Genomic DNA, 288,358 nt, shown 5'->3' with positions numbered 1-288,358 from the left:
TTAGTTTACTTACTATAGCACTTATTATAGCACTATACTAGGCATTATTCTAAGCACTGTGTAAATGTTCATTTAATCCACATAACAGTGCCATTACCCCCATTTTATAGATGAGGAACCTGAAGTACAGAGTGTTAAATAACTTAGCTTTATTCATCTCTGTTTCACTAGCACCTAAAGCTGATGCTTTTGTACACAGTTGGCATTCATTCACTCAATAACTATTTATGTAATACTTCACACAAGTGAGGTACTCTTCTAGGTGCTAGGATACAGCAATGAATAAAGCTGACAAAAAGCTTTCCCTTGTGGAGTTCACATTTTGGTTGTGGAGGGGAGGAAGACATTTCCTCTACCCACTCTGGGTCCTTCTGGCTGGACAATGAATTAAATTCACACGAGACAGAATAACAGGAGAAAATTAAACAAAGCTTTATAACATGTATACATGGGAGAGCCTCGGGCAAACTGAGCAACTCGCCAAAACAGCGGAAGCCCTCACCTTTTTTTTGAGGAAGATTAGCTTTGAGCTAACATTTGCTGCCAATCCTCCTCTTTTTGCTGAGGAAGATGGCCCTTAGCTGACATCCATGCCCATCTTCCTCTACTTTATACGTGGGATGCCTGCCACAGCATGGCGTGCCAAGTAGTGTCATGTCTGCACCCAGGATCCAAACTGGTAAACCCCAGGCCACCAAAGTGGAACATGGGCACTTAACCGCTGCACCACCGGGCCAGCCCTGGAAGCTCTCCCCTTAAATACCACCCTCAGCTAAAGACAAAGGAGGATGTTCAGGGTGGGTAGAGTCAGTTATGGGAGATTACCGGAAAAGCACAGTAAACAAGGGTAAGGTTATTGTGCAGATTTAAGTCCTTGCTTTCCACATTGATAAGAGCTTCTAGAGATAAGGTCATCCACCCTTCTTCCCAGTACAGAGAGGGAGACACCTTTACAGATGGAGATTTCCTTTACAAATGTAAGTGTCTCTTAACAAAAGGTAAGCAAATTCTACTTTTCAGAGTTTCTTTCCTGTCTGCAATTTTTAAAAGTAACCAGCCCAAAACAATCCTCATGCCAAAGAGACATATCTTGGGGTGGTCAATTCCAGTCCCCCACAGTTGGCAAATATAGGCAAAAAAAAAAAAAAAGATAAGTAAAATAAATCCCTGTTCTGATAGATAGCAATAAATCCCATAGAAAAAATAAAGCAGGGAAGGGAAAGTGAGGCTACGTGGGAGTTGCAATTTTGGTGTATTAGTAAGAGTTTTCCAGAGAAATAGAACCAACAGGCCATATATATATATATATTATATTTATATATATATATAAAATCATAAGGAATTTGGTCATGTGGTTATGGAGGCTGAGAAGTCCTGAGATCTGTGGCTGGCTAAGTGGAGATCCAGCAGAGCCAGTAGTGTAGTTCCAGTCTGAGCCTGAAGGCCTGAGAGCCAAGAGAGCTGATGATGTAAATTCCAGTCTGAGTGCAGGAGAAGACAGATGCTCCATCTCCGAGGCAGGTGGGCAAAATTTCCTCTAACTCCAGCCTTTTTGTTCTGTTCAAGTCTTTCATGGCTAGGATGAGGCCCGCCCACATTTGGGAGGCCAATCTGCTTTACTCAGTCCACTGATTCAGATGTTCATCTCACCCAGAAACACCCTCACAGACACACCCAGAATAATGTTTGACCAAATGTCTGGGCCCCGCCATGGCCCAGTCAAGTTGATACATAAAATGAGCAATCGCAGGTGGGTAAACAGAGAAGGGCTCACTGAGAAGGTGGCATCTGAGGGAAGGAGGTGAATGAGTCATGTCTGGGGGAAGAACATCCCAGAAGCAGTGACTACTAAGGCCTGGAGGTGCCGGGAAGTTTCAAGGTATAGCAAGAGTGGGGAGAGTGTTGCTTGAATGGCACGGGCAAGGTGGAAAGAAGCAAGGGATGAAGTTGGGGAGGGAATGGGCAGGGAGCAGAGCAAGTAGGGCTTTATAGGAATTCTAGGAGTTGGACTTTTACTAAAAATATGCTTGGAGGGTTTTCAAGCAGAGGAGCGACCCTCTCTGATTTGTGCTTTGTCAGTATCAATCTGGCTTCTGTGCTGAGAAGAGTCTGAATGGTGTCAAAGATGGATGCTGGAAGACTAGCTGAGAGGCTCGTGCACTAATTGAGGTGAGAGATCGCAGTAGTAGTAGTGGAAGGAGTGAGCAGTGGTTACATTCCAAACATACGTTGAAGGTCAAGCTGACATCAGATCTGGGATGTGAGAAAAAGAGAGGCGTCAAGGATGACTTCAAGGTTTTGGCCTGAGCAGCTGGGGAAGAGCAGAAGATAAACAGGGTTTGGTGGTAGAGTGGCGGCAAGAGGAGATTAGGAGTTCAGTTTTGGACTTGTTAAATTTGAGCTGTGCATTAAGTTATCCAAGTGGAGATATTAAAGAGGCGGCTGGATATATGAGTCTGGAGTTCAGCAGAGAAATGCAGGCTGGACACAGCCTAGATTAGACGGTATTTAAAGCCAGGAGACTAGATGAGCTCACCCAATAAATGAGTGAAGATAAAAAAGAGAAGAGGTCCAAGGACTGAATCTTGGAATACGCCAAGTTTTGGAGGTTGGAGAGATGAGGAGAAGTCAACAAAGAAGATTCAGAAGGAGCAGCCACAGAGGTAGGAGGAAGACCGGGTAAGTCTGCTTCTAAAAGCCAGGTGGAAAAGTGATTCAATGAGGAGAGAGTGATCATATTCTACTAACTGACCAAGTCAGGTGAAGATTGAGACTTGGTCACTGGGTCGTTGGATATAGCAACAGGGAAGTCAAGGCGACTTTGATAAGGGCAATTTAATTGGAGTGGATTGGATAAATATCTGATTCTATTAGGTTTAAGACAGAATGGGAAGGGACATATTGGAGATGGTGAATATACACAACCTGTAGAAAAGAAAGAAATGGGAGAGGAAGTGGGGTCAAGGGCTTTTCAAAGGTGGGAAAAATAATGTCTGTAGATTGATGGAAAGAATGTAATGGAAGACCAGGGGCCGGCCCCAGGACCGAGTGGTTAAATTCGCACGCTCTGCTTTGGGGACCCAGGGTTTTGCTGGTTAGGGTCCTGGGCACGGACATGGCACCGCTTATCAGGCCACGCTGAGGTGGCATCCCTCATGCCACAACTGGAAAGACCCACAACTAAAAATACACAACTCTGTACTGGGGGGCTCTGGGAAGAAAAAGGAAGTATAAAATCTTTACAAAAAAAAGAATGGGGGCTGGCCTGGTGGTGCAGTGATTAAGTTCTCATGTTTCACTTTGGCGGCCCAGGGTTCGCTGGTTCAGATCCCGGGTGCGGACATGGAACCACTTGGCAAACGCCATGCTGTGGGAGGCGTCCCACGTATAAAGTAGAGGAAGATGAGCATGGATGTTAGCTCAGGGCCAGTCTTCCTCAGCAAAAAGAGGAGGATTGGCAGTAGTTAGCTCAGGGCTAATCTTCCTAAAAAAAAAAAAATAGAATGTAACGGAAGAATTGAGAGGAGAATTACTGGAGTGGTGTCCCTGAGTAGGTGAGAGTCAGTGGTGTCTGGTCTACAAGAAGAGCAAGTGGCCTTTTCTGGGGGAACAGAGTATTCATCTACAGTTGTGGGAAAGAAGCTCAGGACGTGAGCACTGATGCAGGTAGTAGGTGTTTATATGAACTCTCTTCTGATTCACTCAATTTCATCAGTGAAATAGAAAGCAAGGCTGTCAACAGAGAATGAAAATGGGTGTTGAGTAGGTGTTTGAGGTTTGTGGACAGAGAAGGTATGAAATATCACCTGGGAGAGTGGGAGAATGAAAGAGCTGGGGAAATATAGTAGGATTGCTGGCAGCACTAAGGGCCCATTCGAAGTTTATGATCGTGATTTAAAGTGGAGTCTCTCAGCGTGGTTTTGTTCTCTGCCAGCCACATTTAGCTGCACAAGTGTAGGCATGGACTATGGGGAACGTTTCCTTTAAAAAAGATCATTTTTAATCAAGTGAGTATCTCCATGTGTCAGAGGAGTCAATGGAGCTGAGGGCACAGGCAATGTAATCTAAGTGAATTTAAGCTGAGCAAGGAAGCGAATGAATGCATACATAAATGAATGAATGGTTTCCCCATTGAGAATACATTTTTTCTTTCCCATCCATTGGTTCAAACCCACTTGATTCGCAATGGCCCTCATAGGAACTGTACTGCCCAGGAACCGAGCTTGGGGTTAAGCTGGTAAACGTGCTCTTGGATGAGGATAATTTAAGAGAGGCAAACGTCATATCATATGTCATGGTGTAGAGCGATTTTGCTGTTTAAGTTTTCCCTTAGATTGTTTAGAACTCACCTTCCATTCAAATATAAGCTTATTCTGGCAGCAAATCACTGACCTCTGGTAGGTGCTAGAGGATGACCCACAGAAGTTTCCACACACATACAACTTTGTTTTTTCCTTTTTCTTTTTGGCCAGAATTCAATATGTTAATTAGTATCTGGTAAATATTAGGGCCTGTGTCAAGGGGCATGATAGTGAGGGGACTCTTATCCCCTTTGGGTGCCTATTTGGCTTCAATTTTGTATTCAGCAGATAGAAACAAAGGCAAATATTAATACCTGTGCCTGGCCAGGGAGAAGATGTTTACAATGCAGAGTGTCCTTTAATTCAAGCTGAAGATCAGAGAGGACCAAGAAACAAAGTGCAAAGGCAACCAGCCTTTCTTAGCAACCCACCACATTGACACACCCATCATTTCCACCTCCCTAAATTTTAAATATGGCACAAAATAAATGCTCTTTCTGCTTCACCCTACATAACCATCAGTCCACGCAGAGCATGGCCACTCCCTGACTGAAGCCTCTCTCTCTATGTGGTCACGGACCTTTGGTGAATATAGGGTGTGTGTGTGTGCGCGTGTGTGTACTATTTTAAAACTAGTGTCCTAAAAATAGTTGTGTACAAATAGAAAATGCCTGCTTGTTGAGTTCAGGCTTGCCAGGCCCTGGAACTCTTAGGCGGGGAGTCTGGCAAGTGTATCTTGTCCTGTTATCTGGAAATCCTAACCAACAAAAATCAAAAGGAATCTAACACACAGACACTCTTACCTAGACCAGTGGCTCTCAACAGGGGCTATACCAACTTTTAGGGTGTGTTCTGGGAATTGTGGGTGCCTTTTTGGTTATCACAATAATTGAAGGCATGCTAACTGGTATGTGGTGGCTGGGGGCCAGGATTGACAGATGTGTGGAATAGTTCCCTAGAACAAAGACGTTGTCCTGCCCAACTTTCAAATGTCCTTCAGGGCACGAATGGGGGTGAAAAATCTATAATTACTTGAAAATAAACCATAACTCTAATTTTATTTCTCCTTTATATTGCACTTAGAGCAGTATGTCAATTAAAAAATTTTTGTGTGTATGTGGGTAGGTAATATATATGAATTTCATTTCAGGGCAGTGAAGGGAATGTTTCATTATAGAAAGGAGATAGTGGGTCTGATACGTTTGAGAACTACTGTGCTAGATACTTGCTCGTGCCTTATCCTTTTCACGGTAAGTTTACAGATTGTCTACAATCCCATCCAATCATATCCATACGAGGTAAGGAGTTATTGATTCCAGGAGTCCACACCGAAGTCCTAAAGCATGAAGAGTCTCAGCTGAGGGGCTGCCTGCAATTCTTCCCTCCTTACCTCATGTTAGGAAGAAATTAAAGACAGGAACAGCCAAAATTTCTTGTGGAAAAGGAAATCACAGTAAAAAGATACATGAGCGGGGCTGGCTGGGTGGCGCAGCGGTTGTGTGCATGTTCCGCTTCAGCGGCCTGGGATTCGCCAGTTTGGATCCCGGGTGCAGACATGGCACTGCTTGACAAAAAACCATGCTGTGGCAGGCGTTCCACGTATAAAGTAGAGGAAGATGGGCACGGCTGTTAGCTCAGGGCCAGTCTTCCTCAGCAAAAAAAGGAGGATTGGCAGAAGATGTTAGCTCAGTGCTAATCTTCCTCAAAAAAAAAAAAAAAAGATACATGAGAATGGGAGAGTCTGGGGTTAGGCATCAAATTAGGTGAGAATCCCCACCAGGGGCAGAGATCATGCCTCCTCTGTCTTCTAGTCCTCCACCTCCAAACTCGTCCCCATCACAGATATATACACACAACCCCTTCCCGTCTCTAGAAATGTAAACTGCATGTCCCAATGACTCTGTACACACTGCAAACAGACTTCCTTTGTGCGCAGGATATGTGTTGGACGGTAAAGGGCTTATACTGAAACATGCTGTCCACCAAGCTCCAGACATCCCAGTTGAGTGAAGGTGCCAAGTGAAGGGTTTGGAAAGATCTTCAAAAGAAGATCCAGTGAGGCAAGGAGTTCATTACTCAGGACCCTACAATTACAAGGCTCTGAGGTGTTTTCCCATCTTTGGGGTGAAGCAGCTGCAAATGATGACAGCAGGAAGGAGCAGTTCAAGACACCATGATGTTGCATGCTTAAAATGCAGCGGAAAATGGTTAAAGTTATTTTATTTTTTTAAGAGATAAATAGACTAATTAAAAGAGAGGTCTCAGGGACCAACCAAAGAGAAAGCTTGATATTCAAACTCATAAAATTATGGGATAGTTTCTGCTGTTGAGCATAATGCGAAATCTTGGCAAGTGAAAGGATTAATAAAAATAAATGTCGTTTGTCTCCAGACTGAACGTGTGTCTCTCATGAATCCATGCTGGACCTTGTACAGTGGAGTTGTGGCTTGGACGAAATATTTGAATTAGGTTGAGGCACGGGGATGAAGGACACAATGGAGGGAAGTGATATGGTTAAGAGCGGGGCCAGCTTCATGGGTGTACAACCTGTGCAACTGCATAGGGCACTGTCCTTAGAAGAGCCCTGCCTTGGTTTAATGCCCTGCTGTCACTGTCTTGAAATTATTAACCATTTTTGAACACAGGCCCCCACATTTTCCTTTTACACTGGGCTCTTCAAATTATGTAGCCAGTCCTAGTCAAAAGAGCGAACATCTGAGTCTTAGAGACCTGGGTTCAAATCCAAGCTCTACCACTGGCCAGCCATATGATCTTAGGCAATGTGTTTACCTCTCTTCATCTGTAAAATAGGAACCATAACAGTACTTATCTCATAGGACTATTGTGAAGACTAAAAGAAACAATATAGCGGTTGTTAGTAGATATTATTAGTGTCATCATCAATGACAAAGATCTAGATGACATGGCAAAGGCAACAAGGCACCAGCCAGTGCTGGAGTAGAACTGTTTTCTAAATTCATTTTTGCTAACACATTTCTGCTCTGGATATGTATATTGACGTCACCATCCTTGTGGCAAGACAGGCCAAGATAATTTTCTTAATTGCAGGCTTCACTGACACATTTTGTGCCAGAACCGAAGGAGAGTAGGTGTTATTTCAGATCTGTGAATCATCACACACACTCATGCATCACATATTTCTTATAGATTTCAAAGATTTGAACACTAACCAAGATAATGGAGACATTATTTTAGAATGTAGAAATATGCCCATATAAAGGCAACTTGCTATTGAAAATACTTCCTTTGCTGCGTGGGCCTGCCGAGTCATTTTATCTGCCATACGGTTCTTTAATGCAATATTCCCAACCAAAGAAGGTACAAGTCAAAAAAAATCACCAGACCCCTTTTGCTAGGACTACATCCTAATTATCACCTTGTCCTGAATAAATTGATTGTATCGTATTAGAGTACGGTTTGGGTGAAGTGGGAATGAAATGTGGAAGTAAGGCCGAGTTGGAAGCATTTTCTTCCATTTTGACTGAATACCCCCTATTAATTCCTTGCTTATTACTATAATTAAAAGTAGTCTTTGGAAGTACTTGTACTTTTAAAATTATTGCTGAAGTTGAGAACAACTTTTTAGAATGTGAAATGGATTTTTTTCTTAAAGTTCTAATATATTAAATGTGTTATGACCATTCTACTTAGTGGAAATACCTCAGCTACCATACTGTGATAAGGAACTCCCCCCCCAAAAAATGGAGTCACAGTTCTGGAAGAAAAGTCTTCAATTGCTAGGAAGACAAAATTGCCCCTGAGATGTGGGAAGTGAGTTCTTTCTCTCAACCAAGCCTAGTTCCACAGTCCCATGTGAAGGGAAAGTTGATCTTCTACCTCTTTCTAAACTTTTTTTTTTTTGAGGAAGATTAACCCTGAGCTAACTACTGCCAATCCTCCTCTTTTTGCTGAGGAAGACTGGCCCTGAGCTAACATCTATGCCCATCTTCTTCTACTTTATATGTGGAACGCCTACCACAGCATGGCTTTTGCCAAGCAGGGCCATGTCCGCGCCTGGGATCTGAATCCGCGAACCCCCGCCGCGCGGAACATGGGAACTTAACTGCTGCGCCACCCACCGGGCCAACCCCCTTTCTAAACATTTTAACCTTGAGCTTCACTCCATCACTTAGGTAGTTAAAGATAATCTGATAAATGTGATGTTACGGATTTAGGAATGACTCTAATTTCATATCTTCTTTTAAAAAACCTCTTTTTTTTTTTATTGTGGTAAAATCTACATAATATAAAATTTACCATTACAACCATTTTTAAGTGTACGGTTCAGTGGCATTAAGTACATTCACATATCTTGCCTTTTTTAAGAGGCCTTCAGTGCCTAAATCTGCAGTTTTTGCCAAATCTTTATAGATAATTAGTTTCGACGCTGACAAAAGGAAGTGACAGACTTGCCTCTAAAATCCCCAGGGAGTGCAGCTTTGCGCTTTGTGAGAGAGCACCGCGCACCAGGCAAGGGTGGCTGCACCTCAGGGCTCAGCGGGAAGCGAGAGGGGACTAGAACTGAGGTTTTCTGAGATTCTGCGTGTGTTGATCTCTGTCCTGGTATAGGTTAGAGATAGTGAACTGACTAGGGCCTTCGTAAATCCTCCCAACAAACTATAAGATTGCCTAACCACCTCAGACACTTGCTGCTATCAATTGTTTCTTTTTCTTCCCTGAGTTTTATCCTTTCCCTCTATTGACATCCTGTCTACATGTAAACCGTTTTAATAAGACAAAGAAACCAACCAAACAAAACCCTCTCTCCTCAAAAAGTCCTCCCTTGTTAGCCCCACATTCTTCTTTTTTTTGTTTCTTCTTTTTAATGTTTTTTTTTTCTTTCAAACCTAGGTAAGCCAACACGGGAATGGTTTAAGGTGTCAAATTATTTTCCAAGGCATTTCACAGCAAACGACAGTCTCTGCCCCCCTGCTGCTTCTTCTCCCCAGAAACAACCACTTTCCACTCTTTTAATGTTATATCCTTAAAAAATAAGGGGCTGGCGCCGTGGCCGAGAGGTTAAGTTCGCGCGCTCCGCTGCAGGCGGCCCAGTGTTTCGTTGGTTCGAATCCTGGGCGCGGACATGGCACTGCTCATCAAACCACGCTGAGGCAGTGTCCCACATGCCACAACTAGAAGGACCCACAACCAAGAATATACAAGTATGAACCGGGAGGTTTTGGGGAGAAAAAGGAAAAAAATAAAATCTTTAAAAAATTAATCTCCACATCTCAGAATAACATTCTGGTTCAAATTTTCCCACCTTTGGCCATTGGGAGCTCTTTCAGATTGGCTCACGTCCCTTTTGTTGTCTGAGCACTTCCTTACTTTCTGTCACAGTACACTTACTTTTCTCCAGGCTCTTCTTGCATTTTCCCTACAAGGAGCCATTCCTCCAAGGAGCTCTGCTTCCTTCTATTGGAGAATGGTTTTTAGAAACCAAGATCTGAGGACAGGTGTGCTCGTTGCCATGGGGGCTGGGGCAAGGGGGCACTGCTTCCGGACTCTCTCAGTGGACAGAGCTAGGAAATAGAAGCACATATTCCCATGTGTACGTATGTATCTCATCATCTATCTACCTATCCCATGTATATTAAATTAAACATGAGTTCATCCTGATGTCCCCAACTCTAACTTAGTATCACAGGGTTTATTCTAGCCTCTCCCCTTGTTTATTTGTAACTTCTTCCCCTGTGAGGAACCTGGCTCCTGTTATCTATTACTTATCACTTGTTCAACCCTAGTATAGCTATAAAGTACTTTTAGAATTCTTAACCTGTATTCCTATAAGAGATTAATTTACAGACTAGAGTACAGTGCTTATGGGTACTTTTTTTCATCTTTAGCTGTATGGTTTCCAGCCAAGGTATCATTTTCCAGATCTACTTTAGATCAGCTCCTTCCCCACCCCTTTCAAAAAGGTTATGCCATGCATTTGTAATACAGTTAGATTCATCTCTCCCAGTCTGCATTCTATTCTGGGATCCTCTATCATTCTAGTTGATTTTTTTTAATCCTTTATTTTTTTGGGGGGGCGGGAAGATTAGCTCCAAGCTAACATCTGTTACCAATCCTCTTTTTGCTGAGGAAGACTGGACCTGAGCTAACATCCTTGCCCATCTTTCTCTAGTTTACATGTGGGACGCCTGCCACAGTATAGCTTGACAAGCAGTACGTAGGTCCACACACAAAATGCAAACCGGCAAAGCCCCGACCGCAAAAGTGGAATATGCGAACTTAACTGCTGTGACTTTTAAAAAATTTGCATACATCAAAGTTCACTATTTATAATGGACAGTTCTATGAGCTTTGAAAAGCGCATGGGAGCCATGTATACACCACTCCAGTGCCATACAGAACAATCCCATCACTCTAAAAATTCCGTAATCTCTAATTCAACTTCGCGCTATCAAATTCTTTTAAACAGCTGTGCACTACTGTGTCTCCCACCAGAGGGCTCCACTGGCTCACAGTTATGAGCCTCCCTCAAAAGAGGCAGTACAGAGATTTCTGAGACAGCCAACTGTAAATAGCTAGAGGGGCTGGTGGATCACAGTTATTGGGGAGCTGATGGAAGCTGGTGGCACATGGGGACAAGATAAATTCTAGGGGACAGCAGAGAGAGCAATTAATCGGGGAGGTCTGATTGTGTGGAGGACTTCAGCCAGAGAGAGGCTGTGCTGGTTGTTAATTTATTGCTTCTCAGCTCCCTTCGTTGACTAATCTTTTAAAATGGGTCTGGGCCCTTTAAGTATTTTTCCTTTGGCAGTTGACACAATGTTTTGTCAGTAGAAGACACTGGAGAGAGACACTGAAGGAGAAAGGGATTTTCCTTCTTGGTTCTGATGGCTTGTTAGCCAGACCCCCTAGAACATGCTTTCTTTTCCATTGCTCAGCCCAGTGCTAAGTGACTGTAGGCTGTAGTTTTGCTGTGTGCTTTCTTCAGCTGGGAGCCCCAGACAGCACAGCCTTCGCCCTAGCCCAGGTTGCTGCTCTGCGTGGGCATGCAAGGGCCCCGCATTGGGCTGACTGTCTAGTGAGCTGGATGCTCAAGCTTTGTCTTATTCAGTGGCCCAGAGCTGCTCTGGTGCAAGCCATATGCAGAGGTGCACTAGGTTCCCACAGAGGGAGGCCTCTCCAGGCCCCAGTCCCAGCAGTGCCCACAGCCACAGCCCAGCTTCTTCTGTGTACTCACCCATTAGCTTCATCTCACCTGTGTCCCATAGAATTGTTTCCCATGGCTGTCCTGACATGGACACCGTGCATTCCAGGCCTCATGCCTGCAGTGGCCCTCTAACTCCATCTGCCCCCTGACTCTCTGCACCTGTTTCCCTCTGCACGCCCAACCTGCCCATCAGCTCTGGCTGGTCTGTGCCCAGAGGGTTGTTTCTGCTTTCCTGGCAACTCTGGGCCATGTCTGACCTAGGCAACTTCTCTACCATCAAGTAGCCTGTGACAACATCTTCTTCAATGAGCTTTGAAGCTTGACCTCCTCCACCTTTGTCTTTTTTTGTTTTTTCCCCTCAGTTCTTCAGCAACTTTTAGAGCTCTCATTCCATCTTTATAGTTATCCTCCTCTCATTGCTCAATATTTCTTTTTATTAAGCTTCCCCAGTTTAAATTACTCTGTGGTTTCTGCTCTTGATTCAACTGTGGCTAATTAAAGTCTACTCTCACTGGGCGAATGCACAGGTGTTCTTGCTCTTCTGTTAAATCTCATTTCAAAACAGAGAAGAGTGCGATTTCTTGTCAGGAAACTTGATCATGATACTGGCCCGGGCTCTCTGGGTAGAGGATTGAGTCAACATAGAAACCCTAACGAGTAACTCAGGCCCCCGACCCCAGATCCTGGCTTGTAGACAAGGTAGAGTTCTGAGACAGGGAGCATCCTGCATGACGAAGGGACAGCGGCTGAGCACACCTCATACCCTGGAGCTGGCACGGGTTCAAAGCGTTTGGTAGACTTCTGCCTAGAGTGGAATAAAATGAGTTGCTCCTTGAACAGTATTACTGATACTGAGAAGTAAAATTCAGCTTCTTTTCATTGAGCTGGACACCTGAAAATGGCATAATAGCCAGATAGTTTCCAGATTAGGCACGTTTTAATGATAATAAAAAAAAACTTCCTTTCCTTCTTTCTAATTCCTGCCAACAATGCATTTCTGTTTCTCTTTTAAAGAATATTTCCTGGGTCAGAAAAGGAAGTTTGAAGTTCTTATGAGATTCTGCTGACAGACTGGTTTTACTGTAAATTTCTTGAATGTTTTGTTTCTCTTATTCTGTAGAGAATGGAACATTTTAGTTTCTGGGTTTTACCTGGTTGTGGTTTGAATAGTTTTCTTAACAGTACTGCTTGTTAACCATGCTCTAACTAACGAGTAAAGTGAATAAAGCTGAGGTCCTCCAATGTTCCTTAAAGATTTCTTTGGTTAACTCTGCCACATCTGTAAATCTCGGATGATTGTATCTGTAGCAGTCTTGTGATAACACAAGGTGTATAAACAAGGTGAGATGATTGCTCACTACCACATACCTAAAGAAGGATGGAAGAAACAACTCATGTGAATACAGAAGCCTTTTGTTTAAAGGATTTGATATCTCTCCCATTGTTTTTCTACATCTGTCCTCTTAGTAATCAAGTGAGGTAGGAATTACTTTAGAGACAAGAAAACCAAGCTAAATAATTTAGGGAGATTTTTTGTCCAAGAAATTGTTAGTGTTAGCACTCAGACTAGAAGTTGTATTTTAATTTTCTGGCTAGTAATCTTTTTTTTTCTTCTTCTCCCCAAAGCCCCCCGGTATATATTTGTACATTCTAGTTGTGAGTGCCTCTGGTTGTGCTATGTGGGATGCCACCTCAGCATGGCCTGATGAGTGGTGCCATGTCCGCACCCAGGATCCAAACCAGCAAACCCTCGGCTGCCAAAGTGGAGCTGGCAAACTTAACCACTTGGCCATGGGGCCAGCCCCTGGCTAGTAATCTTTACTTAAATATTTATTGAGTTTATCGTTTCTTCAGTGTAAGAAAGAGTTGGCTATGCAATAAATAGCCTTTCTTTTTTTTTTTTTTTTGAGGAAGATTAGCCCTGAGCTAACATCTGTAGCCAATCCTCCTCTTTTTGAGGCTTACCACAGCATGGTGTGCCAAGCGGTACCATGTCTGCACCTGGGATCTGAACTGGCGAACCCTGGGCTGCTGAAGCAGAACGTGTGCGCTTAACCATTGCGCCACAGGGCCGGCCCCAGTTTTTCTTGAATGAGATAATTTCTTTTTTTTCCTAAATCATCTGTCAGGAAAAATAAAAATTAAGTATTTTTTATAATAATCATAATGATAACAAAGCAATATTTGCATAGCATTCTATTGTTTATAAAGCATTCTTATGTATATTATCCAATCTCAACCCCACAAAAATCCTTGCTAGGTAGGTGGGAAAAGGACTATTCTATTTACAATGAAAAATAGAGGCTCAGAGAGGTTAACTGACTTTCCCAAGGACATACAGTTAGAATGTGATTAATATGCGGTAGAGGTTGAATGGGAGCTCAGATCTATCTGACTCCAAAACCTGTTCTCCTAACCATTCTCTCCTCCACATATTACATAATAACCAAAGCCATATTAAGCACATCTGTTGTTCAACAAATTATATGCACCCAGACGTCTAATCTGGTAGACAGAACAAAGCTTCCAAGTGTTCCAGATATGAGTCTGATTCTGAAGTCAAGTCAGGAAAGAGTGGACACAAACTGACATTAAATATGTATTCTATAATGTGTATTCTGATAAACACACCGGCTTATAATGTAGACATAGCACCCTCGGATATAGTACCTCCATATATCTAGCATAGATATTATTACTTCCTTCACTTCATAGACATAGAAACTGAAGTTCAGGGAAGTTAAGTAAATTATCTAAATCTAAATCCCTCTGATCCCAAAGTATGTGCTCTTTCTGGATTAATGTAATTGACTTCAAGAGAGATTCCACTTGGGAAGTTTCTTCAGGAAACAGGGAAAAAGAGCTGGCCCTCTTCTACCAGCTTGACCGTAGATTGGAGGCCCTGCTTTGAAAAGGATTAGAGTGCTATTAGAGAGGGGAACCAGGCAAGGCACTGGTGGAACTAGTCGTTTGTTGATCTGATAGGCAGCAAAGAAGACATCACCATTCATGGCCTGGTGACATGAGCAATGATCTGACTTCTTTGCCCATGGTCAAGGATACAATTCAAATAAAATCATATATTCTTTCCACAAATTTGTCAACATCAATAGACTAATTTAAGTTTGATCATATCCATTAGCAAGGGCACTTGTTCATTGGGTTTAACAGAAGCATAATTGCCTACTCTACTTCCATTTCTATTTCTCTCTCTTTTTTTTTTTTTTTGAGGAAGATTAGCCCTTAGCTAACTACTGCCAGTCCTCTTCTTTTTGCTGAGGGAGCCTGGCCCTGAGCTAACATCCGTGCCCATCTTCCTCTACTTTATATGTGGGACGCCTACCATAGCATGGCGTGCCAAGTGGTGCCATGTCCACACCCGGGATCCGATCCGGCAAACCCCGGGCCGCGGAGAAGCGGAATGTGCGAACTTAATTGCTTCGCCACCAGGCCGGCCCCTATTTCTCTTAAAAAATGTTTTTTGCTGAGAATATGTAGTTGAATGCTAGCTGGTTAAATAAGCATAAAATGGAACCTCATCTTATTCCTTGACTGAGTACTGTTTCTCCCTGTGTTTATAATGATGTATATTTTCGATGAAGCATCCTGAATTTTCTGGGACAGGTCTGATTTCAAGTTAGTGATTATTTTCCCCAAAAAGCATTTCTGCTTATCTGGGTCTAAATTTTTTTTTTTTTTGAGGAAGATTAGCCCTGAGCTAACATCTGTGCCCATCTTCCTCTGCTTTCTATGTGGGACGCCTGTCACAACACGGCTTGACAAGCAGTGGGTAGGTCTGCACCCAGGATCCAAACTGGTGAACTCCGGGCCATGGAAGTGGAACATTCGAACTTAACCACTGTGCCACCGGGCTGGCCCCTGGGTCTAAATTTTTTATTCAGAAAATAGTAAGTGTATTTCATGTTGTGTCTAAAGGCATGTTAGTTACCATCTGTCACCTATACTTTAACAATTTTCTACTGTATTACCTGTTGATTCCTACATTAAGAATACAAGGGAACAGTGTAGGACAAATAATTTAACAAAACCTTCCTTATACTGAAAAATTAATCCCATTTGCAAAATTGAATGGAAATTATAGCTATTATCCAAATTATTCATGTAAAATAGTTTTCTAGTGTGTTTTTCACCCCCAAGTATATGGGTTGGCAGGGGAGGCATATGAATTTTGACTTGAACCATAAACTACACTGTCTCCATTAATTGATTTCGTGAGATAACTGTGTAACCTGCCTCTTGCAGTTTCCCAGTGATTTTTCTTACTGTTGTCACATTTTGTTTTCCAGCCATAAATCTATACAAGTACTGGTTTGTTTTTGACCAAGTCATAATCTTGAGTGAAGAACCATGGATGGAGAACATTTTATTTGCTCTTCAACTGCTTCCTTAAAATGAGCAATTTGTGGGGCTGGCCCCGTGGCCGAGCGGTTAAGTTCGCGCGCTCCGCTGCAGGCGGCCCAGTGTTTCGTTGGTTCGAATCCTGGGCGCGGACATGGCACTGCTCATCAAGCCACGCTGAGGCAGCGTCCCACATGCCACAACTAGCAGGACCCACAACAAAGAATATACAACTATGTACCGGGGGGCTTTGGGAAGAAAAAGGAAAAAATAAAATCTTTAAAAAAAAAAAAAATGAGCAATTTGTGAAAGTGGGTCTTCAACATAAATACCGAATTGTAATGAATATGTCCCCTTTACAGTTCCTCAGAAGGCTTTGGTATATAAAATTATCCTCAGTATGGTAGAATTTATCAGTTAGAGACATTTTGAAGAGAAAATGCCCATGGAAAGAAATGAACATTAAAAAAAAGAAATGAATATTGAGTCAGTTTGATTAATTCACTTCTAAGACAGTTGTTTACTGTCACATAGTCACTGACAGACTTTGTTCCGTCTATCAGAAAAGTGCATTTTATTATGCTAAAAGTGTATTTACTCTAGATTCTTAATAAATTCTAAATTTATAAACTTCTTCACTATAAAATATATATTTGTTGTTAGCAAAAATATGTACAATACTGTTGTTTATAGAATACTGAGTATTTGGCAATTTATAAGGTGAAACATGGGGATTACTCACATAAAGAGGAGTTAGAGCAGAAAAGGCCCCGAATGATGTAATGAGTCGTGACCTTATAAGGGACCTTATAAGGGACTGAGGGAGAACCACACCACAGAGCAGAGCAAGGCGAGCTTCTTGTTTGGTTATCAAATGCCAAACAGAGGTGGTGTAGTAAATGTGGAGTGTAAATGAACATTCAGAAAACAAATATTTTAAAATGGTATTTCAAGCTTTGGGATATTCACTAATCGCACACAGGAAATAGGAGACAATGTTTTTCCCATTGTGAGTAATTCTTTGAAAATTCAAATATTGGTCGCTGAGGTAGACAGGGCATATGAAGAGGTGAGGATCAAGGCTGCCCCAGGGAGAAAAGCCCCAGGCGTCCTGGCCTACATACTGATCTATATCATCCTCCTCGAAGCACAGGACGTCCTGACCTGATCCGATCTGATTCTAATCTAAAGTTATGGGACCACCCAATAACCAGACCCCACCTACACTGAGACCATTTTAACGAATTTTTTACATAATCTTTCCTTTGTCTTGTAAAGAGATAACTCGCATACCTATGCCTTATAAATTTAGCCCTACACTCAACCCATGTTTGCAGCTCTTCTCTGCCCATGGGTCCTGTCCCCATGCTATTCTCTGAATAAAGGAGCACTCCTACCAGACCTTGAAAGTCCAAGAAATCTTTCTTTCGAGTCCTCGGCTGGCCAAGCCCGCATCATGGAGCAATGAGGTTTTCCTAACTTCAGCAAATGTTGGATCTCTGAAGAGAATTTGAACTAAATAGAGTGTTGGCATTAATACATGATACAAGCTAAAACGTGAATAATCTCTGGATTTATTCTCATTGTTTTTTTTCTTGGGAGGAACGGTATAAATTTTTTAAATCAAAATTACACAGGGGTCAGCCCCTTGGCCAAGTGGTTAAGTTTGCGCACTCTGCTTCTGCGGCCCGGGGTTTCACTGGCTTGGATCCTGGGCGAGGACATGGCACTGCTCATCAGGCCATGCTGAGGTGGCATCCCACATGCCACAACTGGAAGTATCCACAACTAAAAATATACAACTATGTACCGGGGGCTTTGGGGAGAAGAAGAAAAATAAAAAAATCTTAAAAAAAAAAAGTTATACAAAATATTAAATAATACTACAAAGTGTATATTTAAAAAAAAAAAAAACAAAGCAGTGCTTTCTCCCTCCCCTCAGCTGAGACTTTTAAATCTTTGGTAGTTTTTCCTGATATATTATGCCTGTAGCTATATGCTATTTCTTGATTTATAAATATTAGACTTTGTCTATTAACTCCACACACATATACTTCCCTTCCCCATCCTTGTAATATAATTCTAACCAATTTCTAGTTAATTCACTATTTAGCATTTACATTATGTAAGTGTTGGTCATTGGTAAGCCAAGTAAGTTTCGTTTGACTACTTTTCCTTCCTTGTACAACTTTTTGTTTTCTTTGGAGTTAAGAATTGCCTAGCTTTTCATCTTATCAGTTTTCTGTCAATCTAACCGAATGTTTCATTAGATTTTCAGATGCTTATCAATACCACATTTAACATTTCAGATAGTCCATTGATTACCTCTGTCCTCCTGCTCCTGTCTGGACTGGTTGCTGCCTGGATTGTCATCCTGAGACTGACTGTCTCTTTATTAGGTCTATGCGTGACAGTCCCTGTTTTCCAGCTCCCACGTTTTCTTCTTTTTGGTTAGATCCCTCATTTTGGTGGGACCCGTCCTTCAGTAGCTTCCTGAGAAAGAGCACCTGTGCATCTTTGCATATTTACCTTCGTAGTTGATTGTTACTTAAGGATAGAAATAGAATTCTAGGATGAAAATAGCTTCCCCTCAGAACTGGAAAGGCATTGCTTCCTTGTTTTCTGAATTCCATTGCTGTCGAGAAATTTGATACCTATTCTGATTCCTGATCATTTTTATGTGATTACCCCCTCCCCTAGTCCCCTAGACATTTTAAGTTTATTCTCAGTATCCTGAAATTTCATTCTGCGACTTGGTGTAAATCTTTTTATTCATCAGGCTGGGCATTTAGTGGGCCCTTTTGATCTGAAATTGCATGTTTAAATTGCATGTTTTTCAGCTCTGGGATATTTTCCTGTTTGATTTATTTCATGATTTCTTCCTATCAATTTTTTTTTTTCTTCTTGTTTTCTCCTTCTGGAAATCCTTTCAGTCAGATATTAGACATTCTGGAATGATCCTTTGAGTATCTTATTTTTCCCCTCTTATTGTCCATCTGTTTTTATCTTTTCATTTTACTTTCTGGAAGATTTCCCTGCTTTTATCTTCTAGCCCTTTTATTGAATGTTTTTGTTTGTTTCAAGACCATATTTTTAATTTCCATGAACTTTTTCCTGTTCTGATTATTCCTTTTTTATTTTATTTTATTCTTAAAGATCGGCACCTGAGCTAACAGCTGTTGCCAATCTTTTTTTTTTTCCTGCTTTTTCTCCCCAAGTCCCCCCAGTACATAGTTGTATATTTTAGTTGTGGGTCCTGCTAGTTGTGGCATGTGGGACGCTGCCTCAGCGTGGTTTGATGAGCAGTGCCATGTCCATGCCCAGGATCTGAACCAGCAAAATCCTGGGCCACTGAAGAGGAGCACGCGAACTTTACCACTTGGCCATGAGGCCAGCCCCTGATTATTTGTTTTTTTAAAACAACCATCCTCCTCTTGTTTCGTGACTATAATAGTTTTATCTCTCTGATATCAATTACAGTTTTTAATAAAGTTTTGTTCTGTTTCTTTCATGATCTTTGTTTCCTCTGGGATTCATTGTTGATGTTGGAGGTTTTCCTCAAATATCTTGTAGTCATTGGTTATCTATTTAGATTTTTAATAATCTAACAATTTTCTCCAGAGGTGAGTAAGGTGTAGTAATTTATTTGTTTAAATATATTTTATATTTACAAGACAGAATTTTATCAAATTCTTTATCCACTCACATTTAATAATGAGACACGAAATGCTTCTTTTTCTGCGCTGGAAGTACTCATGCTTCTAAGTCCTCAAGCTTTTTGAAATGTCTGCAGGGTAGGTCGGCTGCCTGCTTCTTGGTATCCACCTCTTTGGATTACTTAGGTTTCAGCTTCTTTTGCTCAGCAATATCTGTTACCATTCTTCCATCTGTTTCTGAGCTTTCAAAAATGTGTTGTTTTTTGTCTGATGATGTTTGTTTCCTATCTGCCCTTAAGGTTTTTACTAAAAAAAGAGGAGACAAACACATCTAGCTTATCTGCCATCTTTAACTGGAAGTCCCTTATTGGTTTTTGATTTTGGCAATCTGGCTCACGGGTATGAAGATGTCTTCTATGTCTCTAAAATATTAAATTAATAAAAATATGTTGGTTTTGGCTGGCCAGCCTTATCTTCCTCCTTCCTCTTGTAAAAGCACTTGCCTCATTACTTTGAACGAACTGCCCCTTCCTCAATCCATGTGGGGCTGCCGATCACAAGACCTCAACGTCCTGACCACAGGGGTGGGCAGGTGATCTAATCTGGAAAATTAGTCTTGCTCTCATCGGAATATGACTCCTGAGCAGAGACAAATGGAGACCAAGGGTGCTGATAGTGCTGAATTTTCTTTCTTTCTTTTTTTTTTTTGAGGAGGATTAGCCCTGAGCTAACTGCTTCCAATCCTCCTTTTTTTGCTGAGGAAGACTGACCCCCAGCTAACATCCATGCCCATCTTCCTCTACTTTATATGTGGGACACCTGCCACAGCATGGTGTGCCAATCAGTGCCATGTCCGCACCCGGGATCCAAACCGGCGAATCCCAGGCCACCGAAGGGAAACGTGCGAACTTAAACACTGTGCCACCGGGCAGGCCCCTGAGTTTTCATATGGGTAACTCCTAGAGGGATGGTCTATGCTTGTACTAGCCTGGGTCCTTTGTTGGACACGACAGAAACCAGCTCTGGTTAGCTTCAGCAGGAAAGGGATTTCATGGGATCATATTGGGTAGTTCATGAAATTTAGGAGAAGGTTTTAAGGTTTTAGAATCAGGCTCAGAAAATAATCAGTTACCAAGTCCATTAGTTTCCTACTGATGCTGTAATAAATTACCACAAATGTAGTGGTCCAAAACAACACATTTCTTTTCTCATAGTTCTGGATGTCAGAAGTGTAAAATCAAGGTCTGTTCCTTGTGGAGGCTTCAGGGAAGAATCTGTTTCTTTGATTTTTTCAGCTTTCAGAGGCTGACCCTTCCTCAGATCCCTCCAACGTCCTGCTTTCATCGACACATCTCTTTTTCTGATCTCACACCTCTCTTTTGTGAGGGCTCTTGTGATTACATTAGGCCCATCTGGATAATCCTTGGCAATCTTCCCATCTCAAGGGCCTTAATTTGATCCGTCTTCAAATTCCTTTTACCATGTAAGGTGACATATTCACAGGTTCCAGGGACTAGGACATAGACATCTTTGGGGAGCCATTCTTCAGCCCACCACACCAAGAAACACAGCTGGATTATAGCACAGTGTAGTCATAAACCCCCACTGCTACCAACATTGAATATGCACAAACAATGCGGTCAGTTGACACCCCAGAGCTGCCTTGATTACTCCTCTCCCCAAGTGGGGCACTCATTATTCGTTTGTCATCCAATTCGTTCTCTTTAGTAATAGAATTATTGTCTGTCACATGACCACCCAAAATAAACACTTTCCCAGCCTTCCTGCAGCTACGCATGGCCATCTGACTAAGTTTTGGACAATGAGATTTAATTGGAATTGTCTGGTGACAGCTTCTGAGAACCTTCCTTAGAAGATAGCTGGGATTTGCCTGGTTCTTCATCCTTTCTTGCATTCTGCTGCCATCTTAGACTATGAGGACCAGGGCCACACCTAAGGACGGTGGAGAGTGAGTAGAATGAACCTGGGCCCCAGGGAACTTCAAGGAGCAGAACTGCTATGCCAACTCTGGACTTTTTGCCTTCTGGCTCAGTTTATGTGAGAGAGAATTAAAATTCTGTCTTGTTTAACCCACTGTTATTTTGGATTTTCTATCATGTTTACTGGAACTTAATCCTAAATGATACAGTAAGGCTTTCTTTCTTTCTTTTTTTTTTTTTTTGTGGAAGATTAGCCCTGAGCTAACATCTGCTGCCAATCCTCCTCTTTTTGCTCAGGAAGATTGGCCCTGAGCTGACGTCTGTGCCCATCTTCCTCTGCTTTATATGTGGAACGCCTGCCACAGCATGGCTTGCCAAGTGGTGCCATGTCTGCACCCGGGATCCGAACTGGTGAACTCCGGGCCGCCAAAGCAGAAGGTGCGAACTTAACTGCTGTGCCACTGGGCCAGCCCTTCAGTAAGGCTTTCTTGTTCAGCTCTTCCTTCAATTGGATGAGCTGCTCCAGTATTATCCTCCTAAACTTTTCTCCCCCTAAGTTAGAAGGATTTTGTTTCTGGGCCTGTTGAAAAGAATTGTACCAGCTAAACGAAAGTTTAGAATGTCACATACTGATAGCATCACAGCAGTTCTCAACAGAGGAGATACTATATACACTTGGGACATTTTGGAAACCTGTAGACCCATTTTGCCTTGTTAAAATGATTGGAGGATGCACTGCCATTCAGTGGGCTGTGGCCACTCATGTTCTGCAATGTACAAGACAAACCCATACATCAAAAAATTGTTCTGCAAGTTGAATGAGACTTTTGAACATGCTATAGGACTTTCATGTAGGTATAAAACTTATTTGCAATGATCTGTGCCTAGAACCCAACTCCATTATATATCAAGTTCTAAGCAGTTTTTATGTATTTTTAAGATCACTCAACTTTCCAGGGATATAACTACTCTGTAAGCCAAGAGAAGATTATACGTTGTTTGCTGGGGAAATTTGGGAAGAGGCATTCACTATTTTGAAAATGCATGTCCCTGACAACAATGCTAGCAGTGGTGTTTGAGTCTCCAGTGAAACATGATATGCATTGCTGGTTGTTGCATTCACAATGATTCTACCTGTAGGTGTAAGCTGTGAGTGCCTAAGAGTTTACCTTCTGAGATATATATTACCTTATTATAAGTGTATTTTACTTATCCTTTATTATTTATTTATTTTTGCTGAGGAAGATTCACCGTGAGCTAACATCCCTCGTCAATCTTCCTCTTTTTTTCTTTTTTATGTGAGCCGCCGCCACAGCATGGCTGCTAGCAGACCAGTGGTATAGATCAGTACCTGGGATCCAAACCCAGGTCACTGGAGCAGAGCATGTGAAACTCAGACACTAGGCCACCAGAGATGGCCCTATCCTTTATTTTATAGTTAGATCATTACACTGGTTTAAAAAATGTTTTGTGTAAATTATATTGTCTATGAATTCCATTTTAGGATAGCAGAAGGAGGCATTATAAAATGTTTGTTATAAAAAGTGGGCACTGGGTCTGATAGAGCTCTAGCCAATAAAAATAAGTACAATCCACTAGTGGAAGTGTGTGGGGGATGCTGGGCCTGTTTCCTGCAAGAAGCTATGAGTTCTTTGGGCCTGGGGGAGAGCCGAGCCTTGAAGGACTCTCTTGATAATGCTCAGGGGCTTCTTTAAACATCTCTTGTTAGCCCTCAACATTACCTTGACCTTGACCAGCCAGATCATAGATTCTCCTGTCTTTCTCCAGTGGATTATTTTGTAACTGACCTTGCCCACCAGCCATCTCTGTTCAGCCTCCGGATCGTTCCCTCCATGACATTGGAAATCAGTATTTTTAGATACTGAATCCAGATAAACCTATATAGAAAAAATAAATCTGGTTCCACTTTTACTTCCTGTACAGGATCTCATTAGCATATTTTCCATCTGAATAGGGGCTGTCATGTACCATATGTTATCACCATATGGCATTATGCCCGTTTCAAAGCATATTTTAATATAGCACAAAGGCAAAAAAGTTTAAACCAGAGTGTTTGCTCTGTATTGTGGTTTAAACTCTCTGTTTATCATGAAGTCTGAGTAAGTTAGCTGTCTACACATATGCCGTAGAATGAGCTCTTAATAAATTACCCAGGAAAAATAACTGAGCAGGAGAAACTTTGGGCAAAATAAAAATGTTAGAATTTTAGCTCAGTCTAGGCAGGACCTCAGAGATTTTGAGATTACATGCCATTTTGCTACGTGGACAAAGAAGAAACTGGGAGAGAGTCTGGCTGACAGGAAGAAGGAAAGCATGATTTCCCTACTCTATTATTAAAGGCTCAAGAATTAGACTATTTAAAGTACAATATCCTGTATTGAAGATGCTTTCATTAACTCAAGAAAGACTTATTGAGGCCCTTCTGTGTGTCGGGTACTATGCTAGTTCCTGGGGGAACAATGGTGAGCAAAGACCAGCACAATCTCTGACCTCAAGGAATTTAAAATTATTATTAATGTTTATTCATAATAATTTTTTAAAACTTATGATTATATAGCTACAAATAGAGATAAGTACTGTTAAGGAAAGGAACCTAAAACAAAGGACACTGACTACTCTGGATTTTTTCCATTAGCCTTTCCAGATCCATCCTCCATCTTTCTGACCCTGCTTTGTGCTCCAGGAGGTGACTACTTGGTGGCCTCCATCAACCGGCAACTTGTCCCTCTGGCCTCAGGTTAGGTTTGGTCAATAAGAGGCATCAGCAGGAGGTTAGAGGGTGGAAGCAGGGTGAAATCCGGCTGTTTGCTCTCCTTCCCTGCTAGTATGGATTGACTTATTTTCTTTGCTGAAGACCAGAGCTATTTTCCCTGAGTTCCAACCCCCCATCCCTTACCCCTTTAGGTGAGGGGTGATAAGGGCTTCCTGCTGTTGCTAGCTCAGGATGCTTCAGTACAGCTGGTTGGCTCCCTTTAATGGGGCCCATATCTTTGTAAATGGCCTCCTCATTGAACTCACCTATGAGCGCGCCATTCTTTTCATAACAGTACCTGGACTTAGACACTAGCATAAACCAGAGCCGAGTGGGGCTGCTGGTGGAGAAGGGAGCATTCTAGGCAGAAGGAAGAGCCCTACAGCAGAAATGTTTGAAGGAAGGACAGTATAGCTGGAACATAAACATAAAAAGATGATGCTGGAGGGGGAGACAAGGGCCAAATTATGGATCATAGATGTAGTGGATGTTTTTCTTTATTTTGGCCACTCAGCATTTGAAACTCCTACTTGTGCTTGGAGAATTCCCCACTTTAGGAGTGTTGGTGGAAGGTCACCAGCCTCCCATTATAGAAGCTCAGCTCCAGGTGGCTAGGTGTGGTCACATGAACCAGCCTCAGCCAGTCAAGTGCACCCACCCAGTATTTGGATCTGGAGCCAAAAGCCGAACAGTGAAGAATTTTCTTCCTGTCTCGGCAGGTGAGGCAGTGGCTCCAGCGGTGGTTTCCAAGGTGTTGGCAGTGCAAGCTGTGGCATCCATTTCCTCAGCTTGGCTTCCAGTCTTCTGGGTGGCTCACATCTTTTATAAATTTCTTTCTTGTCTGAATGGGCCAGAGTCAATTTCTTCGTAGTGGCAATATCCTTTTAATAAGTTTCTTAGCTATTTAAATCAGCCAGAGTCAGTTTCTGTCGTTGGTAACTAAGAACTCTGATAACTAAATACACTGTGGTAACCAAGAACATTGTGCCTTAACGACCATACCAAGTGTTTTGACCTTTATCATAGGAACAAAAGGAAGCCATTTAAGGCTCTTAAGCAGGAGGAGTAGAGGGGTGGCAGTGACAGGATCAAGTTTGCATTTGGAGAAATCTCTCAGACTGCATCAAAAAGGGTCAAGATTAAATGTAGGGAGACCCAGAAATAGGTGATGCTGGCTTAGACTAAGGGAGTTCAGTGGAGACAGGGAGAGGGCATGGGTGTAAGGGTTGTTTAGCAGGTGAACTTGCTAGGATTGGATGTGGAGGGTGTTAAAGAAAAGAGAGGCATCAAGGTTAGTGCTCAGTTTTCTGCTTCCTGAGCTGGTGTTGACTACATGTATTTAACTACTTTGTTTAAAGCCTTGATTGCTACTGAGGACTTAACGGCTGATCAAAATGATTTTTCCATCCTTCTATACTTTATATACATGCATACAATTGTTGGAGTTGGATGACAAATTGGACACAAATTGTCTTCAGATCCAGACTCTGAATTCAGATCATGTTTTAATGCCTGGCTATCACAGATGAGGAGAAACGCAGTTGGTCTGAGTCACTCTGCGAAGTAGTATTCAGTGCTGAGGAATCATCTGCAATTCTTGCATCAACACATCCTTGGGCTCTTTAGAGTGTGAGGAAAACCATTTTAGAAAAACCAGAATTGGGCCGCCATCTGTGGTGCATGGCTCTGCTTCTTACACATAACTGGTGAATAAAACATTTAACAGGCGGTGGCTAGAAAGTGATATGCAGCATCTCCATTCAGGAGAAAACTCTCAATGTTGTTTTCTGTTTGAGGACTTTGTTTCAATGTCCTTCTGGGCTTGTTTATGCATCCTCAGTTGAATGAGTTCTTGCCCGAAGTCCACTGTCACCAGCACTTACAGCATGACCTAACATATGGAAATCGTGAAACTAATTGTGAATCAAGCCATGTTTAATACCTCTTCCAAACTTGGATTTATTTACAACTTTCTCAACCAAAGACATAAATTTCTATGTATTGGGCACTTATTTTGCACCGATTATTCTGCCAACCACTAATAAATATATATTTATACACCTTCATGCACACCATATGTTTATTTAATTCACACTCTGACCATGTGAAATAGATATTGTTGACCCTACTTTACACATAAGAGAATTGAGCCCCACATTTAGAAATCCTAATCTGAAGCCAGATATGTGTTACTGGGCGCATACCAAACCACCATGCCACAAAATCATCTGACTTATCATTTGTTCCTCTCCTTTATTCTGCGTTCCCTCAAATGGGATCAATCCGGAATATATTATATTGTTTTGAAATTGAAGACATCATGTTGTACATTCTTACAGAGATAAAAGCATAGACAAATTAATGAATAAGTAAGGTAGGAGTTAAAGAAGTAGGTAAAGGAATTGAAAATTTAAGAGGTTAAAAGAGATCATTAGGATCTCTGATCAATCCAGGAAGGGTGGTTGAACACTTTTCAATGGATTCCTCCACATGACTCCTATAAGTTAGGATGAGAAATAGGATCAGACGCTTTTTTAAACATTAGACAAGTTTTACTACAATAAAGGGAAAACACTGGCCCTGGAGTCAAAAGACACAGTTCAAACCCCAGCTTTGAGTCCTAGATTTACTACCAGTTGTGTGAACTTGGGCAAACTGCTCAACATGTCGAAGCCTCTGTCTCATTGGGTGGTAACACCTTTGTTATGTAACATTTGTGAGGCTTAAGTGAGTAACATTTACAGAAATTATTTATAAACTATAGAGCGTTATACAAATGCAGACCTTAATGCTAACATCCTTGAGGACCTAACTTTTGAATATCTGGAAGTCAAGTCTAGAGCAAATGATGTCTGTGTTCCTGTAAGCAGGGCAAACTTACTAACAGCAATACCAACCAAGCAGGCAATTTTTTTTTTAAAGATTTTATTTTTTCCTTTTTCTTCCCAAAACTCCCCAGGTACATAGTTGTATATTCTTCGTTGTGGGTCCTTCTAGATGTGGCATGTGGGACGCTGCCTCAGCGCATCAGGCAATTTTTATATTTACTCAATTTTCACATTTTATTTTCTTCTTACAACGACACTGTGAGGCACTGCTGTTGTATAAAATTTACAGAAGAAGAAGCTGAAATAAGATGTTCTCCAGGGCTGCAGAGAGCATCAGAAAAAAAATCAGGATTTAATTCTACCTTGTACTGTGCTCCTCCTCTCTTTACAATACCTTTGTTTAATACCATTTATGGGAAAAAAATGTAACAAGCATCTCTGGTTAAATTTAGCAGATAATGTTGAAAGATGAGACTAGGAGAATATATTTAGAGAGAGTGCCTACTTAACATGAATTGTTATCTGCTAGGAAAAAAATTGGGCTTCAGGTATTCCTAGAGCTCAGGCTAGCAAATCTTTCATCCCTAAGGGGGAAAGTCTGCGATAACTGTACCTAAAATTCGTTTTTAAACATCTCAACTTTGAATTTATATCTGAAAGTGATTTTTTTCCTAAGCACTATGTCCCATACTTACTGATATGTCCATACAGTGGGCTAGCAAACCCTCATGGGAAAGTAAAATTTAACAAAACAGTAGATTATTATCAGTTCAGTAACTCTTTAACATTTAAATTGTTGGCCTTTTCCAAATAGAGGCTGTAAGCACAGAGTGTTTTATTATTAGCCTAAATGCTTTGGTTATCTTAAGCATGAAATATTTTTAGCTCTGTTTATATAATTCATAAGATTTAAGTAAAACATTGCGGAGAGTGAACGTACATTGTTTAGTGCGACATTTCATTTTACAGGTGTATTTTGGCACAGAGGTTGTCAGTTGAACGTGTCACTGATAAGCTGGCTTAGCTTGTTCTTACACTGTAACTGATGTTTCTGTGTGGAGGGACATTAATTTCTTTAACACTCTTGGGCTTTTCTCTGGCCCTTTAGTCAGTTCATTCCAGGAGAGGCGGGATGACTTATTGTTTTGTTGAATTGGAGAGAGGAGCTGGGGTTGCATAGGCCTATCCATTTGCAGTAGACACTATTTGGTATGTCTTCCTAGTTTACAAAGAACCCCTTGAATACTTCCTTGCTCCCAAGGATGAGTTGCAGGCAGCAGGAAGTGACCTCCAGTCGCAGGTGGAGATGGGCCATTTTGGGCCAATGAGATTTTCTCTCTAGTGATTTGAATAGAGTTGGTCTGGCCATGATACATATGTAAACTTGGGAGTTTGGGTATGGCCATTTCTTCCCTCCTACGTGAATCAAGAAGAGAAAGCTATCCTGCAGAAAGAGAAAGCGAAACAAGGTCCAAAGAAGAGAAGTCCCTGGGTTCTGATTGCCTTTTAGTTCTTACTTCCAGTTCTTTTCTGAGATCTGGTTGAATTCCTGACATTGGGTTCTATGGGATACCTATGTCCTTATAGTAAATACTCTTTTTGCCTTTGCTAGAGATATCACTAGTTGTTTTCTGTAACATGTGTCCAGAGTATCTTAACTAACACATTATTTAGTTATGGTTAATAAAATAAATAATCTTACACAGGCTGTTTGAGAAGAAGACTGCTGGTACATGTGTTTATTGGTATTGCCATTTTAAATGGTGTAATGAAATTTTGTTTTAAATATCTTTGTTTGCTTTAATTTACAAAAAATTAAAATGTGTAAAGAGAGCATAAAATATGGCCATGTGGATGGGGCATCTTTAAGCAACCTTGGCCAGTTTTAGTAAGTAGGAATATATTTCTAACGAGAGAGGTTTTTGTTATTGATTTGTGGAAGGAAATAATTGAATTAGTGAAAACAGTTCACCAACTATTGATAGATGGTACTCTGATCAGGAGTAATCTATTCAACTGTGTCAGAAACATCTATGAGATTCTTAAAATAAGGAAATAAATGTGGTATTTAATAGTCGTTTTTCTTATTAGCTATGGAATTATGCAAACTGGCAATTCTTATTGAGTTGATAACTTATTTTGCGCTATAAACAAATAGGTGCCCATTGTCTCTTCATTCGTTAACATGAGTTATATTTGTCCAGAGAGTGTAGGGATCTCTAGGATGTGGTCTCTGCCTCAGAGTCACGTGGAACTCATGAAATTGGAAATCAGCTAAATTCTGATTTGGGATTGCATTCAGCTGTATTTGCCATTGCTGGCCTACAGAATCCATGATGCTAAACGGTCAGCATGAAAATATGCCTGATGACGGAAATCAGAGGGATGAGGTATTTATATAATGAAACCAAGAGATAATGTGAGTCAGTTTTGTTACATACGGGGATAATTTGCCTGACATTCTCTACCTCCTCTTCTTTTCCCAAGAACTTGCATAAACATCTCGCACTGCCCAAACCAAGCAAAATATGGGATGAATGGAAAGACATACGTTTCCATCGTATTTAGAGGCACCATAAGGGTGCCCAGGTGATGAATATGCTAGTGGGCCAGAAAGTTTTTGAATCTAACTATGTGACTGACATAATTGTAGTTAGTAAGTTTTTTGTGTTTAAAAACATCAGTCTCTAAAATATGCAGATTTTAAAAGAGAAGGAGCAGATTGTGCTGGGAATAATTAATTTAGAATACTTCTATAGGGTAAGTTAAAGCTCAAGATATTTTACTTCTTAGGACAAAAACACATTCGGAATCTGCTCTGCAAGTGTTCAGTCTTAATTGACAAAATGTCTTGTAACGAGGATTCTGAAATCCTAATTAGAGTTAAATCATTGCAGTGATTTAAATTGGAGTTGAACATGAGTTGAGTGGTTTCATGAGAATGAATCTTAGACTGAATCAGAGCACTAGCTGCCTCTCCTCTGCATTACATATTGTGCTTCTAGAAGTCAGGATCTTTCTCCACTTACTTAGCTCTTTTATGTAAGATCTCAGCATGGCGGCCTGCTGGTGGCACAGTGGTTAAGTGCACACGTTCCGCTTCAGTGGCCAGGGGATTTGCTGGTTCAGATCCCGGGTTTGGACATGGCACCCCTTGGCAAACCATGCTGTGGCAGGCCCCCCACATAGAAAGTGGAGCAAGATGGACACGGATGTTAGCTCAGGGTCAATCTTCCTCAAAAAAAAAAAAAGATCTCAGCATGATTTAGCATATACTGTTCCAGCATTGGTGAAGATTACACTAGCTAAGCCCTCTGAGTCCCAGAGAAACCCTTCTTTATAACTCTAGTTTACTTTACAAACTATACTTTAATTTTAAGTGATATCTAAGTGAAAATAAAATATAATTCAAGTTACCTTCAAAAATTATCCTTTACTTGACAATCCAACACCCTTTCATGATAAAAACACTCAACAAACTAGAACTGGAAGAGAATTTCCTCAACCTAATAAAAGACATCTACAAAAAACCCACAGCTAATGTCATACTTAATGGTGAAAGCATGAAAGCTTTACCCTAAGATTCGGAACAAAACAAGGATGTCTGCTCTCAATACTTTGATTCAATGTTGTATGGGAGGTTCTAACCAGGATGATTAGGCAAGAGAAAGAAACAAGAGACATCCAGACTGGAAAGAAAGAAGTAAAACTACCTCCAATTACAGATGACATAATCTTGTATGTAGAAAATTCAAAAGAATCTACATGGGGCTGGCCCCGTGGCCAAGTGGTTAAGTTCGTGTGCCCTGCTGCAGGCGGCCCAGTGTTTCGTTGGTTCGAATCCTGGGTGCGGACATGGCACTGCTCATCAAACCATGCTGAGGCAGCGTCCCACATGCCACAACTAGAAGGACCCACAGCATACATAGAATATACAACTATGTACCAGGGGCTTTGGGAAGAAAAAGGAAAAAAAAAAAGAATCTACAAAAAAACTCTTAGAGCTAATAAACAAGTTCAGCAAGTTTGTAGGATACAAGATCAATATGTGAAAATCACTTGTATTTCTATACACTAGCAATAAACAATCGAAAAATGTTATTAAGAAAATAATTCCATTTACAATAGAATTAAAAAGAATAAAATACATAGGAATAAATTTAACAAAAAAATTGCAAAATGTACACTTTGAAAACTACAAAACATTGTTGAAAGAAATTAAAGAAGATTTAAATAGAGGGAAAGACATCCCATGTTCATGGATCAGAAGACTTAATATTGTTAAGATGGCAATAATTTCCTAATTGATTTACAGATTCAATGCAATCTGTAAATTAAAATATCAAAATCTCAGCTGTCTTGTTTTAAAATGAAAATTGAAGGGCCTGCTTGGTTACTGAATGGTTAAGTTTGCACGTTCCACTTCGGCAGCCCAGGGTTTCACCAGTTCGGATCCTGGGTGCGGACACGGCACCACTCATCAGGCCACGCTGAGGCGGCATCCCACATACAACAACTAGAAGGACCCACAAGTAAAAATACACAAACCATGTACCGGGGGGCTTTGGGGAGAAAAAGGAAAAATAAAAAAATCTTTAAATAAAAAAAGAAAATTGAAGCTGAACCTAAAATTCATAATGAAATAAAAGATACCCAAACAATCTTGAAAAAGAACATAGTTGAAGGATTCACAGTTCTTGATTTCAAGGCTTACTACAAAGCTACCGTAATCAAGACAGTGTGGTACCGGCAAAAGCCTAGATATATAGATCAATGAAGTAGAATTGAGATTTCATAAATAAACTCTTACATATATAGTCAATTGATTACTGACAAGGGTCCCAAGACAATTCAATGTGGAAAGAATAGTCCTTTCAACAAATGGTGCTGGGACAACTGAATATTCACATGCAAAAGGATGAGGTTGGACGCTTATCTCACACCCATATACAAAAATTAATTCAGGGGCCAGCTCCGTGGCCGAGTGGTTAAGTTTGCACGCTCTGCTGCGGCAGCCCAGGGTTTGGATCCTGGGCACGGACATGGCACCACTCGTCAGGCCACGTTGAGGCAGCGTCCCACATCCCACAACTAGAAGGACCTGCAACTAAGATATACAACTATGTACTGGGGGGTTTGGGAAATAAAGCAGAAAAAAAAATTAATTCAAAATGAATCAAAGACATAACTATCACAGCTAAAAATATAAAACTCTTAGACAAAAACATAGGTGTAACTCTTCATGACCTTGGAATAAGCAGTGGTTTCTTAGATATGAGACCAGAAGCACAAGCAAAAAAAGAAAAAAATAAATACATTGGATTTCATGAAAATTAAAAATGTTTGGGGCTGGTCTGGTGACACAGCAGTTAAGTTCGCACATTCCACTTCAGTGGCCCGGGGTTGACCAGTTTGGATCCCCGGTGTGGACCTAAGCACTGCTCATCAAGCCATGCTGTGGTAGGCGTCCCACACTTAAAGTAGAGGAAGATGGGCACGGATGTTAGCTCAGGGCCAGTCTTCCTCAGCAAGAGAGAGGAGGATTGGTGGCAGATGTTAGCTCGGGGCTAAGCTTCCTCAAAAAGATAAAAATAAAAAAATTTAAAATAAAAATAAAAATATTTGTGCTTCAAAGGACACCACCAAAAAAGTGAAAAGAATTTATGGAATGGGAGAAAAGTTTTGCAAATCTTATATCTAGTAAGGAATTTGTATCTAGAATATGTAAAGAACTACAACTCCATAGTAAAAAGACAACCCCATTAAAAAGTGGCCAAAAGATCTGAATAGACATTTCTTCAAAGAAGATATACAGATAGCCAATAAACGCATGGAAATATGCTCCATGTCATTAGTCATCAGGAAAATGAAAATCAAAACTATAGGGATACCACTTCACACTCGCTAGGAGGGCTATAATCAAAATGATGGACAATAACAAGTGTTGGTGTGGATGTGGAGAAATCAGAACCGTCATATATTGTTGGTGCTGATGTAAATGGTTTATATATCTGTATTAGTCAAGGTTCTCCAAAGAAGTGGCTCATGTGATTATGGAGGCTGGCAAGTCCAAAGTCTGCAGGGTGGGCCAGCAGGCTGGAGACCCAGGGATGAGGAAACATTGCAGTTAAAGTCCGAAGGCATTCTACTGCATAATTCCCTCTTTCTTACTCAGAGAGGTCGGTCTTTTGTTCTATGCAGGCCTTCAACTGATTGGATGAGGCCCACCACATTATGGAGGGTAATCTACTTTATTCAAAGTCTACCAATTTAAATCTTAATCTCATCCAAAAACACCCTCACAGAAATATCCAGAATAAAGTTTGACTGCATATCTGGGCACTATGACCCAGTTAAGTTGATGCATAAAGGCCTCGCAAAGGCTTATTCTTCCCAATTTCTCATTGGTCCCAGAGATTGCATAATGCTAGGAAACGGCATTGTTAATTTGCCTAAAAAGCAATTCTAGATATAGCATGCTGTGCACAATAAAAGTTCAATGGACAGTGTGTGCCTGACAGACTAATTAGGCTGTTAATAGAGTTAATAATGGGAGCGATAAAAATAATTCCTAAGAATAAAATGACATAGTATCCACCTCCAGAAGTTTCCTTTTGCATAAACTTTTTCCACAACTAAAGGTTTTAAAATATGTCATTCATGTAGACATTTCTCCTTTTTATTAACAGCTATATTCTGTGAGTTTCTTGTAGCAGATATTGTGGGCTTTGCATTTTAACAAGTGTTTTCGTTTTAGATTTAACATTGCTGCTTAAACATTCACTATGAAAATGTTCCCATCTGGAAAATCATACATTTGAACACAAGTTAAACTCTTATTTCTTTGCACAAAGGCTGCTTACTCTTTTATATGCAAAATATTAAATCTGGTAGGGAGCTTATGTAAATGCAAGGAAAGAGTTCTGAAGGAAGATACACCAAAGTGATAATAATGGGGAGCTGAAAAGCCGACTGGGATTGAGAGGATGGTAGGAGAAGTCTGAAGTGGACTTCAAACTTAGCCATATTATATTAAAAATTGATATGGAGAATAAATGCATAATATCAGTTGTATAATTAACAATGAAAAAAATAACATATCTGCTATGATTCTCTTATTTTGCAAATTGCAGAATGGTGGTTTAGAGAGGTTGAGAGGCTCAAGGAAGGTCACACTGCTAGTTAGTAGTAGAGACAGGACTAGAAGCCAAGTCTCCTGTTACCCTGTCTGATGCTCGATCAAAATAATCTACCCAGCCAGTAATGTACCAAAAAGATTAAAAAATGGCTTTTTTTGCGTATATCGAATAAGAAGATATTAACTAGTCTAGAAGTTTAGTAGATTTTTTTTTTTTTTTGAGGAAGATTAGCCCTGAGCTAACATCTGCTGGCAATCCTCCTCTTTTTGCTGAGGAAGGTTGTCTGTGAGCTAACATCCATGCCCATCTTCCTCTACTTTATATGTGGGATGCCGACCACAGCAGAGCGTGCCAAGCGGTGCCGTGTCCGCACCCGGGATCCCAACTGGGGAACCCCAGGCCGCCAAAGCAGAACGTGTGAACTTAACTGCTGCGCCACCGGGCCAGCCCCTGAGTTACTTTTCAATACACTTACATTCTGTATCTTCGTTTTCTTTCCTGTCAAAATTTAAGGTACGTTTTCACAAAATAGAACAGTCAAAGCAGAATTAGAGATTTTTAGAGTTAGAGGAAGCCCTAGATTTACTTAAGCTAACTTAGCTCACCTAAAGAATTTAAAGCACAAAAGACCTGAGTTTATGACTCCTCTCTACCTCTATAAGCTCCTTGATATATCCATCCACTGTTTGCTCCATGAGGGCAAACATCTTTTTTGTTCAACATCTTATTCCCTACTCCATGCCTGGCACATAACAGGTGCTCAATAAATATTTGGGCAGTGAATAAATCTGAACGCTAAAGGCAAAGCTTCTAATGCAGGGGCTGGCCCCGTGGCTGAGTGGTTAAGTTCACGCGCTCTGCTGCGGCGGGGGCAGCCCAGGGTTTCACCGGTTCGAATCCTGGGCACAGACATGGCATCACTCATCAGACCATGCTGAAGTGGCGTCCCATATACCACAACTAGAAGGACCCACAACTAAGAATATACAACTGTGTACCGGGGGGCTTTGGGGAGAAAAAGGAAAAAAATAAAATCTTAAAAAAAAATGCTAATAATGGAGGTTAAAACATTCTCAGTGCATGAGATGTTGCAGCATGGCTACTGGAGGTGGGCAAATAGCTCTGGACAAGGGCACAACCAGCCGGTACAAGGAAGAGAGGCTCTGAGCAGAGGAAGTGGTAACGACACAGAGAAATGGCTTGTGAAGCTAGAAGGACTGTCAGAGTGTCCAGCAAAATGGCCCTGCAACGTAAGCAACCCTTCAAGGAGCCTAGCAGGTATAGAACAGGGGAGTGATCTGAATAGAGGATTGGTCTATGCCCTGAGAAAATTAAGGCTCGGAAAGGTTGTGACTTTCCCAAAGTGCCAGGTAAATTAGCAGGGTTGGGAGTAGAAACCAAGTCTTCTGGCCCCCAGATAAATATTCTTTCCATGTACCCCTTTGCCTTCTTTAGAAACTAAGAGACAAAGTCATGAGATGCTAAAAGTAGGACAGTTCTACTCAAACCCCCTCAGCTTACTGAGGTAGTAACTACTGTGCTTTCTGTCTCATCTCTGACGCAGGGAAGTCTGTCGTTCAACAGAACTGAGTACTGAGAGTAATACTGCAGGTCAAAGTGCGTACTGGTATCTGCTTCCTATTCATCACCCAGATTGGAAGTAATCAGTGATAACAAACCCTGGTTGAAAGTGAAAGTTCACTTATATACTTTAGGCCAATGCCAGTCATCTACTTTCTCAGTAAGAAGTAATACATGTATATATGATTTTTTATAAAATTCTTATAGCTTTACTATCTGTACAACTCATCAGAAGCTATTCTTGTACTATCTTGACTCATCTCTTCTCTTGCCATATTGAACAGATGTTTATTTATTTTAGCTATTTACACATTTTGGCATTTTAAAATTTTCACTTGTTTAATTCATTTCAACAAGCTTTTTAACTCAAAATGTCATAAACTGCATTTTGCATCCCACTCTGTGATGAGCATGCAGTAGGCATGTGTTACTTGTTTGTTTATTGAATAAATGGAGACTTATAAGTGGAATTTATTGTAATTTCTAAATTCATTTTGTAGTAGTATTAGAATCAAATATCCCAGACCCCAAATGGTCTTTTAAAATGAAGAGCCTGCCCCAACTAGGAAGAGCTGGGAAGCATCTAGATCTGATTCATCTCAGAATAAGAACTCCCTGACACGACATAGAATTGAGTCCACGGGGGTTGTAGGGAGATAGTTATTGAACACGACATTGTGGTCGTCTCCCAGCATCCTTTTCACCTTCACCGAGTACCAGCCGGAGGTTTGGGGAGGAGATTGACTCCCCTCCAGTAATTCCATCCACTTTGATCCAATGAGTTGTTCAGGTAATCCGGAAATCCAATTCAGGCTAATAAGTAGGGTCTTCTGTTTAAGAAGGTTTCTCATTCTTGTGAGAGAACAATGCAAAGCCAGCTGTCACTCTCCTTCTGGGTGGAGTAGAATACCAGATAAAAGGTTGGAACTACTGCAGTCATTTTGTCACCATGAAGGAAGCCGGCATTAGGATGATGCTGACACCGTAGATGTCAAAGCAGAGAGATGAAAAGAAAAGAAATCTTTGATGACATTTCTGAGTCTATGTCAAGTGATTCCCATTGAACTGACCTTGAAATCTGACCAGCGGCAGATCCAAGTCTGGAGTGGTTTGAAGCTTATACATTTTTGAGAGTTCTCTTTAAGAAAAAGACTACAAGATTACATATGCAAAATTAAGTACAAATGTTAATATTTAATTAGAATGAGAAAAGAAATCGCACTAAACCATGAATCTTGAAAATCTGGTAAATGTCATGAATACCTCCAAATCAACATTATTTTTGTTTTATTACCTGCCTGACACATTTTTATGGTACTTTTCCTCCTACTTTCCGGGATGCGTTTTCTTTGATGTTCTTTTCATAAGATAATGTGCTCTTTATAAGACAATAACATTAGAGAAATTTTGAATCTTGGAGAAAATTTGATGCTTCTTCTTCCATTTGATCAAAATTTATGTTTTGTTTCAATAACTTAAAAAAATTTATTTCAGTTTTACAGCATTTTCGTATTCCTGTGCAACTTGTCTAGGTTTGTCAAATTTGCAAAACTCTCTATCACATTTTATCCGTGATTATAAGATTTCGGGACATTTCAAATTTTCTTGAGCAATGATACTATGAAATCTTAAATCTCAAAGTGTAAAACTTAACACAGTTTGAGTTGATAACATGTACAGTCATGTGTTGCCTAACAATGTTCCCGTTGATGACGGCCCACACATGCAACGGTGGTCCCATAAGATTGTAACAGGGCTGAAAAATCCCTGTCGCCAAGTGCATCTGGAGTAAGACACTCAAGAGGTTCATCCATGACTGCAAAGCGTTATCCAAGGATGAGGAGGTTGCAAAATCAACAAGGCTGTGGCTGAGACGGCAAACACCCTTAACCTGAGTGTGGATGATGGTGACATCGAGGAGCGCCTAGTGGTGGTTCCTGAGGAATTGACTGGGAAGGAGCTGTTGGAACTGGAACAGGACTGCATAGCCGAAGAACAGAAAAGAGAAAAGGAAACTGCAGAAGAAGAAAAAGAAGAACCTCCAAGAAAATTCACAGTGAAGGGGTTAGCAGAAGCTTTTGCAGCCCTCAACAAGCTCCTTAAAAAGTTTGGAAACATGGACCCCAACGCTGAAAGCTTTCATTAATAGACAGAAATGTTCATGGTGCATTATCTGTTTACGAGCAAATCTATGATGAAAAAAAGAATCAAACCAAGCAAACTACCATGAAAATATTTCTGAAAAGAGTAACACCTCTTTAAGAGCCTCAGGCAGGTCCTGCAGGAGGTGTTCGAGAAGAATGCATTGTTGTCATAGGAGATGGTGGGTCCATGCATGTTACTGTCCCCAAAGACCTTCCAGTGGGACAAGACGTGGAGGTGCAAGACAGTGATATTGATGATCCTGACCCTGTGTTGGCCTAGGCTAATGCGTGTGTGTCTTGGTTTTTAACAAAAAACTTTAAAAAAATTAAAAATTTTAAAAACAGAGAAACGCTTATGGAATAAGGATATAAAGAAAAAATATTTTGTACAGCTGTACAATGTGTTTGTGTTTTAAGCTAATTTATTACAAAAGGGTCAAAAAGTTTAAAAAAATTAAAAAGTTTATAAAGTAAAAAAGTTACAGTAAGCTCAGGTTAATTCATTACTGAAGAAAGGAAAACATGTTTTATAAATTTAGTGTAGCCTAAGTGTACGGTGCCCATAAAGTCTACAGTAGCATACAGGGATGTCCTCGGCCTGCACGCTCACTCACCACTCACTCACTGACTCACCCAGAGCAACCCAGTCGTGCAAGCTCCATTTACGGTAAGTGCTCCATGGAGATGTGCCATTTTTAATCTGTTATATTATATTTTTACTGCAGGTATTTTACTGTATGTATTTTTCTATGTTTATATTTGTTTAGATACACAAATACCATTGTGTTACCACTGCCTATGGTATTCAGTGCAGTAATATGCTGCACAGGTTTGTAGCTTCAGAGCAATAGGCTATGCCATATAGCCTCAGTGTGTGGTAGGCTATTCCGTCTAGGTTTGGGTAAGTACGCTCTATGGTGTTTGCACAACAATGAAATCACCTATTGATACGTTTCTCAGAACGTATCCTTATCATTAAGTGATGCATGACTGTAGTTATAAATGTCCACTTTGTAGTGGCAGATTATGAATTTTATGTTATCCTCATTGATATCAGTATCTTGGGGGGACTGCATGCATGTGGCTTCCCTCACTTCCGTTCCTTGTACTGCTATAGTTTGTGCCTGTAAGCACAGGAATTCTGATAAATTTTATCTCAAATGATTTCTATCAAAAAAGAAAAAAAAGCCTGGTGCATTTTGAGTTCTATATGCTGCATCACTGAGTATATACCTGACAGGAGAGAATTTCTGTTTTGACCAGGTATCTGCTTACACTGTCACACATCTGGTGATCTGATGAGGGACGTGGTTCCTCTGTCGTGAGTCAGCTCAGCTGATTTCGCTCACTCATGTGCAGTCAACTGGCAGGTCGACTGGCCACTGGATGATCTGGGATGGCCTTATTGGGACGACTGGTGCTTGCCTGGCCGTCAGCTGAGGCAATAGGGAAGATTAGGCCACATGTCCCTCGTCTTCCAGGAAGCTCGCTTGGGCTTCTTCATGGGGAATCACAGTTCCAACAACCGTAAGAGAGAGCAAGCCCTAATGCACAAACACCTTTCAAGTTTCTGCTCACTTCACAGATGGGACCACGAGAGCCTCACTAACCCTTCACAGCACTCAAACCCGGCCCTGCCCCGGCCCGAAGCTGTTCTCCCTGAGTCCTGACCTGATCCAATGGGTGCATCACAGTAGCGAGGTGCAGGCATCTCACCTTAAAAGATCTCTGATGATGGAGTTGAATTTAAAAACATAGATCAGTTTTCATTATTCTTGTTTTACATCAGAATACATAATTTGTACACATTTACAATTCTTTTATAGTGGAAGTACTTTCTTACTAAAATAGGATGCTTTTCCCCCAATAATGAAGTTTTAAACCTAACGTTCTACATGATCATTGCCTTTCATATCTTTAAGCTTGTTTTATACTGTTTGCAACCTGAATCTAGACAAGATTTTCTGGTACTGACAAACTTTCAGTAATTGAGTTATGGGTTAAAATTCTCATATTGTAGACAAAACCCAAGTTCATAGGTAGGACTGATAAGTAATCACCATCTTTTCAGGGAAACGACGAGGGAACTAGAGACTTGCATGCTGTGTTGTCAAGGCAACAGCTGCCCATGTCTTCCCAGCAACAGGATCTGTTAATACGGTTATTGAAGCTACCACAAACGTTAGTCTACCACCACAAGCCAGGGGTCAGTTTGAGAAGATGTCTCGCTTTAGGATGAATCAATAAGTACATTAGCTTCCCAGACAAAGACCACAGCAATGGCAAGGCGTGTGAAGCTGATGCAGTGTCATAATTTCCCATTATATTTGAATCTCTGATGGCAGCACATGTGCTTTTTTTTGTTCAGTTACATTTATTTGTCAGCCATAAAGATTTTAAATCCCACAGCTGACCCAGAACGTTCGAGTGGGACAAGTTTCAGTGGGTTCAAGAGAAATCAAAGTGCTAAGTTTACAAAGAACAGCCATTGGTGGAGTGGTCAGCAGTAAACAGAGTGGTAGGAAAGAATCATGAATCTGGGAGGATGAAAAGAACCAAAGACCATCCTGGAGAATGACTTTCTACACAAGCATGGTAGGAAAGTCTGGCCTGCTGTGAAGAAGCTGACACAAAGCTCCAGGGTTCTGCTGATAATTGTAGGCTCCCGCACTCCCAGCCACACACACACCCACAACAGGGCACAATCTGGATAGAACATGCTCGCACACCCTCCTAGATCCTGGGAGAAAACGTCTTTAAAAAAACAAAAACAAAAGCCAAATTCTACATTCTAGGTCAAAGGTGGACCTGATGAATAAGGCTCCTCTACTGCAGAAATATAAGAATGATTTCTGTGCCAGCATCCTTAAGAGCCTGGAGAGCATATCCATTTAAGGACAGACCGTCCAAGGATTAGATCCAAATCTTAATATTTGGTTTATATCTTAATTTATAAATAATGCAGATTTGATTTTCTTTGCATGGGTTTGCTGAAAGTACAAGTAGCACTCAAACTCATTTGAGCAAGAAGGTTGATTACTCTTAACCATTTCACAGTCTTACTTATTAGGGAAAGAATAGTGTAAGAGTCAACAAAGATGGGCTCCAGCTTCCAGGGGCTTCATCACAGTCAGTTGCTTGCCTGGCACTGCCCTCTTCCTGCCATCCGTGTCCAGCCTGAACAAGAAAGAACCCTGGAGGCTAGCGCTCAGAGAATCTCTCATTGGGAAAATTGAAATATGGGCTGTATATTAGATGACACTACTAAATTTATTAAATTTATGTCAGCTTTCTTAGATGTGATAATGGTATTGTGACTATGTAGGTGAATGTTCTTTTTTTTTTTTTTTTTTTAAGGAAGATTAGCCCTGAGCTAACTGCTGCCAATCCTCCTCTTTTTTGCTGAGGAAGACTGGCCCTGAGCTAACATCCATGCCCATCTTCCTCTACTTTATATGTGGGACACCTACCACAGCACGGTGTGCCAAGCGGTGCCATGTCCGCATCCGGGACCCGAATCTGCGAACTTGGGGCCACCGAAGTGGAGCGTGCGCACTTAACAGCTGTGCCACCGGTCCGGCCCGAGGTGAATGTTCTTATTCTTAGATGAGATATGTGGAATATTTAGGGGTGGAATTTTCTGAAATCTGCAACTTACTTTAAAAAAAACGTATATGGAGGAAAAAAAGAGAGAGGTGGGTGGTGGTGGGAGACAAGCAACTGTAGCAAAAGTTAATTATTTGATCTCAGTGAAGAAAGTATGGGCGTTAACTGTACCATTCTTTCCCCTTTTGAGGAGGTTTGAAAATTTTCAAAAGAAAATGTTGGTAAAAAGTATGCAAAAGGGATATGTAGTATCTGACGTCTAGCGACTCTAGTAGTTTCTTTGAATCACTTTTATATTTTCTGCAGAACTGGAAGGCTGACTATCATCAAGCCCTCCACACCAGGCATCTGATGGTCCAGGCACTCATTAGTTAGACATAGTTCCTCTAAAAACTAGACAGTAAGGAGGCAGGAGAGTCAGCTATGGGCAGGACTTCAGGCAGCAGAGGGAGAGCCTGGGGTGGCTGTCTCACTGGCTCACTGGTCTCGCAAGCGGATGTGGGAGCAGGGTGGTTAGGCACAAAGTGCTATCCAAAGAGCATAAGGTGTTTAGGAGATTGACATAGTTCTCTTTTCCAGATTTTTATTTTTTATTTTATTTTTTTTAAAGTTCGGCACCTGAGCTAACAACTGTTGCCAATCTTTTTTTTTTTTTCTCCTTTTTTTCTCCTCCTAATCCCCCCAGTACATAGTTGTATATTTTAGTTGTGGGTCCTTCTAGTTGTGGCATGTGGGACGCCGCCTCACCGTGGCTTGATGAGTGGTGCCATGTCCGCACCCTGGATCTGAACCAGCAAAACCCTGGGCCGCCGAAGCAGAGCGCGAGAACTTAACCACTGGGCCATGGGGCCGGCCCCTCTTTTCTGTATCTTGCTACAACATTTGTTATCACTTTAATCTATGAACCAGATCTGTTTCCTTGGTTTCAATGAGCAACCTGTTACATCAAAGAACAGGAAGTGCCATCACAGGAGTTTCTGATGGGAGAGACAAGCTGTGCGTGTGTGTGTATGTGTGTGTGCACACAGGCACGTTTGCACAGACATCTGAAGCAAGTGCAGACTGCCACAGGGGAATGGATAAAATCAGTGTTTCCTAAACTGCGTTCCCATTTTTTAAAAAAAACTATTTTGCAGTCAGGTAAGTTTGGAAACACTGCATATTATATTATCTTCTTCACATTCAAAGCACATTAGTTTATTAAAACTTCTGAGAAGTCCCTCAAAAAAGAAGCACATCTAAACAATTTAACACAGGATTTTCCAAACTTACTAGGATACCTATAGAAATTATGCCATAGGACACCAGGTCCAAATGCAACCAAAAGAGCTATTTAAAACAATCATACAGTAATGTTTTCTACCAAATTCTATTGCTATTAAATGACAATCTAGAAATAATTATTTTCTCAAAAGCAGGCTCTGTACACACTATGATATGTAAGGTACAAGCAGGAATGGCCAATTAGAGTTCTGGGAGGCAACGTGGCATGAATATAAATCTTCAATGAAAAGGAGGCATTTAAAAATTATAGTATTAATTCATGGGAAAGTCCAACTGAAGAAAACACGTTGGTACTTGTTTTAAGACACACATATTTTAGAAATCAAAGTATACTTCTGTTATTTTCTGATGTGAAATATTCCTAATTTTATTGGTGTTCACATGCTAATTTCATTCTTTAATACTTTCTTTCTACTATTTTCTCCCACTTCCTTATTGCCCCCAACTCTTCCTTAAAAGTGTTGCCTAACACAAATGGATGAGTGAATAGGTGGATAAATGGGTGGACAGATGGATGGAGAGGTAGCAGGACACTGAAACTGAAGTTTCAACTAGGACACCAGGATAAAAGATGTGAAATGCCAGAGAGGTTCCCATATGTAGAATTTACAAAGGAAATTTTTTCAAGACTCCTAGACAAATCAAGGATAAAACAAGTGGTGGGAAAAAAAGTGGTCAGAATGTGGAAATATAGGGGCCAGCCCGGTGGTGCTGTGGTTAAGTGAACACGTTCAGCTTTGGTGGCCCGGGATTCGCCGGTTCAGATCCCGGGTGCCGACATGGCACTGCTTGGCAAGCCATGCTGTGGTAGGCATCCCACATATAAAGTAAAGGAAGATGGGCATGGATGTTAGCTCAGGGCCAGTCTTCCTCAGCAAAAAGAGGAGGATTGGCAGTAGTTAGCTCAGGGCTAATCTTCCTCAAAAAAAAAAAACCCAAAAAAGAATGTAGAAATGTGGGAGAACTTTTTGGAGCAGGCGGTCTTTGGAGAAGGCTGTATTGTGAGACAGATCCACAGTAAGGAGTGCTTCCATTAAATTCCTTGGAGAGCTTAATATGTGACTCCTACAGTTGGGAGTCATTGTGGACTGGGGTCTAACTTCTCTCTGGGAATGCAAGAAGAGACTAGCTAACTGTTTTGGTGGAACCAGAAGAGTACTGCTAGCTTAGAACCAGACTCTACTTCAGAAATTGTCAGGGCAAAGGGTGCATGTATTTCACCATGGATCAGAGGAGCTCAAAAAGGAGAGAAAGCCAACATGGAGTCATCTTGGGTCATGTCCAATAGGATTATATAGAGGAGTGGAGGGCCCTCACCTTCAAAAAGCAGGAGGCAAAGTGGATTACTGTGGAATGAGTCAGAAGCCACTGTCTGCCCCTGTCATGATGGGAGGGAACCTTCAGGGGCTCTCTGAGGAGCCCAAGAAAGTGGCCCACTAGGGAGTCAACTTAGATGTCTGCCAGGGCCTGAGAGCACGTGGCCTCCCCTCTTCCTCTACCTTCCCTACTCCTTTGGAGAGGTCACAGACTGGCCAGCAAACTGAGGTTGGGGTGAAGGGGGAGGGAGAGAAGTCAACCACAGCCCCTTTTCTCACTGCTGGCTTCCAGTATGTAACAGGGCCAAGCTGGGCAGAGAGAAGTGTCAGCCTACAAAAACAGAAACTTGATTAACAGGTGAAGTGTCTATCTGGGATCAAAGAATTGCAATTTGGGGAGTACAGACTCAGGTAGAAACCTAAAGTGTCCTGATTACAGGAGAGGAGCTCAGGGTTTTTACAGGAAAAAGGGAGGGAAATGAGGAAAGTTGTGTTAAAGAAGAGTTCATTGGTGCTACATGAGGTAAGGCTAGGTTTGTACTTCATAGGTTGGCTTGAGATTCAGTCATCAGGCAAAAGGCTAGACTTGTACTTCACTGATTGGTTAGCCATTCGGTCATCAGCAAAGTCCAATTTCATCAGTCCTTATGAACAGGATATTCATGTCCTTACTGACTTCTTGGAAAGTTGGCAGTTTGGTTCAGTTTGGAACATAAAGAAAGCAAGACGTGCAAGGCAATTCCTTTGAAATAGCTGTTCTGGCTCTATTTTATTATGGCTCCACTCATGTCGTCTTTCACAGAAGAACTGCCTTTAAATCAAGGCCAGAATTCTGTTTAACATCTTCAGCTGGACATTCTAATTATTGAGTTGAAACTGTGACCTAAAGTGACCAAGAATGGTCTGTTAATTAAGATTGAGCTGAAAAATTATGGAGTCTGCCAGTGTTTTCATTTCGGATCAGGGGAAAGGTTGTCCCCACTTAATACATCATAAATAGTACATGGAGGGCAAAAATATAGTTATGTTTGATCACACACATCCCTATTGCTCAGCTTCAATGGTCTCAATTCAACATTGCATTCTGCCTGGAGTGGCTTTATTCTGAGGCCCTGCATCCCACAAGTTGTGCATGCAAGTAACTTAGAGTGTTAGATAAGACTGATAGATAAGAAAGTAAGAAAGATAAGATGGTCAGAAAGATTGATCGATAAAGGGAATTAGAACTTCTACTCTAACTTAGATATCTATTCTAACTTCTACTCAGTTTAGATATTTCTTGAAAAAACTAGAGATACCCTGGAATGATGCAAAATGGAATTGAAAATGTTTGTAATATCATTAGACTATGAACTCCTTGCAGCAAAGGACTAGTTCTTATTCATCTGTACTTCCCAGTATTTAGTTCAGTGGCCAAAATACAGAAAGGCTAATAAACTACTCTAAATCATTAATGTACCTTGAATAACAGTTACTAGTCAAATCAGTATTGTTGGTTTATTAATTATATATTTAGGTTGTTGATGCAAATAATCCATAATGAACCTATAAATCAAAATTGGGGTGAGTTTATTATGAGCCAGAGTGAGGATTATAACCTGGGAAGGACTTAGAAGGCGTTCTGGAGAGGCATGGTTTTCAGTACAGCTTTATATCTTTTTAGAACAAAGAACATACATTAAACACACCCAGGATACATTTTCATCAAAATTTCAAAGAAGTATTCAGATGCAAATTAGCAGCTCAACAGGACCCTGACATCAGGAAAGGGACTAATCCTGGCATTACCAATAGGGTGCTACCAATAGGGTGTAACCAATAGTGTAGGAGGTGAAGTATGCATTTTTATCTTGAGAGTGCATCCTGGGGCTGGCTTGGTGGTGTGGCGCAGCGGTTAAGTGCGCACATTCAGCTTCAACGGCAGGTTCAGATCCTGGGTGAGGACATGGCACCGCTTATCAAGCCATGCTGTGGTAGGCGTCCTGCATATAAAATAGAGGAAGATGGGCACGGACGTTAGCTCAGGGCCAGTCTTCCTCAGCAAAAAGAGGAGGATTGGCAGCAGATGTTAGCTCAGGGCTGATCTTTCTCAAAAAAAAAAAAAAAAAAAAAAGAGAGTGCATCCTTGGGGGCCAGCCCCATGGAGTAGTGGTTAAGTTCATGTGCTCTGCTTTAGTGGTCCAAGCTTTGCAGGTTTGGATCCCAGGTGTGGACCTTGCTCCACTCGTCAAGCCATGCTGTGGAGGCATCCCACATAAAATAGAGGCAGACTGGCACAGCTGTTAGCTCAAGGACAATCTTCCTCAAGTGAAAAGAAGATTGGCAACAGATGTTAGCTCAGGGCAAAATCTTCCTCAAAAAAAAAAAAAAAAAAAGGGAGCACATTGTTTACTTTGATGGTTAAGCAGATGTACAAGGTATGTTTGGTAGGCCATAAGTCAGGCTTTTTAGTTCAAGCCAGAGAATCAGTTTTGAACTTGAATAGTTACCTTATATACCTCAATATGTGAAAATGTCTTGTCAAGGTAATACTAACACTATTGAGTTTATTACTGTTTTTCAAAGTAAGAATTTAATTTTACTAGTAGTATCACTTTAATATGTTCATCAAATCACCTAATAATTCAGGGTTTTTTTCCCCACTGAATTGTAACTATAAAAAGTTTGTACATTCCTGCATCATTGCTTGATAACCTTGAATAGAACCACATGATGGGAAAATGTCAGGAATTCTCTTCTTGGCATTCAAGTCTGTTTATACTCTGCTCTCACCCTGCCTTGCCCCTGATCTCCCGCTGTTCTTCTCAAGGAACCTCTTTTGCAGTCAACCTGGGTTACTCGGCATTCCTACAAACAGTGTTTCCTCCTTTCATGCCTTTGCTAATGCGATTTCCTCCTGCCTGGAGCATCCTTCCTCTTCTTTGCCCTTTGCCCCACCTACCATTGCATCTTAATGGATCCCTCACAACCCTGTCTCACCTCCTCTACAATGATGTCCTGGGCCAGCCCTATATACAGGTACTTTTTCCTCTGACTCTTGTGGAATCTACCAGGCTACACCACTCAGGAGGCATTATCTTGTTAACTCTTTGTGTGTATTTGCATGATTTCATCGTCGAGATTTTGGTGTTTTGAGGGTAAACATTCTGTTCTAGACATCTTGATTTTCCTTACCTTGCCTTGGACGTAATGAGCACTGACATAATTTGTTGATTGATTTAAAATTGACATTTGTATTTTAAAATAAGCAGAGAAATTGCGATAATGTTTCTCAAAAGATGACACTCAGAAGAGGCAGCCTGGAATGATTGAAAGTATGTGTTATTATATACCCTGACTGAAATATTCAAAGAAATTCAAAGGAGTATTTATTGGGTGAATAAACGAATAAAGCAAACACTGAATATTGATTTAGTACATTTTTAATAAAACTATATTGGAGAATGGGGGAAAGAATGTGTATATTATCATGGGGGGAACAGAAAGAAAGGTAAATCTTCATCTTCCATAGTAGAAGGAAGTGAATATACAATTTCTTTTTTTTTTCAAAGATTTTATTTTTCCTTTTTCTTCCTAAAGCCCGCTGGTACATAGCTGCATTTTTTTTTTTTTAGTTGTAAGTCCTTCTAGTTGTGGCATGTGGGATGCTGCCTCAGCATGGCCTGATGAGCGGCGCTATGTCCTGCCCAGGATTCCAATTGGAGAAACCCTGGGATGCAGAAGCGGAGCATGCGAACTTAACCACTTGGCCATGGGGCCGGTCCCTGAATATATAATTTCTAAAATTGAAAGAAGTCAACAGTGTTACTGCACAAAATTGGGGTTCTCTGCTTGATGTGCAATTAATTATGGCATTAGCCTTTGGGGGCAGAAATCAGCTTTTATTCTGTGAGATCCATCTGCAGGAAGACAGGAGGTGTGTGCCCTCAGTGCCCCCCACGTTACATCTAATGACTGGTTGATTGTGGGGGGTCAAAGGCCCAGCCCCCTTGTCTCAATTCAGGACAGGTGTGAAGCGCTATCTCAGCCCAGAGCTCCCGGGATGGGCTGTGGCTTCTGTCGCCACTGCACTGCAGGTCAACTCCTCCCGCTGCTCAGTCCTGCTGCCTTCACTCCTCCAGGGTTGTTCCCAAAGCCTCCTGCAGGCAAATCTCTGCCTCAGAGGCAGTGTCCTGGGAGACCTGACCTAAGACAGTAGAGCAATTCAAGTAAGCTAAATCCTCCCCTTTTATGGGAGGAAGTCCGCAGATAATATCTAAAAGTGAATAAGATCGATATATAAAGGTGTAAGCATGTCATCTGGAGTTACACAGACAGCCATGTGAAGAACTAAAAATAGAAATGGTGAAAAAAACGTCGTCTTTGTTGAGTGACTAGGGATTGGTTAGGTGAGACTTGCGTTTCCTCTCAAGATTTTCTCAACCACCTGATATAATATACGCAAATAGTACTTTAATTCAAATCCAATTTGAACATAAAAAAAGACCCTTCGAAACAATTAATTATGGAGAAGTAGTGGAGGGAGGTAGCGAAATAATAATGTTCGTGTTCAGAGGATATGATCTAGCATTCAGACTCGGTCTCTGTGTCTGGTTAATCCCATGTGGGTCAGGCCCTTAGTTTTCTCATCTGACAGGAGGGAATAATAATGATGTTAAAATAAAAACCACTCAAAATTATTGTGAGATATAAATAAAATAATGATAGTGAAAACGCTGATTGAAGCTATAAAGAGCCGCATTATGTGGGGGAATGAAGTACCTGTTAGAGACACCAGCGGTGTACAAGAGAACACAAAAGAGCAGTTAGTTCTGGCTGTGGATGAAAAGACCTCGTGAAAGCTGATCTCTTGAAGTTTGCCTGAACAAAGGAAGATTTCGGTGAGCAGAGAAGGAGGAGTGAGGAGGAGGGAGACTTCATTTTATTTTTTAAAGTAATCTTTTTCAGTTCTTTTTATTCAAAGTAAAAGGTGGACATAGTTTGTTTTTTGAGGAAGATTAGCCCTGAGCTAACATCTGCTGCCAATCGTCCTCTTTCGCTGAGGAAGACTGGCCCTGAGCTGTCATCTGTGCCCATCTGCCTCTGCTTTATACGTGGTACGCCTGCCACAGCATGGCTTTTTGCCAAGTGGTGCCATGTCTGCACCCGGGATCGGAACCAGCGAACCCCGGGACCCCGAAACGGAAGGTGCGCACTTAACTGCTGCGCCACGGGCCAGCCCCAGTGGACATAGTTAAAAAGCAACAATTCACCTCCTTCAAGTCTTTGTTCAAATGTCAAATTTTTCAATGAGCCCTTCCCTGACCGCGTTATTTAGAACTGCAACCTTGGCCCCGCTCCTGATCCCTGCTTTGTTCTTTCCTCGTACCACTTATCCACTTCTAACGTATTAAAACTTATTTATTGTATCTGTGGATTATTGTCTCTTTCCCCTGACTGGAATACGAATTCCACTAGAACAGGATTTTAGATCTGTTCTGTTCCTATCCCAAAAGTGACTAAACAGTGCCTCACACATTGTAGGGACTCAATAAATATTCACCAAGTAAATGAAAAATATAAAGCAGTCTTGCCAGCACTATTGCTCCCCAAACCCCATCCCACTCCTCAGAGGCGCCTGCTTTTTAAAAAATAAATAAAACCAAAACAAAACAGTACATTATTCTGGAAATTTCCAAACATACGTAAAAGCAGAGAGAATGATACAGTGAACCCCATGAACCCAGCTTCCACAATGATTGGCATCTGGCCAGTCTTGTTTCTCTCGCCCCCTATATTTTGGGGGTAGGAAGGGTTGGCACTGGAGTATTTTAAAAGTAAATCCCAAACGTCATGTTATTCTACCTAGAAATATTTCACTATGCCTCTACAAAAAATATTTTAAAATCTAACTTCCATGCCATTATTATACCTAACAAAATTAACAATTGCTTATATCGTCACCTTATAGCCAGTTCAGAATCAAATTTTCCTGATTGTTTCAAAATTGTTCTAATAAGGATCCCAAATGAGCTCTCCATATTGCATTTGATTGTTTTGTCTCCTAAGTGTCGTTTATTCTGTAACTCAATTTTTCCCCCATGCCATTGATTTGTTAGAGAAACTAGGTCAGTTGTCTGGTGGATTGTCCCATATTCTGGGTTTGACTGATTGCTTCCTCATGGTGTCCTTTTAACGTGTTCTCCAGAGGTAACTACTTTCACCAGTTTCTGTCTTTAGTTCTTTTTGTGATTACCTTGATATCTCTAAATGCATTTTCTTGATTGGATATCATGATGGGTAAGAGTTTAGCTCACTAGCCCTGCCTCCCTCCTCCCAACACAATTTTGTCGCTAATCTCTGCTTCCTCCTTCAGTCACCTCTGATTTCAGACAATATGCTTGAACCTCTGTCTGCCGTGCCATCAACCAAGAGAGCGTGTCTTGTCGAGGACACGAGTGCTCCGATGGCCCCCTTCACCTGCTCTTCTTCCCTTTGACTCCCCAACCTCTGTCAGCTGAAAATTTAGTTCTAAGTTTTCCACACGGATAATGTATTCTTTTCTGTAATCAGAATTTAGTCTTCCGTGGTTTATCTATGAGTTTATTCTAAAATTGTAAGAAATAAAAATGAACATTTATATTATTATGGCTTTTCAGATTTAGTTCACTAGAGAGCCAAAAAATACCCTTTGGTCTCCTCTTTATGGGGTCAATGTTAGAACCCCTGTGCTAGTCAGAGAAGAATGTCTCTAGTGTTACATTAAAATGGATTCTCTCAGGGCTGGCCCAGTGGCGCAGCGGTTAAGTTCACATGTTCTGCTTCTGCGGCCTGAGACTTGCTGCTTTGGATCCCGGGTGTGGACGTGGCACCACTTGGCACACTGTGCTGTGGTAGGCGTCCTACATATGAAATAGAGGAAGATGGGCATGGATGTTAGCTCGGGGCCAGTCTTCCTCAAAAAAAGAAAGTAGATTCTCATTTTTTATACTCCACCAATTGTACAAAATCATGCCACATTTTAACCTGATTTATATTTGGTCTATGCCAGGAATGATATTTGAAACTATGGTTTGAATTGACCATTCTATCATCAGCCTATTCATAAGGGACTATTTTTTGAACAACGAGAGAGGAAAGTACCTAGTATTTAAAAAAAATAAAAAATAGCCCCTTATGAATGGGAAATAAGGCTGAAACAGTCAGCTCAAACCACACAATGTAAAGTCTTGAATACCAGGCCAAAAAGTCTGGAATCTGGGTCCTAGGAGGCTCTTTAGGGTTTTTAAAAAGCACAAGGTACTTGGGTTAAGACTTCTTGGAGTAAATCTTCCAAAGAGGGTGACATACCTGGGCAAGAAACTCCACAATTTAGTGCTTGTGGGGAGTACCACTGGTTGCCCCAACACTGCTTACCACGTCAGAGAGCTATGCAGTCAGATGGCCCCACAGGGGCCCGAAGGAACCCACAAATGGCTCCAAGAGAGAGCCAGCATTTGAACCCCTGGAGCTCATCCCTTGACCTTGGTAAGAAGCTCTGATCAACATCACCGTTCTCTAAGAATGCATATGAATCATCATTTATTTAACTTTATTTATTTATTTATTTTTGAGGAAGATTAGCCCTGCGCTAACATCTGCCAATCCTCCTCTTTTTGCTGAGGAAGCCTGGCCCTGAGCTAACATCTGTGCTCATCTTCTTCTATTTTATATGTGGGATGCCTACCACAGCATGGCTTGCCAAGCGGTGCCATGTCTGCACCTGGGATCTGAACCATAGAACCCTGGGCCACGGAAGCGGAATGTGTGCACTTAACCAGTGTGCCACCAGGCCAGCCCCTATTTAACTTTTTTTAAACTGATGGATGTGTGAGTAGATTCCAATTCCAATTTTTACTATGACAAACAACTTCACAGTGACTATTGTTTTATTTTTATCTCTGTATCCTTGTCCAATTTTTTTTGTTTGGGAGAAATTTATAACAGCAGAACTCCTATGTAAAGCACATGTAAACTTTTTTTCTTTCTTTCTTTTTGTATTAATAGATTTTCCTTTTTTTTTTAAAGATTGGCACCTGAACTAACAACTGTTGCCAAATTTCTTATTTTATTTTTTCTGCTTTTTCTCCCCAAATCCCCCCAGTACATAGTTGTATATTTCAGTTATGGGTCCTTCTAGTTGTGGCATGTGGGATGCCGCTTCAGTATGGCCTGCTGAGTGGTGCCAGGTCTGTGCCCAGGATCCGAACCAGCAAAACCCTGGGCCACAGAAGCAGAGTGCGTGAACTTAACCACTCAGCCACGGGGCCAGCCCCAATACACTTTCTTTCTTTCTTTTTCTTTTTTTTAAAGATTTTATTTTTTTCCTTTTTCTCCCCAAATCCCCCGGGTACACAGTTGTATATTCTTCGTTGTGGGTCCTTCTAGTTGTGGCATGTGGGATGCTGCCTCAGCTGGTTTGATGAGCAGTGCCATGTCCGCGCCCAGGATTCGAACCAACGAAACACTGGGCCGCCTGCAGCGGAGCATGTGATCTTAACCACTTGGCCACGGGGCCAGCCCCCACTTTATTTCTTAGAGCAGTTTTAGGTCAACAAAAAAACTGAGCAAAAAGTATAAAGAGCTCCCATATAAACCCCCACTCCCACACAGTTGCCCCTATTATTAACATCTTACATTAGTGTGGTACATTTGTGCTTATAATAGATGAATGAATATTGATACATTACTATTAACTAAAGTCCATAGTTTACATCAGGTTTCACTCTTTGTATTGTACAGATCTATGGGTTTCGACAAACTTACGTCATGTATTCACCGTACAGTATCATACAGAATAGTTCCACTGACCTAAAAATCCCTTGTGTTCTATCTATTCATCCCTTTCTCCCTCCTTCAAGTATGTGTAATTTTTAAGGCTTTTGGGGTCTGTAGTTAAATTACTCTAAAAATGTTTGTGCCCATTGAGCAGTATGTGAGTCCCTATTTTGGCACATCATCAATAATACTGGGTATCATTATTTTTGATTTTAGAGAAATTGATATCTCATTTGTACTAGAACAAATACAAATAAGATATCATTGTGTTAGGACTCTTTGTTACAATGACAGAGATTTACACAAGCCAGCTTAAGCAAAATATGGGATTTATTGCCTCGTTCATCTGGATCCTGGCCTCAGGGTTTACTTGATTCAGGAACCCAACTGATGTTAGAGAGTGTGCTGTCCTCATTCCTCTTCTATTGCAGACAGGCTTTTGCAAAGGAGGGAGATATAGTTACAGGTGGCTGTAAGCTTATATCATTTCAGCCCAGGAGGTCTAGGGGAAAGAGAAATCTTTGCTCTCTTTGATTTAATCCTACATTACTCAGGGCTCATTTGCTTGCCTTGAAGGAAACCCAATTTAAGTTGATTTAAGCAAAACATTCGAATATATTGGCTCATATAATTGAAAAGTCTAGGAAAGAGTGGTGCTTTTAGGAACAGCTAGATCCAGGAGCTCAAACATTGTCATCAGGACTTCTTATCCTCTTTGTTTCTCTTTTTCTTTCTTTTTTTTTTTGAGGAAGATTAGCCCTGAGCTAACTACTGCCAATCTTCCTCTTTTTGCTGAGGAAGATTGGCCCTGAGCTAACATCCATGCCCATCTTCCTTTACTTTATACGTAGGATGCCTACCACAGCATGGCTTTTGCCAAGTGGTGCCATGTCTGTACCCAGATCCGAACCAGTGAACCCCGGGCCGCTGAGAAGCAGAATGTGCGAACTTAACTGCTGCGCCACCGGGTGGGTCTCTATCTTCTTTGTTGTCTTCATCCTTAGGCAAGCTTTCTCTGCCTGTTGGCAAATTGGTTCCTGGCAACTCCAGACTAAAATGACTCAGAAATCTCATGAGTCTCAAAGGGAGTACCTAATTTCTGATGACGGTTCCAGCAAAGATTCGAAGGAAGACTTTGGTTGGCCTAGTTTGGATATGAGGCAGGGGGATTAGATAATCTGATTAGTTAGGATTAGGTCATGTGCCACCCAGCACAAGGGTTGGGGAAGGTATTAGATCCACCAAACCACAAGGTGTGATAGGGGAGGAAGAGGGTTTGTGAAAGAGAAAAAGGGAGAGTGCATACTGTGCCAAAAAAACCCAAAACACATCTATTACAAGTATCATCAGCCCTCCCAGAACCATATAGTTGGAATTTGGGAGAAAGATGTTTCATATCAAAAGAAGGGGAAAGGAATAGTGCATGGATAAAAGCAGCAAATGTCCACCAAATCATTGTTTTAATCTACCTTCACTAATAAACATTAATTCATATATTTCTTGGCCATTTGTTTTTCTATGAGTTACCTGTCCATTTTGCTATTAGGGCAATACTTTCATCTTATTGATTTGCAAGATATTGATGTTAACCCTTTTCAATTATATATGCTGTGAATATTTTTTTCCAGTTCATCATTAGTTTCTTAATTCTGTTATGTACCTACTTACACAAGAATACAAATTTAAATTGCATATAGATTTATGCAGTGGTTATTTTGCTTTTATTCATCCTAATTCTGGCACTAAAGAGTTCTATGACCTACTCTGATTTAGCTTCTGTGGCCTAGTTTCCTTATCTGCAATGGGCAATAACTCTTCTTTATATACCTATAACATTGTTATGACTATCAAATAACATTAATTTATTTCAAAGAGTAGACCTCAAGATAGTAGATACGAAATGTTGGAGAGTAATACTCTGAGTCAATGCTGCCAGAGGATATTTAACGGTATTCCATAGGAAGTACCACAGTGATCCATTTACAGCTTGAAGTTACTCTTCTTGCCAAATAGAGCAGAATAAACCCCTCCTCCCTTGCCCTAACCATGCAGGGCATGCAGCAGGCAGAGGAAATGCTTGCAGCTACAGAGAACACAGATGCCAGAGCTTGCAGGTTAAAGAGAGCGCTTCAAGGCTCCAGGGCTAAATGGACCAAAGCCAGCCCGGGTTGACCGAGAAAGCAGGCAGCCAGTATTTTCCTGGGTGTAACTGCAGGCACATTGGTAATAAAGACTTGGTACTTAAAATGAACTTTAAGCAGTTCCAAACGTATAGATTGAGAACTCTCTGCAAGTAGAATTAGGATTCTGATACGAGATGTATCCTCATGCAGTCCGCTGTGGGACAAGATCAGAAGAGTCTCAGAGAACAGAATCAAGATGCGATGAGGAAAGACACTATTCCTTTGATTACAATGACCAAGAGTTTTCATAAATTCCTTCACAAGAAAGAACTGGAAATTATTATCAGAGCCCCCCACTATGTACCTTTGATAGTTTATCACATATATTTATTTTTAAATTAATGTGTAGTAAAATGTATATACCACAAAAGGGTGAGCTTAGTCATGCTCCACAAGTCCTTTTGTCATCTTTGTAAAGAACTTTTCCATATATTGTCTGAAGTGGTTAGGTTCTGCCAGATTATTAGATGCAAGATTCTGGGACCTGAATGGCAAATCAGATAAATAGTTCAGTTCTCCTTGCAGACCACTGTTTAGGCTTATTTTAGTTTGGGTATGCTGCACTTTATAAAAACCATTTTGAAAAGGAGAAAGCATTACATAAAATTCATCACAATCCCTTATATCAGTGGCTCACAGCCCTGGCTAAACATTAGAACCACCTGAGGGGTTTTTAAGAAAATGCTGATGTCTGGCCCAACTCCATATTAATTAAATTAAAATCTCTGGAGGTAGGAAAAATGTTCCCCAAGTGATTATAAGGTGCAGCTAGATAAAAAGGGCTGCCAGGGCATTGTATAAAAAGGGAGATCTAAAGTCAGGTCTTAGAGAATATTGGCAAACACGACGTAATGTGCCAAGCTCAGGCATGGTGCATCATTCAAGGATTCCCTTCCAAATCCACACAATTTGGGGCATATTAACTAGTTGTTTCTGGAATAATTTTGTTATTATTCAGATTTTTAAAATGTTATTTAAAAAAACTATTCAGATATTTTGCAAGTGTTGAAGTGATCTAAACTGGTAATGAGGGTGAAGAGAGGGCATTTTGTAAACGGGGGGAATTCATATGGAATTGGATATCTCCAATGAAGATTTTAAACGTTTTTTTTTTTTCCTTTCCCCCCAAAGTTTGGCTGTGTTAAATTTATAACAACGCTCCTTTGCCGCTCCCTCTCTCTTGTACTTAATTGGCAAAACCCCAACTCTGGACATATTTCTCCATGCCTGCAGCTGTATGCCTAAGTGTCTAAGTTTTGATTTCCCCTAGAAGCAGACATTGAAACAAGGATTTGTGTAAGGAGTCTACATGGGAAGTATAAATACACTGTAGAGAAACGGAGAGGTAATAAAGGACGGGACACGTCCAGTAGAGAATGTACTGTTAAGCCACTCCACAAGTAGTTTCTATGAGGAGACTCTGGGAAACAGCACAAAACACATACCTCAGAATTGTCCTACGTTGGCTTTTATACATCATTTCCTGGGAACCATTATTTGAAGTGCTTTGGGCCTGTTGTGAGTCCAAGCAGTCTGGCTTTTGACAATTCTGGAATAAAGAATTCTTAAGCACAGGGCTGGAGGTTCTGACTTAGAAGTGGGTTAAAGCACATTGAAAGTCCAGGGGAGAGGACAGCGTTGCTGGGGGAAAAAAAATCACACAACTTTGCAGATTGGTGTCCATATAGACTCATGATTTTCAACCTCAACACTGAATGTAGCTGGTGTGTTTTCCCACAATGTTTTTCTTGTAAACTCATGCTCCCAATGTTTAAAAAATCCATGTCTGATACCTGCAATACCTGCATTACTTGTGGGTCTGTTTCTATTGCGTGTTTTTCTTCTGCTCTTCTGCCTTTCAGTCCTATTTCCTGGCATGCCTGATGTTATTTTTAACTCCAGAAAAATGAAATGGCTGATGTTATTTTCCTCTAAAAATTGAACTTTCTTTTTGTCAGCAGTTAGAGTGGGGCCAGATCACATAGATGCTACCAGGGATTGAGATCATCTTAGGCTGTGTGAAAGTTGATCTATTTCCATTTGCCCTTATTCCTAGAGTGTCTTGAGGAGAGCCAATAGAAGGCTGGGGAGTTTATCAGTGCCCTTCGTCCTTGGTGGGCCCTGAACTAGAACTTTGCTCTACCCAGTAGCATGAAATTGCCCAAAGCTCTGCTTATCATTTTACCAGATGATTTCTGCCTGGTTTCTTGCCTTCTCACCATTGCACAGCTTAAGATCTGGTAAATGTCAGGGCAAAAGCCACATCAAATGTGGGGCTCACTTCTCAAGTCCTGGCTGCGTATGTTTTCCTGAGCTTCAATTTTTGTTCGCCTGAATCCAGGGACTGCTGAGAGCTCTGCTCTGCCACGTCTCCTACAAGTTAGCAGTAGGTTTTGTGGATTTTATTTTCTCCTTGAGGGGTTAGGCAAGGTCATCAGTTGAGAGAATAAACGACAAAAAAGGAGGTGAGTTGAGGTGATTGAAGAGTAATGAAGTAATCTTCAGAGAGGTGAAAGAAGACTTCCGCTTCAGATTGGCTTGTATCGGATCAATCACCAGCTGAGGACAACTTTCAAAACTGATTAAAAAAATGAAACAGAATAAAACTCCAGATATTTGAAGGCATTGGAAAGGAACTAAAGCATCCAGGACAGTTTATGCTGTTTTTCTGCACCACAGAGAGTCTTCTGACTTGTGACATGGGGCTTAGAGCCTGAGCACCCCTCACTGGCTTCCCACTAGTCTTGGAATAGAGACCAGACTCCTTACGATGGCCTACGTAAGCTGGCATGTGTAGTTTCTCCTTGCCTAGACTGACAGCCGTATTTAATTCCACCTTCTCCCTTTTAATAGTGCTTCAGCCACACTGGCCTTCTGTCAATGCCTCCTACTTAGGAAGCTCAGGTTTTCTCCATGCTGTCTCCTCTGCCTGGATTAAGTTCTCCCACCCTTCTTCCTGGCTCATTCCTATACTTCCTTCAGAAGCTTCAGAGACCTTCCATGACAATCTATGCCCTACCCCAGCCCTGTCTCTAAATTAGACACTACTTCTCTCCAGCACCTACACATAGCACACAGTAAGCACTCAGTACATATTCACGGAACAAGTGAATGGAAGACTGCTTAAAGCTGGCATGGCATAGTTGAAAGAACCCTGAGTTTTACCTCAGAAGGCCAGATTCTAGGTGGAGTTCTATTCCTGGGTGATCTTAGGCAATCCGTTAGATGTTCTGAGGCTATTTCCTTGTCTCTACAATAAAGATAGTACCTGCCCTACTTAGTTCACAGGGTTGGTGTAAATATCACACGGGAGCTGGAATGTATATAAAAGTATCTTAATAATTGTAAAATGCTACTGGAAATGTAAGTTGGTGCACCATTCACTAACTCAAAAGGAAATCACGTATATTCAATTAGCAAAATATGTTTTAAGTGCTGAATTATTATTTTACTGCATCCATTATCAACTTTTTAAAGCAAGAGTTTATAAATGGTAGTGAAATATAATTCTAGAGGAAATGTTTCCATTTTGCAAAAAGATAATCACCTTTTTGCCCAGATAATCACCATCTTATTTACATAACAAGATATCTCTGAAACACCTGATCTTTACAGAAGGCTAATTTTTTTTTTTTTTGCAGGGAAAGATTCGCCCTGAGCTAACATCTGTTGTGAATCTTCCTCTTTTTTTCTTTTCATCTCCCCAAAGTCCCAGTGCATGGTTGTGTATCCTAGTTGTAAGTCCTTCTAGTTCTTCTATGTGAGCTTCTGGCACAGCATGGCAACTGACAGACGGGTGGTTTAGTTCCGAGACCAGGAAGTGGAACTGGGCTGCCAAAGCAGTGAATGTTGAACTTCAACCACTAGGCCATCAGGGCTGGCTCTACAGAAGGCTAATTTTAAAGGATGCAGTAGATGAGTATACTGGAAACCATAACACCTAGTATATTGTAGAAGTTCAACCAACATGTGCTGAAGGAATTTTCTTGCACGTTTTGCTTTTCCTATGACATCCATATCTCATAGTAATTCATGGTCAAGATACTTTCACATTTGAGTGAACTGTTGAGTGAAGAGCCTTAACAACGCTTAAACTGCTTATCATTTAAGGGTTAGCATGCACCTAATCTAAAAGTGTTTTAGAATGTGGCACTGAAATGAGAGAGAACTCGGGTGGTACTGACATTCCTGAAAGACTGGACTAGCAATCATATCTACCCGAACTGCTTCGCCTTGGATGGTTGGTAGGTGGCAGCAACAGACCAGAAATGATAGTTCGTTTAAACAATCAGGGCATTAGAAGGGTTCTTTTTAATGTTATAATGTATTTTTATTTTTTCAAAATAAAACAGTACAGTTGCAAAGCAAGTAGACAATAAAAATAAATAAGCAGGATGTAATTAATTTGCAGAGTATAAATTACCTAATCCTTTATGCTATAATCTAATCTCTCAACAGCAATTTATTTTTCAAAACTCTAGGCTTAGTTTTGTTACCATTCTTGGCTTATTTTTTCTTACAATCTTTATTTCTTCTCTTTGTGAGCTCTGGCAATTCTAATGCTTCTTTATTGAGAGGAGGGGGATGGCATATTTGAACTTTCATTCTGCTTAAACTTTGATCTATTCCTATGGTGAAGATTCTGCCTCCGGGCATTGCATTGGTCAAGGTTCAGTTACAGAAAAAATAATCCATTCTAGACAATTTAAACAGAAACGGATTTAACCTTGGGTATTAAATGGCTTATGGAGTTGTTGGGAGGGCTAATGAAAGAGTCTCTAGGTCAGTGGTTCTCAACCTTAGCTTTGTATCCCAAGCATCTGGGTTGCTTTTAAGAACATGGATTCTGGAATCCATTGGAGACTATTGAATCAAAACCTTTGGGCATGCATATGTGGATAACGAATAGTCTCATGTGCAGCCAGGCTTGAGAGCCACTTCGAGGCTGAGGTTTCAGGATCGACTCTCATTGCAGAACTGGGCCACCAAGGGAGTTACTGATTCTTTTAAAATCAGGAAACTATGTGCTGAACTGGGAAGCTGGGGCTTTATAACCTTGTCTCCTCTGCCACCATCAGGAAGTTGCCATGTTCTGGGAACTGCCACATCCAGGAAGCTGCCATTCCAGAACCCGCCATACTTGCTAGGATCTTAACTAGTAATATTGATGTCCTGCACTCTGCCTCTTGATGCTCCAGAAGCTGCAGTCACGGAGACCTCAGTTAACAATGCTACAGAAAAACGAGCTCCTCCATGATTGTGCTTATCTCAGAACCAGCAGCAGATGGCCTCCACCTCACTCGTGCCCTCGCTCCACATCTAGCCTGGTACGTCTGATGGTGGATCCTCTCTTACATAAGGAACCCTAAAGGCAAGAATGGCTGCGGTATGTAGCTTTAAATTTCCAGCTCTACAGAACAGGAAAGTAAGTGAGAAAGAGATTGGAATGGATGTTGTACACCAATCCAGTGATCCACCCAAGCCATCACGAACAGATTTGTTTTAGAGACAGAACCTTTGATGTCACACTAGCTCAGATCTGAGGGTTAAATGTGATTCATACCTTTCAGGGAATAAGCATGAGTGTGTGTGTGTGTGTGTGTGCACTAAGGAGGAATCAGAAGACTTTTCCTCAGATAGGCTCTGTGCTTCCATAGGAAAAGCAGACCCGAGACTAGCTGAAGTCTGTGCTTGGAGGTATTAGGAAGGGAAGGGTCTGTGTTGCCTACTTTGTTCTGAGTGCCTGTCCCTTCCTCCCCCTCCCTATCTTGGTGCTATAGCTCAGAGCCTGGCGTGCTTTGTTCAAAGCCTGGCTTTGCCATTTGTTGCCTCTGTGATATGTCCAAGCAGGATTATCTGTGATTAGTCCCCTCTTCATCTAATCTTAACTTGATCCGTCCCTTTCTCAAGACCTACAGACGCATATTTCATGTTTTATAAAGCACTCAGTGCTAAGCATAATGATATTTTTCCATCCTGTTTCCTCACTTCTAGACATATTCTTATGCATTTTATGTTCTTTCTTCTAGAAATGAACTGTTTCTGTAACACATTCTTTTCACTAATTGAGGTATTATTACATTTTATCTCTTTGTGCTTCTTTAAACCAGTTGAGATCTGCTTTAGTGCTTTGAAAGTCAACCGTTCAGTCCTATCTTAGCCTGAGCTAAAGTTTACTAAAAATTTAAATCATGTGCCCATATACTGAAAGAGTTTAACAAGATTTTTTAAACTAATAATGGTGTTCATGCACTACAGTGAGAAATTATTTTGAAATGTTATTATGAAAATATATAATAGGATATTAAAATGCTTTTGAAAAATAAACTTATTTTAGAACAGTTTTAGATTTATAAAATTATAATAAAGACAGTACAAAGAGTTCTCCTATACCCTACACCCAGTTTCCCTTATTGTTAATGTCCTACATTAGTGTGGTACATGTGTCACAGTTAATGAATTAACATTGATACCTTACTATCAACTGAAGTCCGTACTTTACTCAGATTTCCTCAGTTTTCACCTAAAGTCCTTTTTCTGTTCCAGAATCCCATCCAGAATACACATTACATTTAGTCATTGTGTCTCCTTCAGCTCCTCTTGGTGGTTTCTCAGGCTTTCTTTGTTTTTCATGACCTTGATGGTTTTGAGGATTATTGGTCACATATTTGTAGAATGAAAATGGATTCTTTTAAATTTTATTTTAAACCTTTACATAAAAATTTTAAACATACACAAAATTAGAGAATAGTATAATGAATCCCCATGTACCCAGGACACAGCTTCAATAACTATCACTAATTTACTAAGTTTATTCTATCTAAACTGTCTGACTCCCAACCCCCAAAGATTTTAAAGCAAATCCCAAATATTTCATCTATATATGCTTCAGTTTATACCTCTAACAGGTAAGTCATTAAAAAAAAACACACTCACAATGTCATGATCACGCGTAACAAAGTTAAAGATAATTCTGTAATATTTAATAGTTGACCTGTGTTCAAATTTCCCCAAGGGTCCCAGAAATGTCTTGTTGAATTTATGTATTCAAATCAGGATCCAAACGAGGTTTATATATTGAAATTTTGTTTATTTGAAAAATGGGACTTTTGTCTCAGTATTAGCTGGGACCGGAGACTGAAAAGAAAACAACAGTTACACCTACACTTCAAGGTGAGGCGCTAGACTACCTATGTGGTGCAAAAGGGCTGTTAAAACCGGTTTTAAGATCCTTAGCCCCACACTCATCTCAGGCTTGAGAGGATTTCTTTGAGGAAAGATTTGGGAGAGCAGTGGCTTCTCCCTCTTCTGCCCTCTCCCGCCATGGGAGAGAAAATGGGGGTGGGGAGGCTGGGGGTGGTTTGCCCTTCACCACATGCCCAGAGAGGGTCTTTAAAAGAGCCACTTTGAGAGCTTGGCATTTAGTCCCTGGAGCTAGAAGGGACTGGTATTTGACCCATACCTGAGGAAAGTAAAGGGGAAAGGCTGAATAAAACACCTGCCAAGCAGAGCAAAAGCAGGTGGTTGAATTCAGAGCAAACTGCACTTCTATCAGTGGGAGGGCACAGATGTGAGTCCCCACAATCAGATCTGCTCCAGTGGTCATTTTAAAAGGGATCCCACCCACGCAGTCTTCTTGCTGGGGGCTAGTCTCTCTCAGCAGAAAGAGGTTGGAGGTGTAGCATTCAGTATGGAAGCTGTGATGGGGGTGTGAGTGCACAGCCAAAGTACAGGCATTGGCTATAAAGGGAGCAAAAGCCGGGAATTCCTGGTGGGGAAAAGCTCTGAGTCCCCCCAGAAAGGATCCTGAAAAACAACTAATCAGCTGTGAATGTCTACCAATCCTGACAGCCCAACCTGGACTCCAAAAGTACCTATTCCTTCCAATTCTCACCTGCGAAGGGGGAAACTAAGGCAAGGGGAGGGATCAACCATGCCCCCTCCCCGCCAGCCTACGTAGTACCAAGCTGGGACAGGAAGCAGCTGTAATTTAAGTGCACTTCTGAATTTTGAATATCAAATTGAACTGAGATAAAGAAAAATTATTTCAAACCTGGCACAGAATTTCCTTCTGGGGAGAAATATGCTTTCCTGATAAAATGCTTAAGCAATTTTCAGATAAATTGTAATGAGATGAAAGCCTCTTCTGGGAAGCCAGCTACTTCCTCAGCTAACAGACTGGTGTCTAACGATTGTGAATCAAGTTTAGCAACAATTATCTAACCATTGCTTTACCTATAAAGTATTCCTTCCATGAAGGAATCATTAAATTGGTTTGTTTAGGCCTCTTCAATTGTGGCAGTTGACAATCTGTATTCTGTTAAGTCCTGCTCTTTCAACACAATGATTACAAAAATATTTCAGGGGTAGAGATATGTTGACGGATAAGGTAATTTTGGTTGTCCCTGAAATCAATTATACCTGATATCAAATTTCTGAGAAATCACTCTCAATTGATCTTTTGTGGCGATAAATTAGAGATTTATAGGTGGTACTTTGTCAATTCCAATGTCATTTGGACACAGAGACTGTATTGTCTGCCCCTCTTTCACAGGTTCTGGGGCCTGGTCATTTTTTATGCCCGTATCATATAGGCAGGGTTTTCCTTTTCCATGTATTACCTTAAACATGATCCTACGTCACACACAAATTGTTTTAAAGGGTTCAAGGCATGATTTGACTAGGTTTTAATTTCAACCAGCAGTAACAGAAAGCCTAGTCATTCCAAAGCTATTGCTTAGGTTACAAAATGAAAAATGTTCATCTAATCTAATCATGTATTGTATGTGAAGAGCCTGCTTGCATTTGTTTGCATCAGAAGCCAAATAATCATACACTCATACAGTGGTGGCAGTGCTATATTTAAACTGGTACAGCCCTTTGAAAAACGATTTGGCAGCATGTATCAATGACAATGCACGCTTACACCCTTTGATTTGGTATTCTAACTTCTATCCTAAGTAATTTAAAAATATGGGATGGAAGCCACACATATGAATATTTCCTTCACAATATTTTTTATGATAGAGAAAAATTAGAACCCGAGTTTGTAATAACAGGGAATTAGGAGGTAAATTTACAGTTATATCCACTTCAAAGAACATCATGACATTACTAAACTATTCATTGGAAAGACTATCACGTGGAAAAAGAGAATAAAACTTGAATTTATACCATGATTTTTACTTACAAAATGTATACATATAAGTGAATACACAAAAATGATAAAGTTTATGTTAAGGTTACAAATGATTTTTTTCATTCTACTTTCAAAAATTTCTCTAATTATGCATAGATCTTTCTGTTATTTAAAATTAGTTTAATATTAGCAACATCTGCTTAAAATTTCTAAAGTCTTAGAATCACATATTATTGGCAATCCATGCTGAAACGGTACATAAAAATTTCCGTTTGCTAATGTTCTTCTGCAGACAGTAAAGTTTTTAGCTAAGCAACTGTCAATTGTTGCTGTAGCACCTCTAAAATTACAATAAAGCTACATAATAATTGGCAAAGGCACTCTTGGGTAAATGTAGAGAAAAGTCAAAGATTGATTAAGAATAGGATGGGGCTGGCCTGGTGGCGCAGTGGTTAAGAGCACACGTTCTGCTTTGGTGGTCCGGGGTCCACTGGTTCGGATCCCAGGTGTGGACATGGCACCACTTGGCAAGCCATGCTATGGTAGGTGTCCAACATATAAAGTGGAGGAAGATAGGCATGGATGTTAGCTCAGGGCCAGTCTTCCTCAGCAAAAAGAGGAGGATTGGTGGCAGATGTCAGCTCAGGGCTAATCTTCCTCAAAAATAAATAAATAAATTAATTAATTTAAAAATTAAAAAAAAGAAAAGGAAAATAGCTTTCCCAGTCAGCAACAGGCCCTCAACCCAGTTCGAGACTTTACTTTTTGGAAGGCACAGTACTACTCAGGAAGACACTAAATAATTAGGATGAAATTATTTACTTGCACAGGCAGCTGAACAGGATAAGGGAAGATTTGGGAATAGGAAGAGGTAGTCCAGATAAAGTAGATCCAAGAGCAAAGATTTTTTTAAAAAAACGTCAGGGTATGTTCAGAGAGCAGAATGATCCAAAGTGTCCTAAGTTACCTATAAACTATAGTATGGGAATAGCAGTGGAGGCTGAAGACCTTCGGTTTTACTCCGAATGCAGTGTAGAGACTCTGAAGATATGCCGTGAAAAGAATGACATAAGATCTATGTTGTTTCCAGAGTCTTCATGGAATGAACTGGAAGGGAAATGAAGATATAAGTTGTGGGGTCTCTGCTATCAACCAAGATCTTCATTACATAAAATTATCTGGATTAGCATTTCCAGAATACAGTTTACTTTAAATGACTTAACCACATTCTAACCAAGTTTTAGATGATTTTTGGTGTTCCCTAATAGAATTGGCACACAATATTGAATCAGATTGGAGAGGATTATTTTAACTCTGTGGCCAGATGCAGAGAAAGATGTAAAGGTACTGAAGCCAACAAACATGTTGAGAAATGCAAATTCTCACAAGTAAAAAGATTTGGAATTCTAGAAGGCAGCAGATTATCAATAGCTGTATCCAGATTCTTGTGGGTTGCTTTAAATTAAGATTTCATAATAGCTCCCCAGGAAGTAAAATCCTCTAAGTATAACCTTTCGGCAACTGGGATGTTGCTGAACAATGATCAAGACTCTAAGAAAGCTGTATGATTGACCAGCAGCCAAGATGACTATGGTTTGTTTCCACTAGCATAAGAGGTTAGACTTTTAAAGTTTCTTGCCCCCCAAAATATCACAATCCATTTAGAATATGGATTTAGACCCAAAGCCTTTCTTACTCAGTAGAAGAGATGAAGAGGATGCGGGCATCACCTTCAGAATTAGCACAAAATCCCCAGATAGGTTGGCAGTCGCCTAAACATTTAATAGAAACTAACTCACCAACCAAATACCCTCAACCAGCAAGCTGGCAGGTCTTTCATTTCAAAGACAATCATTTTGGGGTACCAAACTACTGACATCTGGGCACAGCATCCGGCTTTTATTTATAGACACTGAGAAACGACCACCAGGGTTCATCAATCGCAAGAAGCGCTGGTGGCGCCTCCCTCGCAAGGAAGCCGGTCGGGTTCGCCCAGAAGGAGGCGGAGGGGACGGAGGCCTCGGGCACCGGGCCGCGCGGCCTCTTCCCGCCAGGCGTCCCCAGCTGCCCTCGCTCCCGGGCCCCGCCATCTCATTTGCCGCCTTCCGACGCGTGACTCCGGCGCGCTCGCGTCCCGGGCCGGTGACAGGCGCGGGGTGCGCCCAGCGGCTCCATGTGCCCCCTCCCTCTCGCGGCCGCCGCAGTCGCCGGGCCCCGAAGCCAGCTCCGGCTCCTCGGCAGAGGGCTCGCCGCCGCCATGTCTACAGCCAGGCCCCTCAAATCCGTGGACTACGAGGTGTTCGGGAGAGTGCAGGGTAGGGGACGCCCCCCTACAGTGGGTGCTCAAAGAGCTCTTAGGGGAGGAAGGGAGAGGCTGCGAGAAGCGCTCCCCATCTTGGGAGGCCACTTCCCCGTGTTGGCCGGGACTTCCGCTGGGCCATGACTCAGCAGCCGCGGGGGAAGGGGGCGCAGCGCGCCTGCGCCGGAGAGCTGGGGTTGGCGGGGGAGGAGAGCGGAGGACGCGGGGGACAAGGGCAGAGGGGAGGGAGGCGGGAGGAGAGGCCGAGGAGAGGGAGACAGGAGGGACGGAGATGGAGAGAACGAAGCTGGCTAGGAAAGAAGAGAGGCCCTTGAGCTAGTGGTCCACGTCACATGCCACTCAAACTGCTGGGCTTGACTCGAGTTCCAGGAAGGACGCCTAGATGATATCTGAGGCTGCACTTTGTCGGAGATTATACTTTTTTTTTTTTCCTGTGTAGCACTTAAGAGAATTACTAAATTGTTATGTAATTTTTATTTCACCGTAAGTTTAAATAGTTCTAAAGGATGTAATGTCTGGCTTATTGTAACTATCCTTATTTCTAAATTAAAATGTTGAGTCACTCTGAAATTTATCCAGTGGACTATAAATAGGGTAGTGATTTAATATTGACCATCATTCACTTAAAATGAAGCCTTTTAACAGTGGGAAATTTTACCTCGTACATTTTCCTCTTTTGAATTTGATTTCTATTCCCCTTCTCAGAATTCTGTGTGTGTGAGAGGAAGATTGGCCCTGAGCTAACATCTGTGCCAATCTTTCTCTATTTTATGTGGGACGCTGCCACAGAGTGGCTTGACAGAGAGATGCTAGGTCTGCACCCAGGATGCGAACCTGCAAACCATGGGCTGCGGAAGTGAGCAAACTTAACCGCTAGCCAGCAGGCTGCCCCTCTCCTCAGAATTTTATCCCATACTTGAGAGTTTTATTGATCACCCTCTCAAACTTTTCTGCAATATGTATTTATAATATGTTATGTGTATATACATACACATATAAATATATTTTCTTAATTTCCTTTGGCTAAAAGCTCTATTAATTTTTTTTTCTTCTGGCTTGAGTTACTATTGTGATTATTAGAGCACAGTTGATGAAAATAATACAAATACATTTAAAAGTATGATAAATATTATTAAATATAAAAAGTGAATTTGTATTGGAAGTTTATTTCTTAAGGAGAAAGCTGGGGGTATTTATGGAACCTTGATTAAAGGAAAGGTTGAATTATCCTGTTGTTTTGGTACTCTAGGGGTTTTTACACTTTGGGGAGATGTACCAGGGTAAGGTTAGGGGTGAGTGAGAGTATGCCTTTTGTAAAGAGATGGGCCTTTTTTTCAAAGGGTGATTGTGAAAAGGGGTGTGGGAAGGAGAACCTCAGCAGACCACAGGTGCCTTCTCAGACAGGTCAGTTTTAGGGAAGAATACATATGGAAGTTGAAGGTCTGGAAACTGATTCCCTTAAAGTTATCTGAGGCTTTGTACCCTTTAGAAAGTCTTGGGTATACCCAGGGCATGGTACTCTGGATTGAAAACTGCCACAATAAGTCATTGAAACACATTACCTAAAGTATGAAAATGATGGCAAAGATCACCTAGCAAAATATTTGGTCTATTGGACAGAGATGGCAGTAGTTAAGGAATGTGTGTGTGTGTACACACATGTGTGACGTTTACTGAGGGTGTCCTGTATGCTGAGCATCTTACTATTATTTGCCTAATTCTCATCACAATTTTGTGAGATATATGTCTTATTCTTATTTTAGTAGTGAGAAAACAAGGTAGAGAGAGGTTCAGTGACTTGGACAAGCCCTTATCGACATATAGGATTTGACCCTGCATCTCTCTAACTCTGAAACCTGCACTTTTCTATTATACAATGTTTTTTGTTAATTCATAATGTATTTCTATTGATTTTAACTATATAATTGCACTTTTGTGCATATGATGGTCAAATGGTATATGAAGATTGATTTTGGACAACAGTGCAATTATAGAAAAGAGAAATGTACTATACATAAACAGTAGGGTTTAAAAACATCAGCTTTAGGGCAATAACTCCTATAGTTTGCATTTTGTTAAATGGCAAAGAGTACATGCATACTATTGACTTATTAAGATAGAGTATGTGGGACAAATTCACAGTCACATATTTGCACATATATACACTGACATTTGCTGAGAACTCAGGATGTGCCAAGCTCGGTACTCAATATTTTACACGCGTTGTCTTATTTAATCCTCAACCCTGTGACCTCAGCCATTTTCCTCCCTTAACAGATGGAGAAACAGGCATAGAGAAGTAACTTTCCCAGGTTACACAGAGAGTTAAGTGGTGGCACTGGGATTTGAACCTTGACAGTCTGATACGAGAGCCTATGCTCTTAATCACAATAACCTATTGATTCTCCTCTCAGTACTCTTTCCACCTTTATTTTTCTTTCCTTCTAACCTGTGCACTGAACACATATACAGTGATGCAGAACATTTGGACCCAGCCGTTTGGACCATTCCAGATGACCCTGAGGATGTTTTTGTGATCCTTTTCACTCCAAGGAAGTTTGATCTGGTCAATAAGCAGTTGGCACACTCACAAACTACAGCCTCTGACTCTCTGTCTGTTGCTTGATGTGCCATATTTCTGTATATATAGTGTATATGCCATATACAGTGCCATATTTCTGTATGTCAGTATGTGCCTCACAAAACTGCTCACAATTTTCTTGTGGATTACCTAAGGCTAATAAACCATTAGCCTTTTATTGGAGTCATAATGATTATGGAGAAATTGACAATAATAAAAAATAAAAATTCTAATTTTAGGGGCCGGCCCCGTGGCCAAGTGGTTAAGCTCGTGCACTCCACTTCGGCAGTCCAGGGTTTCGCCAGTTCTGATCCTGGGTACAGACATGGTGCCATTCATCAGGCCCTGCTGAGGTGGCATCCCACATGCCACAACCAGAAAGACCCACAACTAAAAATATACAACTATGTACTGGGGTGCTTTGGGGAGAAAAAGGAAAAATAAAATCTTAAGAAAAAGAACATTTTTAATTTTAATATAAAGTGAGCAATAATGTTTCTATAAATGTTTAATTACAGTTACATCTGGAATAATATAATCTGAAAATTTGAAAGGGAAATGGACTGAGCCGTGTAGAGGTTCTCTACCAGTTCTCAGGTGAATACTAACGACACTCGTAGAAATGGATTGTGGCAGTCTGTTGGTTTACCTATGCTTTAGAAATTTAACAGTTTGTTTTGACAGTATTAGCTCAGATTTGGAATAGGAATAGCTTATTGGACTACAGCAATAAATAGCAATTGTCTTTAAGATTGCTTAAAATGAAAATTGGGATGAATTATTAAATAGCTTTGTCAGACACCACGTGATTTAGGTGGACACATTTTTCCTTATGTAGACAGGTAATGGAAAAGCTGTATTTTAGAGGGTGAAAATTTTAGTGTGTTGAAGGCAAGAAACGTAAATACGGTTAACTCTGATTCCCTCTCTCATCTTTGTTCCTGTAGCATTTCATTTACAGTTCTGTTCTACTTGTTTTTGCTTCTCTTTAATCCATTCTGCTGTCAACTACAGTTATTTATGTACACTTATGTGTGTCTCTCACTAAACAATAAGGATAGCATTTTGAAGGTCAAGCTGGTGGCTTGTTTCTATATCCTCTACAGACTATGCTTCTGGTGGGGACTTCAAAAGTGTCTTGAATTAAATTGAAGTGCTTAGGGATAGTTGGCTTGGAGAAGAAACAGTAGTGTGATGGCTGTTTTGACTCTTTGAAAGATGCCATGGTGTGTGGCTCCAGGGGACAGACCCTGGACTAATGGTGAAAGGTTAAAGTGAGGCAGAATTTTATTGCATATAAAGAAACCCTTTCTAACAATTAAAGATGTTGAAAATCATTAAGGCTTGTAAGGTAGTGACTGGGTGACTTCTTGCATTCAAAATTGACACATGCTGTCAGATCCCAGGATGAATAGGTACATTATGATATGAAAATATGGTTCTGCATGAAAGGATGCTGACATTTAAAATTCATCATATGGTTTCTTTAAATATCAGTGTTTCTTTGTAGATTTTAAAGTACGACTTGCTTTGCAAATATTCACCGCAGAGTTTCTCACTGACACGTCTTTCCACAAAATGAGGTGCAGTGGCCGCTGATGGAGCCTTGACTGAGAAGCATATTGTGCTTGAGTCTTTCGTAACTGAAGGCGCTGCTGTCTGTCCCAGTTTCCAGAGCAGTGTGTCTCTAAAAAACCTGCATGTGTCATATCAGCTTCCCTTCTCTTTAGCAAGTGAGGTGGAAGCAGTGTGGGGAGGCCATGAAAGCCCGTAGAAGCACTTCTCCAATACAAGCCCTGTCCTGGGAGTGCTCTGTTTCAGCCAGTGCTGATAAACTGCAGGAGATGTCTCCACATTCACTTTTTCTTTCTCTATGGCCCTCCCTCTGTTGCACAGTATGCTTCAAACTAGGGATCAGGACTCAGAAAGAGTCTGAGAAAATTCTAAGTGGATTATGGGGCTTTCAGCGGTTAATTCCTGCATGGTTTACTGCTTCCCAAAATTAATGGGCTGGAGGTCCTGACACCTCTTGATGCACCTTCCTTCTAAGGCTTTAAAATAAGGATTTTGGTTGAGGGGCCCAATAAATAGCACCCTTCTTCATTATGTGAGTTATTGACAAGTAAGACAAAATAAAGCAGCGTTTTGGGGATGTGGTGTATATCTTCAAGCAAGTGGACTTTATAATAATCTGTACTGCAGAATTAAACACACCCACCCGGGCACAGGCAGGGCTGTACTAGGGCAGGCTCCCTGATGGGCAGAGCAGAAGGTATGATCCCTGTGGGTAACTCGCTCCCAGGAGAAGAATGGAGAGGAAGCACCTGGGCTATGCGCTTTCTCCTTCCCATCTTACCTGTTAGATAAGTCAGCATGTCCCTGAGGGGGAGTCAGGGACAGGGTAGAGAGTGGCCAGGAGTGTCACCCTAATGAATATTCCTCTTCACTGAAGGGAACTAGCATGAGGGTGAAGAAGCCTTCTTCTCCGGAAATAAGTTGTACTATCTAGAGGGAGCTCAGCTATCTAGCTCTGGTGGCAGTATTTCAAGATGCTCTTCCCTGCCGAGTTTTCTGGTATGGAGTGATAGGAAAAGTCAGGGAGGTTGTATGGTGAGCAAAATTGAAGAATGACTGCCCTTCTTCTACAGAGAAGGAAGTAGGAAGAACTACGTCACGGTCCTGTTTTATGCTCTCCTTTTTTTGGGTGACATTTAAAAAAATTGAGATATAATTAACATGACATTAAATCTACCCTTTTAAAGCATTCAAAGCATACGAAATATACAGTGGTTTTTAGTATGTTCACAATATTTTGCAACCATCACTGCTGTCTACAGGCATACCTCAGACATGTGGCAGGGTCGGTTCCAGACCACTGCAATAAAGTAACTCACGTGAATTTTTTGGTTGTCCAGTGCATATTAAAGTTATGTTTACACTGTACTGTAGTCTGCTAAGTGTGCAGTAGCATTATGTCTAAAAGGATAGTGTACATACCTTAATTAAAAATACTTTATTGCTAAAAAATGCTAACTATCATCTGAGCCTTCAGTGAGTCATAATCAAAGGAGGGTCTTGCCTTGATGTTGAGGCTGCTGGCTGATCAGGGTTCCTGAAGGTCAGAGTGGCTGTGGCAATTTCTTAAAATAAGGCAACAATGAAGTTTGCTGCATTGATTGACTTAGTTTCATGAACAATTTCTCTGTAGCATGTGATGCTATTTGATGATATTTTACCCACAGTAGAAATTCTTTCCAAATTGGAGTCAGTCCTCTCAAGCTCTGCTTCTGCTTTATCAACTAAGTTTATGTAATGTTCTAAATCCTTTGTTGTAATTTCAACAATCTTTACAGCATCTTCTCTGGGAGTTGATTCCATCTCAACAAACCACTTTCTTTGCTCGTCTATGAGAAGTAACTCCTCATTCGTTAAAGTTGTATTATGCGATTGCATCAAATCAGTCACATCTTCAGGCTCCACTTCTAATTCTAGTTCTCTTGCTGTTTCTACCACATCTATAGCCACTTCCTCCACTGAAGCCTTGAACCCCTTAAAGTCATCCATGAGGGTTGGAATCAGCTTCTTCCAAACGCCTGTTAAGGTTGATATTTTGACCTCTTCCCATGAATCACAAGTGTTTTTAATGGTGTATAGAATGGTGAATCCTTTCCAGAAGGTTTTCAATTGGCATTGCCCAGATCCATCAGAGGAATCATGATCTATGGCAGCTATAGCCTTATGACATGTATTTCTTTCTGTCTTTTATTTTTTTTTAAAGATTGGCACCTGAGCTAACAACTGTTGCCAATGTTCTTTTTTTTTTCTTCTGCTTTTTCTCCCCAGATCCCCTCAGTACATAGTTGTATATCTTAGTTGTGGGTCCCTCTAGTTGTGGCATGTGGGATGCCACCTCAGCATGGCCTGATGAGCGGTGCCACGTTCATGCCCAGGATCCGAACTGGCGAAACCCTGGGCCGCCGAAGTGGAGCGCGTGCATGTAACCACTCAGCCATGGGGCCAGCCCATGACATGTATTTCTTAAATAATAAGATTTGAAAGTTGAGGGGCTGGCCCCGTGGCCGAGTGGTTATGTTCATGCGCTCTGCTTCGGGGGCCCAGGGTTTCACTGGTTCAGATCCTGGGCATGGACTGGCACCACTCATCAGGCCATGCTGAGGTGGCGTTCCATATGCCGCAACTAGAGGGACCCACAACTAAGATATACAACTATGTGGGGGGGGACGGGGGCGGGGCTTTGGGGAAAAAAGGAAAAATAAAATCTTTAAAAAAAAAAGATTTGAAAGTTGAAATTACTCGTTGATTCATGGGCTGCAGAATGGATGTTGTGTTAGCAGGCATGAAAACAACAACATTCATCTCATTGTACATCTTCATCAGAGCTCTTGGGTGACCAGGTGCATTGTCAATATCAATGAACATTAATATTTTGAAAGGAATCTTTTTCTAAGCAGTAGGTCACAACAGTGGGATTAAAATATTCAATAAACCATGTTGCAGACAGATGTGCTGTCTTCCAGGTTGTGTTGTTCCATTTATGGAGCACAGGCAGAGTAGATTTAGCATCGTTCTTAAGGGCCCTAGGATTTTCAGAATATTACATAAGCATTGGTGTCAGCTTAAAGTTACCAGCTGCATTAGGCCCTAACTAGCATCAGCCTGTCCCTTGAAGCTTTGAAGCCAGGCACTGACTTTACCTCTCTACCTATGAAAGTCCTAGATGGCATCTTCTTCCAATATAAGGCTGTTTTGCCTACATTGTAAATCTGTTGTTTAGTGTAGCCACTTTCATTAATTATCTTAGCTATATCTTCTGGATAACTTGCTGTAGCTTCTATATTAGCACTTGCTTCTTCACCTTGCACCTTTATATTGTGGAGATGGCATCTTTCCTTAAACTTCATGAACCAACCTCTGCTAGATTGAAATTTTTCTTCTGCTGCTTCTTTACTTTTCTCAGCCTTCATAGAATTGAGAAAAGTTAGGGCGTTGTTCTAGATTAGGCTTTGGCTTAAGGGAATTTTGTGGCTGGCTTGATCTTCTATCCAGACCACTACATCTTTTTCCATATCAGCAATAAGGCTGTTTTACTTTCTTATCATTTGTGTGTTCACTGGAGTAGCACTTTTAATTTCTGTGAAGAACTTTTCTTTTGCATTCACAACTTGGCTACCTGTATGGCACAAGAGGCCTAGCTTTTGGCCTATCTCAGCTTTCGACGTGCCTTCCTCACTAAGTTTAATCATTTCTAGCTTTTTTTTTTTTAAAGATTGGCACCTGAGCTAACATCTTTTGCCAATCTTTTTTTTTCCCTTCTTCTCCCAAAGCCCCCAGTACATAGTTGTATATTCTAGTTGTAGGTCCTTCTGGTTGTGCCATGCGGGAGGCTGCCTCAGCATGGCTTGATGAGTGGTGCCCTGTCCATGCCTAGAACCTGAACCGGTGAAATCCTGGGCTGCTGAAGCAGAGGGTGTGAACACAACCACTTGGCCACAGGGCTGGCCCCTAATCATTTCTAGTTTTTGATTTAAAGTGAGAGACATGCAACTCTTCCTTTCACTTGAACATTTAGAGGCCATTGTAGGATTTATTGGTCTAGTTTCACTATTGTTATGTCTCAGGGAATAGAGAGGCCTGAGGAGAGGGAGAGAGATGGGGTAACGGCCAGTTGGTGGAGTAGTCAGAACACACACAACATTTGTCAGTTAAGTTTCTTGTCTTATTTGGGCGCGGTTTGTGGCGACCCAAAACAATAACAGTAGTAACATCAAAGATCACTGATCACAGATCACCATAACAAATATAATAACAATGAAAAAGTTTTAAATATTGTGAGAATTACCAAAATGTGACACAGAGACATGAAAGGAACAAATGTGGGAAAAATGGCACTTGCTTGACGCAGGATTGCCACAAACCTTCATTTGTATAAAAAATGCAATATCTGCGAAGTGCAATAAAATGAGGTATGCCTGTAATTCCAGAACATTTCCATCACCCCTAAAAGAATCTCCTCCACCACAGTTCCCTTTAGCAGTCATTCCCCATTCCCCACTTCTCCAGTCCCTCAGAGAAGTCACAGCCAAGGCCTCCCTGACTTCCTAGGCCTTTCAGTCATGGTTTCAAGATGGCTGCGGTCATTGTATTCACTCTACAATCAGGAAGAGGGAGAGGCAAGGGCAGAACCCCTGGCTGAGTCAGCCCTGTCAAAGAGCTCTCTTGAAAGCCTCAACCAAAGGCTTGGCTTACATCTCTTGGGTCACTCCTCTCGGAAATGTCGAAGGGCATGTTGCTGCCTCAAGTAAAGTCAGAGTTCTATTGGAAAGGAAGAAGGGAAAACTGGATTTTGTGTAGGCAGCTAGCAGTGTCTGCTACAGACATTCATATATTAAATAAATTTAACAACATAATTTTTATATTCAGTATTCTTTCCCAAGTAGTGACATAAATGGACACATTACAGAAAGACTTTGATCTCCATGGTCTCAACCTCAAAACATTAGGTCTACGACCAAGACAACCTAAATTTCTGTTAAGTACATATTGAATCTTTCATGTATGATTTGTCTCAGTCTTATTTTTTTTTCCATCTATCACTGTCTGAAGTAATGGGTACTGCTCGTGTTATCTACCCAATTTGTCAAGCAGTATGAACTTGGAGTAAAATTGTCTCTTAAACTTAAATGACAATCCTTTAGTTCTATTGTTTTAAGATTTGTTTAAGGTGATGGGCTTTGAGGAGTTTTTAAAAGAGGTATCCCACACAGATATTCCATATGTTTCAGAGTTAAGAAAATTATCTACTCCAGTCTACTGATGAAATATTCTTTTCACACAGGCATAACCTAAGAATTAGGTAACTCAGATATATTTAATAAGCACACAATTCAACATTCTGATCAGTCACTTAACAAATATTTATGAGTTGTCTAAATTAGATAATGCATAAATATTTGTAAAGTCCATCACCTTAAGCAAGTGGCCTTTTTGTCATCAGTAAATAGAAGGTGGGAGGACTGCTTGGGATTCATAAATGTTTAAAGGACCTTGCTCTTCACTAGCACACATGTTGTCAACCTCCCTCTCTGGGCAGCTCCATTATTTCTGGCCATCAGTAGTAAGGGTGGAGAGAGCAATCTAAGGGACAGGCTACCTGGGCTGCTCCAGCTGCAGGTCCAATTAGGGCGCAGGAGAAGGGGCTTTTGCCTTTTTATTGTCCATAGGTTCTTTCATGTAATGCTGCTGACTTGTAAAATAGATGAGGCAGCATTGATATGCAAGTACCTGATTTATTACCAACTCGAACTTGAACAGCATCAGTGGGAAATGCATCAGATCTGCAGTACCCTGCAAGATTTGGGTTTTCCCCTTTGTGATGCAATTCTTGACTTGAAATAGAAATTCTTTTCAAATCTTTCCCAGACTTTTCTTTAAGGTGAACCCATCCATTGGTTCTAAACTTTGGTGGGCATAAGAATTGCCTGGAGAGCATGATAAAAACAGATTCCTCAACTCCACCTGCAGAGTTTCCATTTTTGTAGGTCTGGGGAAGGGGCCGAGGATTTGATTTTCTACAAAACTCTCAGGTGCTGCTGGTGCTGCTGGTTCTTGGACCACTCTTTGACTAGGGAAGAGCTGGGCCATATGTTTCCAATTTCTGTTTACTTCAGTTGCATGTGCTTTCTTTTCATAATGCTAACATCAGAGGGGCTGTTCACAGTTGACGAACTCAGAGGAGAATAAGCACAATACAGGCTTGACCGAAACCTTCAACTCCGCTTGTTCAGCATCTTCTGGGACTCCCTCACTCTCAGGATAAAACGGCTGCACACTTTTCAATAGTTCTACCTATTTTCTCTCCTGTTTTGTCTCTTCTGCAAGATCTGGTTGACCTGAAGTTTCTCTTGAATATTTTGCTAATACCTTTTGTATCTACCAGCTAATATCTTTCCCTCCATCTGTATAACAGATTGCCTTTCTGATTCCCTTTCAGGTCAATACTTCCCACTCAGCATTCCTCCACATTTTATATGTATCTCTTAAGATATTTTTATAGCCCTACTAAAATTCCATTTGTGATATTATCCTGTCTTTATTGCTGTACTACTCTTTTTCTTCATTTTCCTTTGGTACTACAGTACACTATCAACAGGAAATAAATGATACCCCTTAGTATTATAAATCCACTTAGAAAATTACATAAAATTTCCTAAGCCACTGATCCCTTCTGTATCTTCTTAACCAGCTCGAATGCCGTATGTAGAAGCAGTATCTTTTGACTTCTCTGGAGATTGGTTTAATCTATCCCCTGCGATTTCCCAGTGCATTTTTTCCTAAATTTTTTTTCAATTGAGGTATAATTTAAATTCGGTAACATTCACCCTCTTTAGTGTAGAGTTCAATGAGTTTTGGCAACTGCATACAGTCTCGTAACTACCACCATGAAGGAAACAGAACTGTCCCATCACCCCGGAAGTTCCCTCGTGCCCCTTTGCAACAGTCCTCTCCCCCGACTCTCAGCCTTTGGCAACCACTGATCAGTTTCCTGTTCCTGTAGTTTTGGCTTTTCCAGAATGTGGAGTTAAAATAAAAGTGGAAATGTTTTATTACGTTTAAACTTGAACTTAGTCCTTGTATTTAAAGAAGTAATGGTGTAGGGGTAAGATTTGGCACTCTTGCCGTGGTGGCCCGGCTTCATTTTCTGGTCAGGGAAGCATACCACCCATCTGGCAGTTGTCATACTCTAGTGGCTGCATGTTGCTGTGATGCTGAAAGCTATGCCACCAGTATTTCACATACCAGCTGGGTCACACAAAGTGGACAAGTTTCGGTGGAACTTCCAGCCTCGACAGCCTAGGAAAAAGGACTTGGTTACCCACTTCGGAAAAAATTGGCTATGAAAACCCTATAAATAGCAGTGGAGCATTGTCTAATATAGCAGTGGAAGGCGAGAGGATGATGCAAAAAGACCAGGCAGGGTTCCACTCTGCTGTACACGGGGTGCTAGGAGTTAGAATCAACTCCATGGCACTAACAAATACAAAGAAGAAATTCTAAAAGCTGAGAATAGGTAAATTTTATGCCAAATATACTCAACTGTCCTTGTAATAAGTATTTTGTTTTATTTAGCATTTTAAAATAGAATGAATGCACAGTTCAGAGTTTCATTATACTTTAGTTTTAGAATATTACTATTTTTCTCCAAAAATAATCTTCCCTTTCTCTTAAAAACACTTTTGAATACATTCAGATGTTAAAAGTTTGTTCATTTTGCTTACTTGCTAAGTAATAAAATATATGAAAGTTAAGTTAGGACATATACAATTTTTTTAAAGGTAGACAAGCTGACATTTCTTTTTGTCTTTCTTTTATACAGGTGTCTGCTTCAGAATGGTAAGTCAATACAATCTGTTTATTTATTTATTTTTGTCATTTTTTTCACTGTTATTTCTAATCACAGAGAGTGAGCAGTTTTCTACTTAGTGCTAGTGTATTGCTTATTCTGTCCTTGACAGCAAATGAAGAAGAAATATTTGCATTTCTTCAAAATTACTGATTAAGATTTTTATTAAAGCCATCTTTAGAAAGTAGTTAATATTCAAAATATATAAAGAACTCATGCAACTTAATATCAAAAAAAAAAACAACCTTATTAAAAAATGGGCAGAGGACTTGAATAGACCTTTTCCCAAAGAAGACACACAGACGACCAACAGACACATGAAAAGATGCTCAACATCACTAATCATCAGGGAAATGCAAATCAAAACCACAATGAGTGCCACCTCACACCTGTCAGCATAGCTATTATCAAAAAGACTGAAAATAACAAGTGTTGGAGAGGACGTGGAGAAAAGGGAACCCTCATACACTATTGATGGGAATGTAAATTGGTGCAGCTACTATGGAAAAGAGTATGGAACCTCCTCAAAAAATTAAAAATAGAACTACCATACGATCCAGCAATTCCAATTCTGAGTATCTGAAGAAAATGAAAGTGCTACTTCAAAGAGATAAATGCACCCCATGTTCATTGCATTATTTATAATAGCCAAGATATGGAAGCAATCTAAGTATTCGGCAATAGATGAATGGGTAAAGAAGAAGTGGTATATATATACATATACCACATACATATATATATATATGTATATGCACACACACACTCTGGAATATTACTCAGCCATAAAAAAGAATGAAATCTTGCCATTTGTGACAACATGGATGGACCTAGAGGGTAATATGCTAAGTGAAATAAATCAGACAGAGAAAGACAAATACCATGTAATTTCACTTATATGTGGAATCTAAAAAACAAAACAAATGAACAAACAAAAGAAAACAGAAACAGACTCATAGGTACAGGAAACAAACTGTTGGTTACCAGAGGGGAGGGGTTGAGGGTGGGCGGAATAGGTGAAAGGGATTAAGAGGTACAGACTTCCAGTTATAAAATAAAGTCACAGGTATGTAATGTACAGCAGAGGGAATATAGTCAATAATATAGTAATAACTTTGTATGGTGAAAAAAAGGTAGCCTATTAAAAACTTTACAGCCTCCCAGTTTTTAGTTAATGTTTTCTATGAATTTCAAAAGTACTTCTCTTAGGATGATTGAATTAAACATTTAATTAGGCATATTGAATATAAAGTATGAGATCTTCCACTTGTTATGAATGAAACAATCCTTCCAGGCAAGGGAATACAGAAATTGCAAGATGAAAAATGCTCGTGTTGCATAGGGAAGCGATTCCCAGATTTTTAGAAGTTTAAACTCCTTGTTGCCTTTTAAATTTTTATTTAAAAAAATTTTTTTTGTGAGGAAACTTAGCCCTGGGCTAACATCTGTGCCAGTCTTCCTCCATTTGATGTGGGGTGCCGCCACAGCGTGGCTTGACCAGTAGTGCTAGGTCTGCGCCCGGATCCGAACCTGCAAACCCCAGGCTGCTGAAGTGGAGTGCCTGAACTTAACCACTATGCCACCAGGCCAGCCCCTAAACTTTTAGTTTTTGGTATATATACCTTTCCTAAAAGTTAAATGTGGCATTTATTTTCACCTGTTATCTGAGTTGGCAGTCACTACGTCTCTGTTCTTAACCTCTGAGAGTTTTAACATATTCCCACCAGTAAAGTCTCCGCATTTTGAGGTAGTTCCATCCCCTACAGTTCAAATTATCTTCCTTTTCATTATTACCTGTGAGAGCTTGACTTATTTTCAGAACCAGCTTCTACATCACTCCTAGCTGTAACCAACTCGGTTTGTGTTGCTTCATTTTTGTTGAGCATGTGCAGGGTAGAGATCTTGGTCACCCTGGACTCCAAACAGGGAAGAGCATGTTTTTAAAAAGTTCTAGTAGATTGAATCCATAAGAACTTTAGTATGATATAGTTGAAATAATTCAAAATTAAAATGTTGCCAGTTTTTCATTTGTCAGTAGCATAACTGAATTTGGAACCAGGAAAAGAAATTAAAAAAAAATTAAGAATAATAGGAGACATAAATTTACCCAAAGACAATTATATAACATGCGGCAAGTCCAGAGCCAACAGAAAACATCAGAATCTTTTAATTGAATACTTTATATTGACCATAACTGGTTATCTTTCCTCAGTGATTGCGATTCTTGGAGTGACCATCATTTGGAATGCAGATTAACAATGTAATTTAGTGTTAGCAGACAGGGGAGCAATGCAGCTGAATCTTATGGATCCCAAAACACATCATGGAAACTGTTTCTGAAGTAATTCCCACTATCAGTTTATTGTGTCATAATGTGCTGTCTCTACTGAAAGTGGAATTTAACAAAAAATAGCATTGAAGTGAAGGTTCTTGTAAATAAAGGTATTAACCATAGGTCAGCTGCACAATTTTTGGTGTAGACTATATTTTGGAAAAAAAAGTTATTGTCAGCTTTGCATTTTTTGAGTGTTAGGATAAAGTATGTTGTGAATTCAGACTTTTGATGCTGGACTTCGTCTCTCTTGTTTTCCCCTGAAACCAGTACGCAGAAGATGAGGCTAGGAAAATAGGAGTGGTTGGCTGGGTGAAGAATACCAGCAAAGGCACTGTGACAGGCCAAGTGCAAGGCCCTGAAGAGAAAGTCAATTCCATGTAAGTAATAAGACTAAGAGCACACTCATGCAATTTATGAAATTACCTTAATGTTTCACTGGACAATAAGAATCGTATTGATGAGCCAAATTGAGTTTATAGATTACAACTAAACTAACAGGCTTTAGGCAGACCAGCAAAGAAATAGAGTTGAGAGTAGGATTTCTACATTTAAGAATGGATTTCCCACTTGGGCAGGCCCCTAAAGAGAGCAACAGCATCTCTCTCCAGTCTACGTGAAATGTGCTCTGTGAAGTCTCCACTAATATGGGGGCAACATCCAGGGCCCAAGTGTTTCTCATCTGAAGTGGTTGTGAAGAAGCACAGTGCCTTAGGATGGTTCTTAAAGTTCTTAAAGTAGTCTTCAAGGCAAAAAGATTGCCATCTCCTTTTCATTGTTTAAGTATCTTATTTATCTATTTGTAATTTTATTTTTACTGTCAATGAAAGTGTGTTTAATGAGGTGTATGGTTACCATAATCTGAGTCCTTGCAGTCCAAAGGAGAGCAGATTCAGTAATATAGACAAAAGTGCCCTGTGTGCACAGTGTGATTTCCAAAGGCTTTTCAGCTTCACAATTTCCACTGTTCTCTCTTTTTTTTATTATTATTATTGAGTTCATAATAGTTTACATCATTGTGAAATTTCAGTTGTACATTATTTCTTGTCTCTCACCACGTAAGTGCTCCCCTTCACCCCCCACCCCCGTCCCTATGGTAACCACTGAACTGTTTTCTTTGTCCATGTGTTTGTTTATATTCCACATATGAGTGAAATCATATGGTGTTTGTCTTTTTCACTCTGGCTTATTTTGCTTAGCATAATACCCTCCAGGTCCATACGTGTTGTTGCAAATGGGATGATTTTTTCTTTTTTTATGCCAGAGTAGTATTCCATTGTATATATGTACACCACATCTTCTTTATCCAATCATCAGTCAGTGGGCACTTGGATTGTTTCCATGTCTTAGCTATTGTGAATAGTGCTGTGATGAACATAGGGGTGCATATGTTACTTTGGATTGTTGATTTCAAATTGTTTGGGTCGATACCCAGTAGTGGGATAGCTGGGTCATATGGTATTTCTATGTTTAGTTTTTTGAGGAATCTCTCTACTGTTTTCCAAGGTGGCTGCACCAGTTTGCATTCCCACCAGCAGGGTATGAGGGTTCCCTTTTCTCCGCACCTTCTCCAACATTTGTTAGTTTTAGTCTTAGTGATTATAGCCATTTTAAGAGGTGTAAAGTGGTATCTTAGTGTAGTTTTGGTTTGCATTTACCTGATGATTAGCGATGTTGAACATCTTTTCATGTGTTTATTGGCCATCTGTATATCTTCTTTGGAAAAATGTCTGTTCATATCCTCTGCCCATTTTTTGATTGGACTGTTTGTTTTTTTGTTGTTCAGTTGTGTGAGTTCCTTATATACTACAGAGATTAACCCCTTGTTGGATATATGATTTGCAAATATTTTCTCCCAATTTGTGGGTTGTCTTTTTGTTTTGATCCTAGCTTCTTTTGCCTTGCAGAAGCTCTTTAGTCTGATGAAGTCCCACTTGTTTATTTTTCATTTGTTTCCCTTGTCTGAGAAGACGTGGTATTTGAAAAGATCCTTTTAAGTTCGATGTCAAAGACTGTACACCTATATTATCTTCCAGGAGTTTTATGATTTCAGGACTTATCTTCAAGTCTTTGATCCATTTTGAGTTTATTTTTGTGGTGGTGTGAGACAATGATCTGCTTTCATTCTTTTTGCGGTCCGTTTTTCCCAACACCATTTATTGAAGAGACTATTTTTTCTTCATTCTATGTTCTTGGCACCTTTGTCAAAGATAAGCTGTCCGTAGATGTGCGGTTTTATTTCTCGGCTTTCAGTTCTGCTCCATTGATCAGCGTGCCCGTTTTTGTACCAGTACCATGCTGTTTTGATAATGGCTTTGTAGTACATTTTGAAGTCAGGGATTGTGATGCCTCCCACTTTGTTCTTTTTTCTCAGGATTGCTTTAGCAATTCAGGGTCTTTGGTTGCCCCATATGAATTTTAGGATTCTTTGTTCTATTTCCGTGAAGAATGTCAATGGGATTCTGATTGGGATTGCATTGAATCTGGAGATAGCTTTCAGTAGTATGGACATTTTAACTATGTTTATTCTTCTAATCCATGTGCATGGAATCTCTTTCCATCTCTTTATGTCGTCATCTATTTCCTTCAATAATGTCTTATAGTTTTCATTGTATAAGTCCTTCACCTCCTTGGTCAAATTTATTCGTAGATATTTTATTCTTTTTGTTGGGATTGTAAATGGAATTGTATTCTTTAGTTCTCTTTCTGTAAGTTCGTTATTAGAGTATAGAAATGCATGTGATTTTTGTTAGTTGATTTTGTACCCTGCAACTCTAGTGTAGTTGTTGATTATTTCTAATAGTTTTCTGATGGACTCTTCAGGGTTTTCTATATATAAGATCATGTTGTCTGCAAATGGCAAGAGTTTCACTTCTTCACTCCCTATTTGGATTCCTTTTATTCCTTTCTCTTGCCTAATTGCTCCAGCCAAAACCTCCAGTACTCACCTACAACATGACTAACAATAATGTACAACTGAAATTTCGCAAGATTGTAAACTATCATAATCTTAATAAAAAGTTAAAAAAAACAACCTCCAGTACTATGTTGAATAAGAGTGGTGATAGTGGGCATGCTTGTCTTGTTCCTTTTCTCAGAGGGATGGCATTCAGTTTTTTCCCCATTGAGTATGATGTTGGCTATGGGTTTGTCATATATGACCTTTATTATGTTGAAGTAATTACCTTCTATCCCCATTTTATTAAGAGTTTTTATCATAAATGGATGTTGGGTCCTGTCAAATGCTTTTTCTGCATCTATTGAGATGATCATGCAGTTTTTATTCTTCATTTTGTTAATGTGCAGTATCACATTGATTGATTTGTGGATGTTGAACCATCCCTGTGTCCCTGGTATAAATCCCATTTGATCATGATGTATGATCTTTTTGATGTATTGCTGTATTCAGGTTGCCAATATATTGTTGAGGATTTTTGCATCTATGTTCATCAGCGATACTGGCCTGTAGTTTTCCTTTTTTGTGTTGTCCTTGTCAGGCTTTGGTATCAGAGTGATGTTGGTCTCGTAGAATTTGTTAGGAAGCCTTCCATCTTCCCTAATTTTTTGGAATAGCTTGAAAAGGATAGGTATTAAATCCTCTTTGAAAGTTTGGTGGAATTCTCCGGGGAAGGCGTCTGGTCCTGGGCTTTTATTTTTTGGGATGTTTTTGATTACTGTTTCAATCTTCTTACTTGGATTGGCCTACTCAGATTATCTATTTCTTCTTGATTCAGCTTTAGGAGGTTGTGAGAGTCTAAGAATTTATCCATTTCTTCTACATTATCCATTTTGTTGGCATACAGCTTTTTGTAGTATTCTCTTATAATCTTTTGTATTTCTGTGGTATCCATTGTTATTTTTTTTCTTTCATTTCTAATTTTATTTATCTGAGCTTTCTCTCTCTTTTTCTTTGTAGGTCTGACTAGGGGTTTGTCAATTTTACTTATCTTCCCAAAGAACAGCTCTTTGTTTCATTGATCCTTTCTGGGGCATTTTTTGTTTCAGTTGCATTTATTTCTGCACTGATTTTTATTATTTCTCTCCTTCTGCTGACTTTGGGCTTTGTTTATTCTTCTTTTTCAAATTCAGTTAGGTTAGCTTATTTGGCATTTTTCTTGTTTGCTAAGGTGAGCCTGTATTGCGATGAGTTTCCCTCTTAGTACTGCTTTTGCTGCATCTTGTATGAGTTGATATGGTATGTTTTCATTTTCATTTGTCTCTAGATTTTTTTTATTTTTCCTTTAATTTCTTCAGTGATCCATTGGTTGTTCAATAACCTGTTGCTTAGTCTCCACATCTTTGTCCCTTTCTCAGCTTTTTTCTTTTAATTAACTTTTAGCTTCATAGCATTGTGATTGGAAAAGATGCTTGTTATTATTTCAATCTTCTTGAATTTGTTGAGGCTTGCCTTGTTTCCCAGCATATGGTCTATCTTTGAGAACGTTCCATGCACACTTGAGAAGAATGTGCATTCTGCTGTTTTTGGATGGAGCGTTCTATATATGTCTATTAAGTCCAACTGATCTAGTTTTTCCTTAATTCCACTGTTTCCTTGTTGATTTTCTTTCTAGAGGATCTATCCATTGATATGAGTGGAGTGTTGAGGTCCCCTACTATTATTGTGTTGTTATTAATATCTCCTTTTAGGTTTGTTAATAGTTGCTAGTATTTTGGTGCTCCTGTGTTGGGTGCATAGATATTTATGTGTTATGTCATCTTGGTGGAGTGTCCCTTTGATCATTATATACTGCCCCTCTTTGTCTCTCTTTACCTGTCTTGTCTTAAAGTCTACTTTGTCTGAGATAAGTATTGCGACATCTGCTTTCTTTTGTTTGCCATTAGCTTGGAGTATCGTCTTCCATCCCTTCACTCTGAGCCTGTGTTTGTCATTGGAGCTGAGGTGTGTTTCCTGGAGGCAGCATATTGTTGGGTCTTGTTCTTTAATCCATCTCGCCACTCTATGTTTTTTTATTGGAGAATTCAATCCATTTACATTTAGGGTGATTATTGATATATGAGGGCTTAATGCAGCCATTTTATCACTCATTTTCCAGTTCTCCTGCATTGCCTTTGTTTCTCATCCCATGTGTTTCGGTCTACCAATTGAGTTGTGTAGTTTTTTATGTTGTGTTTCTTTGTTTTCTCCTTATGTATTATTTGTGTCTCTGTTCTGCTTTTTTGTTTAGTGGTTACCATGAGGTTTGTATTCAAAATCTTGTAGATAAGGTAGTCCATTTTCTGATGGCCTCTTACTTCCTTAGACTAAACCGATTCAGTCCCTTTCCTCTTCCTCTCCTAAGTTGTTTTTCTCAAGTCTTATTCCATCTTGTGTTGTGAGTTTGTGGTTAAAATGACAAGATTACCTTTCTTTTTGGTGTTTTCCTTCCCTGTATCTTTAATGTTATACTTGAGTATTTGCTAATCTGTTCTGATGTATAGCTACAATTTTCTGCTTTTGTCTACCTATTTATCTCCTTATTCCATGGTTTGTAACCCCTTTCTCCCCCCCTTTTATTTTTCAGGTAGGAGGGTCTTCTTGAGAATTTCTTGTAAGTGTGTGTGTGGGGGTCTTGTGGCTATGAACTCCCTTAGCTTTTGTTTGTCTGGGAAAGTTTTTATTTCTCCATCATATCTGAAGGATATTTTCACTGGATAGAGTATTTTCGCTGGAAGTTTTTGTCCTTCAAAGATTTAAATATGTCATTTCAGTTCTCTCCTAGCCTGTAAGGTTTCTGCAGAGAAATCCACTGAAAACCTGATAGTAGTTCCTTTGTAGGTTATTTTCTTCTGCCTTGCTGCCCTTAGTATTTTTCATTTCTCATTTACTTTTGCCAGTTTCACTACTATATGCCTTGCTGTATGTCTTTTTACATTGACACATTTAGGAGATCTGATAGCCTTTCCACATGGATTTCCATCTCCTTCCCCAGGTTTAGGACGTTCTCTGCCATTATTTCTTTGAACAAGCTTTCTGCTCCATTCTCCTTCTCTCCTCCCCTTGAATACCTGTAATTGTTATGTTGCATTTCCTAATTGAGTCAGATATTTCTTGGAGACTTTCTTCATTTGTTTTTAGTCTTAGTTTTCTCTCCTCCTCTATCTGGAATTTTTCAATATGTCTATCCTCCATTATGCTGGTTTTGCTCCTCTATGGTGTCCGATCGAGCATTCAGGGAATCCATATTGTGTTTTGTCCCATTGATTGTGTCTTTCATCTCCATTATTTCTGATTGACTCTTCTTTATAGTTTCAATCTCTTTTGTGAAGTAGCTTCTGAACTTGTTGAATTGTTTCTCTACATTCTCTTTTAACTCATTGAGTTTTTTGATAATAGCTATTTTGAATTCTCTGTCATTTCGATTATATATTTCTGTGTCTTCAGGACTGATTTCTGGATACTTGTCATTTTCTCTCTGGTCTGAGGATTTAACACAATTTTTTTTTTAATTTTTTTTTTTTTAAGAATTTATTTTTTCCTCTTTCTCCCCAAAGCCCCCTGGTACATAGTTGTATATTCTTCGTTGTGGGTCCTTCTAGTTGTGGCATGTGGGACGCTGCCTCAGCGTGGTTTGATGAGCAGTGCCATGTCCGCGCCCAGGATTCAAACCAACGAAACACTGGGCCACCTGCAGCGGAGCGTGCGAGCTTAACCACTCGGCCACGGGGCCAACCCCAACACAATTTTTGATACTGCTAGATGGTCTGCCTTGGTTCTTTTGCATCCTGGTATTATTTGGTTGCAGTTACCACCTATTGCCACTGGATGGGGGTCAAGAGCCACGTATTCTGAGCCATCTGCAATTAGCTAGGATCTTAGGCACTGGAGCTGGTTCTGGGCAGGTGGGAGGGAGGGGCTCTTTTTCTGTGTGCTCTCAGGGGTTTTATCACTCTGCTGTTGCTATCTGCTCTCCTGGGGTTTGGCTTGATGAGGTCACCCCTGCATTAGCTTTCACCTCAGTATGGGCTTTCCACTAGGCTGGGAGGGACCTCTGGGATCTTTGATGGTCCTGCGAATGAGCATCCCCTCCTCCCTTCCTTCCCTCTCTGAAGCCATGCACAGTCCTGGATGGCAGTCTTTTGGGGAGGGAGTGAAGTTTTCTATTAACCTCATTCCATTTCCTCCGAGGGGGGCTCCAGCTTCTCCACTGTCCGACGTATGGCTGCATGGGTCTCTCAGATGTCTTTTGTGTTGTGTGGATGTCCTCTGTTGGAGTATCAATGTCTTTTTCATTGTATGTTGGATGGAAGAGATCACCAGAGATCTCACTCGGCCATGATGCTGATGTCGCTCTACCATCTTTTTTTTTTTAATAAAATATCACTAACATTTATTGAGCATTTGCAACATGTTAGGCAGTGTGCTAAACACTTTACACAGATTATTTCATTTAATCTTCATAACAGATCCTATGAGGTAGGTAGTATTAATTATACCCAATTTATTTTATTTTATGGTTTGTAGTTTATCTTTGTTTTCATTACTTAATGTTTTCAGATTTAAAAGGCAATACTTTTTTGCTTATTGTACTAAGTGAAGGAACAAAATGCAGGGAGGCATAAGAACAAGGCTAGTAATCTGCACCTTCCCCTCAGCTTCCCTCCCCTTTACGTAACCTGTGCCAGTGGCCTCATGACTACTTTCCAGAGCTTTGTCTTTCACTTAAAAATATTCAAGCATACATTAATAATTAGAATTTTGCTTGTTTTTACTGAAATAGTATACTTTATGCATATTTTTCTGTAACTAGCTTTTTCATTTCATGGACATTCAACATCCGTAAATATATAACTACCAACTTCTTATTTTTTCTAATTTCTTTATGTATAGGTACATACTTTTATTTGTGTGTAAAACCACATCTCACTTGAAAAGTAAGGTCTAAAAATGTAATTTCATAAAATGTGGGGTAACAGTTATTGGAAAACAGTATTTTTCAGTAGGATTGTCACAGAATGCACAAAAGACAAGGTTGTGAGTCTTATGCGGTACACAACTAATAGTTCAATGGATGAGAGAATGCTGAATGTCTATGAGGTAGTTTGAGAATGGGGACTATGTGGAGGATGGATGCTCATGCCAATCATGCTGTATTGTAATCCATTTTGTAGCAGGTTTTTGATTAATTTCCTCAACATCACTGTAATCATATTATATGTTCTGCCCATTTTTTCTTTCCAGCTACTGCACACCTCTCCTCCCCCGCACACCACCAGTAATCTATGTCAGCAACCTGTGTGTTTCCTTCTGTGTTTGTCTCCATGTTCAACTTCTCATATACACACACTGGGGTCCACATGTATTTTTGGGTGGTGATCAGTGTTTGCTTTTCAAATATGGGATCATGGTGTATGCACTTCTCTGCATCTCACTGTTGCCATTCAATTCAAAATCCCTCCAAGTCAGATGTTATAGCTCTAATCCATTCTTTTGAATAGCTGCTTCATATCCTACAGTATAAATGTCCCATTATTTATTACCTTATTGGTGGGAACTCATTTTGTTTCTCATTTACTTTTTCAATGAGAGCAATGCTATAATAAACATTTCATGGGGATTTTATTTTTATGGGGGAGAGTCCCAAGAGTGTGATTTGTTGGTTGGAGTGTCTGTGTATTTTTAATTTAAAAATATTTGTCAGACCACTTTTCAAAACAGCTGTTAACTATTTACATTTTTTTCTCTTCATCCTGTGTGCAATTGGTTTTATTGCTCTCTAATTTTTCTTTTATCTGATTGGGTGTAGAGTGACATTATTTTTTACTATAATTTGCATTTCTCTAATTACTAGTTACTTTGAGCTTTTTCATGCTCAGGACCATGTAGTGTTTTCTTGTGAACTCCCCTTTCACATCCTTTACCCATTTTGCATTGAATTCCTGTCTCTAGCCAGTTTTTAAGAGCTCTTTGTATATTGGTGATGATTACTAACTCATTATCTGTTATCTCTTTTGCAAGTATTTTCCCAAATCTCTCATTTGCTTGTTAGTTTTGTTTATGATAGCTTTTTAAACAAAAATTGTTTTTAATTTTTATAAACTCAACTATGGTTATCTTTTCTTTCTGGTTAAGAAACAGATTGTGTTGTTTCCTTGGTTTCCTTCTAATGTTTGATGCTTTATTTATTACATTAAGCATTTACTCCATCTGGAATTTGTTTTTTATTTATAATATGAGATTGGGGACTATTTTCTACCAGATGGATAGCCAGTTGTGCCGTAACCATTTATTAAATAATCACTCTTTTCCCTTGAATTGAAATACATTTTTTGTCATGTACTAAAATCTCATATAAACTGGATTTTATTTCTGGATTCCTATACAATGCTCCATATTGATTTAATTACAGTGGCTTTATAGTATATTTCCTTTCACCATTCTTCTTCATTCATTCATTTGCTTTCTTGGGCTTTTATTTTCTCTCTAAACTTTGAGATACTTTTATCCATTTAATTGGAATTATATTTGTTTTCTAAAAAAAATTTCTCTGATTATCTTACAGATATGCCATCTAAAATAAACTTTATTTTTTAGAACAGTTTTAGATTTACAGAAAAGTTCTGAAGATAGTACATACGTTATAATTAATGAATCAATATTAATACATTAAAGTCTATATTTTATTCAGGTTTTCTCAGTTTTTGCCTAATGTCCTTTTTCTCTTCTAGGAACCCATTGTTTTACTTGCTTTTTAATGGTACATTTTTATATTTTCAAGAGAATTGATGTTAAGTCTTGTCATCTAAGAATAGGGATATCTTTTCATTTGCTCAGATTTTAAAATTTATCCTTCAATATGATTTTATGATTATCATCATATAGGTTATATGCTTTTCTTGCTAAGTTTATTCCTAAGTATTTGTCTTCATCAGTTTGAGCTGCTCTAACAAAGTACCACAGACTGGTGGCTTATAAACAGCAGAAATTTATTTCTTAAAGTGCAAGAGGCTGGAAGTCCCAGATCAGAGTGCCGGCAAGCCCGGGTTCTGGTGACAGCCCTCTTCTGGGTTGCAGACTACTGACTTCTCACTGTATCCTCACGTGGTGGAAAGAGCTAGCTAGAATTCTGGCCTCAGCTTATAAGGACACTAATCCCATTCATGAGAGTTTCACCTTCATGACCTAATTATCTCCCAGAGGCCCCAACGCTAAATACCAAGACATTGGGGGTTAGACATCAACATGTGAATTTTGACTGGGGCATATTCAGTCCATAACAATATTTTATTGCCTTTTTCACTGTTGTGTATGGAATATTTTTCTTATTTCCGTTTCTGGGTACTAATGCTAGAATAGGGAAAACCTAATAACTTTTATATATTTATTTTATATCATAGAGTTATCTTATCAAATATTCTCATTAGATCTACTAGGTTTTTTTTTTTTTTTTGTAAATAGTCATTGGAGTTTCTAAATATACAATTATGTAATCAGCAAAAATAGTGTATCATTTTTTCAGTGTTTATGTCATTTGCTAGATGCATCAAACCAATGTTGAATGATAGTAGCAATAGTGGACATCCCTGTCTGGTTTCTGGTTTTATTTGAAATAGTTTTATTGTTTCACCAAGTAGAATGATGTTTGCTGTTGATTTTTGGTAAATATACCTCATCACATTGAATTTCACTCTTGCATTCCTTGATTTAAGCTCTGATTGGTCATAGTGTATTATTGTTTTGAATCATTGCTTAATATTGCTACCAATATTTTATATAGAGTTTTTGCATCTATATACATAAGTAAGATTATGGTTTCCCTTTTTTTGGTACTATATCAGGTTTTGATGTTAAGGTGTTGCTGGCTTCATAAAATGTATTAGGAAGTTTTCCATCCTTTCCTTCATTCTGGAATAATTTAAATAATATTGGAACTACTGTTCTTAGGTTTGCCTGAAACAAGTTATGAAATCACTTGGTCCTGGTCCCTTCTCAATGGTTGGCCTTTAACCACCTTTGCCATCTGGTCTATTGTAATTGGTGTATTTGAGTTTGCTACTTGTTCCCAGATTCATTTATATTTTGCTAGGAAATTATCCAATTGTTCTAGGGTTTCAAATTTGTTGATGTCGATTTTATAATTTAAAAACTCTCTTTGTATCTGTGTTTATATCTCCTTTGAAAATTCCTAATCTTGTATAATTTTATTCTCTCCTCCTTCTTCCGTAATCAGGTTCAGAAGGAATTTATTTATTTTATTGATATATTTTAAAAAACAGCTTTTGGATTTATCGATCATTTCTACTATTTTTTGCTTTTTCGTTTCATTAATTTCAGCTTTCATCTTTATTAATTCCCTCTTTATTTTCTTGTTGCTCTTTCTTTAAGTGTTCAACATGTAGTTGCCTTTAGTTTTAAGTCTTTTTAAGTTAATGATTAGACATTTCCCCTGAATATAGCTTTTGCTTTGTTCCAAAGGTTTGGTAAAAGTGTTCTTTTCATTGCTTTTCTGGATAGTTTGTAATTTCATTTTTTATTTCCTCTTTGAGCTAATAACCAGTGGTATTCTGGATATGTATTTTTTAAATTTCCAGTGCTTATGATATTTTTGGTCACCTTTCATTATTTATTTCTATTTTTATTTGATTATGATCTGAGAATGGGGCCTAGAAGATCTCTACTTTTAAAAATTTGTTAGGTCCTTCTGGTGACATGATTTATTTGGATAGATTAATTAGGATGCCGTAGGCTGTGAGTAACAGAATATCCGATTAAAAGTGGCTTAATGAAAGGACTGATTTTTCTCACTTTCCAAAAAGATTGAGGCAGGTGGTTCCAGGTTGGTTCGGTGGCTCCTTATGTTAGGGTTCTGGGGTCAGTTTCTCTGGAACCATCTTGGCTTTTTTCCCTTCTGCTCACCTGCAAGTCCTGCATAGCCTCACAGAATTGGTTCAAAGGCAGGAAGAAGGCGAGGCTTTTTCATCACACGACTCTTTCTTCTCAGAGAGGAAATTCTTAAAAGACCCCAGCAGATTTTCTACAGGTTCTGCTGGGCAGAACTCAGTCTCAGGCCTGTGCTCTGGCTTCAAGTGATATTTGGGGGTTCTGGCATTTTTAGATTTCCTCTTAGCAGATGGCATTTGGCATCAAGAAAGAAGAGAGGGGAGAATGGCTGTTGGGGGGATACCCAACAATGTTGACTGTAAAAGAGAGCTGAAAAGAAGGTATATTCTCTTTCTGAGGCATATGAGATTTCATGTATACATGTTTGAATGTGTTGATTATATTATTCAATTCCACTATTTTTTGACAACTGAATCCACTTAATTGTGAAAGAGGTGCATTAAAGCCTTTCTGTATATTTTTATCAAGTTATCCTTGCAATTTAATTTTTCTTTACATTTCTTGCTGTTGTGTTGTTTGATGCATACAGGTTTATGATGTGTCGTCTTCATAAACAGTGCCTTTTTTTATTACGTAGTCTGTCTTCATACATTTTAATTTAATGCTTTTAAATTCACTTTCTATGCTGCTACTCCTTTCTTTCTCCTCCATAAGGCCTGGCATGTGGTAGACAAGTTGTTCCAACTTACTCTTCATCAAGATTGTGTTGGTTATACCTTTGCATTACCATTTAAGTTTTAGATCAAGTTGTCAAGTTTCACAAAACAACCTGTTGAATTTTGACTGGAATTGCATTGAGTGTATAGATAAATTTAGGGAGAATTTATGTCTCAAATGTGATAAATCTCTCATGTATTTTGTTCTTCTCTAATTCTCTCAATAATATATTATAATTTTCTGCATAAAGGTCTTGGATATTTTTCCCCAGGTATTTGAAGTTTTGATGCTGTTATAAGTGCTTTTTAAGCATTTTTTTCTGTTTATTGCTAATATGTAGAAATACAATTCAATTCAGTTTTGTAAATTGCCTTATATCCAGTGACTTTGCTAAACTTATTTGTTGACTCTAATAATTTGCATATAGATTCTTTTGAATTTTCTGTGTACATGATTCTATATATCATCCAAGAATAATGAAAGTTTTAGTTTTTTCTTATTCTTTACCTTCTTATTTCTTTTTCTTGCCTCATTATACTGGTTAGGACTTCAAGTACAATACTGAATAAAAGTAGCAGTGATAATAGGCATCCATGTCTTGTTACTGATCTCAAACTTTCAACATTTTACTATTAAATAGTATACTTGATTATAAGTTTTTTTGTAGATACTATTTATCAGATTAAAATTCCCTTCTATTTTTAAAATCATTAATTGGTGCTGAATCCTATCAAATACTTTTTCTATGTCTATTGAGATGATGATATGATTTTCCTCCTTTATTCTGTTATTGAGACAAATTATATTGATCGATATTGTAATGATAACATTACAATAAACTCGTTAGTTATAGTTGATTTTTCTTTTTATATATTGCTAGATATTGTTGCTCCTGGTTTGTTTAATATTTTTGCACTTATATTCACGTGAGAGAGTGGTCTGTAATCTTCCTTTCTTATAATGTCAAAGTTGTGCAGGTCTCAAATTTATATACTATTGGTGTTATTCTTTAAATAGTAGAATTCATCAGCTATTCCTTCTGGGCTGAGAGTTTTCTTTGTGAAAATGTTTTTAATTACAGATTCAATGCCTTTTTATAGTTTTAGGACTATTCAAATTTTCTTCTCCTTTTGTCAATTTTTGTAAGTTGTATTTTAAAAAATTCGTTCATGTTTTTAAAAATTTTCAATTTATTGGCATAAAACATTATTATCTTTTTAATATTGTAGTATATATAGCATTTTTTCCCCTTTAATTCCATCAGTTGTCTGTACTGTTTTTTACTCTTTTTCTCTCTAAGCTTTGATTGATATTATTAGTCTTCTCAAAGAACTAACTTCTGCCTTTGTTGATTCTTTCTATATATGATTATTTCTTATTTCATTAATTTTGCTGTTACAATTTTGCTGCAATTATTTTCTTCTGTTTTCTTTGTATTTAGTTTGCTGCTCTTATTATAACTTCTTGAGAGGGATGCTTAGTACATTGATTTTTATGCTTTTCTTTTTTCTAATATATATTTGAAAAGTCTATAATTTTATCTCTATGCACTGTTTTAGCTGTTTTTATATACCATTAGGGTAATTTTAGGGTAATTTTCTCTTTGATCCATGAATTATTTAGCAATATATTTATTAGTTTCTAAGTATATCCAGATTCTCTAGGTATTCTTTTGTTATTGATTTTGCCCTATAGTCAGAGAATATTCTATATATGATTTCAGTCTTTTGAAGTTTGTCAAGACTGTTTTTGTGGCCCAGTATACAATCATTTTTATAAAAGTCGTCTATGCGTTGCAAAGAATGTATGTCCTGTAATCATTGGATATAGTGTTTTGTATGTCCATTAGATCAAATTTGCTGAACCGTATTGTTCAAAACCTTTATTGATTTATTTTGACTGCTTGTCCAATTATCATTGTGGACTTGCTTCTTTCTTCTGGCAGATTTGTCAATTTTTGCTTTATATATTTTGAGTCCATGTTATCTGGTGCATGCAAATTTAGACCTATTGTAGTCTCCTGGTGACTTAAGCCTTTTATCATTATGAAGTGTCCCTCTCTATCTTTAATAATGCTTTTTGCCTTAAACTTACTTTGTCTGATATTAATAGGTCATACAAGTTTTATTTCTGTATGTGTTTTCATAGAATATCTTTTATTTTCAATGTTTCTTTCTCATCGTGTTTTATATGTGTCCCTTGTAAACAGCATATAGTTGAGTTTTGTTTCTTTATGCAACCATATAAGCTTTGTTTTTAAATTAGATTATTTAGTCCATTTGAGCTTAATGGAATTACTGATATATTTGGAATGAATTTTACATTTTGCTATGTTCTTTCCACTTATTAGTTCCATGTTACTTTTATTCTCCTTTCTAGCCTTCATTTGGATTGACTATTTTTTATTATTACACTTTCCCCTCTATTAGTTTAGAAGTTGTATCTTCTTTTATTTCTTTTACTAGTGTTTTCCCTAGAGATGCAACATACAATCATAACTGTAAGTTTCTTATTAATTTATGGCTTTACTCTCTTTTCTAACAATGCAAGATCTATAGCACCCTTCATGTCTCTTCATCTCCCTATTTATTTAGATGCTATTGTGTATTTTATTTATCTATTTTAAACCTCACAAGACATATTATTTTTTTAAGTCAAATTTGGGGTTTTTTTTTCCATATATTTACCATTTTTGTTGCTTCCCCCCGCTTTCCAATTCTCTGGGCTTCTGTATCGGAATATTTCTATTCTGCCAGACGAATGTTCTTTAGTGTCTTCTTTAATTTGGGCCTGCTGGTGATTTACTTCAGTTTTTGTTTATCTCTATGTATTTTTATTTTACCTTTATTCTTGAAAAATATCTTTGCTGTGTGTAGAATTCTAACATGGCAGTTATGTTCTTCCAGCAGCCTGTGGATGCCATTGCAATGTTCTGGCTCCTGTTGTTGTGTTATGAAGTCAGCTGTCAGTTTTACACATTGCTTCTTTAAAGTAATTTAGCTGCATATAAGATGACAATAAGAGTAAAATTGCCAGTTTACAATCTGCAATGATAAATTTAACATTTAGCCAGTCAGTTGGTTTAGGTGCTTTTCTCCAGTAATATTTAGTTCTCTGGATACAGATGCAGAGAAGAGTTGAAGGAGGGTTCATCCAGGGCTGCTTGTTGCCAGCTACACTGAGAAGTGAGAGAGCAGGGACTAGAGGGTATTCACAAGGGTGTGAATAGAATGATGGATCCTGGAATCTAGTTTGGACAAGAAAAGAAATGAGCTGGGAGGAGTTGATAGGCAGTGAGAAACGGTTGTTTTATTGGATTTTGGATCTAAAGAATCGTAACAGCTTCTAAGAGGACTGTTTTGTTGCACAACGCAGTCCTAGGATCAGTGGAGTCAACGCAGAAAGGAAGGGATGGGATGGGGGCTGTGGGAGATCCTCGTGTTTCTGCCCCTTTGTGAGTGTAGGTCTAGTATAGGTGGGCTCTTTCACTGACTTTTTTTTTTTTTCCTGTTTCTGGTGGCTCTATAACTGGACTTCATCTGAGCGTTGCTAAGGGGAAATTCTTCCTGGTGTCTGAAAGATTATTGAAATTTTCTACATTTTGGTGTTGTCATGATTGTCTCTTTTTACATTTTTTTATTGTGGGATTTTCAAACATACACATGAATAGAAAGAATGCGACAATGACCCCCATGTGTCTATTATCCAGTTTCAGTAACAATTTCTGGCATTCTTGTTTCACATATTCCTCCAGCTTTTCTTTTGTTTTTGTTATTGTTTGAGTATTTAAAGTGAATTTCTCGCATTATATTATTCACCTGTAAGCTAGCTTGAACAATATGAAACTGCCTATATTCGACAAAATTTTGACATACAAAACAGCAATTTCATATTGTTTAATCTAATACTACTATTTTTCTCTAACAGAAACTCTATAGACCTAACAATATCTTTTTCAAAACCCCACAGCAGATCTACCTCTAAATGTCGAGTGCATCCCATAACCTGTCAGTTGCGCTCTCCCTGGAAGCTTGTCTTCCTCCCAGTCTGGCTCTAGGCTTGCTGCACAGCTGTCATTCCAGTGCTTTTGTTTGCTCCTTTTCCTGGAGCAGTTCCTCTTTCCTCAATCACATGTTTTCATTTCCTTGATTTATTCCCTTGCTTTGTTGAAACAAAATTTTCCATAAGCTTCCCAAGGAAAGGTACGAGAGAGACAGTTTGTATCCTTGCCTGCCTTCATTTGCCCTCAGACTTGATTGATTGTTTGAGTTATAAAATTCGACACCAAAAATCATCTCCCACTCAGGATTTTTTTTTTTTTTTTTGAGGAAGATTAGCCCTGAGCTAACATCTGCTGCCAATCCTCCTCTTTTTGCTGAGGAAGGTTGGCTGTGAGCTAACAGCCATGCCCATCTTCCTCTACTTTATATGTGGGACGTCTGCCACAGCATGGCTTGATGAGTGGTGTGTAGGTCTGCACCCAGGATCCGAACTGGCGAACCTCAGGCCCCTGAAGTGGAGCCTGCGAACTTAACCACTAGCCACCAGGCTGGCCCCTCCCACTCAAAATTTTGAAGGCATAGTTCCATGACTTCTTGTGTTGCCCTTGAGAGACTTGATGTCATTCTCATACAAAGGATTGTTTATTCCTCTCAGAAAGCTTTTTAGATGTTCAATTTATCCCTGTTTGTCTGCATTTTCAGAATTATCTGCCTTCGTGCATGTTTTAATTTCTTTTTAAATGCTGGTCTCTTGGAGGAGGAGAATTCTTTCTTTGACAATTTCTTTCCCTCTCTCCTCTTGGTTCTCCTCTTTCGAAACCTCTATGTGGACCTGATCCTCTACTTTCCAGCTTTTCTTGCCTAGTTTCTAAACTTTATCTGGGAAATTGTCTCAAATTTGTCTTCCAGCCTTCCTTTTATTTTTTAAATTTTTTTCTGCCACTACCTTTTAATTGTTTCTACTTTGTAGCACCTTGTTCTTGTTTTTTTCATGTCTTTCTGAGGATATTGTTTTTCTTTTTGTTTTCTTCTGCTTTTTGCATTGTTTCTGTTTCTTCTAAGTCGCTTTTCTTTCACACCTCCTTGCCCTTCTTTTTTTGTTTCTGTTTGTTTTGCTTTGCTCTTTCATACCACAGGCTTTCCTTACAATCATATTTTCAGTAGCTTACTCATAAATATGAACAGACAGCCAAGAATAAACAGACTTTTAAGGGAATTTTCCAACATGTAATTATAGACTTGTTGGCTTGAGGAATGGTGGTGACTGGTGGAGAGCTGGCCTTTTTGTTGGGGAACCTCCAAATGTGAAATCTGTAGGTCTTGTCTTCTGCAGTCCCGGGTGCCTCCAAACCCTGAGTCTTCTGTGGGTTCTGCAAGGTGAGCTGACCTGTTTCTCATTGTTTTTGCTTCTGCAGGCACTTGGGCTGTAGCATCCTTTGTTTTCTGTGTGGTTGCTCCTCCATCTGCGTCTCTTCTAATTTGTTGAAATCTCTTGTTCAGGTTTATAGTTTTGTATCAGCTAGGAATAATATCAGCTGCAAGCTAATAGGAAACCAGACTTAAAGTTGATAAAATAAATAGGGGTTCATTTTTCTCAGTAACAAGAAGTCTGGAGAGAGATAGTTATTGGCCTTGGTTCAGTAGCTCAGTGATATCAGGGCCAATGTCTCTGTGATTCTCTCAGCCTTTCCCTCATGATCAGAAAAGGAAAAGTGTAGCTGCGTATGATATCCATCATTAAGACAGGAAGAAGGTAGGAAAGGATAAGGATTGTGTTGCTTTTTCTGAACTTCCCAAAACAGACATCTACATGTGTTTCATTGGCTTGTATAGGGTCATATGGTTTTTCTTTGCTACAAAGAAGACTGGGAAACTGCTTTGGCATATTCATGCCCTGAACAAAATTGATGTTCTCTTGGCCAGGAAGAAAGGGAGGGGAATGGGTACTAGGTGGGCAATGAACAATGTCTGTTACATCTTTCATATTTTGATGCTATCATTTTAATAAGAGGCTAGGTAAAAGTAGATAAACATTCCATGTTTAATTGCATTGCAAAGATTAAGTGAGAAAATCCACATAAAGCACTTAGCACAATGCTGGGCACATAATAAATAATCAATAAATATTTGCTCTCATTATGTGACCCATGGTGCTTCGTCTTTGCGCATGTTGTTTCAGTGGCAGCTGGATGGCCCAGGCGGAAATGCCACTAGGCTCTGAGATATATGGGTTTTCGCTGCGGAGAAACTGCACTAGAGAAATGAATTTGGTTGTCATCAGTGTGTGGATAGTGTTTGAAGCCACGTACATGGATGGGATTATTCAGAGAGAATTTGTGTGATGACAAGCAAGCAGGAAGCGGACCCAGAGAATGTAAATTAAGCTTAATAAACATTATAAATTGTGATGTCATTACAAATAAAAATATTTAGATTTTAAAGAATGAATTTATTCCTCTAGCATTTACTCTCTAGCAAAATATTGTTTAAGGTACTGAATTATCAAAAAATTAAACAGTTACAGAAGTAAGTTGTAAATTTGGGCTAAATGTGGTGCATTTGTAGCTGTATGAATATTGCCTTATTTTCTTCTAGTTATTGGAAAAAACCTTTTTTTTAAAGAGTGTTATGACAGTAAGCCATGGAAACCAGAGTTATACTGTCTTTAAAAACATGGGTGTGGTTTCTTCGCAAGTTATTGAAATGTGGAATGCACCAGGGACCATCATTTAGAGGTGGCCTGGCGGCGATTGTGGCAGCCCTGCTCTGTTCTTGCTAAGGAGCCAGCAGGATCCAGGGACATGCTGCAGATGTGTGTGTGTGTTTTCTTCCCCTTCTGTCTTTCATTTCCTCAAAAAGAATGACTGATGGCTTTCTTTCGCAAATTGCACTATATGATTCCAATTGTAGAGGTAAGTTCTGCCAACATTTTTTGATGTATAGAAACCAGTTGGAATCTATTGTTTTATTAAACCTACTTTTTTTTTTCAAAATTAAAAAGTGTTTTCTATTTTCTTGGTAATCATTTTAAATTAATGTATAGAGTTATGACACGGGGCATAAACCTTTGACCAAATCTACACAAAATAGATTTTTCTTAAAGACTAAATGGTAATTTTGTTTTAAAAAAAACCCCAAAACTAAAAACATTTGTATTTGAAGACAGTGAGCCAATTTCTAAAATTAAAATTGCATCTTGATTGCTACATATTTTTAAAACCATATGTCATGTATCTGTACTCTGCACTTCAAAGGATTGTTAATGGACTGGCATGTGTATACAAGAGGATGATCAAATGGTTACGTGGTCTGGAAAACTATGTCATAATACAAGGGATGCTTGAAGGCATTGGGGATATTTAGACTAGAGAAAAGAATTCTTGAGGGAATCATGATAGTTTATTTCAAGAGTTTGAAGGGCTATTACACGGGAAAGGATAGATGTCCTCCATTGTTCCAGAAGCAATAATATTGGTTATAGCAATGGGTGAATTTGCTTTTTTCAGTTCGCTCTGACAAAGAATTTTCCTATAAAGACATCTAATGTATATAATGGGATTTTATTAATAACTAAGAGTAATCTATATCAAGGGTTGGCACCCTAAGGCCTTCAGGCCAGATCTGGCCTACTGCCTGTTTTGTAAATAAAGGCTTATTGGAGCACAGCCATGCCCATTCATTCGTGTTTTGTCTGTTGTTGCTTTTGTACTACAATGGCAGAGTTGAATAGTTGCAACAGAGACTAGATGGCCACAAAGCCTAAAATATGTACTATCTGGCCCCATACAGAAAAAGTTTTCTGACTCCTGGGGTACATATCAGACAGTTGAGGGTCGTAAAAGATCTAACTTATTGGACGGTAAGAGGTGACCTCTAAGGTCCTGTCCAACTAAGACCCTGTGGTCTATACAGAGTTGACAATAGGTACTTAAAATGTGCTCACAGTTTAAGAGTTAGAAGTAGAATAGACATATTCACCAATATAGTTGTATTTATTTCTTCCACAGATATTTAGCATTTGTATGAAATGTGACATTTTAATAGCATTCTGCTTTATGAAATGCCTTTATTTTGAATTTCTAGCTGTTACAGTAGTGGATTGGAATGAAGCAATGGATTTTGTGAACAATTAGTAGTGCCAGATTCCAAGTTATTTAATATTTTCAAAAGTAACTTTTCTCTGGCAGACCGTTAGTGGCATGAATTTCTATGTAACCAGAGTTGCTAGTTTTTCCTAACTTTTTGGTCTGAGAATCTCAAAGCACTTTGCTAATGTTTTTATACCTTATTCATCAAGGTCCTTCTTACTTGAATAGATGGGGTTATTAAGAAGGTTTCATTGGATGTTCTATTTGTGTGTATATATGTGTTTTCTGTTGGATGTTCTACTGAAATATACAAGACTTAGACATTTTTCAGGAGAATGAAAATTCATTGAGAAGTTGTAATTTTGAAGAAAAAGTTTAGTATAACCTAATTGATATGTTATTCTAATGGGAAACTAGCAATATGAAAAATATCTACAGTAGAGTTGGAGTTCTAACATCAAGTTTTAGACCTCCAACACTAAGTGCTAACAGTCATTTATTTTCCTTGGGAACATAACATCTTTATTAAAATTACTTAAGTGCATGGTTATTGCTTTAAAGTTTATATTTTAAATATGTGAATTTAGTAAGATAATCATATTTAATAAAAGAAATGCATAAAGCAGCACTAGTTAATTTTTAAAAATTTAATAGACTTTATTTTTTAGAGCAGTTTTAGGTTTATAGAAAAATTCAGTCCAGAGTACAAAGAATTCCCATATATCCCCTGCTTCCCACCCGTTTTCTCTATTATTAAAATCTTGCATTAGTGTGGTACATTTGTTACAATTGATGAACCAATAATGATGCACTATTATTAACTAAAGCCCATAGTTCACATTAGGGTTCATTCTTTGTGTTGTATATTCTGTGGGTTTTGACAAATGTATAATGACGTGTATCCACCAGCAGTATCACGCAGAGTAGTTCCATTGCCCTAAAAATCTCCTGTGCTCCACCTGTTCATCCCTGCCTCCTTCTCTGCGAACTCCCGGCAACCACTGATGTTTTTACTGTCTCCATAGTCTTGCCTTTTCCACAATGTCATATAGTTGGAATCACACAGTATGTAGCCTTTCGTATGGGCTTCTTTCACTTAGAAATATGCCTTTAAGATTTCTCTATGCCTTTTGATGACTTGATATTTGGTTTCTTTTTGTATGTGTGTGTGGTGGGTTGGGAATTTATTTTAGAAAACAGATTTCAGTTAAATGATAATTGTAAAGCCGAGTTTTAAAAAGTTACAGGAACATTTTTTTAAACATATTTTTAAGACTTTGCTTTGTTAGAGCAGTTTTAGGTTTACAGTAAAATTCAGAAGAAGGTTTAGATTTCCCATATACCCCCTGCCCCTACCTATGCAGAGCCTCCCCTGTTACCAACATCACTCATCAGAATGGTACAGTTTTTACCAAGGATGAACCTGTATTGACACGTTATAATCACCCAAAGGCTGTAATTTACCTTAGGGTTCACTCTTGGTGTTGTACATTCTATAGATTTGTCTTATTTCTTTTTATTGATGAATAATATTCTACTGTATCAATGTACTGCAGTTAGTCAGTTCACCTATTGAAAGACATTTGGCTGTTTCCAAGTTTTGGCAGTTATGAGACTAATTACTTTTGAAAAAATTGATACTGTAAACAAAATATACTTTTTAGTATTTACTTTTATAAATTTTAAAGTTAACCTACATATAGAAATGTGAGCATAAAATATTTTTTAAAGAGATATCTCAATTTTCCAAAAGCTTGAAATCTGTTTCAGTCTACCCACTAAAGTGGTAACTTTTTTTAATTTGCAAAAGTTTTACATGATTGTTCTAAAAATTCAAATCATATAGAAGTATATAGAGTAAAAGATAGAAGCCCTGCCTGTCCTCCTAATACCATAGTCCTACATATTTTTTCCTATCTGTGTAAAAACATGTATATATGTTAAAAATGCTTAAAGTATAACTTGTTATTTTTTTAAAAAACTATAAATACCCATATAGTTACATTTCTCTCTTTATTATTTACAAAGATAAGATCATGCTACACATATTGTTCTGCAACTTTAAAAAATTTCACAGTCCTGTATACTGTGGATATCTTTTTTTTCTTTTTTAAATCAAACAGAGATAAATCCCACTCTTTTTTTTTTTTATGTATGCTTTCTTTGGTGAGGAAGATGGAAGATTGGCCCTGAGCTAACGTCTGTTCCCAATCTTCCTCTTTTTCTTTCTTCTCCCCAAAGCCTCAGTATATAGTTGTAAGCCCTTCTAGTTCTTGTATGTGGGATGCCGCCACAGCGTGGCTTGATGAGCAGTGTGTAGGCCCACGCCCAGGATCTGAACTGCCGAACCATGGGCCACTGAAGGAGAGCACGTGAACCGAACCACTCTGCTACCGGGCCGGCCCCATGTTGTAGATATCTTTTCGTGGTACTAAATGTTATTTTAAATCACTGCTGAGTATTCCATTGTATGGATAAACCATAGTTTATTTAATCATTCATTCTATTACTGGATATTCAGGTTGTTACAGTTCTTTGCTATTATGAATCTTGTTTCAATGAGCATCCTTTGTGTGTGTGTGTGTGTGTGTATCTTTTTCATTTATTCCACAATTATTTATTTGATACCTATTATGCGTGCCAGGCATAGTTCCAGGTGCTGGGATTCAGCAAAGAGCCGAGATAAGCTTCAGTTTCTCGTGTGGGGAGACCCACAACAAACCATAAATAAACTGGATATTTCAGATAGGTAAGTTCTGTAAAGGGAGTGGTGGTTTTCCTGCTTTAGACAGGATGGTCAGGGAAGGGCTTTCCAGGGAGGTGACATCTGAGCTGAGAGCTGCGTGGTGAAGAGGAGTCTGCCAGTGCTTTGAGTCTGGGTGGTGGGAGCATCTGCCCAGTGCAGGCAATAAGGGTGCATGTGTGCAGGAACCTGCAAACAACAAGAAAACCAGCTAAAATTGGTCTACTCTTTATTACTGCTGTGTGCCAGCAATTCTAACCCATAAAATGCTGCTCCCTGCTGCCCTCCCCTGTCACAACGTTCACAGTAATTGTGTGCTTTTCCTAATATTTTTGAAGTGTTGATTCTTGCACATGAGTCAAAGGCTGTGTGCATTTTAAATTTAAACTTGGTGATTCACTTTTAATTATAAAAATTATGAAGTATTTTTCAAATAAATACCGAATAAGCTGAGGACTCCTGGATGAGGAAGTTTTGTTCTCCTATGTACTCTTTTTTTTTTTTTTTGAGGAAGATTAGCCCTCAGCTAACTATTGCCAATCCTCCTCTTTTTGCTGAGGAAGACTGGCCCTGATCTAACATCCATGCCCATCTTCCTCTACTTCATATGTGGGACGTCTACCACAGCATGGCTTGCCAAGTGGTGCCAGGTCCGCACCCAGGATCAGAACTGGTGAACCCCAGGCTGCCACTGAAGCGGAGCGTGCACACTTAACTGCTGCGCCACTGGGCCAACCCCTCTCCTATGTACTTTTGTAAGTAAACAATTGTAGGGATTTAGGAAATTTAAGTGAATCAAGCCAATTATAAAAAATTAAGAAATGAAAATTAAGTAAAATCACCCCAGATCTGCTGTTTAAAAACTAATACATATGATAGTTTTTTTTTTTTTACAATTACATAATATTTTGATGCATAATAGAACTTTCTATTTCTCTTTCTCTCTCTCTCTTTTGCTGGGGTGCTAAAGTCAAGCTCCTTGTGATTTTAAAAAGTATTCAAATCAGGAAATTGTAAAGCTGACAGGCTCATCAAAGGTTAGCTAGTATTTTAACCCTAATAAGGTTTTATTGGAACGGGAACCTCATTCAATCAGGTAAAGATGGCATACCTGGGTGGTGGCGGGAACCAGTTGCAGAACTGGATGTCAAAAGTAGTCATAAATCAGCCCTCTTACTGGATTATGACTTTGGGGATAATTTTTACTGGTTAAAATATTCTATCTTGATAATTTTTTCATTCAGCAAGTATTTAGTATGTATCTTTCCATGTCCCTCTGCTAGGCACAGGGGTAAAAAGATGATTAAAGGTATTGTGAAAAGTCCACACAGTCTAACTGGATTAAAGAAGTAAACAGGTGAATTCAGCGCCGGATGGAAAGTACAGGATGGAAGCTGGGATGGAGCGCCGGGGATGCATGGTGGAAGGGTGCTCCCTCCTACCCTGGGGAGCAGGGCCTCTTTCGGGCCTCTTCTGCCACTTTCCCTCTCTTTCAGGGCCTTTCAGTCCCTCTGCTACAACATGCTCTTCCTCCCTTAGCTCCTCCCTCTGCCTGGAAGGGGTGCCTGTCATCTCCAAGCCTCGCTGATTATCCCCCACTCTTTCAGTTCCCCACTCACCCTGCTGCACCCTCTCACCACGTGCTCTGCTTCTTCACATCACTTAGCACAGCTGTAATGAAGAATTATTTGCTTAATACCCCTAACTCCATCCCAAGAGATGCTATAAGTAATAGTATAAAGCAAGTGGCTCAATCAAACGGGGCTTTAGTCTTCTCAGACATAAAGGGGCCGGAGATCAGTGGACATTGTGCTTGGTCAGCTGATCATCAACCTCAGGATGTTAGTCTGTAGGATTCTCTTGTCCTTTCCCTCATGTTATAAAATGACTGCCCTGGCTTCCAGCATCATGCCTGTACTCAAGGCCGGAGGAAGGAATGGCTCCAGGTCTTTTCCCTCTTATCTGGAAAGCAAACTTTCCCAGAAACCTCCAGCACACCGCCATGTATGTGCCATGGGCCGTCTCTAGCTGTAATCAGCTTTTCCAGCCACTGGTAAGGAAGGTGAGTGTTTTGTGTTCATTTATGAGATGGTCAGTCAGGTGCAGTCACAAGAAGAGATAGAGAGGCTCAGGAAAAACGAGTTTAGGGCACAATGATGCCACGCAGAGTCACAGGGGAAAACATCAGGGTAGTTAGGAGGGAGGGAGGGCAGGGTTTAGGCCAGAGCCTTTGTTGGAGTGCTCATGGGAAAGGCGAGGCAGGGCAGGGTGAACAGTTTAGGACTGGCTAGTTTGAATAATTCTGGAGGGCTTTGGGCTTAAGGGGTGCTCCCTTGTTGCCTGCTATCTGACCCTGGGATGTTTAAGGGAGTGGTATATTGCCTCCTGGGATGCGCGGTCTGGCCCCATCGAGGAAGTAGGGCTCTGGATTGGTTAGTTTGCATATTAAAGGCAGGCTCAGGGCTGAGCTCTTTGCTATCTCTAAGAATTGGCTAGCCCCCAGGAGGGGCAGTCTCTCCCCACCCAGAAAGATTCTTTAAGATATCAAAACATCATAATATGGGGCTGGCCCGTGGCCATGGTTGAGTGGTTAAGTTCCTGCTCTCCGCTTCAGGCCCAGGGTTTCTCCGGTTCGCATCCTGGACGGGGACATGGCACTGCTCATTAGGCCATGCTGAGGCAGCGTTCCACATGCCACAACTAGAAGGACCTATAACTAGAATATACAACTATGTTTTGGGGGGCTTTGGGGGGAAAGAGGAAAAAAAAAAGACTGGCAACAGATGTTAGCTCAGGTGCCATTCTTTAAAAAAAAATCCATGATAATAATAATACAATCATATATCACTTAACAAGGGGGATATGTTCTGAGAAATGCATTGTTAGGCGATTTCATTCTTGTGGAATCATCATAGAGTGTACTTAGGCAAACCTAGTTGGCATAGCCTACTACACACCTAGGTTATATGGTACTAATCTTATGGGATCACTGTCACATATGTGATCCATTGTTGATCAAGACATCATTATGCAGTGCATGACTATATACAGAAAATGAAAAATATATACAATAAAGTGAAGGAGAAGGAGATAATTAAGACTGAGGTTGGGTGCATTGCTCAACAATGTCTACCACACCTCTGAAGACACCTTAAGGGAGGGGATTGTCTGTCCTGTTCTTCCTTGAAGTCCCAAAGCCTAGCACTGAACCTGACAAACAGAATGAATGGTGAATGTATGTCAGAAAGAGAAGACAGGATAAGGATGTTCCAGGAGAAGACAATATCAGGTACAAAGGCACTGAGCTGAAAGAGCCTCTGTTATGTGTTTGGGGACAAGTGACTGGAGCATAGGCAAATGACAGGGGCTATTGGAAATTGAGGCTGGAAAGGTAGTTTGGGGTCAAATTTGAAAGGCTTGCACGTTATGTTAGTTTGTCTCTTATTCTGTCAGCACTGGGGAGTCATTGAAAAGTTTCAGGCCAGGGAGTGACACAGGATTTGTGGGTTAGGATATTAACTGTGTTGGTAGTATGGGCTAAGAACTGGAGGAAGAGAGATTAGAATCAGGGAGGCTAATTAACAATATCATACTGTGGCCTGATAAAGTAGAGTACGAATAATTTGGGGAATTTGGAAACTGTCATTTTGAGGTCATCATCTAGAACAGTGATTCTCAAAGTCTGACCCTGGACCAGTAACATCAGCATTATCTGGTAACTTGTTGGAAATGCAAATTCTTGAGCCCCCACTGAATCTGAAAGCCCTGGAGATGGGTCCAGCAATCTGTTTTAACAAGCCTTCCAGGTGACTCTGAAGTACTTAAAGCTTGAGAACCGCTAATTAGAGCAATGGACATGAGGGTGGAAGCGAGCTTGGAGATCATCTGATCCGAGGCAGCCAATCTGCATATTAGACTCACTAGGGGAGCTTTTTCATGGCAACTAGGTTGGGGCCCACAGCGGAACAAGTAAATCAGAACCTCTGGGGGATGGCATCCAGGCATCAATTTATTTCTGTTACTCCTCGTGGTTCCACTGTGCAGCCAGGGCTGAGAACCACTGATCTTGTCCAGCCCCTATTGATGAGAAAACTCAGGGCTGGAAGATGAGTTGCTCAAGGTCTTACAGCAAGTTCAGGAAATAATCAGTTTTTAACCTCTTTTCTCCAAGATGCTTTAAACATTATCCCAACTTTTTAATAATTTTAGTAATTAAAATAATGGTTTCTAAATCCTTCAGTGACAAATATAATTGCCAAATTTTTAGAAGCAAAATAGGTTACAAACAGCATTATGAAAACAGCTCTCCTTTAATTAACGGTATTTCGCACTTTAGAAAGTTATCCTTTTTATGAAGATTTTGTAAAAATATGTATTTTCAACATCAACAGGAGTATAGGTAAGGTATGGGTAAATAGTGCTTTGTTATTTGTATTTATGTGTGTGTGTAGAACCCTTTTTTCAAACTCTAGGTGGAGCTCTTTGGTTTATATATATATTTTATTTATAATTTTGAGAGTCTTTATTTTAAAAAAGGAGCTTTTCGGGATTTTTAAAAAATTTAAAAATTTATAATAAGTATTCTCAACATTTCTCATCTCTCCTTTTCTTCTTGTTATAGAGCCATATAGATAAAAACTCTTATTTTTGTTGCAATGCTTGACCAAATAATCCAGATCTAGGCTTCAGAGACTCTTTTCAAATCCATCTTAAATCTGTGTTGTTATCTCATAGTGTCTAATGAATGGGATGTGTTTCCCATGGTTTTTGTTTCTGCTGAGTCTCAATGTGGAAATAGAATTTCTGTAAGATGGGTTTCCTTTTGTGAAGAATGTAAGTAGAGAAAGACCTTGAGGATAACATAGCTGTTGCTATAGTAATTTCTTCAGCTATTTTTATCCCATCATGTACAAAGGAGTGTTAACAGCTATCTTCCTGTAACACAAATGAAACATTTTCATGCCAGTTCTTTTTGTCTTCCCTCTTTACTAGCTCAGTATTCTCCTTTCTGCTGGGGGTGCACTTGAACAAAATTCCCAGAATATGCAGCATGTGTAATGGTATAAGCCAGTGGTTGTGGTTCCTGGACCAGCAGCATCACCATTGGCATCACCATTGGCATCACCTGGAAGTTTGTCAGAAATGCACATTCTCAGGTCCCACCCCAGACCTATTGAATCAGAAACCCTGGGGATGGGGGCCAGCAAGTGTTGAACTATTTTTAAGTGTAGGCTATTTTGAAAGGGTAAAAATCCTATACTCACTGGCACCTACATTAAAAAAACTCCTGTGCAATCAGCTATGCGCATTTTGAGGTTGTCCAGTGCTCTTTAGGTCACTTAGGGATTTTGTTAAAGGGCAGAATCCTCGTTCAGTAAGTTTGAGGTGGAGCCCAATACTTTACTTTTTTTTTTTTTTGAAGAAAATTAGCCCTGAGCTACCATCTGCTGCCAATCCCCCTCTTTTTGCTGAGGAAGACTGGCCCTGAGCTAACATCTGTGCCCATCTTCCTCTACTTTATATGTGGGACGCCTGCCACAGCATGGCTTGCCAAGAAGTGCTGTGTCCGCACCAGGGATCCGAACCATCGAACCCCAGGCCGCCAAATCAGGACGTGCACACTTAACCACTGCGCCACCAGGCTGACCCCTAGATTTCTAACAAGCTAACAAGCAATGTGGATTTGCTTGTCCATGGATCACATTTTGAGTAGGGATGATATTGACCAGCCAAATAACATGTTGAGACTAGTCATGCCCATATATGAGAATTACCTATGATTTATGAGTATGTGCTTTTGGTTTACTATGTCTAAAGTCAATGAGTGTTTCCTTTTCAGTCACAGTGGGAGGAGACAATTTTTGAGATGTAATGCTTTCTTGTCTAGTTTAAAGTGTCTCACCCTTATTAAATGCTACAGGAGGGTATTGTTTACCAGGTTCTGTCTCTGAGACCCTCTATTGATCAGCAGCGGGCACACTTGAGGATTGCATTATTTTTTTTAATTGAGAAACTAACATTCATGGCATGATGAAGCTAGAGGGAAAATCCTGAAGTTTGATGGTGTTTTCAGACAAAATAATTACAGACAAAAAGCAGTGGTTCACATATGTTTGGAATCATTTATTGAGTGTTCCATATTTGTTGAGCATCTGCCACGTGATGCGCTGTTCTAGAGACTTTGGGAAATTAAAAAAAAAAAAATAGAATAAAGCCCTTGACCTTGAGGAGACTGCAATCTACCTGAGGCGGTAAAACCTATGCCTGTGAAAGTTAATTACCAGTATAGGGAGTATTCTGTCAAATGGTAAAGAAGTGTGGTGGAACCTCAAAAGACCACAGGATAGCTATTGGCTGAAGAAGTTAAAACCATGGAGCCTGGCTTGGGTTTTAGGGGTGGAGAGAATTTGGATATTCAGAGGAGAGTGAAGGAGGGGGCTCCATAAAAGACATGGTGGCGTAGGCCAAGGTGCAGCTGCCAGAAGTGGACCACAGAGCACGTGGGAACAGGGGAATAGTTCGGACTGTGTAGCGTTGAGACTTCTCGTGTAGGAGGGATTATGAAAATGAGCCACAGCGAGATTGGTAAGGATTTAACTGCCAGGCTTTTGTTTTGACTTAATTCCTTGTGTACCAAGGAATTCAAGGAGCCGTTGAAGAAGGCTTTGAGCTGGGGGGCTAAGGACCCAATCATAATGATGATTTAGGGAGAGTCATTAATAGAATGTGCAGGGTTAATTGAAATGACAAAGACCGGAGGCAGAAACACTTGTTGGAAGGCCTTTGCAATGGGTGGCATTGGCAGTAGGCACTCGTGAAGACTGCAGAAAATATAATAAAAAAGAGATTTGGCAAAGGGATAATATAAACTGAAAATATAAATGGATTAAAGAGAAGTTAAGATAAATTAATCAATATAAATGGAAACTAGGGGCATTTAGGACCCTATGTCTGTCCTTTTGAGATTCCCCCTCCTGGCAAACAGCTTCACTTTCCAACTAGCTGTCTTGGAGACACTTTATAGACTAGGCAGGTTAAATAATATTGCCTTTAGTGGTTTGAAATTTATATATTTATTTCACTCACATTTATCTTTTTGGTTTTGCATCTCCCTTTACAGTCCTCTGCCTTATTTTCTGCAATTGCGAATATGTTTGGAATACTGCTAGTCACAAATTCCAAAGCTGAAAATCCATTGTTAGTTAGTACTTTCAAAACAATCGTCTTAAAATTTTAGATCTAGGAAGGACTTGAGAAGTCATCACACACACACACTCTTAAACTTTAGAGACAGCAAAAGTCCTCTAGGACTTGAGGCAGAAGGAAACTATGCTTGAAGGCAATGCCAGGTATCACCATGCCCTGTCCATGATAAGATGGTTCACAGAGCTGTGTCAGATCTGATCACTGGTGCCTCAGGCTGGAAAGGAGGCTTAAGACCAGGAGAGCTCTCTGAACCAGTCTTCCAAAGAGTCTTCTTCCCTCCCCGACCGCAAGGGAAAGCTAATGCACCTTGACCCCTGGATGAAGGAATCTTCTGGCCGGAAACCCAGGTTGCTCTTTATTGACAATTACTGGCCATTTTGCGGATTATCTCTCCAAAAATCCTTGGAACCCACATAAGGATATTGAGTTAGAACCACCCAGCCTAAGTTGTAGCAGAAAACACAATGCCTTACTACACCAAAAGAGGCTCATATGACCCTCTGTTCTGAGAAGTTTTCAGCTTTATATTCCAGTTTAGACAGTTGTCCAGAAAAATTAGAACTTGATCCGTTGGTCCAGTGGTGCCTCATTGTTATTGTTCTTATCTGGATGCAGCTTTAGTTATTGACATCATGCTGTCTGATTGGCCAGCCAAGGAGATCAAGATGTGTATACTCCATGTGGCCACGTTATTGCCTTAGAGCATCCAAAGGGCTATGTAAAGTCTTTGATACATGAGCTGATGCATTGATTATTGCCTGTATCCTGTAGGCAAACATTCATTCATTCCATTGTGAAATATCTACTGTGTGTCTGGCAGAGTATTTGGAACTGTGGATACAAAGATGAGTAATATCGTCTCTGTGTTCCATAACATTGGAAACTTAAATCAAGATTTTACAGCAATTTGCCTTTTGTACCCCTACCTTCTATACCACCCCCTCTCTTTTCCTAGTTTCACATTTACCATCCCAGTGCCCATGATAATGCACATCTGCCAAAGCTGACAGATGCAGCTCACAGGCAGGGAAGGCAGCAACCCCTCTTATTAAGGGACCCTATTTTTTTTTTAATGCTTCTGACAATTCCATTCATTCTAGTCATCACAAAAGCTGGATAGTAATTCCTTAGGTCCCGTCTTCGTTACTACGTATATTGACCTGTGACCTTCTGCTTCCAGTTCTTGTTGAACACAAAAATACATCCAATGTACCACTACTCATTTCTTTACCAGGTCTTATTCTATTTGGTTTGTCAAACATTTTTGGATCTTGATTCACTTATCTAACATATTCATTATTCCTCCCAGCTCATCAATTGAGAAATGTGATAAACATCTTTTATATATTATTGTCCAAATAATTGATGACAACATTGAACAGGACAGAGCTCAGTAGCTTGATTTGGGAACTTCCCTCTTCTTTCGCATACATAGACATATTTACAAAGATAGAATGATGTAATTCTTTTGGACATTGTATTATACCAAATTTCAAGTGTATAGAAAAGTGAGGGAATAGCATAATGAACACCTACATCTAGATTTCACAGTTGTAATATTTTTTATAGTTCTGTCATAAATATAGACCCTGACTGATTTTTTTTACCTGATTTGGACAAACCAGATGTAAAAGACATTTGGGGGACTGTTGGCCTGGGTATTAAAGAACATTAAGGAATTAGTGCTAAATTTGTTAGGTGTGATAGTAGCATCATGGTTATGTAAGAAAATGTATTTATTTTCTGGAGTATTTTGGTAAAATAACGTGATGTCCATAATTTTATTTACAATACTTCAGACTGTCATGAAGAATACAGTGGGAAGAGAGTTGGACAGGAGATACCTAAAGAAAGTCAGAGTAATGGCTAACTGGCCTTTTATCAGTATTTTCTGATGTAATTGTTTTGAGTCTGGAATATTTTGATAAGATCTACATAGCAAGCCAACTTTAAAAAATTACTATAAAATGTGCAAAAAAGAAATCTTCGTCCTGTTCCTGGGCCCCATGCCATCCCAGAGCCTCACTCTATTCCATTTCTTCACCCATAGTATTACTGTAATTTATAATAAAAATTGTTTCTATTTGATGTAGAATTCTCAAAACTCTTCTGTCAAAATGTCTACTTTGCCATTGGCTCCATTAAAAAATGCCCCAGACAAAACCACTGTCAAATCTGCTACATCAGAATAAAGGAATAAATAAAGGAAAAATAAAGCAATATCCAATAAAGGAAATAAAATTGTCCAATAAAGGAAGAAAGCAACATGAATGTTGAATTAGGGACCATAAAAAGTAATTGGATATTACCAAGGGAAGCATTATTAATATAATTTTAGATATTACTAGGGTAATATTTAGACAAGTGTAGTAGAGTCAATTATATTTATATATGTGCTGAGTTATTTTAAAATACATATATGGTAATCATTGAATTAAACTAAGAAACTCGGTGAGTTTAATAAAGAGGAGGATCTGTGAAAATGAATATAAAGTATCTCTTGGGAAAATGTAAAATGGATAAGACACTAGTAATGTGGAGGATGATTATTATAGATATTACATTAATTGTAGTCTGGCTGTGTCTATAACTATTAGAAATAAAATTTTAAGTATTGCCATTTTCTTGATAGCTCAGGATGACAAAGGCAAAATTTGTGTTGCATGCACTCATTTAAACGGCATATAAAATGGGCAACCAAGGTGAAACACTGGTCAGAAGAGCCAAAGCCTTGTTTTTGGCACCAATTTCTTTTCCTTTAAACTTATTGGGATTTGTAAAACTTGATTTTCCTGCCTTAAGAACCAACTAGGAATGTTACAGAAGAATATTTTTTACCTAAATCATTTTATTTTTTATTTATTTATTTTTTTTGTTGAAGAAGATTAGCTCTGAGCTAACATATGTGCCAATCTCCCTCCACTTTATATGTGGGTCGCCACCACAGCATGGCTGACGAACCTGCGAACCCAGGCCACTGAAGTGCAGCATGCCAAACTTAACCACCACACCATGAGATTGGTCCCTAAAAATCATTTTAGATGGTATTCTTTCTAAAGTATATTACACTCATCCCTTACTTTTTCCCCCACATTGGAAGCTATTTAGCAGAGGTTACCCTTTTCTTGACAACTCTAGTCTATAATTTCAGCAATGAATCTTTCAGGGCCAATTAACGTGTGTAGCACCATTTGTGCCAACAACACATGGCCACTGTGTTCTTGAGTTCTTGTGTCCCTGTATGTTATTCTTCTCTACTTTGTTGGATCTGCCTGGTTTTTATTTGTTTCGGTAACTTTTGGGGCATGCCCATGAGAGCCTTCCCCTCCCCCCACCCACTTCAATTTCCAATCTATGGACATTTCTGACCTACGTACGCATATACTCACCTTTATTTGGTTTCCATATCAGAATCCTCAAGAAACAATCTTCAACATGTAGGAATTTGGTTTTAGACTAGCTATGATCTACTAGCTATGTTCATGTTACTGTAGACACTTTTGACAAATAGCACACAGGAAAGGTCCACAAAAATTATTAGTTTTTTTTTCCTAAAGAAAAACATCGCCTTCTATTTTTATAAGTTGATTTTGTTTTCTAAGAAAATAATACCTGTATGTGTTTAAAAAGTCAAATGCTGCTAAAAAGTCAAACAGCAGCCTCCCCTCTCCAGCCCATCAAACAATTGTTTTAGCGATTTCTTTGTGCATTCCTCCCAATTTCAAAATAATATACTTAAACAAGTATTTTATATATCATTATTTTTAGATATTCTCTATTGACTTTCTATTATGATAGATGAATTTATTGACTTTACGTGTGACAGATAAAGATGGAACTCTCTTATACTACTTGTACCACACTCTCCTTCCCTCTTTTCCCCAGTATAGTTATATCTGACTTCTGAATCAGCAATCAGTTTTTATATTCTTAGAAGTGTTTGTTCATTGCTAAGCAAGGTAGTCTATATTCCCCAAGAACACGGCACTTATGAGGCTGCCCTTGCAGTGGCCTATGACTTGCCTCCCCTTCTCATATTCTTTTAAAGCTGGGGCGGGGTGGGGTGGGGGTGCCACTGCTCATCCTCCTCCTAAGAAGCCCCAAGGAGGAATCTGGCTCCAATTGTTCATTCCTCCTTTTAGAATTTGATGATACTTAATGATATTTGGTTGTCAATTCTAGGTAATAGGACAACTTTTACACCCAAATCCTGTTATGCTTTATTGAAACTTTTTTTTTTAATCACAGAGTAGACATAATCTTTTAGATGGTTGGAAGCATGTTCACATCTCTGGCTAGACTGTGAAAAGTCTTGAGGGCAGGGATTATGAATATGGCTTCATAAAGAATACAGAACTTGAGAAGGACAGGCTATGATTTGGTTAGGCAAAAGGAAGGAGGATATGCTTTATACTCTTGGTCTCTTGACCTTTTTCTCTGAAGCCCTGGGTCTCCTGGAATGGAACGTATTTACGCAGTCAAAGATGGGAGGAGGGTTCTCTCTCATGGCTAACCTTTTACTGCACTTCCTATAACCTATCAGTGGGGGGAATGGTGGGAGTATGCGAGGCTGCACATGCTGGCTTTTGAGTTGATTGCATATTCCCAAAGTTTCCTGCTGGACTTCCTTCACTTCTGCTCAGTTCAGTTCCAAATATGGACCCTTTCAACCTCATAAAACTACTTAGAAGGGCTTTAAAAATAAATGCATGAGCTCAGTTTTCAGTCTCAGATTTCCTCACATACTGAAGATATCGAGTGGAATAAGGGAAGGTTATAGAGGAATGAGTTAACTGTTGTTTTTCTACTAAGAGTTTTAATTCCTGACGACTGAATGACTACATATTTTTTATTAAATAAATTCAGTTGCCAGAAAGTTATGATTTGCACAAATTTAGCAGACTATCTTGTTCTCATTTGTGGTTTTATAAGAATTACAATGTGGTGTTTGTTGCTGAACACATTATTAACCTGGCTGAGAGCAACCTTGGCAGTTTCTTTGTTCACGAAGGCCGGTTTTCACTAGTAGAAGAATTACAAACAAAATTAATTGGGGAACTTCATTTTATTTCTTGTAAGAGATTTTTTCACCCCTTAAATTAGTGATTCTAAAAATTTTGAACTGGAAAATTTAATAATAGAGTAAGTAGATCTAAGCTTCTTTGGAAGTTGTACTTGTCAGTTCTATTTTTGGTTTCTTAGGAAACAAGTTAAAAACAGCTTTTTAGACCTTAATACATTTCTAATTACATGTCTTTCTCCTCTTCTAAGAGGCTTGTTTTTCTTTCAAAAGGTGCTGAGTTCTTTGCCTGCACTAATTGAAATATTGGTTTTAAAAATTCATGTTCCCTCTAACAGTAGTCATTAAAAATATATATAAATGCTTGCAATGGGTAACACAAAGTCAGGTGCTTTGGGCAAAACTTTTGAAATTGAAGTTGTTTAACAGTGTGATCACGTGCCTTTATGTGAACACATTTGTAGCGACTGGTGTGATGGCCTGGGTTGAATTTCCTTCGTCTCCCTAAATCATCAACCACACAACGGGACGTAGAACGCATGACAGTGAATGGACGTGGAGACAAAGTTAGCTTCCACACTTGGAGTAGGAGCAGTATGAGGATGAGTGGAGCGGGGAGGGGAGGTGGTGGAAATTGAACTGAGGTCATCTCTCAAGGTCCTATGTCTACAGTTTGTAGCTTGTGGACCTTGCATATTGCGAGGTTTACATGTTACCTTGACTGATTTCTATTCAGTTACTCACATCTTTTCTCAGATACTTTAGAGATGAAAAGTAGGAGGAGAGAGGGAATTTTGTAGATTAGTTGCTGCCTCTTCTGGGGATGTGAACCAAGGGAAATGGTGCAGTCTCTCAGCCTGTCTGTCCTTTGACGCTGTTTCTTTTACATTAACCAAGTGGTTATTAATGACTCTTCAGCTGCTGTCACGAAGTTCCAGGGAGAGTCTTGTTGTCCCTGACAATCTGTAGGGGCATGAGGAGTATATATATTTTTCTATCATTCTTCTTCTATTGGCCATGTGCCTGCTCTATCTTTTTACTCCCCTAATACTCCAAGCTTGGGGAGTCCCCATCTTCACACAGCTGTCTCCTTGTCATTCAGTTCTCCACTCAAATCTCACTTCCTCAGTGAAGACTTTGTGGAGCCTCCATCTAAGTAGGCCTGGTGTGACTCCCTATCACATCCCCCTTGCTTTCACCCTAGCACTTATTGCCATTGGATATTTTTGTGTTTATTTGTTTATTCTCAATCTTTCTCCAGAGTCTAAGCTCCATGAGAATCGAACCTATATCCTGACTTGTTCAGTGGTATCCCCGTCATCAAGAGAAGGGGTTCAGCGAATTTCTTTCCTGTAAAGGACCATATAGCAAATACTTTAGAGTTCATAGGCCAAATAGTCTCTGTCACAACTATTCAACTCTGCTGTCGTAGCACAAATGCAACCATAGACAATGTGTAAGCAAATGAACAAAGCTTTGTTCCAATAAAACTTATTTACAGACACTGAAATCTAAATTTCCTATAATTTTCATGTATCATGAACATTATTCTTTTCATTTTTCCTAACCATTTTAATACGTAGAGACCATTCTTAGCTCGTGGGCTGTACAAAAACAGATGGCAGGCCAGATTTTTGCCTGTGGGCTATAGTTTGCTGACACTTGATGAAGAACATTGATTGGCTGACACTACAAGTTTATTATAATGAATGAATTAATAAAGTAGAGTGAAAGGGAGGAATTTTTCCATGAAAAAATTGATATATTTACTCCTAGAAATAGAATGAGAAAATATTCCTGTAAATCAATTCTGAATAAACTGATTGTCCTGGAAGGATAAGAATAATATCCTCTCTTTTGATGCAGGTTGCAAATTGAACCTACGCCAATTTAGATGTGCATGATTCATAGGTTCTTTTTGGTGAGTAATAATAGCTATCAAAGAGGAGGTATCGTTAGCTGCTCTCTCACAAAACTGCTACCAGGTAATAATAAAAGAGATTTCAGGCAAAATTTAGGCACACATATAGGCATTTATTAATCAAGCACTCATTTGCAAGTGGCCCAAAGCAGTTGGCTCAAACTTTCTGTAAGCCCAGTGGAATCCCACTGCTGTGATCTTTTAAGTGCTTCGACTTCATCTTGTATGCAAAATTCATTGCAGACACTCATGACATTTTTGGGGCGAGAAAAATCACACAGTCAGAACACTTCTGAAACCTGTATCTAGATGTGGAACCAACTAGAAAATCAAACCCCTAATGTCATCCCTGAGATTACATGTTACAATTTGCTGGATCCTTATACTATGTTTGCACAAGGATTGAGGAATGTTTCTAAATTATTTGAGCCAATCCACATATTTTGAATACTGTTAATTTCAACAGTGGTAATCTAATTTGAATATTTACCATGCCAATTAATAAGTCACTAATTTGCCACTGAAAACCTATTTTTGATAAAGTAGCATACTAGTTAGCAAAGTGTCATTTATTGATCCGAATGTCAGAAGGATTTGTAGAAGCTGCCTCCGGAATGTTGCCTTTTTTAGGTAATGCCAACTGACTGCTCTGGACTGTGATTCTTTTTTTTTTTTAAAGATTGGTACCTGAGCTAACAACTGTTGCCAGTCTTCTCTCTCTCTTTTTTTTCCTTTCTGCTTTTTCTCCCTAAATCCCCCCAGTACATAGTTGTATATTTTAGTTGTGGGTCCTTCTAGTTGTGGCATGTGGGACACCGCCTCAACATGGCCTGGTGAGTGATGCCATGTCTGCACCCAGGATCCAAACCAGCGAAACCCTGGGCTGCCGAAGCGGAGTGCATGAACTTAACTATTTGGTGACGGGGCTGGCCCCTGGACTGTGATTCTTGACAGCAAGTTACCTGACCACTTCCAGCATTAAAAGTTAAACTAACTGGCACCTTTAATATCACACTGACTGTACTGAAGTATTAACAGATGTTGTAACAGTAGCCTATGAATTCAGTCCTTATACCATCCTATAGAATGTATAGCCAGGGGCGCCGATCTTCTCTCACATGTATCTGCATCCCAGTGGGAATTACAAGGGAAGAAAAATATTTGTGCTAATTCTTCTAGGAGTATGCAAATTACCAAACAACAACTATTATTTTTTTTATTGTAAATTTACTGTTTATCAAACAAATACATATTGTGATAGAGACTCCCAGTTGTCTCCTAATATCCAGCTGTTCCCTTCTTTCTTTAGTAATAGAAGTCCTGAATTTAAACTGTACACATGGCCCCCTAGCATAAAGACCATATTTCTCAGCCTGTTTGAAGTTAATGTGGCCATAGAAATAAATCTGGCCAAAGGGATGTGAATGAAAGTGCACAATGTCTGGGTTGTGCTCCTAAAGGGAAGGAGCGTGCCCTCCACTGCCTTCTTTCCCTCTCCCTGCTGGAATGTGAATGTGAAGATAGGAGCTGGAGCAGCCATCTTGGACCATGAGATGGAAGCCATATATTGAGGGTAGCAGAGCAACCAGTTAGAAGGACCAAGTGTTTCTGATGGTTGTTGAGTGGTCATACCAGCTGAGCATTGCTTGTCTAGACTTTGCAGGACAGACAAATAAACTGTAACTCTTTAAGCCACTATTTAAGTCTCTCTGTCACAGCATCCAAATTGCTCTGTATCCTAATTAATATAATACTCATTTTAGACATTTGGAACAACAGAAAAGTCTATAAAAAAAACAAAGCAGGAAAAAATCATAATTCTATTGCCTAGAGTCAGACATTGTTAACTGACATCTTGGTGGACGTTGTGGTGTGCCCCCCGTCCTGAAACCTCTTCATGATAATTCACTCAGTCACTCAGTGCCAGGAGTATTAGCTAATGGCTCTATCTAGTCATTGCCCTTGGCCTCATGGTGCAGCCTACATCCAATAATTGGTTGTTGAGGGGATACCAAAGCCTGGCCTTCTTGCCCCAATTGAGACAGCTCTGAAGGGCCATCCCAATTCCAGAGCTCCATGTAGGAATGGCCAAGTCTTCTGTTGTAACTGTATCATAGTTCAGCCTCTCCTACTTCCCTCCCTATTCACAGGCCCGGTTCCCAAGAGCACCCCACAACAAACTTCCTGCATGCAAATCTCAGTCTGTTTGCCAGGGAACCTGACCTGTGACATATATGTATATAGTTAACTTTGGAATTATATTGTAATACTGTGTTGCAAGCTGATTCTTCACTAAATATTGTGCTAGATATTCTCCATTCATCACTCCAGATCCACACTCCACCCTCCTCCACCCAGCTCTGTTCTGCGAGGCTCACCTCTGTGGACTCCATCAATGGGCGCCCTTGCCCTTTGCCTTCCAGTTGGGTTCTGCCAATGGAAGCCACTGATAGGAGATGAGACGGTGGGAGCATAGAAAGCCTTGGGTATTTATTCCCCAGATCCCTCCTTGCCAGGCTGTGGGTTGGAAGAGGCATCATTCTTCTCCCTGAGACCATGGCTCCTGTCCTGAGGCCTTCCTCTACAGGTACAGGTGTTACTGTGATTTGCTCAGGTAATTGCTCTCTCCCTGCCAGCCCTGGGGTGCTTCACCATCTCTCTTGGTTTCCGTTATCCCCGCCCAATCCTTTGTAAATAGTCACTCTTCTCAATTACCCCATTTGAATGTGCCATCTATTTCCTGGCAGGATGACTGATACAAAGATAAACTGAAAACATTTCCCACTTCTTAAGTATTCTTCTAAAACAGGATTTTTATTGGTCATGTAAAACTCCATTATGTTTTTTTTTAAAAAAAACTAATTTCCTATTGTTGGAGTGGATATACAGTTATTATATGTCTTTTTATCATGACAAACCAAAGCATTTATTCTGCCATTGAAAACTCCCAATAAACACTTTTTTAAATGATTGCTATATTATGGGTAGAACATGTACCTTGAGTTGTTTATTCAATAGTAACAAGAGGTTTTTTTCTAATCCATCTGATTTATTTCATGTAGTGTTTATAATGACAAAGGAAATGTATTTTCAAGATGGTTGGCTGGCTGTACTCTGTTGCTCCTACAGAATGAAACAAGGCTGTGGCCCAAACCCGCAACTTCAAGGTCCTTAGCTCTGGGCACTTAAAACAGTTGAACTAACTGTTGGAAACAACACTTTTACATGCATCTGAGATGTTTTGTGTTTTCTGGGCCGGGCTTTGCTTGGATGCTGATAATGGACAGGGTGACGGATCCTCTTGTATTCCTTGTGTGCTTGTAATTCTGGAAAAAATAAAAAGCATTTAATGGAAAGGATTTGAAAGAGAATGTAGTTTGATCATGACGTAACTTGCATAAGAATAGCCCCATAATTGAAAACAGTAAGAGTAGGATTTTAATCAAGGAGTATGAGATTGGAACAAAGTAAGCATGAGCTCTTAAATTCTGGGCTGCTAGTTCTCTTCATTACTTGGTGACCCTGTATAAGTTCTCTTTACTTAGGTTAACCTTCCTCTAGCATTACAAAAAGTACTTGAGTCAGTTCATTCATTCACTGCGTTGAATAAATATTTATTGAGCACCTTTTATGTTCTAGGCACCGGGATATGTCTGTGAACAAGCTGGATAAATTACCTACTCTCATAGCACTAACGTCTCTCAAGGGAGTAAGATAATTAACAAGTAAACAAATAAACAAGATAATCGTGAATACTGACAAGTCCTAGAAGGAAATAAATAGGATGATGAAAGAGAGGAAGTGAGGCAGGGCGCTTTAGATTGGGTGGTCAGGGAGAAATACAAGCCTCGTGTTATGTGTTAGGGAAGGTAGCATGTAGCATGCTAGAGTGGAGTGAGGGAGTAGATTTGAAGTGCAGCTTTGTGACCTTGTGCAAGTTCCTTAACCTCTCTGAACACCTGGATAGGCTGAACATAGATGATAATACCTACTACTTACAGCAGTCGCAGATTTAAATCAGAAAATTCCTAGCACTGTAAGCATTACTTTCTGCCAGGCCACAGATAAATATTAATTTTATGTTAACCTCTTAAAATTATATATAATCCGAATTCTGCAATACCTGTTTTCCAAAAACCTAACTTCAGGAAACTGTTCTATACATCTTTGAATCAATTTAATTTATCGGATGTTTACTGAGCTTACTATGTACCAGTCCGTGGTGATGTTACAATGGTGAATGAAATAGACACCGTCCCTGCCTGGTCAGAATTCATTTAATGACCTTATTTGGCTGTGACTCACAAAGCCATTTCTGGCCACCGGTTCTCCTGACTAGTAGTAACAGCTTTTTACCTCGTTGGTAAGCACCATTTTATGTTAAATTTCTTTTGTTGTTATGAAATAAACAAAGAGTGCATAAAACATTGGCCATAAATCTTAAAATCTAATGAGCCCTCTCTCACAAAAGCCTAAATCCTTATTTATGTACCTGCTATAAGTTTCTACTATTCCCCACTAAAAATAACAAAGGAACAGACAAATAGAAGATGAAATTTATGACCAGCATTTGGTGTCTGGACAGCCTCACTCCTGGATTGTCTCGGGCTTGCAGGAGTATAGCAGGGATTCAGTCACGCAAAGTCACACGATTAGCAGTGACCCTGAAGTTCGAGCAATTTGTTTATCCAGTTGTTTTCTTTTCTTGGCTTATTTGTGTACAGTGGCATTGGCCGCGATGGTGCAGACCCATGTTCCCCAAAACTTGCCAGGGAGAACTGGCCATATCGTTCTGGAAAGACCTCACATGGAAAGGGCAAAGAATATCTATATTAAGCCAACATCAAAAAGACATTTAAGGATGAAATGCTAAAGGCAAATCCGGGTCAAGCTAGGAACAAGATAAGGATATCTGCCGTCACCACCACTGAACTCTGCTTTGAGAGTTTGAGTCAATACAATAAGAAAAGCAAAAGGAATAATAATAAATAAATTTGTAAAGCAGGAGACAGGATTATCATTATTTGCATTTTATAGCATTGTCTACTTAGAAAACCCACAAAAAACAGCTAGCATTAATAAGAGAGTTCAATAAGAGGGAAGATGTAAAATGAATTTGCAAAATTAAGTACCTATTATAGGTTCCAATGTAATGGACTTAATTTTGTTAACTGCCAGCATCTTTTCTTTAGGGAACCACCCCTTCTCCACTCCATGTACCCCTACCAGCTCCCAGATACAGGGGAGGGCATGAGATGCTTCTGGTCTGGTCATGGCCCCACACTCCCTGGGTACCATGATTCATCTGGGAGATAAGCATGTGATCCAAGCAGGACTAGTAAGAAACACTGAGAGATAGAAGTCCACTTTCTACTAGGGTTGCTGGGCTGGGATATGACTGGACTGTCAGCAGCCTCCTACCATAACAACATCCTTTGATCCCTGGATCTGGCTGTGAAGGCCACGTAAGACTCAAGACCAGGTAATTCCCCTAATCGTTGCAGGGTTGGGAAAGAGTAAGAATGGAGGCCCACAAACCATATGTTTTCATGTCGAGTTTTAAATTAACCTATTAAATAAAGTCTGTTCTATCCCCCACATTGATAAATAAACCTTCCAGTACAACAAAATAAAAAATGTAAATCAAAATTGTAAGGCTATGGTGTCTATGTGACTATAAGTTGGCAAAACATAAAAATGATTTCATTAAATAATTATCATGCAAACCTGGATGTTCTGATGATGGACCAGAATTTTAGGATGGGCAGTAATATAAAATAATACATGAATTATAATTTATTCTATAAAACTTATTTTCCTTGCTTTAGTTTCACCAAAATCACTATTATTATAAAGATATTCACTTAATTTTTGTTCTATTCACAGTAATGATCTAAAATATTTAAAAATATATCTAATTTGAATATACTTAATCAGAAATGTAAATTCACACAATTGCAAAAATTGAGAGATTAAATGTTCTAATATATTTTCTAAAAATGTTATTTACCCTTTAAAATATTGAAAATTGGGGCCGGCCCCGTGGCACAGCGGTTAAGTTCTCATGCTCTGCTTTGGTGGCCCAGTGGGGTTCGTTAGTTCAGATCCCAGGTGTGGATCTATGCACCCCTTGTCAAGCTATGCTGTGGCAGGTGTCCCCAAATATAAAGTAGAGGAAGATGGGCATGCAGGTCAGCTCAGGGCCAGTCTTCCTTAGCAAAAAGAGGAGGATTGGCAGCAGATGTCAGGTCAGGGCTAATCTTCCTCAAAAATAAAATAAAAATTATATATTAATGTTCAAAGATGAACTAAAAATTATAATTAATGAATATCAAAAGTTTTAATAAAATTATTTAAATAAATTCGAAGATTTAAAATTTTCTGAAAATTTAATCTTATTATAATTGAAAATAAAGTTATTCTTAATTTTAACCCTAAATGATCTAGTTGTCAATGTAAAGAACTTTGAGTATGTGACATTTATACCTACATATTGACAAATTTAAGAGTAATATGAGTTATTTCTCTAGAACCACAAAGTGGAAATCAAAGAGAGGCAAGATGTTAGATGCTCAACACCTTCAGAAAGATGCTTAATTATGCAAGAATTTATTGCATCATTCTACCTAGGAGGAAGGATTTGACAAGGTAATTAATTTGTCATTTCTTCTACCTAAGCGTTTCCACCACTTAGACACTCCCAGCAGCTGGAAGCAGAGTATGTCTCCAAGGTCACAGTAGTACAACATTTATAAGCAGTAGTTTTTTGGGTGTTTTTTGGTGAGGAAGATTGTCCCTGAGCTAACATCTGTGCCAATCTTCCTCTTTTTTGTATGTGGGATGCTGCCACAGCATGGCTAGATGAGTGGTATGTATGTCTGTGCCCAGAATCCGAACCTGTGAACTTCAGGCCACCAAAGCATAGCACACGAACTTACCTGCTGTGCCACCGGGCTGGCCCTAGTAGTTTTTATTTTGATGACACAGGGCAAGAAATGTGGAGAAACATTTTCCAGAGGCCTGAACAGCTTTAGTTGGGAGAGTGGATGTTCAGCATTACAGGTTACATTTGTCAGTTCTAAGTGCCACATCCTGAGTAACAGAGGTGCTCATGCATTCTTTAATAAATTTATTTATTTGTGTCTTTTTATATGGTGACCCTATAGAGTGTGGGCCCAGGACAGGGGGCCTCCTGCTAGGTCTGAGGGAGGTACTGCCTCCGACTTCCAGTTATGTAAATCAATAAACTTTCTTGCTTGCTTAAGCTAGTTTAAACTTAAAAAAAAAAAATCCTGAATCATACAACTGGGTAGAGAATACAAAAGAAAATAAGATCCCATTTATTATAGAACCCTAAATAAAAATTAGCTAGAATTAAACAGACTTATGGAATAAATAGATGCATGTGCAGAATATATGTGAAGAAAACTATAAGTCCTTACTAAAATACGTGTTAGAAAAGCAGAAAACTTGAATAAATGGGGAGAGGTGCTATGCCTTTGGATAAAAAGACTCAATATTATAAAGATAATCAATTCGTTTCAAATTAATGCATTTAAAGCAATTCTAATTGTAGTGAAAATTGTGATTGTCTCCCAGCATCCATTCCATGCCAGGTCTGTGGGTACCCCTGGTTAATCCAAGCAAATAATTTTGATCCTATCCTTTTTAGTTGTGATTGATAAAAGAATGGGTAGGTGATAGGATTCAGGCTAATGACACACAAAAAACAATTTGCTCGTGGCTTCTAGTCTTCTGCTAGATGTGAGTGAGGATATAATGGTCCAGGTTGCTTCTGGCAGCCATCCTACACCCGTGAGGAGACCTGCCTTTAGGGTGAACTTGACATAATGGATAGCAGAGCTGGAAGATGGGAGATGGAAATACATGGGTTATTAATGACATCGATGGGCCATTGTTTCAAGCAACCCTGAAATTTTATCTACCTTTGGACTCAGTTATGAGAACCAATTAGTTCCTTTATTGTTTAAGCCTCTTTGAATTGGGCTTTCCATTTTTTGCAACCTGGAGCATCTTAACTAATACGGTAATCGTTATCTCCCAGGGATTTTTTTTAAAAGAAAGAACAAAATGATTTAAAAACTTCTCTAGAAAAATGGAAATTTAAACTGCTACAGTAATTTTAGCAGTGTAATACTAATACAAATATAGGCCAGTTAGGTCAATGAAACAGAATAGAAATTTCAGAAGCAGACCCGAATACTTGCCCTTACTATTTGATAGGGACCATTTAATAAACAATGCTGAGACCGTTGGTAACTATTTGGAAAAATAATGAGGTAGTTTCCTCTCTCCTACCAAATAAATCTATCTAGGTTGAGAGTTAAATGTAAAAGATTAAACCATTAGAGAACTGGAAAAATATATAGATATCAAATCTTGGAGTTAGTGGGTGTCTTATAAGCTGAAAGTCAAATAAAATGTGAAGGAAATGTAGGAGAGTCTTGAAGTATTTAAAACTTTATACATCAAGGGATACCATAAACAGAATTTATGGTCAAAAGGTAAATTGTCAGAATACATAGTTGAATTATATGTGTTGTCAGTATAAAATAATATTAAATATTTGAATAAAACACTGCCAAAAGAATCCAAATAGAAAAACATGGCCAAGTAGTTCACAAAAGAAAAACCTTTGATCAGCAAGTATATGAAAAATGTTTACTATCCCCAGTAGTTAAGGAAATTCAATTTTAATGAGAGAAATTTTTTCAACCATCAAATGGCAGAGATTAAAAAAAAACCAGCACGACATTGTGAATGTACTAAACAACACAGAATTGTTCACTTTAAAGTGGTTGATTTTACGTTATGTGAAATTCATCTCAATTTTTTAAAAAGAGGGGAAAAAAAGAATAATACCCGGTGTGGGAAGTGTATGGAGAAATAGCCACTCTCAGTCACTCAGTTTGTATTGAAAACTGGTATGAAATTTTCTGGAAGACAAACTAGCAGCATGTAGCCCAAACCTTGAAAATGTCTATGCCCTTTCCTTTCGCTCTGTAATTCCACTTACAGGAATATAGACCTAGGAAGTAATTAGATGTGCATAGATTTATGTACAAGTACAGTTATTTATAATGGAGAAAATTGCAATTACAGTGTTCAATCATAGAGAATTGTTTAAATAAATTGTAATATATCCACATAATGAAATATTGTTCATTCACTAAAAATCACATAGCCAAGTAATATTTTTGAGATACTGCACCATGGGAGGAGGACAAAGGGACATTGTCCTGCTTTAAATTTCAAATTAGATTTTTTCTTTTTAATCCATGGGGAAACAATAGTCTTAAAAGCCAGGCTTTGTTTCTAAATTCCAAAAGCTCCTCTTTCCATGTTAGGAGGAAAATTTGGCAGTCTGAGTGTATGCTTTCGCTGTAAGCCAGAAGGTGGGGGACATGTGCTCTGATGGAGGACCCCTCCCCTTCCAAAGGAAGGAAGGAAGGCTTGTAGCTTTCTCTGGGTACAGAGAGCATCAGAAGTTCAGATTGGACTGTGTCCCTATTGCCCCCTGGGGTTAAAAACCTCAAAGTCCTGGGGAATTGGAGAACATAGGACTAGTACTCTACTTTCCTGGCACAGTCCTCAGGGCTTGGGAGTGGCAGGGCAGATGTCTAGGTGTTCAGCCTGAGACAGTGCCTCCAGGGGCCCACAGCCTGGCGACATACCACCAAGGGCTGCGTATAAAGAGCTGAGAGAACAAGCAACAGAAAGAGACCTGGGGAAGGATGGGGAGATGAGAAGCAAATAGCAAAGTCCAAGGACATATATCAGGGCTGGCATGTGCCCACCGAGACCTGGAATCAGCTGCTTCACAGCAGGCAGCACTGCATGGTGCCTGGTGAGCAGGAGGGACACCGCCTCTCAATGGAGGCTAGCGAGGACCCAGAGGCTGGACTGGGAGAAGAGGCCTTCCACTCCTGTCACCAGGCCAAGCTCTCCCTTGCACCCAGATGCCATCTTGGGGGCAAAAGGTGTGGGAAGGGAGATTTTTGGAAGGAAAAAAATACAGTCCTGATAGAGGGTAGCATGTAAGTCATTTTAAAAAGAAACATCTTCCCCTGCCATCACTGGGGATGGGAGCTGTAGAGCAAGATGTGGTTTGGTAGAGAAACTCAATAAAGTTATATATTTTTTTCCATATTGGTTTGTGTATTATGATCTCATTGAAATTATCTTTAAAATGTTTAAGGAAATTCAAAGATGCTCATTATATTGTTAAAAAAGCGAGCAGTAGATGCAATGGGATTCTAATTTTCTAAAATAATAGTAATTATTATTAAACACATAAAATGTAAACACATTAAAAAGTCTGTAAAGATATACATCTAAATATTAACAGTGAATGTTTCTGGAGAATTTTTTTGTGTGGTCTTTTTCATATTAATAAAATGAACATATATTTCTTTTTATAATCAGAAAAAAATTGAAAAACGAAGTCTAGGGCCTTGCCACTCCCAGGTGTGGTCTGGGGACCAGCAGCGTCATCATTACCTGGGAACATGTTAGAAATGCAGATTCTCAGGCCCCTCACAGACTCCTGAATCAGCATCTTCATTTTAACAAGATCCCCAGGTGCTATGTGCACACCAGCAGCACCAGTGTAGACTTCATACTCCCGCTGCGAGCCCACCGGTGTCCATACCTCAACACTCTTCGTTCTCCTGTTCTGGTGGACAGCCTGTGCTCATCTCAAGAGCAGCCCCACTACCTGTGCTCTGGATCCTAATCCATCTGCCTCCTCAAGGACTGTCCTCCTGCAGTTATCTCCTCTCTCTCCTCCTGGATCATTCTCATCAGCAAACAAGCATGCTGTGATAGCTCTCATGTTTTAAAAAACCAAACAAAAAACCCCCAAACACTTTGTAGACCTGGTATCTCCGTATAGATGTTGCCTCATTTTTTCTGCTTTTTTTATAACATCTGCAGGAAAATCAGAAGGACTTGTCTATTGCTCACCATCTCCACGTTCTCTCTTCCCTCTCTCTCCACTCACCCACTGAAACTGCTCTTGCTGAGGTCACTGCTGACCTCCAGGTGTTAGGTCCAATGGCCAGTTCTCTGTCCTCACCCCTCACTCTACCACTCAGCAACATTTGCACCATTGATGCCTGACTTCTTGAAACACTCTTCGTTCCTTGGCTTCTAGGACACCTACTCTCGTGGTTTTCCTCTTGCCTTACCAACGGCCTTTTCAGTCTCCTTTCTTGCTTCGTTTCTCCTCATTTCTTCTATCTTGACAGGTTGGAGCACCCCAGGATGCAGTCCTCTTCTTCATCTGCAGTCCCATGGCTTTAGTCTCATCTATAAACGATACATTCCAAGTGTGTGGATCTAGACCTGAACTCCAGACACACGTGCCCAGCTGCTTCACCTGGGTGTCTAACAGGCATATTAAACTTAGTGTGTCCAAAACTGAACTCCTAATTTCCTCCCCCAACCTGTTCCTTACCCAGTTTTCCCTATGCGAGCCATGCCAGCTCCTTTCTTACAGTTGCCCAGATTCCAACCTTGAGGTCATCCATGACTCCTTTGTTTCTCTCACTTCCCATCTCCCATTCATCACAAAATTCTCCTCTACTTTAAAGATATACCCAGAATCTGAGCACTTCTCATCCCCTCACCTCAGTGATCACCTCAGTGCAAACCATCGTCATCTCTCTTCTGGGGCTATTGCATTATATGTTAGACTCGGCTCCTGCTTTCATCTGTGCCCCAAGTAGTCTATTCTCTGCATAGCAGCCAGAGTGATTCTATTAAGACATAAATTGGATCTTGACTCTCTTCTGCTCAAAATAGTTCAGTGGCTGCCCATCTCACTCAGAATAAAACCTAAAGTCCTTACCATGTTGTTCCAGGCCCCGTGGTAAACTGCCCTCTGCTCTCCACTGCATCATCATCTCTCTGAGCTAATCTTCTGTCCCATCCCCCTCACTCCTTCCTCTCCAGCCACGCTGGCTCCTCCTTGCTATTTCTTGAGCAAGCCAAGCAAGCACATGACCATCTTAGGGTCTTTGTACTTGCTGTTCCCCCGATTTGCAATGGAGCCTAGTGATAGTGGTTAAGAGCAAGACTCTTTGGAGCCAAATTCTCTGGGTTCTCAATTCAGCTCTGCTATTTACTAGCTGTGTGTCTTGCACAAGTTACTTAACCTCTCTGAGCCTCAGTTTCTTCATCTGTAAAATGGGGCTAATAATAGTACCTACATACAGTTGTTAAGAAAATTAGACAAATTTACCTGTGTGAAGCAGTTGGAATAGTGACTGGCGCAGGAGTAAATGCTTTGTAACTATTAACCATTGTTATTCCCAATGGTATCCAAATGACTCCCTCCCTCATTTTATTCAGATCTCTGGCAAATGTCCCCTGGTTGAAGACTCTGAGCACCCTCCCTCCCACTCCATCACTCTCTGTCTTCTTAACCTGCTTCATTTTTCTTAGCACTGATGAATACCTGAACACGTTTGTTAATTTGTTTACCAGTCTTAAACCACTGGAATATGGGTTCCGATGAGACAGGGTCTTGTTTGTGTTGCTAGTGTCTGGTATATATAATTAATCATATAAAATCTGAAATCTGTCATATCTTGTTTGTACTTGAAGATTCCCCAATTTAAATCCAAGAACTAATTCATGGAGAAATGAGAAAAATTAGGATACACACACAGAGCATATATACATCAGTATAGGGAGGCCAGCTATTCTTCCTTGGGAAGGAACTTTTTTTCCTTAATCTGAAAATATGTCCTTCCTCTTTTACTGTCAAAATATCCTTTCTTTAATTAAATGCTTTTAAAATGTGTAGGTATAGATACACATACATTCATACAATGGAATATTATTCAGCCATAAAAAAGAAGGAAATTTTTCCATTTGTGACAACATGGATGGACTCTGAGGGCATTATGCTAAGTGAAATAAATCAGACATAGAAAGAAAAATACTGTATGATCTCACTTATATGTGGAATCTTAAAAAAAAAATCCAAGTTCATAGGTATAGAGAACAAATTGGTGGTTGCCAGAGGTAGGGGGAGAGGGGTGGGCAAAATTTGTGAAGGGAGTCAAGAACAACAAACTTCCAGTTATAAAATAAATAAGTCGTGGATATATACGGTACAGTGTGGTGACAATAGTTAATAATACTGGATTGTATATTTGAAAGTTGCTAAGAGAGTAGATCTAAAAAGTTTGTAACTATGTGTTGTGATGGTTGTTAACCAGACTTATTGTGGTACTCATTTTGCAATATATACAAACATCGAATCAGTGTGTTGTACACCTGAAACTAATACAATGTTATATGTCAATTATATCTCAATAAAAAAAAATTATATGCCTTAGATAGTAGATGATAGTTTAAAACATTTTCCTAGTATCTCTATTTTTATTACTCTATTTAAAAATATCCTTATAATCTATATTTTTGATTGTTTAAAAAATTGAAATATAAAAAGTTGTCAAGCTTATGATGTTTTTCAAAATAATAAAAAAAAATTACTGGTCTGTGAAATCCAAAAGTTTGAACTCTGCTCAAACTACAAATGTAGGTAAGATATCCAGTTTTATTGATGTAAGTTTCTGACTCCGGCAAAAACCTGGGAAGTTGGGTTATAAGTCAAGAAACCTTGGTGCCACTTTATTCGCTGTATTTTGCCTCTTATAAAAATAATGGAGGATTGGAATATTTTTAAAATAGAAGAAGAAATCTGGGTTTCAATTAGTAATCCTTACTTTGAAAAATATTACGAATGTGACTTAAATGTGAAAACAGAACTGATCAAAGCCTTTCCCAAAATCTACACTTGGTTTCAAGTCGAAGGACTTGGTTTAGATTGTTTTAAGACCTATTGAGGTCTTAGCTGTCCTTTAAAAAGGAAAAGAGGTTTATAGTCCCTGTTTATCAAATGATGTGCTCTTAAGCTTTATTATAACAGCGTAGAGGATAATGGCAATGTAGAAATGACAATAGGTAGCATTTGCTGAATGCTTATGTATGTGTCACCAGATTAATACATTTATTATCTCATTTAATTTTAAGAGTAGCTCTACAGAATGGTAATTAATTTTAAACTTTTTTAACGGTTGATGAAAGGGAAGTTTAGGGAGGGTAAAGGAACTCATTCAACCAGACACCATTTACAGATGACAGGGCTGGGATGAGCCCCCAGGACTGACTCCATCATGGGTCTGAATCATGTACATAATTCCTGAACTGCCATACACTTAATCATGATAAAAGCTCAAAGATAAAATGTATCAAAAACCTGAAACTTTGTTTTCTTTCAAGTGTGTTCTTGTTTTGTTCAAAAGGCCAAATTTTCATTTAATAAGAATGATGTGAATTTACACTAATGATAAAAATCAGCCTCATATTTTTCAGCCTATAATATAGGCTGAAATGTAGCCTAGAATGGTTGACAACTATTATACAAATAGCACACTCCAGTGGAATAATGGTAGCAATTTGTGTGTTTTGTAATTAGGATGTTATTGTTGTCTTTATATCTGCAAGTGATAAGTAGTAATATATTAGAAAGTAGTTGACATTATGAATTGGGAGAAAACAGAAACATTCCCATTTATGATTCATTTAAATTTTGCTTTAAAATTATATTATAGAGTAAAATATTCCATTTATTTGATTTTATTTGTACTATGTTCAAAAAGATTAGAAACCAGAGTTTTAAATAGGCATGATATGTGAAACCTCAAGACTGATCATCTTTCACCTCATCAGCATTTTCTTTTGGGAACACTGTGTAATGAGTTTTAGTCAATTCAACAGGAAGACATCAATAATTGACATGAAAAATTAACTACACACTTTTATTGAGTTACAGCTTTTGTTCAGCCCAGCTTTTTCATCTGTGAGGCATGTTATTAAAATCTTAAATGTACTTATTGACTGATTTTTTCTTTTGTGAGGAATTCCATATTATTATAATATAATATTATATGAACATATAGTACAAATCATATCTATAGAGTGGTAAGTACCATCAACTTCAAACTCTTACTTTCTCACCGTTAATTTTGTTATTTCTTTTCTTTCTGTATTTAATCTATTTACAATTTCTGCTAACAGTTTTTCTTCTTTTCCTGTTGCTTTGTAATGTTATAATCAATTTCTTTGTAAGCATAATGTGTAGTATCTCACCTAGATATGAAAACTGTTTAGATTAGGAATGAATTATCTTCTTTCATTAACATTTACCCCTTATTAAAATGCTCTCTACATGGTGGATGGCCCCTTGACTGTGGTATTACTTCAAGTGTACATATTCAGAGTTAGCATGACTGGTGAAAACTCTAAGAGCTATTTTAAGATGTTTGGTTTTCTGATGATGAATATTCAAGTGGAAGTAGGAAAAGAGAACCATATGCATTTGCTTGTTTTGAGACCTCCCCAAACTAAGTCAGAATGGAGACCTAAAAACGCAGTAGCTCAACTGCATCACTCTCTTTTTTTGGTTAAATTTTCAGTGGCAGATTTTGATCTTCACAGAACATTGTGGGCATCTGCCTACAGGTTGGTGTTTCTCTTCGATTAGCCTTATTAGCTCCTTCGGGGACGTTGCTGTTGTCAGAGGTGGAGTGTTAGATTTCTTGTAGTGCTTCCATCATGGAGGGCAGTGCCAGCCACAGGCCAATTCAGTCAGCCTCATGTACCTCAGCAGACCTCAGATTCTTAGACTTCTTTGTCTGACATAATTAACTGAGAGATGATATTTTAGATATGTCTTTGACATTCAGCCATCTTTTGTGACTTTGATTTATGAATTTAATCTCTTGAGTAGGTGTTAGGAATAGGTTTAGCTGCATGTCGGAGGAAACCCAAGTAATATTGGCTGAGACAAAATGGAGTTTGTTTTTCAACTGGAGATATGCAGTTCAAGGCTTGCATGGTAGTTCCCTGGTCACAAGGATCCCAGACTCCATCCTCAATTTCTCCTCACAGTTGCAAGATGGCGTCCACAGCTCCAGCTATAACATCCACAGCCCAGGCAGCAAGAAGGGCAAAGGGGCAAAGGCAAAAGGGCATGCTTCCTGGCTGGGTCAACTGCCTTTAAAGCATTTTCTTAGGAGCCCCATTCTGTGACTTGTGCTTCGTTAGTCACAATAAATGATGGTAAATAAATTCTGTTAGCAGGGCACATTGCCATGTCAGTTAAAATTCGGGGTCTATTACTAAGGAAATTGCGCTAAATGTGTTTTATATGGGCATCTAGAAAATTCTACCACATCTTGATATTTAACCCACTTTATTTTTGGGATTTGTCCTTTTTTTCCAAGTGAGCCATGGAGATATGTTTTATATAGTTCTATTTCTACGGTCAACATAAAGACATTTTGTCAAGACTTAATTTTCTTCTTCTGATGTGCTTATTTCAAAAGTTTTTTTTTTTAAGATTTGACAAATTACATTAAACATTTATTAAGCTCCTATTGTAATCAGGATGTTGTGCTAGAGAGGGTTTCTCAGCCAGGTGCTATTGGCATTTGGGGCTGGTCATTCTTCATTGTGGGGGGCTGTCCTGTGCACTGTAGGATGTGTAGCAGGATCCTGGCCTCTATCCACTAGATGCCAGTAGCAACTCCCAGTTGTGACAGCCAGAATTGTTTCCACACATTGCCACATGTCATCTGGGGAGCAAAATCACCCCCATTGGGAACCACTATGCAGGAAGATAACCCCACATTTATTTGAATTGCCTGTTTGGTTTCCTGTAAAAGTATATCACTGAAGATTGTGTTACTTTAAGTGTCACTCAGTGTTGGTGTTATGAACAAAGCAGTATTTGCTGAATTTCTTACTGTGTGCCAGGCACCATGAGGAGACCTTTATGTATATTACGTGATTTAATCCTCATGGCAGCACTGTGTTAGTAGAAGGCACTAATGGTGTTAGGTGGTGTTATCACCCCCATGTTGCAGATGAGGAAAATGAGACTTAGAGGTTATTTTAGCTTGGATACTCCTGAGAGCAGAGCCTGAGACTCAGGCTTGGGTGTGGGTGGTTTATTTGGGAGGTGATCCCAGGAGGCAGGGTGATGGAGAACAGAGAGTGAAACAGGGAAGGAAGAAGAGCCAATGAAGGGGTTGATGTTAAGTTGGGATCTGGCTACCACAGGGCCACCCAGGCAGTGTACCTCTGAGGGCCCTCTGAAGAGCCATGAAAAATGCATCTCAGAATTATTTCCCTCTCCCCACTCCCTAGGTTGGTAAGAAGCTGGGAAACTTCTCCACTTAGAGCCCTTAATCTGCACAGATTTACCAAAGTGTCTCTCATAATTGGATCAAGAATACTTGTCTGCAGCTCATTTTGCACTTTTCATGTGATACAGGCTTTGCTTTAGGGTTAAATATATATCAATAATTATGAGTAATGTATTTATCCCACAAACTTTTTAGAGTATATATATTTTCTAGATATTTATGGCTATATTCTCTTTTACCAATTCATATATTCACTGTTCTAATTTACTTCTGTGCTCTAGTTCAAAAATCACAAACTGGCAGTTGTTTGTCGAATTCTACCTGGGGCTGATGCATTCTGCTGGGATGGAATCAAGTTGCTGTTGTGTCGTTTTCATGGGAGCTTACCTTTGATGGGGCATGCACGACCTGCCTCGCCGCCCCTCTCTTATACCTGACACTTCCCAATTTTTATTAACTTTTCTATACTTGAAGGCATTGGATTTTAAGTTTGGGATCTTGAGCTCAAGATGTCATTGTCATTTATTTGCTTGAAAATAGTTTTCTTAAATAATTATAATGAGTGATATTGTGAATTAGAGGCACATGCCATGAATTGCAATTTAGAGCTGTTATTTACTGTCATTGCTGGCTGTGTGTAAGAGAACAACTTTGAATTGTTTTCCTATCCAATTAAAAAGTTTTTTTCAAGCCCTGTGATGCTTCTAAAATGTTTCTATCCAAAACATGTTATTATATGTTTTCATTTAATTAGATTGCCTCTCACTTTCCACAGGTATAATTAGTAGGTGGGATCTCTATTGTGTTTGATTCAAAATGAATGTACTAAAAGGCACTTTGAAAATGAGATAATCTGTCCTCTATGCTTTGACAGACCTAAGACTCTTATAGTTTTCACAAATGACATCCTTTATTTATACCAGGTGCTTATTAGCATTATATAAATTCTCTGTGATATTGGTGTCTCTTCTTTGTTTCCCTGAAACAGGTGTACCAACCACTTCACTTTAGTTCAATCAAATCCTCTGTGGAATCTTTTCCATAATTGTAGAGTAAATGAAATTCACTTACTTGCTCCAAAATATAATTTAGAAATGCAAACTCAATGTTCCCCTGTAGGGGGTGCAATCTGTTTTAAACTCTTAATATGCGTAATAAGACCTATAAGCCATAGACTGAACATTCGTAGTCTGTCTCTGTATTAACACAGGTTCTTGCAGTGATTTGAAAACCTTGTAAACTTGATAGCCAATATTTTCCTCAAGTTAAAAAATTTGAATAATGTTAGAATAAATGCATTGTTTATTTATTTATTTTTGAGGAAGATTATCCCTGAGCTAACATCTGCTGCTAATCCTCCTCTTTTTTGCTGAGGAAGACTGGCCCTGAGCTAACATCTGTGACCATCTTCCTTTACTTTATATGTGGGATGCCTGCCAGAGCATGCTTGGCAAGTGGTGTGTTGGTCCACACCCAGGATCCAAACCGGTGAACCCCAGGCCACCGAAGTGGAACATGTGAGCTTAACCACTGTGCCACTGGGCCGACCCCCAATAAATTTATTTTTTGTTATAGTTTTGGGCATTGTATTAATCCGGGTTCTCCAGAGAAGCAGAACCAACGGTATGTAAATATAGTATACAAATATATATACATATACACACAATGTATGTATATACACAAACTATCTTTATATAGATACTGTATATACACAGAGGGAGAAAGAGATTTGTTGTTGTGGGAGCTGGCAAGTCTGAAATCCTGGGCAGCCTAGGCCGGGCTGGCAGGCTGGAAATTTAGGTAAGAGTTGATGTCGCAGTCTTGAGTCAGAAGGCTGAAAACTCAGGCAGAATTTCTAAGTTGCAGTCTAGAAAGAGAATTCGTTCTTTTCTTGGAAACCTCAATCTTTGCTCTTAAGGTCTTCAACTGATTGGATGAGCCCCACGCATATTATGGAGGGTAATCTGCTTTACTTAAGGTTAAGTAAATGTTAATCTTAAAAATACCGTTACAGCAACATCTAGACTAGCGTTTAACTGAACAACTGAGCACCATAGTCTAGCCAAGTTGACACATAAAATTAATCATCACTGGCATCTTGCGTACGTTTTTGTCAATGTAGGCATGAACCAAAATTAAAGATAGCGGTAGCTAGATTTTTTGGTAACTTGGATTCAATATTTAGTACAACTCTTCAGTAATAAAGATACCAATTTATGCCTTAGTACTCTAAAATCAAGTGGGTGGGACATGAAACACAAGCCATAAACCATACTTCTTATCAGTTTGCTTTATCCATAATATTTCTTTGGTCAACCTTCTATAATAGTATTATTCCAGTTTGTTCTTTGGAACTTAGCTTTCAAATTCTTTGTGTGCTTTCAATATTGGGCAATCTTGAACAGATAATTAGAATAGAGGCCAAAATGTGGATTAGGGAGAGAAGCTAATCAACTTGCTATCCTGTGGAATTTCTGAAATCCTAAAATTGTTACAACACAGAATTTTCCAGGACCTCACACAGATCCATAAAATGCATCTTCTGGGGTATGTTCCTCATGTGGTTTGTGTATCCCTCCAGCTCAAGGAGATGTCAAACTTGCTTTTCCTTGACCTCACATGATGCAGTTGGAGGTCTTCTAGCTACACTCACTCTCAATTTTTTTTTTTTGTCTCTGAGCTTTTATTTGCCTTCTGCAGTTCAATTTACGTTAAAAAAAACTTTGTTATCTTTCTGCCTACAGTCCTAAAGAGGTTCTCCCTCTCTCTTTCTTTCCTCTCTTCTCTGTTTCTCTAGTTTAGTTCTGATCCTGGCGTTAATAATATACTGTCCTTAACCTTGGATTTCTTATATTCAACTTACATGAAAGTCTTCGTCTATATTTTTACCTAATAAAGAATATAGAGAGCTTACTTGTTAAATCCTAGAATGGTGAATGGAAGTTTAGAGTGTGTACATGTGTATGTGTGGTGTGTGTGTCTTTTTAATTATTGGAGCTTGATCTCTGCGTGACTTTCCATTAGCTTTGCATCATGTGACCCCAGGGTTAGGCAGGAAATTAGTTTTTTTCCAGACTAGCAGGATATAACAGAAATGATTTTCTTAGCTTCAAAACCTCTTTGCTGCAGAAGGACAAATTCAAATAGCGGCTCGGTGATTGACCTAACTCGTTAGACAGCCTGGTGATAAGAAATTATGTTTAGATTCATAAGGAAAAGGAGTTTTTTTTCAGGGCTTGGTATAGGTCCCAGTCATAGAGAAAAATGAGAAGAAAAACTGTTCCTTGCTTATAGTATTGAGCAATAGTCTGTGTCATAAATCAAATTTTTTAGGCTTAGTCATTTGTCAGATTGTGTCCTCACATCCTGTTATATGATTGTGTGTGTGTGTGGCAGGGGCATATATGTGCACTGAGGCGATCCCTAATAGAAACTTTATTAGCTTTTACTTTGATTTCTTTCTCATTAAAGAAAAGTATTAGGGAAATGACAAAAACAAGTTTTGCTTTTATTATTTGTTTTGGCAAGCTCAGCTTTTCAAGCTGTTTATTTTTCCAGATGTATTTCATCAGTTCTTAAGAATGAAGCTAGGAATGTTTGCTGGCTTCTAGGTTAGCACCACCCAGAAATTTTTTTAAAATCTGTTTTCTTAAAATATGATATCTAGGGGGAGGTAAGGACTCTTTTCATTTTTGTGAACTAGTAGATTTAAAAAATATACTTAATGCATTTTAATACTGCTTTTTAATATAGTGCTTATTTTAATTCCATATTAGCTTTTTGACTTTTGTTTTGGGTTGATGTATTCATTATTTCATAGTTAACGATTTTTAAGGAAAGGAAGTAAACGTTGCTCATGTTTTATTTTTTCTGGAAAATTCTAATATACTGTTCATGTCATCTTAGAATTGTTTATCAACCAGAGAATCTCCTGCTGAGGTTAGTCTATCAAGGATATTGATACTGACTAATCTATGTGGTCAGTATTTGATCAGTCAACAGCAAGTACACTTCTTGTAGAGTCTTTCTTACATGGTTAAAATAACTGTATTAAGACATAGTTCTGACACATTTCTTTGGGCCAGACTGGAGTAAGATGAGTTGAGAAAATGACCTGGAACGGTTCCTTCCTTCATCTGGTAAACATTTATTAACCCTTCCAGTTGTGACAGGCAAGGACGCAGTCCTGTCTCTTCAGAAACTGAGACTTCAGTGCGAGACAAAAATGGAAGCAATTGCAACTCGGTGTAGTGACCGTTACAAAAGGAGTTCCTTTTCCTGATTGTGTCCTGCCATTTCTGGCTGTGTCCAGATGGCCTGCTATTTTAAGCTTTGAAGTCAGGGAGTAAAGCAGAAGCAAGGATGTAGAGAAACTTACTTTGAAATCAAGAAGTAAAATTTAAGCTGCCAGTGGAGAACCATGGTACTGTTCTCCTTTTCTCTCGAATCCTAGATAAAACTAATATATGCCTTGTAGCGGAGTTCCTCAGGCTGAGGGATGTATCCCAACCTCTTGAAGAAAAATAAGATCCTTCTGGACTTCCAGTGTTGACTGAAATTGTTATTATATTACTTGAATTACTTATTTTTCGTATATTGCTTTTTATGTTACTTAATATGCACAAACATAAAACTACATATACTATTTTATGCTTATAACTCTTGCACTAAGTAAAACCAAAACAAATTAACAAATTAAATATAAATAGGACTGCAAAACCATTACAGTTCAATTTAAATCAACATGGATTTAATATGGTGAGTGACACTGCTTTGCTGCAATAGCTGTTGATTTGGGGAATTATAGTAGAAAGATGTCACCACAAGTCTAGTTCTGTGGCTCATCTGTTTCTGTATTTGGATTTTGATAATACTTACTGAAGAAATGCCTATTTACATAAGTATGTTATTCAAAACATTATTAATACCTTCAAGCCTCTAACTGGAAGCTAGGCTAATCAAGCCTCGTCTTTAATAAAACTCTGCCAGCGAGTAGTCTTGGAACAGTGCATCAGAGATGTATCACTTGACAACTCTGTTAAGCTTCATCACTCGAAGATAAAGTTAGCCCAGCTGACATCTTCATTAAGTAGGTATCTGATGCAATTATTGCTAAGATCAGGAATAGAAAAATTCTTTTTTGCATACTTATGACCATACTTATTTCCAATAAATTGATACAAGTTGGCACAATGATACTAGGCTCTCCCACCACTCTGCTTATTTGGACCACAAGGCCTTCCAAACATGCAGCCTTTCCTGATGTCAATTGACATAAGCTCAGTTGTTCATACTGCATGAAAGTCTTGTGGTGGTACCCGGTTGCGTGGGGTCATCCAAAAGATGCAGACCATCTTTAAATTCCTTTTTAAAGGGTTATCATAAAAATTAAAACAAAAATATTTTTTAAAACATCACCAAGAATTTGAAGACCTTTAATAATATATCTGTAGATCTTAGTTTGAGAAATGCTACGATAAAGTACTCAACCGGTTCCTGATGGTGAAAAAAAAGACTTTGGGCTCCCAATCCAAATTTCTATTTAAATAAATTTGTAAATAGTTTCTCAATTCTAGATCCACTGTTAAAGTATAACATTACAATGATATTTAAATCTGATGTCCAGGACCTGACTTGAAATTTGTATTATAAAGAATTTAGATAACGTCGTAAGTTTTCAGAATGAACCTGGTTGCTGTTGGCCCTGGCTCTGCAGGCTATGAGCATCCTCATCTGCTTAGCTGGGCTGAATGACTGACCATGAAGTCCAGCTTTGGTGTCTTCTATATCCAGTCCCAGCTATGGGCAGTGTTGTTAGTTCTATTTTTTTTTTTTGAGGAAGATTAGCCCTGAGCTTACATCTGCCGCCAATCCTTCTCTTTTTGCTGAGGAAGACTGGCCCTGAGCTAACATCTGTGCCCATCTTCATCTACCTTATATGTGGGACACCTGCCACAGCATGGCTTGACAAGTGGTGCCATGTCCACACCCGGGATCCGAACCGGCGAACCCCGGGCCGCTGAAGCAGAACGTGTGAACTTAACCACTAAGCCACCAGCCTGGCCCCTGCTTCTATGTTTGAGTATATATTTTTTATTTCACTTTAAGAATTATGATGTCCAAATTTTCATGTATTACTGGTTACATTTAATTTCTAAGTATTAGAAGTGATTTGTTTACCAAAGAATAAATTTAACTCTAGTCTTAGCAATTTTTCCCCTCCCCTTTCTGTGTTTCAGATATCTAAATGAATGTACCATTTCTCTATGTATTGCATTACAGTGCCTTCTTTCTTCTACACTTTTAAGACTCATTATTTCTATCTCTTAATTGACCAGAAGGCTAGGACATAATCAGTGCTTGAAAATTCAAACACAACAAACCTATATCCTTCGTGAGGCCAGGAACTCTGCTTTATTCCTTTTTTTTTTTCTAATTTATTTTTAGCCGTTTTATGTCTGGCAGGATTTCAATCAGGGGCATAACATGTTTACGTTTGATAAGGGGCTGATTGTAAGCTCCACCCACCACCTGCCATAGTGGTTCGCACATAGTAGGTATTCATTGTAGGTGAATGAAGGAATAAATGAGCGAATGAATTTGGTGCAGCGGCCATGTTAGTTTTCTAGCAGAAGCACATTTTACATTGTTTTCTACTTGAGGCTGGAGACTGTCTTACTGATCTTCGTACTGCCTGAGCTTTTATTTTTTTTTGGAGATGCAGGAGTCTTTTGGAAAATTTGTTAATTCCTCTGGCTGATACACTTAGGACGAGCATGGTCTTTGGATAGCCAAGCGGGTAGCTTGCCTTTCACACTGCAGGAAACAGTTGTCACAGATCATACATCAAATTGCACACAGAATTTCTACTTTGCTTTGCTTTTTTCTTTTAGTTTGAGCTCACCTTTCACCTGTCATCGTGGAACCTCATGTGTAGTCAGCTTTCCCTGCACTGCTGGGTGGGAATGCGTTTCCCTGTGCTTTACTGGGGCTGGAATAACAACCCAGTTAGGATCATAGCAGTAGTGGTCTGTCCTACTGTAGGCCTTTATCATCTGCTTCCATGCTCCCAGCATCAAAATAGGAGTGAAAACACTAAAAGAATACAAAGAAAATGGCTTTATTTCTGACATTGCACGTGTAGCTTGTTACATGTGACTCAGACAATAAGAGCGTGAAACAGAGGAGCCCATGAGCGTTCCTCAGCAGTCAGTTCACCCTTTTGTAAAGTAGTTGTGTACTTTGTAGCTGCACAGTAGCCAGATGCTCTTGATAAATCAAATTTATTGCATTTTGACTAAAAGAGTAAATATATTCCTATATAAAAATATTCAAAAAGTTTATGTAAAGAAGAAAATTTAAATCTCCTGTAAACCTACCACTTGGAAATAACCACATTTTAATAGAAGCTAGCTTTCACTTTTTTTTATTTTAAAGTCAACTGTTTTTACCGCAAGAACTTAAATATACTTCTTGTTTATTAACCAGGTAATATATTTACTTCTAGAAAAATTAGAAGATAGACATTAAATAAAAAGAAAAATACCCATTACAATACCTTCTAGAGATAGCTGATATTAAGATTTTGGTATACATTTTTCCAGGCCTTTAATTGCACAATAAATTATGTAAAGTTATGACTAGGTATGTAATTTTTTATAAGACTTGAAGTGCTTTATATATACTTAGGTATAATACATAGGTATACATACTTAGGTATAATCTTTTTTATGAGTATCTTTCCATGTCAGTAACTATGTATCCCCATGGTGATTACTAATAACTATGTGACATTCCATTGTATTGATGTATAAAGTAAATAAATTTATTTAAGAAAGCTTGTGATGATGAAAATTAGGTTATTTAAAAAATTCTTTTATAATTGTTTATTATGGGGTTTGTACCATACATAAGTTTTACATTATTATGAGTCCAATCTGTCAGTCTTGTTATGGTTTCTGCCTTTGGGATCATGTTTAGGAATTCCTCCCCAACACTAATATTTTAAAATTATTCAGCTCTGTTTTCTTCTAGTACTTTGGTGGTTTCTATTTTAACACTGAAAACTTTAACCAATACAGAATTTATCTTACATATTATGAGACAGGAATCTAACTTTATTTTTTCCTAAAACCCTTTGTTAAATAATTCATCTGTCCACTAATTTGAAATGCCAGTTTTGTCATAAACAGTAATCCATATAAATAATTGGATCCATTCCTAGACTTTTGCATTTTGTTTCATTGATTTATTCTTGTGCAAGATTCATACTGTTTTAATTATTGAGTGTTTATAATATGCTTCAATTGATGTCTGGTTGAGCAAAACCTCTTAAAGTTTTTTGGCTAGTCTTAACAGCTGGTCATTTTCCAAATAAATTTGAGAATAATGTGTCAAGTTGCAAAAATTTTTTACAGCTTAAATTTTTTATTGGAATTATGTTAAATGTAAAGATTAGTTTGGGGAGATTAACATGTTTATAAAATATTTCCATCAAATAATATAAAATATAGTGACTATAGTTAACAATACTGTATTGTATACTTGAAAGTTGCTAAGAGAGTAGATCTTGAATGTTCTCATGACACACAAGGTAACTATGTGAGGTAATGGATGTGTTAACCTAATTGTGGTAATCATTTCACAATGTATACATATATCAAATCATTGCTTTGTACACCTTAAACTTACACAATATTATATGTTATTTGTTTCTCAATAAATACGGGCAAAAGCATAATATAAAATATATCTCTCAGGGCTGGTCCAGTGGCAAAGTGGTTAAGTGTGTGTGCTCTGCTTTGGCAGCCCAGGGTTCGCAGGTTCAGATCCCAGGTGTGAACCTACACACCACTCATCAAGCCATGCTGTGGTAGCGTCCCACGTAGAAAATAGAAGAAGATGGGCACGGATGTTAGCTCAGGGCCAGTCTTCCTCACCAAAAAAATTACGCATGTATATATCTTCAAAGCTTTATATATATCTTTGTCTTTTTTTTACCTCTTACTGACATTTTTTAGTTTTATTCATATGGCTATTGCACATTCTTAAGTTGATTTCAAAATATTTGATCCTTTGTTGCTAATGTGAATTGGGGCTTTTTCTCATATTTTCTCATTATTGCTAGTGTAAATATATATGAATTTGATTATATTTGTTTTGCATCTTAATTTTTAATCATGTTTTTGTTCTAATAGATTTTTTTTTGAGTTTTCTGTAGAGACAATCCTTTCTTTACTTTATTTAGATCTCATTTCTCTTTCTTGACCCATTGTATAGGTTCAAACCTAGTCTAGGAAAGTGTTGAAAATTGTGATGATAACAGGGCTTCTTTGCCTCATCCCTGACCTTCAAAGAGAAAGACTCTAGGTCATCACTGTCCAATAGAACTTTCTTCAGTTATGGGAGTATTCTCTCATTGTCCAATGCATATAGCCACTGAGCTCTTAAAATGTGGCTAATGAGATTGAAAAATTGAATTTAATTTTATTTGATTTTAACTAATTTAAATTCAAACAGCCTTCAGGTTAGAGGCTGCTCTATTAGACTGCACAACTCTAGGTTTTTATTGTTTGTTATGTTGAGTATTTACTTCAGATCGATCTTTAACATGTTACAGCCAGCTTAGAGTAAAGATGATGGGGGAAAAGTGAGATTATCATGTAGATAATTGTCAAGTACAGGATGTGAAAGGAAATATAGAATAGAATAACTGGAGTGAGATGAGGGTTGAAAGATAGCTTATTTTCATGTGTTTGTTTTGTTGTTAAGACTAAATATGGTCCCAAATCCAACCTTTTATTTAGCCTCCCAGATATATGCTTTCTTCTATCTTCCTTTTTCTGTTAAATAGCTACCATTATCCTAGCCCAAAACTATCACTTATTTTAGTTTTCTCTTTTCCATGTCCCCTAATACCCAAACGTTTCTTCACTCACCCCCATTTCCACAACCCTATATTTTACCCATTCTTCAAGGTCCTTTACAAGTGTACCTTCTGTATGAAAGAACCCTTTTTCCCCAAGTTTCTTTTTTTTTAAGATTGGCACCTGAGCTAACATCTGTTGCCAATCTTCTTTTTTTTTCCTCCTTCTTCTTCTCCCCAAAACCCCACAGTACATAGTTGTATATTCTAGTTGTAGGTCCTTCTGGTTGTGCTGTGTGGGATGCTGCCTCAGCATGGCCTGATGAGTAGTGCCATGTCCGTGACCAGGATCTGAACCAGCGAAACCCTGGGCCGTGGAAGTGGAGTGTGCGAACTTAACCACTCTGCCACGGGCTGGCCCCGAAAGAACTCTTTTTTGATCTCATCAATTAAAATTAATTTTGTCTTTGTTGAAACTAGTTTTTAATTTATGCTTTCCTTTTATAACACTTAGTCCTGTACATTGTCCTAGAGCTATTTATAAACGTCTCTATCAGATACATATCTATATCTATTGTGTAGATAGGTTTTACAATAGATTTGTAAATATTACAACAGATATACATATCTTTTGTAAGCTCTTTGAGGAAATAATCCTTGACTGATTTACCTTTCTATCCTGCAGGGTCTCTCTGCTGGTGTGCTGCATATATATACATGTGCTCAGTAAATATTTATTAAATATATTAAATTCATTAAATATAAATATTTATTAAATATATTAAATTTATATATTTATTAAATATTAAATATATAAATTAAGTATTAAATATATTATTAAATATATAAATGTTAAATTTATTAAATATATCACAATCCAACTTGTATTAATAGTTTATATTTTGTATATCTTTTATTCAATTGACAAATTTGGAAATCAGGGATCACATGTATTTATTTTTGTATTTTTTGCATACTAGCACAATGCTAAGCATTCAACAATTGGTAATTATTTTTAAAATTTTATTCATAAAAATAGTGTTAAGACATATCAGTTATGATTGCCATTTTGCTGTATGTAAATCCAATTAAAATAGCTTAACCAAACAGGAGTTATTTTTATCAAATGACAAAAAGTCTGGAGGAAGATAGTCCAGGGCTGGTACAGTGGTGTCATAATGTCATTAATGTCTCAGGTTTTTTCTATCCTTAATGTATAGCTTTTGTCCTTGTAATCGTATGAGGCTTTTCTGCCTCCAAGCATCATATTCATGTTTCTGTCCCTTTCCATCAGGAAAACAGTAGGTTTTCTGGAGATATCTGCAAATAGACTTCTGATCTTATCTCTTTAGTCAGAACTAGGGTCACATGGGCATTTCTGTCAGCCAGGGAATTTTTGAAGGTGAATATTTTTAACTGCGCACATTGCCCTCCAAGCAAAATTTGAATTCTCTTCATAAGGAAGAAAAGGAGAATGAATCTTGGGTGGGCAACCTGGGGTATGTATCTTGGATATGGATTTTTTTTTTTTTGGTTTTTCTCCCCCAATTCCCCCCCATACATAGTTGTATATCTTAGTTGCAGATCCTTCTACTTGTGGCATGTGGGACCCTGCCTCAACGTGGCCTGACGAGCAGTGCCATGTCCGCGCCCAAGATCCGAACTGGCGAAACGCTGGGCTGCAGCAGCGGAGCACGCAAACTTAACCGCTCTGCCACGGGGCCGTCCCCTGGATGTGGAATTTACACTTAAAGCTGTTAGAATCTACAAGGGGATGATAAGGTACAAGTGAAAAGTTCAACAATCCAAGACAATTATGTAATAAATTCCATATACACAGATAATAAATCCTGTGAAAGATTAGAGGTAGAAGAGCTCTCTGGAAGATGGAATAGATTCCGACATGTTCAATATGAGAGGTGGGACTTGAGCAGAGCCGTAAAAGATGGATCAAATATTATACAGAGGCACTAGATACCTGTTTTGCAAGTGAGGAACAACACACTTAAGACATGTTTTTGAATCTCTGGAGCAGCTTCGCAAGAGTAATGCACTCATATTATGGGGCAATAGAAGGTAAGTTGGGACAACACAATGGAGGGTTTTGAATGCTACCACAAGGAGTTTGGATCTGAGACTTATTCAGAGGAGCAGATCTATTGGAGGTTTCTGAAAAGAGGAATACTATGAGGAAGTAGAATAGAAATGATAACATGTTAGAGTTTAAAAGAATATTTCACAGATTAGTTCATTAGAATTAATTAATATCTAATCCTGTACACCCTACCCAGTAGTTAAGATAGTTCATAACACTTTTGACCAAAGCAGTTGGTCCTAAGGGGTCTCCAATACCTAATAAATATTTGATATTGTTGTATTTGAAGCCCTGAGTAATAGAACAATGGAGCTCCAGAAATCAAATTTTCTGTTAAACTTATTTTTTTATATTGCCAAGGAATTCTTTGTTTCTGTTATCATCACCACATAGATTTTAAATATTATGTCAGCATATTTTATCATATTAATACCCAAGTGTAATCTTTCTTAATTAAAATCATGTCTCAAAGCTTGCACTGAATAATTTATAAAATGGTGATTGAAAACAGATTGGTGTTCTTTTGACTAAATGTACTTTTGTCGTCTGTTATTTTCTCAACCTAGAATTTAAATGTTGTTGAAAATGCTTAAACTTCAAAGCACTTACCTTGACCTAATGTTTTATTTTATTTTCCTTTTTAAATCAATCTTAATACATTTTGCAAAGTTTCTTTTAAATAAGTAAGGTGTGTTAGAGCTTTATCCAGATATTCTTATGAATTCTTTTAAATGACAGATATTTATTTAACTGTAAATCTCACAAAATAGTAAGATATGTTATTTTCTATTTTAGTAATCGTATCAATTACTTTTGATGGGTTGACGTAGCAATTTGAGTAAAGAGACAGTCTTACTCAACTGAAACACATAAAACATGCTTGAAATTGTTTCCTTTGTAATTATAAGTGAACATCTGAAGGCTGAGTTACCTCATTTATTTAGTAATTGGAATATCAGAAATCTTCATCTCCAATAGTGCCTCACCTCTCCAGAATCTCCTCTTTAATTACCATAAGATTTTTTCTTTCAGAGTCTCATCAATATGAATTTAACTCCATGTAGAAATAACTAACATATAATGCAATTACGCCCAACTAGTTAAAATTTTAGTATTCACTGTTGGATACTTTTTGGTTATTGTTTAACTCCCATCCCACTGATGTTGGGTTTGGCCATGAGATTGCTGTGGGCAGTGGAATGTTAGTGGATGTGACATTAAGCCTTAAATATGCTTGCGTGGTTTGCCTTTAGTTTTGCATACGGGTGATTTGCCATGAGAAGAGCTTTCCCTGGGCAGCTGCTGCCCCTTCAGCTTGGGACCTAGCATGAACACAGGTGGAGTGAACCTGAGCCCAAACCACAGTGTGAAGTAGAGCCACTCAATCAAGCCCTATCTAGACCAGCCAAGTTTCCGTTAACATACAGACCCATGAGCATGAGAACAAATGCTTGTTATAAATCAATAAGTTGGGATGCTTCGTTCTGTAGGATTATTGTGGCAATAGCTGACTAATGCAGTCTAAAAAACAGGTGTCTGTGTTTTCATTAAGAAAAACCATAATTATACGTGGCTAAACTATCAGCTCCCTGCCTTATTAGATGAAAAGTAATAGCATGTAACACTAATTGAGAGTTTCTTTTGGCTAGTGGCCATTGCAAGTTTTATTGAGTAAAATGCCTGATGTGGAACTTGAGGAATAAGTTGTTGAAGTGCTTTTCAAAAATAAATCTGGCTGGTTCTTTAAGTAATCACAAAATGGAATGACATAGGAGCCATGGGTAATATTTGTTGAGGACCTGGCCACACATGTGCTTGGCATTCATATCACATTTTCTTCTCATGGCAAACCTGTCAGTCAGTCAACACATATTTATTGAACATTTACTGTATGCCAGGTATTGCAAGGTGTGTATTATCCCATTTTTGTTGAATGAAGAAACTGAGGCTCAGAAAAGTTAAGTGACTAGTTCGAGTCTCACAACTTGGAAAGGGCAGAGCTAGGATTTGACTTGAGGTCTGTCTGGCTCCAAAGATCATACTGTTATCGTTATATGGTGTTTTCATGTTTGGAAGGGTGGAAGTAGGAGAAAAGATAGAATTTACAAACTGATTTACCTAATATTTGTTGGTGTGCTATCCCTAATAATCATTTGCTATGTAATCCAGATTTTACCTGGAATTGCCTCAGCATTCAGAAATCTACATATAATTAGCTTGGACCCCAGTGGTTTTATAGCTTGTTGAAAGTTTGAAGCTCTCCCCACAATTTCTGATTCCAAGGTCTTTCACTCTTGTGGCCTTCCTCCTGTGTCTCTGGAGGCCATCTGGATTTGCCACATCAATCTGGGTGTAAAGCTCCACCCTTTCCGGTTTCTACAGCGCACACCTTCACCAAGGATTTTATGAATTTTTGTGAGGATCCCCTGGTAAAATACAAGGTCTTCACCATTCTTTCTCTCTCAGCCTTGACTATTGCAATGCCCTGCCCCTCCCCAATTTCTCCTCCTGTTTTTCAGAATAGCTTTTGAAGCCTTGATAGCCCAGACACCACAACTTTGGGAGTTACATCTCATTCCCAAGCTGGAGTATCAGTGTGCGGCCTCCTGTTTCTATCTCATTAAAAGCAGAAATAATAAGATTCTCTTGGGAAAACAGCAAAAATTGGACTTAGTCCCATCAGTCTGATAGCCCCCACTTAGCTCAGTTTTAATTTTTTAAATTGAATTTCATTGAACGTCAACAATTTTGTTCAGCTAACCTTAAATGGTGAGAACTGAAAACATCTAATAAAAGAAAGAGCTACTCTTTTCTTCTTAGAGTAGAAATAACATACTTAACTTTACATAACTAAGAAAAATCCTATCTTTAGAATTTTACTTACTTCCTACCTCTTTCTAAAAATGCAATTTACAAAAATTGCAGAATAAATCTGGGTGTAAGTTTTTTTGTCCTTTTTTCCAGACCACTTTCCTATTAGCTATTCAGAGAAAATTTCGGGAGTTTGAGAGCTTGGTTGGTTTATGAGCCCAGAATTTAGAAACTGGTATAAATTTAAAGAGTCTGAAGCAGTTGCTTCTACAACTCTGTGTTAGAACTGGTTGAAAAACTGCTTTCGGCTTCTGGATAAGCCCAGACTACTGTATTCTTTTGCAGAATTTGCCACTAAAATTTTAATTCCTGTCAGAAATATTTTTAATGGCAGAAAACTGAAAACCAGTTGACCAAAAGAACTTTAGTTCTCATTCAATTCTAATATAATTTTAATTGGTTCATCTTTAATTTAGGAAGCAATTTTCTAGTAATTTGTCAGACATGAGTTCCTTTCAATAAAACCTTACCAAAGATATTGCCTTAATAGTTTTTGAGGAATTCATGTTTTCTTATATTCCATGATTATAGTGGTACTATTTTTTTTGGGGGGGGTGCAGTTAGTGAGGAGGATTGGCTCTGAGTTAACATCTGTTGCCAGACTTCCTCTTTCTGCTTGAGGAAGATTGTCACTGAGCTAACATCTATGCCAATCTTCCTCTATTTTGTGTGTGGGACACCACCACAGCATGACTTGATGAGTGGTATGTAGGTCTGTGCCTGGGATCTGAAACCCCGAACCCCAGGCCACCGAAGCAGAGCACACAAATTTAACCACCATATCACCGGGCTGGCCCCATAGTGATGTTGTTTTTTATTTAAGAAACTTTGTTTTCTTTATTAAACAAACCATTGCATTGGAGCGTATTTCAAACATGTAAGCAATAACAAAGGAGAGTGAGGGAAAGACGGGGCAGACCCTGAATGTGAGATGCTTTTGGAAGTGGGATATCTCAAGATTCCATGTTGCAACATTCATGTTAAGATTCTGTTACTGTCAGTCTTGTCTTAATGCTAAGCTTGCAAAAAGAGCATCTTGTCTTTGAGTGACCTTGACCAAATTCTTTAACCTTCCTAAACCTCTCACTCCACATGTGTTAAATGGGGATTATGTCTGCCTTACCTACCTCAAAATGTTGTTATAAGGGTCAGAGAAAAACAATAAATGTGAAAGTACTTTGTATTGTACAGTACTGACAGACATTAGTGATTATGTTTGTGGGGTGAAAAACAGGAAGGATGGAGGAGGAGAAGAAAGATTACTCTTAAATTGATTCCTGCAGTGTGATTGAAAATGGTTAGTCCTCAAATCCTAAACAGTTGAAAGATGGCGAGGGCAGGGACTACCAGCCTGGGGGTACAGCAATGGCAGGGCCCTTTAACTGGCCCTAGTCAATGTCGATTCTGATCATTTCAGGTAATTTTGAATGTCTACAGTGTGCTGGGGATACACACGATGACAAGGTACAGTCCTTGCCCTCCAGCAGCTCCCAGTCCAGCTGTGGACAATACAGCTGTGCATCTCTAGCACAAAAGAGTCAGGAGGAGTGCTGAGCAGAGTGTGATTGGGGCAGAAAAGAAGCTGGTTATTGTGACCAGGTCCTGAATGTTTTTTCCGTCATTAAATAGAGTGATTTAAAAATAATCCACCATGTTTTTCACTATTTAAATCACACAGAAAAGAAAACTATTAAGGGTATTTTAGAAGGTTGCTGAAAACAAAATTCTGTAATAACACTTTTTTTTCTTTGAATGGATGAGGAATGACAGGACTAGCATCTTCTTTACAGTTTTGTCATGTTTCAGTTTTTCTATATGCTCTTTTTAGGTTTCAGGGACATTACTATCACAATGAGGTCCTACTTTTGCTTGTTTGCGTTCTTGTTATGGGACACTAACTCTTCTGGCATCATTTTTGGCTTCATCTTTTGCATTCAAAGTTAAATTACTAATGATCTTTATCTTTGAGAGTTTTTAAAAGAATAAGTGAATAATACATTATTCATACTAATGGGAGGACTCAATGACAAAGATTACCCCTAATTAGTGGTAATCATTTTTGGCTCTGGAATGCCTTAAGGATTTCTTTCCTCCTTATTTCTTTCTCAGACCAATAATAAAGTAAGCATTCACTTTCTGAGTATACAACAGGGAGAGGAGACATTCCAGAAGATGGCAAGTTATATAAGGAAGCTTACCTAAGATTAAAAACTCACTGCAGAAAATCCACGGGGTGAGGGTCTATCTGGTGTTGAATTAAATTCTCTACTGTATCCAACTAATGTTTTATTCCAGGAGAATTGCTAGTTTGGTGCCTACTTTAACTTAAATATTTAGAGGAAATATGGAAGAGTTTGTGAGAAAATGAAGTCTTGTATAAACATGTTGGTCTTAGTGGTTTGTATTTACTGCAGAAATGGCCCCAGTGCAGCCTTAGCATGCTCCTTACCATAAATCCACATGATGTCCTGGGTGCTTGGGGAGCTGGTAGCCAACCCCACATTCAAAATTCAAGGCAAAAAATATTTAAATACCCAAGTCAGTAAAAACTGATTCTCCTGGATAAGCTGGACTCATCTTTTAAAGATGTTGAGCTTCTGGAATTTTTATGTGCATTCGTGAGGCCACAGTTTCCTCTGACAGACAATCCGTTGTTATTACTGGCTGTAGGCAGTCATAAAGGGCAGGGTCAAGAAGGACAAAGAATTTACAGAACTTTCAATAATGTGTTGATGTCAGGAAAAGAGTTGAGCCATTTCTGATAAGAAAGAAATGTTAATTTTAAACAGCTGCGAATGTACTATCCGTGATCTGCTCCTGGAAAGTCACAGCAGGGTAATTCATCGGCCGTGGGTCACAAGATGAGTTTGAATAATCAATCCCTGAGTGAAACCAATGAGAGAAGTAAATACTGCAAGAGGTGACAGAGTTCAGCCTCAGAGTGGAACACAGAGTCTTTCACCATTTGAGGTTCTTGCCCTGGATTTAGGTTTGGCAGCTGCCGCTTTAAGCCTCACCACTCCCTTCCAGTGAATCAACACTTAACAGTAACTGTGAAAGCACAGTATAAAAATTACTGCTCAATTAGAGTTTCAGAAATGACATTGAAAACTATGCAGCATTCCTACTGCCCAGGCTAACTGTTAGTAGCACACTCATTTTGATGCTTAAAGAACCATAATTTTTCTAAACTAATTTAGAATTTTTATCAATGCATTTGACTGGAATAATGAAAAGTTGCCCAAGTCTGCGAAATTGGGTAAGTGCTTCTTACTTTGGTGAAGGTACGTGTATTCTGAAGTTGTCTGGTGCAAATACTGAATGTGAGTTGAATTAGGAAATTGACTTTAGGGTTCCAAATTGGACCATAGTGTTAGGATATGTTCAGTTTTAAATCCAGCCTTAATAACTGTGTGTGTTTAGAGTATCTTTTTTCAAAGAATGAGTAACAAATTTTTCTTTTCCTAAAGGCAGTTTAGCTAAGTATTAGAGGTTTAGGGACTGGTGTTCTTGTTCAACTCTTCTTTTTTTTTTAATGTTGATTAATTAATTAATTAATTAAGTTTAGGAAGATTAGCCCTGAGCTAACTTCTGCCAATCCTCCCCTTTTGGCTGAGAAAGACTGGCCCTGAGCTAACATCCATGTCCATCTTCCTCTACTTTATATGTGGGACGCCTACCACAGCATGGCTTTTGCCAAGTAGTGCCGTGTCCACACCCGGGATCCGAACCAGCGAACCCGGGCCGCCAAGAAGCGGAACGTGCGAACTTAACTGCTGCGCCACCGGGCCGGCCCCTCAACTCTTCTTTATAAGTGTTTGGAGCAAATCACTTACTTTTCTTCTCTCTCATCTCTTTTACTTGACTTATAAAATATGCACACTAATCCTGGCTCCCCTATTTCTGAAGGTCATGCATGTAATACTCTTTGTGATAAAACCTTAAAATATCAGAAGTAAGTGGTGATATTTTAAGACTTTATCAACCCAAGGTATTATTACTTGTATGTATAGTAGTACTAACATTGCATAGAATGAGAACAAACTCATGTAAATGAATGCTACATCATTTTATCTTTGTTCTTATTCATATTTAATAAATATTTTATTCATATTTTATAAAAATTCCACAAGTATTTGGATCTATGAAATGAGATGCAAAGGTCCATAAATGTCTATTTTCGGATTTCACTTCTCAGGTCACAGATTAAAAATTCCAGGGTTGAGAATCTAAATGGCCTTGTAGGAATGGACCAGGCCAGTACTCAAAGCCACCATCATTTTGGCTTGATTTTGCAAAACTTCCAAATCATCTGCTCAGAAAGCTAAACCCCAGCTGCAGTTCCAGATAAGCCATGATGGCAGAGTGGCTATAAAAGTAGCATCTTATAGATGTAGAGAAGTATGGACAGGTTCAGGCTGGTTGAACAATAGCCCCTTCCTCTTTGAAAGGAAAGGAAGATAGATGTAAGTAATGAATTTTAATCCCTTATTACTTTCTTTTGGGAAATTGATCACATTTACTATAAATCTAAAAGGAGGAATTTACATACAAGTATGGAAGGAGATCAGAAATGAGTAGACATACGGTATCAGGCAGATCTTTAGCAGTCAGCAAGGTCTAAAGATAGTAATGCAGCCTATAATTCTATAGATGGGTAGATAGGAACCATAATAGTAACAGCAACAGCTAACATTTATGGAGTTCTCATTATTTATTAGACACGATAGTATATATTATCTATAGATTATTCGTGTGTGAAGCAGTTGCTATCTTTATCTCATTTTGGAGATGAAGAAATATAGATATGCAAAGATTAAGAATCTTACTCAAAGTCATACACAGCTGTGCTAGATTTTGGACCCAGGGAACCTGGGTGCGGAAACTGCACTCTAAATGAGTGTGCTATACTACTTTCCATGAATTTGAAGAGTAGATTCATAGTCCACCAATTCATGTTAATGGGGGAGGGGATAGTGTGAACTGGTGGAATATAATTCTAACAGAGGTCATGTTCTGAATTATTTAGAAAATGGCGCAAATACCAAGTTAATCCTGAAAAAAAAGAAAGGTCCATTCAACAGGCATTGGGTATTGGGTATTGTGGGAGTATCCCATTAAGTATTAGGGACTCACAACAAAGAAATTGAGACTTCATAATAAGAAACCCAGCCGTGGGAAACTGGGGTACAAGGCAAGGAACCCAGTCACAGTGGACTGGAGTAAAATCAGAGCAAAATCAGATTAACAATAATTCAGGGCAGAGGCAGGAAGATCTTGACAGATGATTTCATATGTTATCTCCCCTGCTGAGGGCTGGAGTTGGCTCCAGAGTCAGATGCATAGCTTAAGTCAGGCTAATTTAATAGATTCAGCTCAGAGGGAAAGAGAAGCAAGGGCACATAGCCAGGTAGGCCATTACAAATTAACCCAGCTAGGTTAGAGTTCCAGGCAAAAGGCTCATCTTACTAACATTATTTCTCCACCATGGCCGCCCCTGCTTCTACGGGAGGTGGTGGGAGATCATGTAGCAGTGACATTAAATATCCAAAAACTGTGGAGCAGAGAGATGAATCTTCATACCATAATTATAAAATTTAATAACTTCCTTTCACATATAACTTACAGCTCAATCGAAGTTGTTATTCTCATTATTTTTCTAAAAGAACATAGTATGTTATGTAATACATTGATTGTAGAGTTCACTAAGCCATTTGGGAGGTGATTAGGAAGGATAATTAGACATGAAATTGTTATTTAATTATTCATATCACTTGTTTATTCTGTCTTATAATAACTTTTGCAGAATATATATGATTTGGGGAGCTCTTGTTTTGTGTCCTTAAAAGGTAGAGTAAACATTCAAGATAGCAGTACTTAGGAGAGTCATTTAAATACTTTTCCTTTGCTAGTCCTGTCCTTGATTTTGTGCAAGAAAAAAAAGTTTATTTTTTCTTTTATGTAGTGTTTATCCAATTGCTTCTATAGTTTATCTTACAACAGCTCTAAAGACTACACAATTATCTGTTCTTTCTAAAGCTCATGGTTTCCTAAAGCTAGTTGTAAGTACTATTAAAAATCTCCCAAAAATGTGCTCAAAAACCCAGTTTAGTTTCATTTGTGCTAGGAAGATGTTTTCCAGATGACTGACGTAATATACAATTGTTTCTATCCAAAAATATTTCTCTTGCTTAATCTGTGCATTTGTTATATTTTGTCCAGTAAATAGCTTTGTTATTATGAAATGGGTCTGAGATGTACAAAAGAAAAAATACTAAGATATAGAATGCATCCAGGAAATGCAATTACTTTCTGTTACATAAATTCTCTAAACAAATGTAATTCATGTGCGTCTTCAGTCTTATCTCACATTAGGGAGTTGGCCTGAGAAGGAGAATGAGCATGATCTTGAGGTGGGACCTGCGGTAAGAGCAGGAATTACCACCGAACAAACTGCTAAGTCTGTTCACCTCTCTGAGTTTGCTTCCTGATGTGTCAGTTGGGAATAATACCTATCTTGCAGGGTCCTTATGAAAAAACAAATCTATATAAAATTTTGTAGATTTTCAGTAAAAGCTAACTGTTATCACTTGCTGGTACCTAAACTTTAAGACTATCCACTCAAGAGAGTTGTATCATTTCAAATGATGAGAAACTGCTTTTGATATTAAAAAAAGCCTGTTTCCTGCCTCCCTGGGCATGCCACACAGCCTGCCGCGCCGTTAGCTGTTGCTGTCTGCAGTTGATGACGGCTTGGTGGGCATCTAGCACTGTGCTAAGTGATGTACATATATTATTCTGTTTGATCGTAACAGCAGTCCTGTCGAGATTTTCTCTCTGACTTTCTACCGTAACTTTGAACTGTGTGTACTGTCTTTTAGAATATGTATTCTTTGGGCTTTTGTCTGCTTTTATTCTGTCTACTGCTTTGAACTAATTATGGTACTTTATGCACCAAACTATATTAGTTAGAAGGCTTTGGGATGCAAATAGAACCAGAACTGATCTGGCTCAAAAAATAAAGAGAATTTTTTCACACATACAATTGAATAATTCTTCACTGGGATTTATTTCTCAGTGATTCTTGTCACTCTGTCTTCCTCCATGGCTGCCCTCATTGATTAGAAATGGCTGTAGCAGTTCCTGAGATGACATCTTTACATTACACTCTCCATAGGAATAGAGAGCTTCTATTCTTCCAGACAAAACCCTTGGCTTGTTTTGACTAGTCTAACTTAGATCTTTTGTGTTGCCTTTGACACAATCACTGGGAACAGGGGGCCAGAGTGCATTGACTAGCTTATCCCTGCCCTTCCATTAACCAATCACTGGACAAGAGGAATGGTGTTAAACTGCTTAGTTCAAACCAAGACCTGAGGTTTGGTCAATGTCACCCAAATCATAGAGAGGCATAGTGGAGCAGGAGGTGAAGTGGTACTGGGAAGACATCTTTGTCTTGTTCCTAGTCTCACATGGAAAGCTTTCAACGTTTTACCTTGAATTATGATGTTTTGCTATAGGTTTTTTTTTTTTTAAACATATTCTTTATCAGTTTAAGGAAATTACCTTCATAGTTGGCTAAGATATTTAAAATCGTGAATGGAAGTTGACTTTTATCAAGAGTCTTTTCTAAATCTGTTGAGATGATCATGTGGATTCTTTCTTTATTAATGTGATAAATTATACTAATCAATTTTTAAAACAACTTTAATGAGGTATAATAGCATACAATAAACTGCACATATTTGTAGTATATAGTTTGATCATTTTTCATGTATTTATATACCTGTGAAACCATTACTGAAATCAAAATAATGAACATATTTACCACTGTCCTTCAAAAGTTTCCGCCTGCTCCTCTCTGTCCCTTCCCTCACACCCACCCCTCCACACAGGCCCCCAGGCAATCACTGATCTGTTTTCTGTCACTATAGATTAGTTGCATTACTGATTGAATTTTTGAATGTTAAAATAACTGTCCATTTCTGAAATAAACCCAACTTAGTCATAACGTATTAGCTCTCTTTCTTACATATTTCTGTATTCATTTAATCTAAGATTCTGCTTAGGATTTTTGCATCTATATTTGTAAATGCAGTTGGGCTATAATTTTTCTTTCTACTAATGCCCTTGTCATACTTTGGTATCAAGGTTATGCTGGCCTCATCAATGATCTGCAGGGTATTTTCTATTCTCTTCTTTTCTATCCTCTGGGAGAATTTGTGTAAGATAGATGTTATATTTTCCTTAAGTATTCGGTTTGAATCAACCAGTGAAACCAAATGGACCTAGAGTTTTCTTTGTGGGAAAATTTTTAATTATTGATTTGATTTTAAAATAGATACAGAATTGTTCACATTTTGTTTCTTCTTGTGCTGTCAGTTTTTGTAAGATGTATGTTTTCTTGACTTTTTTTAATTGACTATAACAGCCACACAGTAATGTGCATAAATAGGCATGAAGCTTGATGATTTTTTTTATAAATGCACAATTTATCGATGTAAAGTTGTTCATAATATTCTCTTAGTTTTATATATCTGTGGGATCTGTAATGATATCTCCTCTTTTATTTCTGATATTGGTTATTTAAGTTTACTCTCTGTATTTCTTCATTATTCTCCACTGGGGGAGGAGGAGTTAAAACTTATTTGTCTTTTTAAAGAATCAACTTTTATCTTTGCTGATCTTCTGTTGTATGTTTTCCTATTTTGCTTGTTGCGGTTCTTACTTTTTATTTCCATCTTTTTATTTTTAGATTTAAGTTGTTCTTTATATGACTTGTTTGTTATGGATGTTTAGCTCATTGCCTTTCAGCTTTTCTTCTTCTCTTATACATGTGTTTGGGGACATAAATTTTCCTCTTAAAATAGATTTAATGCATCATAAATTTTCATGAACATTCACTTCAAAATACGTTTTACTTTCTATTGCAATTTCTTCTTTGACCCATGGCTTATTGGGAATTATATTTCTTAGTTTACAAGCTGTATGGATTTTCTAAGCTTATTTTTGTTATTGATTTTTTTTATTTTTGAAGATTGGCAACTGAGCTAACATCTGTTGCCAATCTTTGTTTTTCTTTCCTTCCTCTTCTCCCCAAAGCCCCTTAGCACTTAGTTGTATGTCCTAGCTGTGTGTGGCTCTGCTTGTCCTATGTGGGACACCGCCTCAGTGTGGCCTGATGTGCGGTGCCATGTCAGTGCCCAGGACCCAAACCGGCAAAACCCTGGGCTGCTGCAGCGGAGTACGTGAACTTAACCACTCGGCCACTGGGCTGGCCCCTGTCATTGATTTCTAGTCTAACTCCTTTGTGGTCAAAAAATTTACTTTGTACGAATTCAATTTGTTGGAATTTGCTTTCACATGTGGTTGATTTTTATAATGATCCATGCAAATTTGAAAGCAATGTGTATTCTGCAGTTTGGGGGTACAGTGTGGTATGTGTAACTATTAGGTCAAATATGTAAATTGTGTTGTTTAAATGTTGTATATCCTTATAAATTAATTTGTCTGCTGTACCTGAGAGAGGTATGTTAAAATCTATGATTTTTTGATTTCTCTATTTTGTCAATATTTCTTATAATATATAATCTCGGGCTAAGTTATTAGGTGCATAACATGTAGAATTGTTATCTTTTACTAAAGAACTTAAACTTTTATCATTTTGAAGTATGCCTATTTGTAGTAATGGTTGTTGCCTTAAAGTCTCCTTTGTCTGAAACAAATATAGTTGATATGCTATTGTTGCCATGTATTTTCATTTTATGTATACTTAAAATCCCCTAATATATTATTATATCTGTTGCTATATTCAGTTAAAATTCATTTGGATTTATCCACGTTTCTCCTTTTCATCATTCTTTATTTTTCCTGCCTCTTTGAGCTTGCATTTGGGAGCTGAATACACCCTTTATTATTTTCTTTAAACTGTTAGTGAAAAATTCTCTACATTTACCCCCTGAAAAATGTATGTTTTTCTCTTCATTACTGAGGGCTAATTTCACTGGTACGGAATTCTAGGTTTACCATTATATTGTCAGCATTTTGAAGGTACCATTCCATTTTCTTCTGTTTTTTCTTGATTGTTTTGAGAAGTCAGCTGGCTTCTGTCTTCTAACAAATATTTGTTCCTTTAAAGTTCATCTTTTTTTCAGTTTTCTTTTCATATCTTCTCTTTAACTGTGATTTTCAACATTTCTACTATGACGTGCCAGGGTGTGCTTTCCTTTATCTTCTTTTAGGTGGCTTTTGTTGATTTGTGGGGAAAGTCTCAGCTGTTATCTTCTCCAATATTGCTCCTTTGTCATTCTCTCTTGCCTCCCTTCTGGGTACCTTCTCACTGTTTCTGGGTATACGTGAATTGACTTCTGGCAAGTTATTTGACCCCATCCCCTGCCACACTCTGTCTTGTTCACTTACTTGTGTCTAACTACCTTGCTGGTTTTCTAACAAGCCAAGCATGCTCCTGCCTCAGGGCTTTTGAAAATATCGTTTCATTAACCTGGAACACAGTTTTCCACATATGTCCAAGATTCGTTCCCTTGCACGATTCAGGTCTCTGCTCAAATGTGGTTTAATCATAGAGGCTTCCCATGATCAAAATGATCACCCAGGCCCCTCCTCCCCACAGTGTACTTTGACTCCTTACCTGGTTTATGTTTCTTCATAACACTTATTACAATATGACACATTATATATTTAATATTTATTTACTTATTCTCTGTCTCCCTCCATTAGAGTATAAACTCCATGAGAGAAGAGACTTTTTTTTGCTGACAACTATATCCCAACCCCTGGAATAATGCCCGAAGCAGAGTAGGTGCTCAATAAATATTTATGGGGAGAATGATTAATAGATAATGCATCTAAGAAGATAGAGTTCTCTATAGAAAGTGAAGAAAGCAGACAGAGAGAAATAAGCTAAGCAAGGCTTTTAATTTTTATTTATATTTTGTCTTTTGTATGTAAAGATAGCATCATTGATCATAGTTCTATCCATCATTGTTACTGAAATAGCTAAATGAAATGTTAATATGTTCAAAAATACTGCTTTTATTAAATTAACTGGCATTTCATCATTTAGTTTAGACATGAGCTCCACAAATTTTTTAAGACATTTAATTTTAATTTTTAAAACATTAAACCTAGAAATAAGCCAGACAGAGAAAGATGAACTCTGTATGACTCCACTCATAGGTGGTAGTTAACATATGGACAAAGAGAACTGATTGGTGGTTGCCAGGGGAAAGGGGGGTGGGGGGAGGGCACTAGGGGTGAAATGGTGTACCTACAACATGACTAATAATGATGTACAACTGCAATTTCACAAGGATGTTAACTTTCATAACCTTAATAAAAAAAAAAGATAAAAAATTAAACCTACTGTGTTAGTCAGCTTGGACTGCCATAACAAAATACCATTGACTGGGTGGCTTAAACAACAAAGATTTCTTTTCTTTTCTTTTCTTCTTTTTTGCTGAGGAAGATTAGCCCTGAGCTAACATCTGTTGTCAATCTTCCTCTTTTTTTTTTTGTGCTTGAGGAAGATTATTGCTGAGCTAACATCTGTACCAATCTTCCTCTGATTTGTATGTTGGTCACTGTCACAGCATGGCTGACAAGTGGTGTAGGTCTGCACCTGGGATCCGAACCTAGGAACTTGGGCCGTTGAAGAGGAGCATGCTGAGCTTAACCACCCTGCCATGGAGCCAGCCTGAGATTTATTTTCTTACAGGTCTGGAGGCTAGAAATCTGAGATCTGGATGCCAGCATGGTGAGGTTCCAGTGAGGGCCCTCCTCCTGGCTTGCAGATGGCTGCCTTCTTGCTGCGTCTGCTCATGACAGAGAGAGAGCTCTGGTGTCTCTTTCCTCTTCTGATAAGGGCACTAATCCCATCATGAGGGCTCCATGCTCATGACCTCAACTAAACTCAGTTATCTCCTAAAGGCCCCATCTCCAAATACCATCACACTGGAGTTAGGGCTTTACCATATGAATTTTGGGGGTACACAATTCAGCTCTACCAAATAAGCACCTATGAAATAAGGTGCATTATTTTCCAGTAAATTAATGAATATGTACATTCACGATGCAAGTGTTTTTCATAGTGTGAAAATATTGTGATTGCACATAAAAATTTATTAAATTACTTTTTAAAAAAATTGTGAATCCTTATAAGTACAAAGGCTAAATTGGCCCATGCCTGGGTACCACTTGCCCTATTTCTTTCACAGTTTGTAGGGATATCTATTTATTGTGTAGTTATTTGGGGACTCAGATGAATACATCATTTTTTGTGGGCAAGAAAACCTAATTCTGACCTTCTAAATGTCTTTTGTAAATTTCTTTCCCTAAATAAATCATAAATCCACCTATAATGCCTAGACCTACGTACAATGTGCTGTCATTATAGCTACTCAGAAAGAATCTATGGTGTAGGTCAAAGCTACTTGGCTGGAGAGACTTGGCCTCCCTAATAGTAAGGTTTTTACCTCACTGGCACCCACAGTATTTTGCTAGTTTGCCTGAGGTCAGCATGCTTTCCTGATCTTCATCGACTGGGTTGCTTTTCTAGGAATGTCTCGAAGGAATCCTGAAAGAAAGATGCCATACTGTGACATTCACTGCTTATAAGGAGAGCAAGAATGGCCTCTGTCTTGCCCTTTTAGTCAGCTTAAAACAAACTGAGCTAGCTTCAAAACAAAATTGGAAGTCACAAAGTCAGCAACTCAAAGCCTCCCTTCATTGCCCATATACATTCTTAGACTGGAATGAAGCTAACAGTGTTGAGAAATGCTTCCTGGAAAGGTGAAGGAGGAAAGCATCCAGTGCCCCATTCCTCACCCCTGAGATGGGGTTGTTCGCATCTGATATGAATTAGGGGAGTATTTGAGGCTGTGCCATATGTCCCTGTTAGAAATACTGAGCTCATAATGACTAAGAAACTCCAGGGGTTGTCTAAGCCACCAAGGTTATAAAGGACACAGCATTATTGCAGCTGAACTAAAATTTAATCTAAATCTACTTTACCATGCATGGTGACCTAGGAAGGCAGTATGGCAGACAAACTCTAAATAGAGAGGCTCAGTCATGGTTCACCAAAAAGCCAAGCTTGCTATTTTCATGGTGGAAAAGGGAAGAAGAAATCGATAAATATTTCTAAATGTCATATATTTACATATGAATTTCTTTATTTATAGAATTATAGAATTCTTCTCTTGCGAAACCTAAGTTCTTTAAAAATAATCCTTAAATTTAAAGTATTTATGAAAAAAATCATACATATAGTCACCAATTAAAAATTAAGAGTGTTCCCTAGAAGGAGGTGTAACTCCTGTGGTCCAGAGGCTGAGAGTTCCGTAATTTGAGGTGGGAATTTCTTCTCAGAATGAAATGAAAGGCATGTTCCTCCCACTGGACCAAGTATGTGATTGAGAGGGATCTGGGTTACTGTAATGAAGGTGGGTAGAACTGACAGTGCCCCCAGGGTGCTGGGGATAGAGGAGGGAACGTCACCACGATCTCAGTGTTGCATTTTAGGAACTAGATTTTAGGTGAGGAATGAAGTCAGAATCCCTTAACTCAGAAGAGAATAATGAATAAACTAGATGTCAGCTTATTAATTTATAGCGGAAAACACACCTCATTCAGGAATCAGTCTGCATGTGTACTGAAACCTTCTTGGCAAGCAGAGAATCAAATAAGAAAATTGCCTTTTTCCAAATGAAACACTCCAAACTTATGTGACTAGAGAACTCATTCTTCTTCTCCACTCTAGAGATGTTTCTTTTTCTGACTAATAACTTGAAAAGGTTATTTCTAATCAGCGCTCCTGAATCATACGTAAAGACGTGAATGACGCTCTCATTCTCCAACTTTTAGTTTTCCCATTTTTATTGGTCCTCAGAACTGTGTCATTGCAGCATCCCTTGCCGATTATCATACCTGTGACAAGTTAAAATTTCCAAGACTGAGGCTTATGTCACAAAGGGTCCAAGTGAGACCAGCAACTCTCTGATGAGATGAGCAGCTCTTCACCAGATGGGGTGAGGAACACAGTGATGTGGGAGTCAGAAGACCTGGGGCTGGACCTGGGGCTTCTGTTATCTAACAGCCTGACCTGGAGTATGTTTTTCTGGCTTCAGTGGCTTAAGCTGCAAAACGAGGTCCATTTCACCTTTGACATGTAACTCAGATCTTTATTTTATTTTAGTAATTCTAGCAAGAAAGTGTTTAGGCTAAAGGGATGAATCTCTGTTCTCATTGAGGTAAAGAGGTTTTGTACCATTTTTTTCTTGGGAAAGTCTTCATTTTTAATCTGGCAGCCTTTATTTGTGTTCTTTTCTATTCCTCTGGCTAGCTGGAGAGAAATGTCATTGACATGGTCCAAAGAGTATATTATTTTCACCTTTACAGCAAGGAGTACCAGGGTGGAGCACCCCATCTCCTCCCCAAATGCCTGTGAATGACAAGTAATGAAAAACATTTTTTAATTAAGTCAATTCAATTATTGTAAACTGAATTAATCTCTAATTTAGGCATGTCTTGGGAAACTATAATATATGCCAGCTGACCGTTATCCAAATTTCCATGGAAATAGCAATCTTATTACACAGTATGTTCTTGGACTGTTCTAAAATTTCCAGCTGCTTTGTGTGATATTGAACCTAAAAAAGAAAGCTTCTACTAACAACATGTATTTTGAAGTATGTACTCAGGAGCTCAGGAGGTGGGCTTAACTTGAAAAAATTCACTGAAAAGACTCAAGGTGAAATAACCCTGGGCCTTCCCTCAGACTTCTTTTAATTGAAACCTCTGATATTGTTGTGTTGTTTCTATCTGAAGTAAAGGGTGGAAGAGATTGTAAAGATGTTTTATGGTTTTATTTTCTTTTCCTCTATGAGATAGAGATTTATGTATGTCAGGAGAAGCAGAGGTAATCATATTCTTCTCTTGAATGATCAAATGAAGTTTTTGTTTAAGAGAAAAACCATATTCTAATAGTAACAGATTTATCCATCAAATGTCTTGCTGTTAAGAATATGAAAATATTTCAGATGAAATAATAGTATATGGGAGAAGTTAGCTATGTATTTATAACAGGCCTAATATAAGTGCAGACACCATGACTACATTTCATGCTTCGTTAAAGTAACAGCAAGTTTGCCATATGCTTAACAGTTGAGTTAATCTGTGCAAACCCACGCACACCACTATAGAAATGACTTTCATAGTGTAGTCACTACCGTTTGCAGCAATTACAACACAGCATCAAGCAAGGTAGAAATGATATGGTAAATAGAATATCCTCCCAGAATTTAGTAATCCTGAGGTGACCTTGCCCGTCACTGATGTCCTGTGAGACAACTGCAGGCTTGTCTTACTCATTTTGCCCTAGTGGTGTTGTGGTTATTGATTTCCTCCATTAAAATGGAAAATAGGATTATATTTGACAGAATAAACATATACTTGGCACTTTAGGTAAAGTGAATATATAATCTGAAGTTAGCGTCCTTCTTTGGCAAATCCCTGGATCAATGATTGCAACTCTTTTGGTATACCTCTTTTCTTACCATTCTGAGGATTTGCTTGATATGAATTTATATTTTCCGAGGTTGGCATTTTTCTTTTGATTTTCTTAGGGAATTTTTTTTACCATGTAGATTTTTAAAAAATTTCATGTAGTTGTATTTATCCATCTTTTCCTTTATGCCCCCAGATTTTAAATAACAGAAAGGCCTTCTCACTCCAAGTTAATATTCTCCCTTGTATTCTTGTAGTATTTTTATGATTTCATTTTTTTAATTTAAATCTTTGCTCCTTTGGAATTTTTCTGGGGGTACGGCATGAGGCATGAATCCAACTTAATTTTATTAAGAATATCTCTCCAGTTGTGTAAAGACAGTTTTTTGAGTTGTCCATCTTTTCCTCGCTTATTTCAGATGCCGTGTTTATCATACATCAAGTTCTGCATGCATTGGGGGTCTAGATGTAGAATTCCTGTTCCATTCCATTGATTCACCTGTCTGTTCTTGTGTCAGGACTACACTTTTAATTATTATAGGTTTAGACTATTCTATAATAAGTGTTAGGAGTGGTCCCCCTCATTTCTTTCTTTATTTCTTTTTTTTTTTTTTTTGGAGGTTTCCTTGTAATTCTTGTTCTGTTTATTCTTTAATATGTAATAGAATTTGCTTGTCTAATTCTCTCCTCCACTCCTCAATTTTTGGACTTGTTATTATAACTACAATAAATTTCTAAATTAGCTTAGGAAGAACTGACAACCTGGAGGTTGAGACTTCTTATCTAAGAACTTGGTATGCCATCCCCTTTCTACAAGTCTTTATTTGTGTCCTTCAGGAATGCTTTAAAATTGTATTCATAAATCTCATACATTTCTAATATTTTTTTTCTGTCTTAGATATTTCATCTTTAACTGTTGTAAATGGAGTCTTCTCCCATTTCATCTTCTAACTTGCTATGTTTTTTCATCTGAAATTTATTGATATCTATATAGTAATTCTTACTAGATTTTCTTTTTGCTTACAGTACTTTTTCAGTTGAATATCTCAGGTTTTCCATAACAAATTGTGATAGTTTTATTTCCTTCTCTAAATTTTGGTACCTCTAGTTTCTTTCTCTTATTAATTGTATTGTCTAACATCCAGGACTGTTAAGTACCATTGGTGACAAGTAAGCATCCTCCTTTGTTCCTGACTTTACTGGGAATGCTTCTACTGTTGCCTCAGTAAGCACAATGGTCACTTTGGGACCAAGCTATATTTTATCAAGTTAAGAAGGTATCTATATATTTCTACTTTATTGAGTTTAACCATATTTCTAAATGACAGTAAAGCCCCAAGGGCATATATCTGCAGCCTCCCTAGCATGATATGATCAAAGCTCTAAAAGGAAAATTAAGACTTTCTAGTCCACTTCTCTCCCATATGAATAATAAATTCCAACCACGGGGAGATTGCAATCCCCTCCAGAAGTCCCAAAATTAGATTAGAAAACAAGCTGGAACTAAAAATCACTATCTCTTAGGTCTCACACCAATGTTCTTTTGGGTATATAAAACTCTCATTGAAAATTTCTCTTATGTCTATTTTTCTCTTCCACTGTGCTTTCTCCTTGAGATTTTTCCATTTTATCCTTCTCCTTCCATCACATTTCTGGTACCTCACGTGTGCTGCTTGGCTGTGCATTCTTCCCCCAGCCTGCCACTGCTGAGGAGCCAAGTTTATCAAAGATTTCTAGACAGTGACATAATCTTTTTCCCACCCCAAAAGACCTCTGCTATTTGGTCTTTCTGGATAAAGTGCATTGTCTTCCAAATGCTGCTGGTTACCTCTGGAATTAAAGCAGAAAGCTTGTTGGAACCAGTGAGCACCTGAAAACATGCTTCAGCTGTGATGGTACCTTTAGCAAAGTGACTTGAACCAATAGTAGATGTGTCATAAATACCACTGTATCTTATATTCATTTGTGAGTGGTATTCAGATCTCAAAAGAAATTAGGTTATAATATGTTTACAATCTTTAAAGGAAAAAATAATTGCATATTATTATTACTGATGATTTTACACTTATCTTTTGGGTCATAATATTCATTAATAAACATCAAAATTAGTAAATGTTTTATATGCCAAGAGAATCTGTATACAAATGGGAAAAATCTAAACCATTTGGCAAATTATTTTAATTAATAATTTTCTACTGCAAGGCAAAAGATAGTGTTTCTGTCCATATATAGTTGTCAGACTCTGGAGTCAGCCTTGGGTTTGAATCTTGGCTTTACCGCTGCCTGACTGAGTGACTGGACATAAGCAACATAATTTCAACTGAGTTTCACTTTCATCTGCAAAATGGGGACAGGAATCCCTTGTAGAGTTGTGTGAAAATTAAAAGAATAATACACATAAAGTGCTTAGCACCAAGTACCATGATGTAGTGCCTTAGTTAATGAGAGCTATTATTAGTACAGCCTATGGTTAAGGGCTATAATAAAGCCTGTTGTTTTTGACTTATATGAATTTAGAGATTAAGAAGCAAATATCACAGTTTTGATTCAATTTGGATCTATAATTGCAAACAGCTCATTTATCCACCTATCCTCCTTCCTGAGAACTAGAACTGAGATACTTATAGGGACTTGACTGAGGTCTCTGCCCTGGTTCTTCTTTCTTAGGAATTATTTGGGCAGCCATGCCAATGAACATTTATTTAAAACCTCAAGCCTAAAAATAAATTAACTTTTTAATTAGGTTTTCATTAGCCAATTATTATTTATTGATCATGTGATAAGTAGAATAAAAAAGTACTACAAAATACTAATATGATTCATACAGTACACAGAGCTATAAAGGACTTGGGCATCTTTTATTTACAAATTCATTAAGTAATTTTGGAGCGCCTGTTTTTGTACTAGACACAATACTATGCCCTTGGGATACAAAGATGAAAAGCTAGACCCCTACTCTGAAGAAACTTGCAATCTAGTATGGTGTCTAGAAAGGAGCTTAAAAGCCTCCTCTTATAATAATATAAGCCCTCCCTGATACCCCCAACCCTCAGCTGGGGGAAATGTTCCTCTTATGTGGTCCCGTAGTGCACTGTCCTTGCACTTAGTTCAGCATTTCTCACACTGCCCAGTGTTTCTTACGTTAGACTCTAGGCTACTTGAGGACAGGACCTGTTTCCTATTTATCACAGAACGAAAAGATAACTAAAACTTGATCTCAGCCCTTGAATTACTTAAAATTTAGTGACAAAGGCATATATAAACTACTAATATACATAAAGAACTAACTTCAACGTAAATTTGTATGGAATAAATGCTACAAAGTGTATGCTATAGGAGGTAGGGGGTTTTGGAGGTAACTTAGAGGAGTTGGCATTTGAATTGAATTTAGAAGGAAGGATAGGATTTCCATAGGTAAGGAGATGGAGAAGAGAATCCAAGATGAGGGAACATGAGCAAAGAAAGGCAGAGATGCAGGACAATGAACAGGTTGCTTAAGGAAAGCAAGGAGTCCCATGTGAGTGCACTCCAGCAAGAATGTTAGGCAGGGGCTCGGTTGTAGCTGACCCCAAATGTGCTAGTAGGGTGTTTGGACTTGCTTCTGCAGACAGTGGTGTGTTGACAAGGATAAATATGGCATTTGCAAAAGGGATTTGATCTCTTTGTCAACAATGTGAATTATGGGAAGAGAAAGAGCAGATTCAGGAAGGGCAGTCTGGAGATTTCCCGTAAACAAGAGATGTTGACGTGAAAATAGATATGGAAAGGAAGAGAACAATTCTGGAAATATTGTGCAAATGGACACGTCAGACCCTGATCTGGAGTAAGGGTTGGAGACTCCAGTTTAAGAGACCTTATCTCAAAGATGATGGCAGACGCTCTGGCGGTGGCTAAGCTCTCCTGGGAAGAGTATAGAGAAAGGAAGCCAGGGGGAGGCCACAGAACCTTGTGGAAAGCTTATATTTAAGGGGTAGTGAAATTTCAGATTTAGAAGAAATGTTTCAAATCTATTATTAAAGTTATAAGGCAAACTTTGTCTCTGGAATTAAGTGGTTTGCCCACAGTTTACGGCAGAGTCCCCTGGAACCCAGGGGCCCCAACATGTGACTCGGTGCACTGTTAGTTTAGTGCTCTAGACTCTAGTTTAATGGTGAATTCGAAAATCCCACCTACCACCTTTCCCATCCTCATCTATCCTGGTAAGCCAGACTAAACTTGAATTTTGGATCCCCTTACATAGAGCCAAGTATGCTACATCTCTTATGCTTCTAGCTACCAACAGCAAAGAAAAAATTTTGCCATTGGAAAATACAGGGCAAGCCATCAGCATGGATGTCTTTTAAAATTATAATGTGCAATATGAATTGATAGTAGGAATTGTAAAAGCCTAATTAAATCTACCTTATATTTCAGAGGCGATAAATTAATCTTATACGTTGTTAACTGTTTTTATATCCTTTATGTAAAAAAACAAACCTGCTGCATTTTCAACACTGGATTATCCTTATTATCCCCAAAGACCTTGTTATATACAGAAGTGGAAAGATTTTGCTCAAATAAGCCAAACCAAATTATTTCATTACAGTTTAACAGAAGGTTTTGTTCCTATTAATACTGCAGTCTTCTGTGTGCCAAAGGTGTGGTTTAAAATTCAGTTTTTAACTCTTAATTATCAAGTGAAATATTTACACTTCAAAGAGGGAGGCCTGGAAAAAAAGCATATGAAACTTTGATATAGATCATCATAAAAAGCAAGGATATGATGGAGCCAATCTTCAGAATAGCATCATCCTTGCTGAACAACAGCACTAAGTAATATGTGGATCTTAACATTTATTTGGCTGAAAGAACTGAGCTTTGAAAATGAACCATCACAAGCCATGATTAATGAAATGTTTACGGCTGAAAAACTCTGATAAAGGTCAGTTGATAAAATGAGCAGGAGCACTATAAATACTAAAAGTTGATGGCCCATACCAAGATAATTGAACATTTTTATTCTTGGAGAATGGATTTTATCATTTGAATGCGGCATAGTAAATGATCCTATTAGAATTCTCATGTATGGACTCACAGCCTATTCAAAAAGATCTGAAACATACTTTTAAATTGGCTAATCATTTTCCAGCCTAGAGGTTCAGAAACATAGCAAGGTTTTGTTTACTTTTGTTGCTTTATTTTTCTTTGCTTACTTTGGGTTTCTTTTTAATTTTTTTTCTTAAGCAAGCATATTTTATTAAAGTATAATATACGTATAGAAAAGTGTGTTTTACAAGTGTACGACTCAATGAAGTTTCACAAATACACTCATGTATCCAGCACCCACATCAAGACACAGAACATCACCAGCCCTCCAAAATCCACCCTCAGACTCCCTTCCAGTCAATAGTTCCCCACCCCGCTCCCCACCCTCAACCATTGGGAGACAATTCTCATGGGTCTCTGATGTTTCTGCACATCTTGTGAGCAGAGACACTGTCTTTGTTCAGATTATGTTTTCAAGGATATCTGTGAAAAGGCTTGGAAGACAGAGATAGTACTTCCCTCCAGAGCAAAGGTCAGGTTTGCTTATAGCCTTGAAAAAGTAGAGACTGTGTCTCTTAGGGAGCAAAGAACAGGTTTACTTACTGTTGAGTATAATAATGTCGCCCTTCAAAGCAAAGGGCGGGCATGCTTATTACTTCCCATTATAAAAGACTGAAGTTCCCTAACCTTAGAATTCCTCTCTTGTAATGCAACCCACTATGTGTGCAGCTGTCATCTGGCTTTCTTCATATTGTGGAATTAGAAATTAGGTCTCAAGAAGCTGGTGCAAATACTGACACTGGCTATTGAGTTGTCCTTTGTAAGATCCTTTGTTTCCGACTCAGTACCCATTAACTAGGTAGGCTAACTTGTTAGTTTGTAAGTAGGGTAACATCTCAGACCCTTCACTCTCCTTGGTAGTAATCACCATTCTGACTTCTACCACCATAGATTAGTTTTATCTATTCTTAAACTTCATATATAAATGGAACTATATAGCATATACTCATGTTTGGCTTCTTTTTATCCAACATCAAGTTTGTGCGATTCATTCATATTATTGCTTATAGGCATAGTTCTTTATTTTTCATAGTATTCCATTGTGTGTATATTTAAAAACTTATTTTTTTCTACTAGTGATGGATATTGGGACAGTTCCCAGTGTTAACTATTAGAATTGTGCTGTTATAAAAACTTTTATGCATGTCTTTGTGAATATATGTATGCATTTCTGTTGGGTATATTCCCAGAGATGGATCAGAGGGTATGCATAGATACTGCCAAACAATTTCTAAAGCATTTGTACCAAGCTATTCTCCACCGGTAGTATATGAGCATTCTGGTTTTTCTGTGTACTTTTCTACCCTTGTTATTTTCCATCTTTTTAATTTTGTTTTTTCAGAGTGACATGCTTTTATTTTACCACCATGCATATAAAGAAATATAAATATTACAGTGGTACATTTCCAATTTTACAGAGCAATCTCACAAGTATTTTTGCTGTTTAGGAAAAGAGATATGTCAATTACTAAGTTGTTACCCGGGTAAATTGTCAAGACAATCAGAGCCACAAATTTTTTGTACGTTATTTTTCCATGGAGACAACAATTTCAAAAGCCTTCAGAGTCTAACAAGAACAAGTTAGTCAAATTATATTTCTAAAGATATAGTTTTAACAGAAACAAGTTGAAAACTGTTATGAATATGTGCATAAGTCTCTATATTGTACAGGAATGAGATTGATATTCTTCCAAATGTTCCCAGTTGAAAGCAAAAGAAAATCTATACAGCTGAATCTTCCCAGTCAGCAGAGAGAAATTAGATTTTACTAAATACTAGTAAAACTAAGGGCACAGTGTTAATATTCCACATAAATAAGGTCACATGAAAACAAGAGGGAAAACACCCAAAGTTGCATTCCTTGTGTTTGTTTAAAGAACTTTCTCATAGTTAACACTTCAACCCCCTTCAATTCTCCCACCCCAGTCCTGAGAAAAGTACTTCTCCTCCCTTAACCGCTGGCAGAGTGAGTATCCCTTCCTCGTAAGCTCTTGGTCAACCCACTCTTAGTTCTAGGCCCAGTTTTTCCCTGGCTCATTTCCACCTCTGGCCTTTTGTTCAGTTTTCCCTACTCAGGGCACCCACCACAATCTCTTCAGTTCTTCCATCCGTTCTGACCTAAAAAACACCTTTTACTTCATCTATATCTGTCTTCCTTTAAACCCTCTAGGTGTTGCTAAAGCGGGGTGAGGGGCTGGGAAGAGAGCAGAGGGGGCAATAAGAACTCTGGTAGTCTTCCTTACAGGACAACCTCTCTGCCTCTGGAAGTGATAAAGAAAGCCATGTTAAACTAAAAAGTCTGCTTTTGCAGATGTGTCTGAGCTACCACTTTTTTTAAAAAAAGAAATTTGAGAGAGAGGAGAAATGAGAGATATGAGACAGACAGAGAAGAAGAGAGATAGAGACAGAAGAGAAGAAAAAGTATACCCCACCCTGGCACTCGTGGCCTCATCATGTTCGGGATGAAGAAGGGAGGCAAACAAAAGTACCTAAATTGCATTTGAATCCACTGGTTGAGGCTGAGAAAGCCTGGTACTTGGTAAGGACACCACTATTATCCTTGCCATGCAGACAGGGTCTAATTTTTCACCTCAACCATTTGCCTGACAGTCAGTAGGGTTCCTGAGCGATGGTGGTAGTAACGAATTGAAGTCTTTTAAGGGAGGAAGAGAAAGGTCTTTTATGTGGTGACAGGAAACCTGGGTCCATTTCCAGTTCTGGAGATCCTTTTTTACCAAAATCCAGAGACTGGAGCTGACAGTGGTCTGGAAAATGTTCACCCAGGAGACAACAGCCGAAGCAGATGGGCATAGCCAGTAGCAGGCAGCAACAGGTGACTAGAGGAGCAGGAAGAACAATGGAGTTGCATAAATCACATCGATCAAGTGACCCACTGCTGCTGCCCCTTGACTTCATTAATGCCCAGCAATTGTCCACAGGCCATGTGCAGAGCAGAGTGAGTAAAACAGGCTCCCAAACATAGCTAGAAATCCAGGTGGTAGTTCCCAGACCAGAGGCCCTGGGAACCAATAGGGTCCAAACAGTGCAGATAAAGGCAGTGCAATCTACAGCATCATCTGTTTGGTTTAGAAGAGTGTGAACCATGGCCATGCAGCAGGTGATGTTAATGGCAGAGCAGCATGATGACCATGTGGAAGTGGAGTAGCATGGCCATGAAGGTCTCAATCTTGAAGTTGAGAGAACTGAATGTCCAGAGGAGGGAGGGTGCAGAAATCTCAGCAGAAAAAAAGTGAAAGGCATACCCAATGCTGTTGCCAAAGCAACAGGTCCAGCAGAGGTGGCTGGGGACCTTGTGTGGGAGTATTCCCAAGGGCAAAGGTTAACCAGCTTGGAACCCAAAGGGCCTGGGGATCTCCACTGGCTCCCTTATCTGGTGAAGTCTAGCTCTATGGGCCCCTTCACGCAATAGATAGTATTGCAGTGGATTTGACGAGAGGTCCTCTCTGATAATCTCAGCAATCCTGTCAGATTCTGGAAGGCTGTGGTCTGAAAACCAGGTGAAGAAGCTGCAGATGTCATCTTGGTTCCTATGAATAAAGGACCGGGGTTCTTGGCCCGGGTGCCGTATGATTGGAGTGGAAAGAGACACCACCTGGCCGGAGGATCTGACCTCATATTCCTTGACAATCAGCTTGTTTCGGAAGCATGGATTTCTTCGAAAGAAGAAGAACTTGCAGTCCGTGATAGGGTGTCTGAGCTCCTTCACCTCCAAACTGGTTATGTACTTTAACACCTCCGCACCTCCTTCCTCTAGAAGCTGCGGCGGTAGGAGTGCAGGGATCTCCAAGCTGCCCTCACCTGTCTCTGCCATCACCTGTGTCGCCTAGGTTTCCTCTCAGAGCTGCTGGCACTGGTCTAGGTCCTGGTCTCCCCGCGTATGGGTGGGAGTAGGGAGGTTGTGGTTTTGGGGGAGACGGATCCACTAGACCCCACCCAAGATGCTCATGTTGGTAGCAGCCCGACTAGTGGGCTGTTCAAGTCTGCTTTCCTCATAGAAGATGCACTCATGCAAACCAGCCGCTAGTGCCGCCTCAGTCTCGCAACACCCACCCTTCAGTCTCGCGATACTCACCCTTCAGTATTGACACCCACCCATCAGTTTCACGAGAATCTATTTCTGTGGCCTGTGCTTTTCTATTTTTGCGGTTCTGGCGGATGTGTGGTGTTATCACATGGTGGTTTTAATTTGCATTTTCCTAATGTCTCACGAATTGAGAACCTTTTCACATGTTTTTGGCCATCTGGATATAGTCTTTTTGTGAAGTGTCCGAGTCTTCCCTTTTTTCTATTCGGTATTCTATCGTGTTCATGTTGACTTTTAGGAATCCCTTATACATGCTAGATACAAGTCCTTTTTCATATATGTGAACTGCAAATATCTTCTCCTTCTGTGAGTTGCTTTTTCCCTATCCTAATGATGCCTTTTGATGAACACAAGTTTTTAATCTTAATATATTCCAATTTATCATCTTCCCCTTTAAATTGGTACTTTTGTGCCCCGTTTAAGAAATCTTGCCTCTCTGATATCTTTTACGTTTATATCTGCAGTCCATCTGGAATTGGTTTTTGTGAATGGTGTGATGGAGTCAAGATTGTTTTTTTCCATATGAATATCTAATTGATCAAGCACTGTTTATTGAAAAGATCATCCTCTTCCCATAGATGGGTTTTTGTTTCCATCAAAAGTTACATATGTCATTGGCCAGAGCTAGTCAGATGGCCTTGTCTAGCTTCAAGGGGTCAAGGAACTGTCATCCTCTCCTGATCCTGGAAGGAGAAGGAAACTGGAAATAGTGATGAGCGCTGTATCACTGATCACAGAGTATAACTTGAGTAATGTGTAAAAGCCCAGCAGAGTCAGGCCAAGGAAAGTAGAGAAAAAGTAATGATAAATATAAGAGGAGAAATGAATGAAAACAATAGAGAGTATTAACCAAAGACTAATAATAAAAGGAGAGGGAGAATAAGTAAACAATATCTGGAATGAAAAATACCATCACAGTAGTGATTTAAAGAAATATAAGAGAACATGTTGGACAGCTTTATGCCAAAACGTTTTCAAACTTAGATGGAGTGTATGACTTCATGGAAATCTGTAACTTATCAACACTGACTGAAATGCAGTAGAAAACCTAACTAGACATAGAAACAATAAATGAATCAAGAGTGTGAAATAAAAGTCTTTCCACAAAAATAGTATGAGTTTCAATTGGTTTTGAGACAAATACTACCATACCTTCAAGGAACACATAATTTATTCCTTATATTTATTAAACATTCAACAATTATTTATTGTTTACCTGTATTGTGCTTGACACTGTTGTAGGCCCTAGGATATATTGGTGAACAGAACAAAGATTTATCCCCTCTTGGACTTTCTAGCAGAGGAGAAAGACAACAAATAATAACAGTAACAAGTAAACAATAACATGTATTAGAAAGTGATAAGTGCTATGAAAAAAATGATAGGTGGAGTAGAGTATAAGGGGATTGAGAGTTCTAGGGGTAGGGAGTGGAGAGCAGGTTGTATTTTTAAATAGGGTAGTCAGAGGAAGCCTCCTTGAAAAGGTAAAATTTTGGCGAAGATTCCAAGAAGATGAGGGAGTTAGCTAAGTGAATATTTTGGAGAAGAGCGTTCGAGGAATGAAGAGCTAAGCAGAGGCCCTAACACAGGAGCATGTCTAGGGTGTTCAAGGAATGACAAGGAGATCAGTATGACTGGAGAAGAATGAATGAGGGAAGCCAGATCAATATAGAAGGACCTGTAGGGTCTTATATGGTACTGTAAGAAATTTGGCTTTTATTCTTTATATTCTTTATGCTTTGTAAGTTTTATTTATTCCCATTTATAAGTGAAATGGGAAACCACTACGGAATTTTGAGCAGAGGACTCAAAATATAACTTGTATTTTGCATAGATCTCTCTGGCTCCTGTGTGAAGAATAGACTGTGTGGGGGCAATGGTAGATATAAGAGAGAGATATAAGGTAGATGTAGGAGGCTGTCAAAGTAATCCAGGTGAAAGATTTTTCTCAGACCAGGTGGTAGGAATGAAGGTGGATGGTTGATATGGTATGATGGTAGAGCCAGCATGATGAACTGGATAGGGGGTATAAGAGAAAGTGAGAAGTCAAGGATGACTCCATGGATTTTGACCTGAGCAACTAGTAGGGTGGAGTTGCCAGAAGCAGAGATGGGGAAGGTTGTGATGGAGCAGAGCTTTGCAGGAAAATCAGAGGTTTGCTTTTGGATATGTTAAGTTTGAGACGACTGTTGGACAACAGAGTTGTGATACGAATTAGGCATTATGAGTTGGAGCTCAGGAGAGGTTTGAGATGGGGATACATGTTTGAGACTAATTGGCGTACATGGTATTTAAAGCCAGAGGTCTGGATGAAATCACCATGGGTGTGAGTATCGATAGACTGAGCCCTGGGGCCTCCAAAATTGCGAGGTCAGGGAGAAGAGGAAGAACCTGCAAAGGAAACTAAGGACAGACCAGTGAGGTAGAAAGGAATCTGAGAGAGTACAATGTGCTGGAAGCCAAGTGTTAAAGGAAAGTGTTCCACTGTGTGACACAGTGCTGATAGGTCAAGAAAGATGTGGTCTGAGAATTGACCATTGGATTTTACAACAGAAAAGTGACTAGTGACTCAATAAGGGCACTCTCAGTAGAGTGGCGGGGGTTGGAATTGATTTTAAAGGGAATTGGAGACAGTGAATATTGACAGTTCTTTTGAGGAATTTGCTCTAAAGAGATATAAGGGAATGGGGCTATCACTTGACAAGAACAGTTTTGGCGGAGTGGTAGGGTCACCCCCTTGGCTGTAATGGGTTTAAGAGAAAACGGGAAGGGAGAAAGTGAGAAGAGTAAGTATACATGACTCTTGAGGAGTTTTGCTCCAAAGAAATGGGATGATTGCTGGTGGAAAAATTAGGTCAAAGAAAATGTTTTTAAAATGGGAGAAAGGGGGCAGCTGAGTAATTGTTCGTGTTCTCCACTTCAGTGGCCCGGGGTTTCGCTGGTTCGGATCCTGGGCACGGGCCTAGCACCACTCATCAAGCCAAGCTGAGGCGGTGTCCCACATAGCAGAACTAGAAGGACCTGCAACTAGAGTATACAACTCTGTACTGGGGGCTTTGTGGAGAAGAAAGTAGTTAAATAAATAAATAAATAAAATGGGAGAAAAAGAAGTATGTCTGCTTGCTGATGTGAATGATTCAGTAGGGAACAAAAATTAATGATGTAGGAGAGAGAAAGGAGAATGATCAGAGGGATGTCCTCGAATAGGTGAGAGAAGATGACATCTAGTGCCTAAGTGGAGGAGGAGGAGTTGGGTTTAGGTAGGAGCATGACAAGTTCACCTATGGGAACCAGCAAGAAGACAAACTATTAGCGTGTATATGCTGGTCAGTGGTAGAAGTGATGGTGGGCTCTCTGAAATTCTCTTCTGATTGCTTCAGTGTTCTCAGTAAAGTAGAAAGCGAGATCATTAAGTGAGAGTGAGGATGAGGCAAGAAGCAGTGGGATTCTGAGGAGAGAGAAGAAGGTATGAAATAGTTGTCTAGAGAGTAGAAGAGTGACTGGACTATGACATATGGTCTGATTGTCAAACAGCATGAAGATCATGAATTTGAAGTGAGGCACATCAGCATGGTTGTGAATTTTTCTTCAGCTACATTCAGTTAACAGGTGCAGCATGAGTAAGCAGAGTAGGATTTAGGCAGAGCTGAAACAAGAAGGGCAAGAGTGATGACAATAATTGATCTTAGAATTTAAGCTGGAGGAATAGAGGATGTATAGGGATGAGGGGCAGTGAATGGGTGGTCTGATCAGTGGGTTGGAAGACCCAGGGACTTGAAGGATCACTGAGGTCAAGTACAAGAGTGAGTGAGAAGGATGAGAGACAGTGGTCTAAGGGTTACCTGCAGGGGTTTAGATAGAATCCTACTTATCCATCCAAGTTGGGCTCTAACGAGGCAGATTGAGAACGAGGTTATCGCAGGGGAAGAGGTCAATGAACCAACAGACTAGGATGGGAAGGATCACCTATGTGTATATTGACATCACTGAAAGATAAGACCAGAGACAAGTGAAAATGAGCTAGGAGCTAAAATCTAGAGCTAAAATCCTTGAGAAACGAGGGGGAATGACATGAGTGTAGCAAGAATGCAGGGCGATAGGTGATCTAAACTCATGACAGAAGTTTCATAATTATGAGTCTGTATTCTAGGGCCAAGCTTAACTATATGGCAACACCACCCCCAGCTAAAATCAGTGGGAAGGCAGACTTCTTAGTAATTTCATATTACTTAATGTCACAGACCCTCTATTATACTATTTTCTCTTTCTCTAAGTGCCTAGAAGAAAGTTACACATATATTAGCCTGATCAAAAATAGGGAATGTATATGTTTTTTAAAATTGGAAAGTGAGTCGTGATAATATTCTTTGGGTTCAGTGTGAAATGTTATTTTCCTTTGAGGTCTTCCATTCTGCTTGTGTCTTAAAGACTGGACTAGAAACTATTGAAAAGAACAAAATACAGTTTCAGCTTGCGGCTTGAAACATTCTGGCCATAATTTTTTTTTTAAAAGGGAGAATAAAGAGAGCTAATACAAAGTCTGAAATTTCTAGTCAACCAGAGGCAGAAACAGAGAAAAGAAAGGAGAGAAAGAGGGAAGGGGGAGGGAGAGAAAGAGAGAGGAAAAAAAAGGAAAGAGAAAAAAAAGAAAAATGAGTAAAGAAAAAAGGATGGCTTCTTGGGGAGGCTAGAATTTAGCCGCAAATCTGCACATCATAGGATTGTGAAGTGTTTAAATACTCTGGGAAACAGAAAAGCCATAATGTTTTAAAACATAAATTTAATATAAGATGGATGAAGAGAGCCTGTGAATTATATTCTCTTATTTTCCTTTGACTCTTCAAATATTGTTGTTAAATTCTTACTTGTTTTGAAAGAGATCCCTCTTAAATTCTTTTTAAAAAATGTTTAACTTTATTTATTTTTGAATAGGAAATATTTACATGGTTCAAAATTTTAAATTTCAAAAATCTCCCTTCCATTCCTGTCCCCCAGTTACCCACTTCCCCTTTCCAGAGGCAACTAATGTTGCCAGTTTTTTTTCTTTCGTTGTCACTTTTCACCTTTATTTTTATAGGTATGCTAATATAAAATCCACTCTGTTCTGAAACTTGCTCTATTCTTTTGTCGATAGATTTTGGTGATTGTTCCACTTTAACACCCAGAATGCTCCTTATTCTCTTTTAAGGCTGCATAGTATTCTAGTGTATGGAAATCAGATTTAATCTAGTTTTCTATTGGTAAAATCTAGATTGTTTGTAATCTTTTGTTAACGACAAGCAACATTGTAATGTTTAACTTGTAATTATGCTGTTTCCCATGTGTGGGAGTATATTTGTATAATAAATTCCCAGAAGTGTTATCAATGACTCAAAAGGTAGATAGATTTGTAATTGTTATAGATATTGTCAAACTGCCCTCCACCTAGGCCAGCCCCGCCTGTCCCCAACATTGTATGAGACTATTTTCATGAAGCGTTGCCAACAGTGTTGTTACAGTTTTTGATTTTCGTCAATCTGATAGGTGAAAAATGGTATCTCTGTGTATTTTAAATTTGCATCTCTCTCTTAAGAGTGAAACTGAGCATCTCTTCATATGTTCAAGTCATTTGTATTTCCTTTGCCCATGTTTGTACTGAGTTGTTAATCTTTGTCTTATTGATTTTATACATTTAGAAAATTAGCTCTTTTTCACTGATGTGATTTGAAAATATCTTTTTCCTCAGTTTTTTGTTCATGTTTTGACTTTACTTATGGTGATTTTTTTCATGAAATAAGGTTGATTTTTACATGATTGAAATGACCAGTCCTTTTACTCATGGCTCTGACTTCTATGTTATACTTAGAAAGGCCAGCTTCACTTTGAAATTACAAGAAAACTAAACCAAATTAAACCATGGTTTCCTCTAGTATTTTGTGGTTTCATTTTTTCCATTTAAATATCTAATATGCCTAGAATTTATTTAGTAAACAGTGTTAGGTATGGATGCACTTTCTACCCCCCAGGTAGCCAGCCAGTTCTCTGAAAATCATTTATTAAACAATCTATTTTTTAATTTCACTGGTTTGAAATGTCATCTTTATCATACAATAAATTGTCATTTTTACTTGGGTCTATCTCTGGACTCTCCGTTCTCTTTCATGCTTTGTCTAGCCATACTCCAATATGATAATATTTGGACTTTTTTTAGCTTTATAAAACACTTTGACAGCTGGTACATCTAGTCCCCCTTTATTATTCTTTTTAAGAGTTTTCCTATATAATCCAACTTATGTAGTTATCTCCATGAATTTTACAAGTACAAAAACCCTTTTAATATGGAAACCTGAAAAAGTTTTAAAGAGGCTTATCGAGTAGCATTATTTTAATGCTTTCTTGCATTATTGATGAGAGTGTAATTGGCACTTCTTTCTAGAGGGCAATTTTCCATTTCAGAATTTATAGTGATATGTTTACCCTTTGTCTCAGCAATTTCATTTCTGCAACTTATCCTATAGAATTGTTGGCAAAACTGTGCAATATGTTCAAAGATAAGTTCACTATAGTGTTGTTTATAACTATGAAAATGGAGAAAATACAAATATCTATGATGGGGTATTTAAGAGATGGCTCTATATGTAGTGTAGAAGGATGTCTAATTGTAGAACAGCATATGAAGTGGATTTCATATTTTTTTTGTTAAAAATATCATATACATATAATTATATAGACATGAACACACAAACTCTTATATTTATTGTGCATGAAAAGAACATATACCAAACTGTCAATGATGGTAGGCCTTGAGGGTGATGATGAATAACTTTTACTTTTTACCTTATATATTTCTGTAATTTTGAAATTAAACAACACAAAAAGTTGCTTTTGTGCCTCTTTCCCTCACTCCTCCGTTTGTCTCCCCATCTAACATCCCTCTGCATCACTTTTTTCAGCCTTCCCTAAACTAGCAAACAAGCTCTCCCTGTACTTGGGTGGACTATGGGACCCACAACTTCAGATCAGAATGCCCCATCCTCTTGGCCCCGGGGGGTTAATTCAGGCATGCGCAAATGACCCAAGCCCTACCAATCTTGACTTAAATTCTTGAGACAACTGTGTTTGTATAGTGATTTAACATATAGAACTATTTTTCTTTGGACTAGACCACCCAGTGTAGAAAGTTGAGGGCCTTAATACAATACGTTACTTTCTTAAGACTCAAAGGAATGTTGGTAGACAAGAGAAAGAGATGTGTACTTTGTTAATTTCCTCTGTTTCCCATAGAAAGTCCATTAAGCTGTGTTTGCAAAAGGAATAGTAAAAAAGAGGCTTTGAGTGATTAACCAAGTAGCTTTACAGCTGCTCTGTAAAATCGTCTCTACTGCCTCTTAGAAATAGCATATAAATGTACAGAAGTGGGGAGAAAATATTTGCGTTACCAGGGCGTGGGTAATGATTTACCCTAGGAAAGTTAATAGTTATGATTTAATCATTTTCTACTCATATGATGCTCATAAAAAGCAAATATACATTATGGTGCCTGATGAAACTACAAGAGGCCAAAGGCTGTGTATGGTACTGACCTGGCAGACTGATCCCAGGGTGGTAGAGCCAGGTGGCAGGGGTGACCCAAATCAGCCAGGGGTGCACAAAACCATCCCAGAAACTTAAAAATATAGTATAAAACATGTAAAATATGTTCATAATATCTAAATGTTAAACATAATAAGCATTCTAGCCTGAGATTAAATTACTGAAAATAATGAAATTGATACTATATCAAATGAATAAAATTTAGTTAATCATGAAAAATTGAAATATTATTGGATCTTTTAAAATACAGTGCGATCTTAAACAAAGTGTGTTGATGGTGCCATCATTGCAATAAGAGCATATTTTTTGAGCAAATTTCTTCAGCTGCTTTAAAAGCTCTTTCTGACTCGACACTAGTGGCAAAATAGTGAAGAGTTTTGCTCTAATTCCTCGTATTTTCTTCTCAGCTATCATTTTAAAATCATCTCTCTTCTTGTTTTTTTCTTTAGAAACAGCAATATTTTTTATGTTTTGGTGCATTACATCCTCACTACACCCTATGAACTAGGTACTCTCATTAACCCCATTTTACAGATATGAAAACTGAGGTATAGAAATAATAAGTAATTTGCTCATGGACACATAGTAAATGGCAAAGTCAAGAAGTGAATTCAGGCAATCAGGCCCCAAAGGTCTTCCTCTTAAACACTGTAGGGTACACTCTGAGCTTTTCTCAGCCTCAATTTTCTCATCTATAAAATAGGGTTGATAATTCTTATCTCTTGTGGTGGTTGTGATAATTAAGATATGGAGCTTGGGCAAGGGAGGCATTGATGCTGTCTTTGTCTGTTTCTGTATTGTTTGATTTGTTATAATGAACGTGAAATATTCATTTATTATTTAATCAAGAAAAAAAAATTTTTAAGGCCTATAAGAGTGCCTGGCACAGAGAGGCACCCAATAAAGTTGTTGTTCTTGGGTCTGAAAGCAAAGTCAGAGTTTCCATTTGACTTAATAGGGATTTGTCAGCTTCAGAAGCTTGGGTGTGAAGGGAAGAAATAAGATAGGGCAATAGCTAGAGGAGAATTCAGGTTAGAGGTTTTCACTTTCCAATGAGAGGGGCTTGTACATCCTAAAGTGGGGGATGAGAACCAGTGGGAGGCAGAGCGAATTGGTTTAGGCAAGTGAGAATTAGCCGATGGAGAAAAGTCCCAAGGAATTGGGAGAGGGGCGGTCCTAGAACCTTGGATGAATTAACTCATTTTGGAGAAGGTTAATAGTGACTTAATTGTTAGTAGATATGCCCATTTTATAAGCTTGCTGAGGTAACAAAAATATTAAGATCATTCTGGAAGATGAGAATGGAATTAAAAGCACTCTCTGGTTTTCTTTATTTATCTACCTATTTCTGGGGATGTGAGAACAGGTTTTCTGAAGAGGAGGTAACAGTTTATTTTTCCATTTGTGCATTACAATGGTAAAATGATTGTTGGCAAAAGAACATCTTTTCAAGCAGCTTCCCTTGGTGTAGGTCAGAGGAGCAACAAAAGGAGTTATTTCTGCAGCTGGGAAAAAGGTTCAGAGCTGTCTTCCTGGAATCGGCTCTCATTTCAGAGTCTAAAATAGAGTTGAAATACTGTGCTATTTGGGAATTGGGGCCTTTTCATTCTAAGAACATCTGTTGGTAGCTGTTGAAATTCAAATAAATTCAAATAAATTCCAAGTAATGCTCATATTACACTTAACCGATTTCAAGGAGTGTTTAAAAAACACACATACAGAAAGCCTACATGCCAGTCACTGACACTGCCTGAGACACGATAGGGAAAGCCTTGATGATCTGCCAACCAGAGTTACTTTGAGCCTAAGCAACAACATCTAATTCCTTCAAAATACCCCTTCCTTCCTACCTGAACTTTTCAACTGAGATTCAGTTTCATTTTCAAAGTTTAAATATGAACTATATCAAATAGTTGTGTATTTTGACTTTTGATCATTCTGCAGCCTTCAGTAGTTGAAATGAGGTTGTTGGACTATTCAAGTCATAAAGCCAGGATTAAGTAAATGCGTCTTTCTCTCTGTCTTTTCTCCAATTTTAGTAAATGAAAATATTCGTTTAGGTTCTGTGATTAAGGAAACTTAGTATATATATTTATTTATACACAATTCCATTCTATAAAGGAGTCAAGGCATCTTTAAAAAGGCAAACACAGCACAGAAGAATAAGGGAACTTCTCTTTTTCAGTTAAGCAATGACTCTCTTATAAAGAAATTTGATCTATCAAATGTGTTGAAAGAAAGAGAAGAACCATTTTAACATTGTGAGTTTTTCTTTTTTTCTTACTAGTTAAAATTTTGAATAGAGTTTCAAGTACCATATTTGTACGTCATTACCTGGGAGTTTACAACGTTACGAGTAGGCACCACACCAAATGCATTGCGTGAATTATCCCCTCTGGTTTAAACCTCATAATTACCCTATGCTATGAAGCATTATTATTTCCGCCTTATAGATAAAGGTATCTGAGGCTTACAAATAAGTAATTTGTCCGAAGTCACACAACTGAGTCAGGATTTGAACCCATGTCTGTTATTCTGAGTTATTAACTCCTAATCTACACCATACCTTTTGTATGGGAAGTAGTGAAGGAAAAAATAAAGGTCCTTGAAAAGAAATCAAAATATATTAGGAATTACAAGAAAAAATTCACATGTAAAAGATGAAGACATTTGTCTAAATCTAGGCAAACTTTTTTTTTTTTGAGGAAGATTAGCCCTGAGCTAACATCCATGCCATTTTCCTCTACTTTATATGTGGCACGCCTGCAAGAGCATGGCTTGTTAAGGGGTATATAGGTCCGTGCCTGGGATCCAAACCGGCGAACCCCGGCCGCCGAAGAGGAGCATGTGAACTTAACTGCTATGCTACCGGAAAAATCTAGGCAAACTTTTAAAACAAGTATTGTGGTAAAAATAAAGCATCAGGAAGGAGGAAGGTAAACTGATGATACCGACAGCCCAGGACAAGGCCCTATAGATAAATATGTGGCAAAATTGTCATACACTTGATGATTCTGTGTTCCTTGCATTCTCCAGCTCCTTTGAGAAACATGAGTGCTCTCTGTACGGTTCTGGCACAGTGAAAGATCTTTACTCTAGCAGACCTAATAACTTACCATTTGACACTAACATTCCTGGTTTCTTCTAAGTTTTTTCTTTCATCTATAGGTTGAAAAATACAATAGTTGTTAGAATCTGTAATGTTCAACAATTACTACAGCTGTTTCCTTCTTCTGTCCCGATTTTATTTACAGAAAAAAATGTTATCCATGATTCCACTATTCTATATCAGTAGTGATTTTCATTTTTGTCTTTTCTGATGTGCACAATAAGCGGAATTATTATTTGGCTCCCCTCTACCATTAAATAATATTTTTTCCCAGTTTTCATAATTATAATTTTACTTGCTATATAATAGTCTATTGAGTTGATACAGTGTAATTTATATTGGACATTTTGTTTGTTTCCAGTTTTTTGCTATTATAAATATCTTTCCAAGAACTTATTAATGTGTATAATTTACTTGCACTTTTTCAAATGTGAATTGTATGTTTATGTCCTTTGACCATTTGCCTCTTGAGGTTTTAATATTTTTGAAGATTTGAATACATTCTTTCTGTATTACATATACTAACTTTTTTTTATCATAGTCAATACAAATGTTTCCCAGTCGTGTTTCTCTTCTTTGAATTTTGTTAGTTTTTATGTTACAATCATTTTTTTCTTGACGTTTTTGAGCTATTTATTTTTTCCTTTGTGATTTCCATTATTGCCGTAAGATTTTCAAAGGCACTATCCCTCTAAAGATTTCATAAATATTTGATTCTTTTTTCTCCTAGCTTTGCAAAGAATTACAGCAAATATTTAACTCTTTAATCCACTAGGGGCTTACTCTGGTATGTGGTATAAGAGCTGATCTAAGGCACTTTTTGTTTGGTTTTGTGTTTAATTGTTAGCCAGTTATCCTGGCAATTATTAAATAATTATTATTCGCCCTAACTTTATGATACTTATACATTAAGTTTATTTCCGTATGTCCCACACTTCTAATTATTTATTTTAATAATTAATAGACTTTATGTTTTAAGATTTCCTTGGAACTAGATCAGCATCATAACTCATGTTTTCTTTGTTAGTGTGGACTTTTAATATTTAACAAATAGTAAATAACTTTACTTGGTGAAATTTGTTTTCCTTTATAATAACATGGTATAGATCTTAATTTGTTCATTTTGTTTTATATATTCCAATACAGTTTTGTAGTTTTCTTTACATATGGCTCATAAATTCTTTATAATTTTCTTTATAAATGTTACAGACAACTCTGTTAAGTGTATTCCTCCCCCACTTTTTTGTTTTACTTGCTATTTTGAATGGAATTTCTTCCCTTTTTATTACATTATTAAACTAGTGGTTAACATGATAAAGAAAGCCCATAATTATGGTAAATTCCTTATAAACCTGGTCAATTTGATAAACTCATATAGGCTAATACATTTAAACAGATTTCTTAGGATTTCTAGACATGCAATGTTTTCTGCAAGTAATCGCAGTTTTATCTCACCATTTACTATATCATTCCCTTGGCAGAAAGTGAATACCCACTAAATGGCAGTTGCCGTTATTTGTGTATTGATAAGAACATTAGGCTAGGGAGTCAGGAAGCTTGAATCCTTCTTTCAGTTCCTCAAAACTAAGAAAGCCGCCTATGAAACACCTCTGGCACCATGTTAAGCACTTTACGTAGGCCCTCCTGTCTAAGATTTAGAATAAGCCTACAGAGTATATGTATTATTAAATATCACAGGTGAGGAAACTGAAGTGTAGTAGCTATAGTAGTAGGCCAATGCAGGCCCATGCTAGGCCCAAAGAAGCAATAAGAAATGGAACATCGAAGTGCCTAACTGTGGCAATCTGTGTTTCAAAGGCCGTGGGCCTGTGGCTCTGGAGTCCTTGACCTGGCAGGTTTATCACTCCCTGGGGGCTGCATTGACCACTGACTTTGGCCAAGGGTCTGTGAGGAACTAGGGAGGCATTGAGAAGCTGCATCAGCTCTCTTTCATCCTTGTCTTTTACCTATGCTTTGCGCTTCCTGCTTCTGGGTCACGGTAAATCTAAGTGAAAGCAGTGCTGGAGACAGTCTGTTCTCATTCTCACCAGCCTTTCAACCCAGATTAGCCCTGTGAGGTCTGGCTTAGCTCAGTAGGTGAAGTAATTTGTCCAAGATCACATAACTAGTGAGTGATGAAGTGGCTTGCTTGATAGCCAGTGGTCTTTCCATTCTCCCAGTAACGTTTACACCAGCGATGTGGTTCGGGTAGGTCATCTCACCTCTCTGTGCTGTAATTCCCTCATCTGTACAATGAAAGAGTCAGATAAATAATCCAGCTTTGACAGGCTGACTCTGTTGTTGAATACACATTTCACACTTCTCTTCTTCAAGATTGCAAATTCCTCAGAGACTATACCTTCCACATCCTTGAATCACTCATATTACTTTGCACATAACAAGTGCTCAATGAATATTTGTTCATGCAGAATGAATGAATTAATGAATGAAACAACATAGTCTTAATGCTTTTCTCACAAGAGATTTTCAATTCTAGAAGACAAGGTCCTGTGGGGGCGCCTAACATCTCATTGGTTCAGATTTCAAATGTGGAATCTTTTAAAAAGACTGCATTTGTCATGAGGCTTTTCACAAGAAGATGCTTAACAAGGGTCAGCTTGTTTTCATCTGAAAAGAACAAAGAATTGAGTTTAGAAAAGCAGGAAGCCCAGAAAGGATCAAGGTGTGGGAGCTGTGGCAGGTAGACATTTCTCTAACAAAGCTGTTTGGGCTATTTTTATCTTTGTGCTGCTGTTATAGCAACAAAATGACAAAACTGTGACTATTCAAGTTTAATAAAACTAGAGCCTGTCCAAACCCAATTTTGAATAAATGACAAACTGTGGGGAGCATGCCTTAACATCTCTGTTTGGGCATGTAATAGAGAATTACTGAATCTTACATTCCTGTCTCTACTTTAAACACATGATGTTTTAAATGCACCCTTAGAAAATATAATACAATTGCTTGTACATTATTTAATAGAATCTTCTCTTTTTGTTCCAAAAAAAAAAAAAATCCAAAGGAAGGCACACAGCCCTTGAGAGGCAGAGAATCTGTGGATTTTGTAATTACTGATTTTAAACTTAAAATCTCATTGAAGTCATTAGTTAACATTTCTAAACCTTTACGTGTGAAAGCTTCTGAGCAGATATCCCAACAACCTCCCTGCCCGCCCCACCATCCCCAGCAAAAGTGGGGAGGGAGGGAAGACCTGCGCTGCCAGTAGTTACAAAGGCTATTTTTGGAATAAAAACAGGAATTTGCAGCAGGCACAAGTGTCTGGTTTTGTCTCTTGAGCTTCACAAAGACTAGCATCATATTTAGACTTTAAAATGATTGTTCTTTGAAACTAAAGGAAAAATCTGGGGAACTGAAATCTTTTCTGTTGAAAGTTACTTAGAATGTCAATTTTTTTTTTTTTTTACTAAGTTTTTATATAAGAGGAAGCATGGGGGGAAAGTCATAAGGTCAAACTTTTTTCTAACAGCCACAGTATTTGCAGGAAAAGAAAACATTACATAAACCAAGAACAGTTTCTCTAACATGGATACAAAGGAAAATGATGTAACGGCAGCAGGTTTTGCTGCCACAGTAAAGATCATCAGTGGTGTTTTTCATATCCTTTAACTAAACCGAAATAGCTGCACTCAGTTGCAACCTGAAAAACAGGCAATAAAGTCACAAATGTCATTACTTTCAAAAATTTTTTTAACACTTTGTAATAGTGTTTAGCATTATTGTCCTGGAACAGGAAAAGGAAAACATCATGTTAATTAAATTTTGGCAATAACTTATTCATAGTGTGGATAATTTTTACATTCACAATGTTATTTTAGTTTGCAAGAGAAGGGACAGAGCTCAGTTATAGAAAATGCCATGGCAACCTGAACTGAGATGGTCCTGAATTCTCTAGACTGCGTTTCAGGCTTCCTAATATTATTGTAAAGTTCTGTGCAAAGTAAGATATGAAAGAAGACGACGAAAATAACCTCACCTAAATAACCTTGATCTTAATAAATGCTCCAATAGTTTATTTTGACCTTGAGTTAAAATGATCCAGCTGTACTGGATGGCTATAATGGGGCTGTTCTTCTATATTTCTTCTGTATTTATTCAAGTTAAATTTCATATAAGCCCTTAAATTGTATGAGTTCAACTATATTCTCTAAAAGACAGGCAGACCAATGTGATCCCAGAACAGTTTTCCAGTAACATCTGACTACTTGGATCTCAGTATCTGCTGTGTATCTCACTGTGTCCCTCCCAAGCGCGGGAAACTGAGGAATAGCTCTGTGGCACTATTTGACAGGTGAAAATCTCATAAATACATTTTCAACAGTTTTTAATTTTGAAAGGGAACTAGTACTGCTTGACTATTTCTCCCTTCTGGTATTAGATCAGGAAAGAAAATCATGTTTTGACCTTTTCCCCAAAATCTTGGCAAAAGATAGGAATGGGGAAACCTTCTACTACTTTCTTTCAGCAACCCCTGGGGTGTGCTTCCTGCTTCCCGAGAAAAACTGATGGTTCTCAGCGTGTGGATTGGCTTTATATTTAACAGTCCCCTTTCTAAAGAATACCAAGCTCCAAGAAATGATTAAGCAGATTTATAGAATCTAATATGTTAAGTGAATTCTATTTAGGTGAATTTGGAATGTCAGCCTGTATTGTTTTATAATGAACATCCAAGCTCTGCTTGATTTGCCTAATAAAGTATTTGATAAGGACAAAATAAGTCCCAATTTAATATAATTTCATATGTTAATATTTAGTCAAACAATAAAATGCGATATTAAGCACATCCCTAACTATATATAATATAGTAGTTTACATAGCAATTGCTATTGGCTTTGTATTTATATATCATACATCTTTTTCTGGAAAAAACATTTAAGCTGAAACTTAAATAGCTTACATGTTTGCCCTTTCTATCCTTGTTAGGAGAAATTCCTTTAAAGAAATTGCAATTATAAATGCCCCTGGTATATGCTCTGCGTTTAGTTTTTACCCCCTCTAATCTATCCTCTATGGACACCTGGAGTTTTCATTCTGAAATACAACTCTGTTCACGTCTTTACAGAAAAAGTCCAAATCCTTAGCAAGCTGTTGAAGACCCTTCACCATCCAGCCAAGTCCTCAATAACCTATTTTAATCCATAAGAGTCTCCCACTCAAAACATCTGGTGTCTCCATGTTGTTAGTTCAGGTATTTCAGCTACCATTCTCCGTTGTTAATTACACATCATGAATATTTAGTCTAACAGTTTTCAATATTATAGAACTTATTTACACATGGGGGAAACAATCACTCCATGATGGAGTTACTAAACCCATTGAAAAGATTTGTTACCATTGGTGAAATATTAGATAGTATTTAACTCCAGATGTCACTAGCTCCCAGCAAGAGACATTGTCTATAAAATTTCAGTGTTCATTGTAATAATTTTGACTTTGATCATGAAAACCAAATTTTGTATTACTTTATGTTCAGATTATTCTTGCACACAGGGAAAAAAGAAGAAAATGCTTTTATTCTCTTAGGCATTTTCTCAAACACTTTCACTAATTTAAAATTGATACATATTTATTGGAGAAATTTGAAAATAAGCAAAGAAAAAAGGAAAGAAAGCAACTACTCATATTTCAGGAGATAAGTAGTATTGTCACTTTGACGCACATCTTTCAAATACTTTTCTGTCCATATATATTTTCTTACAAAAGTGGCGTTCATACTATACATTTTGCTTTATAACTTGCCTTAAAAAACTTAATACCATATTACAAACATCTTCACATATTAGTATAAATTCATCTCCATAATTTAAAAGCTACTATTCCTTTATATGCAAATACTATAACTTATTTAATCAATTCCTAATTATTGGACATTTAAATTGCTTGAAACGTTTTCCTGCTACATCAATGAACATCCTTGAGGCAAAATCTTCACCTACATCCTCAACTATTACCTTAGGATAAATTATTAGGAGCAGAATCACTGAATCACGTTATATTTATTTATCTATTTAATTAGGCGATACATGCAAGAGGTACAAAAGTCCAAAAGGAACAGTAGGGTATTCAGTGAAAAGTAAGTCTCCCTCCTGTCCTTTCCTCCAAATATCCATTCTCCCTCCTGGGAGGCAGCTACTTTTAGTAGTTTACATTTATTTTTTCAGAAATATTTCATGCTTTCATAAGCGTATACATATAAATCTTTTAGTATGCATATTAAGAAATTAGTAAAATGGTTTCATGAAATTTGCTTTATAGTTTCATATGCTAGATAATCACAGTCACAGAACCTTTTCCAATAAGGGAACATTGAATTTTTTCATTCTATATTTTTACTTAATTTAGATTTTACTTTTATGTAATAGTACATCACTAATTAACTACCATGATATTTTGACTTCATTGGACACTTTAAAAACTTTCAATTAGAGAAAAGTTTGAAACACACCCAAAAGTAGCGAGAATACTGTAGTCCCCCCTTATCCACAGTTTTGCTTTCTGTAGTTTCAGTTACCACCATTCATCTGTGGTCCGAAAATATTAAATGGAAAATTCCAGAAAGAATTCATAAGTTTTAAATTGGGCACCAGTTCTGAGTAGCAGGGCAAAATCTCATGCCTCCTACTCTTCCCACTCGGGTCATGAATCAGCCTTTTGTCTAGCATATCCATGCTGTATACACTACCGCCTGTTAGTCACTTAGTAGCCTTTTCGGTTATCAGATTGACTGCTGCAGTATCACAGTGTCTGTGTTCAATAACCCTCATTTTACTTAGTAATGGCCCCAAAGCGCAAGCATAGTGATGCTGGCAATTCGGATATGCCAAAGAGAAGCTGTAAAGTGCTCCCTTTAAGCGAAAAGGTGAAAGCTGTTGACTTAATAAAGAAAAAATTCATATACTAAGGTTGCTTAGATCTATGGTAAGAATGAATTTTCTATCTGTGAAATTGTGAAGAAAGAAAAAGAAATTTGTACTAGTTTTGCTATCCTACCTCAAATAAGTATGTATAGAAAAAAAAGCATAGTATATATAGAGTTTGGTACTATCCGTGGTTTCAGACAGCCACTGGGAGTCTTGGAATGTATGCCCCATGGATAAGGGGGGACTATTATAGTATAATGAAGCCCTAAGTACCCAACTGATATGCACATTTTAAGGCTTTTTATAAACAATGCCAAATTTTTCTCTATAAAAAGTTTTATTGAGCCAGCCCCGGTGGCCTAGTAGTTAAGTTCAGCACGCTCTGCTTTGGTGGCCCAGGTTTGGTTCCTGGGCACAGAACCACACCACTCATCTGTCAGTAGCCATGCTGTGGCAGCAGCTCACATAGAAACTAGAAGAACTTACAACTAAAAACTACAGCTATGTACCGGGGCTTTGGGGAGAAAAAAAAAGAGAGAGAGAGAGAGGAAGATTTACAACAGATGCTTTCCTAGAAAAAAAAAAGAGTCATTTAAGAAAAGAAAATGTTTTTAATGAGGGGCCAGCTCCATGGCCGAGTGGTTAAGTACACACCCTCTGCTTTGGTGGCCCAGGGTTTCACTGGTTTGGATCCTGGCCACAGACATGGCACCACTCATCAAGCCATGCTGAGGCAGCATCCCACACAGCACAACCAGAAGGACCTACAACTAGAATACACAGCTATGTACTGGGGAGCTTTGGGGAGAACAAGAAGAAGAAGGAAAAAAAGATTGGCAACAGCTGTTAGCTGAGGTGCCAATCTTTTAAAAAAAAGAAAATTTTTATTGATTTATACTCCTACCTGCTATGTATGAGTTTTACACTATCTTCATTTTTATATTGTTAAATTTTATAGCTTCTGCATCCCATATTATACATATATTGGTGATAGGAAGGGAAAATGATAGAAAAAATAAGGCGCAGTAACTTTTGTTGCAACATGACAGTAGCTTTAATCTAGCACGGTAATGCCTACCAACTTGGTGTAGCTTCCTGGTTCAGTGTGTTAGGAAAACTATGAGAACACATGCGGACGCTGGGGAAAACTGCTAGGATTGATTAGCAATGTCTACCATAGGAAAAGGAGGGAGGATTGTTGGCATCCATGCCATTTAGTTTGCTGATTCTGCTTTAGCTTATATATATAACAGTATGCTTTTGTACCATTCTTTTGCTTAGTAGCCTTAAAAACCAATTTGGTTTGTTAAAAGGTGATAAGACATTTCTATTTACCTATAGATTCCCAATACCTGCTATTATACTGAACTTTTCTAGAAAATAATTTGCTCTTTTGAAATGAACTAAAAAATGTCAGTACATATGTAAAGAGAATGCTGCCACACCATCATTAGGGGAGCATGTGTGTCAGTTGTGTTCTTAGAAGCAGGAACGGATGTCATTTGCCCAGTCACAGAGCCCTACCTCACTCCATGCAGGACCATGAATTTGCTGAAGTCAGTAATGTGGTTTGTGATCATGGAACAGAGAGAAGCTAACTGACTCACAATAAATCAAACCATACATCTTATCATTTTTAATGTCACATTTAAACTTACTGAGGTAACCTGCCATAAGAAAAGGATGTTTAAAAACCGACAGAAAGTACATAAGGTATTTAAGAACTGCTGTTTCATGAACCAATGCAATAGTAAATCCAGAAGGCATCTTGGAGGGCATTTAGACCAGGGGTCGGCAAACTATGATGCATGAGCCGAATCCAACCACTGCCTGTGTTTGTTAGTAAAGTTGTGCTGGAATACAGCCAGGTCCATCTGTTTACGTATTGTCTTATGGCTGCTTTTGCACATCAGCAGAGTTGAGAACTTGTGACAGACTGTATGGACCACAAAGCCTAAAACATTTACTGTCTGGCCCTTTATAGAAATAGGTTGCCAAACCCTGATTTAAACTTTTTTATTTTAGAGATGTGGAGATTGGGAATCACATAAGTCATGTAACTTGAGAAAACAGCTGGTAGAATTCCCCAAATCTCCAATATCAGGACCCAGAGCTACAGTCCCATAAGTTTTCTACAAGATAGAGAGGATTTTCACATCTTCTAGAAGTCCTGTGCTACCTTCTCAGGCAGGGCGTCATTCTCCCCTCCACCACTTTATGTGCTGACTGCAATGAGGACGGAATCAAAACTCTCTCCTGTGCTCACACAATGCTTCATGCATTCCTTCTTCACTGCATTTATCATGCTGAATTGTGATCATTTGCTTTTCCCACTAGACTGTGAGTTCGTTGGGGACAGGGACCATGCCATATTTGTCTTTGTAGCCCAGATGTCTAGCACAGATTATAGAATAGATCTCTAATAACTATTTGTTCAATGGTTTGCATTTGCCACCTCATCTTCTGTGGCTATTTTAAGATAAACTTCAACTATTGTAAAGATAAAATGCAAATGTTGTAGTTTATAATTTTCCACTCCTGACCAAGATCCCCCACTGAGACGCAGCAATAGGAGATGTCCAGAGCCAAACACTGTGATAGAAAGGTAACAAATCTCAAATCTTTTCACTGAATCTGCTAAGTAATGGCCCCAAACCTCAGAGCCAATCTTGACCTGTATTCCTGGCAAACAAACAAGAGCCTAATGTAAGTCAAGAGTAATAAGGATGGAGAAGAGATGAAAAATTGTTAGAATCAACAGGATATCATGGTTAATTAACTGTGCAGGGATGTTGAGAGTCTGTGACTCCCCAGATTCTGTCAAATTTCAGAATGCAGGAGGAAGAGCACATTGGATGAGGGCGGTATGGGTGGACAGAAGGCAGAAGGGGTGGGTGGAGGTGGATATGGTACAATCAAATGGGGAGCCTCAGTAGGCGTTGGAGTATATGAATCTGGAGCTTTCGTGCCAAATCTGGGTTTAGATGAAGTCATTCAAAGATTGATAGAGATTAAGAAAGCAAAGGATTAAGAGAAGAAGCCTAGAGATCACCAAAAGTACAGACTGAACAAAATAAGAGGAACTCCCACTGAGAAGGATCATCTGGAGATGTGGGAGGAAGACGAAAGTGTGGTGTCCCAGAAACCTAGGGAAGAAAGGAGAAATGTCAAGTAAGAGGAGGGCAAAAAATGTATGATGCTTTGGATCTAGTGATTTGGAGATCTCTGAAACATTCCTGAGAGCAGTTTTAGTGCAGGAGTGGGATTGGAAGCCTGATACAATGAGTCAAAGAGTTAAGGAGAGGTAGAGAAGAGGCATTGAGAACATTTTACTCTTAAGAAGCTTAAATTGAGAGAAAGAAAGAGAAATGAGATGGTAACTGGAAAGTAGGTTTATATTCCATTGAATGGTTAGTGTCATTGATTATTAATTATCTGAAGGGAATCTACCAGGTGTCAGGATTATAGAGGGAAAGTGTATAAAAGTCAACTGGAAAAGGAGGCAGCAACAAGAGGGAGAGGAATTTCTCTCTGCGAGCCTAGGTCTCTTCATTTGTAGATGGAAATAATAATACCTTCCTCAGGGAGATGTTGGAGGTTTAAATGAAATAACATAATTAAAAATGTTTGGAGGGGCTGGCCCCATGGCTGAGTGGTTAAGTTCGCGCGCTCTGCTGCAAGTGGCCCAGTGTTTTGTTGGTTCAAATCCTGGGCGTGGACATGGCACCGCTCATCAAACCACGCTGAGGCAGCGTCCCACATGCCACAACTAGAAGGACCCACAACCAAGAATATACAACTATGCACCGGGGGGTTTTGGGGAGAAAAAGGAAAAAAAGAAAATCTTAAAAAAAAAAATGTTTTGAAAGTAGCAAAACACTATTTGAAAGCAGATTACTCTCTGTATTATCACCTCCAGTTTATTACCTTGACTCAATACCTGATTAGTCTGTCTTGGTGACTTAGTATTAGAATCTAGTTAGAATTAACCTTGCCATTGCAGCTCAGAAATCAGGACCCAAGTCCCTTTTCCTGACAGTTGGATATATTTTAATGCTTTGGATGCCAGATAACTTTTTTCTTTATTGTTGTAAGAACACTTAACCTAAGATCTACCCTCTTAAATTTGTAAGTGTACAATACAGTATTGTTGACTCTAGGGACAATGTTGTTCAGCAGATCTTTAGAACGTATTCATCTTGCTTAACTGAAACTTTATGCCAGTTGATTGGTAACTCTCCATTTCCTCCTCCCTCCAGCTTCTGACAACTACCATTCCACTCTTTGAGTCTATGAGTTTGACAATATTTTAGATACCTCAGATAAGTGGAATCATGCAGCATTAGTCTCTCTATGACTGGCATATTTACTTAGCATAATGTCCTCAAGTTTCCTCCATGTTGCTACATATGGCAGAATTTCCTTCTTTGTAAGACCAAATAATATTCCATTGTGTGTATACATCACATTTTCTTTATCCATTTATCCATCAACAGACATTTAGGTTGTTTCCCTATCTTGTCTACCATCAATAGTGCTGTAAGGAATGTAGGAATACTAATATCTCTGAAATCTTAATTTCAGCTGTTTTGGAGAAATACCCAGAAATAGGAGTGCTGGATCATATCCAGATTACTTATTTGATTCAGTTTATCAAATTAACTACCATGTGCAAAGTAAATCAAGAGTGCTACCACAGTACACATGTACAAGGGCACTGTCAACAGATGTTATGTGGATACCAATGTCTCAATCAATAGGCTGAGAGGTGCAAGTTATTAGCCTAATGATGCCCAGGACAGGTAAGGATTGGCTGATATTGGAGGCCAGACCAAACATCTATTGGTTAAGATTCTCCATCTTCTTGAATCTAGAGTAGCAAAGATGTCCTGTGACAGAAATCACCAGAGCTGGAGTTTGGTGAAGGTCTTGTGCTCAATTTTTTGTGAGGTGGAAGTTAATTCTTAGCTCTGGTGTTATGAAGTAAAATTAAAAAGCCAAAATCAAAACAATATTCTTAAAATGAGAGTGCTGTAACTCCTGGTGAGAGAGCCAGGAAGGAAATCTTGATTGTGGGACCATTTTCTAAGGACTTAAATATAGATTGAAGCAACATAGAACCTAGATGATTATAGAAAATGCTTTACCAACTTCAATTTTTTTCCCATTACACAAATTCAATTAAATCTGTTTGAACAAGAAAGAGTTATAAAAATAGTAATTATGCCCTACCATAATTATTTTCTTCTTTAGAATGAATAAGTTATAACAGAAGCAAGCAACACAATTAGCAGGCTTCATTACTGTTAATTTTCATTTTTTCATTTATACATTTACTTACTTATATCCTATCTCCTACCACAAAGGAGCTGAAGTGACTGTTGCTATTCATTTTGTGTGGTTTTATTCATAATTCATTACCCAGGAGACCTCAGTTCCTTGGTAATCAAATTTATGTTGAGTATTTTTGCCTCAAAAATTTGACTTAAATAGTAGATCAAAATCTCTTATGAAAGAACAACAGGGGAATATCCAAGTTCTACAAATCCTTCATAGAATACAACTCTAAATCCCAGGATGAGTCACACTCTCATGTCTGTTGGGGGTGGGGATCTGGGGCTTTAAATAAAACAACTAAAACAATAAATGACCAGCAAATCCCACCGTCAGGGACAATGAGAAACTGAAAATCAAAGTGTTTTCAGACAATTCCCACCTCCTCTCTCAATCCTTCTTTGTGTCCTCTGTCTGCTCCAGCCTGTATTTTGCTCTCCTGTAAGCAGATCACCCTGTTTGCGGTCAGCTTTCAAGCTCCTGGAAATTAACTCTGAGCTGGAACACAATTCTGCCTGATCTGATCTTAGTTCAGGTCACGTGTTTCCCCCCATATACACCTACGAATGTTTAAGAAAAAGCACAAAATAAATACTTACTTCCTTATTAACAGTAAAAACATTTGGGGGCCGGCCCGGTGGGGCAGCGGTTAAGTTCGCACATTCTGCTTCTTGGCGGCCCGGCGTTCGCCGGTTCGGATCCTGGGTGCAGACATCGCACCACTTGGCAAGCCATGCTGTGGCAGGTGTCCCACATATAAAGTAGAGGAAGATGGGCATGCATGTTAGCTCAGGGCCAGGCTTCCTCAGCAAAAAAGAGGAAGACTGGCAGTAGTTAGCTCAGGGCTAATCTGCCTCAAAAAAAAAAAAGGAAACATTTGATTTGCTTTCAAGTGATTAACCAACTACATAGAGCCAGTCACTCCCAGTGATAGCACTGGAAATGAGCATTTGATGGGTGAGAACACCAGACCGGTGACGATCTTTTCTGATGAAAATCGCTTTAAAGTTGGTTTTGTTTTTAATATGAAAGTAGAGCAGCATTTTGTGACATAATTGGCGGATGATGATCTCTGTGTGGGTATACGCACGCAGTTATCTGTATACTCCCGTTTGCAGTGTGCACAGGAAAGGGGTGGAAGAACACACCTCCAAGGGCGGCACCATCTAAGAGTGGGCTGGAGGGGGTGAAGGGGAGCTTTCACTCTCTGCTTCCTATACTTACATCCTGTAAAAATGCGAATTTCTACAATGGGCAGGTATTACTGTTTTAGTTAATAATTTAAGGAATAAAAATATGATTATTTCTAATAAGCAATAGCACCCCCACTGATTTGAATTCTTTTTTTATATTTTTCACAGTGTTGTTTTCAATGGAATGATTTACGATACGTTTTGGGTTTTGTCCTACTGAATAAGCGATTGAAAATAAACAAAAAGAAAACATTTATCCAAATGATTCTTGTATACAAATCCTCTAAGTTTGTTTATCTTAGCTCAAGATTCTGATTAAACACTTACAATTTAGTCCAGTTTCTGTGACTAGGATGATAACCCTTTAATATTGTTACTGAAGATCTTATACCAATCACTCACTCAACAAGCCTACTGAGCTCCTTCTCCTTGTCAGCCTCGGGCTAGGCGCTAAGGTTAGAGGTGCGCAGACATGAGCCTCCTTCAGGTGCACAAGCTAGTCTTTATTGCCTGCTTTCCATGCCCTAGGCCCTGTGTTTGGTGCTTTATATGTATTATAACTTCTTTCATCTTTGTAACATCCCTATATAGTAGATATATCATTAACCCCATTTTACAGATGAAGACACTGAGACACACAGAGATTAAGTAACTTGCCCAAGGCTGCACAGCTAGGGACTAAGGTAGCAGTCATTTGAGTACCAGAGGGCTGGCTCAGGCTCTGATTCAACAGCCCATGCTTTGAAACCATGACTTCATAGTGCCTTCCAGATCATAAGGTCAGTGTAATCTAGTAGGAGGAGTTTTACATGTAAATATTTAACTATATTTTCAATATTGGCACAACCTGAATTTCCAACAATAGGATGTTGATTAAGTGCGATAGATTCTACCCATACAATGCCAGACGTGAGGGACATTTTAGATGATGATGTAGATACAGATCTATTGACATAAAAGCAAATTCTCTTCATATTATTGAGCAGAAAAGATTATAACAGTACTGATAGTGTGATTAAAGTTTGTTTAAAACTATATAATTAAAATCCAAAGCTGGACTCATAAAAAGCATGCAGGTCTAAAGTAGGCTACTAAGCAGTTCGGGTCAGAATATTGGGGAGCAATCACTGATCACTGTGCTCTCCCCCGCTGAGCTGGGTAAGGCCTCTCTGTCTGCTCCACACAGAGCCCCAGGCAGCCACTACCGGTCAATCCCAGGTGGCCCTCGAGTGAATCCTCTTTGTCCTTTGACTATTTGCTATCGTTGATTCCACTGCCTGAATCTATTCATCAAGTATTTTTCCTTGATTGTTCCCATCCTTCTCTCTCAACTCTTTCTCCTGTCTAAACTCTGTGTCTGTCTATCCTTTTTGTACATTCTTCCTGTCCTCCACTTGTACACTGGATCCTGGTTTTCTACTGCAATTATCACTTTTTTTCTATAAAATCACCTTTTTCTTTTCTGTGAGCTCACTTCCCTAAGCATACAAATCTGTTCTAATATCTACGATCGTTTTTTAAAAGGTTTTCTCTAGACCCCACATTCCTCTCCAGCTCCTGCCCTTTATACACATCTCCTGGATAAAGCTGTCGATACTGAACCCTCCTATTTCCTCTTCGCCCCCTCCCGGCAGGCTCTGCTCTCCACCCTTCCCTATAACCTGGCTCCACCAGGCCTCCTTGCTCTCCCTCTTACCAATCCAGGGATCAGTTCTCAGGCCTCATGTTAGTCAAACCCTCAGCAGCCTGTGAGACTGTTGAGACTCCGTTTTCTTGAAACGCTTTCTTCACTGGGTTTCTACGACACCATCATCTCCTGGTCTTCTTCCTGCCCCTCTGCTGTCTTCTCTATTCTGCTGGCCGCTTCTCTTTCTGTCCACTTGTCTTCTCTGTCTCCATTCATTCCCCATGTGTTGCCGTCTAGCCCCATAGTATTAACATCATCTATGGGCCAGTGAGTTCCCAATTTATAACCCCAAGTTCAATCTCTTCCTAAATTCCAGACTCATATATCCTGTTGTTCACTTGGGTATCTAAAAGATGCCTCATGCTTAACATGTCCAAAACAGAACACTTATTTCCACCCTGTGGCTGGGACTGCTAACTGCCCTCAGTAACCATTCTCCCCTTCTACTGTAATACGAGGGATTTTTACTGGATGCATAGCCACTCAGAATAGAGCCGATATTGCCTATATTTCTCAACCTTTTTTGTAGCTGACTTCTGGCTAGTGAGATGTAATCAGAAGTATTGTGTGGCAGCTTCTGGAAAACCTTCTTAAAATACTAGACACACATTCTTTTTCCTTCCTTTGCCTTTCCTCCATCCTGCAGCCTAGACTACAGATGTGATGGGGGGAGCTCTGGTGTCCATTTTGGGTGATGAGGAATAAGATAACATCCCAGATGTAGCGGTGAGCTGGAAAGGTCTCTGAGAGTCATGGAGTAGCCACACCAGTCCTAGACTCCCCTCCTGCAGGCTTCCTTTACATGATAGACAAGTAAACCTCTGCTTTGTTCTGGCCGCTATCACTATGTCCTGCAGCTGAATATAACCCTAACCAATGCGTTTATCTATGTCTTTCATAATTTGTCTTTTATCTATTAGAAAACAATCCTCCTTTCACATGCTCTGCAGTTTGAAATATTTTGGAAGTAAAGGAAAACTTTTCTTGTACATCATTCACTAAATGTATAAAGCTGGTAGAAAACGTGATCCGCTTTTACACAAATTTGTTCAACAAATAAATTTTCTAGAATATATTTGTATCGAATGAAGATTTATGGTTACTTCCATTTTCTCAGGTTTTTAATGAGTTCTAATAAAAACCCATTTATGCTACCAAGATTATACTCCTCTCCAAATGGATGATTTGTCATCATCTGATATTTTGTGCTGGTTTGAGCACTTTCATGTATGACAGGCCTGAAATAAAATACAACCTTCTCAATGCATAAAATCATGTCCAAATGTGAGTTGTCTCAGGCTAGAATATGTGGAATCTAAAATAAAATAAAAAGGTCAAAAAGCAATGTCTACTTAGTTTATGGTAAAAGCTCAATAAGCATTTGCTGAATGAATGAATGAGTAAACAAAGAAATGGCGTATTCCCCTATAATTCTTCAACTATATAAAGTTACTGTGGTGATTTTTAAATGAGTTCACTTGACACTCCTCTCACTAAAAGTGGGCTCTAATTCCCCTCCCCTGAATATGGGCCAGACTTTGTGACTGGCTTCTAAGGATAGAATGCAGTGGAGGTGACACTGAGTGTCTTCCAAGACTAGGTTAGAATAGACAATGCAGCTTCTGCCTGGCTCTCTCCCTCTCCTTCACGTACCTTTGGATCCCTGAGCCGACACACATGTGAGAAGTCCAGCTACTCTGCAGCCGCCATGCTGGACAGGCCAAGATGGCATGGAGAGAGATGCCTGTGAAGCCCCAGCTGTTCCAGACCCCAGCTGACTGAGTTTTCTCAGGATCACCTGCCACACCTGTGACAGAGCCGTCCAGTTGTTCCAGTCCACAGCCTTGGAGCTACCTTCTATGTGGAGTGTGACAGAGATGAGATCTCCCTGCCAAGCTCTGCCCAAATTTAGACTTGTAAGCAGGATAAATATTGTTTTAAGCCTCTAGGTTTGAGGGTAGTTTGAACAGCAACCATAGTAATGGGAACATTTTCTATTAGCATGTTGACTCCATATGTTGCCGTGAGAATATTATTGCTTGATTGCTGTGGAGAACATTATGACCCTTCAGCGCATCCCCTTTCTGGCTAACTCTCTCTGTGGCAAGGGGGCATTCTCGCAGTCACCTACTATGCTCTGGCCGTTAGTTAGAAAGGGCTTCACTTCCTTCACCTTTCCTGAATCTGGGGGATATATCAGAAATGTTGCCTTCCAAAATCAAAGCAAATAAAATCACCTCTTTCAAAACAAACTGCCTTAAGATATGGTTTGCAAATATACTACAATAAGTGATAGGTTTTTCCTTGTCTCTGATCTAGAAACAAGAAGAGACTGGAATGTGTTTCAGTATAATCCAGGTTATCCTCAGGACAGGAAGAAACTAACTGTAAAGAAAACCATAGCCTCGTTAACCTGTCCTAGGCAATGACGTATAAGTGAAAATCAGTGGGTAGTGTAGAGTTTGTAAAAAGGCCATCCGTATTACCACTTCAATGTTTTCTAGGGAAGAAGGTACTATCGTTGTATAGTCTCTAGGCTGAAATATGCCTAGACTGAAGAAAGAGCAATCTAATTCCATCTCATGAGCACTCTTCCTCAATTGGAAAATTCTTGCTTAAATGGATGATATATTTGACAAATACGGTGCCCAATATAAGTGAATACATGGTGTTCTATTGTATAAATTGATCATTTCAGAGAAAGCTTTTAAGATCAATTTCCTAGACCACTGAAGACCACTGGCGTCCCCACAGATGTAATGATGCCTCATAGGATTCTACAGGAAGCTGCTAGTTTCTTTCTTTGATGCAAGTTTAGCTATAGCAGGAAACAGTGTGTAATTAGAAGAGGCTTCCAAACACTAGTCCTCATCTGGATGATTGACAGGACCAAACAGTGCTTTCTAGACCCGATGTCAGGGAGTCTAGTTTCTTTCACAGTAGGACCCATCTTCTGGCTTTAGCTTCATGGCTGTAACTTCTGAGGCCTCAGACTTTTAATTCTGTTTAAATGCAAACATATCACTCTTGGTGAGTTTCGGTTTATATGCCTCGTTTGAGCAGTCTCATCTAAAAGTCATTTGGAAAACTATGACAGCCATCTAGTATCTAAGTAGCTTTCAATTCAAAAGAGGGATGTGTAATATAATTAATTGCATTTTTATTCTGGTGACTAGACATTCTTTGATCATTTCATTAATAGTGTCAGAGAAGTTGAACATATCTTGGAATGCAATATTAAAATTATGTAGAATTTTACCTTAAAAGGGGGATCATTAAGCATCTCTCAACCTCTTCCATTAAATCTTTTTCTCTCTTCTCCCTTGATGCTCTAATCCTTCTTTCACTTTGTCACCTCCCACTAGATAGGCAACTTGAATATATTGATGATGTCCTTTTATTTGTCTAAGATTCGTTAAGCTGTTAATAAATTAGACTTCTTTAGGAAAAATACAACAGTTGTAAGTCATTCAACAAGAGCACATTACTTAAATGTTTTGTTATTAGGATGATAACACTACACTTGATTTTAGTTTTCAAAGCTTAGGCAGAAAAACATTTATTGGGATTTAGAGATGAGGTGTTTTTTTGTTTTTTTGCTGAGGAAGATTTGCCCTGAGCTAACATCTGTGCCAATCTTCTTCCTCCATTTTGTATGTGGGTCACCGCCACAGCATGGCTACTGATGAGTGGTGTAGGTCTGCACCCAGGAACTGAAACTGTCCATTGCAGCAGAGCATGCCAAACTTAACCACTAGGCCATGGGGCTGGCCTCCAGCAATGACTTTTTTTTTACCACCTGCAAAAAATTATTAATGTTACAAAGATACATATTTTTTTCTCTACCTTCTACTTTGTTCTTTATTTTTGTAAAAGAAGGAAGTAAGCTAGCATATATTTTCGTGATTATAGAAAGGAGAATATTTTGATAGGTAATGGCTGTTTTCTGAATCACTATATCACAGACTGAAATTTATGATCGTTTAACACATGAGTGCTGGAAAAATATTCAGAGTATAATATTCAAGTACCGTTTGCAGGTGGCCACTTATGAATGGAAACATTACAATGGCATTCTCATCTCCTATCATGAGCCTCCCTATGAACTGAGTCACATACTTGAATTTAAAGATAAAGCATTCTCCTAAGGGAAAATGAGAATCCAAAAAGAATAACAATTTTTTTAAACCCTGGGAAGTTCAAAAGATAAGCCATTTCCCTAACTATGTGATATACTCATGAGGAAGAGTTTCACTATTTTGATTTCTCATCAGATATTTAAAGGCATTCTGAAAGCCCCTGTCTGCAGGGTTAACAAAGTAGTGCAATATACTCTGTCACAGACAATCCCTTTAAAACACAGCCCAACAGTCGTCTTTCCACTAAAATTAAATTTTTGTTTCTGGTTTCTCACCTATTGAATCTCTTGCTTTTCCAGTGGTTCTTGTGTCATTAGCTGCCTCTGCATTCTGCCTTCAAACTATTATTTTGATTCAATTCCACACCAATTATTTTAAAGTGATTGTCAGGGAAACGCATCATGAATTTGTCTTTCTAGCCTGTGCTTGCACCTCTCTCCCAGGCTTTCCCTAGACTGGCCTGGCCTGGGAGAGCCCATGCGCCTTCTCCACCAGCAGCTGTAGGAAAGCACTGAGCAGGTCGGAGCCTGCCGCCCACCACTCAAACAAGGATCCAACCCTCCAACCTGGAGCTGCCCTTGCCCAGGTGCACATGAGAGCTCTCAGTCCCAAAGTTCAAGAGTTCAAGGTCACTGACAGGATGGTCACAAAGGAGACCGCTGCCCTAAAGATACGTTTCTATGACCTCAGAATGTTGCATGCCTCCCTTTAGCACAAAAGATATCTAACAAAGTCAGTTGTAAAGCAAAACTCCATAAATAAATCTCTAACTACCCCCAATAATTTCCATTTTAAAATCAAAGAAAATGTATCAGCAAGAAGAAAAAAACCTCACAGCTTTATGTGTTTATATATCACTTTGTTGTCAACATGATTTAAAGTGATTTGTAAGAATATGTAAAACTATAACAAGAAAGCGTATGTTTAAAAGTAAAAAAGGATGAAAAACAAGGGTGGGGACATAAAATAGAGCCAGGAACAAGGCTTAAAAAAATGTCTGAAATAATGGCCTCTGCTCTTGGGTGGGTCACAGTTTGGCTCTTGTAGCCTTCTATCAGCTAAGGGCATCACCCCAAAAACTCAATTTGCTTATGAGCATTTTGGAGGGAGGTGGAGAGGTCAGGGTGGGGGGTGAAAATACAGGGTGAATATACTGGCCAACTCACTTTTCATTTGGCTTTGTGTAGGAGTAGATTTTAACATATCTGGAATAGCAAATGTCCTAGATTGTGAGTCCTTAAAGCAGCCTTCCTCAAATATTGTTCTTCTGAGACAAGGCGCTCGTAAATATTGGAAGGCATTGACTTCAGAATTGAGGCAGGCTTGGCTTGCCAAGAACAGAACCTTAAAGATGTATAAAACTGCTGTCTCTCTCCTCCCTTTTAGAGTCAGACAGTGCAAAGATTGATCTATTCTTGCTGTCTCCATTTCCTCACTTCCCCCTCACTCCTAAAACCATTCCAATCTGGCTTCCACCCCCACCTCTTCACTGAAGCTGATCCTGCTAAGATCCCCAAAGCACTTTTCAGTTCATATTTTATTTGGGTCTCAGCAGCATTTGGCATTTGACTTTCTCTCCTTGAAACATGCCGTGGCTGTCGTTTTCCTAACACCACACTTCATGGTTATTTCCCTCTTCTCTGGTCATTCCTTCTACCTGTCCTCTGTCTGCTTCTCCCTTTCCAGCTGACCCTTCAATGCTGCTGTTCCTTGGGATTCTGTTCTAGTGCTGAGAAGAACTCTAGATCTGAGAGAGTCCACAAAACTATCGCTATCATACAGACTAGCAAAAAGTATTTATAATCTGTATCCCATATAATCTGTATCCCATCCCATACAAGAATGTCATGAAGTTCTTGTTAACTGAATACCAGCAGTAGTCGGCATGGCGTATTGCCTTGCTCTACCTCTATTCCAAGCTCCTTCTTGTGCCTTTCCTTTACTGCAGACTCTGGAGAGCTAGGAGCTATGTTTCCCTGACTCCCTTGCCACTAGAGTTTCGAGTGTGATTTAGGTTTCATCAATTGGAAGTCCTCATGTGCACTTTGAGGTTGGAACTGAGTTAGGGAGAGAAGCAGCAGTGCCTCAGTCATCCATTTAGCTGCTGTGAGGATCTAGCACACGTCGCGTGGCTCTGGAGCCAACAGTTCTGGCGGGGGCTTCCTGGTGCCCAGACTGCAGTTGGGATAGTGTGTTCATAAGTGCAGTGATTTTGGTGGCAGCTTCCTGATTGCCAGCAGTTCCCCTAATGGGCTTATCAGAAAAAAATTTGTCCAGGGCTCAGAAATGGGGATTAGAGGGTATCTTTCAGGGAAGCTCTGGGTATTGTCTCGTGGAACTTCCAGGAATGTTTTGATTCCATACGGATGTGCGCCTTTGATCAATTGTCTATTGGCTAGGCTGTTTTACAGCTCGGTAAGATAGAAATTTACTTATAGCACACTATAGAAATGCAAATACTTCTTGTCCATAGGAAAGCAAATTAATTGTTTTCTGGTAGATATAAAATTGACTTTTGCCCTTAAGAAAAGCTAACCCCAAACATTACTTTTTTATTGCCCTAAAGCTACATTAATATGGGACTACTAGCCACATGTGGTTATTGAGCACACGTAATGTGCCAATTTTGAATTGAGATATGTTGTAAGTATAAAATACACACCAGATTCCAAAGATTCAATATAAAAATGTACATAAAGTATCTCATTAATTTTATTTATTGTTTATGTAGATTATATCTTGAAGTAATATTTTGGATATATTGGACTAAATAAAATATATTATTAAAATTAATTTCACCTATTTAGTTTTACTTTTTTAAATGTGGCTCCTAGAAAACTTTAAGTTACACATAGATTCACATTGCAGTACTGTTGGACACTGCTGCTGTATAGAATTTTAACCAGGTTTGCATCTATTGGCAAGGTGAGTTCAGCATTCCTGATTGTATGTGTGGTATTCACACACACACACACACACACGTCTAAATTCCCCTTTGAACCAGACATAACATCTTCCAAGTTCCCTCATTAATTAATGCATTAAGTAGAAATCTTTGACACGTCATTTTACATTTGCATGGGAGTCACACTTTTAACATTTTATACTTTAGCAGCCAATTCTACAGAGTTGCTCAACAGGCCCAATCTAAATCTGTTCTTCCAGCCCTTCCAGCGATTTTGTCAAGACCTAATTCCCTACATGAAATTCCATTCTAAAATAGCTAAGGTGGTTTTCATGCCCTGCTCCTGCACCCTGACTGATACAATAGCTAAAAATTATTGAGTGTTTACTATTTTCTAGATACTGTGTTAAACACTTTACAAAGATTATCCCATTTAATCTTCATAACAGCTCTATGAGGTAGGCAACATACTCTCCATTTTACAGATGAGGCACTGAGAGTTTAAGAAACGTGCCCAAGATGACCGGTTAGGAAGTGGTGGCTGGATTCACATCCAAGCAGAATGATCCCAAAGTCCACTTCTGTGACCACTGTGCCAGCATCTATTTTCTGTCCACTAAATGAAACAGAAAGAAGAGGTATCTGTGACTTTGTTGAGCTGGAAACTGTGGTGTGGCAGAGCAGCTAGAGGTTTCAGTCCTGCCTTCACCTCTTCTGCCTTCTCTGCCCCCAGGCCCTTTGATTCATTTGGCTGGTTCTCAGGATCCTGGGCATAGCTCATGCCTGGGTAGCTCTTCCAGATTCTCTCCCACCTGAGGAGGTTGAATGGTGTGCCATTTCCCACTGCAGCCTGAGAAGCAGTACTCCCAAGACCAAGGGGTTTTACGGGTGGAATTGCACTGGAAGTGTGTGAGCTTGAGGCTCACAGAGCTTGCTAAACAGGCTGTCTACCATCTTTGGCAAAGGCAGAGAAGAATTACGCTGTAATACTGCCATTCAGGGCCTACTGTGTGTCCGATGTTGCATTAGGAAATTTACCTGCATTCACTTTGATCCTTTCAATAACTCCGTGAGGTGAGCATTATTATCCCCATTTTAAAGATGAGGAATCTGGTCTCAGGTTAATTATGGATGTCTGGGGATTCCCTTGATTATCACTGAACTCTTCACTGATCATGGGCTACATATCTGACAGAAATTTTAGACATTATATCAAAATACCATTTAAATACTTGTATTGATAATAAAGTATATCATATTATTTGTCCACATGTAACTGAATAACGAAACTTGCTAAAGAAAGGAGAATAGCAAAAATATTATGTAGTATCCTTCCATTATTAATGCTACTTTGAAAGCTTGAAATGGGCAGGCAACTCAATATTTTCCAGTGTGCACAACGTTAGCTTTTAATTCATTAGCTGTCTTTCCCTCCTGTCTGCTTTCTCGCTATGGTCTACATTTTATACTGGTACTGCAAAGATATCCGAAAGGATTATGCCGCCCCACTTTAGTCCCAGGAAATAGAACTGATATGAATTATTAATAGTATTGGCTTTCTAGTGCTTTAATTTCATCTCTTTGTTTCAGAGACGGATATTAGTTAAATGGAATTTTTTATCAGCCCAGGCTCGTACTACATTTTGTAGGAAACACTAACTGACTTAAGTTATAGAAAAGACCATCCTGTGTTGATTTCTACTCCTGCATATGATGGATTCTCCATACATTCCACTCCCCTATGTTCTTGCTCACTGATAGGTTAATAGGGGAGTTTTCAAACTGAGTTCTACAGAGCCCTTGAGAGTCCCCAGAGATGCTCAAGGTGCAGCTGTAGGGGAGAAAGGCCTGAGGGGGAGGTTCTGCACCCCGCCCCCCAACCATTCCCTTGCTTCAGAGAAGCACTTCACTTCTGTCATAAGCATTAAACTTTCGTGCAAGATTAATGTTGGAAGAAAGGATTCTTCTCTTTAAAAAGCTTAAAAATCCTGAAATAATTCAACAAATATAGTTGTAGTTGTTTCTACATCTTTGGGATGCTACGAAAAATGTCTAAAGGTTTTTATTCGATAATCACAATATCTCTGAGCATGTACAATCAACCGTGCACTGAACTTCACTGAGACACGGCCTGTCTGGTGACTGGTTTCGCAGGAGGAACTTGGCCCTCCTGTGGTGTAGTAATCGTTACCCTGAACTCTGGATGAAGCAGTTACCATGCTTATTGATATAACGAGTAAACTCACAATCACAAGAAATGCGGTAAAATTTGGGGGCTAGCAAAAATAATTCAATTCCATGAATAAACTTGGTTCACATGCTTATATTCAGGTTATTAGGTCAGATCCATAGGTCTCCAAGTTCCTTTAAAAAGATTACTTGTGTTATTTCATAAGAGACTGCCATGAGTAAAATATTTTATCATTTTCCGTAATAAGAGCAACTATTTCTTTACCTTTCAAAGAGTGTAAAAAAATAAAAGGGTTTTTTTCCCTGTGAGATAAACGCAGAGTTAATAGGTCATGCTCAGAGTTCCTTTCTATGTGTGGACCATGTAGGACCCTAGAAACGCCTGCTCCTGTCATGCGTGGAAGCTGTAGACCTGCAGAAGGCAGGCAGGTGGCAAAGACTATTCATTCAGCGTATATTTATTGAGTGCCTGCTATCTCCGGGCATCATGCTAGATGTTGGGGATACAATAATGAGAAAGGTTCTGACCCTGCCTTCTTAGAATTTGCATTCTAATCTGGAGGAGGCATGTAGTGAATACACAAACAATTACATAAACAGAGCAATTATAGAATGTGATAATTCCCATGATGCACCCATAGGGTGGGGGCGGGGCCCTATTTAGACAGAGGCATTCGAAGAAGGGTCTCTGGCAGGGCAAAACTCAAGTGCATTTTAGAAGGCCACAGCTGGCCTCTTTGCTGGCTGCCACGGCCATAAATGTGTGGCACTTATTGTATTTGATAGCTAAATGTGTGCCATCTGCACCCAAGAATTAGAGAGAATCCTGTGGGAACCCTGAGGGGACCTACAGTTGGTGACTGCCTGAATAGGACTGAAAAACAGCACAGATAATTTATTAAATGAATGTATTTTTCCTTGGTCATTTAACATTTATTGGCACTAGGTTTTATTCATTTTTTAATGCATAGATGACCTGAAGAATACTTAAAAATAAAACATGCAAGATCACTGTCCTTGGCCATTCTCTAAAAAATTATTTTCACAACTGTATATAATCCTCATCAAACACGTAAGAAATGCATCTATAATGTAATTCCTTCTTATATTATTAGTTTATAATTGTTAAAGGCAACATGATTTTGGTAAAAGAATTAAATTTTACAAAAATCGGTTTCATTTTCAAAATCTCTACAATAAGGCATTTAAAATATACTAGAGTGAAGGGAGAACACAGTTATCAAGTAACATGACCTCTATAGATAGAATTTTCCAATTTACATTCTTGCTCTTTCCTTTTTACTAGTTGAACCTTCTTATTTATTTATTTATTTTTGGTGAGGAAGATTGGTCCCGAGCTAACGTCTGTGCCCATCTTCCTCATTTTGTATGTGGGATGCTCCCACAGCATGGCTTGATGAGCGGTGCATAAGTCTGCACCCAGGAACCAAACCTGTGAACCCTGGGCCACCAAAGTGGAGCACATGAACCCAACCAGTATGCCACTGGGCTGGCCCCTTATTTTTTGTTTTTTAAAACTGATCAGTGGATCACGTTTCTTAAATAAAAATATGAGAAAGGTATACACACACAAAGCAGATTCAGATTTACAGCAGGAATATTAGACTTCAGTCTCTTTCAAGAAAATATAATTTACCCATCCATCCAACCATCCCTTCAATATTTACTGAGTCTACTCAACTAATAGGTAAAACATGCTAGAGCTAGAGCCATGTATTATGATAGTGCTGGCCCCCTGGCTGGGCGAACACTGTTCGTAATTCTTTCTCTGCATAGTGACTGTAGCAATTCTCTGCAAGGCATGTAAGTAGCCAAAATGTGGCTAGATAGCCTAAAGTAAGGAGCAATTTGAAACTATCCAGCCAATGTGATAAAAATTGACCAACAGAATAAATTCTGGAAAAATACATGGGGTGGTTTACTTAGGAACCCAAAAGAAAAGAAAAATAATTATACTGCTGAGGAAGTTCAGTAAGGCATCCGATTACAACATAAGAGATCACTAGGTTCTCTATATGTCAGTTTAGAAACATGAGTATTAAAAGGCTCCTTGTTCAAAATAGCGAGAAAAATAGAACATATCTAAATATAAACTTATCAGGAAATATGCAGGACCTGAATTAAGCAAACTATAAAATTTTAATGAGGAACATAAAGACTCGAACAAAAGTAGGGAAGATTGTTACTCTTGATGACAGGATTAAATGCTGTCAGAATGTCCATTCTCTTTTAATTATTTTAAGATTTAAAACAGGATTCGAAGGGATTGGACGAAATTTTGCTAAAATCTAGTAGACTATTTGAGACAAACAAGCACATTTAGAAATAAAAATAATGAGGTTGGGGGGGAGTAGAGGGACTACTGGACATTGAAATATATTCTAAGGCTATAATAATTAAAATAGTTTGGTACGTGTTAGGGATTAACCAAAGATATCAGTGGAGCCAAAGAGAATGTCTAGAAAAAGATTCAGGCATGTACAGTCATGCGTTGCTTAACAACAGGGATATGTTCTGAGAAATGCATCGTAGGGCGATTTTGTCTTTGTGTGAACATCACAGAGTATACTCACACACACCTAGATGGGATAGCCTACTACCCACCTAGGCCATATGGTACCAATCTTATGGGACCACTGTCATATATGCAGGCCGTTATTGACTGAAATGTCATTATGTGGTGCATGACTGTGCACTGATTTAGTATACGATAATAGTTGTGCTGGGGAAAATGTCTAAGCATTCAAAATTGAGACATATTTTTCATATAATGCAACCACATAATTCCAGATGAATTAAACATTTAAATATAAAGGATAAAGCCATACTTTCAGTTAAAGATGCTACATTTTTAATATATGCATTTAGCTCTGTTCCCTTCTAGACCCCACTTAAGCAGGAATAAAATGGATTTCTTAAAAGGTTTAAACGCCCACAAGAAGAAAGAATGGGAGAGTAAGTCACAGCAACATAACTTGGGAGATTAGAAAGCAGATGAGCTGGTGGTAATGCAGACCTGATCTCTAAGTCTGCAGTGGGGCAGGCAGAGAAATGGCCCAAACACACTGGAAACCCCCCAAGGCTCAGGCCCGATGGAAGTGGGTAGAAAGGTGGGGATAAAAAATAGGAGGACTGATTCACACTCTGTTTAATGAACAGTTATCCCCCACCCCACACTGGGAAGCAGCTGCCCTGCCCACCCAGCAGAAGCCAGAATCTCATGCTCTGGAGAGGGTCTTATAGGCACAGTTGAAAAAAAGATACAGGGCTGAAATCGGAGGGATTGAGTGTAAGTTACACACTGGACATCAAGGGCTTAATCTTCTTCCCAGAGTTTCAGAAGACACACACAGCCAGATTTATACACTCTAGGCAGGATGCTAGATGTGTCTTCCCTGGAGGATCTGACAAGTCCCAGAGAAGCGATATAAAGATCCCCAAATCAGAGGCTCCCCAATGAAATAGTTCATTCAGTTCACTCTAGTAAACCTAAGACCAGCTCTGCAGCTGGCCAAAGAAAAGTCCATTCCAGACGGGGGGATGGGGAATCCCACGTTCTATCACTCACCCCAGGAAACACCTGATTGAATTGTTCCGCCTGCCCCTTGGATGGATTGGTCCCTCTTGAGAAGCCTTTGGCCCAGGCATTGATCCCTGGCCCCACTGGTTCTGACCATGCTTGCAAGACAGATGGCTAAGGAAGCACATTGCAATGCAAGCAGACATGTTTGCAGCCCCTGGCCATCTAGTCTAATCTCAAGGGCCCTCATTGCTCTTTAGCAGTTCTTTCATTTCAGTCAACATTTGTTAACTCCAATAGCAATAATTAGCACACTTTTCACTTTAATCCCTCAACTCTACCTTACCTCTTATTTTATTGAGAAAATGAAGGCTTTCTCATGTGAATGCCTCTTCATATCCAAATTGCTCTCCAATTTTTTTGACCCATTATCTTCTCCTCTGTACAGAGAAGGTGTGTCCTCTTTGTTTTCTAAACCTAATGAGTCTACCTATCTCATGATCTTGTTTCTTCCAACCTGCCCTGGGGCCTTGTCCCACCAATTCTCATTCCTTTGTCTTGCATCTTCAATTCATTCCCTTTGCCCACTTGTGTGAATCTGTCTAGTGGACACTGTGATGTGCCACTCAGAAGCCCTTTCAGGACTGAAGGACTTATTCCCTGGATGCTGGGAGTGCTCCTGGAAGGCTGCCCTCAGCCATCACCCCGCTTCAGGAATCGCCTCAGCAGAAGAAAGTGACCTCACTAAAGGTCACACCTCCTTCTCGGGGCAGCTCTTCTCGAATGACTTCATGTGGGGGCTACAAGGACCCAGCCCTCTCACCTCAACTGGGGACAACTCTGAAGGGCCTTCCCAGTGTCAGAGCTCCTCGTGTGTTGGCTGAGGTCTTCACTGAGACTACATCTCTATCCAACTTCTCCTTCTGTTCAATCTTCTCTCCTTTCCTTGCTTCACGTAGTTGTTAAACCTAAGAGAATCCCTAGGTACTAATCTCCATCTCAGAGTCTGTATCCCAGGGTACCCTCTCTATGACAGTATGTCTGTAAGTTATGGACGTTTAACAATTTGATAGGTAGTACCAAGCTGCCCTTCAAAAAAGCTGTACAAATTTGCATTTCCAACAATAAGGTAGAAAAGTACCTTTTTTTCCCCACACCCTAACTGCCAATACTAGATATTATCAAACTTTCAAATCTTTGCCATTTCATAAGTAACAGCTAGTGTCTCATTCTTGCTTTATTTGTGTTTTTAAAATTATGAGTAAGCGTGAGAATATTTTCACATATTTGTTGGCCATTTTTATTTCTTTCCCTTTCATCTGCTTATGTTCTTTGTCTATTTTCCTATTGGATGGCCATCTTTTATATATTGATTTTTAAGTGCTCTTTGTATAGTAAGAAAATTGCAAATAAGTTTTCCAGTTTGCTGTTTGTTTTGGCTTTGCTTAAGACGTTTATTTGACCATTCAAAAGTTTTACGTTTTTTTTTCAGTTAATGTTATCAATATTTTCCTATGCTTCTTGATTTCCAGTCATACTTAAACTAGCATTCCCCATTCTAAGATTTGAAAAATTCAATAGTATTTTCTGTAAAACTTAGCTCAAATGCCATTGCTCTCACAAAGATGTCGCTGAGTACCTTGACCAGGAGTTATCCCCCTAATTCCTCTCTCCCTTTATATAAATCACATTGCACATCACATTCTGCCTTATATTATAGATATTTTTATTATTCTCTAAACTCTTCTATTAGATTTTAAGTTACTCAAGGAAGGAACCCTATTTTAAGTATCTATATATGCACTCCAGTATCTTAACTGGTACTGTTGGATTTTGTGGTTCTCTTCCACACTAAGGGTGAGTGATAATATATATTTATATCTATCTATCTATCTATCTATCTATCTACTATCTATCCATATCCCATCCCAATCGCATCCTCGCTAATAAGCTATAAATTTGTGATCATTATTTTGTGGCTAAGAGAACTCTTGGTTCTACCATCTCCAGACCTGAGCCACACCTATCAAGGACTGACTGCAAAAGCAGCACATGAAGAGTGAGGTCTTAAGGCTTGCCAAGTGACAGGTGACCAGAACATCCTAGGTAAGTAGACAGGTCAGGCAATATGGTTCCTAGCAACCAGAGTGGCGTGTGTGGAGCCATAGCACAAAGTTGCCCTCCCTCTCAGACACACACACACACAGACACTCTGTAAACAGAGCTGAATCATCTAACAGCATGACCATTCTACCCCTACCAATGGCATAGAGTCCTCCTTTGCCACGGCTGGTGAAGAAGTTCTTGATAATGTTGAAACCAGCTACAGGTAAGTAGTCAGGCTCTCAACTAGTTAAATATACTGAGTTATCAGCTCAGTTGGATTAGTCATTGCAGCTCCTATGCCCACTAGTCCTAGTTCTGGATTCACTGGTTCCAATTCCTCTCTTCTCGTTCTCTCTTGAGCCCATTCAAATATGGCTTTCATTCCACCAAAACTCCTCTTGTCAAGGTCATCGGTGACCTCTGTGTTGCTAAACACAATGGTCATTTCTCAGTTCTCACGTTACTTGACCTGCCAGCAGTAGTGACCAGGCTGATCCCTTCCCGCTCCCAGAGGGCTTCATTTGACTCCCAGGACATAATGTTCTTCCAGTTTTTCTCCTGCCTCACTGGATGCTTTCTTCTCCTCCTTTGCTGGTTCTTCCTCTGCTTCCTGAGCTCTTAATATTGTGGTGCCATAAGGCACCGTCCTTGGACCTCTTTCCTTTTCTATCTATATTCACTTTCTTGGTGATCCCATCTAATCTCATGGCTTTCAATACTGTCTATCTGCAAGCAAATTTCAAATTTTATCTCTTCCAGCCAGATTCATAGATCCAACTGCCTACTCAACACCTCATTTAGATGTCTAATAGACATCTCAAACATAACATTCCAAAATTGAACTTCTGATCTTTCCCCCAAATCTGCTCTTCTCACAGTCTCTCCGTTTCAGTAAATGAAAACCCCGTCCAAGTAGTTTTTCAAACGAAAAACCCTGGAGTCATCCTTCAGTCTTCTCTTTTTCTCACACCCACATCCAATCTGTCAGCAAATCTAGTGACTATACCTTCAAAATATATCCAGAATCTGATCACTTGTCACCACCACCACTGCTTCTACACTGGGCAAGTTACCTAACTCTTCTGTTCTCTCCTTCCTCATCAGTGACTTAGGAGTAATAACTGACTATAACTTACAGGGTTAATGTGTGGATTAAAGAAAATAGTCTATGTCAAGAACGAAGCACAGTGCTGAGCAAATAGTTGGTGCTCAATAAATGTTAGTTTTTATTATTTCTGGCCTTTGTTTTCTAGAAGGTTTCAAGGAGATTTGACTAGTAAAATTGAAGCCATCAGCTCCTTTTCATAATAACTGAATTTTGTTCTTCAACACATGCAATTTCCATTTTTAAGATTTCAACTAAATGGGTTGAAGAAAATAAAACATGTTACTGTACTCATGGCTTAGCTTCTGAAAAAGCAGAAAAGTGAAAATTCACCTTACCCAGTAAAACTGTCACAAATATGACAAAGAAAGCTTTGATTAACACAATGACAATTTGAATCATTGGAATTCTTCTCTAGCTTGATTAAGAGTAATTTTCAGCTATTTAGAAGACTTTAGCCTAGAAAATATTTTTAATTCAAGGTTATATGGGATTATTACATGTGATATTGCACAGCTGTCTACAGCACTAGCTTCACAACCTGAAAGAACTTTGAGGCTATGCGGAAACTCTTAGGGTGTTTCTACAGCGACAGCGTGCGGAACAGCCATCACTTGTATAAAACGGCCTCATGTTATTAACCTGTAGTTGCACTTAATCTGTCATCTCGACTAATTATTAATAGGTAGAAAGGTGCTGGAAAATCCTTAACAGTATTATATGAGGTGTCAGCAATATTACAATAAACCTGAATTAGACAGGAAGCATCTCAGGTAAGTGCCCAAATGCATAGATTAGCTACATGGATATTGCTAATAGATTAAGAAAAACCGTTGCACCATGTAACCAGAAAAGTGGTTTCAGAACATTTAACTTGTCCCTTTAATGCAGTCACATTGCTAATATATGTGTTAAGAAATGTTTTTTGAATAGATAAGAAAAACTGTTCACTTAATTTCATTTTAATGTTTATGGAAAATCACATTTATTCTTTATTTACTCTCATTCTTTCTCTCTCTCATTCTGCATATATATATATATATGTAAAACATCTACCATGTGCTGGGTAATGAGAAAAAGCAATGGTGAAGTGCTTTTATTACTTAGCTCTTTGTAAAAGTACTTTTAACCTTTTGCATACAAGAGCTAGGTAATAATGACCTTGAATGTTTTAAGGGGGGTGGGGAATAACCCCAATGTGAAATTATTAAGCGTTGACTGTGCTTAATTTGATATTATCTTTTATTTGTCCATATTTAATTATATATTAAATTCTGTGGTATTCTGATATATATGTGATACATACAATGTAAAAATTTATATTTCACATTATATGCAAAAGTTACTTAGTAAAAATAAACTTGCATTGTTACCTATTGTGGGATCATTTTAGCTAGTCCATATATACTTTATATGCTAATTTTTATTTATTTCTTTATTTTTGTAGGAAGTCCTGGCTGAGCAAGGTTGGAAGTCCTAGTTCTCGCATTGACCGCACGAACTTTTCTAATGAAAAAACCATTTCTAAACTTGAATACTCTAATTTTAGTGTTCGATACTAATAAAAGAGAAATAAAAATTGTACTGCTTATAATGCATAATAGACATTATATACTCTTAACTCTAGATACTAGAATAATAGTAGCAGAGTAGGGTGAAAAAAGGAAATTTCTGTTCTGAAAGCTACAACATTGTATATGTTACTAAAAATGTCTTACACTGAAATACTTTAGCTCAACTATGTTTCTAACAAGCAAAAATTTAGTATTCTAAAATAAAAAATGTCATTACAAAATATTTAATACAAATATTTAAACTTGTCTCATGGAATCTTTAATTGTAATGAATATTATAGCATACATGTTATTTGGCTAGACATAAAATAATAAAGTTAACCATTTAAACATTATTTTTAGGTACTGTTGTCTGAATTGAATTCTAAAACCTTCTGGGGGCTGGCCCAGTGGCACAGCAGTTAAGTTCTCACATTCCGCTTCGGTGGCCCAGGGTTCACCAGTTTGGATCCCAGGTGCAGACCTACTCACTGCTTGTCAAGCCATGCTGTGGCAGGCGCCCCACATATAAAGTAGAGGAAGATGGGCATGGATGTTAGCTCAGGCCCAGTCTTCTTCAGCAAAAAAGAGGAGGATTGGTGGCAGATGTTAGCTCAGGGCTAATCTTCCTCAATAAATAAATAAATAAATAAATAAAACTTTCTGAATGATAATTTATTAAAGTTGAGTAATTTGTTTAATAACAACAACAAAAAGAACCAGTAGTTAGATATAAATGTATATGATATCAGTATAATCATAAAATAATATCAATAAAGAGTTAATTTTTAAAATTCTGGTTAAATGAGAACATGATTCCATACTTAGATTGGAGCTACTTCATGCTTTCTATGAACTATATTATTCTGCATAGTGAACAGATGAGTGATGGCAACTGATAAGAACCCACAATTTCAGGATAGCAAGCAGCAAGTGTTTGATCAACAACCATGCATGATGGATGTCCTATTAACCAGAAAAGGAATTCAGAGTCTAAATAAATCATCTACCCCCAAACTTCACCTATCATTTGGGAATTTTCACATGTAAATGATAATTAATCAACAGAGTATTTAAGGGGAAGGTTCATTTCTGTATCATAGAATTCTACTTTGAAAAAAGAAGAACTTTAACACAAAATACTGGAGAATTTCAAATGTTGTAGGTATATACTTGCATATATCTTTCAATGATTTTCAAATTTTTATAACGGAATCCTTCATTAAAACAAAATTTTACATAGAATTAATACATAAAGCAAGTGAAAAAGCGCAACTGGTATGACTGACATAGGGATGGGGGTCCCTGGAGTCCTGCACACTTGGTGTCAATTTCCCTCCTGCATCTTGTCCTCCTTGGACAATTTCAAATCCCTTGGGAATAGAGGTTAGAAACCACCGTTCTGTCTATGGAACAAATCTCCATTGCTACCCTCCATGGCATGGAGAAGGAATTCAGGCCCCGCTCCTCTACCTGCTGCAGGATTAGAACTGAGAGAAGGAGATTAGGGTGGACTGACTTTGTTCACTTGAAAGGTTAATTGTATAGATGATGATAATATTGATATCAAATACATATAAGATAATACATTAGGGAATGACAAAGACTTTTTTTTAACTTTCCAAACATACTTAGAATAAAGAACTTCACTATTAATCCCATCATCATGTTAAGTGTTTTATGTGTCAGATATTATACAGGAGAATCTATTGTGATATTCATTTGAGTTTTGCTCTGCTTGTACTTCCCCACTCCTGGTTCAGGAAAAGTAGACAAGTCTTTGTGTTCCCTTACCTCAGGGAGGGTTTTGATGCCAGATCCCCTGAAGACAACTTTTCTTCCAAGGTTTCATTTTAAAGAAGGCGTTATGCTGTGAGTCGAGGAGAAAGACAAACACTAGGCCTTCTAACGAGTAAAAGAAGCAGAAATGGCAAGAGCCAAGAAGACAAGGAGATTATCCAAGACTTTGGAAAGAGACCAAAGGCTGTGGATTTCCCAGGAGATGGAGACTGCACCTTTCTCCCCAGCAGCACCTCTAGGGGATGGCTAAACCTGAGAAGGGAGCAGCTGTGGTGCACCCAGGGAGGTTGGATCCCAGGCCTAGGGCTCCCAGCCTTAGCAAGATTCCTGTCCCCAGAAGTGCTGCAAAGCATCCTGACCATAAGGGGCCGTGCTGGCTTGGATAGTAGTCATGGTAACCCATCTGCACTGGAGACCAGAGAAATTCTCTCTGCATAAGACCCTTTACATGGTCCTTCTGAGAGAGGGTGCAAAGCACCAGGGATGACTAAAATTTAACTTCCATCTCCCAGACCCGATGGGGTATGAAGCAGGCTCAATTTGATTTAGAGAAAATAAAATAGACATTTCTTGCACACTCAATTTGGAAACAAAATCTGTATCTCTTTACACATAGAAAGGCTAAATGATTTTGGAAAAATATGATCTCATAAGTGACACCAATATGTCACTTTTTATTACCCTGATAGCCTCTGGTAGCTCCCTTCCCAGCTCTCTTGATAAGAAAATCACACTTTTGCTGGCACAGCCTTCTCACAGCACAAAGTGAATCACGTTAGTCAAGGTTGCTTAACAATTAATCCATAACTAAATTCTACTGCTGGATGAAAAATGTAGATAATGATTAAATATAGATGTTCATGAATGGGTAGAAAGCAAGAAAAGAAAAAGGTAAAGCAATTTAAAAAATGTGTTATTGAGCCCAGGTAACACATCTTAACAGTAAACTTAATATGTCAAATTTCATTTGGAACTGACAGAGTGAATTTTTAATTTGCATATCATATTTTAGCTAATAACAAATCTTGATAGGTTTTGTTTTGTCAGAATGAGACATTTTGAAAACCAAGAAAAAAAATTAAAACATGAGTATCTACTTCAGTGACCATCAGTGAGGAGTCCACATGCCCACACTCTCCTCAGGAAGCAACAAATCAGAATTAGGGGATATGATTTGTAAAAACATATGAACTATTATTTTTCATATTTATATAAAGTATGCATATCTTTTCAAAAACCTAACCCAAGAAGTAAAGCTCAATAGAATCTTCTTGGCTGGAGGGAATATGCAAAAGACAGACTCTTTACCAGGTAGGGCACATAGAAACAACAGGGGTGTGGGAGAGACGTGAGATTTTTCTATTAGGTAGGGTATGGGCTTCTAAGCTTGAGCAGAAGCAATCCAAGTTTCATGTGAGACTGGGAATCTCTCAGTACAGGAGAACACCTTGCAGCCTGAAGAATGCTGGTGCTTCAAGAGTAGGTGTTCCCATTAACAAAGGGCAGAGAAGCACTGAGGGAGGGAGCTCACCGGTGGGGGGTTGTGGGGGGCAGGGTTCTGGCAACAACACCCACTAGTTTGACTTTGCTGGAAGCTGGTCACCATTTTTACAACTAAATATTTTCAACCTTGTCTACTGAAGGAATTTTTCAGAACCACATATCTCTAAACTCATAATTAGAGACAACAGGAAAACATAATAATCCGCTTCCTAAAATTAGTTTGTATTTGGAACTATGTAGTCCACAGATGTATTTCATACAGGAGGTCTCCCTGGCCTCCGTTAATATAGATGTCAAAGAATGTTCACTACTTGGTTAAAAGGAAAAGATTTTCATGTCTGGAACTAATTTCAGGAACTAAAAACAGGCAGCATGATATGGTAGAGAATAATCTAGTCTAGGAATTGGAAGACCTGCAATCTGGGCCCAGCCCATCCATTAATTAGCTGTGTGCCTAGGTGTCCACAACTGCAAAGTCAAAAAGCTGGGCTAAATCAGGACTTTTCACAGGATTCCACTAAAGCAGAGGCCTCCCAGGAGCTGGCAGCGGGAGAGCTACAGAAGAACAGCGAGAAGGATGAGCAGCTTGAGCTCAGCCCGGGCCTCCGATCAGAGCAGCCGTGCTCTACCTCTTTCGTGTAGTAGGATTCTCCATAAGACGTCTTCGAGAAGAATTCTGCCTCAAATGAAGAAAAACAAAAAGCAACAACAACCAAGATGATGAGTTTAGTATCTGGGTTCTTCTTTTCTAAATTTCTCTAAATGCTAAACTCAAATGCATTTCCTAGTCTCTTGACGACTTCTGTCAAGCCAGTGTGGTATGTATACTTTACCTTTAATCATTTTCATTGAAATATGCATAATTTGTGAAAAGTACTCTTGGAAATAAATTCTTATTTTTCATAGTGGTTTCCATAAAGGTCCCTGGTAGCTAAAATATTTCAGAAATTGATTTTCTGTTTTCTTTTGTTTCTATTTTTACGTTACCAAAAAAATATATACGCAAGAGGATACAAATATATATAATTACTGGCTTAATTAAAATGTGTTTTATAAGCATGTCTTGGAGATGTTAACCTGACATTTAGAATTAGGCGTAAAAGCTAATTTTCCTTTTCTTAACTGGTTCAAATGGTTTTGAATAAAGCCAAAGTCTGATAAAAATTTTAAATATTAGAATTTAAAAGTCTAGTTACTGCATGATCTCATTAGCAGTCTTTTCTATAAAAAGTGGGGGTTTCCCCCTCTAAAGAGCATGGTTTTTATTTCTCCTCTGCTGGAAGGTCAGTATACATTCTTGGTTGGATGTCCAAGATACTTTCATCTTCAAACTACATTTTTCTTTTATTAGTTTTATTTTTCATGTTGGCACAGTGGACTCTGCAAGTAGCAGTGGATGCAAACCTCTAATGTGGCTTCTTTTTTTTCTTCTAACTTTTTACAAATACTAGAAGACACATAGAGAAAGAGAAGATGCGGGAAATTCATTGTATTGGAAATGGAGTTTCCATTTCAAAACAATTCTACAAAGCAAGGATTACAGTCAGTCATTTGCAAGCATCAAGGCAGAATTTCTATCAAATTCAGTGTAGGTTAATCCGGATTGAGAACACTCTTGCAATGCTTACCCAGGAAATTGGTGTAAAGTTGGTGGACACTATGTATCATTATTTTTGCGACGCACTATCTACAACAAGATTGAGAACACACTTGCAATGCTTACCCAGGAAATTGGCGTAAAGTTGGTGGACACTATGTACCATTATTTTTGAGACGCACTATCTACAACAACCAGAAAAATGGAGCAGAAATCCTTCTACTCCTCAGGTACTATCTTCTGAGGTAGCAAAGAAGAATCAACCTTCCTCTCTCTGATTCCAGCTACCATTCTTTCTCCACTGATTGGGATAACATAACTCCTCAATCACAGCAGGCCGGGAAGAGAAGGACACAGGGAGTGGCATATTGGGCAGTCCCTTCACTTAAAGCTTGGAAGTCGAGGCAAGGTAGCTTCCTAAGTGTTCGTTTTATAATTATTCTTCATGAATTATTTTATACATCTTTTCATAGGTATGATGTATTTCATAATTTTAAAAAATTTTAAGGCTCCTAGAAATCTCATAGCAAAACAATAATAAAATACTGGATTAGGGCACATCAACCATTCCAAGGCTTTAGATATGATAACGATCCCCTCTGTCTGTTGGCAAATACCAGTATAGAACCAAATTCTCCTCAATAAAAGACGAATACATAGGAAACAAAAATCAGCCTTAAAATTCAAAAAAGCACTACAGCCAAGGTAAGTGGAACATTATCCTTTAGAATCAGGGGAAGTACCTATCTCTAAAAGTTATATATTATAGGAAAAAACAAAATTCCAGGAAACATCTGCTTATGTCCTCAACAGCAGGTAATGGAAGTTGATCTTTGAAAAAAAAGCAGGGAGCTTTTGGGGAGAATATGTGCAGGTTAAAATAAAATATATGGATTAAGGAAAATTAGCTGAGATATAAAAATCATATTCTGAAGAGCAGGCAACACACCCCTATACCTACACACTTAAGCTATGGACGGATTATAGGAATCTTCAAAGGGAACAGGAGAATTGCAATCCATTCTGGAATTAGTAATTGGCAAATTTCACTAGTGATGTAGAGCTCTGGTTGCCAAACCCAGCTGATCATCAGAATTACCCAGGGAGCTTGTCTAAAGTAGACTTATTACTGGGCCCCACCTCAGACCTAATGAATCAGGATCTTCCATGGGTTTTGTCCCTGAATTTACATGTTTAAAAATATTCGCAGGTGATTTTGACAATTTGGCAGGTTTAGGAAACACCAGTGTAGAGAATAAATCTGAAAAGTTCATCAGGAAAGTAGAAGAAAGAACAAAGAAAGGAAAATGTGAGAGACAGAGAATGATTAATTTGGAAGAAAGACAGCACATATCTAACCCATCAACAAATCAATGATAGAAGTTTGTGGGGGAACAAGCCAGAATATTGAAACAGAAGGAAAAATCAGTTAGGATAGAAGAAAACTTTCTTGAGTAAAAGTATGTAGCTATAAACAAATATAGCTCTAAGTATGTACAGTGTAAAGTTATACAGCTAGGAAGGACTTACATTTTAAGCAAAAACTTCTGAAAGGAGGCCCATACATTAAGCCTGGCTTGGGGCCGGCCCAGTGGTGCAGCAGTTAAGTGTGCAAGTTCCGCTTCTGCAGCCCAGGGTTCACCGGTTCGGATCCCGGGCGCAGACATGGCACTGCTTGGCAGGCCATGCTGTGGTAGGCATCCCACATATAAAGTAGAGGAAGATGGGCACGGATGTTAGCTCAGGGCCAGTCCTCCTCAGCAAAAAGAGGAGGATTGGCAGCAGTTAGCTCAGGGCTAATCTTCCTCAAAAAAAAAAAAAAAAAAAAAGCCTGACTAAAAAATTAATTGTTAAGATAAACAAAATCCTCTAGCATTCACCTCAAGAAGAACCTAACTGCTGCCCAGTAACCGCTCTGTTTCTCTAATCCATTTACTGTCCCACCCTCCTAGACAACTATTTCATACTAACTCCTCATTCAGTCATGGCTCTGCTTCCTATTTCCAGCAGAAGAGAACTTCCACAAGCTCCTACCCACCCACCCACATGTGTGCCCAAGTACTTCCTCTCCTGTCCTGCTTGTTACCAGAGATGAACCATACATGCTCCCAAATGAAGCCATGCCTGGATCCCATACCCTCAAGGATACTGCTTCTGCAGTTCTCACTTCTGCATTATCCATTTTTGTTTCCTATTGAATGACTCTCTCCCATCAGTCTGCAAACATGCTATTATTTCTTCCTCTCTTGACCCCTCCAGCTACTGCCACATATCTCTTCCTTTTACAGATAAACTTCTCCAAAAAAGTTGTCTACACTTGCTGTAAACCAATCCCTCCATTCTTCATGAACCTGTTTCCATCATGCTTTTGGTCCCGCACCCGTCTGCCAACACTCCTCATATTATCTCCAATGATTCCATTCCATTGTTGCTAACTCCACTGGTCAATTGGTCAATTCTCTGTCTTTCTCTTACTTAAACTGATAGCACTTTTTCCTCCTGGCTTCCTGCATATCACACTCTTGATTTTCCTCTTACCTCATTATTCACACCTTTGCAGTCTTCTTTGGGGATTCTTTCTCCCCTCTTCATCTCTCCAACTGTGGAAGATTGGAGGGTCCCCCAGCTCAGGCCCTGAACATCTTCTTTTCTTAATCTATACTCATCCTTTTGTCAATATTATTCAGTCTCATAACTTTAAATATCATATACATGTTCACAACTCCAAAATTTACACTTCCCACCCAGGCTTATTCCCTCAAACTCCAGATTCATATAACCAACAGCCTAGTCAACATTTCCAATTGTACTTTTATTAAACCTCTCAAATTTTCATGTCCCAAACTAAGTTTCTGTGCTGCCTGGGTCCAAACTTACCCCTCCCTCAGGCTTCCCGCACCTCAGCTGATGGCTCCTCCTACAGATTTCTCCACCTCCACTGATGGCAACATCACATTTTGAGACGCTCAGAACAACAACAAGAAAGTTATCTTTGACTTTTCTCTCACGTTCATGCCCTGTTGTCTCTATCTTCAAATGCCCAGGGTTTGCTTAAAAATAATCCAGTGGGAGGAAGGGAGGGGCACCAAGTGGATGGAGGTATAGATAAAACAAGATTAAGCATGAGTTGACAACTACTAAAGTGGGTACACAGGGGTTCATTAGGCCATTCCCTACCCTTTGGTTATATTTTCCATAATAAAAGTTTTAAAAATATATGCTTGAATCCCACCGCTTCTCACTAACTCTAAGGAGAACCCCTGATCCCAGTCACCACCACGTTTCTATAATAGCCCCCTGACTAAACTCCCTGCTTCCGCCTTTGTCGTTCTTCAGTCTGTCCTCAACACAGCACCGAGCGATACTGTTAAAACAAATCGGATCACGTCACTCCTCAGCTCAAAAGCTTCCTACTGTAATCTATTTTACTCTAAGTAAAAGCCAGAATGACAGTGGCCTCATGGGCCCTATACAATCTGGCCTCCCCTATGTCTTTGACCTCATCTCCTATTACTGCCCCCTTGGTCACCCTGCTCCAGCCACGTGGAATTCCTTGCTGTTCCTTGAATGTCTCAGGCATCCTCTGCACGCTGGCCTTTCCACTTACATCTTCTCTGACTTATGTGCTCTTCTCCCAGATGTCCACGCATCACTCCCTCACTTCCTTCTGGTCTTTGGGCAAATACCACTTTATCAATGAGTCCTTCCCTGATCACCTTATTTATTTATTTGAGGAAGATTAGCCCTGAGCTAACATCTGCTGCCAATCCTCCTATTTTTTGCTGAGGAAGACTGGCCCTGAGCTAACATCTGTACCCATCTTCCTCTGCTTTCTGTGTGGGACACCTGCCACAGCATGGCTTGCCAAGCGGTACATAGATCCGCACCCAGGATCTGACCTGGCGAACCCCAGGCTGCCAAAGCAGACAGTGCAAACTTAACCACTGTGCTATTGGCCGGCCCCCTAATCACCCTATTTAAACCGTCAAACACGCACTTCCCAAACTTCCTATCTACTTCTTTACTTTCCCCATGGTGCTTATCACCATCCAACTACTATTCAATGGGTTACTTTTTTATAGGAAAAAAACTTACACATTAAATTCCTAATACCTAATTTGGAATGATTAAGTGGTGATTTCACCAGAAAATTTTTAGAATTAAACACTAATAGTATAGAAACTGAATTAGCACTTTGTCCTTAAAAGCAGTGTTTATCTCTGGATAGAAATTTCTCTTCCAACAGAGAGTTTAGCAGTGGAAACCTCCTTTTAATTTAAGGAAATCAGTTTTAAGTTTTCACATTAAAGTGAAATCAGTAATTACTTTACAACAATAATATTTTGTCTGCACTGTGATGGAACTAAACAGGATTATTTGTAAGGAATACAAATACATTCTCCCTAGCACGTCCTTTAGTACTAAAAGTTTTGCTACATTTAAAAAATTAAATCCATTCTGTCTCAGAGACATAACTGATTACTCTGAAAATACAAAAATCTGTTAAATGTTTAAACTTTCATTTATCTAATTGTATACCATAATTTGAAAAGGGAAAGAGCTTTGCACTTATAGTTGCATACAATTTAACAAACATTTTAATAAAGTAGAAGACAAAATTAGTTTAATGGACCTAAATTGAAATGAATAGAAGATTTAATATTAGATTTTCAGAAAATTGAGATGTACTGTAAATTCTTTTAATCTGTCTATGACCTCCTTACCATCTCTCTTTCATACCAATTTGCTTGAATTTAGCAACAAAATCTCTTAATGGGGCCCATTAGTGCCTACAATATGCAATCTGAATAATACATCTGAGACATCAGCATTCTCGTATTTAGGCTGTAGCTTAACTCTGATTTTAAAAAGAATGCCAATGTCCTATTCATTTTATTGTCTCACCCACTGTTTGAAAACAGAGTAGGAAAAAAACACATTAGCTATTGTCAAATGTCAGCAAGTGTGGATAACCCTGAATGGTCAGAGCTGTCAATCCGCAGCCCATCACAGGGCTTTAATTCAGCAGTGTGTGTAAACGCGGGCATCGCTGCCAGCCATGAGCTCAGACTCTTTGCTAACATAAGTTTAAACTCTCCCTAGCACATCCTTTAGTACTAAAAGTTTTACTACATTTAAAAAACTCAACCATGTCCAAAGACAAAAGTTGGGTGTATTAAATGGTATCCGTATGATTAAATTTGAAAATATCACTTTGAGACATGACAGAACAGATCATTATAATGCAAATCATGTTTTTCCAAATCATAATGTGCATCGTTTTTTAAGTGCTGGCTATCCATGAGTAGCCCACAATTTGACTAGGAAATGAGACATTCACAAACACATCTTTAGAGTAAAATTCCAAGGTAATAGCCAAATGATGTTATGGTACTATACTCATGTGGTATGTCTTAAAATTAAGGCCCGATATTATGCGCTGCCTTGACATCTGTTGAAATAGAGAGGACCTCAAATGTCCTAACTGGAGTTTCTCTTATCTACTCTGCTCCCATGGAAAGGTCCCAGCCAAATGACCCTCCTTACAAGGGACCAGATGCACTTCCTGCTTATCCCTGAGTAGCAAGTTTCAGTTCCCTGCCAGCCTGCAAAATTATTCAAACAGGCCAATCACATCCTCCAGTAGAAACTAGGGGTGACTTCATCTTCTTGACACTCCACAGCCTGCCTCCCACAACCTCTGGGTGTTCAGTCTGTTCTCAAGTGCAAACCCCGTGTGCCTCTGCTTGGCATGGTGTCCTCCTCCCCCGGGCTGTGAGTGGGACTAATATGGGACTAATAAACTGCCACCAATCCCATCTGTCCAGTGTTGGATGTCGTGTGTTCCACCATCTCCATAACCCCAGGGCAGGAATCCCTTCCTCATTGATGGGGTGAATAGGAAGTGATTAGAATGGGCGATTAGAATCTCTTAATACTGTAAAAGGTCCAGTTTTTGAAAAAAGATCCTTCTTGTGGCTGTCTAACAAGGTTTTATGAAGTAGGTTGGTCTGGATGGAGAACGGTGTTAAGGCCTCAGTTTTGCATGTGGCTTTGGTCTTACTTCTGGAATTCTCTGCTTAAGGAATATATATATAGAGAGAGAGAGAGAGAGAGAGAGAGAGAGAGAGAGAGAAGAAATGATAGCCAAATGGCAAAGTTCTGATTTCATTGCCTGCACAAGGACCTAATTCTACAATGGAGAATTCAAGTGAAAGCTAGATTACAGAAACTGATTTAGGGTGGAGGCCAATGTGAACTCTCTTATTTCTTATACCCTCTCCCTTGAACGCTGTACCCTCCCCAAATAGCTGCATGATGATGGATGACTGGTCGATCAGTTCCATCCAGCTTCAGGTAGAATAGAGAGCTTTGAGATGGCCAGACCACCGGAGACAGACCCTGTCTGGTTTGTCCAATTCCTGGCGATAGGAAGTACAAGAGAGGGCCAGAGTGTGCACCATCTCTGAGCACTGACCTTTAATACAATGACCCCCCCCCCCCCCATCTAGTGAAATGGCCCCAATCGATGTCCAATTCTGACAGTCTGCTGAGCAAGTTTGTTCTCCAGTGCAATGGAAGCAGGTGGAGAGAAGGATGTCAGAAATGGAGCAATGGTTTTCTTCTAATCCACGAACTAAGGCAAAAATAAGTTCCTTCCCCCAAATAGGAGCGAAAGCAGTCCAGACAAGAATAATTATCTCTGCAAAGAGAATAAAGCAGAAATGAGAATGGTTTGTGGTAAAAGAAGAGACTGTTTAAGCCAGAGGATCCAAATTGCGTTGCTGTGAGACCGAAGGGACCAGTGTTAAGACAGAGATGCAAGCCTTTTGAGAGTGTGGAGTCCAAAATCAAAAAAAGGGCTTAAAAAGAATACCCAAGAAAATCTACACAGTCTGATTAAAAAGATAAAATCCTGGGGCTGGCCCCGTGGCCGAGTGGTTAAGTTCGCGCGCTCCGCTGCAGGTGGCCCAGTGTTTCGTTGGTTCGAATCCTGGGCGTGGACATGGCACCGCTCATCAAACCACGCTGAGGCAGCGTCCCACATGCCACAACTAGAAGGACCCACAACAAAGAATATACAACTATGTACTGGGGGGCTTTGGGGAGAAAAAGGAAAAAATAAAATCTTGAAAAAAAAAAAAAGATAAAATCCTTCTTGCCTAAACAGCGAGGTCTCAGGACACTCCAGGAGCCCAGTCTCTCGTACCCATAACTCTCACTGAAAAATTCGAGAGACAGGGAGAAACTAGAGGCTGGCAGAGAAAGAGCAGGGACTACATAAAACTTACTGGATGTTTTTACCATTTATTCAGGGAACATCTACTGAGAATCTGCCAGATGCCAAGCCCTGTGCCTGGGTCTGGGCACACAGACAGGAGTGCGAGACAATTTCAACTTTTAAGACGTTTAGATTCTGATGGTAATACTGACAGATAACAAGTGACTGAGCACCTACCATATGCCAGACAGTACACTTCGGACCATCTTATTTTAGTCTCACAAAAACACTACGAGGAAGGCAGGTATGATAATTATCACCACTTTACGATGAGGAAATTAAGGTTCAGAAAGATAAAACTTGCTCAAAGTCATGTTGCTAAGAAGTGGTTTCAACTCCAGGGCACAGTTTGTAATCATTATGTGATATTCTTCAAATACTGAATGAGAAGTAAAGAGAATATTAAAAATAGGTAGTAGAATTTCAGTTCTATCTATATTCAGTTCAGAGAAAAAGGCTGCAATGGATCCAAGTAAAAAAAAGTGTAAAAATTTTTCTTAAAGAAGGTAAAAATAAAAAGTTTAAATCATAAGAAAATCTCAGAAGTCTCACATTACTATATATGAATGGAAAATGATAGAAAATAATAAGTTTAGGCTACAACCCCAAGAAGTATGCCCAAGATGAAATTATATAGTTTCTATATATTTTATTTTATGTAAACTCAAGCATTCATAAGGAAAATAACATACTTAAAATCATTACATTTTCCTATTATTGGGGCTTTCTGTTCTCATCCAATCTAATCAAACCATATTCCAATGAAAGCAAAAGTCTAAAGTCAATTATTTGGTCTTATGTTCTGCACCATTCAGGCCCATCTTTAGCAAGAGAAACATGACTTTGGAGCAGCTTATATTGTGGATGAGCTTCTGAGCCTAATATTCTTACATAAATGAAATATGACTTAAAATGAAGACTAATTGCAGGCCCAACAAACATATAAACAAAAGTTAAATAAAAAGCAAAAGGAAATACAGGTTTTGCAGGACAGGCTGTTACACAAGTGCATGCTGACACAAACTGTACTTAACACACAGGGAGTTGCCTTTCCTGTGAAACTAGCCCCAGGAGGGTGAGGTTAGGACACCAGCATAGCCCAGCTGATGCATTTAAGAAAGTTGATGCCTCCTGCTTGTCAAGCAAGGGCTGTTTAACAAAGTTCTTTTGTGTATGATGCTCCTTTAACCTTGCTGAGGCAGGGAGGGTAGATGTCAGTATCCCAGGCTGCAGACAAAGGCACGGAGGCTCAGAGAGGTCAGACTTGCCCAATCTGGGTTTGCAACAGGAGAGCCCAGGCCCTAGTTCATGGTGGTAGCACTTTACCTTCAACAGTAGTGGCTCCCAGGCTCCCCTGCAGCACCCACGAGGGTGATGAGCCAGATCCAGATAAAGTAAGGGCTGTGACATTTCCCATATCTATTCTCTACATGGCAAAAAACTGCACAAAAGCCAGATTCTTTCTAATGCTGCCTACCTTTTCTTAAAATATAGGAAAATCCTATAATATTTCTTTTTCTGAATCTTACAACCTACTGCTAACAACTTAGAGATTGGCAGAGAAAGAAAAAAAAAAAAGGAAAGTTAAATCAGGTAAATACTTTGCTCCCAGGCTTACTCTAAGAGGATAAAAAAACATGGCTAAGTTTCCAAACTTTTCAAAAGCTTATAAGTACAGAAATAATGAACTATAACTTGAAGCACATAATGCCCTTATAATTACATAATGGAAAAAGGATAGGTTAGAATAATAGTTTAAAAGTGATGACTTGTGAAATGTTCATTTGCCATACCATTTGGAAAAGAACGGCATACGTCCAGGAGGTATTTGAGGTAAACTAAACTAGCCCTTATTAATTAAAAGTGTTGCACTTTTCTGTTTAAAACCTCAACTGTGATTTTTTTTTTATGTATATTAACTTTTAGGTCAAAACCCTCATTTTTCTTTAAATGGAATCTTAAGTTGTGTCCTAACTCTTCACTTTTGCTACAGAGGGAAGCATTTTTAAATTTATCGTAGGTCTGCCCATCCATATCACACTAATTACCGTTGTTTACCAGTTCATTGGCATAGTCTCAGATTGTGGCACCACATAGTCATGAGTTGGAGTTGTGTTTATGTACTTAATTCTTGGATTGTTATCATTTCTGTTGTACCTACCATGGAACCCAAACGTCAGCTCTAACTGCTGCATGTTTGTCAGAACGCATTGTGCATGGTGACATTTTACAAGAAGATGGTGCAGACTTTCACTCTTCATCACCCTCCCCCATCACTGAATGGTTATCATGTTCTCCTGCTCTCTCACAGCCTTCCTGTCTCGAAGGCTTCCACTCACATGGACTCCAGGCACACTTTCTAGTTATTTTTACCCACTCTCCTACCATAGAGACATTAGGAAGACCCTATTTAGAATTTTATGTTCAATTTTTATTGCTATGGTTTAAAGCAAGAGGTAGAGAAATTAGACATAGAGGCAATGAGGTACAGAAAAAGAGAGACTGATCTAAAAATAAATCCTGACTATCACTTTCTGGCTATGTGACCTTTGACAAAGGGTAAGGCTAGGAGAGGGGGTGGAAAAGAATAACAATGGAGTCCCATTTTGTGCCAGGTGCCTTACACATACCTTGTTTAATACAACAAACCTGCAAGATAAGTTCTTTTATCCCTACTCTTTTAGGATCTTTTCTTATTAATTTATTTTTCAAAGATTAATTAGAGACATATTCAAAATCTAAAGCACAAAGATTTTAAATAAATTGCCCGGAGTCACAGAGCTTTAATAACAGAGCTAGGATTTAAATTCAGGTCTAACTGTGAAGTTCAGTAAGTATTAGTTCTCTGCCTCTAGGGAAAGTACAGAGAATAGCAATTTGTATCGCCAAAAGGGATCAGAAGTAGATTTTATGGGCAGAAGTTCGAGAACTTAAGTTGCTTAGCTTAAAAGGAAGTTTTAATCACCATTTTTAAAATGTGGAGAGTCTCTAAGGAATTTGCTGAACGATTATTATTTGTGTCCATAAAAAGTACTTAAAAATTCAAAGTAATATATATATTGTAGGATATAAGGAAGAATTTTTCTGGGCCAGTCTCATTCACAGGACCTATTGTTTGCAAGGTACTTTTCCAGGGCTGAGAATCTCAAATGAATAAACTAAAATCTGATGGTCCAGTAAGAATAGGCCAGAACACACAAGGTGCTCGATATATGACGGAGATTGCTCAATAATTAGACAATAAGATGTGGTAATGACCTGCAAGGAAGATAATCACATCTCTGGGATTCTTCAAATAGAAGAAGAAAAATAGCCTAAAAAAGAAGCTAGAAGACATACAAAACCATCCATACTAGACAGTTTAGACTAGTGATTCCTAACTTTTTGAGAATGGTAACACTCCAACCATGTTTAATTTTGCATTGTTCCTTCCTCAAGAAATTATATGTCCATAGCTATTCATTCAACAAATCTTTACCACATGATCACTCTATTTAAGAGACCACTATAGGACTAAAATCACCCTTTACTGTTTTCACCACCTAAGGCCAACTTTCCATTCATCCTTTGGTTATCCAGCTTCTATATGGGTGACCATAGTTGGATTTTTTCATGAAATTACAGAGGTGGCTAGAATCCTTCAAATTCATAACATGCAGGCTTCTTCCTTCAATCAGGTGAATTTCCAAACTAGTGATTTCTAACAATGATTTTGGAGTAATCCAGGCTGTCTGTAATTGTTTTGGTTATTTCAAGAGATTTCATTAAATTTTTAAGGTTTTTACTTGTAATATCTATATGAATAAAGGTAAACATACCTATGCATACATCCAGGATCACTTAGAGTAATCTATACGATTTAAACTAGAGATTTTTACTTTTCAGGAGATGTAATACCGCCTACTTGTTTTGTAATCTCTCTCTCTTAAAAGTTCAATATATGGGGCCAGCCCTGTGGCCAGGTGGTTAAGTTCATGCACTCTGCTTCAGCAGCCCAGGGTTTCACTTGTTCGGATCCCGGGTGCAGCCATGGCACTGCTAAGCAAGCCATGCTGAGGCGGCGTCCCACATAGCACAACAAGAAGGGCCTACAACTAGAATACACAACTATGTACTGGGGGGCTTTGGGGAGGAGAAGCAGAAAAAAAGATTGGCAACAGATGTTAGCTCAGGTTCCAATCTTTTTAAAAAAAAGTGTGATATAAATCAATTAGCTTTGAACTTAGAAAAAGGGAAAACTCAGGGTCCCTTTCATATCTGTAATTCATTTGAACCTATCCATTTTCAAAGACAGGCATATCTAACACTGACATTTCTTACTCCCATTGCCCCCAAATCAATGTAAATTTTGGTTTGACAAAATTCTGATAGTCTAAGGTAATGAAATAAAGACAATGCAATGCATGGACTTGAACTTTCCACCATGCTAATTATAATAGGAAGAATACTAACAGACAACTTTTAATGAGTGCTTACTATGTGTCAGGATGAATTTTCCTCAAGTATTTTCTCATTTAACCCTACAACACATGTATATAAGGCAAACTATCTTAAAAAAAAAAGAATTAAAGATAGCTTTGGTTTATGCCATATTCTTGAGATCCTCACCTGTTTCACAAGTACATCACTGAAGAAAGAACTGAGAGGAAGCTGGATCTTCCTGAGCCGCAGTTTTCTTATCAGGTTATACAACTGTGCTGTTCATTATTTTTGGCATTTTCCTATGGCTAGAAAAAAAGTGTTGACAATTTTCTGCATCTATAACATTTTGGATGAGCAATTTCCATCCTATTGTGTTTCCTCACATATGGTGTTCTAGCTCAAATAGCACTGGTATTTTTAACCTGCACAACGTTAGCACACTACTTTGAATTATTCTTCACCGACAAGTATCCAAACTACCTAACACCAATGAGAAAATTACATGTGTATTATTTAGGCTGGTGTTTTAATTGATTTTCAGACATAAATTTTCCAACAGAATCATTATTTTATGGCTAGAAGTCATCATAAAGATTATCTAATTGGGCTACTGCTTTTAACAAGTGAGAAGCCACAGCAGAGAGGTTTAAATGTCTCTCTTAGGTCAGATTAGCTAGTTAGTAGTAAAAAACACTAATAGCTGTCCAATTCTTTTTCTATATAAAAAAGTGAATAATTATGATATAATTCACATTATTTTGCAGTGTCCTGCAGAGGATGTGTCAATAATAAATAATTGGCACATCTTTATAGTACTGCGTTATCTCGGGACTAAAATTTAACATTTGTTTCTTGTGTCCCTTAATAAATCTACATATATACAAATTGCTTAACAGTTGGAGATTGATTGACATAAATGTGTTTATATTTTAGACTAATACTACATGACTCAAAATAGAACCAAACAACTGTCATCCCATATGGATGCAGGTGTATTTGTTGTTTTGAGAGGAAGAAAGTTGAGCAAATTCCTCATTTCTTCTTATCAAGCCATCGGGATTGTCCCTGAGGGTAAGTGGTTCTAGGAGCTTAGAGATCGGTGAAGGTTGGGATAGAAATGAGAGGGAATGACAAGAGAGTTGACTAAGCCTTAAGACATGTGGTAGCACATGCAGATAAAATTGCTCAATAAAAATAATGGCTGACATGACCAAGGACTTGCTAGTGTCTGGCACTCCTCTTAGTACTCTGCTTGTATTAAATAAATCTACAGCTCACAACAACCCTAGGTATTTTTCTCATTTTGTAGACAAAGAAATTGAGGCTCAGAGAGGTTAGATCATTTGCCCAAGTGAACCAGCTCCTAAGTTGTGCAGCCAGGATTCAAACACTGACAGTCCTCGAGGCCTATGCTCCTAAACACAGTTTAATGGTTAGGATAAAACCAGGAAAGTATGTGCTGTTTAACGCAGTGCCTAACGTGCCTGGTTCCCAAGCAGGAGCTCCATCAATGCTAGTTCCCCCGTTTTCAGGTTTCCAATCCACTCTCTCCACATTTATTTATCCATCCACTCCTTACTCCCTAAACACACATACACATAACCACACATTCACACACACTCCAGTTTTTTTTTGTTTTTTGTTTTTTGTTTTTACCAACAAAGTCCACACTCAGGTGTCTAGGTAATTAGGTATCCAACTTCTATTCATATACTCTCCTTCCTCATAGGACTTAAGCTCATGTATGTACAATGAGTCTCAGGACCAGCATCCACTCTCCCACATTTCTCCAGGTAAATGTAAACACGTACTAATACTGACTGGGTTACAAAACATATGGACATGCAGAGCCCATACATAGCAGAATTCAACTCAATAAGGATTTCTCTTTTCCCGTTATCCAGGGAAATGCATGAGTTACCATGACAAGATGCCAGACATCTGGCTCTGGGAGTGGAATTTGGGAGGCAGTGGTGAAATGAGGTAAGTAACATATTCCAGGGCCAGAAGGTGGATGCAAGTCATGAACTGCTTTTCCCAAGAGTTTGCTCTTTTCGGATAAGTGCTACACGTACAAGCCCCAACCCGCTGCCATAGCCTACAGTCCCCTCCGCCCGTTGCTGAACCCCGCTCAGGCTGAAGCAGATGAACACACAGCGGGGAAGCTCATTTGCAGGAGACGAGTGTTCCCTTGCTCTATTTTAATGCTTGCCGCCAGGCCGGGGAAAGAGGATTTGTCAGAAATCAGGGAGAAGAGAGACAGCCAAGCTTTCTCTTGCAAAGATTAGGCAGCCCCGGAGCAGCGATCATGACTTGCACAGTATTTAATGGTTCACCAGAAAACAAGTTTCTCTCCAGCCTGCGCGCACTTTTGGAACCAGCTCAGGCAGCTGCGGGCAGCGCCGGGGCGGCGTCCTGCGCGGGTCGGCGGGGACGAGGGCCGAAGGCCGAGGGCCGCGCGGGAGGCTCCGGGAACCGCCCCTCGCTGATCCCAAGATCCGGCGGGCCTGAAAAATACCCCGCCCGGCCGGAGAGCGGGAAGGCCAAGTTCAAACGCACCGGGTCCAGCCTGAGGCGGGTCTGGGAAGGACGCCGAGACGCTCGGCTAGCGAGCCGCGCCCAGCTGCTGAGCCGACCCGAGTTACTGCGCCTGCGCGCTCTGGGTCCCGCCCCCAGGCCGCTTTCCGAGGCTGCGCGCCCGGCGGCCGCCGTTGCTTAGCAACGCGCGAGTCACAGTCGCAGCTCTACGCATGCCCTTTTCCGGGCCGGGCTCAGTCCCTGATCCTCCCGTGAGGCTCCTTGCTGCCGCGTGTCAGGCCGTAGGAGCCCATGGAGGGAGAGGAGGATAAGCAGCAGTAAGTGCTGGGGTTTGGTTTCCTAATTCCACTTCCGAAAAATATTTTCCTCTTTCAGGGCATGAGTTAAGTGAGACCAAAGGGCGGGTCCTCAGGCCTTCTGGGCATTTTCTCTTCCAGTCTTCTTCCTACCTCTCATTTCTAGTGGTTGAGAGCTTAAAATAATACTTTTTAAAACACGCCGTTTACTGGGCACATGCCGTGTGTCAAGCAATTTACATGCATTGCTTGGCTTAAAATTCTTGAACTCACGTTGAATCATCCATTCCTTCTCACCATCTCCCCCAACATCTAATTTATTAGCAAATTCTGTAGGCTGTACCTTTAAAATATATCCAGCATCGCCCACTATTTATCACTTTCACTATCATCCCCACTCTGGCCCAAGTACCAGCGTCTCTTACTTGGATACTGCAATAGTCTTTGCTGCTCCCTCCGCCCCTCTGCAGCCTCCTCAACACAGCAGTCAGAGGGATGTTTTACAACGTAAGTTAGATCACTGTTCTCCATTGGCCGTTGCAAAGCAAAAGCTAAGGCTCCTATAATGCCCTGTGGGGCCTACACAACATGCCACTTTTCGCTTACTTGGCCTTATCTGCTGCTTGCCCTCTGATGCGACTCTGCTCCAGCACACAGGCCTCCTTGCAATCCTCCGCAGTGAACCTCAGACTGTGGTCCCCAGACCAGTGTCAGCATCACCTGGGAACTTAACTTACTGGAAATGCAGATTCTTCTGGGTTCCCACCACAGACATGCTGGATCAGAAGCTCTGGGAGTAGGGCACAATAATTGGGTTTTAACAAGGCGATTCTGATGTCCTCTAAATTTTGAGTACTATTGAATCAAGGTATTACAGCTCATTATGAGGTGGAGCCAGGGGATATCTGCTTCCAAAGCCTGTATTTTTGTCACAACATGGTTCTCAGACTTTAGCATATATCAGAATCACTTAGAGAACTGGTTAAAACAATTTCTGGAAACCTGCCCCAGAGATTATGATTCAGTATGTTGGGATGAGTCCTGTGAATTTGAATTGCTAACAAGCTGGCGATTGATGCTGATGCTGCTCCTCCAGGGACCACACTTTGAGAAGCACCATGCTAAGGACAGGTACACTTGTGCTGCCGAGCTTTGGCAGTTACAGTTCACTCTGGAATGTTTCTCCCTCAGATGTCCACTTTGCTCTCTCCCCTGGTTCCTGCCTTTTTCCATTGTCATCTTCATAATGCAGCCTCCACTCTATCTAAAAATGCAACCTATCTCCCATATACGTGCACGCCTTTTCCCCATTCCTGCTTTGTTGTTGTCCTTAGCACTTAACACAATCTAACAGACTGTATATTTTACTTATTATTTTATTTCTCATCTGCCTTCCCCACTAGAATGTGAGCTCTATGAGGGCAGGAATTTTTGTTTTTTCACTCCTGTATGTATATCCTCAGTGCCTCCAACAGCACCAGGCACATAACTCAATATTTGTTGAAAGAATGAATTATTCAATGTTATTCTCACATCTCTCACAATAGGTGTTACTGTTCTCATCATGCAACTGAGGAAACCAAGGCTCAGGTAGAAAATGGCAGAGCTGGGATTCCAACCCAGGCCTGACTTCCTTTAGAGCCCATTAGTGTTTTTAACTGTGTTTTCCTTCTAGTAAGAGATTACTATAGAATCACATATTTCACATTTATGTATCAGTCTATAGCCACTCACACCACAAGTACTTAATCGAATGAATGCATCAGTATGTAAGCAAATAGCTGCAGTCTGTTCCTCCATGGACCTGATTCCAGTACAAGTATGTTGCTGGGTTACAACGCTGAAAAGCAGATGGAAACAGCAGATGTCAGAAGTCTACAGTGATAAATCAATCACGACCTTTAAATAAATACTCAAATCTCTGGAAAGGTAGTAGAAAAAGCCTTTGAAGTTATTTACACTTTACCAGTAATCAGTTTTTCCCAATCCCTTACAGAGGGTAATTTGTGTTAGAATGCAGGGAATGAGCATCCAAAGGTACTGAATGTTGTTTGTATGTGTATTGGAGTGAGGGTTGGGAGTGTACAGCTGAAACAGAGCCAGAGAGAAAAACAATTCCAGCAGATTCACCAGAAACATGTAAACGTTATAACGGCAATCCATTTATCCACAACAAATGGGGCGCTTGTCTGGATAGTGGGTACATAATGAGGAATGAAACACAATCTTCACTTTCATGGAACTTATTGACTAATAAAGAGTATTTGTAGTGCATACCAAAAACAAGTAAAAAGCTAGGTACATAAATTTTAAATTGTGGTAAGTGTTATGAAAGAAATTAACAAAGTATGAAAATAGAGGTGGAGTGAGGAAGGGGAAATCTTGGAAAAGCTTCTGAAGAGATGACTGAGACCTAAATGATAATGAGCCAGCTGTGCATGGAGTTGGGGAAGAGCCAGTCCAGGCAGGGGGAAGGCACGTGCAAATGCAAATGTCCTGAGGGAAAAAAAGACGAGTGTGTTCCAGGAACTGCGGGCTGGAGCCCGTGAGGGGAGAGAGGCTTGAGTGCAGTTGAAGAGATTAGCTGGAGCCGGGTCACACAGGGCCTTCGAGCTACATACAATAAGGAGGCAGTGTTTACTGTAAATGCCATGGAAAGCCATTTGAGGGTTCTAATTGAAAAATGACATGATGGAGGAGATGGACCTGGCTTTGGTTTGAAGTAAGGTAGGGCTTATATTTTAAAGGCCGTGTATAAGGCCAGACAGAGCTGCTCACTTCCTCTGTAAATCTGGAGTCATATTCACTCACCTTCCACGGGCCAGGGCTTTGATTTTAAAACCTTCTATGTAAAAAAGTATTCAAATTTTTTTATATTTCGTTCTTACCTTCGTTTTTCAAGTATGTGAAATTTTGAAATACTACCTTTTATAATGACTATTACTCCATATTTATTTATTTATTTATTTATGCTGAGGAAGATTAGCCCCGAGCTAACATCTGTGCCAGTCTTCCTCCGCTTTTGTTTTTGGGTTGCCTGCCGAGTGGTATAGGTCCGTGCCTGGGATCTGAACTCGCAAACCTGGGCCGCCGAAGTGGAGCATACTGAACTTAACCACTATGCAACGGGGCTGGCCCCTATTACTCCTTGTTTAAAAGGAGAAAAATTCTGTAAATTATTTCTTTCTAAACATTTCTTTAACATTTAAAAAAATTCAATAATTTTCATTTTTCTACCAGCATAGTTATTAGAAGTAAAAAGTGATAAGAAATTGAGTTAATTGTTCTGATGCCTGCACACGTCTTTTCTTGAAAAGATAAATAGCAGTAATCATTTAGTAGCTTTTACAAGTTTGCCAGGTGAGCTTTTAAAATTAAATAGTTATCCTTGTCCAGATGGCTGAATTTACTTGGTAACTAACTTTTTAAAAAGATGGGTTAAGTTTAGCATGTAACTTAGCCACATGAATAAATACTACAAACCTGATTTGTAGGCATGATCAAATCACTACTCTTTCTTGACTTCAAGCAGATGAGAGTCTGTACACTGTACTGGTATATTGTCACGAATAATTGTTATTAACACAAATCTCTTTTTCTCTTACATGATTTAGAATGAGAAGATATCCTCTCAAAATTTTAATAGCACAAGCCCCTTATAATTTAATAAAGCCTAAATTGTCTTGACTGATACTTGAAATATTTTTAAGTCTTATTTTATGTAATTATGACTCTCAGTACTATAATGTTCATTGGGATAATGATTTGCTATTTAATTCTATTTTTCAGACAGCATAAAATAGAAGATGCTGGTATAGTGTATATAACTGAAAAAAAAGAAGAAATCAAACGTGGAAAAAAACCTGGAAAAAGTATACAGCATTCAAATCCATGTGTCAGGAGAGGACGTATATATTATGCGAAATTCATTAACACAAATGCAAGAACGTGCAATGAACCAGTTCCCTACATAGATCCCAAAAAAGGGCCAGAAGAGCAGGTTGGACAGATGTTTGTTACGTACAAATACAGATTTAGATTCAGAAGCTGTTTTACAGGATACTTTGGTCGCAGACTACTTAGATGATATGACATATCTCAGACTAACACTTTTTTTTATAATCCAGTAGTTAAAAGCATAACCTGGAACTATTCTTGCAGATAACTTTTGCGTACTATATACATATATGGAAGCAATCTATATATAGAAGGAATCCAAATAATTGTTTTTCTAGTTGGGTCAGATTATAACCACTCAGTAGTGCTTGGGGGTTACTGAAGAAATCTCTTCTATAATACTGTATTTGTGACACGTAGTCTAATATAAAAATTTCCCATGATACTCAGTAATTCAGATACTTTCTATAAAATAATAGCTACTGCTTATTGAAAGAGTATGAAGTGCTAGGAATGAGTTGATCCTTTATATAAGTTATATCCATTAATCTGTGCAACAGTTTCTAGGAGATATTATTGGAAATATTTTACAGATGATAACATACTCAAAAGAAGTAAATTAACGTATCTGGGAATTACATAGCAAGCAAATGTCACAGTCAGGTTTCTGACCCAGGACTATTTGTTTAGCCAAACCACACTTTCATTCACTATCATACTAAATATATTCCATTATTTTTTTGTCTTTCAAATCAGGTTTGTTAAGGTATAATTTATTGTATTAATTTCCTATTGCTGCCATTACAAATTACCACAAACAAACTGTGGTTTAAAGCAACACAAGTTTATTCTCTTACGGTTCTGGAGTTCACCAGTCCAAAATCAGTCTTAATGGGGCCAGCCCAGTGGCACAGCAGTTAAGTTCACACGTTCTGCTTCAGTGGCCTGGGGTTTGCCGGTTTGGATCCCGGGTGCTGACCTAGCACTGCTTGTCAAGTCATGCTGTGGCAGGCGTCCCACATATAAAATAGAGGAAGATGGGCACAAATATTAGCTCAGGGCCAGTCTTCCTAAGCAAAAAAGAGGAGAATTGGTGGCAGATGTTAGCTCAGGGCTAATCTTCCTCAAAACAAAACAAAACAAAACAAAACAGTCTGATTGGCTGTTGGCAGGGCTGGTTCCTTCTGGAGGCTCTAGGGGAGAATCTGTTTCCTTGCCTTTCCAGCTCTAGAGGCTGCCTGCATTCCTTGGCTCTTGGCCCCTTTCTCTTCAAAGCCAGCAGCATAGCATCTTCAAATGTCTCTCTGACTGATTTTCCTGCCTCTCTCTTCTGATTACATTGTGATTACACTGGGCCCACCCAGATAATCTGGGATAACCTCCCCTTCTCAGGATCCTTAGTCTAATCACAGCTGCTAAACCCGTTTTGCCATGTAAGGTTAGGTGTAGTGGTGAGTTATGTGTAGTTGTGATTTAACTTAACATTTAAGTGAGTGAGCTCTCTATACTGATCACATCAACTGTTCTTGTCGTAAAACAGATAGCACACCATGGTACTGTGTATGAATGTGAGATCTTCTTGGGGCAGGGATTCTTGTAGTCAAATATGCTTTAATATCATGTAGCAAACCCTTACAAGGGCAGTTTTAAGGTTGTTTTATTTTTAAACAAACAATTATTTGGGATTTAAAATAAATTGATAGACCAGGCCTACACTGGAGAATAAATCTGGTACAGAAACCCAGGTTAGTGAAGTTCTCATATTTCTTACAAAAGTTAATGAACGACTCTCCTGAGCTCTAGTTTGGGAATGAATTTAAATCGGACCGTTAACTGAACCCATCCTTCCCTCGGTGACACGAAGGAAAAGAAGCTCGTTTGAGAATACAAATAAGAAATGTGAAAATTGCCAAATTTAATCCAACTGATTTTCTCTTACTCCTGGTTTGTAGGTGTCTTGAAAAAATAAATGAACAAAGTGTTAAGAGATGTTATCAGCAAAACTGGGTGACAGAGGAGCGGTAGAATCTTTGTTTATTAGTGCTAAAAGCTAAATGAGTCAGGGACCTTTAAGAGATGGTGAAAGTGAGTTTGAGATGAAGTCAGAGGGTAGGTAAGAGAGGGTGACAGTGGATGTGAATGAGGAGTTACAAAGACGAAGAGGCATCAGAAGTTAAAAGCATGCTTGATTTGGGTGTGGACTGAGGGGGGTGTTCATATTTAAAAAACAAAAACAAACAACAAAAAACCTTAAATGTACTCATTTCCAAGTACCCAAGGAGTAATAAAGAATGCTCATTTCACATATTTGTAAACTTTGTTCTTTTGTTTAGGATGACCAGTTTCTTTTTAAAGTTTAGCTTGGTTAAAAAAATTAAGCTGTTTATAGTAATGCTGGCTTTAAAATAAGAGTAAAGAAAATAAATTTGCCTAAATATTTAAATGGACATATCTATTGTCTTATGTATTTTTTTTTAAAGATTTAATTTTTTTCCTTTTTCTCCCCAAAACCCCCTGGTACATAGTTGTATATTCTTAGTTGTGGGTCCTTCTAGTTGTGGCATGTGGGACACTGCCTCAGCGTGGTTCCATGAGCAGTGCCTTGTCCGCGCCCAGGATTCAAACCAACGAAACACTGGGCTGCCTGCAGCGGAGTGCGCGAACTTAACCACTCAGCCACGGGGCCAGCCCCATGTCTTATGTATTTTGTCAAGATAATCTCTTTAGACCTAATACCAGATTGGTTAATTTTAGTTATTTACAAGATATTTAAATGAAATAATCACTTACACAGTTCTTCCTAGGGACATAAAATTGGGAGTGCTAAAAAAAGTGAAAAAGGAGCTTTAAGCTCAGTCGTTTCCAATGAAAACTAGTTTGGTTGCCTTATATTTTTAAATATTTGTATTTTAAAAGAAATTATACTAGGTCAATATTTTCCAAAATATATTTGTTAGAGCACTAGCCCTTGCCTGTGTGCTCAATGAAGTAAAGTTCCAGAGTCAAATATATTTTGGAAAAGCTGTATTTTTATCTAGTACCCTTCTCAGAGCTTCACAATTCATGTTCGTATATAAAGGTTCTGAGAAATCCTGTAATAACCTTGTTTAACTTGCTTATCTCAATATTTCCCAAATTTACCTAACTATGGAAACCTCTTTTATGTAACACCTATTAATATGCTGCAGAACTAGTGTTCCACAGAACACAGTTTAGGAATAACTGTTATTGGGGACATTATGAATTGCTTAAAAAGAGGTATATTTTCAGTACTCCTGGTATTCACAGCAAAAGAGAGAATTGAAATACAATGTAACTGTAGTTAGCACTTCAGTTTTTTAAAGTCTCCAACCTCTGCTAATAAATGTGATTGTCCGTGTGTAAGGTGATGGTCAAAGTCCATATTGCCCTAGGAGTCCCTAAAGTATGATTTTATGTGGCACAGATCACCACCACCACCAGCCATCATGGCCAGGCTGCTGCTGTGGAGCTCGGCTCACCACCGCTTGCATTCTCCTAACTGGTTTCTCCAGGATGCCCTGATTGCTTTTACTACGTCCCCAGAGGATTCTCCCTTGATTTCCCAAAGAATGAAAGATAAGTAATGTTTGCTAACACATTTCTGAAGGCTTAGGGATAACAATGTGTAACATAAACTGCCTCACAGAGGTTTCCACATGTGGCTGAGGGGCTCCTAGTGCAAGTCCGTCAGGCCTTCCAGGGGCCGGGGGTTTGTGGGAGCCCCGTCAGCAGGAATTTCCAAGCATCTCCTACCACGGAGCCCCAGGGAATGTTATCCTGGGGCAGGAGAGGAGATAGGACTTGGGCTGGAAGGGAAGACTTCCTCTACTTTATGGGTCCAAACTTTTGTACTGGGAACAACTATCTCCTTTGTCAAAATCCCCTCCATAATCTGCAAGATGCAGTCTGACCCCCAAAGCCTAGACAAAGCAATCACACTAGAGGACTTTTCCCAGTGTGACCTGTTTCATCATAAATAACTCCATGTCAGCCCCTCACAATCCAATGTAAGTGATGGCACACAGAGCAGTAGGTTTTTATTCTCAGTCTTTCTCTTCAGCGTGAGATAAAGGAAAGAACGAGTCTCCATCTATATCTTTAATCTTATAATCTCTGATGAGTAAATGCTTGGACCAAAAAGTCATGCACGTGTGCATGGGCCTGCGCACACTCTCTCTTCCAGGAGTAAACAAGACTTTCCAGGCATAGGGCAAATTATCTAGAAATGGAAAAGATAAAAACATTTTTTGAACTGTAGGATTTTATTCTACGGAAGTGAAGAATCATGCAATTTACAACACTAATCAGAACACTTTGACCAACTCTGGGGTCTTAAAGTCATCAATCACACTTTAGGAAAAAATGTTCATTATTTCCTTTATACTTGTGAACCAAACAGACCATTTTGGTAAAATTCTAAATTCAAAAGAAGTCTTCTTGGGGCTGGCCCCGTGGCCGAGTGTTTAAGTTTGTGCGCTCTGCTGCAGCGGCCCAGGGTTTCGCTGATTCAGATCCTGGGCAGGGATGTGGCACTCCTCGTCAGGCCACGTTGAGGCGGCGTCTCACATGCCACAACTAGAAGGACCTGCAACTAAGATATACAACTATGTACCAGGGGGGATTTGGGGAGATATAGCAGGGGGAAAAAAAAAAGTCGTCTTCTTGAAAGGTGAATTGATAACTCTGCTTTAAGGATAGCTTTTGCATTAAACTCTCATTTAAGAAAAAATCAAAGCCTGCCAGGCTTTTCCTAGTAGTTCGCTTATTCCAGAGGCACTTTTCCAGTAATTTAGGTGTTAGCAAGGTAAGTTTCTGATCAACAAAAGGAGATAAAATGAAGTGCAATCCTTAAAACTTTATCAGAGAAGATCTTTCTCAGGATATTTTCTCAGAGCCTCTTTATTTTTACTTTTGAAATAATTCAAATAAGTTTGTGCTTATCTGGCTTTGCATTCCACAGCAGATTTGATGTTGCAATGCAGCCTAGAAATCAGAGGCGTGCACAGATAGGTGGGGGTTTGAATTGTGGCGGCTCTGCTGCCTCTGGTGATATCCCTTGGGGAAGTTACTTAATCTCCCAGCAGTTTTCTCATCTGTAAAGCGGATCTACCTACCTTGTAGAATTGTGGTGAGAATGTCAGACAAGGTCTACAAATCCTAGACTTTGGGCCATAATACACACTGTCATAATTGTGGAGTAGAGGAGAGCTGCAAGAAGCAGGCACTGTGACAACAGTAAGATGTGACTATTTTGAGCCAAATAGTGAGAAGACACCATCTGTTTAGTAATCTGTTCCAGAATTCCTAGGATCTACATCAAGTAGTCTTAATTTTTGTGGTTCACCTTTTACTCCATTCTGAAAAATGAGGCATTAATGGATCTCTCCTATTCTCCAGAATTCCCTAATTTCTTTGATCTCTGCAAACATTCATTACCCATGGTTATAATTTGTCATTGGCCTAAAAGCTCACACTCATTTAAAGTTGCAAAGTGAAGTCTCTTTTTTCAACTGTTCAGTTTAGTTCCCTTTCCTTTTTCATCCTATCTTTTTCAGTTTGAAGATAATTTCCTTTAAGAAATAACCTAAAGTTGAGTAGTTCTGACTTTCAGCTCTGAACAGTGGACTCTCCTCCAAATTCTTAGCCTTTACTTGATTTCTTGCTGCAAAAAAAATTTTCCCCCAGAAAACCTTATTTTTGCTGCCTTTGGCAATATTTCATGAATTTCTCCTATCTAAGATTCTTGACAATCTCCTGACAAGTTGATTCTATTAAATTTTCTTTTGAATTTGATATTGTGCACCTCTCTTTTGTATGTACCTGCCTGTCTTTTTAGAAACTTTTTTTTTTTTTGAGGAAGATTAGCCCTGAGCTAATATCTGCTGCCAATCCTCCTCTTTTTGCTGAGGAAGACTGGCCCTGAGCTAACACATCCATGCCCATCTTCCTCTACTTTGTATGTGGGATGCCTACCACAGCATAGCTTGCCAAGCAGTGCCATGTCTGCACCCGGGATCCAAACTGGCGAACCCCGGGCCACTGAAGCGGAACACGCGAACTTAACCACTGTGCCACCAGGCTGGCCCCAGAAATTGATTTTGTTTGAGAGCTGACTCCCTATGCAGCCACATAGGGTTCTTTAGATGCCTCTAACTTTTTATATCAATGTAGGTTTAATTGCATTGTCAGAATTTTACTTATTAGAATCTCATACTCATCCCCCATGAATCATATTTTTAAAGTCTCTGACTATGGAATCATAGTTGATTTTTTAAAAGACTAATCTTTTTCTTTAAAGCCCAAGGTAGGTAACGTTCATTCTCTAATAATGTCCAAGAGCTCCTAGGTGGCACAGTTGTCTTCTCCCAAGATTCTCTTACTTCTACCTATAAACCAGATTTTTAAAAAATTTTGGTTAAAATTACATCAAGTAATAATTCTCCGCACTGTTTTCTCAATTTCTAAGACATCAAATTGTCATATATTCTAATGAAGAATTTATCAGTTCTCCCTTTTATGCATACCTAGGTGAGGTTTTACAATCAAAAATTCAATAACTTTGGAGATATTTCCTCTTAGAACAAAAAAGTTTTGCAAACTCAGTCATTAGTGAGTTATAAATCAATGTGGGTTGCAGCCAGCATTGTGAAATGAAATTGAAGAGAAAAGCAAAAAAAAAAAAAGGAAAAATAGCTGAGTGCACTGCTTGTAGTAAGAATAGGTATTGTTTTGTGAAATTTTTAGTTTCATGTATGTGCATGCATTGTGTGCTCTTGCATGACATAAAATGTCTTTTATGGTGTGGTTCATGGACTAAAAACTTTCAAAAACCGCCGTCTCATATGATAACACATTATTTGTATTACCACAATGAAAAGTGTAGAAGATTTTTAAAAATTAAATCATATTTAATATATACATATACATGTGTACGTATATAAAATTATAGTACAAAACATAGAAATATAACTATTTTGTTTATTTTTACCACTCCATCTGTTGATAGAAGGTAGTGTAAGAACTTAGCAGCAATATTTTAGCTAAAAATACATGATAATTCATTTTTAGGTGCCTTTTAAGAAATTCAGTCTTTGTGAAAGTATATTTATTCCTAGATCTCAGAACTCTGTTTTAGTACTAGAATATCCAATAATTTGTTGAATCAAATTACCGAACATTCATAGATATCAAGCAGCACGTGAAAATGTCCTACAGCATCCAATTTCAAGTTTCCAATTTTTTTCCATAAAGGGTGACTGGTGGTCACATGGTAAAGGACTGGAACATCCCTTGCAACCACCTTATGACACTAAGAGCACCCAGAGGAGTGACTTTCAAAAACCATCGTGTCCGCCGGTTTTGCCAGTGAAACACAGCAAGTTGCAAAAGCCTTCTTGTGGAATAGGTAAGGTTAGCAGTGGTAAAACCTCTTCTCCATTTTCTCAGGTTACTGCTGTCAAGTTAAGATGTATTAGATGTGCTGGCACTACTTTACAAGGGTTGAAAATAGACATACAGCAAGTGCAGCCCTTGACAAGTTTGTTCTTTATCCATTCCTGGTGGACAGCTTATCTCCAAATACATTTAATGTAACATAATAAAAATTGTACTGATCATTGATAACACCAGCCTCCAAGTCAGAAACTTAGTAGTGTTCTCCTCGTTATTGTTGCCACCAAATTTTAAAAATTAGAACTATTAAAATAGTAGGCAACACTTGGGGCCAGCCCAGTGGCGTAGTGATTAAGTTCGCATGCTCTGCTTCAGTGGCCTGGGGTTTGCATGTTCAGATCCCAGGCACAGACCTAGCACTGCTCATCAAGCCATGCTGTGGCAGCATCCCACGTAAAATAGAGGAAGATGGGCACAGATGTTAGCTCAGCAACAATCTTCCTCAAGCAAAAAGAGAAAGATTGGCAACAGATGTTAGCTCAGGGCCAATCTTCCTCACACACACACACACACAAATAGTGGGCAACACTACATGGCAGTATTACTCAAAGTGCCCTCTGAGGGACACTAGTTTTTTTGTTGGTTTTTTTTTGAGGAAGATTAGCCCTGAGCTAACATCTGCTGCCAGTCCTCCTCTTTTTGCTGAGGAAGATTGGTCCTGCACTACCACCTGTGCCCATCTTCCCGTACTGTATATATGGGATGCCTGCCACAGCATGGCTTGATAAATGGTGCACAGGTGCACGCCCGGGACCCAAACTGGTGAACCCTGGGCCACCAAAGTGGAATGTGCGAACTCAACTGCTACACCACCAGGCCAGCCCCAACACTAGTTTTTTATGATGTTTATAGATACTGCTCAAAAAAATAGGGGAAGTGGTCAAATAAGTTTTGCAAAAACTGAATTTATAAAGTTAAACAGATTTTTTTTTCCTACAGAACTCTTAAAACCCTTATTCTGAGCATAAGCAAAATGAATTTCCAAGAAGGGGAATAAAGAATGCTGTTTCCCCCACTTACTGACCACCTTACCCTTTTTCAGGAGATCATCTCATATTAGTATCCCACAAAACATAACTTAGGAAACACTGTTACGAAGACTATTAAAATATTTTCAGATCTAAAATTTATTTTACCTGACAATGTCTTTTTAATAAACTAAGACTTTCATGTTTATTCAAGTTGTATCTGTTTCTTCACCGATGTCCTAGTCATCTCTACTTCTGGAGTAGGATTTAGCAAGTCTTAAAGAAGTTCAGGATCAAGTCAAAACAAAAATATATTTCTGGAGTACCCACTCTTGTCCTCACTCCTTAGCTTTAGCTTATGATGCAAAAGATCATAAGCTAAACTTCAAATAATTTTCTGAACACGACAGCAGACAACAAAGATTACTTTTAGAGTTCAACAGTCCTTCACTTCATTTTAACCTTGAAGCCTGACCTTTAGATTGAAGGCCAGCACGTTACAAAGTGGTCATATTCAGCATGATTTCCACCTCAAGGGTGGTAGTTAATGGAGAGGGCTAGCTGTTAGGTAATCTGTAGCAATGGCCCATTTAGAAAGTTTATAAAGTTTCCACTTCTGATTGAGAATGGTAGACTGAGCAGAATCATCTAAATCCCCTGTCTCCCAAGACCCTATTAAATGAGAGACCCTTTATGGGTCGATTGTTTTGCTGTCATTTAAAGGGGAAGAGAATGGAAGGAAGAACTTTTTGGAATGTGGGAAGAAATGGAAGACCCTTACTGGATAAAAAAGAGCAAAGAGGCAAATAGCCTAGAATACCTATAAGGAGAGGTAGCAAAGAAGAGCCAATCTTCTTGACAAAACCCCAAAGTAGCTGCAGGCTCCATCAGCAGGCACACAAAAGGCAAGAATGGAAAGGGGGGAGCACAGAATCAGCAGGGTACTTGAAAGTTCGTCTCTTAACTGCTCCGGTCATGAGCACTCCACCACATCCCCGCATTAAGACTACTAGAGCCCAGTGTCTTAGCCAGAATTCAGCTACCACACCACGTACTGTAGTAATTCAAGCTGGTCTCCTATCTTAGTCTTAATTTATGAATGAACACCCAAAGATAAGAGTTATGCCAAAATTTTTTTTTAAGGTTTGGAAGATAAAAGTCAAGGAAATATCGCAGAGCATAAAATAACAGAACAAAAACCTAGAGGGGCCAGCCTGTGGCCAAGTGGTTAAGTTCACGTCCTCTGCTTCAGCGGCCTGGGGTTTCGCTGGTTCGGATCCTGGGCACCGACATGGCACCACTCGTCAGGCCATGCTGAGGTGGGGTCCCACATAGCACAACCAGAGGCACTCACAGCTAGGATATACAGCTATGTACTGGCGGCCCTTGGGGAGAAGAAGATTGGCAAAAATTGTTAGCTCAGGTGCCACTCTTCAAAAAAAAAAAAAAAAACACACTCTGAAAGTAGCATCCAGAATAATGTCTAAAAGAAAACCTAGAAAATATGAGAGAATAAAAGCAGAATGGAGAATCAGTCTGGGAAGTCCAGCTTTTCTGGAGCTCCAGAAAAGAGAAGAGTAAAAAAGAAGGCAAGATAATTATCAAAACATAACATTTATTGAGCACATACTATCTGCCAGGCTGTTTATGGAACTTTCTAAATATATACTCATTTAATTCTCGCACCAACCCTATGCAATATAATAGTAAAGTAATACTATTAATACTCTCGTGTTTCAGATAAGAAGGCAAGCACAGTTTAAATAGCTTGCTCAAGGCTACACAGCAAATAATTGGTATTTAAACTCAGATAATCTGACTCCAGTACCTCTAATAATAACCAGTACTCTACATAGCCTCTAGAACAATAATGAGAAGAAAGTTTCCCAATATAAAAGAGAGAGATTGAAAGGGTCTACTGAGTGCTTCCAAGTATGAAGGGAAAATAGATGTCTATACATCATTGTGAAATTGCAAAACAACAATTACAAAGAGAAGATTCTAAAAGTTTCCATAAAGAGAAAGAAAAATAAGTTACTGTCTGAGGAATAAGAATCAATATGGAATCAAGCAGCACTGATGCAAGAGCACAGTGGTGTTACTGTCTTCAAAGTTGTCAGGGGAAATAAATTTTTTTTTTTTGTGGAAGATTAGCCCTGAGTTAACATCTGCTGCCAATCCTCTTTTTGCTAAGGAATACTGGCCCTGAGCTAACATCTATGCCCTTTTTCCTCTACTTTATGTGTGGGACACCTGCCATAGCATGGCTTGACAAGCGGTGCCTGTCAAGGTCCTTGTCAAGGACCTACAACGTGCTTGTAGGTACACACCTGGGATCCCAACCAGTGAACCCCGGGCCACTGAAGCAGAATGTGTGAACTTAACCCCTGCACCACTGGGCCTGCCCCTCAGGGGAAATAATTTTTAACCCAGAAAACAGGATTTATTTGACATGGACACTAGAATATTTTTTTTTCCAACTCGCACTTGGCATTGGACTCACTGAGAAGGAAATGTAGTCCTAGCATAATATTTGGCCCTTAAGTGAACAAAATTCATTAATTATATTATAAATGCTATTCTAGTAGTTTTCAACTTTCACTATCAATCTATAGACATAATATGGAAAATTTTAGTATTGTTACAGAACAGAATTATGTTGTCAGCCTTAACAAGAAAATTAAATATACAACTGAGAGAAGATGGAAGCAGAAGAGAAGGGTGCTAATATCATTATTTAACATAGAGTACTCAAGAGATACCGCCCAGAGTAGATGAGACAAGGAGTAGAAATTTAAGGCTGAAGTCAAAGGAGCTAACATAAGAACCAATTTCTCTCTCCAGCCCTGGCCCTTTCACTGAACTTCAAGCTCATGTATTCAACCACCTACTTAACATCTCTTCTTTTCTTTTTCAAACTTAACATGACTAGAATAGAACATTTCATTTCCCCCATCCAAATCTATCCCACATCAGTCTTCCCCATCTCAATAAATGCCACTTCTTTTCTTCCAGGTGCTCAGGTTTTGATAACCTAGAAGTCATTCCAAAACTCCCTACCCTCTACATCCAATCCATCAGAAAGTCTTGACATCTCTATCTCCAGAATATATCACAAATCTTCATACCAATGTATAGCAGCCACTATTATCCTGCTTCCTTTCTTTCTCCTCCAGAATATGTTTCCACACCATCGTCAGAAGGATCTTTTACAAACACAAATGACATCATCGCTTGCTTCCTTTAGATCCTCCAGTTACTTCTCACTGTTCATAGAATAAATTTCAAGTTCCTCACCATAGCCTGCAAAGCCCTATTTGGTCTACTGAATCTACCTACTTTATCTCCCATTGCTCATGCTATCATGATATAAGGATGTAGAGAAGGAGCATCAAACTCAGACCAAGGAGACAGAGAATGCTCTCTGAAAGTCACGCTTCTTTTCAAACTGATTTATGCCTGTGTGCTTGTTATTGTATTTCTATAACTTAATTATGTATTCCTATTGATGCAAATAATCCATAATCAATCTATAAATCAAAATTGGCGTTTATTATAGGCCAATTTGAAGACTATAGCCCAGGAGAACTTTGCCACCAAGGAAGGAAGCTCTCTCAAGAAGTGGGGTGTACAGAGTGGTTATACACTGTCTTGGAACAAAGAGCAAAACATCACATATGACAGGAGTATCTCTTTTACTACTGTCACGAGATACTTGGCTAGCACAGCAGGTCAGTGGCCACAAGATGAGTTAAAGCAGGTCAGTAATTAATCCTTCGTTTCTGGGAAGACATGCCTATCTTTAAAGAAATGCTGACACGGGGGAGGCAACACCTCCATCTTTAAGGGCATCATTCTTGGCTTTGGGACATTGTAATTGTTTAAAGCAGACATACAATGCATACTCAGTAGGCCACATCAAGTCTTTCTGGAAAAACAAGGACAGGCTGATTAGTTTTAAACCAAACGGCTTCCTCATATACTCCAATATATCCTACTGTTTTTCATTTATTCATCATTCTGATCAATTAAAATGAATATGAAAAGAAGACACTTGTTTCCATAAAATATTGAAAGTTGAATGCTTTGGAAAGACTTGCTAAAAGGTCAATCACTAACTTTAAAAAATGCTAATTGGGGTGTGGGCAAAATAACTATAAAAGAGCTGGAGCAAGTTTTTTAAATCTTGAAGGATTCTGCACTCATTTTGCTTCAAATGTGTCTTTAAGTTTTCATTGCGTGTCAAAGAAACAAACTAGAGAGGATGCATTAGAGGTGTGGTTTGTGCAGGAAACAAAGTGGAATTCCAATCATTGGGTACTTCTTCAGAGAAAATGCCTTGGTACTCCAATAAAAATCTGGTGAATGAACTGGTTAAAATAAAATATCTAAGTAAGATAGATATCATTTTCTATGATTCTTTGCTTTAACTGACTTTTTTTGATTAACTAACTAGTCAGGTCCCAGTCCTTTCTCCTAAGGAGCAGCGTTTCTACTCTAGTTCCTTAAGGGATGCGGTAGAAGATGAAACCAGAGTGATAGGCTTAGTTCTAGGACGATCAGGCGGGGCCCAGCCATTTCATAAGGGACCCCCCTACCCAAATCAGTGTCTGTCAGTCTGTTCTGTTGAGCTAATCAATTTTCCCAGCAAGGAATCCTCCAAACTTCTGCCTGGAGTGGCAGACAGCAAAATCCGAGAATTTCTCAAACAATCCTCTGTTTGCAACTTCACCTTGTACCATGTCCCAAGCTCCCTGCCTCAGAGGCGGCTGACGCCTCCAATTTCTGAGCCTTACTAGAACACCATGCCATGGATTGGCTTGATTTTCGCCCCACCCCATCCCCACAAGCACTTAGCTTCCGGTTTTCCGTGGTCTACTCAAGTCAGTTGGCACTTATCCATCTGCTTCCAGCTTCCAAATTCATTAATATCTTTGCTCCCATCTAGTTCTCTTTTTTCTTAAGGATTTAAGCCCTTTAATTTCTTTACTGTCATTGTACTGGGTTTTGGGGAGGGAAGAGGGGGAAATGCACGTGTTGAATTTGCCATCTTTAACTGGAAATCACGGTAACCTTGTCACTAACAACACTTACGCACTTTGGGATTTAATATTGATGCAGCACTTACAGTTGTTTGATCCCAAGCCCATCACTTAAATTTCACCATTTTGTTTTACTCAATTTATGAATTGGGAATAATAATCCCTACTTTGCAGGATTGTTATGAGAAATAAATGAAATAAAATGTAAAGTGCCTATCACAGCACTTGGTACATAGTAGACAACAAATGGTATCTATTTCTATTATTAATTATTGCATTGTACAAAGTTGGGTGGTAAGCTGGGATCTAGCTTTGGAAACCTGGCATGGAGGTCTCTCTTTCTTCCTCCTCCTCCCCTTCTTCCTCCCTCTCTCCGTCCTTTTATTGGTATTTCTCATTGCCAAACTTGTTATTGTATCCCAGGTCCTAGTACAATGCCCAGACACAACCAATATTTATTAATTAGTTTAATGATAATTATGTATTACTCAACAGATTATTTAAGTTAAAGTCATAATATAATTTAAACCAACACACACACCACAATATAGGCCTGCACTTTATATTTTAGATGGTGTTTGGATATTAGATAAAAATGATTTTAAAAAGAAAATATTTCAGTGTAACATTTTAGAATATGTATATAAATGAGTCTGTATATGCCAGATTTTATATATATATAGACATAGAAAATGTGTATACAAACATGCATTAATACCAATTAAAAGTCAGCTCATAGTTGTTCTGTTCCATCAGCCCACTTAATTACGCCTGGTCTTTGGCATTTCAGCAATGTCATCTTGTGCTGACAATGAAAGTGCCCTTTATGTCTTGTACTACCACACAATTTCCTGGCTGCCATCCATGGTCAGTTTAACAAATGCCCATGCTCCATCATATCCGAGTTCCCATAAGAATAAGTGTTCACTTTTGGTTTTATATAACAAAACTCTATAAATTGGAAAGGCTGATCTAATTTCTGAGGGAGGTATTTCATACTTAAATGAAACTTTGGCTGTTGATCAACTACTTGGTATTTTAACATTCTTTTGAACTGAAACTTCAGATACTGTGGTAAAAATAATTTTCTAAAATAGGTTTTAGTTTGTGCGGCTTGTTTTGCACCAAGGTGTAACATAATTTCTTGCTATAGTTATGTGGAAGTTTCCTTTTTTCATTGTATTTTGAAAATCTGTACAATCGTCTTTTCATTAATAATCTTTTTATGTAAGATCAAAATACTATTTAGAAGAATGGGGTTTCTAACAGGAAAATTTACTGACAAATGTTTTTTAAGTAGACACAAACAAAAAATTAAGAAAATTTGTCAAAGTAAAAGCTGCTAAGTTTCCACCAATATGAGGATCAAGTTGTTTGAATAGATCCTGGCTTTGTTGATAAAATATAGATGGCTAGACCCCAACTTGCTTGGCGTATGCTTGTTTAGAAAATTCTCATTTTAATTAGATAAAGTTTCCAAAAAACAGAGAATGGAGTTCAAACACTCTTCATGAACTTTGCCTTATTTTTTGTAAGCCTCATCTAACAAGGCTTCTTTTAAGTAATTACTTTGATTCTAATTTGAATTCTTGAGTAACCACTAAGAACTCGAATATCTTCTTTGATGTTTTCCCACTTAGATGTTCTTCACTATTGTGGGCTTCTTTAAAAGTCTCATATATTTGCATAAATAAACATAGTATTTATATCCAATTTTAATAGGTATAATATCTGGGTAAGAAATTTCTACAATAGTTTAGATTACCTTTCCTCTCCCTTTATTAGTCTCCATAAAGAAATTTTTTTAAGTTATTGTTTTTGAGATTCTGGGAGTTTCTAGATCGCTATATAAAAGATGATTCATTTTAATTGACTTTTTTCTGAAGTATTTTTGTTGATCTGTGTAACAAGCCACTCCAAAATTTAGTTGCTTAAAACAACAATCATTTTATCTGCTTATGCTTCTGCAGTTGGGCTGGGCTCAGCCGGGCAGTTCTTTGGCTGGTCTTGCTGGTGATCACGTGCGTGGCTGCATTCAGTTGGCAGATCAGCTGAGGACTGGACTCAGCTAGGATGCTGGAATGACCAGGCTTCTCCTTCTTCATGTGGTCTCTCCATGTGGTTTCTCCAGCAGAGTAGCTGGACCTGTTACATGCCAGCTCAGGGCTCCCACGAATGCAAAAGCAGAAGCGGCAAGGTTTTCTTAAGGTTTATGCCCAGAACTGGCACAAAGTTACTCCTGCCACATCCTACTGGTTAACGTTAATCACAAGGCCAGCCCACATTCACAAGGAGGTGATTGTACAGGGATGTGAATACTGGAAGACCTGATTCATTGGGGCAGAAGAAGAAGAAAAAAGAAGATTGGCAACAGATGTTAGCCCAGGTGCCAATTAAAAAAAAAAACTTCTGAGTTCTTAGCTACTTACCTTTTTTACTTGGAAGATACTATTCCATTGTCTTCTAGATGCCATTGTTATGTCAAGTCTGCAGGAAGTCCAATTCTTAGTTCTTTGAGGGTAATAAGTTTCAGTATAAAATTTTTAGTGTTCAAAGGAGCCTTTTTATATAGAAAGTTATTTATAGTTACTGATGATTTAAATTAATATTCCAATTTAACATTACAAATTTTAAAATATTTCTTTCTTTAAGCCTTTGATTTTTAAATATTATATAAGAATAGTAACTTTCACTTGTTCTTTGATGTTTAACTCAATTTGAACAAATGAAATATCCCTTAACAATGACTCATTTACAAACATAATCAAATTCCATTAACATTTTAAACTGCAAGTTTGTTGATTTAATTATATTCTATTTTCCTCTTAAACACTTTAAATACCCAAGAAGGAAAATTTAAATCCATAACTATCAAAACCTTCCCAAAGACTTTTAAAAATCTTGTAAATCTAACAAATTAAACCTATAAATATAGTAAATCCAGATATGTCAAACATTTTAACACTGTTTATATACTTAATTATATTTCCCTAAAACTGTCAGCACAACACTAGCAAACTATTAGATCAAGTTTCCTTCTGATATATTAAATAACAATTTATAGATTTAATTTCATTTGCTTTTTCATCTCTATATTTAATCCCAAATCTTCTCAGAATTGAAAAGACTTACCAAACATTTATTTTGGAAGTAGTGTGTTGGTTAGTAGACTGTTAGTTTTGAATTTTAGTAAAGTATTAAAATATTTATTTTTAAAACAGCTATCCTGTGACCAATCTTTATTTGTTACCCTTCAAGAAAAATTATGCAATATGCTATTTGTATTAAATCTGGTTCATGGCAAAGTATCATTGTGAACATTCGGAAAGCTTTTAATGATGATAGACATTTTGTTCTATGCATTTCTCTTACTAAAATATCAATATGGTAACTTAAATTCATCACTTAAAGTTTTCCTTATAGTAGGTGGATACAAACTGTGTTATCTGAGTATTTTTCATGTGGAAAATTGCTGGAATTGGATTTTAAGCCAGCTGGGAAGCATCTAAGTTTCCAGTTTGGGGCAGCTGCTTGTTTGCCCCGACTGTTATCACCATCTTAGCCAGCTGAGATGTTAAACAATTGCCTTTGATTGTTTTTGACAAATGCCACTGGGGAAAAGGCTATTGACACTGAGAGAGGTTTGAGTCATGTTGATAAAGATGAACCCTGTGAATGAAGTTTCTAGAGAACTCCCTGCCAGTTTAAATAATGACAGTTCTCTTGAGTTGGTATTTGTGGGAAGCCGTAAACCCAGTGGCTCCTTCCAGTGGCTGCTAGGCTGCTGGTTTTCACCATAATTTGGGGGCTTTTGGTTTTCAAGGCTTCTGCAGAGCTGGGGAGAGGGGCATGAAAACTGGGCAAGTTAAAATGCCACAAACCTTGCTTTAATTACAGGGATTAAGCCATTTTTCTTGAATAAATGATCCTTGGATTGTTGCAAGCCTTTGGCTAATTTCCATAGTTCTGAAAAAGTTGATTTTGATTATTTTCGCCAGTGTTCTCATTGCTTTTTTGGAGGAGCAGTTTTTCAGAGGTTCTTACTCTGCCATTCCCACTGAAGTCCTATCCCTTTTAGTTTTCGTGTTACAAATATTTCTTCCAATCTACCATCTCTCTATTGGCTTTGCCCATGGTGGTGTTCACTGGACAGCAATCCTAAATTTTGATGTAATCAAGTTTACCAAGTTTTTGTCTGTGGCTTGTGCATTGGGTGTTTGAGTTTTCCTACCCTTAGGTCACAAAAATATTCCCCTAGATTTTCTTCTCTTGATTCATAATTTTACCTTCCATAATTATGTCTGTAATTCTAGAGTCCACCTTTATGTGCAGTGTTAAGTGGGGAACCTACTCCATTATTCTCCATGGAGTGAAGTTTTCTGGATTCCATCTGCTAGACAATCCACACTTTCCTTGTTGACTTGTGGGACCTCCTTAATTGTATGTTAGGGTTCCTAAATAAATGGGTCTGTCTCGGAGCTCTCTGTTATGTTCCTTAGGTTAATTTTTAGTTCTTGGATCAGTACTAAAATGTTTTAATTATATGACTTTTTTAGCTTGTCTTAATATCTGACAGAGAAAGTCCCCATTCTTTGTTCTTCTTTTTCAGAGTTGATGTCTCTATTTATGGACTTTTATTTTTCCATTTAAATTTTGGAATTTATGACATTCCTCAAAATATCCAGCTAGAATTTTGATTGAGTTGTGTTGTCATAATAGATTAAATTAGGAAAATTTGTCACCTTTATAGTAACATGCCATTCCATCCTATCTAAGAGTATGGAAAATCTATTCAGCTCTACTTTTGTCTTTAAGAAAATATAAAAGTCTTGTGAATTTTTTGTTAATTTATAGAAGCTTTTTACTATATAGGTTTTGTTCCCACAGAGAATGTATCTTATTTTTCTTTTTTTCTAATAGATTATCGTCATTATAGCAAAGTGCTTTTGATTTTTATACACTTAACTTCTTACCTTGCTACACCTTTATTCTCGTAATTTATTAATTCTAGCAGTTTTTCTATTCAGCTAATTATATTACCTACAAATAATGACAGTTTTTCCTTTGCCTTTGCAATTATTATACTACTTTTTTCTTTCTTTATAATATTCACCAGTGTGGGGGACTGGAATTGGCCACCCCAAGATATGCCTCTTTGGCATGAGGATTATTTTGGGCTGATTATTTTTAAAAACTGCAGACAGGAAAGAAACTCTGAAAAGTAGAATTTACTTACCCTTTGTTAAGAGACATTTACATTTGTAAAGGAAACCTCCATCTATAAAGGTGTCTCCCTCTCTGTACCAGAAAGAAGGGGGGATGACTTTATTTCTAGAAACTCTTATCAATGCGGAAGGCAAGGACTTAAATCTGTATAATAACCTTACCCTTGTTTACTGTACTTTTTGGTAACCTCCCATGATTGATACCCCCATCCCCAACATCCTCCTTTATCTTTACCTGAGGGTGGTATTTAAGGGGAAAAGGTCCACCATTTTGGCGAGTTGCTCAGTTTGCCTGAGCCTCTCCCATGTATACATGTTATAAAGCTTTGTTTAATTTTCTCCTATTATTCTGTCCCATGTGAATTTAATTTGTTCTCCAGCCAGAAGGACCCAGGGTGGGTAGAGGAAATGTCTTCCTCCCCTACATCAGAATCTTCATTAATATGTTAAATAGTAGAATTTTAGTTCTGAGTTGTTATGGGTATAATACTTACTTTGCTGTTCTTTAGTCTTTGTCTTTTTAAGGAAACAAAAAATTTTATTTTCTTCTATATACCTTAGGCACCCTCTTTGAATTTATTCCTATTCTTATTTAAGTTCTTCCTCCAGGAATTTTTCAAAGTAGGCCTGTTTTATGGGGAAATATTTTGAGGCCTTCTTTGCCTTCCAGTATTTTTTACTTTGACTTCATAGTTAAATGACAGTTTGGTTAGATATAAAAATTCTAGGCTTAAAGTTCTTTCCCCTTCAATATTTTAAAAATATGAATCAGTTATCGTTGTGTCCAATGATGTGAAATTTGATATAAATCTGCATCTTACTCCTTTTTAGGTAATCTACCTCTCCTCTTTGAAAGTATTTAGAATTTTTTCTTTGTCTCAGATAACCTTAAATTTCTTTATAAAGTGTCTTAGATGTGAGTTTTTCTTTATCTACCCTGCAGGATGGGAGGAGAGTGAGGCAAGTGAGAGGCCTAGGGTGCAAAATTTAAGGAGGCATTTATTCCCAGGACCATGCAAGTGCCTTCTTAAATTTTGCACCCCATGGGACTCACTTGGCTCATCTTACTCCTGCACCTATTACCCATTTGGTAATCTGTGAGCTCTTTCAACCTGAGGTCTTTGATGTTTCTTTAATTCTTGGATTTTTGTCATCATTATTTCTTCAAATATTTCCTTCTAATTCTTCTTCTATGTCTCCTGAATTCTGATGTTGGTACTGCTACTGTCCATGTCTCTTAGCTTTTCTTTTTTCTTTTTCCTTAAAGATTGGCAACTGAGCTAACATCTGTTGCTAATCTCCTCCTCCTCCCCTCTTCCTCCTCCTCCTTCTTCTTCTTCTCCCCAAAGCCCCCCAGGACATAGTTGTGTATTCTAGTTGTAGGTCCTTCTGGTTGTGCTATATGGGGTGCCACCTCAGCATGGCCTGATGAGTGGTGCCATGTCCACGTCCAGGATCCGAACCGGCGAAACTCCAGGCTGCAGAAGCAGAGCGCATGAACTTAACCACTCTGCCACAGGGCCAGCCCGTCTTAGCTTTTCTTTTATATTTTTATTTATTTCTCTTTCCTGCTGCCTTCTGGAGAGCTTCTCAGTCTGATTTTCTAGTTCATGAATATTGTTATTTATCTCATTTTTTCTTTTTTGTTTCAACTATTATATTTTTTCATTTCTAAAATTTTACATGACTCTTTTTTATGACCTCTTATTCTTGCTTCATGTTAATAATATATTATATGTATTTGAGGATATTTGTTATGCTTATTTTAAATTCTTGGTGCATAGGTTCTAATAATTCTGCTTCACATAGTATATGTTTTAAATTTTGCTGTCTTTTTCTTACAGTGTCTGACTAGTTTATCTTAGGTCATGTTCCCTGAGGGGAATCAGCAGCCCTGTGTGGGCAAAGGCTAAAGAGTAGGTTCTGGCTTGTGTGCCTCCCGGGGAATTTAAGAAAAGAAAATGAGAGTCAGGCTGGAGAGCATCAGGCCCTACAAAACCAATTTTAACCATCTCTATTTGTTGTCACTGTTCTAGACCAGTCCTCTATTCAGGACTCCATCCCTTCTCCACTTTAAGCTTTTAAAAAGAGACATTACTGAGAGAAGCCATCTCTTGAAGTTTTTAATCCTCCATCACTGACGGTTGCTGGGGAAATGGTGGAGAAGGAAATGCCCAAGGGGGCAGCATGCAACCATTTTCATCAGCTCCTTACCCTAGAGGGACTTCTGTGCTGTTCTGATGTTACTAAGTTGACAACAGATGGTCAGGCAGTTGCTGCCAGTTTCTGTGACCCTAAGACAAGCATTGATCTTCCCAAGGCAATGTAGGGGCAAGTCAAGAGCAGATCTTAAAAGCTCTCCCTAACCTATTCTCTCTTGGCCGCATCTGACATCCCTACCCTTCAGCCCAATCTGCCACCAACCCTTCATACCAGTTTACTAAAGCCTTTGGTTTTCTCACAGTTTTTTGATAGTTCATCAGATTCAAGCTTCTTCTCCTTTCCACGGGTTCTCATTTTGTCATGATACAAAAGAGCTAGTCTCTTGCCTAACTTTCAAGACCCTCTCTAATTTGATCCCAGCATCCTAGAGACTTTATAAACGTTGTCTTTAATCCTCATAACTCTAAAAGCAAATTATTATCATCCCCATTTTAGAGAGAGGATTCTCCATTGAATCTCAATGACGTCAAGTGATTTGTCCAAAGTCACACAGCTCGGAAATGTGGCAGAACTGGAATTTGAAAACAAGCCCACACTTTGGATACTCCATTAACTCAACCTGATTAATGCCCAAATTTAGAGCTGCTTCATTTTATTCAAGAAGTTAATAAATTATGTTTCTGAAAACACTAATCTTCTGTGAGCTGGACTATGGCATTCTTCCCCAAATTAATAGTCTTTTCCCACTTGGTGGGAAAAAATGTAAGTTATAGTTAGAATTTTCTCAATGTGATAGTTGTTGTCCACAAATTTTTATTAAATCTTTGGCATTACTGTTCTTTTGTATGCTATCAAATCCTAAAAGAAAGGTAATAATTAAGTAGAAAATGTTTTGAGTATCTGATCTCAATTAGAAATCAAGAAAATGTTGTCAGTATTTTTTTCCTGCTAACTCAGAAAAGATTGCTATTTCATATCATGTAATATAGAAATATTTGAATACTCATCATTCCTGCTAGTAAAATTAGTTTATATCAATTTCTGAATATTGAATTCATGAATGCTTAATAAATGTGAATTTACTAACATATTTCTCCTTATATATCCTCTCTAATTTTAAAGGCATGATATTTAAAAATTAAATTTTATTTTTTAATAGTTAATACATGCATACAGTACAAAATTCAAATGGTACAAAAGAGTGTACAGTGGAAATGAATCCACCTCTCTCCACCTCCATCCTCCAGTCACCTAATTCTCTCCCCTGCAGCAAGCACTGTTCTCAGTTTCTTGTGTATCATCCCATAGATATCGTAGGTGTACATAACCTCTAATATATGTATTTTTTATTATAAAAGGGAGACATTTTTTATTTTTTCCTTGACAGAATTTTATATCACTAACCTGGGAGTTACTCTGACTCCTTACATAAACTGATGTGCTGCAAGCAAAAATAAAGTGTTTTAAAAATCATTAAAAATATTAAACATAGAGAGACCAATATAATGAACCCTTATTTACCCATCACTCAGATTGAAAGATTATTTAACAGTGACTTTTAGAGGGTTTAATACTCTTGCAAATTTTCAGAACCTCTGCCAATGGGAAATGAAAAGAATTACGTATTCAATGACAACTGCAGCAGCCCCAGAATTTTCTAGTTCATTCTGCTAGAGCTAGTTGGGAGCAACTAATGCATAAATTGCTCATAGACTTTCTAGTAGTAAAAAATAGGTTGAAAAATAAATTGTGCTTATGCTTTTCCTAAAACTTTGGTTGGTATCTGTGCAAGAAGCGTGTCTAACAATAGATTGTTTTTCGTTTCTTTTACATTTTTTTATTGAGGTATAATTGACATAGAACATGTTAGTTTCAAGTGTACAACATAATGATTCAATATTTTTCATATATTTTGCATATAGATTTTGTATGTATTGCAAAATAATCACCACGATAAGTCTAGTTAAGCTTCACCATCATACGTAGTTACAAAATTTTTGTGTGTGTTGAGAACTTTTAAGATCTACTCTCTCAGCAACTTTCAAATATGCAATACACTATTATTAACTATAATTGCCATGCTGTACATTACATCCCTATGACTTACTTGTTTTATAATTGGAAGTATTTACCTTTTGACTCCTTCATCCATTTTGCCCACCTCCCACTCCTGCCTCTGGCAACTACCAGTCAGTTTTCTGTATCTATGACCCTAGTGGGTTTTTTAGTTTCCACATGTAAAAGTGAGATCATATGGTATTAGTCTTTCTCTGTCTGACTTATTTTAGCATAATGCCCTCGGGGTCTATCCATGTTGTTACAAATTCAAGATTTCATTCTTTTTTATGGCTGAATATATTCTATTGTATATATAAATACAACATTTTCTTTATCCATTCATCTGTCAATAGACACAGGCTGTTTACACATCTTGGCTATTGTAAATAATGCTGCAATGAACATGAGGCACGTATATCTTTTTTAATTAATATTTTCATTTTCTTGGGATAAATGCCAAGAAGTGGAATAGCCAGATCATATGGTAGTTCTATTTTTAATTTTTTTGAGGAACCTCCATACTGTTTTTCATGGTGGCTGCACTGATTTACATTCCTACCAACAGTACACAAGGGTTCCCTTTTCTCCACATCCTTGCCAACACTTGTTATTTCTTGTCTTTTTGATAATGGCCATTCTAACAGATGTGAGATGATATCTCATTGTAGTTTCAATTTGCTTTTCCCTGACAATTAGTGATGAGCATCTTTTCATGTACCTGTTGGCCTTCTGTATGTTTTCTTTGGAAAAATGTCTGTTCAGATTCTCTACTCATTTTTTAATTGAATTGTTTGGGGTTTTTGTTTTTGTTTTCTTTGCAATTGAGTTATATGAGTTCTTTATGTATTTTGGATATTAACCCCTTATATGATATATGAGTTGCAAATATTTTCTGCCATGCAGTAGATTGCCTCTTCATTTTGTTGATGTTTTCTTTGCTGTGCAGAAGCTCTTTAGTTTGATGTTGTCTCACTTGTTGATTTTTGCTTTTGTTGCCTCTGCTTTTGGTATCAAACACAAAAAATCATCACCAGGACTGATGTCAGGGAGCTTACTGCCTATGTTTTCTTCCAGGGGTTTTATGGTTTCAGGTCTTACATTTCAAGTCTTTAATCCATTTTGAGTTAATATTTGTATGTAGTATAAGAAAGTGGTCCAATTTCATTCTTTTGCATGTGGCTGTCCAGTTTTCCCAACACCATTTGTTGAAGAGACTGTCCCTTCCCCATTCTATATTCTTGGCTCCTTTGTATTGTATATTTCTGGGCTCTATTCTGTTCCTTTGATCTATGTGTCTATTTTTATGCCAATATCATACTGTTTTGACAAGGATAGTTTGGTAATATAGTTTGAAATCAAGGACTGTGGTGCTTCCAGCTTTGTTCTTCTTTCTCAAGATTGCTTTGGCTATTTGGAGTCTTCTGTGGTTCCATATAAATTTTAGGATTATTTGCTCTATCTCTATGAAAAATGTCATTGGAATTTTGTCAGGGATTGCATTGAATCTATAGATTGCTTTGGGTAGCATGGACATTTTAGCAATATTAATTCTTCCAATCCATGAACATGGAATATCTTTTCATTAATTTGTGTATTCTTCAATTTCTTTCATCAATGTCTTATAGTTTTCAGTGTACAGGCCTTTCACCTCCTTGGTTAAGTTTACTCCTAGGTATTTTATTCTTTTTGATGCAATCATAATTGGGATTGTTTTCTTAATATCTCTTTCTGATAGTTCATTATTAGTGTATGGAAATGCAACAGATATCTGTATATTGATTTTGTATCCTGAAACTTTACTGAATTCATTTATTAGTTCTAACAGTTTTTTGGTGGAGTCTTTAGGGTTCTTTATAGATAATATCATGTCGTCTGCAAATAGAGACAGTTTTATTTCTTCCTTTCCAATTTAGATGCTTTTTATTTCTTTTATTTTCTAATTGCTCTGGCTAGGACTTCCAATACTATGTCGAATAAAAGTGGTGAGAGTGGGAATCTTTGTCTTATTCCTGATCTTAGAGGGAAAGCTTTCAGCTTTTCACGATTGAATATGTGGTAACAGTAGATTTTTAAAGCCATTATTACATTAATATTAGTTTTAAAAATTACTAGTAATTCCTCATGTGGGGCTAATTTGATTGTTTTTATTTGGTTCTTTTCATAGACAAAGAATGATGAATCCATTATATTTATTGTTGAGATGTGTGTAAGTAACCTTGAATACTTAAAAGAACTTAGTTTCATTAGCATTTTTGATAAAGTATGAATATTATGAATACTGATTATGCAAATCTTCCATATACAAATCTAATTTTTGTCCTGACTTCACAATGTCTCTTTTTCTCCTTAGTTCCACTTGCCTCTCCTGATGCATCAGCAGAACTTCAAAAGAATTTTATAGAACGCATCTCCTTTATCCATCAATTTGATGCCAGGAAAACTCCCGGTGAGCCCATTCGGGGAAAGGTGAGACTGTGTTTAGAATCAATTGTTTAATACTTTAGGATGGGATCGATTTATGGTGGAACTTTAAGACTTTTCAAGTCATAATCATCTTTCTCAAAATCTATTTAAACAAACTAACATGGCTATTAGGAGGATAAAAGCTCAACTACATGTTATAGTCAAAATAAGGAATGATGACAATTCTGGATCACAGTCTTTGGAATTTGGTTTAAATTATCAAAATCATTCACTTAAGGTAATATCAAAGCAGTTTGATAAACTTTTTGATATGTTTACATGTGGGTGTGGTAGGGGGATGCATATAAGTTTTATAAAGCAAAACAGAAATGTAATACTCAATTGCTGGGTTTTTTTCCAACTACAGATGCTTGTTTTCATATTTCAGTATAACTAAGTCTTTTGTTGGAACTAATAGACATTTGGGATACAATCATAAATCCTTTTGTCTATGAACATAGTTTCTGTTGTATCCATAGCAACCAATAAAGCAACAAAGGAAATTTGATGTGAATAGTCTTACGCAATCCAAATGATAGAAAAGTTTAAAACAGGAGATACTGAGATGGATGCTGCTTCTTTGGCTTTTTGCTTTTCCCTTCCTGTTCATTTTCTGGTGCACCCTATTTATAATCTGTTTAAAAGTTTCACCAGTAATTATTATGCTGATGTCTTTAGTTTTGGACTAAGGTGACAGCCAACAAAGAGGCAGACAAATAAGTGCCTGCCTCACCAGGACTCCATCTAACACACGAACTCAGTTTACAGCTGCATCTTCTGGCAACTTGTGTTCCCTGGTTAACGTCAACTTTGTTTTCCTTTCCAGCGACATGGAGTTTTTGTACAGACAGAGATAAAACCAGGGAGTAGGCCAATAGTTCCTAAGGGAACAGAGGTATTACTGAATGCTCCACGGTCATGCTCGTCAGAACAGTCCAAAAAAACAGAGAAAGGAAACTCAGCGGAAAGCAAAATGATCTCACCCGGTCTCTGCCGACAAAATTCCCAAGAGCTGTTAGAGACTAAAACTCACTTATCAGAAACAGACGTCAGAGAGGCAGCCAAGGCCTGCCCCAGCAGTCCTGAGAGAAGGGAGAAGACTGCAGACATCCTTCAAATGGCTGCAGCAGATGCTCTGCTCACCAGGCGCAATCCTTTAAATCCACCAGTAAAAAGTCAGGATAAATCAGGATAAATTACCTTCTAGAGATTCAAACAGAATCCTTGGAATGTAGAGAAATTTCAGAATCATACAGGCCCTTGCATTTGCTTTTTCTGTTGTCAAGAACCTCAGAACATACAATTTACACAAATGGAAAAATGAAAAGAAGACAATTAAACTATAGCAAAATTTTAAGAGTGGGCTCCAATGAGTGATGGATTGTGAGACATATTTCTATGTCATATTATTTATAAACAAAACAACTTTGTTTTGCACAGAAGTAAATGTAATTAATGAATGTTGTAAAACTTTTAGAGGAGAGGCCTAATAAATAGTCATTAGTTACGGCTCTGGAATCAAACAAACTGGGACTGGAATTTTGGCTCCACAATATGTGTGAGCTGTGCAACCTTGGGTAAATTACTTAACATCTCTAGACTTCAGTTTCATCTGTAAAATTAGAATAACAGTGACTTCATAAGGTTATTGAGCATGAGATTATGCACATTGATCAATCAGTGATCAATATAATCATATCAACACTATCACTATAATTAAAATTTCAATTTAAGGATAATGTTCTCCTATAAACTTAAATTTTCCTCCTTATTCTAAAACTTTGAACCCCTCTATATACAATTAAGAGTGTGAAAATCTAAAAATGTTTCTCCTGGTACAAGATACATACACATACACACACACACACTTAATTCAAAGACATACGGATACATATAATATCAAAATATTTTCTAAATTGTTTTTTATTTTACTTAGATCATTTCTAGCACTAACTCAACCTTTGCTTTTTGGATGGGTGTAGTATGGTTAATTCCACCAGCTATTCCATTTGTACACTCAGTGTGCCAGAATGTGTCCACTAGAAGCTATGTTGTGTTGCATCCTAGCAGAAGCAGGTATGGTATCCCTCTGCTGCCAAAAGAGTAGTTACTTGCCAAAAAAATTTCCATGGGTATGTATCAATTGCAAACTGTTATCTGCAGTACTGATGAGACTAGAGGCGCATCTTTACCGCTTTCTCCTCCACTAAAGAAATTTTAATAGACTGCAAACGAATGAATGCCATTACTACATATATGTGTACTTGGGTCTTCCAGTTCTTACAACATGGCAGATTAAAGCTGATAGTGAAGTCCTTTCACTCCAAACACCTTGAAATGCTGAACAAAGTGGAACAACAAAACAACAAATACATAGTCAAGCTCACGGAACAGAGAGACTTTCATTTTCCAAAATAGAGAACTCGTTTATTTGTGTATCAATATGTATCTTGAAGATCTTTCCTTGTCAACACACGTAGACTACCTCATTATTTAAATAGCCACATAATCTTCCATAGTATAGATACACTATATAGTTGGAGCAATAAGGATGCAAGCTTTGGTGTGTGTGAGGGAGAAGAAGTGGGGGGTTGTTAGCTGACTTGGAGAGAGGACTTAAGGCTAGGGACTTGAATTGTAACCCACATGGGAACAGAGATGGAACGCTATGGCCTCTAAAGCAGAGAGTTGGAATTGAACCCTGCATAAAGCTAGATCCCTCAAATAGTTGGCCTATTGGTACAAGATGGACTAGAAGAACTCCACTCGTGTAACCAGGCAGACAGCAAGAAAGTTTGCCTCTTTATAGATATAAATAGTGAATAGCTATAGATAGTGAATAAAATCTTTGTGAGAAACTGAAACCTCAAGCTTCTGCCACATTCCTGTTTGGAATATGAATTTAAATGCAGGACATCTCATAGGACACAAAATTAACATAAAAATTAATGCTGCTCGTTACTACTGAGTTACCTGACAAAAGCAAATGCCAAACTCCCCTGGAAAGACATTTTCATAATCCACAGAAAAAAACAGTTCCTAATAAAGATAAGGTCACAAACAAAAATTACAAATCACACAAAGAAGAAAAGCAAACTGAGCAAGAGTCTGCAGTACAACAGAGAATAACTAAAACTTCAGAACTGAGATAATAGAATTAAAACACTTTCAGTGTCAAGATTCTTGTCTTTTTCGACTCTGGAAAATTCTATTCTGAAGTCTTTTCTGTTATTTCCGTGCCCCTCCACTCTCCCGCTTCTCTCCTTCTGGAACAGCTACTAGCTGAGTGATGGAACACTTGAATTTGTCTTCTGTCTCTTAACTGTTCTCTAATTATTCTTCTCATGGTACTTTTATCACTAAGTAATGCAAGAATCTCTTAACATTAGCTTTCTACTAACTAATTTGCTTTTCAGCCATGTCCATTGTTATGCCAGCCATCTATTGAAATTAAATTTTTTTTAGTATTTTTAATTCCCCAGATCTATTCATGCTTCCTTAATACATGAGACTCTTCCTATATTATGGACATGATAGCCTCTCTTATCCGTCTTAGGATATTGTAATTATGCTTACTGTCTTTTGTTTGCTCTTGTTAATTTTTGTATGTTTAATTCTGTTACTTTTTGTGTGTTTAATTCTGAAAGTGAGTGTGATGCCTTATTTTCTTGGTATCATACTTTTTTCTCAAATGTTCGGTGATTCTTGGTCGTATACTCTTCTTCAATTATGAGTTTCCAGATCCCTATCAATATAAGCTGTTTCTGTCTACTAGAAACTGACTTCAGGACAAGATTGGGCTATGTAGTCAGATGGGATCTGAAGATGAGTTGTCTGATGGGCTCTTTGATCCTCCTGGGGGTCACGAGCTACTCAGGCGCTGCCCTGCGTTTCCAGCCCTGGTGTATGATTCATTCATACCACAGCTGCCCATTGCTTGGCACAAGCAGAGCAGGTAGGAGATGACTGATTTGCTGCTCCACACACAGTTCCCTAGTCTTTCAAACTGACAAATGCCCCAGGGCTCCTTCCACCTCTTAATATCCATTGCTTCTATGCTTGTAGTTCTACCAGACTTACCTCCACAGCAGTCATCTCTATATAAGTGCAGCTTTTGTTTCATTTAGTTTTGCTCCTCCAAACATTTGTTTTCTGGATTATCTTTCAGAATTTTTAAAAAATGTATTTCTTGTGCTCGCTTCGGCAGCACATATACTAAAATTGGAACGATACAGAGAAGATTATCATGGCCCCTGCACAAGGATGACACACAAATTCGTGAAGCATTCCATATTTTTCAATGAGTTCAGGAGCTATGTCACAAAAGAGCTTGACACTATAAAGAAGAACCAATTAGAAATACTGGAGATGAAGAACACAATGGAGGAGATTAAGAAAAATCTGGACTGTCTGAACAGTAGGGTCAATAATACGGAGGACAGAATTAGCAATTTGGAGGATAGGAATATAGAAATGCTGCAGACAGAGGAGGAGAGAGAACTAAGACTAAAAAGAAATGAAGAAACTCTCCGAGAATTATCCGACTCAATTAGGAGATGCAACATAAGGATTATAGGTATACCAGAGGGAGAAGAGAAGGAGAAGGGGGCAGAAGGCCTGTTCAAAGAAATAATAGCTGAGAACTTTCCAAACTTGGGAAGAGAGATGGAACTTCGTGTGACAGAAGCCAATAAATCTCCAGACTTTACTAACACAAGAAGACCAACCCCAAGGCATATAGTAGTGAAACTAGCAAAAGTCAATGACAAAGAGAAAATACTAAGGGCAGCCAGGCAGAAGAAAATAACTTACAAAGGAAACCCCATAAGGCTATCAGCAGATTTCTCAGGAGAGACCTTACAGGCTAGAAGAGATTGGAATGAAATATTCAAAACTCTGAAGGACAAAAACCTGCAGCCAAGAATACTCTACCCAGCAAAAATATCCTTCAAATACGATGGAGAAATAAAAACTTTCCCAGATAAACAAAAGTTAAGGGAGTTCATTGCCACAAAACCTCCTCTTCAAGAAATGCTCAGGAAGAACCTCATTCCTGAAAAATCAAAAAAAGGAAAGGGGTTACAAAATCCAGAACAAAAGAGATAAGCAGAAGGACAATAACACAAAGTAGCAGCTCTCCATCAGGACAAAATGCAAAAGAACCAGAAAACAAGTGATAAAATGGCAACAGTAGGCCCCCATGTTTCAATAATCACTCTAAATGTGAATGGATTGAACTCTCCAATCAAAAGGCACAGAGTGGCAGGATGGATCAAAGAACAAGATCCAACAATATGCTGCCTTCAGGAAACACACCTCAGCCCCAAAGACAAACACAGACTCAAAGTGAAGGGATGGAAGACAATACTCCAAGCTAATAATGAACAAAAGAAAGCAGGTGTTGCCATACTTATATCAGACAAAGTAGATTTCAAAGCAAAACAGATAAAGAAAGACAAAGAGGGGCAGTATATAATGATAAAAGGGACGCTCCACCAAGATGACATAACGCTTATAAATATATATGCACCTAACACAGGAGCACCAAAATTCGTAAAGAAACTATTAACAAAACTAAAAGGAGACATCAACAGCAATACAATAATAGTAGGGGACCTCAACACCCCATTAACACCAATGGACAGATCATCCAGACAGAGAATCAACAAGGAAATTATGGAATTAAATGAAAAATTAGATCAGATGGACCTAATAGATATATATAGGACACTTCATCCAAAAACGGCAGGTGACACATTCTTCTCAAGCTCGCATGGAACATTCTCAAGGATAGACCATATCTTGGGAAACAAAGCAAGCATCAATAAGTTCAAGAGGGTTGAAATAATATCAAGCATCTTTTCTGATCATAATGCTATGAAACTAGAAATCAACTACAAGAATAAAGCTTGGAAAGGGCCAAAAATGTGGAGACTAAACAACATGCTACTGAACAAACAATGGATTATTGAAGAAATTAAAGAAGAAATCAAATATTATCTGGAGACAAATGAAAATGAAAACACACCTTATGAAACAATTTGGGACGCAGCAAAGGCAGTCCTAAGAGGGAAATTCATTGCAATACAGGCTCACCTCAATAAGCAAGAAAAATCTTACATAAACAACCTCAAACGACACCTAACGGAATTAGAAAAAGAAGAACAAACAAAGCCGAAAGTCAGTAGGAGGGAAATAATAAAAATTAGAGCAGAAATAAATGATATTGAAACAAAAAAGACAGTAGAAAGGAGCAATGAAACAAAGAGTTGGTTCTTTGAAAAAATTAACAAAATCGACAAACCCTTAGCCAGACTCACTAAAAAAAAAGAGAGAGAAGTCTCAAATAAATAAAATTAGAAACGAGAGAGGAGAAATCACAACAGATACCAAAGAAATACAAAGGATCATAAGAGAATACTATGTAAAACTATATGCCAACAAATTGAACAACCTAGAAGAAATGGATAAATTCCTAGACTCATACAACCTACCCAAACTGAATCAGGAAGAAATAGAGAATCTGAATAGACCAATCACAAGTAAAGAAATAGAAACAGTAATCAAAAACCTCCCCCAAAATAAGAGTCCAGGACCAGATGGCTTCTCTGGAGAATTCTACCAAACATTCAAAGAAGATTTAATACCTATCCTTCTCAAACTATTCCAGAAAATAGAGGAAGATGGAGCACTCCCTAATACATTCTATGAAGCCAACATCACCCTGATCCCCAAACCTGACAAGGACAACACAAAGAAGGAAAACTACAGGGCAATATCACTGATGAACATAGATGCAAAAATCCTCAACAAAATTTTGGCAAACCGAATACAGCAATATATCAAAAGGATTATACACCATGATCAAGTGGGATTTATACCAGGGACACAGGGATGGTTCAACATCTGCAAGTCAATCAACGTGATTCACTACATTAACAAAATGAGAAACAAAAACCACATGATCATCTCAATAGATGCAGAGAAAGCATTCGACAAGATCCAACAGCCATTTATGATAAAAACCCTCAATAAAATAGCTATAGAAGGAAAGTACCTCAACATAATAAAGGCCATATATGACAAACCCACAGCCAACATCATACTCAACGGACAAAACCTGAAACCCATCCCTCTCAGAACAGGAACACGACAAGGGTGCCCACTTTCACCACTCTTATTCAACATAGTACTGGAGGTTTTAGCCAGAGCAATTCGGCAGGAAAAAGAAATAAAAGGAATCCAAATAGGCAATGAAGAAGTAAAACTCTCGCTGTTTGCAGATGACATGATCTTCTATATAGAAACCCCCAAAGAATCCATAGAAAAACTATTAGAAACAATCAACAACTACAGCAAAGTTGCAGGATATAAAATCAACATACATAAATCAGCAGCATTTCTATATGCTAACAATGAACTAACAGAAAAAGATCTCAAGAACTCAATCCCATTCATGATTGCAACAAAAAGAATAAAATACCTTGGGATAAATTTAACCAAGGAAGTGAAAGATCTATACAACGAAAACTACAAGACCTTCTTGAAAGAAATCAATGATGACATAAAGAGGTGGAAAGACATTCCATGCACATGGATTGGAAGAATAAACATAGTTAAAATGTCCGTTCTACCTAAAGCAATTTATAGATTCAACGCTATCCCAATCAGAATTCCAATGTCATTCTTTACAGAAATTGAACAAAGAATCCTAAAATTCATATGGGGCAACAAAAGACCCTGAATTGCTAAAGCAATCCTGAGAAAAAAGAACAAAGCTGGAGGCATCACAATCCCTGACTTCAAAACACACTACAAAGCTACAGTAATCAAAACAGCATGGTACTGGTACAAAAACAGATGCACAGATCAATGGAACAGAATTGAAAGCCCAGAAATAAAACCACACATCTATGGACAGCTAATCTTTGACAAAGGAACTGAGGGCCTACAATGGAGGAAAGAAAGTCTCTTCAACAAATGGTGCTGGGAAAAGTGGAAAGCCACATGTAAAAGAATGAAAATCAACCATTCTTTTTCACCATTTACTAAAATAAACTCAAAATGAATCAAAGACCTAAAGATTAGGCCTGAAACAATAAGTCTTCCAGAAGAGAATATCGGCAGTACACTCTTTGACATCAGCTTCAAAAGAATCTTTTCGGACACCATAACCGCTCACATGAGGGAAACAATGGAAAGAATAAACAAATGGGACTTCATCAGACTAAAGAGCTTCTTCAAGGCAAATGAAAACAGGATTGAAACAAAAAAACAGCCCACCAATTGGGAAAAAATATTCACAAGTTATTTATCCGACAAAGGGTTAATCTCCATAATATACAAAGAAATCACACAACTCAACAATAAAAAATCAAACAACCCAATTACAAAATGGGCAGGGGACATGAACAGACATTTCTCCAAAGAAGATATACGGATGGCCAATAGACACACGAAAAGATGCTCATCATCACTAATCATCAGGGAAATGCAAATCAAAACTACACTAAGATATCACCTTACACCTGTTAGAACAGCAAAAATATCCAAACCAATAGTGACAAATGTTGGAGAGGCTGTGGAGAAAAGGGAACCCTCATACACTGTTGGTGGGAATGCAAACTGGTGCAGCCACTGTGGAAAACAGTATGGAGATTCCTCAAAAAGTTAAGAATAGAAATACCTTATGACCCAGCCATCCCACTACTGGGTATCTATCCTAAGAACCTGAAATCAGCAATTCCAAAAGTTCCATGCACCCCTATGTTCATCGCAGCATTATTCACAATAGCCAAGTAATGGAACCAACCTAAGTGCCCAGCAACAGATGATTGGATAAAGAAGATGTGGTATATATATACAATGGAATACTACTCAGCCATAAAAAAGGACAAAGTCGTCCCATTCACAACAACATGGATAGACCTTGAGGGTATTATGTTGAGTGAAATAAGCCAGACAGAGAAAGACGAACTCTGTATGACTCCACTCATAGGTGGTAGTTAACATATGGACAAAGAGAACTGATTGGTGGTTGCCAGGGGAAAGAGGGGTGGGGGGAGGGCACTAGGGGTGAAGTGGTGTACCTACAACATGACTAATAATGATGTACAACTGTAATTTCACAAGGATGTTAACTTTCATAACCTTAATAAAAAACTAAAAAAATAAAAATTAAAAAATTAAAAAAAAGAATGTTGAGAAAATAAAAAAAAATGTATTTCTTCTGATAGTAAGTTTTCCTTTTTCCAATGCTAATAAACTGTGTTTTATTATCTATTTCTATTTACACATATTTTTATGAAATTTAGTGATCAATAAGCAGTAGATGTGTATGATCAGTCTGCCATCTTGAGTCAGGCTCTAATTTTCTTTAAAGTAAATCATTTGCAAACTTAATACTTTATTAGTAAATCACAAATTCTCTTCTATAGACTTCACAGTTGACTGACAAACATCATTAAGGATCGACACAGTCCTTCTGTCTTAGAGAATACGTTTTAGTGAGAGATGGAGGGTTTGGAGCCAAATAGCCCAGTTAATGGACTACTACCACAGGCTGGGTTCGTGCTTCTCAATGTTTTCAACTATGGGGACATCTTTTCTGCACTAATAGAAGTTTATGGTTCCTCAAAAAACAGTAATTGAACTTTCAGAATCCCTTGCTTGAGAAAATGCATAATAACAAAATGCAGTGGTGATTTCCAGGTTTAGTTCTCTGTTTTTTAACTGCTATGGGTGTGTCTCTCCACAACGAATTCCATAGTCTATTGAAGTTATGACTGCCTGTCAGTAAAAATAGTGCTCTTAAATTTCACAAGAATATTTGAATGTTTCCAAGTGGCGGAGTGGTTATCCCCAAATTCCCTTGTTAGGTATTTTTATAGAATGAGAGCTCTTACCAGGATACAAGATTCTTTTTCAGGTTACCAAACCAAACCAAACTAAAAAAACATGATCCTTCATATAATTTAATATTTTAAAAATATCTTAATGAATGTGCTAACAGTTTTCAACCCTTAACATTGCTGTTAATAATACCATAAATTTGTATGATGTGTTTTAAGCTTTAAAGCACTTTCAAATCCGTTATCTCATTTGATCCTTGCAATAATCCTATGAAGTAGGGCAAATAATAATATGCCAATTTTACAGCTAATAATAGGCTCAGAGAACTTATGTAATTTCCCCAAGTTTGCAATTAGCCAGCACAAAGCCAGGAACAGAACCTAAGTTTCTCAATGCTCTGCCCATTAATTCCCAAATGTCCACCCACAAGGCAATGCTCACCCATTACAAATTAAAAACAAGGATCATGTAAGTAGTATCAAAGCAAATAATTTCAACACTTGTTTTTTCTTATCCCCAAATCCCCCCAGTACATAGTTGCATATTGTATTTGTGAGCGCCGCTGGTTGTGCCATGTGGGACGCCACCTCAGCATGGCCTGATGAACAGTGCCACGTCCACACCCAGGATCTGAACCAGTGAAAGCCTGGGCTGCCAAAGAGGAGCGCGCAAACTTAACCACTCCGCCACGGGGCTGGCCCCGTAATTTCAACACCTTTATTGAGATTGTAATTTTACTGCTTTTTGGGATTTAAAATGCTCTTTGTTAGACTTCTTATCACTGTGATGGACTAAGTTGATATGGGAAGCACCCATCATTCCTAACACAGATAAATGTTCCATAAAATACAACAAAAACATTTGAAATGTACAACTAAGCACTAAAGAAATTGAAATCCTCAGGTGCCAGAAATGAAGAGAACACTAAAACGTGGTGAGCAAGAGGTGAGGCTAAATAGGCAACTGGAGAAGTAGAATCAGAAATTGGACTTAGGCATGGGAGCTGGAATGGGAGCTGAGACCCCATGTGCCTCAGTCGAGTTGGAACTGAGCATAGAGCCGGGATCCTAGAAGACCTTTGCTGCTGTGAAAATCTAGATTCTAGAATATCTCCTCCCATTAGCCTGAGAATTAGCGGAGAAAGCAGACTGGTTACCACCCAGATGACATAGCTCCCAAACTGAGCTGCACATAGGAGAGTGGGCCAAATGGGCATTCATGAATAGTGTGGGAAACCCAAACCAAGGTAGCACAGAAAAACTGGCTTGAACCATGGAAACCTGAAGGACAAATACAAAAGTGTCCCATAGTAACAGTTTACAATCCTGGATACATGAGACACCATGAAAAGAAATACCCAGGATGACATGGGGGAAAAAAAAAATCTATCTATCTATCTATCTATCTATCTATCTATCTATCTATCTATCTATCTTCCAGGGGAGGAAGTTAGCAGAATTCATAACCGAAGAATTACAGACAATAGAGCAAAGAGACTATAAAGTAAGTATGCTTAAATGTTTCAAGACATAAAAGAATAAAAGCTATACAGAAAAACCAGAACAGCATAAAAAATAATAAACATATTTTGGGAAAAATCTATAGACATTCTAAAGATAAAAAATAAATCTTTTTTGGTGAGGAAGATTGTCGCTGAGCTAATGTCTGTGCCAATTTTCCTCTTTTTTGTATGTGGGATGCCACCACAGCATGGCTTGATGAGCAGTGTGCAGGTTGGCCCTCGGGATCCAAACCTGTGAACTCTGGACCACTGAAGCAGAGTGTGTGAACTTCACCACCACACCACCGTGCTGGCCCCAAAATAAATCTTTAAAAAAAAACTTAGTAGACTAAACATAGCTTAAGAGGAAATCAGTAAATTGGAAGATAGAGTTGAAGAAATTTCACAGAATGCAACACAAAAAAGATAAAAAGAAATATTAAAAAGAAAGAAGCACAGAGAATAGAATATTAATGAGCATTACAGAAGGACATAATTGAGGGAACAGGAGAGAAATTTACAATAAAAAAGGGCTATGATAGAGATTACTGCTTGTTCCCAATAGCTAATCCCCCCCTCTGCCTTATTCACAGAATTGTCCATTTTTAGCTGGAAATTTGGCTGCCCAGAATAAAGACAAAATTTCCCAGATTCCCTTGTATATGGACTGACCATATGACTATATTCTGGGATGTAACCAAAACAGCATGTACAACTTCTAGAAACATCCTCAAAAGCAGGAGGTAGGCCCTTCTCTGTGCTTTTTCCTTCCTAGTAACTGGAAAGCAGATGTTATGGTTTAAGTCTGAATAGAGAATCCACTTGCTGAAAATGGTAGAATAATACAATAGAAGGGCCCCTGAGCCCATGACATTATCAGACACCACCTGGATGGCCCAATTTATGTAAGAAAGAAGTAAATGTCTACCTTGTACAAACCACTCTGATGTGGAGTTGTTTTTAATCACTTGCAGCAGAATCTAATCCTAAATTACACAATGATTGAGAATTTTCTAAGATTAAAGGTGTGTCTTCAATTTGAAAGAGCAAATTGAACTTTGAGCTAGAAAAATGAAATTAAATCCACACATGAACACATAATAGTGAAACCACACAACATCAAATGTAAAGAGAAAAACCTGAAAAGCAAATGGGAGGGAAAAGAGATTCTTATCTGTAAAGGAAAGGCAATCATAATGACGACAGACTTCTCATCCGAAACAACAGATGCAAGAAGTAGTGAAGTGATATCTTGAAAATGCTGAACGCAATAATGGTCAACATAGAGTTCCATGCTTTACCTAAACTATAGTTCAAGGAGGGCAAATAGGCATGTTTTCAGACATACACAGATTAATAATAACAGCAAGTGCTATATAATACAATTTTACAAGGTACTGTTCTAAGTGCATTATATATTTTGATTCAGGAATCCCCACAACAACCCTCTGAGATAGATACTATTAATATTACCATATTAGAGATGCTGAAACTAAGATACAGGGAGGTTAAGTAACTTGCCCAAGGTCACACAGCTAGTAAGCGGCCAAATCAGGATTACAGCATAGGCATTCTGCCCCAGATTCCATGGTTTCAATCACTCATAGTAACAGTTTGTTACTCACAGACCTTCACTGAAATTACTATCAAAAGATTGATACTGAACATGGACAGAAAAAGTAGGACGTAAGCAGAAGAATAAGACACATAAATCAGTAAATTATATTGATTAACTTACATATTAACTACAAAAAGTATTCTTTTGTGAAATGATCTGATATTAGATTCTAGGGGATGTTTTTTCCCATGTAGTGTCTTTATTTGGCAAAGGAAAATGTTTAACAATTCTATGTCAGTTCCCTCCAAAATTTTGGTAATTTTCCTAGTCTGTGAAATCACAAAGTTTGGAAACTATTGGTTCAATCTATTGTGCAACAAATGTGTTTTTTTTTTTTGAAAGAGCGGATTTGCAAGGTTAACTACTAACGTGTCATACAAAAAATAAATTTATTGATGGAGCCGGTCCAGTGGTGTAGTGGTTAATTTTGCATGCTTTGCTTCGGCGGCCCAGGGTTCATGGTTTCAGATCCTGGGCATGGACCTACACACCATTCATCAAGCCACACTGTGGTGGCATCCCACATATAAAATAGAGGAAGTTTGGCACAGATGTCAGCTCAGGGACAATCTTCCTCAAGCAAAAAAAGGAAGATTGGCAATGGATGTTAGTTAGCTCAGGGCCAATATTCCTCACCAAAAAAATTTTTTAAAAAATTTATTGGTAATAGGATATTTTGTTGGGTATTTGAATTCATGATGCAAGGAAGACAGGCTGCATGTAACCATTAGTGCAAATCACTGTTCTCTTAGAAACATGGCTCCAGCAAAGGGCATGTTCTAAATCAAAATGTACAAAAGGAGGAAAAAAGCCCTTTTCACCACAGAAATTCATTGGTAACTTGTTAAGGTTCATGGAGAGAATGCTTTTGGTTGATAAATTATATCAAGATGATCTACAATATTTCAGCCAGGAATGCAGAACCCAGAGCTGTTATATGACCACCAAAGTCAAAGATGCTCACACTTCTGAAAGAGTGAATTTTGTGAGAAACAGCAAAGACATATTACTTTTAACTCACTTAGATTAATTTCTTTATTATAAAACTTTCTTCAAAGGACTTTGTAAACTCTCTTTTTTAATTCTGTAGATTGAGAGTGCTTAAGGTTTTACTCTTAAATAACCTCATAGGTCACATAATTTCCTCATTCTCTAGTCAACTTTGCACTAGAAGGAGACATCCCAAAAATGGTCTCAAGAGGTCTTAGCTCTTTATTTCACAATCATGAGCCAATGAGTTGAAGAAATGTATGACTAACACAGTTTTCATGGCTAGAATCTTAGTTGTAGCTCTAACAGAAATTGAATTTCCAAATTAAGTTCTTCTGGAAAAACATTTTCATTATTTAGGGTATTTTTGTTTGGTTGGTTTTGTGTTTGTTTCTTTATAGCAATGACTGCTTAAATATTTTGTGGTGGTGGGAGCTGGGGATAGTAAGAAGGTTTCTTGTTTTGTTGTTGTTGTTAGGAAGATTGGCCCTGAGCTAACATCTGTTGCCAATCTTTCTCTTTTTTTTGCTTGAGGAAAATTGTCCCTGAGCTAACACCTGTGTCAATCTTCCTCTGCTTTGTATGTGAGGTGCCACCACAGCATGGCTTGATGAGTGGTGTGTAGATCCACCCCCAAGATCCAAACATGTGAACCCCGGGCAGCTGAAGTCGTGCATGTGAACTTAACAGCTGTACCTCTGGGTCGGCCCCAGTGAGAAGGTATTTTTAAAAGAAAAGTTGTAAAAGTCCCTTGAAAGTCCCTTGCATAGCCCATGATGTCCAGTATACAAAATTTGTGTACAGTAATTCTTATATACACTGAAATATCACTGAGCTACAAAGACAAAAGGAAAATCCCTATCAGATGTCTGCCTGCCTGCAGAGTTTCCTCGATTCTGTGTTTACATTAGGATTCTAGAACCCTAGTACATGCTTGTGTAGTACAGGATTCACCTTGCCCAAAGAGAGGTCTGGCCTTCGCCTTTGGCTCTTGTAAGGTAACTTCTAAGACCTTGGCATATCCTGCCTGATAACAGTGTTTTGTTTACCTGGGGACCTTGGGCCACACCAGATGGTCTATACTAACAATGTGATTTATTGTGGGGGATCTTGGGTCACACAGTATTAGTCTGACCTCTGGGGAGACTGGAGACTGAGGTCAGCCATGCAGGCAGTCAAACCTGACCATATGACCAAGCTCAATAAAAACTCTGGACGCCACAACTCAGATAAGCAACCTAGTTGGCAATATTCCATGTGTATCATCACACGTTACTGAGAGAAGTCAGCACTGTCCACAGCTCCACTGGGAGAGGACAACTGGAAGCTCAGGCTTGGAACTCTCTGGGCCCTGCCCTATGTGCCTCTTTCTCCACTGATTTTAATGTGTACCTTTCATGGTAATAAAATGTAAATGTGAGTATAAGAGCTTTTAAGGAGTTCTGTGAGTGCTTCTAGCAAATTACCAAACCTGAGGGTGATCTTGGGACCCTTGAACTTGCAGTTGGTGTCAGAAGTGAGGATGGCCTTGGGGACTCTCAGAGTTTGCAAGGCAGATTTATTTGTTGTGAGGATTAAGCAAGATGATGAAGTGTGTAGTGAAACTCCTCGGTAATGTGGAATCTCTCGTGATATTAGGTGGAGTTGGAATGTTGGATAGAAGAAGTTGATAAATTATGTTTGTTTAGCTCTAAAAATGTTCTCAAGCATTTTCAATCATGAAATTCTGAAATTTTTAAGGACAAAATATTAACTTTAGTATCATTAATCTCAGTTATGGTACTAAAAAATGGCCAAAAGAAGAACTCTATATCAATCACTAAAACTCCCAATTCTTTAGTCAATCCTATTAAAGGTCCTTTAGGCCTCAGAAGACTCATCACCATTTCTGGCCTATGGTACAGCAACTTCCGTTACTGACTTCCTTTAACTCTGCCCGCAGCTTCCAAAATAGTCCCTTTATTAAACTCTCCTCAGTTATGCCATTTGAGTGGCCACTATTTCTTTGCTGAACCTGACGCATACAATGATTAGCACTAAGGCCACAGGTGATTGCAGAATCTTCTCAACCCTGAGCTCTAGGTTATAACTATGAATTGATCAGAGTTGACGCTCGAAATGCATTTGTCACTCCTAGAGTTGAGATTTAATGGTATTCCTCTTGGTTTGAGCCTCTACCAAGAATCATAAAATACACACCTTATTATTGGATACTTCACTGCTCTCTCACTTCCAATTCACTGAGGAACAACTCCTAAGACCTCAGTTATACCACTCTCAGTGGCCTCAGTGATGGGAATTTTGGCCCAGTATATGTGTCTGTTAATATAACCTTGACAGCCACCAAGATGCCCTGTGGTTCAACGAACTTCTGTGTCATACCTCTTTGTGTCACCTGCTTCCATATTCCAAATGTCCTCAGAGACCAGGCAGGTAAGCTAAATAAGGCAGTGGATAAATGATAGGCTGGCATGTCAGAGTAGAGACTTCTGAAAATCCGCTCCTCCATAAAAGAAATGAGAATACTGGCAATATTGTCGAAATCAACTGTTCCAAAACTCTGGAAATTAACCAAGGGCTTAAAACAATTGGAAGAGCATCTATTCAATAAAAATGACTGAATCTCTGTGAGAACAATGACCTTTGTGGTGTTTTAACTTTCCCCATTCCCATCCCACTCTCAAAAAGAGTAAAATACTTAGGAATAAATGTCACAAAAAAGTGCAAGATTTTTACACTAAACACTACAAAATATTGTTGAAAGAAAATAAAGAAGATCTAAATAAAGGAAAGACAGTGCATGTTCGTGGATCGGAACAATTAGTTTTGTTAAATTGGGCAACTCTCCCCAAACTGGTTTATAGAGTCAACACAATACCTTTCAAAATCCCAGGTGCCTTTTTTACAGAATTGAAGCTGATCCTAAAATTCATATGGAAATGCAAAGGACCCAGAATATCCAAAAAATCTTGAGAAAGAACTATGTTGGAGGGCTCACACTTCCCAGTTTCAAAACTGACTACAAAGCTACAGTAAATCAAGAAAGTGTGGCACTGGCATAAAGATAGACATATAGATCAATGGAATAGAATTGAGGTTTCAGAAATAAACTCATACATCCACTGTCAACTGATTTTTAACAAGGGTACCAATACAATTGAATGGGGAAAGAATAGTCTTGCAAAGCAAATGGTGCTAGACAACTGGATAACCACATGCAAAAAAAATAAAGCTGGACCCCTTCTTTACATCTAACAAAAATTACCTCAAAATAGATCACCAACCAAAATGTAAGAGCAAAACCTATAAAACTCCTAAAAATAAAACATAGGTGTAAATCTTTACCACCTTGGATTAGGCAATAGTTTCTTAGCTATGACAACTAAAATCACAAGAAACAAAAGAAAACATAGATAAGTTGGACTTAATCAAAATTTAAAACTTTTGTGCTTTAGAGAACACCACCAAAAGGTGAAAAGTCAACCCACTGGAGAAAATATTTGCAAATCATATAAGAGATTTGTATTGAAAACATACAAACAACTCATAAGCTCAACAATAAAAAAAATGCCCAATTAGAAAATGGACAAAGGATTTGAATAAACATTTCTCCAAGGAAGTTACACAAATGGCCAATAAACATATTAAGATTCTCAACATCATGGGGCATTAGAGAAATGAAAGTTAAAACCACAATGGAAAACCACTTCATATCCCCTAGGATGGCAAAATCAAAAAGAAGTTAAGAAGTATTGTTGAGGATGTAGAGAATTGAAACCCTCATTCATTGCTGGTAAGATTATAAAATGGTGCAGCCACTTTAAAAACAGTGTGGCAGTTCTTCAAAAAGTTAAACACAGAGTTACCACACAACCCAGCAATCCCACTCGTAGGTATATACCCAAGAAAATGGAAAACATATGTCCACACAAAAACTTGTACACAAATGTTCATAGCAGCACTATCTATAAAAGGCAGAAAGAAGAAACAACCCAAATGTCCATCAATTTATAAACAAATAAACAAAATGCAGTATACCCGTACAATGGAAGTTTATTCAGCCATAAAAAGGAATGAAGTACTGATACATGCTACAACATAGACAAATGCTGACAATACCATGCTAAATAAACGAAGCCAGACACAAAAGGCCACAAGCTCTGTGATCCCATTTATAGGAAATGTCTAAAACAGGCAAATTCACAGAGACAAAAATATAGATTAGTGACTGCCAGGGACGGGGGTGGGAGAGGAGGGTATGAGGTTTCTTCTTGAGGTGATGAAAACATTCTGCAATTAGATAATGGTGATCAATGCACAACCTTGTAATAAAAGCCACTGAATTCTACAGTTTAGAATGGTGAGTTTTTATTCCATGTGAATTAGATCGCAGTAAAGTTGTTATTAAAAAAAAAAGACAGTAGGCAGTGCTTGAACCTACAGCAAACTGTGGAGTCCAGGTTCCTTCTAAAGATCCCGTAATTCAGAAATATTTTAAATACAGCGTTCATCAAATAAAATACAGACTCAGACCTTAGGCCCCAAGAAGGTCTTCATCTCTTCACACCAGCCTTCTTATAGGCATTGGCCTCCCGATTTGGAAGGGGACAAGAGGTAGGGCCCTTCCCTCAGAAGGGTGCTATCACCTCTTGGTTATCACCTGCTTTGTCTCCCATATGTAGGACTTGGTCAGGAGAGCACCAAGAGTGAGCCTGGGGGGTTTCTCCAGCCATGGTACACCCTTCTCCGGGCACGCTGCCTGACCTGGGAATACTGATTCCAATTCTACTCCCACAGACCTGCTCAATCGAGTCTAGCCCAAGTGTCCTTCCGACCTTCTTAGAAATCTTGAATCCCCTCAAAACCAAGTCCCAGCTTCCCCAGGAGCTGCCCAATCCCTCTAATGTTCCTTATTCACCTGTGGAGACGCGCACCTTATGCACATGAAGCACACCTGGCCACGGGAAACTTCAGCCATCACACTGGGTTGCAGAATAATACTCCTCTCATAATAAGCACTTAAATCCTCAGTTTACCAAAAAATAAAATTGACATAGACAAAACTTTCAAGAATTTGTGTGTGTGGGGGTGGTATGTGTGCATGTGTGTGTGTCTGTCCGTCTGAAGTGAAATGATCCTAGATTATAGACATTTTTGACTAATATCATTTAACAGTCATCCCTTTTCAAGAGGCTAAAAGAAATGCTGAAAATCTCTGGAAAGGCAGCTTGGACCAAACCTGAACCAAATCCTGAAAAATCTGGTTTCTAACCCAGTGTAGGTCTTGGAGCAGGTCATCTCTATATAAACGTCAGTTTTCTAATCCGTGAAGTGAGAACGATTGCATTCAGCTCTGCCGAAGTCACAGGTGATCTTAAGGATCTAATTGGAAACAAAAATTGGTTCAAAAGTACTTTAAAATTTGTAAAGCAACAGACAGATGTGGGGTTTCATTATCTTTGAAATCATGATCCTATGAAAATTTTAACAGGCAAATAAAAATGGTAATAACTAGAATAATTCCTTGGTTATAGTGAAGCACTGTTTTGAAGGGAGGAAGAAGAATACTACTGAATGCATTATTTATTTTCCTATATATTTTATATATAAATTTCCTTCCTAGGCTACAGGGTAGTTTGTAAATCAGTGGCATATGACACTTCTTATCATACCAATCACACCAAAGTTGCTAGAACTGTTAGAGGCATTCATTGATGCCAATGAAGGGCGTCCCACTACAGGATGGTCGAGGGGTGGGTTCCTTTCTCCACCTCGCTTCTGACATTATTGTCAGGAAATTCACACAGTACAAAAACACGTAACAGTTCTATCGTACTTTATTCCTATATTACCTTTCAGTGCTGCCAGCTATTAAAAAAAAAAGAGTCAAAACTACATTTTCAGAGAAGGAAGAGGGAAAGGAGGTAAAATTCCCTACCACCTCTACAAGAATGTTATGGAAATGATGAGATGTTAATTCTAAAAGGTATTTTACATCTTCCTGTAAAAGTACATTACAAATATTAGTTGTTATTTTAATGCTTTTTAAAAAAAAAACCCAGGTAAAGAAGAGTAGCAAGTTTGTTAACTCAGACCCATTGCTGCATAGCTGATGGGATGTTTTTTGGTTTTGCCGTCCAGGATTCCACGCCTCAGAATCTGAACTGGACAGGAACCCAAATAACTTGTTGGAAACACACAAATCTGTGAGTGGTTCTGCCTGCGCCTCTTCCTAAGCTGACCCAGGTCAGCTAAAACTGTGGGAAAAGGTGAAGTAGCCCCACTGGGCTTCAGAAGAAGAAAGCTCTGTTTGGAGCTCCTTCCCTTGTGATGTGGGTGGAGAGGAAGCCTGCGTGGGAGGGTGGGCTGGGACCCACCAAGGCGAGACACGGTTCCTGCTGTTCTTGTGAACTTCCTGGAAGCCTTGAGAGGTGACACACAGTATCTGGAGGGACAGTGCGCCAGTCAGCTTTGGCCCTACCCAAGGCCGCCTGCCAAGTGAACTGTTTTTATTGTTAGCAAATGTCACTCCACCCAAGGCAGGATTTCCAAAGATTCCTTGGATGAATGGGAACTTCTGGTTGCTCCTTGTTTTCTGAAGTGTGTTATGACAGGCATTTGATCTGTTCCTCCTTTGTAATTCAGGAAAAGTTCCTCAGGGCCTAGAGGGTGACCTTTAACAGAGAGCCCCTACACTGTTATTTCTTGACAGGCAGTTTCAGCGTGTCTGATGGGTGGATAGATTCATTTTCTCAATGTGTCAATGTTTTAGGCTGTTCAAGGAGGAAGAGAAAACCCATCACTGTTCTGGATATTTCCTTGTTTAATTACAAGCCCCCACAATAGGAAGATGGGGCAGGTTGAGATTGGGGAAAGCACTAAGCTCTGCCAGAGGGCCCAGGGAGTGAGGCAGGGCCAGCAGGTACCATCACTGGGGGCTGACAGCCTTCACCAGGGTGCTGGCTTGTGTTGGATTTTTAGGGGAAAGGCAAGCCTGTCCTTATTCACTCCCCCTACACTCCCTACAGCCATCTGAACCTCCGCCTCTGGCCAGGAAATGGGGCAGGAACATCTGGGCCTGGCATCTGCTCTGGGGCTGTGTCCTAAGGGAGCCAGGGGTGCATTGGTGCATCCAATCCTGAGTTCCAATTGGCTTTGGGGCAAGGGCTATACCCCACCCCACTCCCATTCCAGAGCAAATGTAGCAGT

The 288,358-nt window shown here is 38.7% G+C and overlaps 2 protein-coding genes and 1 non-coding gene across 6 annotated transcripts; all 3 read left to right on the top strand.

The window, feature by feature from the left end:
• The first annotated feature begins 66,229 nt into the window (after positions 1-66,229).
• Positions 66,230-218,817, top strand: ACYP2 (acylphosphatase 2). Of its 2 annotated transcripts, XR_006888472.1 has the most exons (5): positions 66,230-66,546; positions 78,527-78,543; positions 81,153-81,262; positions 215,708-215,803; positions 218,356-218,486. XR_006888472.1 is itself a non-coding variant. In XM_046660301.1 (4 exons), the coding sequence occupies exons 1-4, from the start codon at positions 66,405-66,407 to the stop codon at positions 218,468-218,470; spliced, it is 384 nt and encodes a 127-aa protein (XP_046516257.1). In that variant the 5' UTR covers positions 66,234-66,404; the 3' UTR covers positions 218,471-218,817. The 2 variants fall into 2 exon arrangements, 1 of the variants encoding a protein (XP_046516257.1); XM_046660301.1 differs by lacking the exon at positions 215,708-215,803 and having other exon boundaries at positions 66,234-66,546; positions 218,356-218,817.
• Positions 218,818-237,800: 18,983 nt separating this feature from the next.
• On the top strand, positions 237,801-268,748 carry C5H2orf73 (chromosome 5 C2orf73 homolog). Of its 3 annotated transcripts, none has more exons than XM_046662963.1 (5): positions 237,801-237,920; positions 241,689-241,899; positions 249,069-249,222; positions 267,076-267,191; positions 268,015-268,748. In XM_046662963.1, the coding sequence occupies exons 1-5, from the start codon at positions 237,895-237,897 to the stop codon at positions 268,381-268,383; spliced, it is 876 nt and encodes a 291-aa protein (XP_046518919.1). In that variant the 5' UTR covers positions 237,801-237,894; the 3' UTR covers positions 268,384-268,748. The 3 variants fall into 3 exon arrangements, with proteins under 3 accessions (XP_046518919.1, XP_046518920.1, XP_046518921.1); XM_046662964.1 differs by lacking the exon at positions 241,689-241,899 and adding an exon at positions 245,242-245,393 and having other exon boundaries at positions 237,831-237,920; positions 249,067-249,222; XM_046662965.1 differs by lacking the exons at positions 237,801-237,920; positions 241,689-241,899 and adding exons at positions 238,392-238,406; positions 245,242-245,393 and having other exon boundaries at positions 249,067-249,222.
• Positions 268,749-271,379: 2,631 nt separating this feature from the next.
• On the top strand, positions 271,380-271,486 carry LOC124240508 (U6 spliceosomal RNA). Its single transcript, XR_006888899.1, has one exon. It is a non-coding gene; the product is annotated as a U6 spliceosomal RNA (small nuclear RNA).
• The last annotated feature ends 16,872 nt before the right edge of the window (positions 271,487-288,358 follow it).

Source organism: Equus quagga, chromosome 5 (assembly GCF_021613505.1).
Source record: "Equus quagga isolate Etosha38 chromosome 5, UCLA_HA_Equagga_1.0, whole genome shotgun sequence".
Classification (NCBI taxonomy): domain Eukaryota; kingdom Metazoa; phylum Chordata; class Mammalia; order Perissodactyla; family Equidae; genus Equus; species Equus quagga.
The sequence above is the reverse complement of the archived record's forward strand: the minus strand, read 5'-3'. Positions and strand labels throughout refer to the sequence as shown.

Excerpts from the sequence above, each read along its gene's own strand:
- ACYP2 (XM_046660301.1), top strand. The coding sequence starts at position 66,405 with ATGTGCCCCCTCCCTCTCGCGGCCGCCGCAGTCGCCGGGCCCCGAAGC. Across the intron at positions 81,263-218,355 it reads GAAGAGAAAGTCAATTCCAT|GAAGTCCTGGCTGAGCAAGG; the intron begins GTAAGTAATAAG and ends TTATTTTTGTAG.
- C5H2orf73 (XM_046662963.1), top strand. The coding sequence starts at position 237,895 with ATGGAGGGAGAGGAGGATAAGCAGCA. Across the intron at positions 249,223-267,075 it reads AAAGCCTTCTTGTGGAATAG|TTCCACTTGCCTCTCCTGAT; the intron begins GTAAGGTTAGCA and ends TTTTCTCCTTAG. Across the intron at positions 267,192-268,014 it reads GTGAGCCCATTCGGGGAAAG|CGACATGGAGTTTTTGTACA; the intron begins GTGAGACTGTGT and ends TTTCCTTTCCAG.